The 288,358-nt window shown below is 42.6% G+C and overlaps 1 protein-coding gene and 1 long non-coding RNA gene across 2 annotated transcripts; one reads left to right on the top strand and one right to left on the bottom strand.

Moving 5' to 3' along the window:
- Positions 1-136,402: 136,402 nt before the first annotated feature.
- tshz1 (teashirt zinc finger homeobox 1) lies at positions 136,403-224,533 on the bottom strand. The gene is made up of 2 exons (XM_052023571.1): positions 224,397-224,533; positions 136,403-140,578 (listed from the first exon to the last, which is right to left on the bottom strand). Exons 1-2 carry the CDS (start codon positions 224,434-224,436, stop codon positions 137,475-137,477), a joined length of 3,144 nt encoding a protein of 1,047 aa, XP_051879531.1. The 5' UTR covers positions 224,437-224,533; the 3' UTR covers positions 136,403-137,474.
- On the top strand, positions 224,531-275,632 carry LOC127574529 (uncharacterized). Its single transcript, XR_007956915.1, has 7 exons — positions 224,531-225,306; positions 226,056-226,332; positions 232,060-232,182; positions 260,161-260,269; positions 264,388-264,527; positions 267,521-267,600; positions 273,346-275,632. It is a non-coding gene; the product is annotated as an uncharacterized LOC127574529 (long non-coding RNA).
- Positions 275,633-288,358: the final 12,726 nt, after the last annotated feature.

Genomic DNA, 288,358 nt, shown 5'->3' with positions numbered 1-288,358 from the left:
TATTTCTGTCTACCTGCTCTTGCATAGTAAGACCCAGAGAGGCTAGTCAATTTCAGCTGGAAGTAATGGAAGCTCTCGATGTTCCCAGGAGTTCACAAGTTAATTACATTTGGATTGAGAAATAGAGATTAACAGCTTCAAATTACATACACCAGTGATTTGAGCAAGAACTTTTTTTAATAATCACTCACCACCATCAATCGGTCAATGTGACTCTTTTAAAATGGTGCAACAAAAGGCTTGAATAATGGAACAAGAGTACTGAGTCCTGTCTATATCTGAAACATACATGGATAAATACATTCAAATTAGCTGGTTTCTCAGGACAACGCCATGAAATCCATTTTCTGGAATGAAAGGTTAAGTAAATAAACACAGAAAACACTTCTAACACTCAGAAGGTCAGGCAGCATCTGTGGAAAGAGACAGAATTAACATTTCAGGTTTTCAGAAAGGTCCTCAGCTGGCCTGAAGTTCCCCATTTTCTCTTCTCATTTCCCCTCATTAAATCCCATATATCACCTTTTTGCCATTCACTTAACCTGTCCCTGTTCCTTCTCAGATGCTTGGTGTCCTTGCAACTTGCTTTTCCACCAGTCTTTCTAACATCACCAATCTTGAATACATTACACTTGGTCCCGTCACCTAAATCATTAATACAGATAATAAATAGCTGAGGTCATAGCACTGATCTCTGTCGCATCCCACTAGTTACAGTTTCCAGCTTGAAAATATTTTCTCTCTGTTAACCAATCCTATTATTATGATAGTATGGTAATCTGATATAAATGGTAATATATCATTCCCAATCCTATGCATTCTTACATTATGCAATAATCTTTCATGCGGCATCTTAACAAATATCCACTGGGGCTACACCAACCATTAAACAACCATTTTTACTTCAATCCTCCCTTAACCTACCTTATTCTCCCCACATTGCCATCAACTGCTCCTCAGATTCTACTACTCACCTACACACTAGGAACAGTTTGGAGTGGCCAATTATGGTGAACAGCCGCCACTGTGTATATAATGGGAAACAGTTGCCCCTGTGTGTATTGTGGGGACCATCCTTGTGTGTAAACCAACACTCACATTTTGGGGATGAAAAAGAAACCAGAGCAGTCAGAGGAAACCCACACATTCATAGGTAGAATCTGCAAACTCAACACAAACAACACCAGAGGTCAGGATTGAACCTGGGTCACTGGAGCTAAGGGGCAGTGGGTCCACAAGCTGCACCACTGTGCCATCCAAATCATCAAGGAATACTATGTTGAGAATGGTTTTTCTTTCATAAAACCACATTAACCCTATCTAATCATTTATGTTTTATTAAGTGCTTTGATATCACTTCCGAAATAATAGATGATATCATTTTCCTGACAACTGATGTTAGGTCAATTGTCTGAAGTTCCCTATTTCCTCTTCTCCTTCCTTGAATAGCAATGTTACCTTCCAATCCACTGGAACATGTCCTAAATTTAGAAAACAACCGCCATATCCAACATGCCACCTCTTTTCAAATCCTGGGATGTTAGTCATAAATCCAAGAGATTTGTCAGTCTTTCATCTCACTTGTTTCCCTAGTACTTCTTCCCCTTGTGATATTGTTTTAAGTCATGATATCGTTTTAAGTCCCTCATTCTTGTTTGTCTCTTGGTTGGCTATTTTTTTTGACGTGCTTTCTGTGAAACTCAAACTAGAAGAATAACACCGTATATTCTATGTGGGTATGAATACTGAAGTTTCCAATTTCAAGTAACCCACACCTCCTGTGTCCCTTTGCCACTCCTACTGGTCCCCTAGGTCTTCTCTCCCTTTGTTCACCATTTCTTCCACCTCCGTACCTAGATTTCTTACCCTCCCACACCTGGTACCATCCAACCACCATCCCTCTCACCTATCACCTTCCAGCCTCTGTCTCTATCATCCTCCTCCCCTCTCCATACCTGGCTCCATTTTTTTACTTCCTTATCAGTTTCCATTGATCACTCAACAAACTCTATCCATAAATTCCCCCTCCCCTTCCCCCAGATTTTTCCATCTATCAACCCCCACCTCAGCTGGTTCCACCTGTCACCTACCTGTCCTTTATCTCACCTGTCCCTCTCACTTCTTTATACTGAAATATCAGCTGTCCCTTTTCCTCCACAGATGCTGCTCGACCTGCTGAGTTCCTCCAGCAATTTGTATCTTGCTCCAGATTCCAGCATCTGCAGTTTCTTGTGTCTCTACAGATGCAGCATGTTCGTTTAATATCTCTCCCATTTCCCTATTTCCCATTATTTCAGGACCAACAACTAATTGTGTTCCTCTCCTCCTCATTGTGTACTCCTGGAGCTCTTAAAGCCTTGTCAATTTACACCATATTCGATTTTCTCAATCTTTATTACATTTTTAACTATTTTTGCTGATTTCCAAAATTCTGCCAGTTCTCATGTGTACTACCATCGTTTGCAATTTTGTAAGCCTTTCCTTTCAATTTTACACAATCCCTAACTTCTGGTGGATCACTTTTCCCACATAGGCTTATTTCTCAATGGAACGTATAGTCATTGAGAACTGTGAAGGATGCCTTTAAGTGTTATCTATCACCATCAGTTGAGGGAGGATGGAAGCTGGTATTCAGCAGAAGTTTACTTTGCCCATGTCATGAGACTTCAAGGGGTGGAGTCAAAGCTGTGGGCACACAGGGACATTCCCACCAAATCCATCATGCAAATTAGCCTCCCCTCTACTCACTCTGTCTACACTTCCCACTGCCTCAGGAAAGCAGCCAACATAATCAAGGACCAATCCCACCCCAGTCATCCTTTTTTCTCCATCCCGTCGGACAGAGTATACAAAAGCTTAAGAGCAGATACTGCCAAACTCAAGGACAACTTCTATGCCACTGTTATCAGATTCTTGAATGGACCTCTCATACTCTAAAAGATGAACTCTTGAACTCTTGATCTCCCAATCTACCTCGTCGTGGCCTTTGCACCTTATTGTCTACCTGCACTGCACTTTCTCTGTAGATGTAACACTACATATTAGAACATAGAACATTATAGCACAGTACAGGCCCTTCGGCCCACAATGTTGTGCCAAAATTTTATCCTGCTCTAAGATCTATCTAACCCTTCCCTCCCACATAGCCCCACGTTTCTCTATCATTCATGTGTCTTTTCTTTTTACTACCTCTGTGTAATTATGTAAGGAATGATCTGTCTGGATGGCATACAAACAAAAGCTTTTCACTGTATCTCAGTATCTGTGACAATACCAAATGAATCTACCAGCCTACTGTGTACACCAAGTACTGTGTACAGTTTTGGTCACTTTATTATAGGAAAGATGTAGTTAAACTGGAAAGAGTGCAGAAAAGATTACAAGGATGTTGCCAGGACTAGAGGGCCTGAGCTATCGGGTGAGGTTGGCCAGACTAGGTCTTTGTTCCTTGGAATGTGGGAGAATGAGGGCCAACCTTATATATGTGTTTAAAGTTATGAGAGGCGTAGGTAATGTGGATGGTAACAGTCTTTTCCCCAGGGTAGGGGAGTCCAAAACTGGGGAACGTAGATTTAGGGTGAGGGAAAAGATTTAAAAGGGATCTGAGGGGCAACTTTTTCATGCAGAGTGTGGTGAATATATGGAACGAGCTGCCAGAGGAAGTGGTTGAGACAGGTACAATAGTATTACTTAAGAAGCACTTGGATTGGTACACGGAGGGGAGGGGCCTGGAGGGATATTGGCTAAACACAGGAAATTGGGACTAGCTAAGTGGACAATGTGGTCAGAATGGACTTGTTGGGCTGAAGGGCCTGTATCCGTGCTATATTGCTCTATGGCTATGACTTTATGACATTCTCTCTTGTCTGTATGCCACTATGCTATCACCTTTGGTGATATTGGACACTAGATGTTGGCTGGAAGGTAGGACTCTGTGAGAATTTCCACATCGGGTTCCGTCTTGACTAGTCTGTGAAGGTCCTGTGAAAGTTATAATCTAGTGTCTAGGTTGATGCCAGATGGTGCACCCAACTTAAATCCTAATGTCATTATTCAAAGCATTTTGCACAACTTACTACCTTACCTGCCCATTTGAGAAAACAGTTATGAATCAAACACCTTGCTTTGGGTCTGAAACTTAGAGGTCGGCAAATATCTCTCCCTAAAGAGAATCGGTGAATCAGATGCATTTTAAATCAACCCAGTTTCTCTTTCATGTTCACCATTATTGATAGTAAATTTTTATTTCAATCAGTGAGCAGGGTATTCACGGTCATCAATGCGTCAGGCAATAAGTTGGAGATGGGGCCTCTGACTCTCACCGGTTGGTCCATAACTCAAAATCAAAATTAATTAATTGATTTTGAGTAAACTGTCCATTTCAAGAGCAAAAGAAACAGAAACTACGGCAATTTCTCCCAATAATAGCAGGATCACTTGTCAGTGAGCAGAGGAGAATAGTTGCATGTGAATTATGGGCATAAAAACCCATGTGCAGTCAGTCATGTACCACAGTACAGTCACCCAGTGTAATTAAAAGCAGAAAATACTGGAGAATCTCAGTAGGTCATCTTTTACCTTTCTGATGAATGGCCACTGACCTGAAATATTAATTGTTCCTCTCTCTGCAAATGCTGCCTGACCCGCTTAGTATCTCCGGGATTTTTTATTGTTATCTCAGATTTCCTGAATCTGCATGTTTTTGCTTTTTGGTCATTTTGATTGCCAGAAAGACATTTCTTTTTTGCTTATTCATTTTTTTTTGGGTACTGCTAGCAAGGTGAATGCTTATTGCCCATCCCTAATTGCTCCCGAGAAGGTGATGGTGATGGCGAACTGCTCTCTTCAGCTGCCACTGAGCTCCAGAACTAGCTGTGCCTCTAGACAAGCGGCTCCACTGGAATCTACCTGCTAATGTGGGAAATCACCCAGGTTTGTCCTGTTCACAAAAAGCAGGATGAATCTGATCTCACTAATTATCACCCGATCAGTCTACTCCTAATCATCAGCAGAGTGATGATTCCACCATCAATTAGCATTTACTCTCCAACAATAGGCTCACCAATAGCTAATTTAGAATGCAGATAAAGAGTCCTGATCTGAAATGTCGGCTATCCATTTCCCTCCACTGGTGTTGCCTGACCAATTCAATGCCTCTAGCATCCCGTGTGTTGCTCAGATTCCAGCATCTGCAGTCTCTCATGTGTCCCCAGTTTTGAATTTGCCTGGACAACTCAGCTCCAGAGCTTATCATGGTCTTGGTCCAAACATGCACCAATGAGCTAAATTCCACTGAGAGCAACTGCCCTTGACATCATTTGAAATGGTGGTACTGAAGCAGTACTACAGCTGTGAAGTTATCCCACAGACTTCCCTGTATCCAGTCTTTCTGGCTTTCAGCTCCACCTGTACAGCATGAAGGTTACAGAAACCACTGATGGCCCATTATGAGGTGAAAAGTTCAGAAGGGGCCAGGTTAGTTGCCAGAGCAACTGAATAACATAGGGAGGAAATGATGGGTGGGTAAGGGGCAGGGGGAATTAGGCCAGGCCACAGTTGAAATGAGCCAATGGTTTTATTGGTGCAAGGTTCCAGGTTAGATTGGTTAGAGTTGAAAGCATGTTCCATCCTGAACTTGGCCTTGTTCAGTTGAATGAGGGTTCATCCTGAGTTGGCCCTGAAGTTAATTTCTGTTAGGAATATTAAGCATGCTTCATTTAACACTCTCTGTTATGCCTGTTTGAAATTGCACATGAGATACTTTAGTATATTATTATAAACATTTAATATTGTATGAAAATTTAACAGAAATAGAAGCAGGAATAGGGCATTCAGCCCAACATATCTGCTCATCATTCAATAAGATCATGGTTAATCTTTTATCTCAGCACTATTTTCCTGCTCTAATTTTATGCCTTGATACCCTTAATATCCTTTGGATTCTCAGTCCAGGGAGAACATTTGGTCATTCTGTTGTAAATCAAGATGTTCAAAGTAATCAATAAATTTTCTTCTAAAGGGCACTGACCAATCTATGCCTGTGCATCATGCTAAGTTTCAAAATTAAGTTCAAGAATAGTCATTAAATATACTGTTCCAAAGAACTCTGAAGAATTCACAACACGGAGAGACCATTCAGCCTTACTGGTCCACGTTAGTGTTTATAGAACACAGGAAGAAGCCATTCAGCCCACAATGCCAACCATGATGCCAATTTAAATTGCACATCTGCCTGCACAAGGTTCATATCGCTCCATTTCCTGCCTGTTTCATATGTCTGTCTAATGCCTCTTATGTATGCTCCATACATAATCGTTTACACGGTTTAATGGGGAAAATATTTTTGAGTGTGATTTATTGAATTGAAAATTATTTTAAATATTATACATTTCTTTATTTCAGAATAAAGGCATTTACTCTCTCCACTTAGCTATTCATATAAGTTGCATCACAGCCTGGTATGGAAACTCCAATGCATAGGAACGTAAGAGGCTACAGAGAGTGGTGGACTCAGCCAGTTCCATCATGGGTGCAGCACTCCCCACCATCGAGAACATCTACAAGAGGCGATGTCTCAGGAAGGTGACATCCATCATTAAGGACCCTCACTATCTGGGCCATGCCCTCTTCTCATTGCTTCCATCAGGCAGGAGGTACAGGAGCGTGAAGACCCACACCTCAAGGTTCAACAACAGCTTCTTCCCCACTGTCATCTGGTTCTTGAACTGACCTGAAAAACCCTAATTCTACCTCAGATTATATTTCTTTTTCTTTCTCTCAACTTGTATCAATGTTATGTTTATTTTGTCATGTAATTTATGTTAATTTGTTTATGTTAACTTATGTTTGTTATGTTTGTAATGTACTGTGCTGCTGCTACAAAAAGCTAATTTTCATGGCATTTATACCGTATGCATGCTTACGACAATAAACTTAAACAAAGGTACCTTCCATTGATCTGTGGGAGGTTGAAGTGAATGTCACAGTTGCTTGTTTCTGCTCTGTATATGTTATGTATAATAGGCAAACCTTGCAGGATTTTCAGGTGCTGCAACTCCCCAGATGTTGTGGGACAGAGATGTTGGGAACTTACTGAATGACAGATGACACCATAGCTGTTCACAGTGCTCTGATTCAGGCCTCCAATTGGAGCCCAACAGTGGACCTGTGGAAATCATTAAAATGCAAATGCTAGAAATCCGAAATAAAGACAGAAAGTGCCGTGAACATTCAGTCACTGGAAGCAAGAGTTCAGGTGGAGCAAGCAGTTTAGGAGGGCAACTGGTAGTTTGGCCTTCAGTGCATTAGGATTTGAGTACAGAGGGAAGGATGTCTTGCTACAGCTATAGAGGGCCATGGAGAGACCCGATCTGGGGCTTTGGGTGCAGCTTTGGTCTCCTTATCAGAGGCAGGACGTTCTTTCCATGGAGGAAGTGCAGCGAAGGTTTATTAGACTGATTCCTGGGATGGTGTGACTTAAGTATGGGTTGGATATAGAGGTATATGAAATCATGAGGGGCATGGATAAGGTGGATAGTCACAGTCACTTTCCCAGGGTAGGGGAGTCTAAAACTAGAGGGTATGGGTTTAAGGTGAGAGGGGAAAAATTTAAAGGGGACCTGAGGGGCAATTTTTTAACGCAGAGTGTGGTGGGTATATGGAATGAGCTGCCAGAGGAGCTGGTAGAGGCAGGTACAATTACAATATTTAAAGGACATTGGATGGATACATGGAGTGGAAATATTTAGAGGGATATGGGCCAAACGCAGGCAAATAAGATTAACTCTGTTAGTAAACCTGGATGAGATGGGCTGAAAGGCCTGTTTCCATGTTGTATAACTCTGACTCTGTGTTTAGACCTGTAATCAATGAATGAGAGAGAGTTTCATAAAAGTCTATAAAATTCTAACATAAAGAGTATAAGAGCAGGGAGGTCTTGTTACAACTTTATACAACATTGGTAAGGCCAGACCTGGAGTATTGTATTCATTTCTTGTTGCCCCACTATAGGAAGGAAGTGGAGAGGGTGCAGAGGAGATATACTGGGATGGAGTCTGGAAAGGCTGGGCTTGTTTTCCTTGGAACAGAGGATGCTGAAGGGGGACCTCTTGGAAGTGTACAAAATTATGAGAGGCACAGATTGGGTAAATACCAACAAACCTTTCTCCCATGGCAAAGTTATCTAAGATTAGAGGGAATTGGTTCAAGGCAAGAAGTAAGAGGTTTGGAGGTGATCTGAAGAAGAATTGGAGGGTAGTTGGAATCTGGGACACTCTGCCTGAGAAGGTGGTGGAGGCAGAGACTCTCACAACAGATAAGAATCCCCTGGACGAGCACTTGAATCATCAAGGCATACTAGGGAATAGACCAAGTACTGGTAAATGGAATTAGTATAGATGGGTGCAGTTCTGGTCACCCCATTACAGGAAGGATTTGGAGACTTTGGAAAGGGTACAGAGGAGGTTTGCCAGGATGCTGCCTGGATTTGAGGGCATGAGCTATAAGGAGAGGTTCGACAAACTTGGGTTGCTTTGGTGGGAGGCAGCCTAAAGGAAATTACAGACCCATTAGTCTGACATCGGTGGTGGGAAAGTTATTAGAATCGATCCTTAAGGATGAGGTTATGGAATACCTAGAGGTGCAAGGCAAGATAAGTCCAAGCCAGCATGGTTTCGTGAAGGGGAGATCCTGCCTGACCAACCTACTGGAGTTTTTTGAGGAAATCTCAGGTAGGGTGGATAAGGGAGAAGCTGTAGATGTTGTGTATTTAGATTTTCAAAAGGCCTTCGACAAGGTGCCGCACAAGAGGCTGATTAATAAGAATGGGTGGAGCATTGGCTGGTAGGCAGAAAGCAAAGGGTGGGAATAAAAGGATCTTGTTCTGGTTGGCTACTGGTTACCAGTGGTGTTCCGCAAGGGCCGGTGTTGGGGCCGCTTCTTTTTACTTTGTACATTAATGATTTGGATGATGGAGTAAATGGTTTTGCAGCTAAGTTTGCAGACGACACCAAGATAGGTGGAGGAGTAGGGAGTATTGAGGAGACAGGAAGGTTGCAGAGAGTCCTAGATAGTTTAGGAGAATGGGCAAGGAAATGGCAGATGAGATTCAATCTTGAGAAATGTGCCGTTGTACACTTTGGAAACAGAAATAAATGGGCAGATTATTATCTAGAAGGGGAGAAAATTCAAAGTACAGAAGTACAAAGGGACTTGGAGGTACTCGTGCAGGATACCCTAAAGGTTAACCACCAGGTTGGATCAGCAGTAAGGAAAGCGAATGCTATGTTGGCATTCATTTTGAGAGGTATAGCGTATAAAAGTAGGGAGGTGTTGATAAGGCTCTACGGGGCACTAGTGAAGCCTCATTTGGAATACTGTGTGCAGTTTTGGGCCCCATATCTTAGGAAGGATGTGCTGATGTTGGAGAGGGTTCAGAGGAGATTTACGAGGATGATTCCCGGAATGAAAGGGCTTACATATGATGAGCATTTGTCGGCTCTTGGACTGTACTCACTGGAGTACAGAAGAATGAGAGGGGACCTCATAAAAATATTTAGAATGTTGAAAGGACTGGACAGAGTAGATGTGGCCAAGCTGTTTCCCTTGGTGGGTGAGTCCAGGACCAGAGGGCACAATCTTAGAATTGGAGGGTACAAGTTTAAAACAGAGATAAGGAGAAATTTCTTTAGCCAGAGGGTAGTGAACTTATGGAATTCTTTGCCATGTACAGCAGTGGAGGCCCGATCATTGGAGGCGTTTAAGGAGGAGATAGATAGTTATCTAATTAGTCAAGGTATCAAGGGATATGGGGATAAGGCCGGAAATCGGGGATAGAAAGGAATAGTTTTTTTTCTTTTTTTTCTTTTTTTCTTCTTTTTTTTCCTTTAGCTCATGGAGCAGACCATTTTCCCCATTTCTCATTTCTTTTTCTTTTTCCCTTTCTTTTCCTTGGAGCAGACTCGATGGGCTGAATGGCCTACTTCTGCTCCCTTGTCTTGTGTGTGTTTCCTCTGGAGTGTCAGAGGCTGAGAGGAGACCTGATAGAAGGTTATAAAATTATGAGAGGCATAGATAGGATAGACCGTTAGAGTCTCTTTTTCCAGGGTAGAAATGTCAAATATCAGAGGACATGCATTTAAGGTAAGAGGGGGAAAAGTTTAAAGGAGATGTGTGGGGCAAGTTTTTTACACAGAGAATAGTGGGTGCCTAGAACGGGCTGCCAGGGGTGGTAGTGGAAGCAGGTAGAATTGTGGTATTTAAGACGCTTTAGGTAGACACATGAATATGCAGGGAGCAGAGGGATATGGACCATGTGCAGCAGAAGAGACTTAATTTAATTTGGCATCGTGTTCGGCACAGACATCGTGGGCTGAAGGGCCTGTTCCTGTACTGCTCTATGTTCTATGTTCTATGGTACTTGATAGTCGGCATGAACATGGTGGTCCGAAGCTCCTGTTTCTGTGTTGTATGACTCTATCTCTCTCTGGCCAGACAGACTATATACAGGGAGAATGTTCCTTGTGGCTGGGGAGGGGGGTGGTTCTGGGGGGGTTACAGTCTTGAGGATACAGGGTCTGTCATTTGGAACCAAGATCAGGAGAAATTTCCCCACCCAGAGAGTGGTGAAACTTGGTAATGAAGGCCCCCATTAAATATATTCAAGAGGGAGGTAGATATGTGCCTTAATTACAAAGGGAATCAAAGGATATTGGGGAGGTGTAGCAGCAGTGACCCTGGTTCAATTCCTGCTGCTGTCTGTAAGGAGTTTGTACATTCTTTCCATGTCTGCATGGGTTTCCTCCGGGTGTTCCGGTTTCCTCCTACATTCCATAGACGTCCGGGTTAGGAAGTTGTGGGCATGCTATATTGGTGCCGGAAGCGTGGCAACACTTGCGGGCTGCCCCCAGAACACTCGACGCAAAAGATGTATTTCACTGTGTGTTTCATGTACATGTGATTAATAAAGATATCTTATCTTAGAAGGTGGGAACAGGGGACTAAGTGGATGATCAGCAATGATCCCATTGAATGATGGAGCAGATCCAATGAGCCAAATTACCTTCTCCTGCTCCTAGTTTCTAAGTTAAAGAAAATTACTAAACTGTCAAATTACTGACACTTGCTCTAATCCATTAGACCATTCTCCTCCATTGAAATGAATGGGATTGCTGTTTCCATGCCTGGCTCCAGTAGATTCTTCAGTGTAGATGCTAGGGAACTGCCTACACCTTCATGTGGCACCGTTGGTCTCTGGTGGAGTGTAGTTGGGATAGCGCTGGTGAAGAGTTGGCAGCATTCAGTCTGTCTAAATGCCCTGAACTTGCTAACACTCACATGGGAAAACGTCAGCAATATTGCCACATTTCGCTTGGCATCAAATTTTGTTTGATGTCACAGGATATTTTGCCATGTCGTAACATGAGTTTATGATCTGGAACACATCACATGGATTCAACAGGAAGCTTCAAAAAGGATTTGGATAAGCACTTAAGAGAATTTTGTAGAGCTGTGGGCAAAGACCACAGGAGTGGGAATACTTGCACCATTTTTTCAAAGAGCCAGCACAAGCTCAATAGGCTGAATGGCCGCCTTTTGTGTTGCAAAATTCTAGAAGGCAACTGCTTCTATTTAGAAGGGCAATCAATAAGAATCAAAGTCCATATTCCTTTGAAAAATTATATAATTAGTCTTGCATCCTTTCTACAAAGTGAGTGGTACAATCAATTGGATTTTATTTCTGTCACAAAGTTCACCTGGTTCTCAACCATTACGGACTCTCAGTTCCCATTCAAATCAAATGTATCGGTAAATGACACAATATGCTGCCTCATTCTATTCAGATGAAACTGAGGGAGATTGAAGGTGAATGGACTGATATTTGGTATTAGAGATGAATCTGCCACCCGTTCCAGAGACCAGTGCAAACTCCGCTTACATCATTAAAAATAAAAGTGACAGGAGTCATTTGAGCATGTTTGTGGCATTGAAGACAGCCTACAACCACACCATTTAGGAGCTGGACTTGACATTTTGAAAAACTGCATGGGATATTCTGACATTTATCCACTCACTTGCTTCAAGGCATGAAGAACAATTCACAGTGACTTAAATATCATTACAGTGTTTATTAAGCCTGTTATTGCAAAAAAGATCCATAATGGTAGTAACATCTTTATGAAACATAAAAAGAGACATTGTTTTTTTTTCTTCTTTTTTTCAGAGTTGTGCTTGGAAAATCTAAATATATATTTTTATCATACAAATGATTTTTTTCTTTTGTTTAATTTTCATAAATAAGTGCACGGGTTGTTAAGACGCATCCACGTATTCCGTCACCTTCAGAGGACTCCAGCTGGCTTAAAAAAAAGTCTCAGATTTTATTTTTTAAAAAAAGAGTTGGTCTCACTAATGTAGGGGAAATTTAAAGAGGTTGTGAGCTCAGGGGAAATTTACAAAGCAGTCAATAAGATAGCAAGGAGATACTGTGCACTTGCAAAGGGACTAGAGTGATGTGTGTACCAACAATGGGGAAAGCAAAGAATAAAATTTAAACACAGTAGAATCTACAATCAGTGTTTTAAGTTATCACGTTTAAATATATTACATATGTACATTGTCTTCCCAGAAAGGGGCAGTGCAGCATTACATTTCTTCAACTTTTTTTATATAAACTAAAAAGATCAAGTGAGGAAACACGTATTGTACCTGAACATATATACAGCAGATACCATTGCATCTTGGTAGTGAGGGTACTCAGAGTGTAAATATACAACATGCCCTGGTAGGGAGAGAGAAATAAGGGGACCCTCTGCTACCTTTGAGACTGAAAATGGAAACAGGTCAGCTGGGAGATGAAAGAGAATCAGAATATTACTAACAAACACAGATTCTCTTAATCGCATGGCAAGTGAATGAAAATAAAACACAGACTGGCTAATTATTCTCCTCATTGAGGTGGGAGAAAGGCCAGGAATGTGTTAGAACTTGCAGTTAGATAATGTTATTGTCCATCATGTATCACACAGAATAGTGTAATATTAAGGGGAGAGATAAAATCACATTATTACTTTGTGGTATATTGTCAGAAGGGTCACTAGGAGTCTATTAAACTCAGATACCACCTGAAGCTCCCTCAGTCCTAGTTCTGACATTCTTTAATATAAACAGCAGTTTTAAATTCCAGGAGATATTGGTCAAATCAGGACACAAACACTTGGCTGAGTTCACTTTGCTGGTCAGCACCATGTTTTTATCACTTGTGTGATCCTGGGAAATCCTGGTGACTGGAGCCAAAGGGTAAATAAACCTGTTTCCATCTTTGAGCCATGCCATTAGACAGACAGGTGATAAAATGAGTTTGTACAAGTAAAACTCCCATAATCCGGCCCCCTTGGGAATTTTGGTGGATTGACAGGCAGATTTTCTGGACTATAGGATGTTACTCCTAATAGTATCCCAATGCACTTTTCCTGCATGATACACACTAGTGTAATACATTCTCCAGTGAGCCCAATGAGTTAAAGGGAGCAGGAAATATACAGGCACTCTGGACCCCATCCCTGCCACAAATCTGCCCATATTCCTGACCCCTGGTGTTCCGGACACCCAATCCCGGATGCCCACAGTCCAAACCCCGACCCCACCACTCTCTGGAATCCCGGCTGCAGCCACAGATCCTGCCTACACACTGGACCCTCCGGTTCACACACTGGACTAATGAGTGAGCCTGATGCCAAACCATCAGGAGGCTGGGTTATCAGAGTTTTACTGTACTGGGGTTAAAGAAAAAATCGACTCAAAAGATAAACTCATCAGTCTTACAGTTTTGATTCAGTTTCCATGAAGTACAGAGATGATTTTAATTGTTACCTTCCCTTTTATCCTTTCCCATTCCTGTAGTTGCTCCTATTATTGCTACTTGCCTATCCTGATGGAAACCTTGATGGACAGACATGTGCAGACACACAAAAGAACCTATTTGGACTGGTATGTCAGCTCATCTTTATCAAGTCTTGTACGGGTATATTTTGCTGGCACGCTTCATTACCTCAGAATGGTACGCCTGAAATGTTTGACGGTTCTGCCGTCTCTGTTTTCCACTTCAAGCCTGTGTACATTGTTAGGAAGCCTTCCAGGGTGAGTTATGGAGAAGCATCGGCCAACTGCTATTACCTTCTGCAAGAGGATGAATCGATGCCTCGGAGGGAAACCATAGATATTAATGTCCCAGTTCAGCTGGGGGCAAGTCGGCCAAGGAAATGAGGCAACACCTACTGTTTACTGCTGACACAAAACAGTCACTCCTCAGACATGAGACCTCCTATTCACCTGAAGCCTGTGAACAACCCATCCTGAGCACACACTTCCCCCACTCACTTAAGGAAGCCCGGTGTGCTGACCCCGTCCTATTGAGTGCCACTTACTTTCAAATGCTCAGTTATATGGCAAATCACAAGGGCATTCGACAGTTGTACAAGACGTTGGTGAGGCTGCACTTGGAGTATTGTATTCAGTTTCCGTCATACTGCTATAGGAAAGCTGCCATTAAGCTGGAAAGAGTGCAGAAAAGATTTACGAGGATGTTGCCAGGACTCGAGCGACTGGGTTATAGGGAGAGGCTGGACAGGCTAGGACTTTATTCATTGGAGTGTAGGAGACTGAGAGGTGACTTTATAGAGGTGTATAAATTCATGGGGTGCATAGATGGAGACAATGCACACCATCTTTTTCCCAGGATAGGGGAATCAAGAACTGGAGGGCATTAGATTAAGATGAGAGAGGAAAGATTTAATAGGAACTTGAGAGGCAGCTTTCTCATGCAGAGGGTGGTGCGTATATGGAATGAGCGGCCAGCAGAAATAGTTGAGGCAGGTACAATAACAACATTTAAAAGTTATTTGGACAGGTACATGGACAGGAAAGGCTCAGAGGGATATGGATCAAACACAGGCAAATGGGACTATCTTAGATGGGAATCTTGGTTGGCATGGATGAGTTGGGCCGAAGGGTTCTGTGCTGTATGACTCTATGACTCTAATCTGCAAGGCCTTACCAAAACTGTGGGATGAGCATCAAAAAAATTTCAGCTGAGAAGAAAGATAAAATTGTGGAAAAGATGTATTTATTTTCTATTGATTGAAGTAGCAGCCATGAAGAAGGCCAAAGACTACAGGAGCAGGAGTGCTGGCGATCTACTGAAACCATAGGTTCTGATGACCTATCGCATTATGATAGGGAGCTAATATTGTAGGGACTGCAATACGGCAGTTTAGGAATGGTCTTTATATCTAATGCATGATGAATTCAACAGGGTGTTTGTCTTAATGTCTAGGTCACCTTATCATAGTTATTTCAAGGTTGGTCTGTACATAACTTGCTATATCAATCCCCAAAATTGTTTTTTTTAATCCAATTCAGCAATCCCATCTTCCCCACCCACCATTTTTTTGAATCCATTCCTTTCCCCTCCCAAACATAGATCCTTCATAGATTGGGGGTCATAAATCCTCAGCTTTGTGTGTCAGTACAGAGCAAGATTGACAGCTTGACGAAGTCAGGGGTACAAGTGCGGCAGGGTTATGTTGTAACCTTACCGGCAACCCCCACACACAACCCCTACTAAACATCTGCTGCCTCCAACTCCTAGTGGGACAAAGGATGGGCAGTCAAGCAGGATTCAAGGATATAAGGTTGACTTTGTGTGTGCAATTCCTCCCTATGCAAACATGCAGAATGTCGCTTCTGACCACAGGTGTGAACTCAATAGAACAATTCTCCTAACGAATTTGTAAACTTCCAGGATTCTGTGCACCCCTGACCTGGGAGGGGTGAAGAACAGCCAGTCCTGTCCCGCAGATGGAACACTTTAACCTACACAATCAGTCTTCTTGCTGACACCTATATATCCGTCGATCCACTCCTTACAGTCCCGGGGTACTTGACCTTACACAGTGATAATGAGTTATGATCCACCATCAATGCTGGTCTTTTTCCAGTGAAGACTGACCGCCCTTCCATGTTGTTGATGCAGACATGCCGTTGTATGGAGCAGGCCTTTTGCATTCCTCTATGTTCCTTGGTGCACTGAGAAGGGGGGAAGAAAGGTCACACAAGCCCTGAGATCGCGGATGCATGCAAGGAGTCCAGAGCACACTCGGATGAGGAGGACCATGTCCTTCCCTGCCTTGAGAACATCGCCTTCACTCCAAGCAGATTAGCCGGTCCAGTTCCTAATTTATTTGCATTCTCCCATCACTCACCATCAATGAGCATGTCAGTGTAGGTGGTTAGTTAAAAAAAAAGCAGGAGAAAAACATAAGGGGAAAAATAAAGTCTTCCTCTCTTATTATCACTTTGCCCCTCCTACCCCCTGTCTCCCGACACACACTCTTACCCCTCTAATAGTGAAAGATCCATCAAATTAACACATCAGTGTACTTGAATGTAATCTCCAGGGTTCAGTGCAGTGCTCTATATCTGTTCACAGAGGAGGCCAACATGATTTATCGATGCAAACCTAATAGCATCAATATGAATCTAACTAAAAATCAATATTTCATTACCAAATTGTTAGTGAGAATGAAGAAGAATTGCTGGAGTCAGAACATTTCTCTGGGGTAGGAGCATCTGGAGTTCAATGTGACAGAAAGAGTGATGCATGACTGAGGGGCAAGCAGAGGACATCAGGAGGACAGGCCACAAAGTGGGCAAGATCTCAAGAAAGCTTGTTCCGTATCTTCTCTCTGTGCAAGAGGGAGAAAAAAAAACGCGTCAAAAATGAGAGATTGTTAAACGGAAGACTTGCACCCAGAAGAAATAATTATCTGGGCAGTACTTTACCTCTAACTTGCAAAGTTGCATTTATTTTTAAAAACAATGCCAAATACTTTTGAGATGTAAGTATTAAATTCAGTAATCTGTATTTCTTCTTGACGTGATTTCTCTCTGCATGAAGTATTGATAATTATAAAACATGCATTTATTCAGGAAAATAATATGCTTTATTACTGTGCAATTATCACCAACAAGATGCCTACAATCCCTCCAGTCTTTTAAACTCCAATTCACAGGATACTTTAGAGATCTAGAATACAAGTGCAGAGAAGTTGTGCTGCAACAATACAAGACAACAGGGTATATTGAGTTGTGTCACAAATTAGCCATGATCTCATTGAATAATTGAACAAGCTTGAGGGGCTAAATGGCAAATCCTGTGTTGATATATATCTCATGGAAGGTGAGATAAATACTTCTTGGTGTCACTTGGCATGTACGCAAGCCAATGGATAAGTGTGCAAGGGAGACACAAGAGACTGCAGATGCTGGAATCTGGAGCAACAAACAATCTGCTGGAGTCGAGCAGCATCTGTTGGGGAAAAGGAATTGTTGCGTCGAAAACCTGCATCAGGACTGAGAGTGGAGGGGAGGTGGCCAATATAAAGAGGAGAGGGGGAGTGGTGAGACAGGAGTCTGAGGTGATTGGCGGACTGAGGAGGGGTGAAAGGTGACAGGCAGGTTGTGCCAGGTAGGGAAGGGGAGCACAGGTGGAGTTGGGAGACGGTGGCAGGTGGATGATAGATGGAGGCAGACAAAGAATGAGAAAAAACATATTGAGAGTCAGATGGAGCGACATGGGGGGAAGGGGAAGGAGTGTGAAGGTTGGAGACAGCTGCTGGATGGACATAAACAGGAACACAAAGGACTACCAGTGCTGGACTCTGATAAATAAAGGAGGTGATAATGGGAACAATTAGGAGAGAGGTGAGTGGCAGATGGTACCAGAACCAGATGGGGGTGGGAGGAGTGGGGTGGAAGTCAGCCTGTGGGTGAAGTATGTGTGTAGTGGGTGGATGGAACCAGGAGGGGGAGGGGGACAAAGATGGGTGATGGGGGCTGGAGGGGGTCTTCCCTCTGTTGTTGAGCCACAGTGACTGAGCAGGTGGTGAAGTACCCTTGAATCTGCCAGTTCAGCACAGGTCTGTCACCTTGAACAAAATTTATGTGAGACACCCGACTGAGTTTGGAAACCAAAACCTTTAAGAAGTGGATGGAAAAGTCAGTGGTTTTTCATTCTGGTTCTCCTGTGTACCTGACCCATCACCTCCCAGTGACACCCAGTGATTCACTGTGGTGTCCACTGTCCAGGTGGACACTGCTTCATGTACATGTGGCTTGAATGTTGCCTGATTACTCACGTTGAAGTAGGCCTTTATAACGAAAGGGGTTGCTGGTCAGACTGGAGCTGAAAGGTCCTCATACACCTACCCCCTGCTGGCTGATCTCTTTCAGACCCCCAAAGCACCACCATCATCCTCCAACTGCAAGTCATGAGTCCCTCACTCCAAACCCATTGCAGTCCCAACAGCCAATCCCTATCCTCGGAACCAAGCCTTAAGATCCTGAGTAACACCCAACTACTCTTGACCAAGAAGCTGCAAATAATAGTGGGCACAGTCGTCCCCACCATTGATAGCAGTTACAGGAGGTGCTGCCTCAAGAAGGTGGCATTGATCATCAAGGATCCCCACCATCCAGACCAAGCCCTCTTCTCGCTGCTACCATTGGCCTGAAGTCCCACACCACCAGGTTCAGCAACAGCTATTTTCCTACAACCATCAGGTAGGTTCTTGAACTAACCTGCACAACCCTAACCCTACCTCAGCAATGGAACATTACAGACCATCTCTTGCACTACCATGGATAGTGGGTTTTTTTGCACTAAGCTTTTGCACAACCTTTTTTTCACTCTCTTGTATAATTTATGTATGATTTATATTCTGTGTGTTGTCTGTACCTACATGCCTGTGATGCTGCTACAATCAAGTTTTTCATTGTATATGTACCTCGCCGTACTTGTGCACTTGACTATACACTCAACATGATTTGACTTGACTTGACCAATGCCACAAGCTTCCCTCTCCCATCCCAGTGGTCTCTCTCTCTCTCTCTCCCTCCCTCCCTCCCTCTCTCTCTCCCTCTCTCTGGCTGAGTGAGTGCAGGAAAAGCCCTCGATTGCTCTACTCCTAATGTCTCCTCTTCTGGGCATGGCTACAGAAATAAACCTATGAACCTGCCAGTCCCTCACCCTTCACACCTCCACTCACTCAGTGAAAAGCATCAGCTACACCTGTTCCCAGCCTACAGCACAACATCCTGGCAAAGATTCTCAATAGAGGATTGGGGGTTTGGAGGTATGATGTTAAATTGTGGGCCACTGTTGGTGGGAAATAACATGGCATTGTAGGGGAATGTGGCATCAGTGTAGGATCGATGCAAATGTGGATTTGAGGATGGTCAGCATGGACTCAATGGCCCGAAGGGCCTGTTTCCATGCTGTATGAATCTATGACACTATGAAAGAGGTTTAGGGGAATCCTCCCTGGAGATAATCATCATTCCTTAATAAAGAACAGAATACTTGGTTATTATTGGTACGGCAACTGCTCTGCCCAGGACAGCAAGAAACTGCAGAGAATTGTGGACACAGCCCAGCACATTACGGACACCAGCCTCCCCTCCTTGGACTCTGTCTTTACCTCCCACTGTCTTGGTGAAGCAGCCAGCATAATCAAAGACCCCACCCACCCAGGACATTTTTCTTCTCTCCTCTTCCGTTGGGCAGAAGATACAGGAGCCTGAAGGCACATACCACCAGACTTAAGGACAGCTTCTAGCCCACTGTGATAAGACTATTGAACAGTTCCCTTATACAATGAGATGGACTATGACCTCACGATCTACCTTGTTGTGACCTCGCACTTTATTGCACTGCACTTCCTCTGTAGCTGTGACACTTTACTCTGTACTGTTATTGTTTTTACCTGTACTACATCAATGCACTCTGTACTGACTCAATGTAACTGCACTGTGTAATGAATTGACCTGTACGATCGGTTTGTAAGACAAGCTTTTCACTGTACCTCGGTACAAGTGACAATAATAAACCAATACCAATACCAATATCACAATGCTGATTATGGGAGCTTGTTGTGTGCTTATTGACTGCCTTGTTTTGCATATTACCACTCGCACTGCAAAAGGACTTCACTGGCAATGAAGCATTTTGGAATGTCCTGAGGTTGCAAAAAATGCAATCAAATTCCAGGTCTTTCCTTAATTCATTGCTTCTTACAGGCTAGTCATCTTGGACACAACCACACTGAAGGGATTTAAAAAGATGGTAGATACGTTATAGAGTCACAGAGTTGTACAACATAGAGACGGGCCCTTCAGCCCACTGCATCTATTCCGACCATCATGTCTATCTATACTAATCCCACATGCTTGCATTAATTCCATTATCTCTCTGTTCCCTGCTCATTCAAGTACCTGTCAAGATGCCTCTTAAATGTTCTTATTGTTCTTGCCTCCACCACTTCCTTTGGCGGCTCATTCCAGATACCAACTATACTGTGTGTGAAAATTTTACCCCTCAGATCTCCTTTAAATCTCCATCCTTTCACCTTAAACCTATGCCCTCTAGTGTAAGACATCCCTACCATGGAAAAAAGACACTGGTTCTCTATTCCATGCCTCACATAATTTTATATACAGTACATCCATCATGTCAGCTTTCAGCATCCTTTGTGTCAGGGAAAGCAGACCCAGCCTATCCAATATCTACTGATAACTCGAGCCTTCCAATCCAGGCAACATCCTTGTGAATCTTTTCTGCACCACCTCTATCTTAAACATGTCCTTCCTATAGTGTTGTGACCAGAATGCACACAATACGGGGCTTTGCATTCCTAGAAGACTATTCGTAATTCAATTTTCCATAACGCGAAGCCACTTAGAAAGATTTTGTTGACTTTTTTCATTTGTTCTGTGAGAGCGAATTTTTTTCCACATCTGAACTTTCTGTGCGGTGATCTGTGAATTCCGTAAGGGTGAACTTCTGTTACCCAAACGGCTGTAACAAGGAGGTCACTTGTCCTCCAAGTGCAGCCTAACCAACGTTTTGTACAACTGTAACATGATGTTCCAACCCTTATACTCAATGCCTCATTTTCAAAAGATCAGGGAGCTGAGGGCTCTGGGGAATCAGTCACAGAATGGGAGATGAGGCTTGATGATGGGGCAAGCTTGAAGGACCAAGTGGCCTACTCCTGCTCCTATTTTCTTGTGTTGTGAGGGAGGTATGCTCAGGAAAGGTTAAGAACACTCTTGGGTAGAAGTTATGCACACTGAGTTGGATTGCCAAGATTAGTAGAAGGGAGCATTAACCAATCCATCAATGTTGTCTATCCTAATTGAGCGGTGAAGGAACCTATCAGTAACAACATTACTGATAACAAACTTTGAATTACAAAGAAATATTTCATCTTGCCATAGCATATTTCCTCCAAGCCCCCACCAAGAATATTATAATGGTTAAATGTTGATAGAATTGCAGAGATACTGTTTATTTTTCATTAATCTTTAATATTTTAAAAGGGACTTTGCACCTACAAATGACTGTTGATACTTTGAGAACATAGAACAGTACAGCCCTTCGACCCACCATGTCTGCATTGACCATACCAATCTAATTAGTCCCATCTGCCTGCACATGGTGTGTATCCCTCCATTCCCTGCTTGTTTATGTGTCAGTCTAAATACCTTAAACATTGCTTGGTATCTGCTTCCATCACCTCCCCAGCAGTGTGCTCCAGGCAGCCACCCTTCTCTGTGTAAAAATCTCCGTGTAAACTTTCCCATTCTCACCTTAAACTTATGCCCTTTTGTATTTGACATTTCCACCTTGGAAAAAAGACTTTGACTATCCCTCCTATGTATGCCTCCCATAGTTTTATATACTACTATCAGGTTGCCCCTCAGCCTCCGATGCGCCAGAGAAAACAATCCAAGTTTGTCCAACTTCTCCTTGTAGGTAATACTGTACATTCCAACCCAGGCAACATCCTGGTGAACTTCTTCTGCGCTATCTCCAAAGCCTCCACATCCTTCCCACAGTGTAGCGACCAGAGCTGCACACAATACTCCAAATGTGACTTAACCGAAGTTTTATACAGCTGCAACTCAAATTTTTGGGTAGCGATTTGTGAATTCTGTGAGGGTGAATCTCCATAGAGAAACAAAGGACCGCAGATGCTGGAATCTAGATGAAAAACACTATGATGCTGGAGGAACTCAGCAGGCCAGGCAGCATCCATGGAGAAGCCTCTGTGGAATTTCCATAACCTGTAATGTAATGTGGGGGTCACTCATATAGAACAGGTTCTGAAAGCAGGAGGTGTCCTGAGTTTGTCCAGATGTAGGGTCTTGACCTGAAACATCAACTGTCCATTTCCCTTCATCGATGCTTCCTGACCCACTGAATTCCTCCAGCATCTTGAGTGTTGTTCCAGATTCTAGCATTTTGGTGATTCAATTGTTTGTCTAGATTAGTGTTGTGAGAGTCTCTGTCTCCCCCACCCCCTCAGGTAGTGCATTCCAGATCCTAACCACTCAGTTCTTCCTCAGATCCCCTTTCCCTATACTTATGCCCACGAGCTTTAAACACCCTAAAATAGTGCTGGAGGATTGGACTAATTTGGGTGTGGAGTTAGGAGGAGGAGGAAAGAGTGAGAGGCTGGGCAGTGAGAAGGTGGATTTGGGGAAAGGATAAGGATGACTGTTAGATCCAAGGGCCAGTTGTTTCCCCACATCTCAATCAGATAGGAGAATGGAGGACACAGAAGAGGAATCAGATCCAGAGGAGGCTAACAGAGTGGAAATTAACAAAAGTGAGAGGAGATTATCGTTGCTTCCATGCCTGGAATAACTGGAATAAATGGTTTTGATTAAAAACCAAATATCTGCAAAAACATGGAGTGTATACAGTGAATAACAGCAGAATATTAATTTCATTCCATTAGCTTGGAAGTCCTGTATAAGTTGGCACTTATGAAGTAAGATTGCATAAAGCACAAAAAGTGCTTGAAATATATATTAACCATTAAAGTGTTTGTCTTAGCACTTAACATGTTGAGTTGTGGGAATGCCCATTAGTTCTGAATAATAACGGCTTTAAAGCAAACAGCTCTCTCACTTTGCCTTAATTTTTAACATCACAAAATATTAAAGTTCATTGAAGGTTAATAACCATTAATAAGTCATCAACAAGTTATGGCCCCATCATTAATACACTACACCATGTTTTAGTAACAGAGGACAGTAAAGATTACATTAATCCTAATCATTTATTAAGAGACCAGTTTAGCATTGTTAGATTGCCAATGAGTTGCAAGACTGAGAATGCAGAGTAATCATCAATAATAAGCCATTTGCACATCACCCTCTCCAGAGAGTATAATCTCTATTGGCACACTGACCAACCTCTACAGGTGAATTTTGTCATATGTTGTTTTAACATGGGCACAAATATATTTTATCCAAACCCATAAGAAAATAAGAAATAAGACCAGGAAAAGGTCACACAGCCTCTCCAACTTATTCTATAACATCATAGAGGCTAGAGTCATAGACTTGTACGGCACAGAAACAGGCCCTTCGGCCCATCATGTCCTTGCCGACCTTTTTGCCCATTGACACCAAGATAATGGAATCAAGGTACAAGATCCTGGCTGATCTTCAGCCTCAATTCTACTTCCCTGTCTGATTCTCATAAATACTTATTCCCTCATAGTCCAAAACTCCCAGCCTTGTGTGTGTGTATATATATATATTTACAGTATATAATGAGTCAGCATCTACATAGCTGTGGGGGAGAGAATTACAAAGGTCCACAGCCCTTAGAGAGAAGGAACTCCTCTGTTTCTCGATGTTAAATGGCTGGCCCTTTCTTGAGGTTATGACCCTGGGTTCTAAACTCTGTCAGCAAGACACATGAGCAAAGCAGTTACAAGATCCCTCAAGCCTGCTCCACCATTTAGTAAGACCTTGGTTCATCTGATGCCTCATCTCTCCTTTGCCCTCTGTTCACTGGGATCCCTTAGGTGTCCAAAGCTGATCTCAGCCTCAAACATACTCAGTGACTGAGAATCCACAACCTTTCTGGGGGAGAATGATCTAAAGATTTGCAACCATCTGAGTAAAGAGATTTCTCATCTCAGCCCTAATTGGACGACCCCTCATCACACTGCCTAAAGAGATGAAAGCCCAAATAAACCATCCAGTCCACTAGACATACTTCCACATATCTTTAAAGAAAATGTCATCATAAAGATTAAAACACAAATCTACAGGCATTTTGCATTTCAAATCAAAGCCCATATTGTTGTAAATATTCCACCTTTCAAGAATGGTTTACTTCAGAGACTCTGGCCATGAGTAGATTTCTAGAGGGATGTGGGGATAAACCACAATATTCAGTTATGTGGAGAGATTAGGAGAGCTGAGATTGCTCCCTTATTGATCGAGAAGCTGCGGTGAACCACTGGCAGGATGTCTGATACACATAATTAACAATCTAAACCTGGAGAGGGGTAAGATGTTGGAAGACTTAGCTTTTTTTTGTTAGATGCACTGAGTTTAGTATTTTTCAATTTCTAAATGTTATCAGGAGATGCAGGAAATCTATACCTATCATAAGTTGAAAAAATATATGGAAACTTGCATCAAAACCACAATATCTTGCAAAGTACAAAAGAGATGTTTGAAGATAACCAGAAGCAGGCTTCCACAATTGTAAGGACTGATGAATAAATATGCTGCTATTTTCATTTAAATTAAAGGATTAATTTACCCATAAGTTGGATTTCACCCATTTTTGGTGAGCTAAATGCTCAATCAGGGGACTTGCAAAAAAAAAGCTTAATTGGTGAAAATTGTCTTTTAAATACTTCTTAGGATGTTTTGCACCCACTTTCCTTGGTAGAACACTGGTTGTGCTTATTCCCAGCATCAGCTGAGCGTGCAACTGCTGCATCAGTCCCGCATACAAGTTCCCTGGAAGTCAGAGGCGGTGATGCAAAGCTGTTATGGAGCTGAGACAGAACAGGGTGCAGTGCTAGGGGAACATGAGTCGTAAGCAACTGTGGCTGCACAGCACTAGCAAGCACTGGCACCAATCAAATACCCTGCTACAAGTGGTCCCAAGTTACTGCGAGACATGGGCTACAGAGATTGTAGCTGATAGGTGTGCTGTGATTATATTCATTAGGCACTGTGAGACACAGCAATGATGATTGCAATGTACAGAGCAGTAAAGACTCTGCAGGGACCAAAATACTCCAATCACTTTGATTCGTGTCTACTTGATATCTTACCGCAAGATATTCTCCTGGTTTCGCAATGATGTATTAAAACAGAAGTTTGTAGGTCACGACTTTTAGAAGTAATTTCTGTTGGAATGCCATAAAGAAACACCAAGCACTTTGATGACATTATGTGTGAAAGTAACACAAGAAAAATGACAAGTGCACTAAAAATATTCTGTGACTGGATGTAACCAGTCCAAAATTACAGTGGGCAAGATTTCCACAAAAACTGATGGTATAAAAATTGGGAGGTCATGGGGTGGCTGAACAGGACGATGGTGAGGCTGCATTTGGAATATTGTGTTCAGTTTTGGTCACCCTGCTATAGGAAGGATGTTATTAAACTGGAAGAGTGCAGAAAAGATTTACGAAGATATTGCCAGGACTTGAGGGACTTGAGTTATAGGGAGAGGTTGGACAGGTTAGGACTTTATTCCTTAGAGCATAGGAGACTGCAATGTGATCTTATAGAGGTGTATAAAATTATGAGGGGCATTGATAGGGTGAATGTACTCAATCTTTTTCCCAGTGTTAGGGAATCAAGAACCAAAGGGCATAGGCTTAAGGTGAGAGAGGAGAGATTTAGTAGGAACTTGAGGGGCAACTTTTTGTACACAAAGGGTGGTATCTATGTGGAATCAGCTGCCAGAGGAAGTGGTTGAGGCAGATTCAATAACAACTTTCAAAAGACAGTTGGACAGGTACATGGATTGGAAAGGTTCAGAAGGTTATGGATCAAATGTTGGAAAATGGGATTAGCTTTGATGGGGCACCTTGGTCAGCATGGACAAGTTGGGCTGAAGGGTCTGTTTCCATGCTGTATAATTCAATGACTGCAAAATCCTAAAATGGATTTTACACACTATGCATTAAGTTCACACGCAGACCCCTCAAAAGAAGAACTGTATGAATTACACACAGTCATTCTGTCTTAAAAACCACTTCGATAGGAACGCTTTGAGTGCATGATTATTTTTATTAATGCAAATGCCTACTTTTATAAAGTCTTATACTGAGCAAAATGAGCTTTGTCTACAGTGCAACACATAGAATAGAAATATGAACAACCCTCCCCCCCCATACAGACACAATCTCTCTATCCATCCTCCAGCATATGTGAAATTGTACATTAAACAACAATGTGTTAATTTATAATTTTCACATTTTGACAGGTGGCTAAAAAAACTCAGTGCAATCTGAAGAAGTCATTACTGTTACCATCATTGGCAACAGCAGTATTATTACACTAACAGACAATGTTCTGTTCATTAACAAACATACAGAACGCAGAGCAATGACTTTGTAATTGAGTGAGACTAATAAGAATACATCATTTAGCTGTGTGACAAATTGTACTTGAAACCCCCCAATACAGGAAATTCACATTTTGTCTTTATAAATAAATTACATGAGTTATGTATTATACATAACTTGAATCCTTGAGGACTTGGTGATATATAATGGAGAGGATCAGTCATTTATTTATCAAGACTAACTATGAATTTTCCTATGTTTGGATGCCATGACTTACAGCTAGTGTTGTGATTGTTGACTGAGAGAAGGAGAGGTGCTTTTTCCTATTTGATAAACTGGAAATGCCACTGGTTCAAAGTGCCAGCATTTAGCCATGAATTCAGCTACATTCCCCACTTAACACAGTGGCAATCAAAGTCAGACAGACAATAATGTTATTGTAATAGGTTACAGGGCAGTACAAGAGCTATGCGTAATGCATCACTGGTTGAAAAACTTTCTGTGACTTCCATACCCCATGCTGCTGTGTATAATTATTAGCACAGCTTGAACACAGTTAGTGTGGATTAACAAACATTTCAATTAGAATTACATATGAAATTGAAGGGACCCAATGATTCACGTTGGCCTTACAGTTTTAGAACTGTTCCTTCACTGCAATATATGAAAGTATGTAAACCATTTCTTCCAATTTACAGATTTTGTTCCCCTGACACTTTGAATTACATCTTAACTTTGCTATTAATTAAGAAGTATGTAGAGCTGTGAAAAAAAAACTGGAACACACAAGAGCAAAGAATCCCTAGTGCTCTGTGCCAACAGCAGATGTTAACAGGCTGACTATAGGGATATAAGGGAGTGTTGACAGATTTAAGTTCACAAGACCATAACTACTGAAATCCAAGTGTGTAACCTAAAGATTTCACTGGAATACAGGACTCGTTTTAATCGAACCAGACCAGGGTTCACCCACAGAATATCTTGTTACAAGTCATTACTTGTCTTCCAGTCTTTTTGTTGGTTCCAGAGCTAATACCTCACACCTAATAAACTTCCATTAAGCAACTGTCCGCAGCATGGCCAATAATACTCAAGATGAAGTCTACATTTAATGGAAAGCCGGTTTAGATTTGTTGAGGTTACAGGCCTAGTTTTGAGAATTGTACAATTGAAACTGTGGTCCACAATAGAGTACTTTTATCTCTCTTTCCGGGACCCCATTCTTTCTTCTGCTTGAAGCCTCCACCAGCAATGAAACTGCCAATAAAAAAAAATTGTGGGCATCTCTCAAAGTGAATGATCAGGATAAAGTAAATGCAGACACACAAATGCCATTATTAATTGAAGCAGTCCAATTTATTTATGAGGTGCAAGTATAAAATAATTATGTGTCAGAGCACCATTTTTAAATGAGCATATTTTTTCACGTGCCAAATAGCTAGCCATATTTTAGCTGCCCAAAGTTTAATGTAGTATTTGGAGGTTAAGATTAACAATACAGCAAGCACAGGATACATATCTAAGTGGACTTGAGTGAAGGAGAGAGGTGTAGAAGGATGTATGAAAAGGGTTCAATGGAGAAAGAGAAACTGAAAATACTAACAACAGCATATGAATTAAATGGCCTGCTTCTGTGTGTCAGGAATATTGTAAAAACAAAAAAATGTTGGAAACACTCAGCGGGTCAGGCAACATCTGTGGAGGGAGAAACGGAGTTAATGCTTCAGGTTGAGGACCCTTTATCGTTAAGGCAATTTTTCTCTCTCCATAGACACTGGCTAGAGTGCTGGGCATTTCCAGCATTCTCCTTCTGGTTTCAGGTTTAACAACAAGTCTGAACTAAATTTCACAGCTTTGTCCCTTTGTTTTCTTCCCTTCTAACTGCACTCATTGACCTATTAACCAGATGCCTCTATTAACGGTGAAATCATCCACACAATCCTGGCCTCACCCTGTCAGAAATATTCCCTTTGTCCTACCCTTCCCTCCCTGATCCTCTCTACTACTTGGTTTCTTGTATTCTCAGGGTTTTTGACCTTAAACATGAACTCTGTTTCTCTCTCCACAGATGCTGCTTGGCCTGCAACATGTTCTGCTTTTATTTAAGATTATTTATTAGTATAATCTGAAGATTCTTCCCCAATATAATCCCCATATTGCATCCAACTGATAATGCTAAGTTTCTTAGTAAACAAACTAAGTCTCAGCAGAAGAGTATGAACTTATGAGCAGGTTTGATGACATTTCCTAAACAATTCTAATATCACTGGACAATAATCTGTGAGCCATGTGAATGAATAGTTAAGACTAACAGAGAAAATGACTACAATCACAATTCAGAGGAAAAATTAAGAAGTTGCGTAAAATTCTGGTAAATTGATTTCATGTTTATTCAAGCACTCTTGGCTGATCTCCCATCTCCCTTTTTCCATGAATAAGCTCATCTAAAATTCTGTTCATCCATCACCCTTGTGCTCCCTAACCACATTGATTCCTTTTTAACAACAATTCCATTTCAAAATTCACACCCTTGTTTTCAAACTCTGGCTTTCTTCTGGATTTTTTGGAATTGACATTGTATACTTAACATTATCTAACCAAAAAGCTCTCTTAGAACCTACTACATTTTGATCATCTGTCTAAAATCTCCTAACCAAGGTTGAATCATTGTAGTTTCAGAGGATGTTTCATGATAATAAAGACTCATATAAATGCAAATTGAGGTTGACAAATTAATGTACATTGATCAACAGAATGCCAATGGAAAATTGGAGAGAACACATTCCTATCTATACCGTGCTTGTAGCAACTTCAAGACTTCTCAAAAAATCTAACCAATGGAAGAGGAGAAGGGATTTCACCTGACCAACTTGTATCTCTCTATCTATATCAGCAAATCCAATTGACTGCCTATTTATTTCTAATTGATACTAATCACGTAAAGGGCCTAATTCCATTGGGAAAGAGGTCAAAAACTAGGGCCCATTGAATAAAGATAATTGATAGAACTATTAGACAGGGCCCGAGAAATTTTCTTCACGCTCAGGGTGATGGGGGTTTGGAAATCTGCCTGAAAGGGCAGTGGAGGTAGAAACCCCTACCACATTTAATACGTTCCAGAGTGAGCTCTAAATGTGGCATAACCCACAAGGCTATGGACCAAGAGCTGGGAGAGAAGATTAGGCTGATTAGTTCTTCATCAACCCACATTGAATAATGAACTGCAGTCCCTCCTTCTATGCTATAAATTTCTACGATTCCTTACCTAACTTGTTTGCCCATCAAACTACAGTGACTGCATGGAATTAATTGGCAGTGAGCAATGTTGAGCCCCTTGCAAATAAAAGTTTGTTCTGTCCTTCACTAATCTTTAAACATGTTTCAGTGTTTTGTAGATCGGGGAGTAATAATGTAAATATGGTGGATTACAAAGCCTGAGCCTGATGTAAAAGGAAATGACTATTGAAATGGTTTTTGCACAAAATAAACAACACCAGCTGCCCAAGCGATCAGTTTTTCAATCCTCTGAGGATGTGCTTCCTAATTTACGGCTGGGTGCTAGTAAATATCCATTAGGATTCAGTCCATTTTGTTCCTCTCTTCATCTTCCCTCAAGGAATGCAGGACATCCCTGAGGAGTAGGATAACTATGTCAGAAGCAAAGATTGATTACACCAATAGTTGAAAGGAAGCCTAATAAAGGGTGTTGGTAAAACAGTGGCCAAAGCTATACATGTGATAGAAATGTACCAGTGAGAAATTTGCTACTTTTATCCCTGACTACAACACACTCAATTTGTATTTATTTAACACTCGAAGAAAAATGAACCACCCTCTCCCATCCTCCAACATCCCCCAAAGTGTTCACCAGTGAGGGGTGAATCTGACTACTGAACAAAATTTAACACTGAGTTACATGAGGAAATATTAAGCTGGTAACCAAAAGCTGAGTATTGGAGGGAGGTTTGAAGGAGCATCTTACAAGGTCAAAAAGAGAGATAAAGAAAGACAGAGAGGTTCAAGGAGTTGATTCCAGAGCCGACAGTTGAGGCTGCTGAAGGTATAGCTCATACAGTGGAGTGATTAAGATCTGCGACTTGCAAGATGCAAGGCTTGGAGGATCTCAAAGATTTCCAATAGAGCTAATTGGAGAATTTAGAGCAATTCTGGTCGCCCCATTATAGGAAGGGTGGGGAGGCTTTGGAAAGGGTGTAGAAGAGGTTTATCAGGATGCTGCCTGGATTAGAGGGTATGAGCTATAAGGAGAGGTTGGACAAACTTGGGTTGTTTTCTCTAGCGTGTCGGAGGCTGAGAGGAGACCTGATGGAATCAGAATCAGAATTATCATCACTGACATATGATGTGAAATTTATTGTTTTGCAGCAGCAGTACAGTGCAATGACATAAAATTACTATAAATTACAAAAATAAATAAATAGTGCAAAAAAACGAGATATAGATAGGGTAGACAGAATTTTTTTTTCCCAGACTAGAAGTGTCAAATACTAGATGACATGCATTTAAGGTGAGAGGGGAAAAGTTTAAAGGAGATGTGCAGGGCAAGTATTTTTTTACAAAGAGAGTGGTGGGTGCCTGGAATGGGCTGCCAGGGATAGTGGTGGAAGCAGATACAGTGGTGGTGTTTAACAGGCTGTTAGACACGTGAATCTGCAGGGAATGGAGAGATATGGATCTTGTACAGGCAGAAAGGATTTAGTTTAATTCGACATCGTGTCTGGTGCAGACATGGTGGGCTGAAGTGCCTGTTCCTGTGCTGTACTGTTCTAAGTTCTATGTTCTATATTCTAATGGAGATTCTATTCCTGAACAAAATAACAAAATGTGACCTCAAGAAAAGGGACATTCAGTCCCATGTCCTCACCCACTGGTGGAAACATAGATAATGCCAAAATGTATAATGCCACTCCATTTCCCACACTGCCACCAGAAGTACTTCGGTACTGCTGAGGCTTTATAAAGCATTGGTCAGACTGCATTGGGAATATTGTGAGCAATTTTGAGCTCCATATCTAAGGAATAATGTGCTGGCCCTGGAGAGGGTCCAAAGGAGGTTACCAAGAATGATTCCAGGAATGACAGGCTTAATGTATGAGGAGTGTTTGATGGCTCTGGGCCTGTACACGAAGAAGTGCAGAAGGATGAGGGGGGGATCTCATTGAAATCCAAATACTGAAAGGACTGAATAGAGTGGAAGTGGAGAGGATGTTTCCATTAGTGGGAGAATCTGGGATTCAAGGCCACAGCCTCAGAATAAAGAGACGTCCCTTTAGAACTGAGATGAGGAGGAATTTCTTCAGCCATAGAATCATAGAACACTACAGCACAGAAAACAGGCCATTTGGCCCTTCTAGTCTGTGCCAAAACTTTATTCCGCTAGTCCCATTTACCTGCACCCTGTCCATAACCCTCCAGACCTCTCCCGTCCGTGTATCTATCCAATTTATTCTTAAAACTCAAGAGTGAGCCCGCATTTACCACATCAGCTGGCAGCCCATTCCACACTCCCACCACTCTTTGAGTGAAGAAGTTTCCCCTAATGTTCTCCCTAAACTTTTCCCCTTTCACTCTAAAGCCATGTCCTCTCGTACTTATCGCTCCTGATCTAGGTCGAAAGAGCCTACTCGCATTTACTCTGTCTATACCCCTCATAATTTTGTAAACCTCTATCAAATCTCCCCTCATTCTTCTATGCTCCAAGGAATAAAGTCCTAACCTGTTCAATCTTTCCCTGTAACTCAACTCCTGAAGACCCGGCAACATTCTAGTAAATCTTCTCTGCGCTCTTTCAATCTTACTGATATCCTTCCTATAGTCAGGTGACCAGAACTGCACACAATACTCCAAATTTGGCCTCACCAATGTCTTATACAACCTCACCATAACATTCCAACTCCTGTACTCAATACTTTGATTTATGAATACCAGGATGCCAAAAGCCTTCTTTACAACCCTGTCTACCTGTGACGCCACTTTCAGGGAATTATGTATCTGAACTCCCAGATCCCTTTGTTCCTCTGCACTCCTCAGTGCCCTCCCATTTACTGTGTATGTCCTACCTTGATTTGTCCTTCCAAAATGCAACACCTCACACTTGTCTGCATTAAATTCCATCTGCCATTTCTGGCCCATTTTTCCAGTTGGTCCAGATCCCTCTGCAAGCTTTGAAAGCCTTCCTTGCTGTCCACAATGCCTCCAATCTTAGTATCATCAGGAAACTTGCTGATCCAATTTACCACATTATCATCTAGATCATTGATATAGACAACAAACAACAATGGTCCCAGCACAGATCCCTGAGGCATACCACTAGTCACAGGCCTCCAGTGTGAGAAACAATCATCTACTACCACTCTCTGTCTTCTCCCACACAGCCAATTTCGAATCCAGTTTACAACCTTTCCATGGATACCTAGTGTCTCAACCTTCTGAACTAACCTCCCATGTGGGACCTTGTCAATGACCTTACTAAAGTCCATGTAGACAACATCCACAGCCTTTCCTTCATCCACTTTCTTGGTAAGCTCCTCGAAAAACTCTACAAGATTCGTTAAACACGATCTACCACGTACAAAGCCATGCTGACTGTCCTTAATCAGCCCTTGGCTGTCCAAATACTTGTATATCCGATCTCTCAGAACACCTTCCAATAATTTACCTGAGGCTGGTGAATCTGTTTAATTCGTTGCCATGGAGGGCTGTGGAGGCCAAGTCATTGGGTGTATTTAAGCCAGAGATTGATAGGTTATTGATTGGTAAGGGGTTAAGGGTTACGGAGAGAGGGCAGGAGAATGGGATTGAGAAAAACGAATCATCCTTGATTGAATGTCGGAACAGACTGAATGGGCCAAATGGCCTAATTCTGCTCCTATATCTTCTGGTCTTATGGTCTAAACAATGAAAATATCAACTAAGCATTAAAAAAAGTGGTCAAATAGCTTGCAATTGAGGACAGGATGAGTGAAAGGCCCATCTCATCTCAATCACAACCTACAACAGAGCTGCATATTCAATATTGCTAATTCCATCCATGTCACATGGGATGCAAATATAATCAATTGCACCAACAGCTCCTGCTGAGGGAAAATGCCCACTATCTTTACACAGAGGGCACAAAGAAACTGCAATGCTTTAAACAGAATATGGAAGGCTTTGCAGGAATAACACAGCACAAAGTGGGTTTGATGCAAATTGTTTGCAAATTATATTGATGAACCATTTACCAATATAGCAAAGAAAAGTGTGCAATCTCTCTTTGCATCTCTAATACTAAAAATTCAATGTTTATGAGGTAGGCTACAGCACATTTAGTAAGTCATAACACAGATAACTTTCATAATAGTGGAGGTGTTGTAAAATGATTGTGTCATCCAGAAACAACAGACTTAACATGGTAGAACTCCATGAGAATGAGGTAGCATGGTACAATTGGTTGCATTATACTGCAGGTTATATACATACCTTACAAATCTATTTACTGCAGCACCATCACTTACAACCCTGCCAAGCAAGAGTGCTTGTAAAGTAGATATGCAAAACACATAATGGAACAAGGAAATGTCCTGTAAAATTTATCAAATGGTCTTAAATACAATTAATTCCCTAAATTTTCAGCAGAGTAACAGTATGCATCATCTCTGATTAAAATTTATATTTGTCTGACCAAAAACATAAAAGGTTAAAAGGAAGACATGCCAATAATTAGCCAAAGAAGTGTTATGTAAACATGATTGACTTATTTTTCTCTATTACTGTTATGGGTTAACTAATTTTTCAGTTGGATTCACTTTGGGCAATTAACTCTTCAAGTACTGAAAGCTTTCAATTAACCCTTCAAGTAATGAACCCTTTCCTGGCTGAAAAGATTTGCTGCTTTAACAAATTTTTAACAAATAACTTGATCACATATTCGGAAGTCAGGAGCTACATCTAAGCAGAATGATAGCTCAGAATGTTACCACAATACACTCAACATGATGCACATTAGTACAGCAGTTGGTGCTGCTGCTGCACCGTTGTATGGATCCATCACTTCTGACCTCGGGGGCTGTCTGTTTGAGTTTGTACCATGTGGGTTTCCTCCAGGTGCTCTGGTTACCTCCCACATCCCAAAGCTGGGCTGGTTGGTACATTAATTGGCCACTGTAAATTACCCCCAGTGTATATAGGTGGCAGAAAGATCAGGGAGGAGTTGAGGGACATGTGAGAGAGAATAGATTATAGGAAAGAAGGTAGGGAAATGGGACTGAAGAGATTGTTCCAAAAACTGGCATAGATTCAATGGGCCAAATGGCCTCCTTCTATGTGGCAAGAAAATGAGAAAGCTCCAGATGAAAATAATTACATTAAAGAAAATCTAGTATCACAACTTCACATTTGCCTTCCATGCCTTTGCCACTTAACTATTCCAATGGTGAATTCCCATTAATAAAATCTACCTTGAGCTTCCTGCATCCTAACTCCACCAAAGTTCTGTTCATTCCTCCCAGATGTTGGTTGACATCCATTTGCTTCCAACCTAGCAATTCTGTAACGTTAAGATTTCTTGTGTTCAAATCCCTTCATGCCCATTTCCTTCCTTTCTCTAATAATCTCCCCCAGCTCTACCACCCTCCCAGATCTCTGCATTCCACCAATGCTGGGCTCATTTGAGAATCATTGATTTTCATTGGATCATCACTGGTAGCGGTACCTTCAATTACCTGGGCCCCAAGCTCCCTCCCCAAACTTTTCCACCAGTGTCTTCTCTTTTAAAACACCTGTTTGGATGCATTTCAGCTTGGTACGGCAACTGCTCTACCCAAGACCATGTGAAATTGCAGAGAGTCGTGAACACAGCCCAGTCCATCACAAAAACCAGCCTCCCCTCCCTTGACTTGGTCTACACATCCCGCTGCCTCAGGAAAGCAGCCAACATAATCAAGGACCCCCTCCCACCTCAGTCATTCTTCCTTCTCCCCTCTCCCATTGGGCAGAAGATACAAAAGCTTGAGAACACATACCACCAGGCTCAAGGACAGCTTCTACCCCACTGTTATAAGACTCTTGAATGGACTTCTTGTAAGATAAAGATGAACTCTCAATCTACCTTGTCATAGCCCTTGCACCCTACTATCCACCTGCACTTCACTTTATTGGCATCTTGCAGTTATAATATCAAAGCAAGTTTCTATTGAGAAGATTTAGGATGAGGAAAGGTTGCTGGGCTTGTACAGGAGCCTGAGATGTAAAGATGCTGTCTGGAAGAGGATTACTTGGTTCTCAGCTTTAGGTACAATATTAACCACAACCCTTTTGCAAAAGTGTCCAGTCAAGTGCTACCTGCTGTGCTAATTCTTGTCTCTAAAAACAGAGAGCTCACATTTATGAAGCAAACAACAAACTGCTGGAGGAACTCAGTGGAGCAGCATCTTAGGGGGGAAAGGAATTGTCAACATTTCAGGTTGAAACCATGTATCAGGTTGTTTCTGGTCTCAACCTGAAACATCAGCAATTCTTTTCCCACTACAGATGCTGCTCGACCCACTGAGTTCCTCCAGCAATTTTTGTTTTGCTCTAGATTCCAGTATCTGTAGTTTCTTGTGTCCTACATTTATGTTGTTTCCCAACTTCAGGACATCCCAAAGAACTTTACAGTTTATACATAACTTTCTGTGGTTATTGGACAAGTCACTGAAAGGATCTGAAAGAAAAATATCACGAAATATTGGAAATCCAAAGTAAACAAAGAACGCTATAAATGCTTTGCAGATCAGGCAGCATCTGAGGAGAGAGAAACAGTTAACATTTCAGATCTAATGAGGTACTTTGAGATATTTCACATCTCATTTGGCACCACCCTCAGGCATTTCTTTGGTTTTCCTCTAGCCTTTACCACTGTCATTCACCCCAATTCCACCACCTATCGTGCCCAACACCCTATCACAAACCTTGTCTTTTGCACTCTTCACCCCCTCTCCCATTTCTCTGCAACTTAGAAGACATTTTTACTTTGAACTTCTGAAAGGGTTTGAGCAACTTAATTGGTAAGTTGAAAATGTTCATTTTACTGGAACACTTTTACAACCAAACAGTTTTCTAGCTCTCAGATATCCATGGAGATGCATATGAACCAACATGGTCAGTCAGAAAAATGGGAAACAAATACATTTGACTGGTTTAACCAACTTGTTGATGGTTGGTATTGGTTTAAGGCAGTGTAAAAAGGAGTCAATTGATTGGGTTGATTTTTGGGAGGGGAACTTTCCCTTCCTGATTCCATTTAACATATTAGCATGGTTAAATCAGCTTGTTAAAGGAAATCATTAAAATGGAATGGAGTGGAATGGGGCAGGGTGGAATTTAGTTTCTGTTTTGGAAATATTTAAATGCATTATATTTATGGACAGAAAATGCAAATAATTAGAATGTTGACCAATTTTGCAATGTTGTCAGTAATAATCAGAAGTAATTAATAATTTACAAGATCCAATAAAGAATTTGGGAGAAACTTCATTATCCAAGGAATGGCAAAAAATTGGAATTCACTCTATAAGGGAGTGGTTGAGGAGAGCAGCTCGGGAAGCTAGATAAATACATGAGGGAGAGAGGAACAAGAGGGGCTGGGGAGGCTGGTGTGGTGCATAAACACTGGCATAAAGCGGATGAGTGGAATGGCCTGTAAAATCAACATGATTCTATGCAACATTTCTAAATCATGTAATCTGAATTAGCAAACTGATTCAGTTTAAGCAGTAGATTTTCATCCAGTTCTCCAGGTTAGCTGAACAACAACACCAGTGTGGGACATTTGCAAAGTACAACAAGTCAAATATGAGTTTATTGTCATGTGCACAAATACATGTATACACAGGTGCAATGAAAAACTTACTTGCAGCAGCATCACAGGCACATAGCATTAGAGGGACAACATTCACATACAAATGTGTGGAATATGTTGGTCCAAAAGGAAGGCACTGGGATAGATTATGCCAACTGACTCTTTCCTTGTGTATCAGTGTAAGATAGTCCTCGCACTACACTAAGTCCTTGACATTCACGAGAGACAGCGGCAGATGACAAAAAATGTGGATACCACTCAGCCCGCTGGCAATAACACTAAGGCTGCAATGACATACAGTGGCCAGCTCCTCCATGGATATAACAACCTTGACATAAGTTTTAGCTTGGCTGCAAACTTATCCAAGTTCCTAACTCCCAGTGTTCCTGACATGAACCTTGGACCTGGACCTGGACCTGGACCTGGCCCTGACCCTGGTCGTACACCCAGTCCACACAGCCAGACCCCAGCTCTGATCGCACGCATGGTCCACACTCCCAGTAATACATGGCCAACCTCACGAATACACACACAGTGGATAACAAGTCAGCAGATAATGAGGACTTTGTGTAATTGAAGATCTGTACAGAGTCCAAATAAAAACAAGTTCTACTCACATGGGGCTCAGGGTTCTGAAGCTTTAGCAGAAGTGGCAACTATTTACATATTGCTAATTAAATCTGCAGTATGCTTTATTTGTGATAAAATACGATTGTAGACAACATTATTTTGGAGGAGGGAGAGAGGAAGCAGTGCAGGGAAAGTGGGAAACAAATCCAGAACACAAGCCAGATCACAACCTGACTGCTTTCAAAGTAATTAAGCAGCAGGCTTGCCAAGGTAGGCAATCGGAGAGACTTTAGTTTCAACAGCACTTTTTACAATATTCCAAAGCGCCTTGCAGCCAAAGAAATACTTTTGAAGTCCAGTCATGTAGGAAATGTGTAAGTAAATTTGTGCACAGTAAGCTCCCATAAATAAGAAGATGACAATGACCAGATTATCTGTTCTTGAAGTTTGGCTGAGAGATAAGTATTGGTATTGGTTTATTATTGTCACTTGTACCAAAGTACAGTAAAAAAACTTGCCTTGCATAGGAGAATTCTCCTGCTCCTCTTGGGAATACTACTGTGAGATCTTTTACATCTATATCAGAGGTCAAGTGGGGCCTCAGTTTAATATCTCCTTGGACAGATGTAGCTCTGAGAGTGCAGTACTCCCTCAGTATAGTGGTGGGAGTGTCAACTTAGAGTTTTGTAAATTAGTTAATTGGTTTATTATTGTCACATGTACCGAGGTACAATGAAAAATGTTATTTTGCATGTCGTCCATACAGATTATTTCATTGCAACAGTGCATTAAGGTAGTACAAGGGAAAACAATAACATAATGCAGAATAAACTATTACAGTTGCAGAGAAAGTGCGGTGCAGGCAGACAATAAGGTGCAAGGCCATAACCAGGTAGATTGTGGGATCAAGAGTCCATTTTATCATACTAGGGGACTGTTCAATAGTCTTATAACAGCAGGATAGAAGCTGTCCTTGAATCTGGTGGTAGGTGCTTTCAGGCTTTTGTATCTTCTGTCTGATGAAAGGGGGAAGAAGAGAGAATGTCTGGGGTGGGTGGGGTCTTTGATTATGTTGGCTGCTTTACCGAGGCAGCAAGAAGTGCACAGAGGCAAACCCAAATATATAGTAAAAGGGACAAAATAATAAATTCACGAGGTGCAAAGGGTTAATGATAAAGGTATTCCAACAAACTGACTCCTACAGTAGCAGGATGAAGGAGTCATGTGCTGATTAAGTTGACCCAGTATAGGAAGAGATCCATCCAGCAGTCAGTGACACATTGAGTGATCACACGCTAAGCTATTCAGTCACAGTGACAAAAGATACATCTTTTACTTTGCCCATTCATGTTGTTCACCCCATCCACTGCAGACGATTCTGTCACAAGCCATCAGATGCCCAGAAAATATCAGACAGCATCCGTGTTTCTAAGATTAAAAAAAATCTCTGGTGCTGTTAAGTGTCCAAATGGTTTTGTCACATTGGTAAAGCATTGCAAATTAAACACAGGTATTAATCCTTAGCCATGATACACCCATGGATTAATGCCTACATTTAAATACTGCACACTAAAATGCCATAGGAAAGTTCCCACTGTAGTTAAAGCCAGCTGTAAAATGTCTACTGCTGCCTTCCCTCTTGGAGTGAAGAAATGTCTCCATTATTGAGAAATTCATAAAATAAATTTATGTTGCAACTACAGGGCACTATCAAAGCTGCTTGTAGGCAATGAAGTTTGCCCTATGGTAATGCAGAGAAGTGCTGTCTACAGTTAGCTTCCTCCAACACCAATGTGATAAGTGGCCAGATAGTCTGTGTGGAGTCATTGATGATTGAGGGGCTAGTGTTAGCAGGACACTTACCCCTCAACCAGCAATGACTGAGCAGAGATTATCTGTGAGAACTCTCATGCCCCTCTCCAATGCTGTATTTATCTTTTACACTCACTTGGGAGAGGAAAGGACTCATCAGAATGAGAGTATTTCTTCTACTGCAGATGATTCTCTACCATGGGAGTTGAAACTAATCCTTTGATTCATGGGGAAACTTGGTATCCTTTGAGCCACAGTTAACCAGGCACACAAAAAGCTCTAAGCCAACCTGCATTAGATCAGCACAACCATAGGGTTGTCTCATAAGTAAAACTTGAAACTCCAATATTAGATGTTGCTGAAATTCCCATGAGATTTCTGTTTCAGAGGACATTCCAGGTACTGCAGATTAGGGATCAAATTCAAGTTCAAGTTTATTGTCATGGGCATACATACCCAGGGTATAAATGCCATGAAAATTAGCTTTTCATAGCAGCAGCACAGAACATTACAAACATGACAAACATAAATTAGCATAAACTTAAATTAACATAAATTATACATAACTTACATGACAGAATGAACAAAAACAAACATAACAACATTAGTGCAAGTTGAGGGAAATATGGTCTGAGGTAGAACTAGAGTTTTTCAGCTCGGTTCAAGAACCAGATGACGGGGGGAAGAAGCTGTTGGTGAACCTTGAGGTGTGGGTCTTCAGGCTCCTGTACCTCCTGCCTGATGGCAGCAATAAAAAGAGGGCATGGCCCAGATGGTGGGGGTCCTTAAAGACGGATGTCACCTTCCTGAGACATCGCCTCTTTTAGATGTCCTTGATGGTGGGGAGAGCTGTACCCATGATGGAACTGGCTGAGTCCACCACTCTCTGTAGCCCCTTGTGTTCCTGTGCATTGGTATTCCCATACCAGGCTGTGATGCAATCAGTCAGAATGCTTTCCACAGTACACCTGTAGAAGTTTGTCAGAAGCCTCGATGACATGCCGGATCTCCTCAAGCTTCTAAAAAAGTAGAGATGCTGGCACACCTTCTTCATGGTTACATCTGTGTGCTGGGCCCAGGATGGGTCCTCTGAGATGTTGACAGCCAGGAACTTGAAGCTGCTCACCCTTCAATGAGGACCAGTGCACACCTAACTTCCCCTTCCATTTCAACTTTGTCAACATCGAAGGACAAGTAGGAATAGGCTTGTCATTGGTTATGTGACTTTCACGACCTTCCCTTGACCCTTGTTCAGAAAGAAGGTCACGCATTTAGGGATACAGCTGAAGGAAGGAACCTTGGCAAGGACACCCCATCCACCCCTTCTTCAGGGACCAATAATAAGCTATCCCTGACCCTTGAAGGATCACAGATCTGAGGGCTGTGGGGAACTGGCATAGGAGATAAGACCTGAGGCAGATCAAACATGATCATACTGAATTTTCCTGAACGTTCTAGTTTGGTTTCAAATTTCCAGTGTCTGCAGTCATTTTGCTTTTAGCTATTACTGGAGTGTTGGACAGAGGGTTCTGTACCAATAATCCAGAGGCATGAGTTCAAATCCCACCACTGCAACTGGGAATTTAAATTAAACTAATTAAATAAATCTGAAATTTAAAATAAAAAAAATGAAACTGGTCTCAGTAACAGTAATCCTAAAACCACCAGATTGTCTTAAAAGAAACAATAGTTTTACCTGTAGGATTATATGACACTCCAAGCCCAATAAAATATGATTAACTCTTCACTGCCTCCTCAGTTCAAGGGAATTAATGATGGACAATAAATGCTGGTAATATCCGTGACATAAATATCCATGAACAAATAAATATGTAAGAAATTATATAGTGCCTACTCTATTCCCTCTACTCCTGATACCCCCCTACTCTACTCCCTATACACTCATGACTGCATGGCCAGATTCTGCTCTAACTCCATCTACAAGTTTGCAGATGATACCACCGTAGTGGGCCATATCTCAAATAATGATGAGTCGGAGTACAGGAAGGAGATAGAGAGCTTAGTAACATGGTGTCATGACAACAACCTTTCCCTCAATGTCAGCAAAACAAAAGAGCTGGTCATTGACTTCAGGAAGGGGGGCAGTGCACATGCTCCTGTCTACATCAATAGTGCTGAGGTCTAGAGGGTTGAGAGTTTCAAGTTACGAGGAGTGAACATCACTTATAGCCTGTCCTGGTCAAACCATGTAGATACCATGCCAAGAAAGCTCACTAGTGCCTCTACTTCCTCAGGAGGCTAAAGAAATTTGGCATGTCCCCTTTGATACTCACTAATTTTTATTGATGCACCATAGAAAGCATCCTATCTGGATGCGTCACGGCTTGGTATGGCAACTGTTCTGCCTGGGACCACATGAAACTGCAGAGAGTTGTGGACACAGCTCAGCACACCACAGAAACCAACCTCCCCTCCATGGACTCTGTCTATACTTCTTGCTGCCTCGGTAAAGCAATAAGCATAACCAAAGACCCCACCCACCCTGGACATTCTCTTTTCTCCCCCCCACCCATTGGGCAGAAGATACAAAAGGCTGAAAGCATGCACCACCAGGCTCAAGGACAGCTTCTATCCCACTGTTATAAGACTTTTGAATGGTTCCCTAGTATATAGACTCTTGACCTCACAATCTATCTCTTTATGACCTTGCACCTTATTGTCTACCTGCACTGCACTTTCTCTGTAGCTGTGACACATTACTCTGCATTCTGTATTGTTTTTACCCTGTACTACCTCAATGCACTGTGTAATGAATTGATCTGTACGAATGGTATGCAAGACAAGTTTTTCACTGTACCTCGGTACAAGTGACAATAATAAACCAATTCTAATACCAATTCCAATTCCTTCCTTGACACTTCCTGGGAATCCCAGTGCACTTTGCAGTCAATGAAGGACTTGTAGATGTGTGATCTATTTTGTAATGTAGGAAATACTTATGTATGGAATGATCTGTCTCAATGGCAGGCAAACAAAAGCTTTTCACTGTCTTTCGATACATATGACAATAATAAACCAATACCAATGCCAATTCAAGCACAGCAAGATCTCACACATAGTGAAAATGATTGGATAATGAGAGGGTCTTTTCTTATGTTACCTGAGGAATAAATATTAACCAGGGCAATCAAAAAGAACTACGCGGCCAGATGGTCTATTTCTACTTGGCAAAGACACCCATTCCATTCCTCCTCCATGCTCCGTGGGACTGATAGGAAGGTATCCCTGACCCTTGAAAAATCAAGGATTTGGAGGAACTAGCACAGAAGAGGGAGGTGAGGCCAGAGGTAGATCAGGCATGATCATATTGAATGGTGGGGATTGAGGGGATGAGAAGCCTACTCCTGCTCCTATTTCTGGTGATACCTGCAGGGTTCCCAATAAGATAGAGTAATATGGCACTGCTTATTTATTTGATGAAGCTGTGTGCTTTTTAGAAAAATGTTGGTGAAATCTTAATAAAATATCCCAGAAAGTATCCCCAAGAGTTTCAAAAGTCCTCTTCAAACCTTCATCCATCTCAAGCGAATGATAAAAGTTGATATTCTTTTAAGTAGCACTCAAAATCCACTTCAAAACCAGCTTGGTTCAAACCAGCTGGTCACCCTTAGAAGAGACCATTGGTAATGAGCAATCGGAGGCAATTAAAGCTACTTACCAATCCTCTGGCAGCTCTTCCCAGTACTACACTCAACTCCTTTACCAAGGTTTCCACAAAACGGGGGTTAAACTGCAAACTCACCTTAAGACTCTGTCTTTAACATTTTGCAGGCTCCTCAGTAACTCACTTATCTGGATGAACTCAGTCCCACCATCTCTTGAATGGGGAGACCTTTCCAGCCTCAAGCTATAAGGAGGCATATGTGTGGCCACATCATGTATGCACTTGAGGCTCTCTGTGAGGTAATGGGGACTGCAAGCCTCTTCACCCACAATGGTCCGAAATTCCCAGACTTTACAGAGACTTCCCAAGGATGCTAGGAGCACGTTCTTACATTGGATTCTTCTGAATTATTCAACGCTAATAAATGGATAACTTGGCATTGAAATTTCAAGTGAATGTACAAGGCGTGGTTAGTACATTTGCAGATGATACTAAGATAGGTGGTATCGTAGGCAGTAAAGAAAGTGACCAAAAATTACAGGGGGATCTTGATCAGCTAGGTAAATAGGCTGAGGACTGGCAAATGGCTTTTAATTCAGATAAGAGCAAAGTGTTGCATTTTAGGAAGTCAAACCAGGTTAAGACTTAACAGTGAATGGTTGGGCCCTGGAGAGTGTTATGGAACAGACGGACCTAGGAATGCAAGTACATAGTTCACTAATAGACACAAATAGACAAGGTGGTGAAGAAAGCATTTGGCATGCTGGCTTTCATCAGTCAGGGCATTGAGTATAGGTGTTGGGAGATTATACTGCAGTTGTATAAGACGTTGGTGAAACCACACTTGGAGTATAGTGTACAGTTTTGGTCACCCTGTTATAGGGAAGATATCATTAAACTGGAAAGAGTGCAGAGAAGATTTACAATGATGCTGCCAGGACTTGAGGGCCTGAGTTACAGAGAGAGGTTGGGCAAGCTAGGACTTTATTCCTTGGAATGTAGGAGATTAAGGGGTGACCTAAAAGAGGTGTATAAAATCATAAGGGGCATAGATAGGGTGAATGTACAGTCTTTTTCCCAGGGAATAGGAGCTATAAACTAGAGGGCATAGGTTTAACATGAGAGATTTAAAAGGGACCAGAATGGCAACTTATTCACACAGATGGTGATGCATATATGGAACGAGCTGCCAGAAGAAGTAGTTGACGCAGGTACAATAACAACATTCAAAAGACATTTGGATAAGTGCATGGATAGAAGGGGTTTAGAGACATATGGGCCAAATGCAGGCAAATGGGACTAGCTTAGTGGGCACGACGGTCGTCATGGATGAGCTTAGATCAAAGGGGAAGCTGCAGTTGCAATTGTTTATGGCAGTGAGATTTTACCTTTCAGTGCCACTGCAGTCAGGGAGACGTGACCTGGTCAGTCACCGTAAGTCATGCCTCAATGTATTGTCAGCGGATTGACTCTCTGAGACAATCATGAGTGTTGCACCATTCACCTTGTAGCACAGAGGGGTTGAGAGAGAGTGAAGGGTATCCCAGTGTCAACAGTTACATTAAGATTACAAGAAAAGGTATTTCACCACAGAATAAGGAATTCTGGTCTTTTATTTCTCACTAAAAATCCCTGCTCAGGAATTCTGTACTACAAGCAGTAATTCAATTGCTGGCCCATTGTAAACATGGGTAAGCCAGGAGGAATACCAGTTTTACAATGCCTTCCCTCATTCTACTCTCTGCAAACTTGTAAACTCAATTAGCACCGTGTGTCTCTCATCCATCACCCCTGTGCTTGCTTGCCAACTTGGCTCCCTGTTAAACCATATCATAATTTTCAGCCTTATTTTCAAATGGTTCTATAGTCTCTATCCCCTCTACCTCAGTAATTTCTTTAAGCTCCATATCCTCTGAGATCGCTGCACTCCCCCAATTTTGGCTTCTTGATCAGCCTTGAATTTAATCGCTCCACCATTGGTGGCTGCGCCTTCAGCACCAAAATTTCCCTTCGAAAACCTGTCTGCTTCCTTATCTCTCCTTATCCCCTTTTTCTTTCCTCCTGATCTACCCTGTTCTTCCTACACTCACTCCAGGCACCCCCAACACCCTGCTTCTTCCCCCCCCTCCACCCACTCCATCTGAAGGGAACCACATACTCCTTCTACTGGTTCCCCTCTGCCCACTGTTCCCACCTGCCCTCCCCACCTCTCTCACTTGATTCCGTGCTCCACCTTCCTCTCCTATCAGATTCCATCATCTGCAGCCCTTTGTTGCCTCCACCTATCACCCCCAGCCTCTGTCACTATTCCCACTCTCCCCTCCTCCGTCTGCCTATCACCCCTCCTCACCTGGATCAACCTATTGCTCTTGCTCCACCCCTTCCCCTAACCCCTTTATACTGGCTATCTCCCCTCTACCTTTCAGTCCAGATGAAGGGTCTTGACCCGAAACATCGACTGTCCATTTCCCTCCACAGCTGCTGTCTGACCCGCTGAGTTCCTCCAGCATTTTGTTTGTTTCACCTTAAAACCTACCCATTTGCCCAAATGTTTGCTTGTCTGCCTTGGCAGCAAATCCTGACTGATAATGCGTCTAAGAAGCAGTATGGCAACTGCTCCGCCTGAGACCGCAAGAAATTGCAGAGAGTTGTGAACGTAGTCCAGTCCATCACACTAACCAGCTTTCCCTCCATTGACTCCGTCTACACTCCCCGCTGCCTTGGGAAAACACCCAACATAACCAAGGACCCCTCCCACCCCGGTCATTCTCTCTTCTCCCCTCTCCTGTTGGGCAGAAGATACAAAAGCCTGAGAATACGTACCACTAGACTCAATGATAGCTTCTGTCCAGCTGTTATAAGACTCTTGAATGGACCTCTTGTAAGAAAAAGATAAACTCTTGATCTCTCAATCTACCTCGTCATGATCCTTGCACTTTATTTGTCTACCTGCGCTGCACTTTCTCTGTAACTTTAACACTACATTCTGTTTTGTTTTCCTTTTGTACTACCTCGATGAATTTATATCTGGAATGATGTCTGAATGGCATGCAGATAAAAGCTTTTCACCTTTCATGTGATAATAATAAAGCAATTACCAATACTTCAGTACATTATAGGTGCTATACAAATACAAGTTTATTGCTGTTGAGATGCAGCATTATGCATTAGTTCAGTCTGAAATGAAACAACATCCAACATTAAGGTTAAACTGGATAAATACAATGCCGAGACTGCAGGAAAGTGTACTCACAACCTTTTCAAGGACCAACAACCAACATTTTATTTCACTAATATTTTTATATAATATTACATGTCCAAAGGAAAGAATAAAATAATCAATTTCCATCTGTTTTCTTTCCCTAAGCACCCAGTGAACATTCAAGGGCAGATTCTGTCTCACACATGATTGGCAGCAAATCAACTTTAACACTGAACCAATCATAGTACATGGAGCAAGGTCAGCACAGTGGGGTATCACTTCCAAATGAAAGTCACGGCTGATCTCCATTATCTACCCAACTCTCTGTCCTGACCATGTAACTCCTTCACTGAGAGCAGAGTCCTCCAAACAGAGAAAGAGGGAAGGTGCAAAAGATGAATTAGGACTTATTGTTTAAACAGATTAAAATTATTTAATTGTTTTTATGTAACGTGGGGTACTGTACAGGGAACAATTCCTTTGCTGTCATGTTCACTAACAGCTCATTGTGTTTTAAGGTGGAATTAGCCGGAGTTTTGGGGAAATTAGCTTTGATATGTGTAATGGGATTCATATGGATCAGTAGAACGAGAGGCATAGACATGGTGAGCTGAAGGGCCTCTTTCTGTGCTGTCCAACTCTGTGACTCTGTGATTGTATGATAAAACCCTGATCATTATCAAAGGATGTAAGTCCAATAAGTTTACTCTCCACACATATTCTAGGATGTGCAACTGAAGACTTGCATTTATATAGCACCTTTCACGTCTGCAGCAATGGGTGACTTTTTGAATTGTGGTCGCCGTTGTAATGTGAGAAATGTGGTGGCCAATTGGTGCACAACAAGATACCTCACACATGGAGGGAGGTGGGGAGGGGTTAAATATTGCCCAGTACACCGAGGGAACTATACAAAATAGTGCTGTGTGACCTTTTCTGGCCACCTGAGAGAGCAGATGAGGGCCTGGATTAACATCTCATGCAATGACAGAGCCTCTGACTGTGAAGTACTCCTCTTGTTCTGCAATGAATTGTCAGCATGGATTCTGCACTCATAATCACAGAGTCATATATTATTAAAGCAGAAACAGGCCCTTCAGTCCACCATGTCCATGCTGACCCTTTTGCCCATCTACACTAATTCAATTTCCCCACATTAGGTCCATATACTTTACTACCTTGCCTATTGAAGTACCTGTCTAAATGCCACTTAAACATAGGGATCATATCTGATTCCACCACCTCCTCTGCTAGCATGTTCCAGATATCAGCCAATCTCTAGATAAAAAACTTACCCCTCAGATTCCCTTAAAAACTCCTTCCTCTCATCATAAACTTATGCCCTCTTGTTTTTGATATCCCTTTCATGAGAAAAAGATTTTGACTATCTACCCTATCTATGCCTCTCATAATCTTATATACTCCTATCAGGTCATCCTTCCTTCACTCCAGGGAAAACAAGCCCAGCCACTCCAATCTCTCCCCATAACTAAAGTCCTCCAATCCAGGCAACATCCTGGTGAATTCCCTCTGCACTCTCTCCAGCACAACCACATTCCTGCTATAATGCAGTGACCAGAAATCTACACAATACTCAAGTCTCAATTATGCATCGTGGATTAATCTACTCCCAGCAGACTCCAGGGGAAACCTAAAGGTTTGAAGACACTCCTCATGGGGTGCCTGTCCTATTACACACAGCATTCTAGAGCTTGTGTACAAATGAATTCTGGCCTGCTGTGTACCACCCGTTTAACTGGTCTCACCCAGCATGGAAGAATTTCTAGGCCCATGTGTCTGCACGTTAGTATCATTTATTTCAGTCTGAAAGTCCATTGCAAGATCAAAGGTTGTGGTGAATTGCATGGTATAGTTTGCCTGCATGGAATATTTCATCATGTATGTCATATAAGCAACTTGCATTGTAGTAATATGTCCCAAAGTGCCTCATTAACAAATATTAACACCAAGCTGTTTCATGAGATTGCCCAAAAGCTTGGTTAAAGACATAAAGAGTTGTGACCTCCTGTGGTCCAGAGACTTTTGTTGCTCATTAAGGTTTTTACGGAGTGACTTGAGAGGGGCAGAGGGTTAGGGAGGGGATTCAGGAATTCGGGGGCCCATGCACTGAGGGCACGGCCATTGCTGGTGGAACACTGGAAAGCAGGAATGTACAGGCAGTCAGAAAGGTAGGAGCACTGGGGTCACAGGAGGGTTGTAAGACCATAAGATATAGGAGCTGACTTAGGCATTCAGCCCATGAAGTCTGCTCCGCCATTCAATCATGGCTGCTCTGACTCATCTCAGTTCTAAAGGGACGTCCCTTTATTATGAGGTTGTACCCTCGGCTCCTAGACTCTCCTACTAACAGAAACATCCTCTCCACCACTCTATCCAGGCCTTTCAGTACTCAGTAGGTTTCAATGAGATCCCCTCTCATCCTTTTGAACTCCATTGAGTACAGGCCCAGAGCCATCAAACACGCCTCATACATTAAGCCTGTCATTCCAGGCATCATTCTCGCGAACTTCCTCTGGACCCTCTCCAGGGCCAGCACATCTTTCCTTAGATACAGGGCCCAAAATTGCTCACAATATTCCAAATGCAGTCTGATTGACGCCTTATAAAACCTCAGCAGTACATCCTTGTATACAGTACATCAGCAGTATATTCACATCCTCTCGAAATGAATGCTAACATTGCATTTACCTTCTTTACTACTGACTCAACCTGCAAGTTAACCTTAAGGGAATCCTGAACTAGGACTCTCAGGTCCCTTTGCACCTTCAATTTCTGAATTCTCTCCCTATTTAGAAAATAGTTGACACCTTTATTCTACCTACCAAAGTACATAACCGCACACTTCCCTACGCTGTATTCCATCTACCACTTCTTTGCCCATTCTCCTTACCTGTCCAAGTCCTTCTGTCGTATCCCTGCCTCTGCAACACTACCTGTCCCTCCACCTATCTTGGTATCGTCTACAAACTTGGCCACAATGCAATCAGTTCCTTCATCCAGGTCATGGAGTGAAGACACAGAGGAATCTGAACGTATTGTTGAGTATCCTTACATCGAGCTGTTGCCACATTGGAAACCAACAGTTCCTTCAATGGACCCACAGATACTATAACCTTCAGTCTGACACCGGGAGCAGATCCTTGGGGTTGATGGGGGCGGAGAGCCAAAACGTGGTCTGATTCAGAAGTTGATTAAATAGCAGAATTTTTCGTGCATCATCTACAAAAAGGATAATCACAATTGAGCTCAGATTTGACAAAGAAAGAGATTCAAAAGAAACTATAAAAGGATTTAACATGGCAACAAATAATTGGGTCTGGGGAGTGGGGAATGAAAGCAAATTGCAGAAGGGTTGCTGCTATTCGCCCCTATCCCCTTCCCCCTTCTCCCGATGTTTGGCCCACAAGGAATGCTGGCCCTTACACTCAGTACCTGTCACTGCTCCCCATCATGTGCTGGGTAATTAAACCCTGACTGATTTATTGACTGACAGCAACAAATCCCAACCAGCTTTTTTATGACATTCATACTTCCCTAGGCTAAATTTACTCTATTAACAGTCTCTCTCCTTCTCTTGCAATATGTTGGCAATGGCTGATTATTTCTTTTTCCCCAAGCAAAGGGAGGCATTTGGCAAAAGATTCATTGGGGGGGGGGTGGTTGAGAGGGGGAAGGCACACTTTGAAAACAAAGAGAGAATGCTCAGAACAGGGATAAAATGCAATCCAGTAATATATTATTGCCCTGATATTCATATAAGCACCTTACATACTTGGAAGGGCTTTGAAGGAAAAACAAGATACACTTGGAGCTAATATTACACATAGTTCCAATTTTACCTTAGGGAAAGTGGATTTATTAAAAGTCATGACTGAAACGGCATGACAGGTGCCAATATTCTCCACCCCGACAGATGTCTGAGCTTTTGAATGCCATTTCCTTGTCACAAATCCCTAGATGGAGTTGCTCCATCAACCATTTGTCTCTCTCTCTCTCTCTCAGCTAGATCACACATGCCCATCTTTTTGCCTCCAAGCTGCGATGCACGTTTGATGTTCAAGGATTCTCACAGTGAAGCTTGTCAAAAAACGTCCATTATTTATACCGAGAGGGGAGCTTTTAAAAGCAGATGTGTACTCTGAACAACATCAACAGGTCCAACCCAAATCCTTCACACCCCAAAATGAAAGGAAAAAAGGGATTTTTAAATTCCTGATCAGGACAAGAAAACCAGAAAAAAATCATCCCTACACACACACACACACACACACACACACACACATACACGCACATGGACACACACACACACACACACACACACATGCACCCACAAACAATGAGATATTTCTACAGTTTAATAATGAGGGTACTTTAAAATGACATTTGAACCCAAAATGACAGCTCCTGCCTTCTGTAAGAAATTATCAGGAGCTGGGGTCTTCATAATTGTAGACTAGAGTGGCAACTGCTTAGCACAAGGCAGTCTGTGTAAACAAGTTTTAGACAGGGTACCGAGAGAGGGAGAGGGAGGGAGAGAGAAAGGGAGCAACTCTTTACCAAAGAGCTTCGTAGCTCCTGTAACACAGGCCCACCTGAGAAGGATGGGCCATGCTCCTTGCATAGTGTGTGGGATTTTTTTCTTCCCGGTACAATTCCATTCAGGTCTACAATAGTGCAGACAGAATGTTATACAGCAGCTGCAAGGAGTGAAAAAAAAGAGCCTCATAAACAGGAGCTGACGAGAAGTGACAGTTCTATATCTCTCTCACTGGCACTGACAGCTGACAGATGGATAACACTCACAGACAAACAGACACACACACACACACACACACACACACACACAAACACACACACAAACACAGGCACACAGAAAAAAACGTCCCAAGATGATAGCTCTCTGTTCATGGGGGCCAGATTTGATGGAGTACAGCTTAGAATAATAAACCTTTGTCAATTCTTTCCAAAGCCAATTCAGCTATATGGCTTAATTTCCTTTCCTGTATTCTCCGAGAGCTGGTCTCCTTCTCCCTCTCCCTCTCTCTCTCTCTCTCTCCCTCTCCCTCTCCCCCCCTCTCTCTCTCTCTCTCTCCCTCCCACCCACCCAGTAATGGGACACAGACAATATCCCAGATTTTGAACAGACCAGTTCACTGATCTTTTCTTTTATTTGCACTGGTCCCATTGAGGCACAATCAGAAGGAAAATGCCCATAATTTCGAAAGAAGATGTACAGTAGTTATTTTTTTATTTTAAAAAAGCAGAAATTAAAACCTGCTTGCCAGATGGATCTAGACTGACAGTCAGTTCATCTCCAGAATCCACACTGCAAAAAAAAGCTGTCAGTGTTCCCTGCTTCAACTTACTGGAGATAATCATGGATTAATTGTGAAGGTATAAAAAAGGACACTTTTTTTAATCAAAGCTCTTGCCTCTGGCGAGTCTCACAGACGCTGCCGATTTGGATTTTTGTTATTTCAGAGTTACATCCACAGGCATCAGAAATTGTCCCTATCATGTCTTGTGGGAGGGCCTCGGGAGATAGGCGATTGTTGGAGTGTACTGGCCACTGATGTGTGGACTGCGGGATGTGGTGGGTGCGAGTCCAAGTTTGAGAGAGTGCAGCAACCATCCACTCTCCCCTTGCCCTTAACGCACAAATTCAGCAGATACTCTGTGCAGGGATGAGATCCCCACAGATCACTACCAGTCACTGGATAAGGCAAAAATGGATCTTTCCCTTCTGGTTGCTTTATTTGGACAGTAATTACTCATTAAACTGGCTGTAAAAAAATTAACTCTAATAACTCACCATGTAGGTAGCCACCTAATGATGAACTAATTTATACTGTCAATCAACCACTCCCATCCACATAATAAACAATTCTAAGCAAGGATCTTATTCTTTCAGATTGTAAATTGCTTCAATAGATTTTAAAAATGTGTATTCTTTATTAAAAATATCTTTTCCATTTTGTTTAATCCATCTTTCTTCTCCTCTCTTCATTTTTCTTTCTACCACATCTACCATCCTTAACATGCATTCCCTCCACCACCAGCACACTATGATCGCACTGTGTACTATCTACAAAATGCACTGCAGTTACTCACCCAAGCTACCATCACCCAAATGTGTGACCTCCAAAACAAGGACTACAGGTAAATGGGAGCTTCACCACCTGCAGGTTCCCTCCAAGTCATGGACCATCCTGACTTGGAAATATATTGTCAGTCCTTCGTTAGCACTGCATCTAGATCCTGTGATTATAGTGTTAACAGTGGTTCGAGAAGCTGGCTCATCATCACCTTCTCAAGGGCATTCAGATATGGGCAATAAATGCTGGCAATATCCCATAAATTAATAAAAGAAAAATTCATTGAATTCACCCTTTCAAAGTTCATCCTCTTATTTCTTATGTACTTTCTCCTCCTGGTTAAAGAATTAGACTTCTAATCTTGTTCACCCAGGTCCCAAATGTCTTCTTACCCTCACTTCTCTCAACAAGTAAGACTTCCAGCAACTTCATTGACCACAGTAACACAAAAAATAGCAGAACTAGGCCATTTGGCCCCTCATTTCTGTTCCATCATGCACTGAGATCATGACATTACTTTCCTGCCCTAGCTACACAGCCTTTGATTCCCATAATATCTAACAATATATTGATGTCAGAGTTGAATATACTCAGCAACTGAGACTCTACTGCCCTCTTGGAAAGAGAATTTCAAAGATTCATGACTCTCTTGCTGCAAAAACTTCTTCTCACCTTCATCCTGAATAGCCGATCCCTTATTTTGAGAATGTGATCCCTGGTTCTAGATACTACAGCCAGGGGAAACATTAACTCTGCATCTAGTCAGGGAAGGCACTAAGAATTTTGGACATTTCAATCAGATCAACACTCTTTCTTCTGATTCAAGACAGTATGGGCCCTGTCTGCTTAATGTCTCCTCACATAACAACAGATTTAAAAACCTAAGCCCACACAGACAGATCTAACAAGGGAACATCTGCTCCATCAAATCTGGCCCAGTACAACTAGTTCAGAATTTGTCACAAAAATAGAAATGCTGGAAGAACTCAGCCGGTAAAGCAGCATCTGTGGAAAGAGAAACCTGGCGATACTTCGGATCATCAACTCTTTGTCAGAATTTGTCTCCAGACTCAGTTGGTCTGTTAATTCAACAAATTGTCATCACCAATTCTTCAGAGCAAAAAAAAACCTCCACAATATACATGTGGCTAAAATCTCTCATGAATCCTCTTTTGATTCCAAGATGTATATCACGAAGAGGATGAAATAATCTCCCTACTAAACTTTATAACATAAGTTTTCAAAATCTCTGCATGCCAAAATCTCAGGATCTCAGCATTGCTACCCATGCCACGAGCTAGTGAGGCTAAAAATAGGAGGATCATGCAGCTAAATACGTGGCTAAGGAATTGGTGCAGGAGGGAGGGCTTCATGTTTATAGACAATTGGGCTTTGTTCCAGGGAAGGTGGGACCTGTTCTGATGGGACGGCTTGCACCTGAACTGGAGGGGGACTAACATTCTTGCGGGTAGGTTTGCTAGTGCTGCTCCGGGGGGTTTAAACTAAATTTGCAGGGGGAGGGGAACCGGAGTGTTAGAGCAGATAGTGAGGTGGAGGAGGAAAAAGGTCATGCGAGGACTGCAGGTATCGACAGAAATCAAAGGTTTGTACGTGATAGAAATGTCCTCAGGTGCATCTATTTCAATGCAAGAAGTATTGTAGGTCAGGCAGATGAGTTTAGGGTGTGAATTGGCACATGGGATTACGACATTATTGCTATTAATGAGACTTGGATGCAGGAAGGGCAGGACTGGCAGCTTAATGTTCCAGGGTTCCGTTGTTTCAGACATGAAAGAGGGGGAGGGATGAAAGGGGGAGGAGTGGCATTACTAGTCAGGGGAAAAAATCACAGCTGTGCGTAGACAGGACAGCCCGGAGGGCTTGTCAGCTGAGGCCATATGGGTGAAGCTGAGGAACAAGAAAGGTGTGGCCACACTAATAGGGTTGTATTATAGACCGCCCAATAGTCAGAGAGAATTGGAGGAACAAATCGGTAATGAGATAGCAGACCAATGTAAGAAACAGAAAGTTGTAATAGTAGGGGATTTTAACTTTCCACATATTGACTGGGACTCCCACACTGTGAAAGAGCTGGATGGCTTGGAATTTGTCAAATGTGTTCAGGAAAGTTTTCTAAATCAATATATAGAGGTACCAACGAGGGAGAATGTAATACTTGATCTCCTATTAGGGAATCAGACAGGTCAGGTGACAGAAGTATCATTTTGGGTCCAGTGACCATAATGTCATTAGTTTCAAGTTAATTATGGATAAGAACAGGTCTGGTCCTCGAGTTGAGGTTCTAAATTGGAGAAAGGACAATTCTGTGGAAATGAGAAAGGATTTGGGAAGAGTGGATTGGGATAAGTTGTTTCCTGGCAAGGATGTGCTCAGTAAGTGGAAGGCCTTCAAAGGCGAAATTTTGAGAGTGTGGAGTTTGTATGTTCCTGCCAGGATTAAGGGCAAAGTTAACAAGCATAGGGAACCTTGGTTTTCAAGGGATATTGGCGATCTGGTTAAGAAAAAGAGAGAGGTGTATAGCAGGTATAGGCAACTAGGAACAAATGAGGTACTTGAAGAGTATAGAAGAAGTAAGAAAATACTAAAAAAGGAAGTCAGGAAGGCAAAAAGAAGACATAAGGTTGCTTTGGCAAATAATGTGAAAGTAAACCTGAAGGGCTTCCACAAGTATATTAAGAGTAAAAGGATAGTAAGGGACAAAATTGGTCCCCTAGAAGATCAGAGTGGTCGTCTATGTGTGGAGCCTCAGGAGATGGGGGAGATCTTAAACAGTTTTTTTGCATCAGTATTTACTCAGGAAACTGGCATAGTGGATATGGAAGGAAGGGAAACAAGCAATAGTGTCATGGAACATACAGAGGAGGAGGTGCTTGCCGCTTTACAGTGAATAAAGGTAGACAAATCCCCCGGGCCTGATAAGACATTTCCTCGGACATTGAGAGACACTAGTGTAGAAATTGCAGGGGCCCTGGCAGATATATTTAAAATATCTTTAGCCATGGGTGCGGTGCCAGAGGACTAGAGGGTAGCTCATGTTGTTCCATTGTTTAAAAAAGGATGTAAAAGTAAACCAGGTAATTACAGGCCAGTGAGCCTGACATCAGTAGTGGGTAAATTATTGGAAGGTGTTCTGAGATATTGGATATACAAGTATTTGGACAGTCAAGGGCTGATTAAGGATAGTCAGCATGGCTTTGTGTGTGGTAGATCGTGTTTAATGAATCTTGTAGAGTTTTTCGAGGAGCTTACCAAGAAAGTAGATGAAGGAAAGGCTGTGGATGTTGTCTACATGGACTTTAGTAAGGCCTTTGACAAGGTCCCACATGGGAGGTTAGTTCAGAAGGTTGAGACACTAGGTATCCATGGAAAGGTTGTAAACTGGATTCGAAATTGGCTGTGTGGGAGAAGACAGAGAGTGCTAGTGGATGATTGTTTCTCACACTGGAGGCCTGTGACTAGTGGTATGCCTCAGGGATCTGTGCTGGGGCCATTGTTGTTTGTTGTCTATATCAATGATCTAGATGATAATGTGGTAAATTGGATCAGCAAGTTTCCTGATGATACTAAGATTGGAGGTGTAGTGGACAGCGAGGAAGGCTTTCAAAGCTTGCAGAGATCTGAACCAACTGGAAGAATGGGCCAGAAAATGGCAGATGGAATTTAATGCAGACAAGTGTGAGGTGTTGCATTTTGGAAGGACAAATCAAGGTAGGACATACACAGTAAATGGGAGGGCACTGAGGAGTGCAGAGGAACAAAGGGATCTGGGAGTTCAGATACATAATTCCCTGAAAGTGGCGTCACAGGTAGACAGGATTGTAAAGAAGGCTTTTGGCATCCTGGTATTCATAAATCAAAGTATTGAGTATAGGAGTTGGGATGTTATGGTGAGGTTGTATAAGACATTGGTGAGGCCAAATTTGAAGTATTGTGTGCAGTTCTGGTCACCTAACTATAGGAAGGATATTTGTAAGATTGAAAGAGTGCAGAGGAGATTTACTGGAATGTTGCCGGGTCTTCAGGAGTTGAGTTACAGGGAAAGGTTGAACAGGTTAGGACTTTATTCCTTGGAGGACAGAAGAATGCGGGGAGATTTGATAGAGGTTCACAAAATTATGAGGGGTATAGACAGAGTAAATGCGAGTAGGCTCTTTCCACCTAGATTAGGAGAGATAAGTACGAGAGGACATGGCTTTAGGGTGAAAGGGGAAAAGTTTAGGGGGAACATTAGGGGGAACTTCTTCACTCAAAGCGTGGTGGGAGTATGGAACGGGCTGCCATCTGATGTAGTAAGTGCGAGCTCACTCTTGAGATTTAAGAATAAATTGGATAGATACATGGACGGGAAAGGTCTGGAGGGTTATGGACTGGGTGCAGGTAAATGGGACTAGCAGAATAAAGTTTCGGCACAGACTAGAAGGGCCGAATGGCCTGTTTACTAGCAGAATAAAGTTTCAGCACAGACTAGAAGGGCCGAATGGCCTGTTTTCTGTGCTGTAGTGTTCTATGGTTCTATGCCAAGCCATTTGAGTCATAGAGTTTTACAGCAAGGAAACAGGCCCTTCGGCCCCACAGGTCCATGCTGACCAAGATGCCCATCCAAGCTAGTCCCACTTGCCTGCATTTGGCCATTATCCTTCTAAACCTTTCGTATTCATGTACCAATCCAATTGTCTTTTAATAGCTGCTGTTGCACCTGCCTCCACCACTTCCTCTGACAGCTCATTCCATATATGTAGCACCCTCTGTGTAATAAAAATATTGCCCCTCAAATTCCTACTAAATCCTTCCTTTGTCACCTTAAACCTACATCCTCTAATTCTTGATTCCCCAACCCTGGGAAAAAGACTGAGTGCATTCACCCTATCTATGAACATGGAGAAGCTTGTGGTTTTTAACTGCAGCACAAGCTCCACAATTCGGGTAACTTGCTGTGAGCTTAGAGATAAATGCCAATACTTTTAACTAAAGAAATAAGACCTCTTTTTGTAAATTGGTGAGCCTCAGAGCTGAGTAACTCACACCAAGTCCTTGTAGGATGTTTCTCAAACTGGTGCATAATTTATAATAAAAGAAAAGCTATTGTAATGTTACTCAGTACTATGCACTTTATTAGTAAAAGAATGAGGAAAGTGAATGGCTCACATTTGCAAATTGGTCCAACTGTGCCCAGGTGACGGATATTGGTGCTCTATACTCTCCATTCACCTGGATGACTGCAGCGCCAACAATACTGAAGAAGCTCAACATCGTCCAGATAAAGCAGCCTGCTTGATGGATACTCCATCCACCACCCTAAACATCCATCACCAGTGCACTGCGGCCCATTTACAATAAACACTGCTGTCACTCCCCTACTCCCAAACCCATGACCTCAACCATCAAGAAGGAGAAGGGCAGCAGATTCAGGGAAATACCAATCCTGCAGTTTCCTCCCCAAGTAACACGTTTTCCTGACTTCCTTCATCATTGCCGGGTCCAAGTATCAGAACTCACTACTCAACATCGCTGTGGGGGTACCTTCTCCACACAGAGTGCAGAGATTCAAGGCGGTGGCTCAACACCATTTCTCAAGGGCAATTAGAGATAGGTCACAAATGCTGGCCTGAAAGTGAGTAAAGAAAAATATCTCAGTAAATGGCCTTGCCCCATTTGGTCTTTAACCTCTGGTGTTTTTGCTGAGGAAATCTATACCTGGTGTTATCTCTGCATTGCAGTATGGGTGCTCAGGTAGTGAAGTGATAGAACATGGAACATAGAACATAGAACAGTACAGCACAATACAGGCCCTTCGGCTCACAATGTTGTGTTGACATTTAAACCTCGCCTAAGACTATCTAACCCCTTCCTCCCCCATATCCCTCTATTTTAAATTCCTCCATATGGTTATCTAGTAATCTCTTGAAATTGACCAATGTACCTGCCTCCACCACCAACCCAGGCAGTGCATTCCATGCCCCAACCACTCTCTGGGTAAAAAGCCTTCCTCTGATATCTCCCTTGAACTTCCCACCCATTACCTTAAAGCCATGCCCTCTTGTATTGAGCATTGGTGCCCTGGGAAAGAGGCGCTGGCTGTCCACTCTATCTATTCCTCTTAATATTTTGTTCACCTCTATCATGTCTCCTCTCATCCTCCTTCTCTCCAAAGAGTAAAGCCCTAGCTACCTTAGTTTCTCCTCATAATGCCTACTCTCTAAACCATGCAGCATCCTGGTAAGTCTCCTCTGCACCCTTTCCAACACTTCCACATCCTTCCTATAATGAGGTGATCAGAACTGAACACAGTACTCTAAGTGTGGTCTAACCAGAGTTTTATAGAGCTGCATCATTACCTCGCGGATGTTAAATTCAATCCCTCGACTTATGAAAGCTAACATCCCATAAGCTTTCTTAACTACCCTATCCACCTGTGAGGCAACTTTCAGGGATCTGTGGATATGGACCCCGAGATCCCTCTGCTCCTCCACACTACCCAGAATCCTGCCATTAACGTTGTACTCTGCCTTGGAGTTTGTCCTTCCAAAGTGTACCACCTCACACTTCTCCGGATTGAACTCCATCTGCCACTTCTCAGCCCAGCTCTGCATCCTATCAATGTCCCTCTGAAGTGATTATGTTATTGACTTGGTAATCCAGAGAACTGAGTTCAAATCCTACTTTAGCAACTGTGATGTTTAAATTCAGATAATATCTGTGTTTTTTTTTTAAAAGTTGCTATTAGTGAGGACTACAAACTTCCTTGGAAAAAGTGTCTGGTTCCTTCATCCCCCTCAAGGGAGGAGTGTAATCTGGGCATCATGTAACTCTAGAACCATCGATGCGGTTGACTTTGAAAGGGGCTAGTGACCCACTCAGTTCAAGGGAAATTAAGGATGGGCAATAAATGCTGGCAGCAACTCTCAACTCCTGAAAAGTGAATAAACTTTTCTTGAATATCCTGGCCACTCTTTTTCAGCTTTCCCCCTGACAGAAATACTTAAAGATTTTAATAGGTTTGAAACGCAGTTAAACCAGGACTGGCTTGGTCAGCTGTCAAATTCTTTTTCCAGCTGCTTCATTGATGGAGTTTATTCTGAGCTCCATATTATGCAACATTTTTCATTACATTATAGTCCATCAAATCCATGCCGGCTCCCATAGCAATCCCATCAGTCCCATTCCCCCATTTATTCTCTCTCACAAGCTCACTAACTTCCCAACAATTTTCTAACTGCCCACCTGCACACTGGGGGTATAGTGGCCAATTAACCCACCAACCAGCACGTCTTTCAGATGTGGGAGGAAAACAGAGCACCGGGGGAAATCCACGTGGTCACAGGAAGAATGTTAACTCTGCAGAGACAGCACCCAGTGTCAGGACTGAACCTGGGTATCTGGTGCTGTGAGGCAGCTGTGTCCAGACCAAATGAAGGGTCTTGACCCAAAATGTTGACTGTCCATTTTCCTCCATAGTTGATGCCTGACCTGCTGAGTTCCTCCAGCATCTCATGTGTTGTTGTTGGGCTAGACAGTAAAATGGATCCTCGGACTCAGGGCCAAGGAATAGAATGACTGCGATCGTCAACCATGCCAGCAAGATCTGGCTCATACTTTTCAAAGACAATAGAGGCATGGCAGTTAAATTTCTGGATTAGTAATCCAAAAACCTGGATTCCAGAGACATGAGTTCAAATCCCACCATGGCAGCTGTGGAACTTAACACAATAACACAAGAACACAAGAAAATAGGAGCAGGAGTAGGCTGCCTTGCCCAGAAGCCTGCTCCACCATTCAATACGATCATGGCTGATCTATCCCATGCCTCAACTCCTCCTCTACACCAGATCCCCACAGCCTTCATATTATTATCAGTTAATAATTTGGAAAAACAGCGAATCTTAATAATGATGACCATAAAAATCATCAGATTGTTGTGAAAACCCTTCTGATTCACTCTAGGCCATGCCTTGGTAGGCCCTGGTGCTACAGACTCATCCCAATACATTACAGGCATACCCCTCCCCACTATCGGTAGAATCTACAGAAGGCAACATCCATCATCAAAGATCCCCATCATCTGGGCCATGCCATTTTCTTGTAGTTACCATCAGGCAGGAGGTATAGAAGCCTGAAGTCCCACACCTCCAGGTTCAAGAATAGCTACTTCTCTTCAACCATTCGGTTCTTGAACTAACTGGCACAACCCTAATCACTATGGTTTAGCAACACTATGACCACTTTGATCCCTTTGCACTAAAATGGACTTTGTTTTCTTTGTTCTAATTGTGTTCTTTCTTGCAAAAATTGTGTATAATTTATGTTTAATTTATGTTTTTCTTGTGAATGCTGCTTATATGATGCTATGAGACTGTAATATTGCTAGAAGTAAGATTTTCATTGCACCTGTGGATACATGTACTTGTGCACTTGACAGTAAACTCGACTTTGACTTTGGTAATAAATGGGTTCCATTTTTACAGATGTCAATAAGTTAATTTTGTCCATAAGTTGGAAAATACACAAAAACTATTACTAAAAATGGAGAGAAAGAGGAAACTAGTTTTACCGCCTTTGTGAACGAACATATGTATGTATGTCAGACTTTTGAATTTAATTATATTATGGGAGCTCAGTCGCATGTAGGGGTGTCCATAAGTTGGGCATTCCCATAATCCGGGGACAGCCTGTGATGTCCTTTCGGGAAGGAATTTGGTCATCCTTACCCAGTCTGGCCTACACGTGACTCCAGACCCAGCAATGTGTTTGGTTCCTACAATCTAGCACACCATTCAGTTGCCAGCACCAGTTTCTCAAGGGAGAGTCAGTGATGAGCAATAAATGCTCATCTTCCCTGTGACAATCAGATCATGAAAGAAGAATTTAAAAATAACTGACTCTGCAACACTAAAGGATGTTGCAACAATTTTTGCAAACCAAACCATATTTCAAGAAATGTTAGGGCTGCTGAACCCACTCCCTTCACACTCTTTATACATAATATTCAGTCTTTTGTTTCCCGAATCAATTCTTGGAGTTAATATTTCAGTGCCCTTCCTTCTTTTTAAACATGTAAAGTTACAGCCGTGATAAAGTGGACTGAGTATATCAGGTTTAAAGAATGAAAAGCAAGCAGTTTAAAAAATGGATCATCGATTAGGGCCATCACTGTGGGAAGTCGTGAAATGGCACTCATTGCTTTGATCGCAGAGTTAATGATGATGGCTCACACTAAATGTGACCCAATCCATAAGGTAGCACAAGTGAATTTGAGCTGATTGCTCTTGTAAGGTGCTCAGATCCTTAAATCAGCAGCAGTTCAGCAGTCTGTACATTTTCCCTGGTAGCACTGAAACTGACAGATGACATACTCGACCTCTGCAAAGTGTGATAGGTAGCAAAACCCGTTGGCTGAAACATTTGGGTGAATGGGGAGGGGATGAGAGGGGGGCATTTCTTTCTCTGCCAGCATCCATGTACAGCCATATTGTTCACACATTCCTCACCTGGGATTAATGTTCTGTGTACAATAAGAGTTCAGGCAGTCAACCAGTAAACTAAATCAGCCAGTACAAAAAATTGTATTAAAAAATAAACTTCCGCTTCTCAGTGAGCTGAATAGTAAAATCAGATAATAAATAATGAGAGTCATAGAGTCATATAGCAGGGAAACAGGCCCTTTGGCCCAACTGGTCCATGCCAAACAAGATGCCCATCCAAGCTAGTCCTATTTGCCTGTGTTTGGCCCATAACCTTCTAAACCTTTCCAATCCACGTACCTGTCCAACTGTATTTTAAAAGTTGTTATTGTACCTGCCTCAACCACTTCCTCTGGCAGCTCTTTCCACATACATACCAGGCTTTGTATAAAAATTCTGTGAGGTTAAAATTCCTTTTATATTGTATGTGCTGTGGGATACATCTGATGTAGAGGACAAATACCTTGTCACTGGCCCCATAGCAGAGCTATCTGATCTTGATCCCCCTCACCATGTAGATAGTCGACTCCCTTAACCGAATCCACCCAGGCCACTGCCATGTGGCAGCTTAAGTGGCACAGTGGTGCATCTGGTAGAGCCGCTGCCTCACTGTCCCAGAGACCCGGGTTCGATCCTGACCTCCAGCACTACCTGTGTGGGGTTAGCAGTTTCTCCCTGTGAACACGTGGGTTTCCCCTGGGTGCTCCAGTTTCCCCCCACATCCCAAAGATATGTGAGTTGCTAGGTTAATTAGTCGCTGTAAATTGTCTCAGGCAGATCAAGTTAAAATTAAGATGTTGTTTGTCATATATATTAACAATGTATGGTGATGACGCATGATATAGCATGATTAGTAAGTTTGCAGATGACACTAAAATCGGTGGTGTAGTGGACAGTGAAGAAGGTTGTCTCAGGTTACAACAGGATCTAGATCAAGTGGGAAAATGGGCCAAAGAATGGGCAAGGTGATATATTTGGGGAAGTTAAACCAGAGCAGGACATTGTGAATGACAGAGTCATGGGGAGTGTTGTCAAACAGTGAGACCCAGGGGTACAAGTGCATTGTTCCCTGAAAGCACAACACATGGTGGTGAAGAAGGCATATGGCACACTTGCCTTCATCAGTCGGGGTATTGAGTACAGCTGAACAAGATGTTGGTAAAACCACACTTGGAGTATAGTATAGCCATACTATAGAAAGGATGTGATTAAGGTAAAGAAGGTGCAGAAAAGATTCACAAGGATGTTGCTGGGACTGGAGGGCTTGAGTTATAAGGAGAGACTGGATAGGCTGTGGCTGCTTTCCCTGGAGTGAAGGAGGCTGTGAGGTTTATAAAATCATGAGGGTCATAGATAAGGTGGATGGTCATAGTTCTTTTCCCGGGGTAGGAGAGTCTAAAACTAGAGGGCATAGTGAGAAGGGAAAGATTTAAAGGGGATCTGAGGAGCTAGATTTTCACACAGAGGGTGGTGGCTATTTGGAACAAGCTGTGAGAGGAAGTGGTGAACAGTGGTACAATTATAATGTTTAAAAGACATTTGGACAGGTACATGGTAGGAAAGGTTTAGAGGGATATGGGGCAAATGCAGGGAAATGGGACCGGCTCAGTCAGGCAACATGGTCAGCATGGACGAGTTGGGCCGAAGGGCTTGCTTCCATGCTCTATGACTCTATGACTCTATAAGATGCACATCAGCCGTCAGCTAACTGGATTATGGAACAGGTTCAAGGGGCTGAAAGGCCCTTCCTCTAACCACTAAAGGGGTAATGTTGGAAGGGGTTGGGGTTTCATGTCATAGTACCATTTAAAAGTCGGTCAAAGAGTGCTACCGAGAGCGAAGGGTTAAACAGTGAAGTGACAGCAGGGTGTCAGCTCAGACCGCAATTCAAGCAAATATTTAAAAACAGGTAGTGCTTAATGCAGGTGAACTTAAATACAGGTTTGACTCCCTTTGTTACCAAGAAGACTGTATGCATATATGTACACTGCACCCGCTGCTGAGATTGGCAAGATTTCTCACAAACATGTCAATCTCACTGTCAGAATCTTGGAATTTGTTTTTAGAGGTTTAAGGCATTTTGCTAAATTGCTCCCATTTTCCAAAGGGCTTTGAAAGTGGTGTGGGAGCTAAACTGTATTGCATGCTTTAGCATTTATAAGAGTTCAATGATGTTGATAAGAGACTCGACCAACCTCCAAAATAACACTGAGTGTTCAAAGTGGGCTTTGGTTTAATCTGATGGACAACAGCTGTGATTGCAGTTTTAAGTCTCTGTTAATTACGCTGCATTTTCTAGCTACGTGGAACGGTGGTTGGACATGATGCTGTCTTTTGCATGTTTCATCAATGCCCACCCCCCTCCTCACCACCACCCAGCAAACCAACCACCCCCACCCCCACCCTTCCCACCACAACCCTCAGCTGCCTTCTCATCACTTCTCACTCCTCGGCTAAGGAAGAAATGAAAATGACAGCCATTCGAGTGCTGGGTCCCTACCACTGTAGGTAAATCAATCCATCAAAAATTCCTCCATGAAACTTAATCATGAAAGGTCATGTCGGGGAGTGAAGAACAGATTAAATTAGCATAGTATTAGATATGGAAAATGATTTCTGTCAAAATCATCCTTACCACAATTATAATATGTTAATTACGTATTTCATTAAGGAAGTTGATTATAGTGCACAGATGAAATCATGCAGGATAAAGCACCTGGAAAGATGCATTGAAGCCTGAAGCCCTTTTTTCTATTCCATCCCCACCACCCACCATCTCCCCCACCCCCTATACAATGCACACCCCCTCCCCAACCAACCCTCGCTCAGTGTTGAGACTTCACTCTCATTGTCTTGCAGAGATAAGGGAAGGCGAGAGCAAAATATAAAATTGAAACAGTATTACAGGCTCTGTGGAAAAAGAAATAACCAAAAATCTGATAGTGGAGTTAATATTCATAGTCAGTTCAGGTTGGATAATGCAATTCCAGTGCTTCCTAAACCAAGGATCAAAGGGTGAACTTGCAAGTGGACACAGGGTGTATAAAGCAGGGTTTATATTTCAGATGGGCCGCCAAGACTCTTGGGGAGTATTACCTTGCTCATTCTCTCTCTGAATGGCCATATCTCATCCAAGTATTGCTGCACGTCCTTCTAATGGCTGATGATCAGCTTCCCGAATGCACAATACCAACCTGCCACTTCTGCTCTCTGGAACAGCAGATAGAATCGATACTACTGATTCCACATTCACCATCCGATCGAGATACAAGAACCAAAGCCCTGGCAGCATCAGCAGGTACAGATGTGTTTCCATCTCTACCTCTACATCTGAAGCAACATGTTGTAATATAAGGAAGCAGAGAGGCAGATGGATAGCTGGGGTGAAAGGAAGAAAGATAGATATGCAGACAGGCAGAAAGAAAGGAGAGACCGGAAAAGAAATATTATCGAGATATAGAAAGGAAGATGGATAGATTGACAGATAGAGAGGAAAAAAGGAAGAAAAAATCAGATTAGATAGATAGATAGATAAATAGATAGACAGATTAGATTGATAGATGGATAAACAGAGTGAGATAGATAGGTGGATAAACAGAGAGAGATAAATGGATAGAGAAAGAGAGAGGTAGATACAGAAAGTGAGAGGTATATCCAGGGCCTCCCCAGTTTACAAACATCTGACTTATATGCAGTCCATACATACAAACGAACGAGCGTTTGGGAGACCGGTGGAATGGATTTGCCGGCTGCTGTGGGGCTACAGGCACCTTCTGTCATGTGGGAACTCACTTCGCGGCAATATCATTGCACCTTGCAGAGAAATCTGTACGGTTGAGTTTAACGCCTTGGTTTAACGACACGTTGCCCTTGGTTGGCCGATAATTTTATTTAAGTATATTGCCAGGCAGCCGCATTTTCGATTTGCGAACTGTTCGGGTTATGAACGGTTCTCAGGAATGGAACCCTGTCGTAACCTGGAGAGGACCTGTAGACAGATGTGTGGATAGAGAGAGAAGGATACAGATTGAGGTATAGATACAGATAATCTGACGGACAGTGAGACAGACAGATTAACTGAAGTGATAGATGTGTAGAGAGACAGACATGTACATTAGCAAACATTGAGAGATAGACTCAGACAAGCAAGTAGGCAGACAAAGATGGATAGATAGATAAATAGATAGAATGGCAGAGAGACAAAGGAAAAGAGAGACAGATAGGTAGACAGATGTACAGATAAACGGACTGATAGATTAATTCATGAAAACTCTGTTTCTCTCCTCACAGATACTGCCTGACTTACTGGGTGTTTCCAACAATTTCTGTCTTTATTTTAGATTGATTGATAGACAGTCAGCCAGGTAGATACAGGGAGATAGCTAGAGGATACCAGGTAGACAGAGAGATAAAGGGAGATAGATGGCCAGACAGATTGACAGATAGATACAGTACATTGAATGCTAAAGAGATGGAATGATAGACAGATAAACAGAAGGAAAGAGACACAGATGGAGACTATAAATATAAGAAGATCACTAATAAATTCAATTGTGAATTCAGGTGAAACCTCTTTATCCAGAGATTACAAGCAAAGTGAAACTTATTCCCACAAAGAAGGGTTGAGGTGAACAACTGAGTTGGGTTTAAAGGAGGCTAGATAAACACACAAGGAAGAGAGGAATAGGGATGGTGATGAATGATATGGAGAAGGTAGAGAGATGGAGAAAAAAACACCAGCATGGAGCAGTTGGACCTAATGTCCTGTATGTTCCTGTAATCCCATGTAAAAATCTAACTGGCTGGAGATCTAACACTGATATATCAGTCTGCACATATTAATACAGATATAGCTAGATATGGCTCGATATAAATAAGGTTTTATTAAGCAGATATAACTTTGGATATTCTGTTACTTTGGTCAATTGCACAGAACAAACAATTATACCGAATACAATCATTGTGCGCGCGTGCATGTGTGTGTGTGTGTGTGTGTGTGTACATGCACATGTGAGTGCAATGTTTGTTTGAGTAATCATGTGTGTGCACATGTGTGCATGTACATGTGTGTTGTTTGAGTGTTCATGTGTATGTGTATGCGCATGTGTGTGTGCCTGCACGTGTGTACGAGTGTGTTTAAGCGTGTATATGTGAGTGTATATATGTGTGTGTGAGTGTGTGTATGACTGTGTGTATATGTATATTCACGCACATGCGAGTGTGTGTGTACGCATGCACATGCATGTGTACAAGTGTATGCAAGTGTGTGCAAGTGTGTGCACACATGTGTGAGTATGTGTGCACACATGTGTGTTTGTGCATGTGTGTGTGCAGCTGTGTGTGAGTGTTGTGCAAATGTGTGTGTGTTTGTGTGTGTGAGCCTGTTTGTGTGCAAGTGTGTGCGTGTGTGTCTGTGTGTTTGTGAATGTGTTTTCTTGATACCTGGATGATTGTTCTATGCCAGTCTGTGAACGAAACCCTCTCAAACACTGGCAGATAAAAAGAGGCAGACAATACAAATAACCTTATTACTGTGTATCTCTAAATGATACTTGTTGAAAGAAAAGCAGTCCCTGCTCACGCAGAAGATTAACAGGATGACTTTGACAAATGTTTACATATTTTCTGAATGGACTAAGTGTTGCACCCGGACACTGTAATGTTGCCATGCCAACTTGTTCATGAGTTCCTCACTAAATGCAGCAAGCAACAATTACAAGGTTCATGAATGTCTCCTGTCCATACACTAAGATGAAGGGGTTGATATGCCTATCTTCTTATACTTTCTTCCTTCCATCTATCAAGTGAATGAGTGTGTGTGTGTGTGTGTGTGTGTGTGTGTGTGTGTGTGTGTGTGTGTGTGTGTGTGTGTGTGTCCCCGCGTGTGCGTGCATGCGCGCATGATGGTGAATATGCAGTCTTTTTCCCAGGGTTGGGGAATCAAGAACTGAAGAGTATAGGAATGAGCTGCCAGAGGAAGTGGTTGAGGCAGGTGTGTTAACTATGTTAAAGAGGAACTTGGACAGGTACATGGATAGGAAAGGTTTAGAGGAATATGAGCCAAACGTGAACAAGTAGGACTAGCTTAGATGGGAATCTTGGTTGGTCTGGACCAGTTGGGCCAAAGGGCCTGTTTCTGTGCTGTATGACTCCAAGTGCCCCTTTACTTTCCTTTTGGATCTGAAGAGAAAACATACCCAACTGAAAGTAACAACAGTGAATGATAGAATGAAGGCAACTTGAGGGTTTAGCTCATCGTTCTTCCCAATAGCTTTGCACTTTCCCTCCCTAACATCCTCCAGTCCAACAACTCTCCAGGATCGCTGCGTTCCTCCACCTCTGACCTCTGGATCATCTGCAAATTTAATTCCGTCACTAATAGCTGACGCACTTTTTGGCTACCTGACAGCTCTGGGACTACCTCCTTCTCCTTCATTAAGTCACTCCTTAAAACTTCCCACTTTGATCAAGTCTTTGGCCAACTATCTTAATAATTATCCAACCTGACCTGTTGCCAAATTCTGTTAATATCTAGTTTTTGAACGTTTTGGTCCTAACCAAATTAAAAACTGAAAACAAATTACTCCCAAAGAAACTTTGCATAAAACTCTGTGCCAGCAGTAAATGGCAACCATGCAGAATTTACATTGACATATATTTTGTTTTCAGAAAGGTTGGACATGGCTTTTAAAATGCTTATACAGACTACTAACCAATCTCACTTGACTGCAGGTACTCTTTGCTACACCGTGTGTCCTGCCTGTTGTCCTAAGTTAAGATGATGTCTATAGCATGACTGATGCAGAGAAAGGCGTAAGGAGTAAATACATGGGTGGAAAACAAAAATCAAACACGAAGACATTTTGTCAAGGAAATAACTAAGCCTGAACCAATCCATAATTGTTGTTATTAATGAATTTAATTTGGCTGTGCTTCATGGAAACTTAAAGTTGATGCACATTTTAAGTGTTTCTTTTAAAAATATCCCATTTTGTCAAACATGAAAAAAATCCAAGAAGATATGCTCTTGAATGGAAATAAATAAAAAGGCAAAAAAAATTCAACCCCATTCTCAGTGTTGTGGTGAAGCACCTTGGGAGGTTTTACTTTGTTAAGAGAGCTATATAAGTGTATGTTGATTTAGTTGAGGCTTCTTGTTTGCTCTCAGTTTTTTTCCTTACTCTTTGCTTCACTGTGTGTCCTGACTGTTGACCTCGTTTAAGATGAGGTCTTCGGATAATATGAGTCAGCTGCAAAGACAAGGCAGGCTGGTCACAAACTTGCCAATCAACAAGTCATCGTTAACAATATGCTGACTGGAACCAATGATAGCTCCAACGGACATCACTTTGAACCACTGCACTCTTCTCCCATCATAAAGTTGCAAATTTTAAAGGATTTAAAGGATGTTATTAAATGAAATAATAAAAGATGTCAACTGCACTGAGACAGTGTCTTACTTTGATGTTTTATGGTTCACTTTCAACATCTGGATATGAAATTCCTTGAACACAGGAAATAGGAGCAGGACAAGGCCTTTCAGCCCACCAGGTCTACCCCATCATTCAACAAGATCATGGCTCATCTACCTCTGCTCCATTTTCCTGCCTTATCCCTGTATCACTTGGATCTCATTAATATCTGTTTTGAATGAACTTAATTACTGAATCTCCACCATCCTCTGGGGTAGAAAATTCCAAAGATTCACCGCCCTCTATGTAAAGACATTTCTCCTCACCTCAGCCCAAAGTGCCCTAACCCATTTTTTTTAGTGTAGACTCCTCAGCCAGGGGATACATCCTCCCTGCAATGCAGCCTGTTGAGCTCTGTAGGAACTTTGCACGTTTCAATGAGGTCACCTCTCATTCTCCTAAACTACAGATGCCTAATCTCTCTTCAAATAACAAATCTACCATGGCAGGAGATAGTCTGGTGAATCTTCTCTGCACTCCCTCTTTAGGAAGTATATCCTCCTTTGGAAAGGAGACTAGAAGGCTGTCTGGAAATACAGTGGACTGCAATCAGTCCTATACTTATTTAAATAGTCAATTCAATTAAACATCTTAAAATCACTCCCCTTTGTTTTAGTTAACAATAAAGACATATTAATTTGCAGTCAATCTGCCGGAACCCTTAAATTGTCCACTCCTATCTCTGGGCCTCTTCATAGCCTTGGCAAACCACTAAATCAGTCAGTTTGAAACATTTCTTTCTCAACTCCAGAAGACAGGTTGACATTTTCCATAGCAATTATCCCAAGTGAGTGTGGGCTTTCTCTTGCGCAACTGAATCTTAAACCCTAAAATCCAATGGATGAAGTGGTGCCAGAAATCCAAAGATTCCAAAAATAATCAGGGACAGGAACTCAAATTTCCTTGAACCTGGCCACCTCTGGTTTTAGTAGAGGCTGGATAAGATGTGTTTGACCGATCCACTTATGGGAAGCAGGTGAGTCATTTAAATATTATGATAAGCCTTCACTTCAATGGTGAGTCTGGCCCTAACCACAGGTGAACGGGTTTCCCAGGACTCAGGGAACGTGCTAGCTGAAGGAATGTTAAATTCTTCAGATAAATGTCATTCCAGCATTGTTTAGGGGCCTACACGTGCAGTGTGTTTTCACCAAGGTCAACAGGACACCTAATAAATCCAGCCCCACAATCTGTCTGCTCCTCCAAACTACTGTTTCCTTTCCCCTTGGAAATGGGACCTTTGATAACCCGCCCAACCTGTGATCCAGATGTACCCCACAATCCCCCTCTCCCACTGCAACCACTGACCTTCAGACCTGCTCCTGCCAGTTTCTGGGCCCTACACTCTTATTCCTACCTATCTTCCCCCCTTAGACTGCCATCCTACAAGGCAAGCATCCCGCCTCCCTGTAGGTCTATCATTGGGTGAAAGCTCTATTTGCAGATAATTTTGCAGACCCACATTCTGGGTTTCCCCACGCTAACAGCAGCCCGCGATCCACCATTCCTTACTCCAGAGTCACCACACCAAACCCATCCTTCAGCCTGTCATCTCTGCTGTGACTTAAGAGTCAATTCAACATACGAGAATGAGCTTTGTTGTGCTTAAGACAGCCTTTCCACCTCTCTATCCAATCTTCCTTAAAATGCTCTGGCGATTGCTACTTCAGATCATTTTAATATGAATTTCAAATTCCTTTTACCTGGAACACTTTCTATGATTTGAAGTTAGAATCCAGAATAAAATGGTCACAGGCTTAGCAGCAGTGAGCAAAAGCAATAAATTCTAGTACTTATTAGACCTAACTGCCTACCCCATATATCACACAGTGAACTGCATTGCTATTTCTCCCACACAGTTAACCATAATATTTTAGACTTAATAGCAGAAAAACTTGCATTAAAATATTACTGTACCAGTAAACGGGATACTCTGAGGTATGAAATGTATGAAGTAAGTAAATGAGAGAAAATAGCACTAAATGTGGTTTTGGTTATATTCAAATACTAGAAGACATGCATTTAAGGTGAGAGGGGGAAAGTTTAAAGGAGATGTGTGGGGCAAGTTTTTTTACACAGAGAGTGGTGAGTGCCTGGAACAGTCTGCTAATGGGAGTGGTGGAAACAGATACAATAGTGGTGTTTAAGAGGCTTTTAGATAGTTGCATGAACATGCAGGGAACGGAGGGATCATGTCCAGACAGAAGAGATTTGGCATCATGATCGATGCAGACATAGTGGGCCGAAGGGCCTGTTCCTGTCCGGTCCTGTTCTATTTTCTATGTTCTATGTTCCAGAACATAGAACAGTACAGCATGGAATAGGTCCTTCGGCCCACAGTGTTGTGCCAAACTAATTAAACTAATGATGCCTAATTAATCTAATCCCTTCTACCTACACATGATCCATTTGCGTCCACCACCACCCTAGAAGCCCATTCCAGGCACTCACAACTCTCTGTGTAAAAAACTTGCCCTGCACACCTCCTTTGAACTTTCATCCTCTCACTTTAAGTGCATGCCCTCTAGCATTAGACATTTTGACCCTGGGAGAAAGATACCGGCTTCTCATAATTTTATAAATTACCATCAGGTCTCCCCTCATCCTCTGCCACTCCAGAGAAAACAACCCTAGTTTGTCCAAACTCTCCTTACATGTCCAAACTTGTCCAAACTTGTCCAAACTTACCCTCTAATTCAGGCAGAATCCTGGTGAAACTTTTCTGCACTGTCTCCAAAGCCTCCACATCCTTCCTATAATGAGATGACCAGAACTGAATGCAATACTCCAGATGTGGCCAGAGTTTTATCAAGCTGCAACATAACTTCCTGACTCTTGAACTCAATGCCTCTACTAACGAAGGCAAGCATGCCATACCCCTGCTTTACCACCCTATTGAGTTGTGCGGCCACTTTCAGGGAGCTATGGACTTGGACCCCAAGATCCCTCTGTATGTCAACACTGTTAAGGGTCCTGTCATTAACTGTGTACTTTCCCTTTACATTTGATCTCCCAAAGTGCAACACCTCACATTTGTCCCAATTAAACTCCATCTGCCATTTCTCCACCCATATCTGCAACTAGATCTAAATCTTGCTGCATCCTTTGGCAATCTTCTCCTCACCTCAGTCCTTTTCTCCATTCTATTAGGCATTTTTGTAGTGATCTCTGTTTTGTGTCATCCGTTGCTATTGAGGATGAGTGGAAGGGGGGGATGGTTCACCTTAAACTCACGGCAGGATCCAGAACAGCACAATGGTTTGTGTTAACAAAACAGAGCTCATTTTACAGAAGAGGAAATCATAAACACAAGAATGGAACATGAGCCAAACCCTCCACGATTCAGTGGGGTTTGACAGAATCCAAATATTACAGATGAAACCACTCTGTAATATGCAGGAAATAAGATAAAACAAACACAAGCAAACCACTGTGTGCTACTCCCAGATTGCTCATTTTCTGTCTTCATGTTATGAATGATGATTCAAAGCAGTCACAAATTCATGTTTTCAAATGCTATTGTATACTCCAGGGCTTTCATTATATTTTCCACTATCGGGGGGAATTTCTAAACCAGGAAAGTACTTGTTTGATATGCAATTCGACCTCTTATTGCCCAGAATCCTGCTTCAGTTTTTAACTATTGCATCATGGGTCTTCACTGTAAAACCCGTGGTCTGTTAATTTGTCTGCAGGACATCTGGGATGTCTGCTACGGCCCATCATATAACTGCTGCCTCACAGCTCCAGTGACCCAGGTTCAATCCTGACCCCTGATGCGGTCTGTGTGGAGTTTGCACATTCTCCCTGTAACTGTGTGGGTTTCCTCCAGGTGCTCTGGTTTAATCACATGTCTCAAAGATTGTAGGTTAATAGGCCACTGTTAATTGCCCCTAGTGTGTAAGTGAGAGGGAGAGTCTGATGAGAATGAGGATGGAATAAAAATAGGAATAGTGTCGAAGGGCACTTGATGGTTGGCAAGGACTCAGTGGGCTGAAGGGCCTGTTTATGATTCTCACAATTACAACACAAAGGGACTATATGTACTGCGAAAGGTCTCACAGTCTTGGATGGGATGCAGAGTTGTCCGATGAGGAGAGATTGAGTAGGGGGAGCTTACACCTAGCAAAAATAAGAGACAATTTCAATGAGACACAGAACATTTCAGAGAACATAAAACAGTACAGCAATGGACAGGCCATTCGGCCCACGATGCTGTGCTGATCTTGATGGCAATTTACACTAAATGTCCTCTTCCTGTATATGATCCATATCCCTCCATTCCCTTCATATTCATGTGTCTATCTAAAAGCCTCTTAAACTCCACCAAACTGCCTGCTTCCACTTCTACCCCTGGTAATCCATTCCAGGCACCTACCACTCTCTGCATAAAAAACTTGCCCCTCATGTTGCCCTTAAACTCCCCCCCCCAACCTTAAAAGCATGTCCTCTGGTTCTTGACATTTATACCCTAGGGAAAAGATTCTGACTGTCTACCCTATCTATGCGTCTCATAATTTTAAAAAACTTCTACCAGGTCTCCCCTCAGCCTCTGACGATCTGAGGAGAATAACACAAGTTTATCCAACCTTTCCTTATAGCTCATACCCTCTAATCATCCTGGAAAACCTCTTCTGACTCAAAAGTTATTAGAAGGGTAGATACTGGTCTCTTTAGCTGGAAGTTCGAGATTTGGGGCACAGTCAGGGTAAGAGTGAGCCATTTAGACAGGTATGAGGGGGAATGTCTTCACTCAGAGGGTGTAAATCTGGAATTCTCTGGTCCAAAAGACTGTAGATGTATAGTTATTGAGGATACTCAAGGGAACTGAGAAATATCAGGGCCAGGTTGAGGCTCAGCCGTGGTCTTAGTGAAGGGTGGAGAAGGCTCAAGGGCCCAAATGGCCTCTTCCCACATTTATTTCTTATGAAAAGTACCTTAGAAATATAAAACTGGGGCTGTTTGCTCCCTCAAGGTAAAGTGGTAAACTCAAGTGCTACTTTGCAAAAGAGTAGGGGAATTCTTCACGGTGTCCTGGCCAACATCTATCCCTCAATCAACAACACCAAAGTAGGAAAAGGATGTGATGGGTGCTATATAAATGTAAGTTTCTCTTTAGTTCCTCCTTGTGTTGGTGCTATGTCAGCTGTGGGTTAGTGCACTCCACCCTCTAAGTCAAAAGCCTCGGTGTTTTAACTTTGTGGTGTAGTCATTGGTGAGGAATAGCAGGCATTTTCGATGTATTGCAGATGAATTAGCAAATCACTAGTTTTACACTGAAGAACCACAATCCAATAGTTAGAACCTGCAGTAAAATTCCAGGCAATAAGAAGGTGGATTGAATATCAAACAGGTAGTTTCCTGGTTTTGAAATTCCCACAGATAGTGGAAAATATTGTGAAACCCCTGGGTCATACAACAGTGCTTGAAAAGATGAATTTGTGGCTATTTTGAATCATCACTCACAACATGAAGATCGAAAATGAGCGTCCAATGGTGTGCTGAAGGAGTGCTGCTCTGTCAGAGGAGCAGTCCTTCATACAAGATGTTCAGCTGAGACTCCATCTGCCCTCTTAGTTGGGGTAAGAGATTCTTAGGCACTGATTCAAGGAAGAACTGGGAGTTCTGATGAAGGGTCTTCAACCTGAAATGTTAACTCTTGATTTTTCTCTCCACAGAGGCTGTCTGATCTGCTGAGTGTTTAGAACATGGAGGATCTCCCCAGTACCCGGCCCAATATTTAATCCATTACCAGCATCATGAGAGGGAGATCATTTGGTTGTTTTCTCACGACTGTTCGTGGGAGCTTGCTGTGCACAAATTATCTGTCAGGTTTCCAGCAATCTTAAGTGAATATAATTAAAAATGATTTCATTGGCTACAAAACACTTTAGGAATGTCCTAATGTTGTAAAACACACTCTAAAAGGGGCAACAAACAAATGCTGGAGAAACTCGGTGGATCAGGCAGCATCTGTGGAGGGAAATGGACAGTCAACAATTTGGGTTGAGACCTTTCATCTGGACTGATCCAGATGAAGGGTCTCAACCCGATACATCAACTGTCCATTTCCATGCACAGATGCTGCCTGACCTGCTGAGTTCCTCCAGCATTTTGTTTGTTGCTCCAGATTCCAGCATTAACAGTATCTTGTGTATCCATGCTCTAAAAGGACCTGTCCTTTTTTTTTAACCATTAATAATTTACTTCCAATGAATTCTCACTTTTTATTGTACAGCAGGTAGTAACTTAAAAGTATAATAGAAGCCAATTTGGCAGAAGAACTGCTACCAGCTTCAAAAAATGTGAAATTACAACTAGAGTCAAAATAAGACTCATTCTCCTTCTAAACAGTCCAAATGCTATATTAGTTGATAATCTTTAACCTCAATGACGCAGTGTTAAAAGAGGGCAACTTATTATTTACAACACAGTTTTAGATAACATGAAAGGGAACATGATCTAATATTATTTTTTAAATACAAGGTAGAAATATTACTGCATCTCTCAAGGAGTTACTAATGACCTCGGAGGTAACCAAGCAGACGGGATGCAAGTGCTGCCTCTCCTGAACACTTGCTAAGACTCTGAATAAGAAGAGGTATGTTTTTTCTGAATCCAATTGATCGTTACTTCACAGCTTTTAATTCAGCTCATCCAGGATGGAACTAATTGGACAGAATTGTGCTTTATGATTCTGCATTTCTGTAATAAAAAGTTTGATTCCCATTACTAGTAACCTGCCTTCAATTAGAACAAAATAAATCCCTTTAACCCTTGGAAAAACACCGTTCATTAACTATAAAAGATCCAATTGTTTTGTTCTGTTTTATTCATAGTTGATTCTTTCATATTGATGCAGTGGCAGGACTGTTGAGAGCAAATTTACTCAAGTTAGAACCAAATATAGACAGGAGGGCAATCTGTAAATCATATTTAATGATACATTCTTTTCTACAATTTGTTTTATTATTTGCCTTATTTTTCTTTTTCGCTTTTCTTTATTCTGCTCACTTTAAGTATAAATCAAAATAGACATAAGTAAAATTGGCCTGACAGAAGGCATTGTGGAACTGATGCAGGAGTGCACAGCATTCTGTGTAGAATTTCTCAAGGACTCGTTTTTTTGGGAAATTCAATTCCTAACGAGAGCTGTTGTGACTCGTGGTTTTACGTGTGGTTGATGTGTGGATCACGTCACCTCTTGCAAATCGCTGTTCCAGCACAAAGCCACAGAGACCGAGTTCTGCTGCTGCCCTGGATTAAATCTGAGGTTTAAAGTGCCAGCCATGCATTGCTGATTAAATTCAACAGATTGAGGGGAGGTTCGACTTCCACCTGAATTCGGCTTTGCAATGTTGCGTGTGACACTCTCTATTAAACACCCCATTGTGCAAGAACATGAGGACTGAAGGAACATAGAGCCATAGACACAGAGTAATACATCACAGAAACAGGCCCTTCAGCCCAACTTGTCCATACCGACCAAGATTCCCATTTAAGCTAGTTCCATTTGCCTGTATTTGGCCTGAATCCCTTTAAACCTTTCCTATCCAAGTACCTGTCCAAGTGCCTTTTAAATGTCGTTACTGTACCTTCGTCTGGCAGCTCGTTCCATGTACGCACCACCTTCTGCGTGAAGAAGTTGCCCCTCAGATCCCTTTTAAATCCTTCCCCTCTCATCTTAAACCTATGCCCTCTAGTTTTTGTTTCCCTTTCCCTGGGAAAAAGACTGTGTGGATTCACGACTTCTATGCCCCTCATGAGTTTATACACCTCTATAAGGTCAAATATGGGGAACAGGAGAAGGCCATTCAACCGCTCAAACTTGTTCCATCATTCAGTTATACTGTGGCCGATTTGTATCCTTACTCAATCCATCCACATTGTTTATGCCATTCTCAATGTCTTTCCTGAACAAAAATTGTTCACCATCAGTTTTAAAGTTTTCAATAGCCTCATAAAACCTTTTCAAGGGAGGGAGTTCCAGATTTTCATTCCCCTTTGTGTGACCCATCATTGCCAAATGGCCAGGTTCTAATTTTAAGACAATGCCCCTATGAGCAGCCCTCCTCTCTTCCCCCCAGTGGTCCCATCAACTTCAGCCTGTGTAGTCTCAGAATTTAACCCTTTTAACCCTGGAATTTTTGAAGTGGTTCAACAGTGCACTCCCGCCAAGGTATGCATCCTGGAGACACAAGAGACTGCAGATGCTGGAATCTGGAGCAACAAACAAGATGCTGGAGGAACTCAGCGGGTCAGGCAGCATCTATGGAAGGAAATGGACAGTCAATGTTTTGGGTTGGGACCTTTCATCTGGACTGAAAGATAGAGGGGAGATAGCCAATGCATCCTGTTGTGTTTGATTGATGCTTTGCATATACAGTATTTCCATTCATAGATCTCAAACCTCACTAACCTTTATAAACACATTTATTTGCAACCAATCCTTTTATCTCCCTGTGCCTCCTCAGTTCCTAGTTTCACTGGAATAAATCTCAGGGAAGTCACAAGTTTTTGACGGAATTAAGGAGTACACTGTAATCCACATTCCCAGTTGGTGAGTACATCTGTTTCTGTGACAGATATAAACAAAAAGTCACAAACTTATCACCACTGAAATGCCAGTCTATTTGTCAGCCATACCAGTGATCATATCTGGGAAGCACTTGCCAGCGATTATGCTAAAAGCCATGTTTAATGCTGATGTTTCTACGCATTAACAATGGGTAAAGTTGTCAAGGGAAATGTCCTTTCTCGCAACAGCTTTCATTGAATTCAAAACACAACAGGAAGCCAGACGTTCAGTAAGGAACATGTCCATTTTCTCAGTTCAAAGAAAAGAATGTGTTTTGAAGTGGATTGAAGAGGAAGCTGAATAAATGCCCCAGGGAGAAAGTAGAGAAGGATAAGGTGATGGGGTGAGATGGAGAGGGGTGGGAGGAGGGTCATGTTGGGCTGAGTGGTCAGTTTCAACGCTTCAAGTTCTAAGTAGATGCTCTGTTTAATCTTGATTATTGACTGCACAAAGAAATGTAAAGGGCATATATACATGAGTCGCTATAACTCTATGTTCCCTAAATTCGAAAAATCTGTCAAATTCTGTGTTGAACATCCTCAGTGACCATGTATCCACAGTCCTCCAGGGTAGAGAATTCCAAAGATTCAGCACCCTTTGAGAGAGCACCCTTATTCCAGTCCTAAATGGCCACTGCTTATCCTGCCATCGTGCCCCCCTTGTTCTAGGTTGCCCTACCTGAAGACCTGTCCTCTCAACACACTCTCAGATCTCTAGTAGGGTTGCCTCTATTCTTCTGAGTTCCAGAGAGTCTGCTCAATCTTTCTGGATAAAACAACACCTTCCTCTTCAGAATCAATGAGTGATCCTTCTATGCAAAGCCCCTCAGGCAATTTACCTTCCCTTAAATCAGGAGATCGAAACTGTACACAGTATCCCAGGTAAGGAAAAAACGTATCATCCTAACCTGCCAATGATTGTTTAGTAAAGTGATTTTGTTTCAATTAACTCATACAAGAGATTCTGTTCATTTTATGACAATATTATAGTCAAACTCTGTTAAAAGAAGGAATTCTGTTTGTAACAGTTATACCATTGAACCACAGCACAGTGTCACATTATTTGCCTTGTTGGTTAGTTCATTTTTGTTTTGACCATGGAATGTGGAGGTTGGTGCCAGCATTTATTGCCCATCCCTAACTGCCCCTGAACTGAGAAGGTTAAGGGTCAACCACACTGCTGAGTCTGGAATCAGACTCAGGCCAGACTGCTAAAGAGCAGTAGATATCATTTCCCAAAGGACATTAATGAAATGGGTAGCTTTTTACAAGAAAATAACTTCCTTATGTTCAGATTTGTTTAATGACTCACTTTTTTTAGTTCCCCAGTTGTCATAATGGAGATTTGAACTCATATCACCGGATATACCAATAGCACAGATCTCTGGTTGCTGGGAGGGTAATTTAACCACAACACTACCATGCCACTGACTAATTCTCTTGTCTGCAAAATTGCCAAAATGAACTGAACTGAGGAATGCACAACAGGGACAATAAAGCATCTGGTCCTTGGCAGGACCAAAATTCTTTCCCCTTACGCAGTGACTGTCAACTACTGGGGAATAAACAAGGCAGCACAGTGGTGCAGCTATGGTTCACAGTGCCAGAGACTCAGGTTCAATCCTGACCTCAAATGCTGTCTGTGTGGAGCTTGCACATTCTCCCTGTGACCATATGGGTTTCCTCTGGGTGCTTTGATTTCCTCCCACATTCCAAAGATGTGCGGGTTGGTAAGTTAATTGGCCTCTGTAAATTGTCCCTGGTATGTAGGTGAGTGGTAGAATCTGGGGGGAATTGATGAGAATAGGGTTAGTGCAGGATTTGTGTAAATGGGTGATTGATGGTCAGCACGGACTTGGTGGACCGAAGGGCCTATTTCCTTGCTGTATCTCTCTATGACTCCAGCAAGGAGGTGGAATTCAGAGAGGGTGAATTTAGTGATACATGAAATACAGAAACAGAAAGAAAGAGAGTGAAAGAGAGGAATGAAAAAAGAGATATTAGAATTGGAAGGAAAAAAGCTAATTCTAAAATACAGCATTTTGAAGAAATTCACAACCTAGAGCAGTAAAGCTCCACTCTTAGAGTTAATCACTATCTGGGCCAGTTAAATTGTTTGGCAGTCATTCACAATAATGATATCATTGACACTATTATTTACTAAACTTTTTATAACACATTAAATGGGGAATTAATTCAACAAGTTGGGGGAAGTCACGGGAGGTTGAGGAGGATACCCTGATGTCAAAGTCAGGGAGAGCACCCAAGATTTTGTAGCAACTTGCAGTTCATACAATTGGAAGCTTTTTCACTATTTGACAATATTAGAGTCTGATTTTGTTCTAAGGTGAATGCAGACTTGTACATGTATCAGTGAAATTATACACTGGGTCAGAGAGAGGCATCTTCTGACTTTCCCTGACCTGTCTCTTCCCTGTCTTGTCATCAGCTGATTTACATAGTATTAATGAGTGCCCTTAAAATGTCAGCAAGTTCTGGCTCCATCAATCCTAAAGCACCCTGATATAATATTGTAGCCAGGACAATATTAACAGAGAGGATAAGCAGTGACAAAACACCCAAGATAGCGATTTATTTTGTCCCCTTGCATCCACCCTCCCCCCCTCACACACACACACACACACACACACACACACACACACACACACACACACACACACACACACACACACACACACACAAAAGATGCTATGTCTACGTGTTGTAATCTGCTTCCCAAATCCAAAATGAGTAAGCTCTACCATCGCATGTTTAGCACAAGTGACCAAGAACTAATTTCTAAATGCTTGATTACCTGAGAGTCACTTTGTTCTTGGTTTTAGCTCTGAGGAAAATTTTGGAGCCACAGCAACCATAGCAACATTGTTGATACCCATGCAAGCGCGTGCGCTCTCACATACACACACACACACACACACACACACACACACACAGAAACACACACACACAGAAACAGAGACACATGCACAAACATACACACACACACATATGCATGCACACCCATACAAATACACACACATGCTCAGACACACATGACACACACACACATACACATGCCTTTTCCTGGTATCAAACTCAACTGCAAATGACTATCAGGCCCAGCAGTAAGACTGCACGCATGCACTGTACTGGAAAGAGCATGCTCTCAGTCCCAGAACCTATCTAATCCACATCTTAATTATTAAAAAGGTTTGCATTTTATTTTCCATTGTGGAGAGTCCATCCTCTGCCAATGAGAGGGCTCAATTATTAATTTATTTCCTACAGTAATAGAAAGAAAGCAACACACAGTCATTTCCACACATTTTCATTGCTTTTCATTTATCTTCCAGGTACAGTCGTTCTTTTTCACACTGGGTGGCAGCTGATCTTTAGCAGCTAAACTTGGCAGCACATCTGTCTAAGAAGAGAGTGTTTCAGCCACTGTGCAAAAATGAGCTAGCTCTAGCCCACTGTGTCCACAGAAGGGCAGAGGCCTATTCATCAATGGCTGGCGGCTGCTGAGAGGCACTTTCTGCAGCAGTCTGAACCTCCAGTGACTTTTCCCGGGTCTAGACGTCTCATGGTTACAATCAGTCAACTTCTCACTGAACTTTCTCTCACCCTGCCGACCTTTGTCTCAACCCAGGCAAATGCTGTTGTGTGACCCCACAGGGGCCTAGCGACCAGCGAAGCCTACAGCCTCCTTAACCACAACAGTGAGAGCAGGAAGACTTTCTGGGCCAGACTGCAGTCGCTTGTACCCTCACATTATAAACTCAGTTAGCCAGAGAGATTACAATATGCTGTGATGAGCTGGGGGTTGGGGAGTGTTTATGGTGGTGTGTGGTAGTGAACAGGCCTTCCTGAACATACACTTTTCTCAAGAGAGCCTCAACAGGAATAAAAAAGACAAAAATAATGTATAAATCCTATAAAAAGTAAAATAAAAACATTTATAAAAAAGAGGATTCACAAAGGCTTGAGTCTATTTCCATTATACAGACCCCTTGTGGGAACTACATTAAAGAGGAACTACTTTGCATAAAAATGGATTTCATACAGCCCTGGTTAGATGACTGACTAAAATGATAATACACAGCTGAAGGCATATCAATCAGCCAATGAAATAAAACCTGATGGGTTTCATAAAATTGGCCGTTTTGTTTTTTTTATTGTAAATGATATTGCCTGTGCAAATTCTGCTGGTTTCTTTATGAAGAGCTTCAAACGATGTGGGTACGTGTGAATCTTTCTCTCTCTCTCGCTCACTCTCTCTCTCTCTCTCTCCTCCGATCCAGAGGAAGAACAAACGATACGATATTTCTCCACAAGCAGGAATCAGAGCAACAACGCAACAAGCCCAATTGCAAACTCAAGGGTCTTTTGACAGCAGCAATTAAGCAACTTAATTAATGAATGACTAAAGATGATAATATTTACTGTGCAAGAGCATTCTGTTTTGCATTTTCATTTGCATCATACAGTGGAACAATTTTTGCTTAGCTTCATGTCACTAAGATCTTTCGACAGTATCGGTTTTTTTTGACAATAAAATCCTTTACTTCTCAGAGGGATTAACCCCAATGGTGTGAAATCCAACTGTTGGTGAAGGCAGGCTTTTTTTTCTGAGGGACAATTTCCTTGTGCTTTTGTAAGTGGAACTTTACATCAAAGTGGTAGATTAATTACTGATAAGAGGCTAATAAAATATTAATGGGTTTTGTAATTAACAAGCTCCAGAGCTGATGTCTGCTCATCACCCATCCAGCCACCCGGTTAAGTTGCACATTCACTCTCATACACGTGCCGCTTCCAGTTCTACCCTCTGCCAACAGCACTTGGAATGAGCTCCTGCACAAGTATCTCAAGTGTCGGCCAGTCATTGACCCAGTGTGCCCTCGTGTAGCAGTGATAACAAGTTGCAGTGTTAGGGTGACCCTGGCTGTGTGACGGAGTGAATCGTTAGCAATCTGTCCCTCCAACCAGTGCTCTTAATTGCCGACCAGGTTTGAGCAACATTTCATCTACACGGACACATTGCGAGGCTGGTCCAACTCGAGAAGAAACAGGCCATCACGTTGACAGTGTTGGAGGAAGAAGAAGGAACCTTAAGTGGAACATAAATCCTAGCATGAACTGGGCTGGGCTGAATGAAATTGTCTTTGCTGTATAATCTATGCTATATCTATCATCAAAGATCCCCACCATTCGGGCCATGCCACCTTCTCACAGCTACCACTTGGCAGGAGGTACAGAAGCCTGAAGTCCCACACCACCACATTCAAGAACAGCTACCTCCCTTCAACCATTCAGTTCTTGAAAACCTGCACAACCCTAATCACTATCTCAGCACAGCAACACTATGACCATTTAGCACTGCAATGGACATTTTTTTTGTTCTAATTGTGTTCTTTCTTGTGTAATTTATGTTGTTAATTTATGTTTTCCTTGTGAATGATGTGTTTTTACTGCTATGTGCCTGTGATACTGCTGCAAGTAAGTTTTTCATTGCACCTATGCATAAATATACTTGTGCAGATGACAATAAACTCGACTTTGGCTTTGACTTTATGAATAAGGACTATAATTGCCCTTAATACAGTGCATGAAATACTTGCTTGTGTGCCATTGACCTTCCCTCAAAAGCAGGGGTGGGCAAACAAGAACACAGACTGCCTCCTCCAATAATCATTGAAATTGTGAAGGATGTATATGTATCCAAAAACATGGATAACACGTGTGAATTTTAACTTTCCCCCTTTAATTACCCATGCACGCCTCTGTCCAAAAGCTGCAGTTCAAGCTGCATGCTGCTGCCAATGGACCTCCAGTACCTCACTCCAAGAGGCAAAACTTCTATGGCAGGCTAAACATCATGGGCTATTTGGCAGCAAAAGGAATCACAAATGAACTCAATCCTGGGATGCTGGATTCTGATTTTTTTTTGCTACCAGCGTGGCTCTTGGTGAACTGTTTGCAATGATTTTCTTCTCTCTGGGTCAACTTTGAACCGAGTTAACAAGCAAATTGGGGGCAAAACAAGGAGTGACGCTGTATCATAGAGAGAGGGACAAAAATACTCAAGACCCGTTTTAAGAGAGAAAAGAGAGATCTCAAAGAACCTCAATCCGTATAAAATAATTTATAACCATGTTTTCAGATTAGTGACAAATTATAACTTCTACAAGAAAAGTGAACCAATAAATAAATACCTCAAGAAATGAAAATGGGTCAGGCAGCATCTGTGGAGAAGGAGAAACAGAGTTAACGTTTCAAGTTGAAGACCTTACTTCATCAAAGCTTTCCAGTTCTGACAAAGGGTCTTCAACCTTAAAACGTTAACTCTCTTTTTCTCTCCACAGTGAGTGTTTCCAGCATTTTCTATTTCAGATTTCCAGCATCTGCAGTTTTTTTTATTTTCACCTCTTTAAATATATCCCACTGGAGACCAGAGTTCCACCCAGTCTCCTTGGGATATACATCAGGAACTTACTCAGGTTAGTTAGCAGAGGATATATTCTTCCTGTCTAAATGTTTAAATACCCCTTGTTACCATGATGTATTTTCACTGACAAACCTAAGCCCATTATTTCTTTCAGAGAGTGGTAATACCAGTGGAGAGGGACTGCAAAACTGGACTACTTTAGCCGCAACTTCCAGCAGTTTGCAGATGTGACATTTGCAAGTAAAGACCTCGACCAATATCACTTGGACAGATGATCAGGTCACTGTTACGTTGTTGTTTATGGGACCCATCTGTGTACAGATTTACTGCTGCATTTCCAACAAAGTGAAGTAATGGGACAGAGCAGATAGAAGCAGATAGATTTGAGTCACTGAGTGGCCTGAACAATAGGGACAAGTTATAAGACTGAGACGGAGAACCAAGGAAATAGCTCAATGACCTGCAAGGACTGAGAGAGAGCAGGGACCCTATCAACTGAATAGGATGGATAAATGGTCAAAGGTTGAGGAGATAACCAAGGCCCTGAAAAATTTAGAGATGAGCTTAAGAAAAATGCAGCTGAGTTGCAGACTGGACAAATTATGGAGATGTAATATTTGCTTTTATTAATTGCAGTAATTTGCAAATGTTTTACTATTTTGTTCTAATTGTGCTCTTTCTTGTATAATTTAGTATAATTTATGTTGTTAATTTATGTTTTTCATGTGAATGCTACTTACATGTGCCTGTGATGCTGCTGCAAGTAAGTTTTTCATTGTACCTGTATACATATGTACTTGTGCATATGACAATAAACTTGACTTTGACTTTGATGTCAGTCAGTGTACTTGATTCTAGTATGAAGTTATCTTCAGCAACACAAACACATTCTATACCTTTTTACCGCATTTAAATCACATCATTAAATCCAGTCTGTGGAATGTTTTACCTCAGTGATTATTGATTCTTCAACACATCCAATGGGTACCACAGATCATTGTTCCAGTCCATGAACGTGATTAGTTGGGTTGACAGGGGCTGCTGCCAAAACAGGTGAGTCTGGGGTCTGGGATTGGTGGACAGTGAGAAAAGCCTGGGACCCTAGGATGCCCAAAAGGGAGGGGCCAAGAGAGGAGAAGACGAGATGGAGGCTGGAGATCCCAGGAGCAGCGAGGAGAGAGGCCAGAGACCCGGAGAGAGACCAGACAGAAGGTGGAGACCCCAGGAGCAATTGAAAGGGAGATCAGCAACCCGGGGGAAGGCAGGGTAGTGGGTCTGATGATCTAGTCCATTGTGATCGATGCCTAATGTCACTGGATTGACAATCTCTGCAATCTTGCATATATGAAAAGCCTTTGAAATAACTAAATATAGGAAGTGTCTAGTCACATAGAGGTTTGCATTTATATTACACCTTTCCCATTCATTTTACAGCCAAAGAAAAAGTGGTGGTGTAGCCACTTGTAATGAAGGAAACAAGCAGCCAAATGATGTAGAGCAAGATCCTACAAATAGCAGTGAGATATTGATCAGGTGATCTGTTGTAATTTAATGTTGATCGTGAGCTAACTATTGGGCAGAATATTGAGGAAAACTCCTCTGTTCTTATGTGAAATTGGGCCACACGATCTCTTACATCCAGATGGGCGTTATTTGGGGTTTCAGTTTAATGTCTCATCTGGAAGATGGTACTTCCAACTGTACAGCACACTACGCACTGCACCAGGGTGATCTAGTCCACTGTGGTTGATTTCTGATACCGGGATTTGAATTCATGACCATCTGACTCAGAAGAAAGAATACTGCTTTAATTTCTGGAATAGACAACATGGGCTGGTTGTACCAGCTGTCAGTGTATAGAGTGGAGATTTCTGGGGCCATGGAGGAACCTCCTCTTTTGGCACAGAAGGCAGAATAGAAGCTCTGTTCATAAATCTCACTGCCCCAGCCATGGAAAATTAATCAGGGTAGAGTAAACAGTAGAGAGAAGGGGTACCTGAATATTGATCACTCCAAGATTTCTGAATACAAACCACCCCATTTCCTTTTGAAAGCCATTATTTAATCTGCTTCCATCACATTTTTCAGATAGATTACAAGAAATCACTGCATAAAAAATTCTTCTCATCTATTCTACTCGTCTAAAGTTCCCACCTTCTTGGTGTTTCATACAAGTTGAGTTACAGATCATTCAGGACCTCATGAATAGCAGAACAGACTCAATGACCTTGTCCCTATTCAATGCTATTCCTACAAGCCAGGTAATTCCATGCATCAAATGTGTTGGTAGCTAGGTTATTTAGTTACTATAAGTAGGTAGATTGGAGCTGATGGGCATGTGTGAGAGGGAATAGATTGCAGGAAATAGTGGAGAAATGGGACTGATGAGATTGTTCTGAGAGCCAGTATAGACTTGATGGGCTGAGTGGCCTCTCTTTATATCATTAAAAAATCTTAAATAATTAAAAAAAAGAAAACAATAGTTAAATTAATAATATTTAGTTTAACAGTTCAGAGCTTATCTTTGCAATAAATTATGTAAAAAGCTTATTCCCTCATTCCTAAGATTTTCTTGCTTGTGATTCCCCTTCCTTTGGTTCAATGTTCCAATTTCCTGCTTGGTTCTTTTCCTTCCCCCTGCTTTCTAGGAAAGCATACACCATGATCACTGTGGCCTCTAACTCAGCTGTTTCTCTGTGATCAGCCTGGGATTTGCTGGCCAGTGCTCCCCCCATGCAGCTGGAAGAATGAGCTGAATCACAGATGGTGCTGTATGATCCTAACACAGTGCCCACAGCACAAGTCCTCCAAGTAAATAGAAGCAAGAAGGCACCTGCGCAAAGAAAGTAAAATCTTAAGGATGTGCTTCAGGAGGGGAGTTAACACATAAACTGCTAGTCACTATCTATCAAATTCCAGTCCAGCACATTTGAACTTACATTGTAGTCCGATACTGGTTCAGGAGCAGCTACTTTCCTACAACCATCAGGTTCCTGAATCCACCTGTGCAACCTTAACTCTACCTCAGCAACGGAACACTACGGACCACCACTTGCATTACCATGGACTTGTGTCTGATTGTGTTTTTTGCACTAATGTCTTGCTTTGTACAGTCTTTTTCTTCAAAGTCTTGTATAATTTATGTATAATTTATGTTCTGTGTGTTGTCTGAATCTATGTGCCTGTGATGCTGCTGCAAGCAAGCTTTTCATTGCACCTGTATCTCACTGCAAGTGAAAATAAATTTGAGTTGAGTTGACTTGAGTTGACTTAAGGGTCTGCTGCACTGTCAAAGATGGCAGGCACAGTAGTGTGGCGGTTAGCATAACGTTATTATAGCGCCAGCGATCCGGGTTCAATTCTGGCTGCTGTCTGTAAGGAGTTTGTATGTTCTCCCCGTGACTGCATGAGTTTCCTCCGGGTGCTCCGGTTTCCTCCCACATTACAAAGACATATGGGTTAGGAAGTTTTGGGCATGCTATGTTGGCACCGGAAGCATGGCGATACGTGTGGGCTGCCCCAGAACACTCTACGCAAAGATGCATTTCACTGTATGTTTTGATGTACATGTGACTAATAAAGAAATCTTATCTCATTCCTTAGACAGCACCTTCCAAGCCCACGACATCTACCAGCTAGAAGGACTAGCGCAGCAAAAGCATGGGGAACACCACCACCTGGAGGTTGCCCTCCAAGCCACACACCATCCTGACTTGGAAATATATTGCTGTTCATTCACCGTCGCTGGGTGAAAATCCTGGAACTTCCTCCCTAACAGCATTGTGGGAATACCCACACCTCAAGGACTGCAGCAGTTTGAGAAGGCAGCTCACCACCACCTCCTCAAGGGCAACTAGGGATGGGTAATTAAATGCTTGCTCAGCCTGCGAAGCCCACATGCCTTGAATGAATAAATAAAACCTCTTGAAGACCCCTCAATTGGGCACAAAGGATTCCCTGGCTATACTTAGAAGGAGCACAGAGGGGGTTATCCATGGTGTGGTGGCCAATATTTATCCCTTGTTTAATATTTTTCACAGAAATCTCTGGTTGTTATCACATTGCTCTTTGAGGGAGTATTTGCTGCCTCATCCCAAAATTACAACAATAACAACACTTCAGAAATTCTTGGTTGAGCCTAAAGCATTTGGACATCTTAAAAGGGACTATAGCTATGCAGTGGAGACACAAGAGACTGCAGATGCTGGAATCTGAAGCAACAAACAACCTGCTGGAAGAACTCATCTGTTGTGGAAAAAGGAAATTTTGACATTTCGGGTCGAAACCCTGCACCAGGACCCGATGCAGGGTTTCGACCCAAAACACTGACAATTCCTTTCCCCCTACATATGCTGCTTGACCTGCTGAGTTCCCCCAGCAGGTTGTTTGTTGCTATAGATATGTTAATTCCATCAACCTCTTTGATCATTGTTATACTGTGCATGCAGTGTTCATTAAAATAGACCTGGTTTATGACAGAAGTCATCCATTTCAGAGCCTTGTCTTCTTTAGATATTGATGTTGATTATTTTAACATCAATGCTGATGGATAGTGTTTCAGGGATATACTTGAACACAGTGATTGATTTTATTTTTACAGGGCACTCTAATCAACCAAGTGAGACTTTAAGTGAAAATCCAAAAAACTGCAGATGCTGAAAAACCTAAAGGGACACTAGCATGGGGTAAATGAGATAAATGGCCCGTTTCTTTGCTCTAGGTCCTATGGATATCTACGAAATGAGGCAGACCATCCTCTCTCAACTTCTTGAGCTCTCAGTCATGTTGCAATTCAGATCTGAACTGATACTATTAAACTTCCTCCAAGGCAATGTTCATCAGTTGCCTTTCACTTCCTGAGAGTCAAACTGTATCCCGTTTGTAACTCAAAATTTATACAGCTACAAGGCTTGCCAGAGAGAGCTGGGTATATCTCCATGTGAATTAAAGTATTGGCACCTTCTGCATCTACATCTAAAATAAATCATTAAAAGGTGGTGTTCTCCTTTTAATCAGGTCACAGCAGCCAGCAAGACATAAGAGAGATCAGACACTTATCTCAAGAAGAGGATTAAAGACAGAAAATGGTGGAAACATTCAGCAGGTAAGGCTGCATCTGTTGAAAGAGAAACAGAGTTAACGGTTCAGGTCCAAGACCTTTCGTCATGAAACATTAACTATGTTGCTCTTCCAACAGATTATGCTGACCTGCTGAATATTTCCAGCATTTTCTGTGTTTATTTTAGATTTCCAACACCTAGAAATGTGTTGATTTTCACACGCAGAGAAGTTGAGACTGGACTTCAAGGTCATGATAGGTAGGTAAGGGCTTGTTTCTCGGCAGGAACTGTATCGTCTAGTAATCCTATGAAATCGGATGACCAGCAACCCCATCCTTTACAGAGCTTTCAGGCAGAAGCCTTGGCTTCCTGAGACCATTCCCTTGCCTCCCATCACAGTAGACCACAGAGAAAATGGTACTGAATCCAGCAATGCCATTCCATTCCAAGACTCAGACCCATAGGAAGCAGAACAACAGATTGGGGAAGAGACAATGCTCTCGCAAGCATTGCAAATCCTTATTTAAGATAGAACATGAATGTATTGGAAGCAGTTCAGAGAAGGTTTACTAGACTGATACCTGGAATGGGAAGGTAGTTTTATGAGGAAAGATTGGGCATTGTATCCACTGGAGTTTAGAAGAGTGAGAGGGGACTTGATTGGAAGACATAAGATCCTGAGGGGTTATGTGGAGAGGATGTTTTCACTGGTAGGAGAATCTACAACTCAGGGCCTTAAAAATAAGAGATAGAGATGAGGCAATTTTCCTTTCTCCAAGACAGCTATGAGTTTTTGGAACTCTTTTCTCAAAGGCCAGTGGAAACAGAGTCTTTGGGTATTTTTAAGGAAGAAAGAGAAAGATTCTTAATACATAAGGGAGTGACTGGCTAATTCAAGTAGATTGGAATGAGGAATTGAGGTAACAGTTAGATCAGTCTTGATCTTATTGAACAATGGAGCAGGCTCAAGGGGTGAGGTGACCGACTCCTGCTCCTAGTTTGTGTGTTTATATGTTCATATATTCAGCAGAGGCTATGAATGCCATTGGCCGATATTATTCAAGCATACCCTCCTGTACTGTAACTGTGTCTACACCTGGAAAATACATCAAAAGAATTATTGCCTCAAAATTCATCCCAATTAATCACGTCACATAGTGGCACCAGCACTTGCTTCTCTGCCTCTGATACATTTCATTGACTCTAATGGAAATGATTTCAGAGGTAGAATTGAACATGATGATGTTACTATGTAGGGCATTTAGCATTAATGAGCAGAGATGAATTTCTAGGCAATAATTCTTTCAAAGTACTTTCCAAGTACAGTCACTGCTGTAATGTAGGAGGGTGTGCTGAAAGAATATAACCCAACAGGATTGTAAAGCAGCTAAATTACTGTACAAACAGCTGGAGGTGTGAACCATTGATTCGGAGACACAAGTTCAAGTCCACCATGAGGAATTTCAAATCAGGGAGTTAAATAAATCTGGATTAAAAAAAATAGCTAGTAATAGTAACTAGTGTATTGTCATAATTTGATCCTAATGTCCTCCAAGGACACACTCCTCCCACTGGTTCCCCTCCCCCACTATTCACATCCGTCCTCCCCACCTCCTTTACTTGATCCCATGCTCCACCTTCCTCTCCTGTCAGATTCCATCAGCAGCAGCCCTTCCACCTACCACCTCCCAGCTTATGACAACAGTCCCACTCTCCCCCCTCCCTCATCTGCCTTATCAACCGCTCCTCACCTGGACCTAGCGAACGCCTGCCATCTTTCCACCTTTTGATACTGGCTATCCCCCCTCTGTCTTTCAGTCCAGATGAAGAGTCTCAACCCAAAATATTGACTGTCTATTTCCCTCCACAGATGCTGCCTGACCCGTGGAGTTCCTCCAGCAGATTGTTTGTTGCTCCAGATTCCAGCATCAGCAGTCTCTTGTGTCTCCAAGGAAGGAAATCCGCCATCCTTACCTGGTTTGATCCGTGTTGGACTGGCTTTTAACCTCCTTCTCAGTTCGGGGGGAATAAAAGATAGACAATAACCAGTGAAATTGGCCAGTGACCTCAGTTTCCCCAAGAATAAATAAATAACAAAAAAAATCAAACCCATGTGGTGGTGGAATTTTACTACCTATGGATAGATCTAATGCAAAATCACTGGGAATGTTCTCAGACTACAAAAGGTGCTTTTTAAATCTAAGTCTTTAAAGGTGTTCAAACTTGTCCCTGTGTTAAGGAAAGGAAGAAGTGTGCTTGAGAAGAAGGTGGATTTGAGGACAATTCTGTCAATGAACAAAGAACAACTCCACCTGTTATTAATGAACTGCCAAATTCACAATGGGACCTGATAATGACTCCTCAAACTTCTATTTTACTTTGCCTCATTCATTAATTGTTTGCAAACTGAATCCATTCAATACTAATAATGAATAATGCTCCAAAATGTAACACCTTTTCTCTTCTTGATGATGCCGTCAGGCAGGAGGTACAAGAGCCTGAAGACCCACACCTCAAGGTTCAACAACAGCTTCTTCCCCACTGCCATCAGGTTCTTGAACTCACCTGAAAAACCCTAACACTACCTCTGACTATATTTCTTTATGTCTCTCTCCAGTGTTTGTAATGTACTGTGCTGCTGCTGCAAAAAGCTAATTTTCTTGGTATTTATACCCTGTGTATGTATGCCTATGATATAAACTTGAACTTCAGTAATTAGATCACAATGACCATGGTTTACATACTCATTGGAATTTGTTTCTATTTATCCATTATTAACAAAACCAAACCTATCCTATCCATTGACACCAAGCAACAGAAAGCAACACATCTCCCTAACTGGAACCTTCAGACACAGCTAACTTTGTGAATTAAATCACGGATGCCCTTATTCAGATCATTTTCTGTGCTGTGGAAAATAAACGTCCCACTCCTTCTCTCTATCACAGGGATTTCCCACTCCCTCTCCCAACACCATCTCTCCTTCCACACCACACTGTCCCTGAGGACAGCAGATTCAATTGCACTGAATGCAGGGAGCAAGGAAGAATGCAGAAGTCTTGCTCCATGACTCTAGTTCCCTATGTAGCATCACCCTCCATTACATCCACCAGCTCGTAAATAAGTGGGAAAGTTTTTACTTCATTAAAGGTGGTGGCTAAAGTTCAAAAGACCTGCAGTTTATCGCAACTTTCAAAATCTGTTTCAAGATGTCCCAGAACACCTTGGAGCTATGAAGTGTGGTACAGGAAATGCAGCAGCCAAAATGTGTAGAGCAAGTTGGTTTAAATATCAGTGCAAAGCTGTTTGTTGGGGGATAAATACTGGCCAGGATACTGGGGAGGACACTCCATCCGTTAAAGTACTGCTGTTGGATGTTTTAACCCCACATGTGGTGAGCCTTAGTTTAACATCTCATCCAATAAACAGCAGCTCCAACCATGCAGCACTCCCTTTACATTGAACCTGGGGAGTCAGCTGAAAGTTTTGTGCTCAGATCTCTGAAGTGGAACTCAGAGGAGAGAGCAGCATCCATGTAGTCCCCAGCTAACAACACAGAAAGTTAAATAATTGCAAGTTGATGTATAAATATTAAGATATATTGTACTTAATTAGTTCCTCTGGGCAGATTTTACTGTGCTGCAGGTGCCTCCTATAGTATGAGAAATATGGCTGCATAACCACTGGTAATTTTATGATCACTCTATTTTTGCCCAACCAGCTCAAATGAAAACCTCCCTTTAATCATAACCACTTAAGCATCTGTAATTGAATGAGCCCCTATTTCACAATGGCAACAAATGGAAACAAAACTCCAGAGATGACAGATTCCAAACTATTTAACTTTTTCACTCACACAAATCAATAATTAACTTTCAGCAAAGTGTCTTCTGGAAGGAATGAACTCAATCGATTTTTACCCCGGTAAAATCAATTCTATTTCATATGCGTGTGGAACACACAAATAGAGATGCAGCACAATAAAAGCAGTTCCCTGTAAAAATCAAAACTTCTCTATTAATACTAATAAATGCATAAATGGAACTGTTTGTGCCATATTTTATTGAGGACAGTGGTTATAAAATAGTAAACTTGATTTTTTTTGCACCAGTCATTAATGAGGAATTTAGAGCACTTTGTTTATATGTTCACAGGATGTGGACATTGCTGGCAATGCCAGTATTTATTATCCATCCCTAATTGCCCCTTGAATTGAAGAGGCAGTTACAAATCAACCACGTTGGAGAGTATAGAATCATAGAGCCGTAGAATTCTACAGAAACAGGCCCTTTGGCCCAACTCCTCCTCCCTTCTGACCAAGATGTCTATCCAAGCTGGCCAGAGTGGAAATGTCAAAATACCAGAGGGCGTAGCTTTAAGGTGAGATGGGGAAGGTTTAAAGGAAATTTACGAGGCAAGTTTTTTTGACACAGAGAGTGATAGGTGCCTGGAATACGCTGCCAGGGAAAGTTGGGGAAGCAAATACGATTGAGGCATTTAGACAGGCACATGAACAGGGAATGGAGGGATATAGACCATGTGCAGGGATTAGTTTGTTTTTGGTATTATGGGTAGCGCAGGTATTGTAGGCCAAAGGGCCAGTTCCTGTGCTGAACTGTTCTCTGATCTATCTTCTATGTAGTCCCATTTGCCTGTGTTTGGTCCATATCCTTCTAAACCTTTTACATAGAACATAGAACACAGAACAGTACAGCACAGGAACAGGCCCTTCACCCCACGATGTCTGTGCCAAACACAATGCCAAATTAAACTAAATATCTTCTGCCTATACATGATCCATCTACCTCCATTCCATGCATATTGATGTGTCTACCTAAAAGCCACTATTGCATCTGCTTCCACCATTACCCCTGACAGCCCCTTCCAGGCACCTACCACTCTATGTAAAAAAACTTTCCCAGCACATCTCCTTTAAATGTTTTTTTAAATTTTATTTACAGCATGGTAACAGGCCCTTCCGGCCCAACGAGTCTGCACTGCCCATTTTTTAAACCCAAATTGACCTACCCATACGTCTTTTTTAGAACGTGGGAGGAAACCGGAGCACCCGGAGGAAACCCACGCAGACACGGAAGAATGTACAAACTCCTTACAGACAGCGACGGGAATCGAACCCCGATCGCTGGCACTGTAATAGCGTCGAGCTAACCGCTATGCTAACATTCCCTTTTCACCTTAAGTGTATGTCTTCTAGTATTTGATATTTTTACCCTGGGAAAAAGATTATGACCGTCTGCTCTATCTATCCACGTACCTGTCCAAATGTCTTTTCTATCTTTGCTATCCATGTACCTGTCTAAATGTCTATTAAGCATGTTTTAAGCATTGTAATTGTACCCACCTCTACCACTTCCTCTGGCAGCTTGTTCCATATACCCACCATCCTCTGTGTGAAAAAGTTTCCCCTCAGGTCCCTTTTACATCTTTCCCCTCTCACCTTAAGTCTATGTTTTATATTTCCCTTCCCTGGGAAAAAGACTGTGACCATCCACCTTATCTGTGCCCCTCATGAATTTATTTACTTCTAAAAGGTCACGTATGGAGTACGGAGTCATGTACAGACCAGTCCAGTTGGAATGGCAGATTTTCTTGCCTCAAGAGCATTAGGTTTTTACAACAATCTGGAGGTAGCGTGGTTGCTGAGAGTTGGTTTCTCTATTATCTTCCAGTTTCATTTAATTACTTGAATTTAAATTCTCCAGTTGCCATGGTGGGATTTGAACTCATGTATCTGGATCAGTGGTCCAGAACATTTGCTGCTAGACCTCTATGCTACTGTTTCCCATTGCACTAAATTGAGACTTGCAGATTTCATTCTCACAAATCTTTTCTTTAAAATCTTCTTACAAATCTTCTCTAAGTTTTTTAAATTAAGAGAGGCATAGATGAGGTGGATGGTACCAGTCTTTTCCCCAGGTTAGGGGAGTCCAAAAATGGGGGGCATAAGTTTAGGGTGAGAGGGAAAAGATTTAAAAGAGATCTGAGGGGGCAACTTTTTCACACAGAGGGTGGTGAGTATATAGAACGAGCTGCTAAAGGAAGTGGTTGAGGCAGGTACATTAGTATCATTTAAGAAGCATTTGGATAGGTACATGGAGGGGTGTGGCTTAGAGGGATATGAGCTGAATGCAGGAAATTGAGACTAACTGGGTGGGCACCGTGGTTGGCATGGACTTGGGCCAAAGGGCCTGTATCCGTGCTGTATAGCTCTATGACTCTATGACTCTCCTGAGTGGCTGAGTTAACGATGATATGACTTGGTGTGGAAATCTATCACATGGACCCAGAAAGACTAGTTATGCACTCTGTGCAGTCAGCTCATCTCAAAAGTAAAGGAGTCTGTACTTCTATAGCACCTTTTAAGATCTGAGGCTCTCTAAAAGCACTTCACGGTCATTGTTGTAACAACCCTCAATTTAAACACAATAAGATCCCACAAACAACAGTGTAATAATGACCTTCCAAACAGTTTTGTTGAAGAGATAATGGCAGGATATTGGGAGGAACTCCTGTGGGATTTTTACAGCCACATAACAGGGCAGAATGGGGCTCCATCTAACATCTTATTTGAAAGGAAGCACATGACAAGGCAACTCTCTGCTATTCCGTCTGAGATCAGCTCAGACCTTCATGTTGAAGTCTTTGACATGGGACAAAGACACAGCCTTCTGAGAGAGAGTGCTACATACAGAGTCCCATCCAACACTAACAGTGCTGCACCTAGAACATAGAAGATAGAACAGTACAGCACAGGAACAGGCCTTTGGCCTATGATGTTGTGCCGAACTAATTAAACTGGTAATTAAACGCCTAACTAAACTGATTCCTTCTGTCTACACAAGGTCCATTTCCCTCCATTCTCTGCATATTAGAGTCACAGAGTCATACAGCACGGAAACAGGCCCTTTGGCCCAACTGATCCATGCCGACCAAGATGCCCCATCCAAGCTAGCCCCATTTGCCAGCGTTTGGCCCATAACCTTCTAAACCTTTCCAATCTGTGTACCTGTCCAACTGCCTCTTAAAAGTTGTTATGGTACCTGCCTCAACCACTTCCTCTGGCAGCTGATTCCACATAGCTGATTCCCCTTTGTGTAAAAATGTTGTCCCTTAAGCTCCCCTTAAATCTTTCCCCTCTCACCTTAAACCTATGCCCTCTAATTCTTGATACCCCAAGTCTGGGAAAAAGTCTGAGTGCATTCACCCTGGATGGCAAGGGATATTGAGGCCCTGGCCAGGAAAAAGAAGGAGGCATGGGTCAGGTACAGGCAGCTAGGATCAAGTGAATCCCTGGAGGAATTTAAGAGATGCAGAGGTGTACTGAAGAAGGAAATCAGGAGGGCAGAAGGTAGGGGAGAGATCATCTGTGTGATATTTCCGTCAATGTTACAGTGAATGAGGGGCAAAATACTCTAGGGTAGAGTTTTGCTTTTGGGGCACTTGAGGAATTTGTACCTTTAACTTGATTGAAATTATTCTGGCTGCACTGGGCTTCACAGTTTTGATGAAATTTCACATGGACAAACAAGTTAGGAGCAGGAGTAGGCCACTTAGCCCCTTGAGCCTGGTCAGCAATTCCATAAGATCACGGCTGATCTGATTGTGACCTCAACTCTGCATTCTCTTCTCTTCTCCTCCCTCCCATCAGGCAGAAGATACAAAAGCTTGAAAACACACACCACCAGGTTCAAGAACACCTTGAGACTTATAAGAACGGACCTGTCATACAATAAAGATGAACTCTTGATCTCTCAACCTACTTCGTCATGACCACTGCACCTTATTTGTCTACCTGCACTGTACTTCCTCTGTAACTGTAACACTATATTCTGCATTCTGTTTTCTTTTCCTTTTGTACTACCTATGTACGGAATGATGTCTGGATGGCACACAAACAAAAGCTTTTCATTGCATCTCGGTACATGTGACAATAATAAACCAATTACCAATTACCATTCCCGCTTACCCACAGTAACCACCTCCCCTCACCACCCCACCCTCCACGCTTATCAAGGACCTGTCTATCTCTGACTCAAAAATGCTCAAAGACTCTGCCTCCACCACCCTTTGAGGAGGTGAGGCCCAAAAATTCACAACCTCTGAGAGAAAAAAAGTTTGCGTAAACACACACATTAATATCATCCAAGAACCAGTGCAATTAGGCAGCAAAATAAAACATGATGATTTCATTTTTATCCTTTTCATTAAAAGGCATTTCTACATGTAGAGAGCATTGACCCTGCTACAGATTTATGAAAATAAGCTTATCAGCAAAAAATTGCATTTTTAATAAGCATGTCTTGTCCTCCACCAATGAGCAACCTCAGTTAAAATTACTGAAAATGACATTAAAAACATCATTTAGCATTTCATTGGTGTATACTAGTCAGATTCCAAGCAGAGTAAACCAATTTTTACAGGAGGGGAGTTTTAAAAGCAGCACAGTGGTGCAGCTCATAGAAATGCTGTTCTGCCCCCTCAAACCTATGCAACGATTCACTTAGATCATAGCCAATGTGTACCTTGACTCCATCCACCCCTCCTGTTTTGGTGACCCTTAATACCCTGTGTCAATCAGCGCCAGTTTTAAAGCGGTCAGTTGACCTCCAACATCAGCAGCAGTTTGTGGGGAGAAGGTTCCAGATGTATACTGCTCTTTGCGTAAAAAAGTAAGCCTCAACGTCACCCCTAGAAAGTCTGGCTCGACTTCTAAGGGTATTCCCCCTTGTTCTGGATTCCCCACCACAGGAAATAACACCCTATCATATCATTTAATAATCTTAAATGCCAAAAAGCAATCCGCTGGAGGAACTCAGCAGGTCGAGCAGCATTGTTAAGGGGGAAAGGAATTGGCATCAGAACTGTGTAAAGCACAAAATTTGCTAATATAAAGAAATACAGCCATTGCCTCAGTACTCTTCTGAAAATGGCAAGTTATTAAGCATTGGGGAGCCTTTTTGTTCAGTAGATCTGTGGATGCAGGATTGAATTAGGAGTAAAAACTAACTGCTGGAGGAATTGCTGCAGGCACAGTAGTTAGCATAACACTATTACAGGGCCAGCAACCCGAGTTCAATTCTGTCCGCTGTCTGTGAGGAGTTTGTACGTTCTCCCTGTGTCTGTGTGGGTTTCCTCCGGGTGCTCCGGTTTCCTCCCACATTCCAAATACGTACAGGTTAGGAAGCTGTGGGCATGCTATGTTGGCACCAGAAGTGTGGCGACACTTACAGGCTGCCCCCAGAACACTCTATGCAAAAAGATGTATTTCACTGTGTGTTTTGATGTAATAAAGATATATTAATAATGTAATAAAGACTAATAAAGATATCTTAACTTGGCAGGTCAAGCAGCATCTGTGGAGGCAAAGTTGACGTTTCGGGTCAAGACCCATTGAGCTCCTCCAGTAAAACACAAAGCACTGGAGGAACTCAGCGGGTCAGGCAGCATCTATGGAGGGAAATGGACAGTCAACGTTTCGGGTCGAGACACTTCATCTGAACTGAAAGAAGGAGATAGCCAGTTCCCTCCACCTCTTTATTACTGGCTATCTCCCCTCTTTTTTTCAGTCTATTTCCCTCCATAGATACTTCCTGACCCGCTGAGTTCCTCCGGTGCTTTGTTGTTGCTCCAGATTCCAGCATCTGCAGTCTCTTTTCTCTCAATAATCTTAAGCGTCTTGTTTCCATCAAGTTTTAATTCATTTGTAACATTTAAAATAAATTCTGCTGCATAAGTGGGACATCTCTTTCCTTCGATTTAGTGTTAATTTTAAGAGCCATATTTGAGTGCCAAAGGACTGTTACTGACAACACTCTGTCTCCTGCATTATGTTGCATAATATGCTATAGAGAAAGACAGCTCTACATTTACTGAGCCTTTTCAGATAGTACAGACTTTGCAGAACGTTGTGTTAATCTATGATACCAAGTCTGAGGCAACATTTTATTTTGTCATTTAGACTGTAAAAAGAAAATTGATGTTTTTGATGGAATTTATAATCGCACAGAGATGGTAGCTGATTAAGGGGCGGGTAAGTGGAGAAAATACTGCACTCAGACAGAATGTATGTTGATCAAGAAACAGCTGCCTTCTAGTTCATCACCAGGTTTGTTTATGACTTCCCCATGATGTGGGAGGAGGCGAAAGCTGCTCCTCTTCCATCTCAGCAAGTAGGCAGCACTCCAGATTCTGCGTCAGGCAGTTGTGAGTTCAAGTCCCACCCCAGAAGCAAGAGGCCAAATGTCTGTGCAGTACTGACAGAGTGTTGCATCACTGGAGGTACTGTTACTTCAGCTAAAGTCCTGTCTGTCATTAGCTCTACGTAATAGATCCCACCATACTTTTTACAAAGCAGAACAGAATCCTGGTTATCTTTCCATGTTTTAGCATATTTAATTCAGATTATTGTCCCTTGTCAAACTGTTTTAAATCCCATGCAGCATGGGAAAAAAAAGACTTGCTCTTATGTTACCCTTCCCAATTATTCAAGAGTTTCACAGTCAACAAAATTCTTTGTAAAGTGTGATGTAGAAAATGTGACAGAAATTTCTACACAGCAAGCTCTCTTTTACAGATCAAACCATTGAATGCTATAAAACAGGAAAATGGGGGTTTGATGGTCAACGTGGATCGTACAAGCTTTGGGGTCAGGTTTCTCTGAGTTACATTGGAGCAACTTGATGGAATTGGCTGATTGGGGAATTTCTAAACATGTGCAGGTTGTGTCCAAAGGCAACTTATATGTGCAATTCACAAGGTGCTGGAGGAACTCAGCGGGTCAGGCAGCATCTATGGAGGGGAATGGCCAGATGACATTTCAGGACTGAAAGAAAGAGGGGAGAAGCCAGTAAAAAGGTGGAGGGAAGAGGTGGAGCAAGAGCTGGCAGGTGATAGGTGGAACCAGGTAAGGGGGGTGATTGGCAGATGAAGGAGGGGGGAGAGTGGGAATGATGTCAGAAGCTGGGAGGTGATAGGTGGAAGTGACTGAAGAAGATGGATTCTAATAGGAGAGGAAGGTGGAGCGTGGAATAAAGAGAGGGAGATGGGGAGAGGAACTGGTGGGAGAAGTGTGTGGGTGATGGACAGATGGAGAGGGAGAGGATGGGGGAGGGGAAAGAGATAGGGTGATGGGGCCCAGTTGGATCAGGAGGAGAGAAAAGCAAAATGGGTGGAAAAGGGAACAGAGGGGGAGCGGTTACCGGAAGTTTGAGAATTCAATGTTCATGCCGCCAGGTTGGAGACTGCCCGGGCGGAATATGGGCTGCTGTTCCTCTAACTTGCATTTAGCCTCGACCTGGCAGCAACGTGTGCAATTCCCGCAATTGATAACACCAGCTAAAGACTCAACTTCTGTGGACCACGACCCGTTAACAGACCTGACTACACCAACAGTGGTCTCGACTCAGGTAGGCCCTGTGCTTATTTTAGAGTCATAGATAGAGTCATAAACTCATCCAGCACAGAAACAGGCCCTTTGGCCCACTGAGTCAGTGTCGACAATCACCCACTTACACTAATCCTACACTAATCCCATTTTATTCTCTCTACATTCTCAGCAACTCCCCCCAGACTCTTATCACTCATCTACAAGCTGAGGCCAATTCACCTACCAACGCACATGACTCTGGGACGTGGGAGGAAATGGGAGCAATGGGGGGAATCCCACGGGGTCACAGGGAGAACGTGCAAACTTCACACAGGCAGCGCCCGAGGTCAGGATCGAACCAGAGTCACTGGAGCTGTGAGGCAGTGGCTCTACCAGCTGTACCACTGTGCCACCCAAAGAATTAAAACACTTGGAGCAGAGAGAATTCAGGCTCTGGAGTCTGTCAAATATGGATCAATGCTAAAAATTTACCATCATGGACAAAAGTGCATAAACCTTTGAATATTCAAATAGTATCTTTGGGATATTGTTAAATGTTCACAAAAACCATTCCCCTGTTCAGATGTTGGTCCAGCACAGTTGTCACTAGCAACTTCCTGGCAGGAAGCCCAGGTTTTTGTCATAAACATTCAGCTCAGGTCAAATCATGCCTTTGATCCAAACCCATGACCTCTTCTCTCACTGATACTGTAACCTCTCTCACCTCACAACCCTCCGAGATCTCTGTGCCTCTGTATCATGGACTCTCAGAAAATCTACAATGCAAAAAGGAAGCCATTCAGCCCAATGCGTCTGTGCTAGTCGATAGAGAGCTCCTCAGCCTGATCCCACCTTCCAGCACTTGAGCCACGACCCTGTGGGTCACAGCTCTTAAAGTACATCTCCGGGAACTCTGGTGTCTTGTGCATCCTTCCTTTAAATCGCTCCTTTGTCAGTAGCCATTCATTCAGCTGTCTGGGCATGAAACTCCGGAATTCCTTCTGAGAGTCCACCTGTTTCCTGCTCCTCCTTGGGGCTCAAATGAGCTCTCCTATGATGCATGTTAGGATCTGTTACTACGTAAAGGGTGCTATATAAATGCAGGTAACAGGGGTCATTATTGGAGGTGAGAGCGACTGCGTAAAGTGGAGGTCAATGAAACTCTCCAGTGGCTTCCATCAGGCATTCCATTTTGCAGATAAAATTTGTACCACACTAGTACCATCACACAACAGAGAAGAGCCAGAGCAACAAACAAGAAACTGGAGGAACTCAGCGGGACAGGCAGCATCTGTGGAGGGAAATGGAGAGTCGACGTTTCTGGTCAAGACCCTTCATCTGGACTGAAATATAGAGGGGAGACAGCCAGTATAAAGAGGTGAGGGGAAGGGCTGGAGCAAGAGCTGGTAGGTGATAGGTGGATCCAGGTGAGGAGGGGTGATAGGCAGCTGGAGGAGGGGAGAGTGGAAATAGGATAGAGGCTGGGAGGTGATAGGTGGAGGCGATAAAAGGGCTGAAGATGATGGAATCTGATAGGAGCGAAGGTGGAGCATGGAACCAAGTAAGGAGAGGTGGGGTGGGCAGATGGGAACAGTGGGGGGTGGGGACCCAGTGGGAGGAGTGTGTGGGTGATGGGCAGATGGAGTGAGTGAAAGAGGGGAAAGAGAGGTGATGGGGGGCTGGGCTGAATGTAGGAGGAACTGGGTAAACCAGGAGGAGAGAGAAAAGGGACCGAGGAAGAGCAGTTTACTTGAAACTGGAGAATTCAGTGTCCGTGCCATCGGGTTGTAGGCTACCCAGGCGGAATATGAGGTGCAGTTCCTCTAGTTTGTGCTCAGCCTCACCCTGGCAGTAGAGGAGGCTGAGGACAGGCAGGTCATTGTGAGAGTGGGGAGGGGAACTAAAATGGCTAGTAACTGGGAGCTCCAGAATGCCAAGGCGAATGGAGCGCAGGTTCTCAGAAAAGTGATCCGAATCTGACCCAATTGCCCCATAGCGTCATGCAACACGGATCCTACAATCCCACACTAATCCTATCTTATTCTCCCCATATATCCATCAATTCTTCCCATGTTCTACCACTTACCTAGTTACAATTTACAGTGGCCGATTAACCTAACAACCTGCACATCTTTAGGATGTGGAAGGAAGCTGGAGCGCCCTGGGGGAATCCCATGTGGTCAAAGGCAGAACGTGCAAACTCCACTCAGGCAGCATAAACTTGCAACAAGATTTGTGTGGCTTAAATGACCATTTTCCTGGATCAGGGCAAAATGAACTTTTCTAGTAATAAAATGGTCCTGTCAAAGAGAGCTGAGGGATAGCACCACACAGGTCAACCTATAGAGTGAGGAAAGAGACTGGACAAACAATAACATGGCCCATGGAAATGCTATATGAAGTCAAGGCACTATGACATTGGCACATGGACTAGAAGATGATCTGCAGGACCACATCTGAATTGATCACCCCCTCCAGCTTGTCAAGGATCCTCTACATTGTTGAGACCAAGCACAGACGAGGCAACTTTATTGCGGAACACCATTTCCCAGTCCCACATCGACCTGTCTGTCCTCGACCTACTCCACTGCCACACAAACTAGAAGAACAACATCTCATATTCCATTTTGGTAGCCTACAGCCCAAAGGTATGAATATTGAATTCTCCAATTTATGGTAACCCGGTCCCCTGTGTTCCTTTCCCACTCCCAGCAGTCCACCCAGTGTCTCTCCCCCTTTGTTCAGCTTTTCCATCCCTCCTCTCCTTTTAACCCAAACTCAATACCCTCTCACCACCTGGTTCCATGTGTCCATCACACACACGCCTATCCACCTGGGTTTCTTCTCCCTTGGTCCACCTTTCCTATTACCTCCCCCACTTGGTTCCATCTGCCTATTTTTATTTCCTTATCTGTTCCCACCTATCACCTGCCAGCCTCTGTCTCACCTCTGTTTACCAGCTACCTTCCCTCTACACTCTCAGCGTTGATGTAGGCAGGGTGTTGAGCCAAAGCGTCGACCATCCCTTTGCCTCCACAGATGCTGCCTGATCCGCTGAGTTCCTCCAGCAGTTTGTTTCTTGCTCCAGATTCCAGTATCTACAGTCTCTTGTGTCCCCCTTAACATTGGGCTCAGTATCCACACTCTCCATGCTATGGGTGTGGTGGCTGAATGTTAATGATGGGAACCAGAGGATGAAGCTGGTATCCAACATTCAGATGGCTGTGACTGAATCTTTACAATCGGCAAATATCCAATGCTTGGCCATTTCGTGACATGAATCCACCAAACCTTCTTCAATGGCACCTACCAATCACAAGGCAGCAACCTCCAACAAGCGCTAGGTCAGCCTCTAAGATCTCCACCAACCGGACTTACTTACCCAACTAGCGCAAGGACCAGGTTTGGTCCGAAATCACAGTTAGGGTCTCCTCAGTTTTGGGTAATCCCTGTCACCTGTTTACTGGAAATGAATTATTAAAAATACCAAAGCATATTCCCCACAACCCCTCCACTACAAGCGTCTTGGATTGGATTCGTTTATTATTGTCACGTGTCCTGAGATTGAGTGAAGATCTTTTGTCTTGAGTGACATCCAGGCAGATCATTCCATACATAAGTACATCAATGAGATGTGATGAGATTTCTTTATTAGTCACATGTACATCAAAACACACAGTGAAATGCATCTTTTACGTATAGTGTTCTGGGGGCAGCCCACAAGTATCGTCACGCTTCCGGCACCAACATAGCACGCCCACAAATTCTGTACGTCTTTGGAATGTGGGAGGAAACCGGAGCACCCGGAGGAAACCCATGCAGACATGGGGAGAACTTACAAACTCCTTTCGACAGAGGCTGGAATTGAACCCGGGTCGGTGGCGCTGTAATAGCATTACGCTAACCGCTACACACTACCGTGCCTGCCAACAAGGTAGTAAAAAGAAAAACAGAATGCAGAATATAGTGTGACAGTTACAGAGAAAGTGCAGTGCAGGTAGACAAATAAAGTGCAAGGGCCACGATGAGGTAGATTGGGAAATCAAGAGGATCAACACATACAAAAAAGCCCTGTAAAAAACAAGACACAAGACCCACAAACCTGACATACAAAAAATTTAAGCAACTTTTTAACAAAGAGAGCCCAACTGTACTTATTTTGAGTGGACCAAGGTCCACATCTAGCAGGAATCCCGCCGTAAGTAACCATAATAGGAGGTGGCAGATCAGGTTTAAGTGTGTAGAAAGGATCTTCTATGAGTGTGGCAGCTGCTGAAGCCTTTAATTCACTGTGCGTCAGTTCGCTGTGATCTCCCTTAAAAGCCCTTGTTACACAGTTAGCTCAAAGGTAGGGTGCTGACAATATAACCACTGCTTCTGTCACAGCTTCTGTGCAAATACACAAAATATGACCAGCAAGAGCAAAGATTTATGGGCAACTTTGGAAAATAAAAATCACCATTGATTAAAAGCTGTAGATAGACCATGCAAGAACTACCCCAAGAACATCAGTTACTTTGCATTCTGACATGCTGATTGATAACTCATAAATGCGAGCGGGAATGACAAATGCAGATGGAAACAGCCTCTGACAAAAACGATAACAGTATCAGTCTCATGGGGCAATGGATGTATAAGCATGATCTGTTTAAAATATTTAATCATTTTATGAAGGCTACAAGATGTTGTTTGACCCTGAAGGAGTGTGAATGTCACATAGATCAGAAATTGCTTGGGAATTTGAAGCTTAATAATGATTTGGGTGTTATTATAGATATTCCATAAAAGGCTATCAACTAGGTATATGGTTCCTAGTAAGAAATCATAATGCACCACAGTCTAAAGATTACAAGCATTATATTTGATGAAAATACCATCTCAGGATTTGCTATTGGAGGTCAAGGTTTGTAAATCCAAAGTAGTTTTTGATGTCTTTACTTCAGTGCTGTACCTTAATCTTTTGCCTTTGATTACAGCTGTTACTGCTTTCTTCATATTAAAATTCAATAGTGTGTATTAGGAGAGCCTTATGGCACAGGGTGATGGATTTCAAAGTGAGGGCCACAATCCTTGTGTGGGTCATGGGATGTTAAAACTGCGGCACTACCTTCGATCTTTTAAATAAACACCAGTCCATGGACCGGAGAATGTATTATTATACGTTGCATGGGTGAACCAGTGGGTCACCTGGAGAGAAGTTAGCAAACCACTGGTGCAGAGCGCTGCATTTCCCAAGCTGTCCTCAACTGTAGGGGATGACTTGCATTCCTGAAGCACCTCTTGCAACTTCAAGACCTCTCAGAATGCTTTGCAGTCAAAGAAGCATTTTTAATGCTGAGTTGCTGTGGTAACATTGGGAACCTGGTGGTACAGCAAGATCCACAAACAGCGCTGAGACAAATGATCTAGCGATGCTGGGGCTGGGGGGTGAATACTGAGCTCATGACACAGGGAGTGATTCATAGATTCATAGAGTTATACAACACAGAAACAGGCCCTTCGGCCCAACTCGCCCATGTTAACCAAGATGCCGATCTATGCTAATCCCATTTGGTTCATATCCCTCTAAACTTTTCCTATCCATGTACCTGTGCAAATATCTTTTAAATGTTGTAATTGTACCCGCTTCTACCACTCTCTCTGGAAGCTTGTTCTATATACCCACCAAAGTCTGTGTGGAAATCTTGCCCCTCAGGTCCCCTTTAAATTTTTCCCCTCTCACTTTAAACCTATGCCTTCTAGTTTTAAACTCCCCAACCTTGGGAAAAAGATTGTGACTATTTACCTTATCTATGCCCCTCATAATTTGCTACACCTCTGTAAGGTCATCCATAGACCTCCTTCACTCCAGAGAAAACAGTCCCAGCCTATCCAGCCTCTCCTTGTAACTCAAGTCCTCCAGTGCAGGCAACATCCTTGTGAATCTTTTCTACACCCTCTCTAGCTTAATCACATCCTTCCTACGAGGTGGAGACCAGAACTGCACACTAAATGCAGCCTAACCAACAATTTGTACAACTGTAACATGATGTTGTTACATATGATAGAATTAATGTTAAGAAAGAACAGGCTAGAAGTCACATAGAGCCTTGTACATCCCTCCCAGGATTCCCTTTAAAGCCAATGAAAGATTCTTGGAAGTGTTGTCACTATAGAAATGTAGGAAATACAACAACTAGTACTTGAATCGCCAAGGCATAGAAGGCTATAGATCATGTGCTGGGAAGTGGGATTCGTATAGAGAGGTACTCTCTTCTCTCTCCTGTCAGACAGAAGATACAAACGCTTGAAAGCACATACCACCAGACTTAAGGACAGCTTCTATCCTGCTGTTATCAGAATCTTTAATGGACATTTCATATGCTAAAGATGAATTCTTGATCTCCCAATCTACCTCATTGTGGCCCTTGCACTTTATGTATCTACCTGCACTGCACTTTCTCTGTAGCTGCTACACAATATTCTGCATTCTCTTTTTCTTTTTAATAACTCGATATGTGGCATGATCTGACTGGATGGCATGCAAAGCAAAAGCTTTTCACTGTATCTCAGTACATGTGACAATAATAAACCAATCAATCCATTCAATCAAACATGTTTCTGCGCTGTGTGACTCTATAAATAATTTGTGCAGAACAAGCTCCTCCATGTGTAATGTGTTAAATGAACAGATAATTTTTTGATGTTGGGGTTTAATACTGGTCCAAGGACACAGGAATAACTCCCCTGCATTATTCAGAATAGTGCTCTGGGATCTTTTTCACTCAACTGAGGACAGACAAGGCCCCAGTTCAAGGTATCACTCCAAAGACAGCAGCTTCAACAATACAGCAAGTCAACATTAAATGGGATACCAGGACCTCCCTTTATCCTTAACCGGGACAGCGTTAAGAGAGTGGCCCCAGCAAAACACATGTAGCCTAGTGAAGTTACTGATGTTGAGACACAAAGTATGGTTAGGAATAAATTCTATATGTAGGGATCGTAAATTTAAGATAATTATTGGAAGCATTAAGGGCAGCTGGAGAAGATTTTTTCACCCCAAAGATGGTTGGGGTCTGGCATTCTCTGACTGGAAGTATCGTGAAGGCAGAACCTTCAACACATTTAAAAGGTACCTGGATGAGCAGTTGAAGTGCTGTAGCCCAAGACCACAGGCTGAGAGCTGGGAAGTGGAATAACTTGCAAAGGCATAACTTGCCTTTGGCCAGCATGAACAAAATGGGCTGAATGGTCCCTTTCAGGGCCATGACTTGCTCCAATTCTGAGCAAGGAGACTGTTCCTTGAATGGATAGGGCTACTCTGACTAAAACCAAATGATTTGCTGCTCACCTCCAACAGTTATAATGTGCAGTAATGGTATTGGTTTATTATTGTCACATGTACTGAGATACAGTTAAAAACTTAGTTTTGCATGCCATTCATACAGATCATTTCAAAGGATAAGTACACTGAGGTAGTACAATGGAAAAGCAATAACAGAATGCAGAATATAGTTTTACAGTTACAGTTACAGAGGAAGTGCAATGCAGGTAGACAATAAAGTGCAAGGCCCATGACGAGGTAGATTAAGAGATCAAGAGTACTAAAGGGAGCTCTGATAAAGTATGCCCCACATCAGGAAAGGATATGCTATGAGACATATGACATAGAATACATGGGGTGAAAGGTGTGTGTGCATATTAGCTTATTTTAATCCACAATATATTTTTGCTTTGCCCAACAGTCAGGCCGTTGGTGAATCAAAAGTGAAGTAGTTATTACGTCAATAGAAGTTTTATGTAACCTCTGCCCCTGTCTCCCTCAAATTATCTTCCAGGAAATATTGTGGGCTGCCTTTGACTACACTGCTGTCAGAAGTGTGTGAAAGAATCACATCCAACTGCCTTCTGTTAATCACACATTTAAAACCACAGTCTATCAGGTTTGATGGGGAGGGTTTTTTTCTCTCATTTTAAAACCTATTTATGTTATTTTTAAGTTTATGGAATTATAGCTGCCGCAGTTTCATTCTAGATATGGGTTGGAGATGATTAGTCATAAAGTCACACAGCACAGAAACAGGCCCTTCGGCCCACCATGTGTATGCCGACCATAAAGTACCTATCTATCGTAATCCCATTTATCAGCATTTGCTGGTATTGATGTTGAAAGCTTCACCACGAATCCCACCTGCCATCAATTGGGGGTGGTGCATTGAGAGCAAATTTAGCTGTTTGTGGGACCTTACTATGCCACCACATCCCCAGTGTTACAAATTTAGCTGTTTTGGTCGCCATGACAGAGCACTGCTTATTTCAGCCCCACCTGGAGCTGTCAAATCTTCCTACATTAACCAGAGTCTTAACCATGGCAATTTGCATTCATCAAACTCATCACAGCAATGTTATACCAAAAACCAATGCATGTCTGAGCAGAGGATCTGTTTCCATAAGCAGAGAGTACAAGGGAGGCAAAGATCTAAGTTAACTGGTGGAGAAGAGAAAAAATATTTTCACTCTATGGCGGTTTGGAACTCACTGCCTGAAACAGTAGCAGAGGCAGAAACTCTCACCACACAAAAAGTTCCAGGGCTGAATCACCTCCTTCTACCCCCTCTGTGATCCTATTATCCAAAGAGGTCAGCTTTAAGAAATATCTTAAAGGAAGAAAGAGAGTAGTAGAGGGTTGGAGAAGTCTGGGCTGAAGGAACAGCCACCAGTGGTAAAACGATTGAATTCAGAACCTCCAGGCATTAGAGGATTTATGTGAAGATGCATCTAAAAGCAATTCCAGGGAGGAAAATCTCTTTTTTATAAATGGATATTTTCTTTATTTTTGAAAACTCCACTAGCTGCACCACTGTGCCATCAAACTTCAGTCTTCATGAATGTCTTTTAATTTAGATTTATTGCTGAACGAGACATATCTGGGCAATTCTTGACATTGTAAGGTAGACGCCAAGGTACTGGAACAGTTTGGCCAGAGTGCTGACAGTTTTAGAGCACTAATCTTCAACGTTACAGTCAAGATGTCATTAGTTTCCGTGGCTTCTGCAGTTTCTGGTGCTCACAGCCATTCTTGATGTTATAAGGAGTTGATTCAATTGAATGAAGCTGTGTTCCTCTGGTAAAGATCCAACAAGCCCATGAAAGGTGATAGGTAAATTCATCTTTCTTTTCTTATCTAATATAGGTGTCTAGAATTAGATAGTGCCCTCACTGAGGCCTTACTAGTTATTTGTAGGGCACAAGTTGCTTTATTTTAAATCTTGCACACTATAAAATCAAAGATCCAGGATGCTTTTTTTTAGCAAGAGGGAAAAGAGAATAGAATGATATTTTGACAGGTTATGATGAAGTAAATAGAGTGGGAGGCACTTGTGGACCATTAATACTGGTTTGTTGGACCAAATGACCTACTCCAGTGCAGTAAATTCTATATAATGCAATTCTTTTGCAAACTGGGAAGAAAATATTCAATGGATCAAATCCTCTGGAGCATCAGATTACAGAAAGAACTTCTCTTCCTAATTCACAGCTCCACAGCAAAAGCCTCCTACCTCTTTTCAGGAAGCACTTAAGCCATCCAAGTGTGCAGTTTAGAAGACCACTCGGCCCTCAGGCCAAGACTGTCCTTCACTGAAGCAATCCGAAACCAATCACAGTGCCCTGAAACTTAAGGTAGTGAGTGGGCTTCTTGATTCCTACACTGTGGAAGTTCACAATGTTTATTTGAAAAAAAACTATTTAATGGAAAACATAACAAAAATACGATATCTTGTGGAAAATTCTTATATACACAGTAGGGTCACTAGATGTTGTATCCTTACCTAGATTGTTTACACAGGCTACTAGTAGCAGAATGAAATGGGGATTGTATAAGAAATATTTGATAGAAAATGTCCTGCGTCTGTGGAAAAGTAGAGTTGACTTTTCAAGTCACCCTAACAATAGAAGGCCGTTCACCCAAGTTATTAGCTACTTCCCTCTCCACAAATACCAGGCACTTCCAGAAACCTTTTCTTTTTATTTCACAGTCATGGCATCTGCAGTATTTTGCTTTTGTATTCTGTAAGGGGCAAAGGACTTATTGGATATAACCTTAAACTTTCAATCTCCTGCTTCTGCATCTGTGCTTTTAATATTGCAAAATAAATGGATGTCAAAACCAGAAATGCAATGTGCAAAAGTATACTCAAGTTATTCATTACTGAGAAGGTGTTTGCCAAGTGATTCAAAGGGGTATAATTGTAAAACAGAGAGCGATGGAGCAATGGTTAAGTTACTGGATGAACATCCCAGATTTCAAATTCCACTAAGGCAGTAGTGGAATAGAAAACCTATTCTTTAGACCACAAAACCGATGTGGATAACTCTTAAAATGCCCTCTGAAGTGGCCAGTTTAACAATAATGGGCAGATCCCCCTAAGACGAATAAGACAACACCAGAACACTAGAAAATAGCAGCAGGAATAGACCACCAGGCCCCTCAACCCTTCCGCACCTTTCAATATGATCATAGCTGATCTGTGCTGCCCTCAACTCCTCTTCTGTGCTGGTTCCCCATAACCCTCAATTCCTCAATCTCGCAATATTTCTCTGTCTCCACTTTAAATATATCTAGTGATCTAACCTCTACCACCCTCAGGTGCAGAGAATTCCAGAGATACACTACCAAGTCATTGGTAAATCTCACCTGCAGTTCAGTCAGAACCTCTTTACCCAGTGAGTGGTTGGGATGAGCAGAATTAAGAGGAAATCCAATAAGGACAAGGGAGAAAGGTAACTAAATATATCTTGATTAGGGTGAAATTAAGTGGGAAGAAATTATCAGCAGGGCCGAATGTCCTGCCATAAATTCTATTCAACTGAAGTTGTGTTAATAACTTACATAACCATTTGGCAAAACAACATGCACTCAAAGGAATAATTTCCCTCTGGAAAACTCCAAGAGCAAATGTTGGGTGTTTAAAGCGGGAGCGATGACTTGCCTGTAGATCATTTTTAGTTTATAACAGAGCCATTTAGATACTAGATATGTTCCACACTTAGTGGCTTCCAATGTTTGTGGTCTCTGATTCATCCTTAATGAGCTCTCTCTATGGCTTTATTCTTCTTCACGCACCTCCTGCTGTGAAATGTCTTCTTCTGCCTTTGCTCTTGTTAATGATTCTGCAATCATTTTAGACCTTTTCCTTCTGCGTCATATAATTCTGCCACAGAATCACTGAATGGTGTGTGGCTCGCAGTTGGAAATATAACCTTTAATACATTCATTTCCATAGCTCAAAACAATTTAACCTCTACTGCAGTTTTATGATTGCTAAATGTTTCAATCAAATGTCTGGTTCATTTATGTCCTAGAGAGATTAGCCATCAGAACCTTTAAATCGAATTACATCCCCAACTGGAACCATTCACCCTGTTTCCCGATGTTTTATATTTGTGGAACTCGAGTTGATACTAGAAAATGCAACTAATCAACCTACTAATGGAATTCATATGGACTCATTGTCCAAATCAAAGCCCCGTGGTTGGATTACTGGACTAGCGTTGGATGCTTCTCACTGCTCCTGTCAGGCAGGAGGTACAGAAGCCTGAAGTCCCACACCACTAGGTTCAGGAACGGCTACTTTCCTACAACCATCAGGTTCTTGAACTAAGCTGCACAACCCTAATCCTACCTCAGCAATGGAACACTGTGGACATCTTGCACTACCGTGGACTTGTCTCTGATAGTGTCTTTACTTTTTTTACACCAAAGTCTTGTTCCTGCATGGTCTTTATCTTCACTGTCTTGTATCATTTATGTATAATTTATATTCTGTGTGTTGTCTGTACCTACATGCCTGTGCTGCTGCTGCAAGCAAGTTTTTCGTTGTACCTGTACCTCACCATACTTATGCACATAACAATAAACTTGACTTGACTTGACTGGAAACTTTGATCCAAACACACAAATTCAAATCTGGAATGTGACTAATATTGATCCTGAAACTATTGGGTTGTTGTCCTTCATAGGAGGTAATCTATCATTTTTACCCAGTCTCACCCATATGGCTAGTACACTGGACTGATGTTCTTCTTGAGATACCACCTTACCACACCCAACTGAGCAAGAAAAAGGACCTTAGTTTAACACCTCATCTTAGACAGCATTCCTGACAGTGCCAGCCTATTGTGCCATAGTGTCTGTAGATGGATTAGAATTCTAATCTGATTCTGATTTAGAAGCAAAAAGACTGGCAGCCAAGAAAGGAACGTTTCAAAATCTGGGACACTGAGGCCGGTTCCAGGAGAAGAGTGGTCTGTACAGAACACCAGGCTTCACCTAACCAAAGCTGAGGCCAGTATCTCAGCCAGGAGGGAGGCAAAAAAATCACACACCAGCAAAAAGGAAGCAGAACAGGGTGAATACACAGCCAAGTTATAAACAAGAGAGCAGGAAGGTGGGAGATTAAAATAAGAAAGTTTGTCAAACAGAAGCAGCTTTGACTTGTGTGTATGTAACTGTACAAAACAGGTTGAATAAAATAGCTGAGATACATAAAGCACAAGAAGTAGGAGCAGGAGTAGGCCATTCGGTCCTTCGAACCTGCTCTGCCGTTTATCAAGATCATAGCTGATCTTCTACCTCAGTGCCATTTTCCTGCCCTATCCCCATATAGAATCATAGAATTGTACAGTATGGAAACAGGCCATTTGACCCAATTCATCTACACCACCAGTGGGCACCATTCTGTATTAACCCCATCACCCAGCACTTTGTCCACAAACTTCTATGCCTAGACAACTTCTTAAATGCTGCCAGCGACTCTGCTTCCACTCTCAGGCAGTGCATTTCAGGTACTCTTCACTCTGGGTGAAGAAGATCTCCCTCATGTCCCTTCTAAGTCTTTTCCTCCTTACCCTAAATGTCCTCTAGTTTTATCTAGGTTTAGAGGGATATTGGCCAAATACAGGCAAATGCGACTAGCGTAGATGGATACCTTAGTTGGCATGGACGAGTTGGGCCAAAAGGCCTGTTGCCATGCTCTATGACTCTATGACCTCTGATATAGGCAGAAGTTTCCTGCATATCTCTTACTTCTATTAATATCCAGAAATCTACTGATCTTTGCTTTGAATCAACCCGGTGACTGAACCTCCACAGCTCTTCACGGTAGAGAATCTCCAAGATTCACCACCATCTGCTTGAAGAAATTTCTCCTCATCTCAGTCCTAAATGGCCTACCTGTTTTCTGAAACTCTAGTCCCAGACTCCTCAGCCAGGAGAAAAGTTCGGCATGTCAAGCCCTGTAAAAATGTTGTAAGTTTCAATGAGCTGTAGTTCATGTTGTTAGCAGCAAGAATATGAGAAGGAAACAACCATGTACTAGAATCATAGAATGGTCAAAGCACAGGAGGCCATTCGACCCATCTTGCCTGTGCTAGCTCTCTACCAGAGCAACTCACCAGTTCCAACCCTGAGCCCCTCCTCTGGTGTGACAAAGGAAACTGGCAGCTAGAAAGGTGAAGCAGATTTTCTACCCTCCCTTGTGTCCAAGCGTCAGACAGGTGCAGCACATTGAAGCTGTGGTACTGGATTCAAGGTGCTAATGAGGATAGATTACAACTGATAAAGGAACTGAGGCTCTGTCAGGTATTTCATTTTAAACTCAGGCTTGGAGGTGTTAGCCACAATGCTACTTAATTACAAACTACAAACCACAGCAAACAGACCTCACAGTCAAGACCACAGCAATGTCTCCTGGTAATAGCAGGAATATTTCTCCTGAAAAATGCAGTGAGTGGAGGTACTTATATGATATAAATTCAAATCAAAAGTTATCAGCCTGAAACATTATGTGTTTCCCTCTTGGCCTGACCTGCTGTTTATGGTTACCAATAAAAAAATGAAAGAATCATTGAACCACAGAATGGTTACAGCATACAGAAACTATTTGGCCCAACAAGTGCATCCTGGATCTATATTACAGCAATCTAAAGAGTCCCATTCCTTCTTCCATATCCCTGCAAATTCATTCCTTTCAGATACCTATCCATCTCCCTTTTGAATGTCACAATTGAATCTGCCTCCATTATTATCCTTGGCATTGTATTCTGGACCCTGATCATTTGCTGTGTAAAATTGTTTTTCTCATGCCACCCTTGATTCATTTAATGTCCCCTGATTCTTGAACTTCTGCCAATGGGAAATATTTCACTCTATCTACTCTGTGCAATTCATGATTTGAAATACTCTATCAGATCCCCTTGCTATCTTCCCAAGGAGAACAACCTCAATTTCTCCAGTCTATAAACATAACTGAAGTCCCTCATCCCTGGAATCATTTCGTTAAATATCTTATGTACCCGTTCCAAAACCTTCACATCATCTCCTAAAGTGTGGCGCCCAGAACTGGATATAATACTCCAGTTGTAGCAAACCAGAATTTTGTGAAGATTCACCATGACTTCCTTGCTCTATAAAACCCAAGATCCCATATACTTTTAGAACCTCTTTCTTAACACACCCTAGAAAAGTGTACAAACACACACACATTTAGAATTGTGCCCTCTGATTTATATTGCCTCTTCTCTTATTTTCTACCCAAAATGTAACATGCTATAGGAAAGATGCCATTAAACTGGAAAGCTTGCAGAAGAGATTTATAAGGATGTTACTGGGACTCGAGGGACTGAGTTGTGGAAAGATGTTGAGTAGGTTGGGAATTTTTTCATTGGAGCGTAGGAGAATGAGGAGTGATCTTATAGAGGTGTATAAAGTTATGAGGGGCAGAGATAAGGGAATGAGCACAGTCTGTTTCCCAGGGTTGGGGAATCAAGAATTAGAGGGCATAGGTTTAAGGTGGAAGGGGAGAGATTTAATGGGGACCTGAGGGGCAACTTTTTCACCCAGAGGGTGGTCTGTAAATGGAATGAGCTGCCAGAGGATGTGCTTGAGGCAGGTACGTTGACAACATTTAAAAGGTACTTGGACAGGTATATGGATAGGAAAGGTTTATCGGGATATAAGCCAAACACAGCCAGGTGGGACTAACTCAGATGGGAATCTTGGTTGGCATGGACCAGTTGGGCCAAAGGGCCTGTTTCCGTGCTGTATGACTCCATGACCCTATGACTCTAAGGTGCCTCATCACTGCCTTCTCAAGGGCAATTAAGGATAGGCAATAAATGTTGGCCTTATCCCAAAAAGTGCTTAAATAAAAAAATAAAGGTTTATAAATTGGCTGTGGTGAATAGAACATCTCTGAATATAATGTGTTAATTTTGAATCAAATATTTCCAAGGCAAAGAAGTTATTTTCCCTTTTAATTGTGCAAGTACATTAATGTCGATGGAACCACCTTCTCACATTAGCTCCAGGTCTAGGCTGCAAAGGACATAATCTGCCAGAGATTGACAATTTTCTTTTGTGTATCTAGTGAAACAAAAGCAATATCAGCTTCTTTCCGTCTCCAGGAACCCTAAATTCTACCCAGGCTTTGGAAAATAAATCAGATGACAATTGCTGACTGATTTGTTATGGAAATACGGACAATAAATTTAGAGAGCTCTGGTCTTTTTATAGCTTTCACACATAAATAAACCCCCATCAGTATGTGGCACTGAAATTTAAGGCTTATGTTGAGTGGAGAAAATTAAACTTTCGCTTTCAGTTTTTAAAAGTGGAAAAAAAATCACAAGGATGGTGTCAGGTGATAAATTCTCCTGCAAAGTATCCTTAGGGATTGTGGAACTTTGCCTTGATATTGGCACTCCTCAAATTCCATCCTCTTGATCATAATTGTGCAGAGATGGGAGGCAGGTCAGATGAATGGGCAGAATTTATTTTTAAAAAGCAAAGAACTAAACAATTAATCAGGAAGGGAAAATTAGAGTATTAAACAAAGTCTCATGAAAACAGATAAGAGCATTTGATGTCTCTGGGCTTGTACTTGATGGATTTAGAAGGATGAGGGGGATCTCACTGAAACCTACCAGTTACTGGAAGGCCTGGATAGAGTGGACGTGGAGAGGATGTTTCCACTGGTAGCAGAGTCCAGGATCCCAGGGCAGATCCTTAGAAAAAAGGGACGTCCTTTTAGAATTGAGATGAGGAGGAACCTCTTCAGCCAGATGGTTGTGAATCTGTGGAATTCATTGCGACAGAGGGCTGTGGAGGTCAAGTCATTTAAGACAGTGATTGATAGGTTCTTGATTGGTAAGGGGTTTATGGGGAGAAGGCAGGAGAATGGGGTTGAAAAATAAATCAGCCGTGATTGAACGGCAGAGCAGGCTCAATGGACTGAATGGCCTGATTCTGCTCCTATACATTATGGTCTTATGGTCTAAGAGTTTCTCATGACTTTTCAAAAAAATAAGCATTAACAAAGAGAACATTAGTCCTATAGAAAGTGAGTCTGAGGAAATAATTATGGAAAATAAAATGAATTAAACAGATATTTTGCCTCTGTCTTCATTATGGAGGATACAAGTTACATTCCAGAAATAGCTGTAAATCAGGAATTGAAAGGGAGGAACTCAGGAAAGTCAGACTGAGCAAACTCTTGGAGCTGTGAGTTGACAAGTCCTTGGGTCTCGATAGATTTCAGTTGCTGATGAGGTGGTTCATTCTTTGGTTTTGATTTTCCAAAGTTCCCCAGATTTGGGAAGGTTCCATTAGATTGGAAAATAGGACTCTAATTAGTCATGATGTTATTGAACGGCAGAGCAGGCTCAGGGTCTAAGTGGCTATTCTTGCTCTTCATATCTTCATGTGTTTGTATCTAAATGCTCCATCACTAATGGCCCTACCTTCAAGGCTCTAAACTGATGAATTCCCTCCCTGAACCTCTCAGCTTCTCTACTTCTCTCTTTCCTCCTTTGAGGTGCTCCTGAATCCTCTGATCAAGCTTTTGGTCACTACTCCAATACCTCCTTTTGTGGCTCAGCATCATTGTTTGTACAGCATTTTGGGACACCTTGATTCGTCAATGCAAGTTGTTCTTGGAATTAGCGAAACCTCTTTAGGAGGAACCCAAGCATTTTGCGATGTCATTTGTTTCATATTGCATGAATACCAGGTCATAGGATGAATGTGTCACCTGACAACTGCTGGTGCTCATAGACTTTGTTGTCAGTAGAGATGTTGCGAGATGTTCTCTGGAGATTTTGCTTGCTTGTAACCCTTTCTGAACTGCGATTCTGAAAAGGATTCTAAATATTGTCAATGCAGCAAATGATTTGTTTATCCTTTTCAATATCCTGTCATTATCCCACAATCCATCACAGCAGCCTGTCAGGAACCAGCTCTAGCCAGCCATCAGAACTGAGAAGGTCAGGTAGTGATCCACATTAAACCTTCCAAGATGGAAGGAAGATGGGACCTGTATTTATATAGTGCCTTTCATAGCTGCAGGATGCTCCAATGTGCTCTATAACCTCTAATATACTTTGTGACATCTAATACAGTGAGAAAACATGGTAGCCAATTTGTGCACAGCAAGCTCCCACAAAAAGAAATGTGATGGGAGCAGGTAATCTCTTTTAGTGATTTAGCTGAGGGGTTACAGGATACTGTTACAGGGGTTACAGGATACTGTCCTGCAGAAACAAAGCTTTCTTTGTTTCTGAAGGACAGCCTACTCTTCAGAAACAAAGAAAACTGTAAATGTTGGACATCCGAAATAAATGTTGGATATGTTCAGCAGGTCAGGCAGCCTCTTTGAAGAGACAAACAGGGCTAATGTTTCTGGTCATTGTGGCTTCATCAGAACTGAGAAAAGTTGGAAATCAAACATATTTGAGGTTGCAGAGAGGAGAGAACAAAGAGAGCATTTGTGATGGGGTGGAGACCAAGAGAGACTGAATGACACAAGGGGCGGTAGTGCTGGCTCAGAGGAGGTGGGGAGGTCTTGTTGGGAGGTCTTGTTCACTGCAACTAATCTGCCTGGAGGAGGTGTCACCAGAAGGAGATGAATGACTGCAGAGCAGGAGCAAGAAAGGAAAAGCAAAGCTGCAACTGTGAAATATAAAGCATTGCAAATGCTGGAAATCTGAAATAAAAACAGAGAACGCTGGAAACACTCAACAGGTCAAGCAGCATCGACGCAAGAACCAATGCTATAGGATGGTGACCCTTTATCAAAACAGATCTGCTCTGGTACAAAGAAGCAGTATTAAAGCCTACTCTTCAGAATTAAAGCCTGGATCCTTTTACCTCCATCTGGGAAGACAGACTGACCCATCTCAAAGAAACAAAGGGCCAAGGTTCACTGGTAGAGCACACACGAATATTTGTTATTTTTGCTCCTAAAGGGTTGTCACTGTCCGGTGCCTTTACTGGATACCTATGTCCACAACATCAATCCACATTCAGTAACGTATTTGCCATGTTGACAGCTCCATTCGAGATCACAGCGTGTTCTGTGCTTGCACTTGTCACAAGTTAGCATTTAGCTATTTTAATTACAAACTGGGGAGGGTGGGGGTTAGGGGAGCACCGGTGGGGTGGGTGGGTGACAAGAAGCAGGACACTGCTGGGAATTTCCAAGCCAAGGTTACTGTCAAACAAGGGTAATGGTCCGAGGAACAGCCGGTGAGACATGTGAATCAGAGACACGCTCAACAGGCTGGGTCCTTTCCTTTCGATGGGAGAAGGTTCAGAATTTGCCGCGATGGAGACCTTTAAGACTTGGAAGGGACTCGATATCATAAAACGTTGAGGAAATGCTTCCACTTGAAAAGAAAGTCAAAACCAGAGCTCAGCAACCACCATGGTCACTAATAATTCATATTCCATACTGTATTATGACATAGAAAGAGGCTATTCAGCCCATTGAGTCCATGCCAGTTCTGAGAGCATTCTGAATAATCCTCTCCCCCCACTACTTTCCCTGTAACCCATTCCCTCTCACATGCCCATCATCCTGATTCTCCTAATACTAGGTGCAATTTACAGCAGCCAATTAACCTACCAACCCGCACATCTTTGAAAGTGGGTGGAAACCAGAACATCCAGAGAAAACCCACGCAGTCAGGGGGAGAACATGCAAACTCCACACAGACAGCACCCAAGCTCAGGATTGAGCCTGGGTTTCTGGTACTGCGAGGCAGCAGCACTAACTGCTGCACCGCCGTGCCACCTAATCGGGAATTAATAGAGTCATACAGCACAGAAACAGGCCCTTCAGCCCACCATGTCCATGCCGACCTTTGCACTCATCTGTACCAGTCTGATTTACCCACAGTTGTTCTAAGGCCTTCCATGCCTTGGCGATTCAACTGCTTATCTAGATGTTTCTTAAATGTGAGAGTCTCTGCCTCCACCACCCCCTCAGGCAGTGAGTTCCAGATTCCAACCACCCTCTGTGAGAAAAAATTCACCCTCATCCCTGCTAAACTTCTGACCTCTCACTTGATATTTATACCCTCTTGTTTTAGACATCCCCATCATGGAAAAGAGATTTTTATAATCTCCCCCATCTGTCCCCTCGTGATTTTATATACCTCTATCAGGTCACCCATCAACCAGGGAAAATAAACCCTGCCTATCCAGTCTCTCCTAATAACTGATTCAAGGGAACCTTTCTACCCTAGAGAGCTGTGGGAGTGTAGTACATGGACTCACTGAGTATAGAACATAGAACAAAGAACAGTACAGCACAGGAACAGGCCCTTTGGCCCATGACGTTTTGCCAAACTAATTAATCTAATGATGCCCAATCACACTAATCCTTTCTGCCTGCACATGGTCCATATCCCTCCATTCTCTATATATTCATGTACCTGTCTAAGGGACTCTTAACCGCCTCTGTCATATCTGCCTCCACTACCACCCCTGGCAGTGCATTCCAGGCACCCACCACTCTGTAAAAAAATCTTGCCCCGCACATCTCCATTAAACTTTCCCCTTCTCACCTTAAATGAATGGCCCTTAGTATTAGACATTTCCACCCTGGGAAAAAGATACCAGCTGTCTACTCTATATATGCCTCTCATAAATGGATGCCTCTCAAGTATGGATGAGAGGAACAGCACTGATACATTTAAGGGCAGTCTGGATAACCTCAGAAGTGAAAAGAATGGAAGGTTATCTGGTGCAATGAAAAGCGGCTAGAGGAGGTTCACATGGGGTATAAACGTCAGCATGGACCAGATGACCTGCTCCTGTGCTGTGGTTTTTGCCCAACTTGGAATATGTTGCCATCGGCCATGGTCACCCAGCAACCTTGGCAGGACAACTGACAGTAGGCGGCTATGTGTGTCGGTCAGCCTCAGAGAAATTAAATCCAGCCACTAGCTCGATCTGTAATCAGTGTAGTTATTTCTCGGCAGAATGCCAACTTCTTAATAATTAAAAAAAATATCCAGCCAGACAGAAACCTAAAAAAAATCCCTAAGATCCTATTAATTCTGATTAACAGCTTACTTATTGGGTTTGACAGCACGAAGCAGTGCATTAAAAGGGTGTCTTCCTGGGCAGTCTTGTAGCATTGTGGTTAGAACATTAACTACCATTACCATGGACTGTCACTCATATGTTCTGCTCTGGAGACCTTCCCTTTATCCTCACAGTTCCCCAACCTCAAAGAAGCCCCTCTTCCTCCTTCCCAGGATCCACAAACAGGACCGGGTAGATCTATTCGTTCTGCTTCACTGTGCTCTAGGAAATACACTTATTTCTGTTTCAGCTCCAATTTTTCTCTCCTCATCTAACCTCTTCCAAACTATAACAGTGACTCTTCCAAAAACCCTCCACCTCCTTAAAATTTCCAGTTTCCTGCTCCCAACTGGCTCACCCTCACCATGGGTGTCCGATCCCACCACATCTCCATCCCCAACCGGGATAGCATTTGAGTTCCTTAAACAGAGGCCCAACCAGTCCCCATCCTCCATCACCCTCCTTCACTTGGCTAAACCCATTCTCACTTTGAACGACTTTTCCTTTAACGCCATTCATTTCATATAGGAGGTGGGTCTACTGGAATCCAGATGGGTCCAAACCACCCACCCATTTCTTTGCGGGATACATCAAGGCCTTTTAGTTTCACTTCTACTCAGGCCCCTCTCTCACCTCTTCCTCTGGCACACTGAGGAATGTATCAGTGTTGTTTCCTGCTTTTGCCCTAAACAAGTTCATCATCTCTGCTGCCAATTTCCATCTTTCCTTCACTTTCACATGGTTCATGTCCAACTTCCCTTTTTTCATTTGAAAGTATTGATTTCTACCTTAAACCATTGCATTCACCATAAACTCACAGTGTCTCTGATCATTTACCTGTATTTCCCCCACTCTGCTTCCCATGACAACTCCCTCAGTTTTTTCCATCTCCCCATCCTACCTACCATCCTTTTCCACAACTGATTATTCTCTTCCACTGCTTTTGACAGAGCCCTGGGCTGTGCCTATTCTTTCCCCTGACTTCTGCACTCATTCATTCTTGTCTCTCCCAGAGGCAAGACTGGGATCTCCTTGTCCTCAACCTACATCTCCACATTCCATGGATCACCTCCATCGTTGCTGACATCTTCAGCAGGGAGTCACTGCCAAACGTATCTTCCCCTGCCTCTCCCCTCTCCATATTCCAATGGAACTATTCCCTCTATGACCCTGATCTGTTCTTTACTCCAACCATAAACAACACTCCTTTCCATGGCACCTTCCTAGGTGATCACAGGAGATGCACCACCTCTTCCTTAACCATCATCCAGTGCCCCACTCTTTCCAAGTGAAGCAGCTACTATTTTCAATTTATCCTACTGATTGAGCTGCTCCCACTACCATCTCTTCTACATTGGGGATAAATTTGCAGAACATCTCCCTTCAGTCCACAACCATGATACCCAGCTTCCAGCCATCATCCCTTTAATTCTCTGTCTCGTCCCCATCTCTGACTTCTTTTGGCTTCAACACTGCCCCAATGAAGTCCAAGGAGACATGAGGAACAGGATCTTACCTTCCAATTTGCACATTACAGCCAAGCTGGCCCCCTGTATATGGGGTCCATCCCATGAGGCGGACCAGATTGCAAGCTGTGACTAGGCCTCAGGAGATGGATCCTGAGACTTATCCCCTGCACCACCAGTTCAATTAGTCTTTAATAATATGAAATAATCAAAAAACATTATGGTTCCTTGAAGTAAAATTATCAAACCACATTCACCTTCTTGTCAGTGACCTTCTGTAATGAATGGGGACCCATTGCCTAGATCAGTCATCACTGGTGTAAAACTGAGGGGCCAGGTACAAAATGCATGCAACCACTCAGCTCATGGCTGCAGTGCTTTGAGTCAAGATTCAGCACCAGAGCGGGCAGTCAGATACACCAGCAACTGACCTCCAGCTTGTTTTGGACATCAGCTTGGCATCACACAGATTCTCTAAGGAAGAGAAGGTGAGGTAAGCACATTTCTGCCCCATGATCCTACAATCTGAATTCTCACCAAGTTAATGATGTTAACAACGAGCTGTCAGCCAGTTGAATGGTCAAGGATGTAAAGTAAGTAACTATTGGAAGTTCCCAGTGTTGTCATGACATTATGGGGCAAAACTGACCTCACAACAATCTGCAGCATCTGTAGAGGGAAATGGACAGTCGACATTTTGGATTGAGACCCTTCATCCATTTCCCTCCACAGATGCTGCCTGACCCGCTGAGTTCCTCCAGCAGTTTGTTTTTGCTCCAGATTCCAGAATCTGCAGTCTCTTGTGTCTCCTAACAACAACCTGGATTTATACTGTACCTTTCTTATGGCAAGATATCCCATGGTGACTTGACAGCAAGCCTCATCTGGAGATACTAGGACAGAGATCGTTTGTTCAATGAACCCAAAAGATTTTAAAGAGATTCTTGAGAGAAGAAAGAAAGGGGAGGAAGCAGCGAGGTTTAGAAGTTCCATAGCTCAGGGCCTTGGTGATCAGAGGTCCAGCCACCAATGGTAAAGTGATTAAAATTGGAGTGATATAGAGATATCGGCGGATTGTGTGCTGGAGGAGGCTCTGGTGAGTAGGAGGGATGTGACCAAGAGGAATTTGAAAAGGATGAATTTCACATCTTTTATCAATTTGTACTGCATTGGACTCAGTGTCAAAGCAACATGACACAGTTGGTGCTGATTAAACAGGCCCTGCTTTACATCAGTGTAAACTGTGTTAATATCATTGATTTATGAGACTGTGGCTTTGATGTCCTGAACACGAGACAGACAAGTCTGATATTTCTCCTAAAAATGTGAACGGCTTGTCCACACAGATTATGGATGTCTTGTTGCCTGATGGGCACTGCATCATGTTGCCTTTTGTACTGCCTGTTTCTCCCTCCCACCCTATCTGACTGTTAGAATCATAAAGGACCATTCGATCCACTGTGCCTGTGCTGACTGACAAAGACCCATGAGACAAATCCCACCACCCAGCCCTTTGTCCACAAAACTGTAGGTTACGAAACCTCAAGCATTTGTCAGGGGTACTTTTTAAGGAAACAAAGGTTTCTAGCTCCCCATTTCTTCTCCCTTGCAGTCCTTTTCCTTCTCTTTTGAACCTCTGGCCACTGTTACTGACCTCACTGTTAAGTTAAATGTACACTCACCCATCAACGTGCTGGCGTCTGATGTTTAATATCAATATCTACTTGATTGACAAGAGTGCAAACAGGGATGCAACTCACTGTGAAGTCTCTTTAAATCAAGAACACATACCCAAGGCAACCTTTTGGTCGTCTGTGTTAGGGCTCCTGACAATGGAGTGCATGTGTCATAGAGCCATAGAGTTGTATAGCACAGAAAAAGGCCCTTCAGCCCACCACTTCCACGCCAAACTTTTCCGCCTATCTACACTAATCCCATTTGCCCACATTGGGTCCTGATCCTTCTATGCCCTGCCTATTTAAATGTCTGTTCAAATCACTTAAACATAGTAATTGTATCTGATTCCACCACCACCTCTGGCAACACATTCCAGATATCAGCCATTCTCTGTGTAAAAACTTACCCTTCAGATCCCTTTTAAAATTTCTTCCTCTCACTTTAAAACTATGCCCATTTGTTTTTGATACCCCAACCATGGAAAAAATGGTTTGACTGTCCACGCTATCTATGCCTCTCATATTCTTAGGTACTTCTTCAGGTCAGCCCTCAGCCTCCTTCGCTCCAGGGAAAACAAGCCCAGCTTGTCCAATCGCTCCCCATAACTAAAGTCCTCCAATCCAGGCAACATCCTGGTGAATCTATTCTGCACACTCTCTCCCACTTCTTCTCCCTTGCAGTCCTTTTCCTTCTCTTTTGAACCTCTGGCCACTGTTACTGACCTCACTGTTAAGTTAAATGTACACTCACCCATCAACGTTCTGGCTTCTGATGTTTAATATCAATATCTACTTGACTGATAAGAGTGCAAACGGGGTTAAAGAAAAATGACCCCGTTCCCCCATTCACTCTTGCAACTAACATCTGAGTCAGAATTGATGGGAGGGTGGGAGCATAAAGAAAACTGTGCAAGTTTTAGATTGTTTGTTGCTCCAGGGGTTTATGTTGCTGTGCCAGGTCCTGACTCTGGGGTGGTTCCCAGAGGTTGGTTGGGATGCAGAGACACAGGGACAACATTTTTGTCACTCGGCGCTATTTAGGACACCAGTCGTTGAGGGAACTGGCAAACCTCAATCCTTACAGATGGTTCCGCTTTGAGGACTGTGTTCTCTGCAGATCAGATGCCTTCAGGCTACACCTAGTTTGTCCTCCCCGCATTGTTGGATCCACCTTTTTAGACAAGATGTTACACCGAGGGGTAACAATTGTATCATTTAAGAAACACTTGGATAGGTACTTGGAGGGGAGGGGCCTGCAAGGGTAAGGGCTGAACGCAGGAAATTGGGACTAGCCAGGTGGAGAACGTGGTTGGCATGGACTCGTTGGGCCGAAGGGCCTGTATCCGTGCGGTATTGCTCTATGACTTCTCTGACTACTTTGAACATAATACCCTTCAGAAAGAAGGTTGAAAATGAGTAGGTTGGTTGGGGAAAGCGGTGGGGGAAGTCTGCTTAAGTCTCCCTTTACAAAGCAACCTCTGCTCACAGGATAGCACTCCCAGGCTTGCAGACAGAAGGCAGGGGGCATCAAGTTCTACTCCAGCAACCAATAGCTCTTGCTGCCTGCATAAAGTGGTTGAAGGCCAATGGGTTGTCTTCCTAAAGGGGAATTATCAGCGGAATCACCTGAACTTCATATCCAGCTAGGGAATAAACAAAAAATGAGCAAACATAACTCAAGCAACACACAAAGGAGATGGAGGAACTCAGCGGGTCAGGCAGCATCTATGGAGGGAAATGGACAGTTGATGTTTCGGGTTGAGATCCTTTATCAGGACTAAAAAGAAAGAGGGGTGATAGCTAATATAAGAAGATGGGGGGAAGGGGTGGAGCAAGAGCTGGTGGGTGATAGGTGGATCCAGGTGAGGGGGTGATAGGCAGGTAAGGGAGGGAGGAGAGTGGGAATGAACCCAAGGATCTGCTAACATACTTATTACAACCCAGAAGGAAGCCTTTTGGCCCATCCGTACTGGCTCCCGGAAGAGCAATCCCATCAGTCCCCTTCTCCCTTGCCTTATTTCCTATTCATTTGCAACAAATTCTTTCTCAAGTGCCCACTAAATTCCCTTTCCACTAACCGCACTGAGGGGCAATTTACAGTATCAATCATCCTCACTAAATCCAAGTGTACCTAAACCACAGCTTGAACATGGTAAAATGTCCCAAGGTGCTTCACAGGAATGTATCAAAGTTCAATGCTGTGCCAGACATACTAGGACTAGGGACCAGAAGCTTGGTCAATAAGGTGGGTTTTAGGGAGTATCTTAAAGGAAAGAAGCTTGCTTCCACAAAATGTCTTGCACAACTTCAAAGTGCTTTACTTTGTGAAGGAAACCAGTGAGGTACTTGTGAACTGTAGGTTGTGTTGTCATGTAGCAGCAAATGTGTGCACAGCAAGATCCCTTAAAGAACACTGATCTGATTAGGTTACTTTCTGCTTGGAACTGTTAAAGGGGTAAATATTGGGCAGGACTCTGGGAATAAGTACTCCACGCTCTGAAACTGTGCTATAGAACCTTTAGCATCTGCCTGATACAGCAGATCATGCCTTGATTTACCTCCCAAAAGACAGCACTGTTGACAATGCAGCATGTCCTTGGCACCACTGCTGGAGGGTCAGCCTTGATCTTCTCACTGTGTGCAAATTGACTGATGTTCTTCCTCCACTACAGCAGCAACTACACTCTGAATGTACTTTAATGGCTATGAACTGCTTTGGGACATTCCATAATCATGAAAGATGTTTTATATATGGAAATCCTTCCTTTTTCTTGCTATGACTTGAGCTCACACAGAAACAAATACTGTCAGAAATAGTAGATTTTTAAAGAGTTGAGCAAAGCAGTGCAGTGACAAATCGACTACATTCTACAGGTGAGATTCTGTGCTGTTCAATGACCATGTTTATAAGCACATGACACGGCATTTTTAACATCAAGTTACCTAATGATTTTCAGACCCTGAAGCCCACTCCACGTCCAACTCTGGCTATGGGTATTCATGGAGTTTGGTCGCATGCTTTCTCCAAATGCCCCAGGCAGTTAAATAGCGCTTTCTGTTGATAATTTGATTTTTGGAGTCATGGAGTTATACAGCATGGAAACCTCCCTTTGGCCCCACTCATCCATGCCGACTATCTGAGCTAGTCCCATTCTCCTGTGTTTGGGCCTTATCCCTGCCCGCCTCTACCATGTCCTCTGGCAGCTTGTTCCATATACACACCACTCTCTGTGTGAAAAACTTGTCCCTCAGGTCCATTTTAAGTCTCTCCCTTCTCACCTTAAACCCGTGCCCTCTAGTTTTAGACTCCTGGGAAAAAATTTGTTACTATCCACCTTTTCTACACCCCTTATGATTTTACATACCTCCACAAGATCACTCCTCAGCCTCCTATGCTCCAGGGGAAGAAATCCCAGTTTATCTAGCCTCTCCTTATAATTCAAGCCCTCCAGTCCCAGTGACATCCTCATGAATCTTTTCTGTGCCCTTTCCAGCTCAATGACATCCTTCCTTTAGCTGGGTGACCAGAACTGCACACATTACTCCAAGTGTGGTCTCACCAATGACTTGTACAGTTGCAACATAGGCAATTATGTGTGAAAATCAATGTCTTTGTTCTTGTACTTCCTTGTATCTGAAGATTAATCTTTCATTTCTGGATGCTTGAAGTTGAGGAGACTCCACAAGAAGGTTGGCAACATTAACTCCACATCAAGCAGGGCCCTCCCTTCTCCTATTCTCCCCTGCACCCAAGAAGGTCTCTTCACATAATGACTGAGGCAAAAGAACTATAACAAAGCCAAAAGCACTCACAACAGTTCCATTTGCACCTGCATTGCAAGCAAGTGTAGGACTTAGGGGTTTGGTCATTCCACTGAACTTTATTGTCAAACTCTGTAGACCTTAAATAGCAGATCCGCTAAACTATTCATTCTGTTGGATGTTGGCTCTGGCATCATATCTCCAATAAATAGATGACAATGACATAAAATTTAATGCCTCTCATACTTTATGTGGCAAAAAATCAATCCAGTTTTAATTGCAGCCCCAAACTAAAGTCTTTCTCATCTAAAGATCAACACTAACATTTTACCACCCACTGACAAGAACTGCAGCTGAGACTTTCCCAGTGATGATTTATTCGATTTGGCTTAGCTCGTACCAACGTTTTGGGAAACAGTTCTAAATTTAAGTGTGACTTTTTTTGTGGAGCATTAAGGTCTATGTTCCTGAAAGCTGAGTTCTTATTAATAGCCTGCAGTTGCTGACAAGAACCTAACTCAGTAGCAATGGCATCATACAGAAATCTCTCAATGTAACTGGTTTGTGTGTTGCTGTTTTACCTATAGTAAATCCCAAATGTATAGCAACTATTCTAATGTTAGCATTGAATTTACAGCACAGAAACAGGCCATTTGGCACATCCAACCTATACCGGTACTCCACACTGCCTTCCCTTCGTCATTCACCCTTTCAATTCATTTTCTTACTTCATTATTCTGGATCTGGCTATTATCTTGTCTGGCTTTTATTGCCCGTCCCTGACTACCCTTCAGAAGGCAGTGGTGAGCAGCCTTCTTGAACCCATCCAGTCTTTTTTCCCAGGGTTGGGGAATCAAGAACTAGATGACATAGGTTTAAGGTAAGAGTGGAAAGATTTAATAGGAACCTGAGGGGCAACTTTTTCACACAGAGGGTGGTGTGTATATGGAATGAGCTGCCAGAGGAAGTGGTTGAGGCAGGCACAATGACAACATTTAAAGGACATTTGGACAGGTACATGAATAGGAAAGGTTTAGAGGGCTGTGGGTCAAATGGGACAAGCTTAGATGAGGATCTTGGTTGGCATGGATGAGTTGGGCCAAAGGGCCTGTTTCCATGCTGTATGACTCTATGACTTATAACTGCTGCTGTCTTTCTGGAGAAGGTGCTTCAACAGTGTTGTTAGGAGGGAGTTTTGGGATTTAGACCCTGTGACAATGTAGGAAGAACAAAATATTTCTAAGTCAAGGTGACCAGCAACCTGGAGGGGATTCTGCAGGTGGGGGTGCTCCCATGCACTGAAGCTCTTGTCCTTACTGGTGGTAGAGGCCACAGGTTTGGGAGTTGCTGGCCTGGGTAGATACCTGCAATACATTCTGTAAATTGTACACACTGCAGCCACTGTACAGCAGTGGTGGAGGGAGTGAACATATAGAGTGGTGGATGGGTGCCAATCAAGGGGAATGCTTTGACTTGGATGGTGCTGAGCTGCTTGAGTATTGTTGGGCCTGCACTCATCCACCACACTCCTGACTTGCTTTGTGGATGGTGGAAACTATCTGAGCTGCCAGGTAGTGAGTCATTCTCTACAGGCACCCAGACTCAGACCTGCTCTTGTAGCCACAGTTCGATGGCTGGTCCAACTGAGTTTCTGGTCATTGGTGACCCCTAGAATTTTGGTGATTTTGGCTCTAGGCAATGGTAATATCATTGAACATTAAGCATAGATGGTTAGAGTCTCTTTCATTGGAAATATTCTTGCCTGGAACTTTTGAATGAATGTTACCTGCCACATATCAGCCCATGCCTGAGTGTGGTGTAGGTCTTGCTGCCTGCAAGCATGGGCTGCTTCATTAGTGGAGGATTTGAAATCAGAATTGAACAGGGTGCAGTTGTCAGCTAACATCCCCCCTTCTGGCCATATTATGGATGGAAGGCCATTGATGAAGCAGGTGAGGATGGCTGGGGCTAGGACAATATCTTGAGTAGCTCCCACAGTGATGTCCTGGGACTTGTGATGTTGGACCTCCAAGATCAATAGATGATGGCCTTGCCTCACTTCACCCACCAAAATCCACATTGTACCTAGAAATTTTACCTCTGAGAATTAGGTAAATTGATGGCACCCACTGGCCATTCCATCACTGTAAACTACAGTGTAGCATTGAACTAAGCAATTCCTTGAGACCATAATAGACTTGGAATCTGTATTTTTGCTGCTTGTTTAAAAGTTGCAATTGGCACTTCCGTTGCTTGTTTAAAAACTGGAAAATAGCATTTACAGAAATTTTCCACATCATTCAGATGAAGTATTTGGTCTGCCTCAATATTTTAATAGTCAAAGACTCACAAGGCCTTGAAGATGCCAATCAGTGGCCTCTGGAGGTTAGTAAAGAGGCTGCTTGCATGGCATGAGTGTGTTAAAGCTCCCTCTGTGTCTGTAATAATCTTCATTAAATCTTAAGTAAACAAAATGCCTTCTCTTTTATTTTAAATCTCCCCAGACATGCTGAAGGAAAAGAACAGGCGAAAGGTTGTCACCATATTTACACAGCTTTATTCCATGCTTGAGGTAGACTGTCATCATTTAGAAATGATCAGACTCTTCTCAGACAAGGAATAAATTGGACATCACAGTGTTTGTCATGGCATATCTTTGCTTTAATATTTCTAATTCGGATCTAGTTAGCTCTCAAATGAAAATGTCGTATTGACTTTTCAGGTATTTCAGGCAAGTTTTTTTTATTCATTTACAGAATGTGTCCATCTCAGGTGGGCCACCTTTAATTAGGTGATCACTTTGCAGAGTACCTGCACTCAGCCCTGCCCCCTGAGCTTCCTGCTGCAGGCCACTTTAATTCCCAGTCCCACTCCTAATGGCCTTTTCCACTGCCATAGTGAGAGCCAACATAAACATATTATCTTCCACAACAAACAAGATGCTGGAGGGAGTCAGCGGGTCAGGCAGCACCTGTGGAGGGAAATGGGCAGTTGATGTTTTGGGTTAAGACCCTTCATCTGGATTGAATGAAGGTCCAGATGAAGGGTCTCAACCCGAAACATCGACTGTCCATTTCCCTCCATGGATGCTGCCTAATCCACTGAGTTCCTCCAGCATCTTGTTTGTTGCTACAGATTCCAACAACTGTCGTCCCTTGTGCCAACATTTTATCTTCTGTCTGGGCACTTTGCAACCTTGTGGAATGAACACTGAGTTCTCCAACTTCAGGTGAACTGTCCTCTCATCATTTCCCATTACCATGTTTGTCCTCCTTCTCACCCTGTCTCTATAAAGTGCCTTCCTAACATTCAGTACACTTGCTCCTTGCTGTCTGATCTGTCTTAACCAACAAACAAAATGATGGAGGAACTCAGTGAGTCAGGCAGCATCTGTGGAGGGAAATGGGCAGTCACAGATGACATCCAGACTGATGAAGGATCTCAACCTGAAACATCAACTGTCCATTTCCCTCCACAGATGCTATCTGACCCGCTGAGTTCCTGATTCCAGCATCTGCAGTCTCTTGTGTCTTAACCAAACTCCATATGGTCCTTTATCTTACACTCTCTCCTCCCCCAACCCCCAGCTCTGCTTTGAAAACTGTAAACTCTCTACTCTTCCCCCACCAACCCCCCCCCACCCCCCCCCCACCCCACCCCAGTTCTGAAGAAAAGTTCCTGATCAGAAACATCAACTTCCACAGATGCTGATTGACTGGCTGAGTTCTTCCAGCATTTCTGTTTCTCTTGCAGTTTTTATTGCCAATCTGTAGATATCTTCGAGAAGATAGTGGTGAGCTGTCTCTTTGATCTGCTGCAGTGCTTCTGGTGAAGATGCTCCCACAGTGCTGTTGGGTGATCCAGGACTTGGGCGTAACAGTGAAGTTCCAGGACTTAGACCCAGTGATGATGAAGGAGCAGAGATAGATTTCCAAGTCAGGATGGTTTATGACTGATAAGGGAATCTACAGTTGATGGTGTTCCCATGCACTATTGGACTTGTCTTTTTAAGTGGTCTGGGTGGCAGATTTGGGAGTTGCTGTACCTTTGTAATTTATTAAGCAGCTGCATTGCAAGACAATTTTGCATTATTTTGTTTGCTGGATTCTTTACCCCCTGCAATGCTTTTTCAACTCACAAAGACAAATCTTGCTCTCCAGCTGTGCATGCTGTGTCTCAACTGCATTGCGTTCCAAGCACCTCAATGCAGCAAAATGGCAGGGTTCCACCCAATTTGCGGACCTTAATATGAAAATCTAATGTTTAATCCGGGGAGAATCTCTGGGGCCACAGCATTCCATTACGCCAATCCATTATACAAGTTAGGAAACCATAGCGGAGATTGCACATTGCCCTTTGAAATGAGCTTTCCTTGCTGTATATTTCCTGGGATAACAAATGCATTGAAAGCTCACTTTTCATATCAATTTGAAATTATGCTGCTGTTTTGTCCCAAAACAACTAAGGCCCTGCCTATGTTTCTCTTTGCAGCCCTCTACAATTACCAGAATGCATGTGTATCATTCGCCTCAGTCTGTCATCTCTCTGGCTAGAAATAAATTAGCATCTATAGGGAAAAATATGTAGGCATCTCCCACCCCTCATTTAAACCCAAAGTTCTTTGGTACAGACCAGAGGGATCCCAGCATGTATAAGAAGTTCCTGCTGTCTTTTGTGGAGGGAACCAAACATATTGTGATAGTGTGTTCTCAGTACTCTGTATCCTGGATGTTCCCCTTAAGCATTTAAATCCTGTTGTTGTTTTCTTCAACACTCCATCTCAGCTGGACAAACACAAGTCGACAGCACAATAAACGTGCCAGCTCTGGCTACGCCAGGCATCATTTATGATTTTTATTGCAAGGAGTCTGTGTGGCAATCATCTGTATTATCAACACATAAAAAAAATGATATGCATTTTGGATGTCTGAAACGAGCCTTTACACAATGGCGACAGCTCTTCATTACCAACAAGAACGGAGAAGGGCAAGCGAGGAGTCAAACTCATTAGAATATCTGCTACTTCACTTTGCAGTTTCCATATCCAACTCTCGTAATACCCACTGTCAGCAATTAACCGCCAATCAAGTGCCCGTGGCTCTCAGGAGGTGGTCCCAGGCTAGCAGGCAAAGTGGAATGGATGCACTAACATGGGAGAAAAGCCCAGAATGTGGCCTTTAGCACTGAGTGTTTGGAGTACTGCATCCGGCTTCAGTGCCCCTCCTTCTCACTCTCATGGAGCTGAAATTGTGAGGTTTGATTTTTGGAGAGCTGACCGAGTGTGATCAGCCAAATTCACTGTGCGTCCCCCAAGCAAATTGGGCACTTATCCTTAATGCGCTAGTGGAAGACCATGGTGATTGAGGGAGATGATGTTCACATCTTGGGCAATGGCATCAAATGTGTTGTGGCCTGTACCATTTACCTTTCAATTGACATCATTGGAAAACCATGACGGACATTGTAGTCAGGGGCAAAGGAATGTGATGGTTGCATATCATAGAACATACAGCACAGGAACAGGCCCTTCAGCTCATGTTGTCTGTTCCAAACATGATGCCAAATTAAACTAAATCTCTTTTGCCTGCACATGATTCATATCCCTCCATTCCCTGCATATTCATGTGTCTATCTAAAAGCATCTTAAACACCACTGTTTTATCTGCTTCCACCACCACTACTGGCAGCCCGTTCCAGGCACCCACCACTCTCTGTGTAAAATAACATACCGCACATTTTCCTTAAACTTTCCTCCTCTCACCTTAAAAGCATGTCCTCTAGTAGTTGACATTTCTACCCTGGGAAAAAGATTCTGACTGTCTACCCTATCTATGCCTCTCATAATTTTATAAACCTCTATCAGGTCTCCCCTCAGCCTCCAATGCTCCAGAGAAAACAATCCAAGCTTGTCCAACCCTCCTTATAGCTCATACCCTCTAATCCAGGCAGCATCCTGGTAAATCTCTTCTGTACCTTTCCAAAGCTTCCACATCCTTCCTGTAATGGGGCGACCAGAATTGCGCACAATACTCCAAGTGCGGCCTAACCAAAGTTTTATATAGCTGCAACTTCCAATCAGGGTTTGTAATCCAGAGTCCAAGTTGAATGATCTAGAGATGAGCTCAAATCCTACCACAACAAAAGAGGGATGCCAATTGTTAATTAAATAAATCTGGAATGAGAAAGTGAGTATTACTAATGTCATGTAATCACTGGATAGTTGTGAAAACCCATTTGGTTCACTAACGACCTTGAAGAAATCTGTGATCCAGTCTGGTCTATATGAATCTCCAGACTCTTAGCTGCCCTCTGAAATAACCAGTCAGTTCAATGGCAATTAGGGATGGGCAATAAATGCTGGCCTTGCCAGTGATGATATCCAATGAATGAATAAGCAAACAAAACAAAATGAATATTTTGATATTTGGTGTTGTACGCCATTAGCCATGGCTAACTTTACTCTCCTCAATGTTGTGCACAAGATCTGTCTAAATTAAGTTAAACCTCTGCGTTGAAGTTCATTTGTCAGATCAAGCAGACATTCTGATCCCAAGTCCACCATTCTTATTATCTTCTCATGCCTTCACAACCCATTCAATCAGCATCACCATACAAAGTGAGTCAGGAATCCAGGTGCTGAATGGGTACAAGGACCTCAAATATCCTTCCACCACCTTCCCAAAGGCACACAGGAAGAGGATGAGGCCATTGAGTCTGCCCCATCATTCAATGAGCCTATGGCTGATTTGTGACCTAAACCCATCTCCCTAAACACTTGGAACAAGACTTGGAATCAGCCATCAACCTGACATCAATTGCAGCTTGCAAAAGACAGCTTCAAGCTTCCAACGCCCTGTCCAGAAAGGACCCTGCCCTTCACATCATATTCCCAAGCAGTAAAAATAGCTTCCCTCCATCTGCCTCAATTTCCTGAAAATTCAATTTAACTCGGGTAGACAGGTACAAACATCGGACACCCTCATACTTCCTTCCCAAAGACACACAGGAAGGAACAGGAGGAAGCCATCAAACCCCTTGAGTCTATTCTGTCATTCAATGAGACCATGGCCTAACCAATTCTTTCTCCATATCCCTAAACATTGTTGCAAACTCAACAGTGAGTACTAGGCTGAGCGATACTTTCATTTGCATTTAGTACTGGCCACCAAAGGTGAAACTCTGTCCTTATGTGCTCAGTGTATCAATTTATGTGAGCTTTTCTTAATATTCTAAAGACAAGAACACAAGAAAATAGCAGCAAGAGTAGGCTACCACGATCGTCAAGCTGTCCCACCATTCAATATGATCTATGCTGGCCTCAACTTCTCTTCTGTGCCAGTTCCTCATGACCCTCAATTCCTCAATAAACGATAAGCAAAATACAGAAATTATGATTCTCAGCTGCAGTTCCCACCAACAATTTTGTGGATGTATTTGACATTCCTTCCAAAACATTAAAAATACTGTGTTTGATAATTCATTCAAAGAACACAATCCCCAAATACCCTTGGCTTCTGCTTATAGTTGATATTTTCATTCTTAATATTCAACATGAGAAGTTTAAGCTTAGGCAACTGAAAACAGCAAAAACTATAATTCCTGTCACACTTCATCTCTGAACTAAAGACTTTCAAAAGTGCCACTTAAGTTACAAAAGTGCATCACAACCACATGTAATAATACAACCTTTAATATAAAATACAGGTTCAAATATAACCTTTATTTCTTTTCACACAATACCGCAGCTGGTATTTTGGAATTATGTTGACAGTTTCAGTTTAAAGTTTAAAGGGTAATAATGTAAAATAATGAATTGCAAAGATGTCATTACATTTTAATAATAATGTGTTTTTTCCCCTTTCCTAGTGTTACTTAAGGCAAGCCCGCTACTGTCAAACTTAAGTATGTGCTCACCTGAAACAATATGTTTATATATTTCATTATTTTATCTCTCTCTCTCTCTCTCTCTCTCTCTCTCTCTCTCTCTTTCTATATATATATATATATATATATATATATATATATATATATATATATATACGTACACATACACATATATGTGTGGAAAACAGACTGCATGGCCACAGGACTCCAGATAAAGAAGGGAACTGCTGCCATGTCTTTCATATGTGACATGCTCTCTTCTCGTTACTACCATCAGGGATGAAGTACAGGAGCCTTAAGACCCACACTCAATGATTCAGGAACAGCTTCTTCCCCTCTCCCATCAAATTTCTGAATGGTCCATGAACCCATGAACACTACCTTGTTATTCCTTTTTTGTTGTAGTATTTATTTATTTTTGTAATTTATGGTAATTTTATGTCTTTGCACTGTGCTGCTGCCACAAAACAACAAATTTCACTTCATATAAATCAGTGAGAGTAAATCTGATACTGATTCATAGAACCATAGTTTGGTTACAGCGCAGTAGGAGGCCATTCAGCTCATTGTATCTGTGCCAGCTCTCTACCAGAGTAACTCGCTAGTTCCACACACCAGACCTATTTCTGTAGCCTTGCAAATTTTTCTCCACCATATATTTATTCAATTTCCCCCAGGAAGGCAACAATGGAACCTGCCTCCTCCACAACAGAAGATTCTATCCACGCACTGCTTTGAAAAGTTTGTCCTCACGCCACTCTTAATTCTATTCCCCTTTATTTTGTCCCCGTGACCTCTAGGCCTCGACCCCTCTACCAACGGGAACAGGTCCCACCATCCACTCTGTCTATACCCCTCATTATTTTATATACTTCCATCAGATCTTCCCTCAGCCCTCTCTTCTCCAAAGAAAACTGCCCAATCTTCTCCAATCCATCCCTGTAACTCGTAAATCTTCCCTGGACCTTCTGTAATACCTTTACATCCTACAATGAGGAGACCAGAACTTAACACAATACACCAGTTGAGGCCAGACTGGTATAAAGATTCAACATGATTTCCCTGCTTTCATGAGCCTGGTGATTATTTGTTAGAAAGTGCTGACAACAAACCAAAATACAGATAAGAAGCTGTCTGGACATATGAGGAAAACATTCATTAAACCCATGCTGAATTGATTCCATCATGCTCTGTGTATACAGTAGGTGCATGGGAGCGTATCTGCTTACCTGGGTACTATTGTTTCTCAAACTCAGTTACATATAACAGATGGTCCTCTGGAGACTTGCCATGTGTTTTGCTAAGGTGCAATTTGACCGCATGTTTGCTTACAAATGTCCTGTTGCACATTTTACACTGGAATGTCGAGTTTACATCCTCCTCTGACATCCCGACTGAGTTCACAGACCTATTTGGTATCACCTTAGAAACTGCCTGCTGCTCACGAAGCTGCTCTACTGATAACTTGGAGAGATCCTTCATAGAAAACCCTAAGTGAGTCTCTAGGTGAGCTATGTAGCTGGAAGGAGTCCTAAACTGGGAGGCACAATCATTACAGAAGAAAACCGGGTGACCTGTGTCTAAGTTCTTCAGGAATTTCGTTCCACCTGTCCTTCTCAACTGATACTTGACATTGGCTAGCCAATGGCTTATCGTGGTCATGGAGAGGCCAGTGAACTTTGAAATGTGCACCCGCTCATGGAGGTTTAAGTCCGACATGATGTATTTGCCTTCGGAAGATTCCCGTAAGCTGGCTGCAAACTGAGCTTGGAGCATCAAGAGATGTTGGGGGTTCCAGTTAGACTGCCTGCCCTTTCTCTTCTGTACTGGAGAGATATCCTCCAAGGTATCCTCGAAGCTGCTGACGTCGGCTTCCGACTTTTCCGACACCGTCGAGGGGGTTGACGACTTGGGCGTCAGCCGCCCTGTGAGGTTCTTCACCATATCGGAGATGTCCAACAGCGCGTTTTCCCGTGACGTGGAGAGAATCGTTTCTGTCATGGCAGAAATGAGCTTCTTGTTGCTTTTTGATTTGGTTAAGTCTATTGGCTGATCATTGTTTTCGTAGTAGTACCGATCCACAATGTCCGCCTGCTTGACCTGAGTGGCAGGGAATATGGGCTTATCCAGCACACTGTTGCTGATTTTGTATAGCATGGCCAATGGGTCAAGGCTGGGACTTAGGGGCTTGGCTGCCTTGCCTAAGTGTGTGTTCATAATTGACTGGAGAGCACTGAGTGGATTGACAAATGGTGACTCGGGTGACTGGTCAGTGATAATTGCCATACTGTTACAGCCATTGCTGACTGTTGACCTCAAACACTCTGTCCCGTTTGGGAACGCGCCCTCCAAATTGCTCTCCTTCTTCACTTTCACCTCCTGGCCGTCGCTGTTTCTTGACGGTTGCGTTGACGCATCGCTGTCTTCAGCTCTGGGAGGGTCCCTCACGGCCGGGGACGAGGAGCCGCAGGTCACCTTGATCCTGGGTGCGGCCATCCGCTCTTTCTCCACCGCCTTCTCTTCAGCCTTGACGGTCATCTTGCCCGTGACCTTCTCCACCAGCTCCTCCATGGCATGGACATTGCTCTTCTGAGGCGGCGGGGACTGGCACTCTGAGGGCTCCACCACGGCAAGATGCTCGGAAGATGGGGGCTTTAAGTTGTTGGCGTAGAACGGGGTCGATTGGACGTTCTGCCCTGTTGCCTGGAAGGGTCTGATCGCTCCTGAGAGCTGATAGGCAGCGTGAATGCTTGGATAGCCTCCCCACGTAGGAGCGCCGTTCTGGGCTTTGTTGATGGCGGTGGTGACTGTGTTCTCCAGAGACTTCAGAATATCAATACCGCCTTTGGGGCTCTCATCCAGATCTTCCTCCCGCAGATACTGGTACTGGGAAGTGGACTCAAACTTTTCCTCAGGATCGTCCCTCTCCTCCTTTATCTCCTTCTCCTTCTCGTCCTCTTCCGCCGCATCTTCCTCCTGCTCCTTCCTCTCGTCGGCCAGCAGAGGCGGTGAGGTTTCTGGCTTGGCCTGAGCAGTAGGCACCACCAGCCGCGCCGGGGTGGAGGGAGGCAAGGGAATGGACTGGATCTTCTCCTCGGCCACCGCGTCAAACACCAGCTGCTTGCCCTTCTTGGAGGCGGAGTTGGTGACCTTGAGGAAGTGGCCGGTCACCATCATGTGCGCCGTCAGCTGCTGCAAGGTGTCATGGGAACTCCCGCACTCCATGCACTTGAGGATCTGCGCCTTCCGGGCCTCGAACTGCCAGGTGTAGCTAGCGCCGTTCTGGTAGCCGTAGCGATTGTTGGGAGTCACGTAAGGGTTGGCCGCTTTCTGGGCTGAGGCCGACTCTCCGGCAGGTAGGCCCGAGGGGTTGGGGGCAGATTCTGGAGAGCAGGGAGGAGGTTCCTGCTGCGCCCTCCTCTTGTTGGGGGGCAGGAGCTTGGAAGCCAGGGCCGGCACAGGCTCCTTGAGGGGCACCTTCTGGTAGTGCTTGGTCTTGATCATGTGGACGCTGAGGTCCTGCAGGGACTCGAAGGAGTGGCCGCAGTACATGCACTTGAGGACTTTCTGGGCATCCTCCTTGCCCTCCATCTCCATGAGGGAGCGCTTCCTGGGCTTGGACCACTTGCGAGGGTTGTCAGAGTCCCGGTCGCGGTTGTCGTCGCGGTAGTGGCCGGTCTCGTTCATGTGCACGGTCAGTTCCACCAGGGTGTCATAGGCCGAGCTGCAGTCCTTGCAGCGGAACTTGCTGGCGCCGGTGAACACCGACCCAAACAGTTTGTTCTGCTGCCTGTACAACTGCACGGTGCTGAACAGGCTGGGCTCAGGGATGATCCCATAGGAGGTCTGCTGGAGCGTCTTGGCCAGGGCAGCCTGGTGCCAGTCATAGCCCACCCCTCCACCATTGCCGTTGTGGCTGCTGCCGTTGCTGCTGCCGCTGGCACTGGCCTGGTTGGTGGTCTTCAGGTCCAGGCCCAGGCTGCTCCAGTAGGAGCTGCTCAGCAGGTTGGAATAGGCCGCCTTCATCTGCGCCAGACTGTCCCGCGAGGCCTGCAGCCCGTCCTCGCCCAGCCCCTCCTCCCGCTCCTGCCCGTCCTTGGACGAGACGCTCCGCAGGTCGGCCAGCTGGTCGCTGGTGTCACTGGCGGGCGACCCGTAGCCTGGGTCAGGATTGGCCGGTGTGCTGGCCGGCGAGTTCTGGCAGCTGGCCACTTCTTTGCTCTCTTCTTCCTCCTCAGGGCAGAGGAACTCGTGGTCCTGGTCGCCTGCCGGAGGCAGCTCCTCCTCGGGCAGGTCTTCGTTCAGGTCAGCTGCCTTCAGCTCTTCTTCGGGAACATACGCTGGCAAAGGAAAGATAGAGAAGTACAACGTTACTCGGGGTGAGCACGCCGGGGGCAACACACTGTCAGTTCAAAGGATCACGCTTTTCAGGACAGGAGAAGGTCAATCAGTCCCTTCCAATCCACTGGGACATGACTGGATCGAAACTCTGCCCCATTTCTACCCAGAGTCATTCCCTCCCCCACAGTCAAAAATCCACTAATTTAGACAAAGGTCTAACAGTGAATCTCTGGACATCTCAAAGCTAATTTCTTGACATCTGGTCATTGCTTAAATGTTGGGAACAAGCCAGCCACTGTGTGTACAGCAAGATTCCATAAATATAATGTCTTTTTCCTTATCCCACCAGCTCCCATCACCCCATCTCTTCCCCCTCCGCACCCTCTCAATCTGCCTATCACCTACACACTCCTCCCAAGGGTTCCCTCACCTCCTTCCATGTTCCACTGTCCTCTCCTATCAGATTCCATCTTCTTCAGCTCTTTGTTACTTCCACCTATCACCTCCCAGCTTCTTACATCATTCCCACTCTCCCCCTTCCTCACCTGCCTGTCACCCCCCCCCCACCCTCACCTTGATCCACCTATCACCTGCCAGCTCTTGCTCCACCCCTTCTCCCTTCCTTTTTATACTGGCTATTTCCCCACTACCTTTCAGTCCCAATTAAGGGTCTCGACTGTTCATTTCCCTCTATAGATGCTGCCTAACCTGTTGAGCTCCTCCAGCTTTTTGTGTGTTGCTCCAGATTTCCAGCATCTGCGGTTTCTTGTGTCTCCATAAACAACAATGTGATACTTATTAGATAACCGGCCTTTAACGGCAGTGATGGAGGGGTTAACATTGGCCAGGCGCCAAAGATAACGAGGAGACACAAAAGAATACAGATGATGGAACCTGCAGCATCAACCTGCTGGAGTCAAAGTCAAAGTTTATCAACATATGCACAAGTACATGTATGCACAGGTGCAATGAAAAACTTACTTGCAGCAGCATCACAGGCACATAGCATGAGCGACACAACATTAGAGACACAACATTCACAAGAAAAACATAAATTAAACATAAATTATACAAAATTATACAAGAAAGAACACAATTAGAACAACAAAGAACGAAGTCCATCGTAGTGCAAAGTGGTCAACTCAGTGGGCCAAGCAACGTCTGTGGGAGGAAAGGAATTGTCGAGGTTTGTGTCAAAACCGTGCATCAGGACCTAACTCTTTGTCAGACTATTGCCTTGGTATTCTTTACATGCCACTGGAAAATGTCACCCCCGACAATGGAGCAGTTCCTCAGTTTTGCACAGTCACCGTTGGTCTAGATTTCTGAGCTCAGGTCTCTAGAGTGGGACTGAATACTTTCTGATTCAGAGGGGACAGAAGTCCCTGATGAGCGCACTGAAGATGTTAGAAGCTGGTGTCAGGGCATTCAGGCCCTTGATCCCATCCAGCAATTCACAGTTAAATCTTGGCTCCACCAGAGAAGCTGGGGTTCAAGTTCGAAAAGCTCTGGTGCTAATGGAACAGGAGCAGCAACACTGGGAAAGAGCAGACTGACCCAAAAAGATACTGCAGCAGTGGGAAACTTCAGGTCATCTGGCATAGGGTAAACTGCCAGAATTTTTTTCACAGGGTGGAAATGTCGAATACTAAAGGGCTTAATTTTAAGTTGAGAGGGGAGATGTTTAAGGGGCAAGTTTTTTTTTAAGTAGAGTGTGCTAGGTGCCTGGGGTGGTAGTGGAGGCAGATGCAATAGTGGCTTTCAGGAGGCTTTAAACAGGCACATGAATATGCAGGGAATGGAGGGATATGGATCATGTGCAGGCAGAAGGGATTCATTTAATTCAGCGTTATGCTCGGCACAGACATTGTGGGTCAGAGGGCCTGTTTCTGTGCTGTACTGTTCCATGTTCTATGTTCTATCAGTAACTGCAGCCTCTTTAGATCAGACTTCCAACATCCACAGTTGTGCTGTTTCCCTCTCTCCAAGGGTACTTCCAGATATTTAGTTGTCCTGTTTGCACCTCCTCATTGTACCTTGTTATTCACTAACACCTTTACCACCCTCTAACAGGCATCAGCAGCACCACATGTATCCTTCAGCCCCATCTGCCCTCCCTCATCACCGACTTTCCCTTTCATTCTCTCTGCTCCTCCTACCTTCTCCCTGCATCAGGAAACATTTACTTCTAACCTTTCCCAGTTCTGAAGGAAGGTCAATGAGCTGAAACATTAGCCTTGCTCCACCTCTGTAGATGATCCCCGACCTGCCGAGTGTTTCTGGCACTCTGTGGTTTATTTAAGATCAGACTAATTTTTGCATAGCAGTGTCTGTAAAATTTTTTGTAAAATTTATACTGGTCATTAGATCAATTGACAGTGTTAATCCTAGGGAAATAAATCATTAAATTTTAGCAAGTGCACATGGTCCAAATCCTAACAACGTGGTCTTGTTATAAACCAATGCTGTTTTGTCAGAGAGACAACCATAAGACCTCAGCGGCAACATCTCTTATCCAGGCACTAGTCCCGACCATGTCATCGCAAGACAGTGCACGGGATGTCCCCATTACCCACAGAGTCCCAGATACTGGTGACTGTTAGACTGACTACTGCCTAATTCGCTCTGTAATGTCCATCAACCAGGCCTCAAAGCAACACTGGATGGACTGATGTTGAAGATCTCAAGGACCCCGTGAAGATCAAGGACCATTTGTCAGAAGCACACAAAAACTCAGCGTAACTGGTGAAAGGAGAGCATCACCTCCCAAACTATCCACCCCATCCAGCGCCTCCTGCCCTACTTATGGGTCCCACTCTTGCCTCATCAGCCAGCTCTAAAACCACAGAACCAGACGGGAAGCAAGTCATCTTCAATCCCGAGGGACTGCCTGAAGTAGAAGATGAAGAAGGAGATTGTGTTTCCACCCCATTAGGAATTCTCATGCTGAGCCAGATTTCTTTTTAATGTTAAGTAATACAGTGTATTGCACTATTTTAGTTTACTAAATTATCATTCTATTCAATGTTCTAAAATGCTAATGCAGAAACATGACAATTTCTTTAAGTACTTAGAGTATTTTACCCACATTGTAATTGTGTATTAATTGCAACCTTACAATGGGAGATGACTGATTAAAAAAAATTCCCTTTCCTATATTTCATTCCATCAAATTACAACTTAACCCCACAAAACTTTCCTATTGGAGATTAGTCAGATGTGTTGCTTTCAAAAACTGCTGAGATGTGGCAGGGTCTAATTGAAACAGATTGTTTATAGCAGATCATTGATATAAATGCATTTACACTTATAGCTGCATTATGCTTTAAGAGAAAAATGCACCTAACAAGGATTTGTCTGCCAAAATGTTATAATTTCTTTTAGAGAGCCAAAATAGCAGAAGTGATGTCTCACAACTGAAACAAACCGCAAAAAGGCAGCTCGAATGAATATAAAATGAGAAAGAATTAAAGTCATCAAGCAAAACTATTTAAATGAATGTAATCCTCCAATGAGGTTTTTTTGTTTAAATCTCCAGGTAAATGCCACAAACAATAGATACTAAGGTGATGTTCAACAGTTTTAATGAATGACTGTTACAGGCGGCAACATGTTGAGATGCACTGTAGCTAAGAGAAGTGGTCCTTTATGCAGGGAACAAGGATAAACATGGGGTACATTTACAGCAACGTATATCTGGTTGGCCTTTCGTAATCTCCATGATGTTGAGGTCAACAAAAATCTTGCTGCCCATTTCCTACCTCCAAGGTCCTACTTGCTTCTCACCTCTTTACTTGCTGACTTACATTGGTTTCCACTTAAGCAACATCTCAATTATGACATTCTTCCGCTTGTTTTCAAATACTTCCATGATCCCATCTCTCCTCTAGCTCCATGAACCTCCAAGAGCTCTCATTCCTCCTCGAGAGGATCCCTGGACTTAATCACTCCAGCTTAAGTTGCTGAGACCTCAAGCTCTAGAATTCCCTCCTTAGATATCTCCACCTTTCTACCCAATCCTTAAAACTTCTCCCTTTGAATCTGCTTTTGCCCATCCACCCTAATGTTTGAAATCACTCTTGGTTTGATAATGCTCCTGTGCAACTGCTTTGGTGTGTTTTGTTACGTTAACCATACTAAATATATGCAGTGCAGTTGTTGTCGACCAAAGCCACATCTGGCATGTGGTTGGAATGCTAATTCCCAGCCACTAATGGAAATCTAAAGTTTTTCTAACCACTATATTTTATCTTCAACAGTGAGCAAAGAAAGAAACCGTTTCCATACCTGATCTAACAACTCTGTAAGGTGGCAAGGCATCCAGTTGGGGAGGTAGATCAGAGGGCATTCAATGACCTAGCTCATAAATTGAAGCGTTTTATGTAGCAAGGTTGGGAAAGTCCTCTAAATGTAGAAAACACTTCACCATCAGCTACTGTCTTTTATCCCTTTCATTTAGATGAGTTGGTAAGACGGGCAGTGAAATGGCAGATGGAATTTAATCATGAAAATGAGAGGTGAGGACTAATAAGGCGAGGAGATGAGATGTGGGAGGCTAATGGCAGAGCAGAACTATTCATTGGTTCTTGGCTCAGGGTTGATACCACCTGACCAAAATTTGCGGGACAACTCATGCCAGCACTTTTTAAAAGAGTTTGGAAAAACAAAATCAAGGTTGTTGATTTGTTTCAGGAAAAAGTTTAGAGCTTAACCAATAGGCAGATTAGAATTTGGGACCACTGGTAAAAATTGTTCTCCAACAGTGATCTGCCAAAAATTTTTAAAGTACATAGATCTGTTAAATCAATGCCAATGAATGAATTGCGCAAGTATCTGTATTGATAAAAAGACACTTGCCATAACATGGAGCAACACACAAAACACTGCAGGAACTCAGCAGGTCAAGCAGCATCTATGGAGAGAAATGGACAGTCGATGTTTCAGGCTGAAACCCTTCACTTGGACTAAAGAAACCATTTCTATAACTGATCTAACAACCCTAAACTAGCAAGGCATGGTTACTTTATTGTGAGTACATTATTTTCATGGTTTCTGTCTTTGCTCAGAATTGAAGATAAAAGACAGTGGTTAGACAAACTTTAGATTTCCATTAGTCCAGATGAAGGGTCTCGACCCAAAATATCGACTGTCCATTTCCCTCCATAGATGCTTCCTGACCTGCCAAGTTCCTCCAGCATTTTGTGTGTTGCTCCAGATTCCAGCATCTGCAGTCTCTTGTGTCTCTACCTGCTATAACATTCCTGCTTTAACATAATTCAAACTGGTTATCTACAAGAGAGTGAAACAACTATTTGCTTATAAATAAAATATCAGGTCATAAATGCTCCACCTCACCCCTTCACCTGAAACCTAAGTTTCAATCCATAGCAGCTGCTAGTAAAGTTCAGCTTCATCAATCTTATATTTATTGTGAGTACGTTACTTACTCCCACTGAAGTGCAACACTGAGGAAGTGCTACACTGCCGGAGATGCTGCCTTTTGGATAAGATTTTAAAAGAAATGTCTGCCTGCTCTCTTGGGGGATGGAAGAGTTCATAATAGATCCCATGGAACTATCCTGAGGAAAAGCAAGTAATCATTTTTTGTCAGTGTTGTGACTAATATTTATTCTTCAACAAACACCGGAAAATATTATCTAGTCAATATTGCATTGTTGTTTGTGGGAGCTTACTGTGCACAAATAGGCTGCTGCATTTCCTGCACTGATTCAGTGACTGCAATTCAGAAGTATTTCATTAACTTGAATGTCAAGGACATCACGGGATGCTATTTAAATGAACACCCTTCTTCTCTTTGTAGCACAGATTATGCCTGTGGCAACATGAGCAAGCTGAATTTTGCCAGCATTTACCCTTAACATTACCACCTGCATCACAAACTTTGAAAAAGATTGGTGAAATTTAAGTGCAAAAGACAAAAGAAGATTATTTTTCATCTGCCTCAATTAATGCCAACAAAGCTTCAAAGGCCTCACCTTCTCAGGGACTCCCTGGGGAATGTAGCTGTCTCGTGGGGAATGGCCAGGGGTTTGGTAGGTGCTGGAGGTTGTCCTCAGATTTCAAGGTTGTTTCCCACTGAAGGAAAAGGCTGTTTTCTGTTTCTTAAGGGTAGGGAGATTTACAGAAGTTCATGTGATTTATTCAAGGAGCTTCTACCCCTATCTTCTGCATTAATGATACTCTTCAAAGCCATCTCACCTCCCTCCTGGATTTGCATCACCAAATAACCGAACTTAATTTGTACCAGAGGCTAAACCATGAACGACATAGCCACAATATGCATCACACAACATGACAACATTTTGGCCCGTGGTCTCTTTAGAACTCTAGCTACCACTGGTTTTTAACAAAAGTCCCTCAGTGAAAAAGGCTGCAAGCCAGAAAATGAATAACCAATGCACTGCATCACGAGGCACGTTGCTTACGTAATGTAAACCCTTTATGTGATTTCAAACAGTTCTCTGGTGCACATCAGCTCCCTACCCTCCCTGAGTATTCTAATACGCTGGCCACATATCAAATTAATGCATGTTTCTTGCAAGGAACAATTAATTTACCAAATTAAAAATCACATTCAGTGGATGAGTGGAGCATATTTGTTATTAAAAGGTAAGGAGATGTTCAGAAGATGAGATGATTTTATAACATTTATTCAAAGCGTTTTCACCCCAATCACTTCCACTTTCCATGAACCTCACGCTCCCCTTTCTCCTGTAATCTTCTGCTTTTTTAATGATGGAGCCGTCTTCTTGATGACTTGATATTTTTTCTTCCAAATTGCTGTTTTCCAGCCCCCACAAAGTTAAATTTGACCACACTTGGAGCAGCATGTTAAAAATGCATAATATGCATGCATGCAAGTGTCCATGCATGTTATTAATGCTCTTGATAATTATTGGTGTGGCCCCAAGCACTTGCTGCCTCTGCACTATGAACTTTGACCTCTCACCTTAGTTCTCCAATGAAATAAAGTCAGCCTCTTCACTCTTCAGAAGAAAGATAGAACTAAAATCTTTGATCTTTTTTTTAAGAGAACCAGAAGCAAGAGGAGGATTTATTTTATGCAATGGTTGTTGTGATCTGGAGTACATTGTCTGCAGAGGTGGTGGAAGTGGATTTATTTGGAACTTAATGTTATAGAATTTGATACTAGAATTAGAATTTTATTTAGGTTTTGGAGAGGGTGTGGAAGAGGTTTACTCGGATGCTGGCTGGATTAGAGAGCATGTACTATGAGGAGAGGTTGGACAAATTTGGGATGTTTTCTCTGGAGCAGCGGAGGCTGAGGGGAGACCTGATAGAAGTTTATAAGATTATGAGAGGCATAGATAGAGTAGACAGCCGATATCTTTTTCCCAGCGTTGAAATGTCTAATACTAGAGGGCATGTATTTAAGGTGAGAGGGCGTAAGTTCAAAGGAGATGTACGGGGCAAGTTTGTTTACACAGAGAGTGGTAGGTGCCTAGAATGCACTGCCTGTGGTGGTAGTGGAAGCAAATATGATAGAGGCATTTAAGGGGCTCTTAGATAGGCACATGAATATGCAGAGAATGGAGGGATATGGACATGTAGGCAGAAGGGACTAGATTAGTAAGCTTTTAATTACTAGTTTAATTAGTTCAGCACAACATCGTGGGCCAAAGGGCCTGTTCCTGTGCTATACTGTTCTATGCTCTATGACATTGAGTCCTGCAGGCTGCAAAGTGACCAGCAGGAAGATGAGGTGCTGTTCCTCAAGCTTGTCTTGGGCGTTCTAACAGTACAGCAGGTCACAGGCAGATAGGTCAAAGTGGAAGTAGGACAGGAAATAAAAGTTCTCTGGTAGGAGTAGGGCAGAGCATTAAAATTCTCCAGAGGAGATACAAGAGACTGCAACGCTAGAATCTGGAGCAACATACAAAACGCTGGAGGAACTCAGCAGGTCAGGCAGCATCTAAGGAAGGAAATGGACAGTTGACGTTGAAATGTCAACTGTCCATTTCCCTCCAGAGATGCTGCCTGACCTGATGAGTTCCTCCAGCGTTTTGTGTGATTGAAATTCCCCATCCCACTTACACTCTAACCTATTGGTCTGTGGTCTCCTGTACTGATACAGCTAAGCCCAACACAATTTTGGGAACAGCACCTCATTTCCATCTGGGCATGTTGCAACCTCATGGACTCAACATCTAGTTTCTTCTTCTGTTAGTATAGTCCGCCTTGCTGGGCATGTCCCACAGCCCTGCTATTAGCAAAACATTACACAAACAAAGACACATAATGTGCTTCCAACTGCCACGTTAACCCATTTGTTTTCACCTTCTGAGTGATATTCTCTTTATCCTATCCCTCGCTCCCGTCTTCTCTACTACTGAAAAATAATGGGTTTTTGATTTCTCTAACTTCTGGTAACCACTCCCCTCTGTCCCTTTTCTGTTCCTTATCCCACCGGCCCCATCACCCCATCTCTTTCCCCTCCCCTGCCCTCTCCAACTACCCATCACCCACACACTCCTCCCACCAGTTCCCCTCTTCACCTCCTTCCCTTTATTCCATGTTCCACTATCGGATTCCATCTTCTTCAGCCCTTTGTTACTTCCACCTATCACCTCCCGGCTTCTTACATCATTCCCACCCTCCCTCACCTGCCTATCAACATTCCCCCCTCACCTGGATCCACCTATCAGCTGCCAGCTCTCACTCCACCCCTTCCCCCCACCTTTTTATACCGGCTATCTCCCCTCTTTCTCTCCAGTCCGAATGAAGGGTCTCGACCTGAAATGTCAACTGTCCATTTCCCTCCATAGATGCTGCCTGACCCGCTGAGGTCCTCCAGCATTTTATGTGTTGCTCTGGGTTTTCTCTCTTTGCCAGTTCTGACAGAAGAGTCTCAGACTGAAACATTAACTTTTCATTCCCCACAGATGCACCCAACATTTTCTGTTTTTATTTCAGATTTCCAGCATCTGCAGTTTTATTTTTTGATTTTCATTCAGTTGGAACTTTTCCAAAAGGGAATTGGATAATTACCTGGGAAGCAGACATTAGTTGGGCTGTGGAGGAAGGGCAGGGAATGGGAACCAATCAGAGTACTCGTTCAAAGCGCTGACATGAGCAAATTGGGCTGAATGGCTTCTTTATAAATTCATTCCCCAGATTCCAATTAGCTAATGCTTTCTTAGATTGTAAAAACTGCCACGATGGAGTAAGGGAAGCTTTGTAGACCTTACCTTAGGAAGCTTAAGCTCCATTTCAAGTTTATTATTGCCAATAGGCATACATACGCAGGGTATAAATGCCATGAAGATTAGCTTTTTGCAAATGCGGCACAGTACATTACAAGACGAGGACAAACACAACTTAACATAAACTTCAACAATAAATTAAACATAACTTACACGTGTTTAGTTAGCTTGGGTTGATGGGGTGTTCAACCACTTTATTGACAGGAGAATTAAAAAGTCATTTAATGGAAGTCATGCCATTTGCCATTTAGTGTATCTCCCACCACTGGAAATGCCAGAAATAAAGGTTATTGGCATAAGAGCCCAAGAGGTCTTGTTAGATGTTATGGTGTTATGTTGTGTGATGCACTGCCTGAAATGGGCAGGAAAGCAGTAGGAAATTGGAAAAGTACAAGATCGGGAACAACTAGGGAAATAGGAGAAGGGGATGAACTGGAGAGCTCGTTCAAAAAGTTAGTACAGGCACAATGGGTTGAATAGAATCATACAACATGGAAACAGGCCCTTCAGCCCAAGTCGTCCATGCCAACCAAGGTTCACGCCTAAACTAGTCCCATTTGCCCATTTTTGGCCCATATCCCTCTAAACCTTTCCTATGCATACACTTATCCAAATGTCTTTTAAATGCTGTTATTGTACTTGCCCCAACTACATTCTCTGGCAGCTTATTCCACGTACCTGCCACCCTCTGTGTAAAGAAATTGCCCCTCAGGTCTCTTTTAAATCTTTCCCCTCTCACCTTAAACCTAGGCCCTCTAGTTTTTGGTTCCCTTCAACTGGGAGAAATGACTGTGTGCATTCACCTATATGTGCCCCTCATGATTTTATACATTTCTGTAAGGTTATCCATCAGTCTCCTGTGTTCCAAAGACCATTCCCACCCCAATCATTCTCTCTTCTTATCCCTTCCATCGGGCAGAAGATACAAAAGCTTGAGAACACGTACCATCAGGCTCAAGGACACCTTCTATCCCACTGTTATAAGACTCTTGAACAGACCTCTTGTACAATAAAGATGAACTCTTGATCACTCAATCTACTTCGTCACGGCCCTTGCACTTTATTTGTCTGCCTGCACTGCACTTTCCCTGTAACTGTAACACTATATTCTGCATTCTGTTATTGTCTTCCCTTTTGTACTACCTCGATGTACTTATGTATAGAATGATCTGTCTGGATAGCATGCAAACAAAAACTGAATCTTGGTACATGTGACAATAGTTAACAAATTAGCAATTACTGAGGAATGAAGTCCTAGCCTGCCCAACCTCTCTCTATAACTCAGGCTCTCGAATCCTGGCAACGTCCTCATATATCTTCTTTACACTCTTTCCAGCCGAATAACTTCTTTCCTCCTTGAATGATTATCCACTGCACTGCATCGTTCTATGTTAATTCTGTGTTGCACCTCAAGTACTTTACCTAACTCTGATCAGTTTAAAGGATACAATAACAATCTGCTCAGTTCTTATGTTAACAATTCAATGGTCTAAATAAAAATCATTCTTTTGTTGGATAAGTTACTTCCAAGAGATGGGTCAGGCCACTCATGACAGCAGAGGTGGCAACCCCTCCGAACACATTGTCACTTCACATAGGAATGGGCCTGGCTCACCTAGACAGTTGACACTGTGGTGGAAAGCAAGATGGGTCCGTTATTGAGGGAACAAGAGATTGGGCTGGCAAAGCCTTGGGGCTCACAGCAATTCCAACTTAACACAGCAGACATTTCAGGATCTATTCTCATCATTACTGGATAGCAAGGTGTATAAGAATGGGAGTGAACCAACGGTAAAAGAGAGGGGACACATCAGCAAACAAAAATCTACATTAACACACAAAAGAAAATATGACCCTGAGGTTTCTTTATATACAAATAAGCCAAAGGGAACAAATTAAAATGTTGTGTGAAAATCTGGACTAAAATATCCTGAGATAACTTCCGAGCACTCAAGTCCATCATAATAAGTATGGATATAAATGTGTATTTCTTTTAATTCACAGATCAAGAATGAATATAACCAGCAGAGAGAAGTATGTGAAAGAAATAGCATTCTCCCCAATGCGCAAGTTGTTAAATCGATAAGAATATCTGTCAGAGATATCCCGCTACACCATTTGGCTGATGTCAAACCCTAAATAAACCAGATCAGAACATCAGAGTCAAGCAGAATGAAAATCAAATCGGATAAAAAAACGGGTAACTGTAATTCACACTGTTTGCCGGCTTATTTTTTTTTGGTAGGGGGAGAGGGAGAAGTGGGGCGAGGAGATGGGGATGGAATATGTGTGGGCGGGCAGTGGCAATCATTGCAGTCATTTGCAGCGCTAATGTTCAATTCAGTCTCCTTTCACTCCACTGATTTAGGTGGTCAGGGTAGGTTCATAGCAGACACAGTGATGCTACGCTGTTTAGCAGGCTGTTTAATAGGAAACTGGCAATCTTATTTCTTTGCCAGATTTGGTTTGTCATTGGGTCTCCATTACTTGCCACTCAGCGTTGATATCTTTGGACAGCAGTGATCAAAAGATGTCATTTGACCTACACAGCACGGCAGAAACTTGGAGAAGTCTCATAAAGGGACACTCTGGCTGTAAATAAAATGACATTATTATTTCCTCTGCCCTATCATGTAGAAAAGCCAATTATGGTAATGCATTGAGTGTCAATGAAAATACAGCTATCTTTTTTGGACCAGCTAATGCGGGCGTCAATGGTGCAACTCTCCTTAATGCAGTAACATGTCCACTGCTAACAGGAGAGGAACGGTGTGATAGATGTCTCAACAAGCCACTAATAAAATGCAAGATGGTCGTTAAAAAAAACTGCAAGTCTGCAAAACGATCCCAACTGCAAAATGCAAACTGTTAAGTTTTCAAATTATCTTGCAATTTCATCTCAAATGATTTATAATCCATCAGCCAGAATCAGTATCACTTTCTTTTATTGCCAATTGTGTGATGGGCAGGGGGAAAAAAAGACTATTTATTACATTAATAAAATCAAATGTCCAGCAGGAATCAAATCTGGTGTAAACAAAAGTAGTGAAGGCTTGTGTCAGTATTCAACTCACCTTGACAGAACCAAACAGACTTTCCCTCTTTTCTTTTTACTATAAGTGTGCATTTGATCACCATTTGATTTGATATTCTGCCCATGGGGAAGATGGCTGGAAGGTACCTACAGATGCTCTTTTCCACTTCAGTACCTCCGTAGAAACAACACTTGCATTCATGATTTTTAAGTGAGATTTTAACAAGGGAGCATAAAAACCACTTAAAACAAGGGTGGCATTTAAAAAACATTTTTTAATAATCTGCAAGATGCATGTATTCATAGATACATTTCAGCAAATTCAAATAGATTACATTGAATTTAAAGTTATTATTTTAAAAAACTGTTTTAATTTTCTTTGAAAAGGGAGCTGTTGGGGCTTGTGAGAGTGAGAGAGATTTATGTATCCTCTTGTGGTCTCCCTTGCCTTGAATGCAACATAGTTCTTCTTAGGCTGTGATGAAAGGGAACAATTCTACAACACTCTCTTCATTAAATCAGCGCATTTACCAAAATATGAGTGATTCTCAACAGCAATTGAGGATTTTGTGTTTCAAGTGGTATCCAGGAGTACGGATTCACTGGTATTTGACAGGAGGTTGGTGTGGAAAGATAAAGTTAAAGCAAGGACTTTTCATTGGGTAACATTGCAAACCACTTTACAGCCTGTGAGGTTTTATTGAAGTGCAGTCCCTAATGTACAGAATGCAGCAGCTAGTGTGCATAGCAAGCTCCCATAAACAATAACCTGATTGGATTGCAATGATTGCCATTGGTGGTTCCATAGAGAGCTGCAGGGTGATTGCAGTGTGTGTTTGTTAGTGCACCAGTGCACCTCAGCTTTATGCCAGTTACAATTAACACATTGGGCATAGTCCCATTCTTGGAATACAGTCACCAACCTTCACTATAAAAGTGACTTTAGCCATGTTATTTACCTATTTAACTGTAAGATTCTGTTTTTAATGAATTAATAGCAGTTTAATATACTTTAAAGTAATTTTTTACATTGTTAACAGTTTTTAATTTTTAAATTATTTGCACCAATCTCAATTGTCCTTAAGTACCTTTAATTATCAGAGACATTTAAATACAATGAAGAAAGCACATCAGGGCAGTGCTGGGGCTTCACTTGCAGGCCAAGATAACCACAGAACCAAAGCCTTAATACAGCTGCTGGGGTAGAATCAGATCAAACATAATAAAACAGAAAATGCTGGAAACACTCAGCAAGTCAGGCAGCATCTGTGGAGAGAGAAACAGAGTTAACAATTCAAGTCTGAGACCCTCTGTCCAAATTCCTGAAACATATCAGACCTGAAACGATATCTCTGTTTCTCTCTCCATAGATGCCGCCTGACCTGCTGAGTCTTTCTGGCATCTTCTATGTTTATTTCAGATTTTCAGATCTTCAGGGTTGTTTTAATTCAGGTCAAGCACAATGCAGTTCAAGCTAACAAGTCTGATCTTCTTTGAATTTGTGCCTTGGGGGTCTTTTGCATCCATTTGAGACATCAGTCGATGAAGAGTTTCACATCTCCACTGAGGAAGAGTGCCTCCAACAATGCTGCTCTCCATCAGAGCTGCACTGGAACCTCAACCTAGAATCTGTACTCAAAGCTGAGGAGTGGGATTTCAACCCACATCCATCTAACACAGAGATGCAAGTTCTGCCCATCAAGACACAGCTGACAACTTTTTTTCCTACCAGCTACCAACAATTCATTCTTCATTTCAAATATTTTAAGTTAGAGTCACACAGTCATAGACTACAACAACATGGAAACAGGCCCTTTGGCACAATTCATGCATGCCAACCATGGTGCCACCAAGCTAGTCTCATTTGGCCTATATCCCCCTAAACCCCTCCTGTCCATAAACTTATCCAAATGTTGTTACTGTAGATAAGTTAAGTTGATACAATCCTAACAAGACAAGGTTTTTCAACATTCTTTTCCAAAGAGTGAATCTGAATCTAGCCGAAGTTCCCTCTTTCAGGGTTAGAAGAGAAAATATTTTCTAAGGCTCCTGTTTGTTAAGTCCAGTTACTATAACTACCCCTGGCCCTATATCCATCCAAGACCTCTGCACTCCTCCATTTCCTCCCTCCTTACTTTGGATTTCTTTCACTACACCAGTTGTAGCCTGAGGCTGTCAAGGTTCCAAGCTCAGAGATTTCCTCTCTAAACTGCTTCTCTTGAAAGTCTCCTTCAATCCTGGCTCTTTAGCCAAACTCCCAGTCACTTGCCCCAAATATTTTCCTTTATATGGTATGGTACCACATGCTGTTACAAGGTTCCTGTAAAGCACCTTGGAATGTTTTACCACACTGTGCATCCAAATACTGAAGGTTGTTGGAAAACTCCATAAATATTTTCACCAAGAGAGTGGCCAGTATATGGAATGAGCTGCCAGAGGAAGTGATTGAGGCAGGTAATATAACAACATTTAACATTTACTTGGACAGGTACATGGATAGGAAAGGTTTAGAGGAATATGGATCAAATACAGGCAAATGGGAATCTTAGTCAGCATGGACCAGATGGGGCGGAAGGCCTGCTTCTGTGCTGTCTGACTATTTACACAGCTGCACGTGTGGACCCTCAAGTAGCTCATTTCTCTTGGGTAGTTCCTCATGAGAACTGCAAAGTCAATTCTTTGTGGTATATGGGTGTCAATATCTGATCAGGTGACTACGAGAATTAAATCAAGTGGGGTTGGTCTTCATTCTCTCTGAGTGAAGATGTAACATTATAGTTTCATAATTTATCTATCTATGCTACAACTAAACCTGGAAGGAAGTGTTTCTAAGCTGGATTGAAAAAAAGGATAAGATTTGACTTTGCACCATTGTTAACACTCACATTGACAATTATGAATTTACCTTACAGCCTTTTTCAAAAAAAAATTAAAGTTCTTATAAATCATATAGTTCAGAAGCTCCATACTGGTACTTCACACAAGTCCCTTTCATTCTCACCTTATCTCACTCTTTGACTGTGTCCTTCTATTTCTTCCTCCCCATGCGTTTATCTAGTTTCCACTTAAACACGCCTCTGCTATCCACCTCAACCTCTCCCTTGTGGGAGAGAGGTCTATGTTGTCCCTGCTCTCTGGGCTTTAAGACTTCCATTGAATTCCCATCTGGATTTGTCAGTAACCATCTTATATTTATAGCAACAAGTTTAAGACATATCACATGAATGGGAACATCTTCTCTGTGTCTGCTCTTTCACACTATGAGGTGAAGACACTCCTGTAGACACAAGAGACTGTAGATGCTGGAATCTGCAGCAACACACAATCTGCTGAAGGCACCCCTGTTGTCAGACTTCACAAAGCAGTACAGCAAAAGGAGTTGAAAGTTAAAGAATTGCAGATGCTGAGATCTAGTTCAGATGAAGGGTCTCAATCCGAAACATCAGTGTCTATTTCCCTCCACAAATGCTGCCTGACCCGCTGAATTCCTCCAGCATCTCGTGGTGTTGCTCCAGATTCCAGCATCTGCAGTCTCTTGTGTCTCCAGTAGAATATCCTTCATGTGAGACTAAAAACTGCTGATAAGTATGAAGTAAGTTGGGGTGCAGCAGCATTATGGTTAGGTTACCAAACTGGTAACATAAATCTGGCAATACAAGTTCAAGTCCTACCGGTAGCTGGGAAATTTAAGTTCAGTTAATTAAGTAAACGGATTAAAAATCTGTATCAACTCTGGTGACAGTGAAATTACTGGATGATTATTTTTTTTAAAGACGTATCCATTTCAGAGAGTCATACCACACAAAAACAGGCCCTTCAGCCCACCAAGTCCGTGCCAACCACCGAGCATCCATTTCACTAATCCTAGATTAATACTATTCTATTCTCCCCACAACTCTTCCCAGATTCTACCACTCACCTACACAATTTACAATGGCCAATTAACCTAACAACCCATATGTGGGAGGAATGTGGGACGAAACCAGTGTACTTGGGGGAAACCCAAGTGGTCACAGGGAGAATGTGCAAGCTCTGCACAGATAGCACTTAGAGGTAAGGATTGAACCCAGATCACTGGAGCTGTGAGGCAGTGACTCTGATAGCTGTGCCACTGTTTACTAATGTCCTATAGATAAGAAAATCTGCCACCCTTACCTTTAGCCTGATGTAACCCCTGACTTGCCCTCTGAAGTGGCCCAGTTATGGACACATTTTACCACATGAACAGCAATGGTTCAAGAAGGCAGCTCGTCGCTACCTTCTCATGGGCAGTTAAGACTGGGCAATAAATGTGTGGCCCCGCCAACAATGCCTGCACCTTGTGAATGAATTTAAAATAAAATCTGGGATGCAAAAGCTAGGCCTGTGTCTCTTCGCATCATCTATCAGCCACATATTCTGTCTCCATCTCCTTGGCTTTACACAGTGAAGAGGATCAGAAATCAATCCCACGCTAATTTGCAGCTGCAATCTGAGTGAGCCCTGAAGACTGTAGTTCAAGCAGCGATGTGACGGTTCCTTTAACAAATTTAATCAGGAAAGATATTTCTTAATACATCCAATTAACTAGAAATGTCCATTAAAGAAAGCAGGCAGCAGTGGGGATCCTTTTTATTATTCTGCGCTGGCTAGGCATAATGTCTCCCACATATCCTTATGCTTAATTTAACTCTGGGTTGAAATATGGAACTGGGGTTTTTTTTCCACACTCCGGATGCTATTTGATAAGGTGGGGAAGGAGGGAGCTTTTCTGTCTACCTCACTGGTGTTGAGACCAATTTCCTCTCCACACATATGAATTTAAGCTGTGTGCAGGCAAACCTTCCCGGAGTGTGTCTGGCAAGTAAAGCTCCCAATCACTTGTGTGGATTCAGAAGGCCTGAGGTTTATTTGGGTACCATGCTGGTCAAAATGAGGGTTCCCTTTTTAAAATAAGATGCACGCTTCCAAATTTCATCTCCAGTAACATGAAGGCAGGCTTGCATTTCTAGTGCACCTTCTGTGACCTCAGTAAATGAAAATCAAAAAGAAACTGCAGACATTGGAAATCTGAAATAAAAACAGAAAATGCTGGAAATACTCAGTGGGTCAGGCAGCATCTGTGGAAAGAGAAGCAGAGTTAACATTTCAGGTCAGAGCTGCTTCCACTGATGCTGCCTGACCTGCTGAGTGCTTCCAGCATTTTCTCTTTTTTATTCCAAGACTTCAGGATATCACAAAGCACTTTAAATATACTTAAATATTTCTAAAACATGCCCTCTAGTGCAGAGTATGAAATATTTCAGCCACTCAGCAACTGTAATGTGAAATTCAATGTGAAAGTCAATGTCAGTAATATTTGTTTGAGAGATGTATATAGATCACAGCAATGGGGAGAATTCTCTTGCTCTTCTTAAGGAAAGTTCATTGACCCTAAACATTAATTCTGTTTCTCTCCCCACAGATGCTGCCTGACCTGCTGAGTATCCCCAGTATTTTCAGCTTCAATTACACATCAGTTGATGACTTTGGACACCTGATTCAGGCAAAACTGAAATAATGCAAACTCATTCAACTGCTATGTTATTGAGAGTTTACATTTTACTAGAAAATCAGCAGAAAACATTCTCATTGGCATTTCGAAGTTAGTATATTTGAGGTTGATAGGCCTTTCTGCCACTGAATCCACACCATCCATCATGCACCCATTCACACTAACCCTACACTAATTCCATTTTATTCCCCTGATATTCCCAAAATTTACCAGGTTCTACCATTCACCTACACACTAGGGCTGATTTACAACAGCCAATTAACCTACCATCCCGCATGTCTTTGGGATGTGGGAGGAATTTGGAGAACCCAGGGAAACCCACATGGTCACAGGTAGAACGTGCAAACTCCACACAGACGGCACCTGAAGTCAGGATCAAACTTGGGTCACTGGAGTTATGAGGCAGTGGCTCTACTAGCTGCACTATTTGCCAACCAATGTCAGTCTTCATGAACGTACTTTACATTTTATTATAAGTAATATCTGTACATATTCCAAACAAAGAACTTGACAATTTTCCTCATGTTAAAGACTTGATTTAACAATAAACCATTGTACTTTTATGCATGTTGATTCTAAATAAAAAATAAATAGTGAATACATTTAGAAAGTATGAGGTGTGAATTCCTGAGAGTTTCCAACTGGTGCACCCTAGACAACTGACCCCATCTGGCAGCCTGGTTCTATCAATAGGTCACTTAAGTAAGTTCTGCTGTAAGGGCTGTTCGCAGACCCCAACCCTCCACTGAACCTGGCCTCTTGATAGCAATGGCTCAGGGGAGAGCACTCTCAACTTTGATTCAGATTGTAGGTTCAAGACCTATTCCAGCACACCTGAGCAGAATAATCCAGGCTGCCACTCCAGTGCAGTAAAGAGGGAGCGCTGCTTTCCCAGAAGTGCTGACTCATACATCAATGTTAAACTGAGGCCCTGTCAGCTCTTTCATTAGGCCATTCCAAAGAACAGCAGGGAAGTTTTCCCTGGGGTCCTGGCCAATATTTATCCCTTCACCAACATCACAAGAACTGATTATCCTGTCATTCTCACATTGCTAATTGTGGGAGCTTGCTGTGCATTACTTCACTGCTGGTTATCTCAGAAAATACACCTTTGGGACATCTTGAGACTTTTTCTTATTCATTTTTGGGATGGCCAGCATTTATTGTCCATCCCTAGTTGCTCTTGAGAAGGTAGTGGTGAGCTACTGCCTTGATTGACTGCAGTCTTTCTGGTGAAGGTACTACCACTATGTTGCTGACGGGGGAGTTCCAAACACTTAGACATAGTGACATTCAAGCAACAGCGATATACTTCCAGACTTAGACTGTGGTTGTGTTCCTCTGTACCTGCTGCCCTTATCCTTCTTGATGGTAGAGGTCATGGATTTGAGAGATGCTGTTGGAGCAGCCTGGGCAATTAACTGCCTTGCATTTTGTGGCTAGTAGAGTAGTGTTAACGAAACCCAGGGGCTTTGACCTGGATGGTGTCGAGCTCGTGTGGAGGGGCAGGCACGGTAGTGTAGCGGTTAGTGTAATGCTATTACAGCGCCAGTGACCCGGGTTCAATTCCGGCCGCTGTCTGTAAGGAGTTTGTACGTTCTCCCTGTGTCTGTGTGGGTTTCCTCCGGGTGCTCCAGTTTCTTCCCATATTCCAAAGACGTACGGGTTAGGAGTTATGGGCATGCTATGTTGGCACTGGAAGCGTGGCGACACTTGCGTGCTGCCCCCAGAACACTCTACGCAAAAGATGCTTTTCACTGTATGTTTCAATGTACATGTGACTAGTAAAGATATCTTATCATATCATATCTTATCTTCTAGAGTGTCGTTGGAGCTGCAAATGGAGTGTGTCCCATCACGCTCCTAACTTGTGCCTTATAGACAGTGGAAAGGCCTTGGGTGTTTGGAGGTGAGTCACTCCCTGCAGGATACCCAGACTCTGACCTGTACTTGTAGCCTTGGTATTTATGTGGCTGATCCAGGGGAGTTTCTAGTCAAAGGTTGCCCCAAGATATTGGTGATGGGGAACTCAGCAATGGTGATGCCATTGAATATCAAGCTGAGGGGTTTGATATTCTGCTCCTCAGTTCAGCTAGTTATGGAACACCAACGGAGACAATGATGTGAGCTCAGGGGCACCCACATCTGACCTCCAGGGCATTCCAAAGCTGCAGTGCACAGGCATGGAAGTCTGGAACACACCAGCCAGGAATTCTCTATGGAAGCATCAACACAACCCGACCTAATGTGTTCAAACAGTCGGGTGATCTGTATGGAGGAGCTGAAATAGTGGGATCTGAATGTACTGGAACCCCCAAACTAGAACTGTATAGGTACTGCCAGGGAAAATGTTGGATTCTGGGTCCAGATAGGATAGCTCTTTCTTGCCTCATTTTGTGCTCAATGATCCAATGATTCCATAAGGTATCACAATGTCACGCACCCACAGAGTGTTTGCATGAGCAGGGCACAGAGGAACTTAATACCAGAAGCCTTTCCAAAGTAATATGTTGCATTTGTTGCTAAGAGTGTAAGGTGGAGTTTTTGTTTTGACAGAACCGTAGTATGTCACAGCAACAACAGAACTCTGCCCCACCCACGTAAACACAATGGTTATAAGAGCAGGTCAAAGGCTGGGTGTCTTGCGGCGAGTGACTCACCTCCCAACACCCCGAAGTCTTTTCACTGTGTACAAAGCACAAGTCACAAGTATGACTGAATACTCACCACCTGCCTGGATGAGTACAGTTCCAACAACTCTTTGGAAGCTCAATGTCATTCAGAACAAAGCAGCCCACTTGATTGGCAGCCCATTCACCACCTAAACGTTGATTCACTCATTCACAGTGGCTGCAATAGGCACCATCTACGAAATGCACCAAAGTTACTCGCCCAGGCTACTCCAACAGCACCTCCCAAACCAACAGCCCCTACCACCAAGAACAACAAGGGCAGCGGGTGCATGGGAACACCACCACCTACAGGTTCCTCTACAAATCACACTCTATCCTGATTTGGAAATGTATTGACCATCCTTCATATCAGCTAGACAGCACTGTGTGGTACAGAAGGCAACTCACTATCACCCTCTCAAGAGGTAATTTGGGATGGGCAATAAATGCTGGCCAGTGGTGACCCTGTCATTACTAATAAAAAGGAATTATATAGCAGTAGCTCATTTACAACAAATAAAGTTACAATAATTTACATCAGTCTATTGAATGAAAACATGGCTGATCTGGCCAACTCTATTTATAAAACTAACTGTGCGTTCCACTGAGGGAAAAATGATATTTTTAGTATTTTTGTAGCTTGTCACAGAGCGGTCAAAGTGGTTTGAATTGTGGCCTTTATTCCAACAGCACACCAATTAAATTCTGCGATATTCTTACCACCAACTGAAAATTTTCTTAAACGTGATTACATTTGATATTAACAGCAGCTTAAAAGTGAAGCTAACGAGCGGCAGGGTGAAGGGTTTTGGAAGCATTATATCTGCGCTTCATCTGCTTTCCAATAAGACTTCAATTTTTTACCAACTGCAAAAAAAACCCAGAAGAAACAATAAGCAGCCTTGCTATTGTTCTTCCATTACACTTGGAACAAAAACAATGAGAGGCGACTCTTCACTGAACATTGAAGGAAAGGTAGACTTGCATGAAATCTGCATGGAGTTCACATCACAGCAACAGGCCATTCAGCCCTACATACTTATGCTCAGTTCAAGCCTTCTCCCATTGCTCCTCATCTCTCCTTCTCAAAAGAACTTTTTCTTCCTTTCTCCTTCAACAAGACTCATCTGTGCTTATGCTATTTGCCTCAGCTGCTCCTTCTGCAGTTTTAAAACATTGTCCCAGCGCTGCAGAGAATTAAATGAAGCTGTAGAAAGTATAGAAACATTTCAGGCAAAGTGCTAGTTTGCTAAATAACAAATAAATACTTGCTGCTGCATTTGTGTGTTAATATTCACAGTTAATTTACACTGGAATGAAACACCACCCATCCTGATTTATGCACAGTCATAGTACGTGCATGTTTTAATACAGCACTGACCCAGTTCAGCACTGTAGAGTGGAACTGAGGAACGTAATTTTTCTGTAGATATTCAGAATGCCTGTGACTACCAATGTCCCATATGAGGACAGATTGGTAAATCTACTTAATCTTATCATTTTTACAGCATGGTAAACAGAAGAATATTAAGTGGCATAGAGGAACAGAGGGATTGTAGAGTGTGTGTCCACAAATCCATGAAGGTAGCAGGGGACATGTCGATAAGGTAGTTGGAGAGGTGTATGGGATACTTGCCTGTATTGGCTGAAACACAGAATGCTAGAACAGGTACAGGCCCTCTTTGGGTTACAAACATCCAACTTGTGGACACCTCTGTATTACGAATGAGCATTTGGGAGACCGGCGGGATAAATGGGGTGGATTTGCCGGCTGCTAAAAGGCTGCAGACATCTTCTGCCGGGGGGAATGGGGCATTTCCACGTGCCTTACCACTCCAACACCTGGGCCACAGCAATCGGGGGCTGGGACGAGCTGAGCAGAGCTGGGAGCGCTGAGCAGACTCACTCGCTCACTCAGTTAATGAGGCCGGCTGGCGGTCGCTCTTTCTGCACCTGCCCGCTCTCCTGTCACAGCTGTTTCTGTGATCCTTTCCCACACTGTTCTACTTCATTTCTGACTTACAAACAGTATGGGTTGCGGAGAGTTCTCAGGAACGGAACCCTGTCGTAACCTGGGGACCGCCTCCCACCCCAGTCATTCTCTCTTCTTCCCCCTCCCATCGAGCAGAAGCTTGAAAAATGTACCAGCAGACTCAAGGACAGTCTATTCCACTATTAAAAGACATGTGAATGGACCTCTTGTACAATAAGATGAACTCTTGACCTCACAATTTACCTCGTCATGGCCCTTGCACCTTATTGTCTGCCTGCACTGCACTTTCTCTGTAACTGTAACACTATATTCTGCATTCTGTTATTGCTTTTCCCTTTGTTACTACCTCAATGTACTTATGGTTTGAAATGATCTGTATGGACAGCATGCAAAACGAAGTTTTTCACTGTACCTCGGTACATGTGACTATAATAAACCAATTACCAATTAGGTTGTGCTAGAATTGAGAAAGCATTAGTTAAGGCACACTGATTACAGTTCTGGTCACCACACTACACTGCAACACTGGGAAGGGTGCAGTGGAGATCTACACAGGGTGTGCCAGAACTGGAGAACTATAATCATGACAAGAGATCTCCTAGCTGGGTTTGTTTTCTTTGGAACAAAGGGGACTGAGGGAAATTTAACTGAGATCTATAAAACTACAAGAGGCCTGAACAGGGTCAACCCGTTTCCCTTAGCACAAAGATCAGTAACTTGGGGGATAGATTTCATTTAAATGGCAGAAGGATTAGAGGGGAAATGAGGGAAAGAGCATTCACCCAGAGGATGGTGGGGATATGGAACTCATTGCATAAAAGGGTGGTAGAGACAGAAACCTTCACCACAATCAGGCTCCTTAGAGCAGAGGAAGGTAACAGAGGTATACAAAATGAGGAGCATAGATAGGGTGGGTGGTAGGAAACTTTTCCCCTGTAACAGAGGGATCTAAAACTAGAGGGCACAGGTTTAAGGGGTAAGAAGTTTAGAAGGTATCTGAAGATGAGCTGTTTAAGTGCTATAATCTATGGGGCAAGGGAATGAGAGCTGGGATTAACTAAAGTCCATTTTTAGTTGACATAGACAAAATGGGTCAAACAGCCTCTTCTGTACCATAAATTTCTATGAAGCTAATGCCACACAATTGGCTCAAAACACTCTTTTGACATTGGAATAACCAAGAAATGCAATTAAGGTATTCAGTGACCCAGTTGGCTTTTGTCAAGCCATATCGCTTATGTTGAGCTAACATTAAAAAGTATCAGGAGCAATCTAACTGCAAAAGCAAAATACCACAGATGATGGAAATCTGAAATAAAAACAGTCAGTGCTGAAAACATTCAGCCACATCTGTGAAGAGGGTAAAAGAATTAACATTTCAGGCCAATCACTTTCCGTCAGAACTGGAAAAGTTTGGGATAAAACAAGTTTTAAGATGCAGAGAAAGGCAGAGAAAGGTGGAAGGGGTAGAGGGGACAAGGTTTCTGATAGGGTGGCAGGAAGAGCAGATTAAAGGACGAAAGAGGTGATGAAGCCAGCTGCAGGAGGATGGCAAAGGTGTTAGTGAAGGCCAGAAGATACCTACAGCCATTTCCATTCAGCCTCAGTTGGCCGCCATCTAGTCTGAGTCAGAAGGTTGTGGGTTCAAAGCCTCCTTCAGAGGTGTGACTATCAACCTTATTCTGACACTCCAGTGCCAGTACCCATCAGATGCACCATCTTAAAAATGTGGACCCTCCTAGGCTGATACAAGTGATCGTAAAACACTTTACCAAAGAACAGCAAGGGGAATTATCCCCAGTGTCCTTGCCAATGTTAGCCCCTCAACTATTGTACTAAAGCAGAAAACTTGGTCACAATTGCTTTTTAGTGGGAGCTTGTTGTCCACAAATTGGCATTTTGTTTCTTTCATTTCAACACTGACTCGACTTCAGAAAGTATTTCACTGGCTTTGAGATGCCCTGCAGTCGTGAGACAGGCTATGTTCTTTCATCTTTTAACATTAAGGAGAAGGGATCCTGGAACAATAACTGAGCAACATTTCTGCGACTGTCAGTAACTAAACCTGACATGGTGCTGAATGCTCCACTCAGACACTCTGTCACCTCTGCAGATGTTGAGAAAAACTCCAGGCTGATGTTATTTACTATAAATATAATAATGCATCTTGTGAGATGTTAGCATAAAGAAATCTAATCTAATCTGTGATAACTGGCAGATCTTGGGCATCTTGCTAAAATCACAGGCTTGAATTTGCTCTCAGTTCCACACCCAAAGCTGCAGAAATCTAATATTCTTGGTTAAAGCATACTTTAATTATTTCTTGCAATAATCATAGTTCCTTATGACAGAGAAGGAGGCCATTTGTCCACTGCATCTATTCTAGCTCTCCATCAGTCCTATTCCCCAATTCTCTTTCATGTGCCCATCACCTCCACCTCTGTAAGAAATTGCAGAGAGCTGTGAACACAGCCCAGTCTATCACGAAAACCAGCCTCCCCTCCATGGACTCTATCTCTACTTCCCATTGCCTTGGGAATGCAGCCAACATAATCAAGGACCCCTTCCAGCCCGGTCATTCTCTCTTCTCCCCCTCCCAGTGGGCAGAAGGTACAAAAGCTTGAGAGCATGAATTACCAGGCTCAAAGACAGCTTCTATCCTGCTGTTGTAAGACTATTGAATGGATCTCTTATACTAAAAAGATGAACTCTTGATCTCTCAATCTACTTTGTCGTGACCCTTGCACCTTATTGTCTACCTGCACTGCACTTTCTCTGTAACTATAACACTATGTTCTGCATTTTGTTTTGATTTTCCTTTTGTACTACCTCGATGTACTTATGTATGGAATGGTCTGTCTGGAGGGCATGCAAACAAAAGCTTTCCACTGTATCTTACTACAAGTGACAATGATAAACCAATTACCAATTTTCCCGCTACCCATCTACACTAGGGTAATGTACAGAAGCCAATTAACCTACCAACCCATACACCTTTGAGTTGTTAAGACGAAACCAGAGCATTTGGGGAAAACCCACATGGTACACGGAGAATATGTCCTGCCTGTGCTTCCATGTGAACAGAAAAGTCTCATGGTACCATTCTCCACAGAGAAGTTATTCTCACATTTTGGCCAATGCTTATCCCTCACAGTATTTTATCTCCCAAAATTTTTCTGGTCATCTACTCTTTGTGCAAGTCTGCTGTGTGCAAATTGGCTGCCCGGTTTCCTCCGTTACAACAGTGCCAGAACCACAAAATATATTTCATGGATGTAAAACTCTTTGGTACAGGGATGTGTAGGGTGTTGTATACTGCCAATCATTCTTCTACATGCACCAACACAAAGCAGGGCTGTAGCCATTGGATACATAATAAATTGGTTTTGCTTTGAAGTATCAACCCATAGGCTGTATGACGGTTATTTTGCCAGTGCAGAGAGAGTGCAAGATACTTTCTCCATTACTGGGGCTGACCAGAAAGAACTTTACTTAACAGATAATCCCAATGTACTGACCTAGTTCCAATTAGGAAAAAGGTCAGTCCCGGTCTGGGTGCAATTTTCAATGGCCTCCACCTCACGCCTTGAGCCCTTACTTCCAATAGGTAGGCTTTTGCTATTTCATCATTCTGAAATTAGCACTCCATGGGTCATAAATTAAAGCAGTGAGCTAGAACTTGGGACCTTTGACATAGCAAGAGCAATAAATTGTAACAATGAACAGGAACACAACCATCAGGATCACTACAATTGCTCGTTGAATATAGATTTCTACATTGCCTTTCACAAACCTCTGGATGGCTCAGAGCAAGGTACGGGCAAGGAAGTACTTTGGAAATGGGGCACTGTTCCAACATTGGAAATGACTGGCAATTCACAAACAGCAAGCAACATTGCATTTAGAACTAGATAATCTATTGTTGAAGAGCTAAGGGAGGTAAAATATTAGAATGAAAAATGAGCTACTGGAGGAACTCAGCGGGTCAGGCAGGACCTGTGGAGGGAAATGGACAGCTGACAATTCGGGTCAAGACGCTTCAGAGTGGAGAGGAGATAGCCAGTATAAAGAGGTGAGGGGGAGGGACTGGGGCAAGAACTGGCAAGTGATAGGTGGATCCAGGTGAGGAGGTGTTGATTGGCAGATGGAGTGAGGTAGGGGAGGGAAGGGTGGAGATAGTGACAGAGGCTGGGAGGTGATGTGGATGAGACAAAGGGCTGAAGATAATGGAATCTGATAGGAAAGAAAGGTGGAGCATGGAACAAAATAACGGAGGTGGGGAGGGCAACTGGGAACAGTAGGGGGAGGGCACCCGGTTGGAGGGGTGTGTGGAAATATTGAGGAGATCTCCCCTGCTCTTCTTCAAAACTGTGCACAGGAGCAGGGGGTAGTACGCTCCTTCTCTACACAAACCAATTTAGTGCTTTATCTGAAAAGACAGAGCCTCCAGCAGTGGTGGCACAGTGATGCAGCTCGCAGACCTGCTGCCTCACAGCCCCAATGACTTGGGTTCAATGCTAACATCCAGTCTTGTCTGTGTGGAATTTCTCCCTGTGACTGCATGGGTTTCCCCTGGGTGCTCTGGTTTCCACACACATCCCAGAGACGTTCTGGTTGGTAAGTTCATTTCCCCTAGTGTTTTGGTTGAGTGGGAGAATCTGGGAGGTGTCAATGGGAATGTGTGGAGAATAGATTACAGGTAAAATTAGTGGACATATGAGATTGCTCTGTGAGCCAGCATAGACTCGATGGGCCAAGTAGCCCCTTTCTATATTGTAGAGAAATAGAAATATGAAAAAATACAGCACTGCCTTGCTACTGGGATGACATGTGACTCAAGTCTCTGGAGTGGGATTTGAACCTTCAGACTCAGCATCCTGAAAGCAAAATGGGACAAAAGGGGTCCACACTTAAATAGCAATTCAGCAAAACAGAGTCTTCACAATAAAATTTGATCAGGCAAGCAAAGCATTAAATGCTGAAATGTAGCTTGTTCCTTGGTTAACGATGGTATGGCAGTCAACAGGTGATGAACTCTTGATCTCACAATCTACCTTAGTGGCCCTTGCACCTTATTGTCTACTTGCACTGCACTTTCTCTGTAACTGCAACACTATATTCTGCATTCTGTTATTGCTTTTCCCTTTGTACTACTTCAACATACTTTTGGCTTGAAATGATCTATATGGATGGCATGCAAAACAAAGTTTTTCGCTGTACCTCAGTACACCAATTACCAATACCCTTCATCCAAAGTACTCTCCTTCACAATGTGAAACAGTTTCATTACATGTTGTAACAGTCCTGTCACACTGTTAGCATGTGCAAATGCCTGAATGTGCACAGGACAACATGGGGAAGGCAACACTAACACTGTGACCATCAGTGAGGGCTCTGGCAGGAGTGGTTTGTAGAATACTGTGAGGTTAGCAGGGGTTTTAGGGTGATGGAGCAGTTTTTCATGGGACCATTGGACAATGGGCCACCTGGAAGCCCCTGAACCCATCCATATCCACGTCCACCAGTCAGGAGACTTTGACACCCCCCACCCGACTCCCCCACTCCCTCTCCTGCAGATTTTCCATCCATATATCCCTTTTGAAAGTGATAATTGAATCTGATTTGACACACCTACAGGCAGGGAGTTCCAGATGATAACTACTGGCTGTGTAAAATTACCTTGACTAATTTCTCAATAAATTTTATTTTTTCCAAATCTTCATCTGCTCTAGATTACATTTATTGTTCATTTTATTCCCAACACAATCATTATAATGCCTTCTCTGCTATAACCATATAACACAAACTTTTTATGAAACATCATTTCATCTAACTTCCATGAGAATTTAATTTTTATATGTTTTTACAATTAACATGCTTGTACTTACAATTCCCATTTACAAGCTCAGAACTTCACAGTGCAGACAGAGGCCATTTGATCCATTGCACTCATTTTGGTTATGGAACAGGGTCCAGAGGAGGTTCATATATGAGGAGCATTTGATGTCTCTGGGCCTGTACTTGATGGAGTTCAGAAGGATGAGGGAGGATCTCATTGAAACCTACCGATACTGAAAGGCCTGGATAGAGTGGATGGGGAAAGGATGTTTCCATTAGTAGAATCTAGGATCCAAGGGCACAACCTCAGAATAAAGGGACATCCCTTTAAAACTGAGATGAGGAGGGTGAATGAATCTGTGGAATTTATTGCCACAGAGGGCTGTGGAGGCCAAGTCATTGGGTGTATTTAAGGCAGAGATTGATAGGTTCCTGATTGGTAAGGGGGTAAAGATAAGTTATTTATTTATTAGTCACATGTACATCGAAACACACAGTGAAATGTGTCTTTTTCCGTTACTGAGAATGTGCTGGGGGCAGCCCACAAGTGTCACCACTCTTCATGCACCAACATAGCATGCCCACAGCCCCTAACCTGTACGTCTTTGGACTGTGGGAGGAAACCAGAGCATCCAAAGGAAACCCACGCAGACATGGGGAGAACGTACAAACTCCTTACAGACAGCGGTGGGAATTGAACCCGGGTCGCTGGCACTGTAATAGTGTTACGCTAACCACTACACTACCATGCTGCCCAGATCATAACTAAGGGTTACAGGGAAAAGTTGGGAGAATGGGGTTGAAAAAAAGATCCACTATGATTAAACAGCAGAGTGGACTTAATGGGCCAATTGGTCTAATTCACCTCCTATATCTTATGCCCTTATGGAAGAAGGTTCATTGACTTGAGGGATTAACTCTCCACAGACACTAATACTTGTGATAGAGGGAGTGCAGAAAGGATCACCAGATTGCTTCCAAGGATGGTGGATTTGTCATACGAGGAGAGTGTAAGCAGACTGCGCCCATATTCTCTAGAATTTCGAAGAATGTAAGGTGATCGCACTGAAATACATAAAACCCTTCAAGGGCTTGATATTATAGATGCGGGAGTGATGTTTCCCCTGGTTGGGTGTCTAGAACCAGAGTTACAGTCTCAGAATAAGGGGTTGCCCAATCAGGACTGAGAGAAAATGAAATTTCTTCTCTCAGAGGATAGTGAATCTTTGAAATTCTCTGCCAAATCAAGCTGTGGCGGCTAACTCGCTGAATATGTTCAAGACTGGGTCAATGGACTTTTAGATATTAAGGGAATCAAGGGATACAGGGTTTTAATTGGCGATTGATATTGTTTATTATTGTTGTGTGTACCGAGATACAGTGAAATCCTTTGTTTTGCATGTCGTCCAGTTTGATCATTTCATACGTCAGAACATTGAGGTATTATAAAGGGAAAAGTGATATCAGAATGCAGAATATAGTGTTACAGTTACAGAGAAAATGCAGTGCAGGTAGCCAGATAAGATGCAAGAGCCATGACAAAGTAGACTGAGAGATCAAGAGTTCATCTTTATCAGACAAGAGGTCTGTTCAAGAGGCTGTTAACTGTGGGAAAGAAGCTGTCCTTGACCCTGGTGGTGCCTATTTTCAAGCTATTGTATCTTCTGCCCGATGGAAGAGGGGGGAAGAGAGAAGGACCAGGGTGGGTGGGTCCTTGATTATGTTGACTGCTTTCCCGAGGCAGCGAGAAGTGCAGACAGAATCAATGGAAGGGAAGCTGGTTTGTGTGATGGACTGGGCTGCATTCACAACTCTGCAATTCCTTGCGGTCTTGGGCAGAGCAGTTGCCATACCAAGCCGTGATGCATCTAGGTAGTATGCTTTCTATGGTGCAGCTATAAAAATTGGTGAGGGTCAACGTGCAGGGAAGTGGAGTTGAGGTAAAATATTACCCAGGAACAGGCAGTAGGGTCCAAATGGTTTAATCCCGCTTCTATTTCTTACATGCTAACATTCTAAGTTGGTAAGTGTCTCCAACATTCATTATTTATCTCTGTCTATAACAAGCCTGGCAATTATTGATTAATGTGCTTCTTTCTAACAGAGAAGAATGTAAAAATAACCCAGAGCAAGGCAAGAAAGATGGGTGCTTCAAGTACAAACGACTGAATTGCCAGGACAATGGACAATATCCTCAGAAGTCCACATAATTAGAATATCTAATCCAATTGCTTGATTCACCATAAACTTGCTGCTGTGATTATTAGCAGGTGGAATCCAGGAGATCAATGTTTAATGTAGGAATAAGCATTTTGTGCAAGAAAGACAGAGCCTGACTTAAAGCAACAAAACTGTAGCTCCATCATGGAGCGATCCCAATGAGAGAAGTGGAAGAGGATATGGTGAAGAGAGACATGGTTCCTCCTAGAGTTTGATCACAGATCTGATATCCAAGCACCCAATGGAGTTACTAGATTGTTATCACTGGTCTTAGGATGACCCAGAGCAAAACCAAGACATTTCAAGCACAAGCAGATGCAACAGCCTCTAAATGTAAATGTAATTCAGTGTGGACTATTGCCCTGTCTCCCACTAAATAGAGAGTTCTGCAGGAATCTCCAAATGGAAGCCACAAAATGTTGATCAGAACTTTGATCCATATAAAACTAGCTACTGAGAGTTCCGTCAGATTATCACATCATTGGTGGCACATCAGTTAATTCACCATTTGAAAAGGGATAAAAAAGCACAAACCAAAGTCATTAGCTTCTCCTCACAGGCTTGAAGGGCTGAGTGTAACTTATTCATACTCCTATTCATATACACCACAGCCCAAATAATCAAAGGGTCCTCAGCTAGGTTTACAAGGGGTTACTAATCGAATTTGTGAATTGGTCTTGAACTTTAATGATAATTTGGTAAATTGGTTTATTATTGTCACATGTACCGAGGTACAGTTAAAAAAAAACTTTGTTCTGCATGCCGTCCAGACAGATCATTTCATTACAACAGTGCGTTGAGGTAGTACAAGGGTAAACAATAACAGAATGCAGAATATAGTGTTACAGATACAGGGAAAGTGCAGTGTAGGCAGACAATAAGGTGCAAGGTCATAATGAGGTAAATAGAAGCAGGAGTGCACCATTCGAGAGGTCCTGGCTGATGTGATCTTGGCTCCACTTTCCCGCCTGTTTTCCATAACTCTTCATTTTTTTTATCCACTAAAAACCTCTCTTTGTCCACTTTGATTATGTTCAATGACTCTATCCCCATGTCTCCAGGACAGAGAATTCCAAAGATTCAGGACCCTTTGAGAAAAGAAATTCCTTTCATCTCTGTCTTAAATGGATGTCACTTCATTCTGAACTGCATATGTTTCAATAAAATTTCACCAAATTCTTCCAAATCCCAGTGAGTCTACCCTTAACTAAGGAGACCAAACCTGAACGCAGTGCTCCAGGTGTGGTTTTACAGTTGAACGTAGAACAGTACAGCACAGGAACAGGGTCTTCGGCCCATGATGTCTGTGCCAACCATGATGCCAATTTAAACTAATCCCAAGCAACAATCAACTGGAGGAATGCAGTGGGCTGAGCAGCATCTGTGGGAGGAAAGGAATTGTCAACAATTCGGGTCGAAACCTTGCATCAGGACTCTTGATGCAAGGTCTCGATCTGAAACATCAGCATTTCCTTTCCCCCCAACAGATGCTGCTCAACCTGCTGAGTTGCTCCAAATTCCAGTATCTGCAGTCTCTTGTGTCTCCACTAAACTAATCCCATCTGCCTGCACATGGTCTGTATCCCTCTAATCCCTGCCTGTTCACGTGCCTGTCTAAATGCCTCTTAAATGTTGCTATCATATCTGCTTCCACCACTTCTGGCAACATATCACACTCTGTGTAAAAAAAATCCTGCCTCAAAATCTCCTTTAAATTTTGTCCCTCTCACCTTAAACCTATGTCCTCTAGTATTTGATATTTCCACCCTGGGTAAAAGACTCTGACAATCTACCCTATCTATGCCCCTCATAGTTACATATACTTCTATCAGTTCGGAGTAAGTCACCCCGACGTTTACACTCCATTCCCTTTGCAATTAAAGCTGACATTCCACTTGCTGTACTTGCATGCTAACTTTGTGTTTCGTCTACCAGGGTGCACACCCTCACCTCTCTGTGCTACAACATTCTGTTGTCCCCACGTATTTAAACAATATTCTGCTTTTCAATGCTTCCTATTAAAGTGGATAACCATAGTACTGCCCAGGGGTGCCAGTCTAGGCTTCTGTGGGCAAGCAAATGTGGAGAGGTATGGAAGGGAAGAGGTTTCCATATTTCACTACAATAATGAAGGAGGCCATTTCAGCCATTGAGTCTATACCAGGTCACAGAACAGTCCCATTCCTATTCATTTTCCCTGGAACCCGTTCACCTCAATTTCTCACAAGATACTACCACAGGTCTAGGGCAGAAATTCCAGACAAAGGTCGAGGTTGCAGATGGAGGGTGGTTACAGCTGCCAATAGCAAGCTGAAGGAAATGGGGAATACGTAAAAAGACCAGAACTGGAGGAGTACCAGTAACATGTAGGGTTGAAGGGCTGAGGAAACATGGAAGGATGGGGTCCTGGAGGGACTTGAACACAAGGATGAGGATTTTAAGTTGGGCAAGGAGGTAGTCCAGGGCAGCAAGCACAGGGGTGATGGGTGAATGGGACTCGGTTTGAGTTCGGACATGGGTTTTGAAGTCTTCTCATGACTCAAGGTGCCCATTAAGTCTCTGCCAGATCTCACAGCATTCCTGTCAGATGTATCCCCCCTCTATTTCTTTGTAACCTATTCTCTCTCATATCAACTGCATTCTGAAATCCCTACACCACGGATAATTTATAATAATCAGTTAAACTACCAACCTCCATGTCTTTGCATTGTGGGAGGAAACCAGAGCACCTGGGGGAAACCCACATGGTCACAGGGAGAACGTGCAAACTCCACCCAAGGTCAGGATCGAACCTGGGTTGCTGGAGCTTTGAAGCAGCAGCACTACCTGCTACATTTATGTTTGATTTATGTTTTTTTTCTTGTGAATGCTGCTTAATTGATACTACGTGTCTGTGGTGCTGCTGCAGGTAAATTTTTCATTGCACCTGTGCAGACACATACTTGTGCATATGTTGATAAACTTTGACTTTGACTCCAGCAGATTGTTGCTCCAGATTCCATCATCTATAGTTTTTTGCGTCTCCTCGTTATCTTTGGTGCCTGGCCAATGTTAACCCCTCCATCACTGCAGGTACTGCATTAGGCAGGTTATCTAATAAATATCATATTGTTGTTTATGGAGACACAAGAGGCTGCAGATGCTGGAAATCTGGAGCAACACACAAGAAGCTGGAGGAACTCAATGGATCAGGCAGTATCTATGGAGGGAAATAAACAGTCCAGACCCTTAACCTGGACTGAAAGGTGGAGGGGAAGTAGCCAGTATAAAAAGGTAGGGAGAAGAGGTGGAGCAAGAGCTGGCAGGTGATAGGTGGATCAAGGTGAGGGTGGGGGGGGGGTGATAGGCAGGTGAGGGAGGGGGAGAGTGGGAATGATGTTAGAAGCTGGGAGTTGATAGGTGGAAGTAACAAAGGGTTGAAGAAGATGGAATCTGATAGGAGAGGGCAGTGGACCATGGAAGGAGGACAATAAACCCGACGTTGACTTGACCATTGCGTTACAGGGACAGTATGGAAGGAAGGTCGATGGAGCACTGGAATAATCAAGTCAGATATAACAACATCACGGATAAGGATTTCAGCTGTCCGTGGGTTCTGACGGGAGCTGACAAGAGACTGCAACATAGAAGAGGTGGAATGAGGCACTCCCGTTGATGGAGGGGGGCGTGGGGTCAGGAGTTCAGCCCGAATCACCAAGCGTCTGGTTCAGCCTCACAGTGACCAGGAAGATGGATGGGGTCAGTGCAACTTTGCCATACAAAAACAGTGATCTTCCCTCCCAACTTTAAACCAGTGGCTGCTCCCATTATTCCTCTACTCTCTTTACAGCCGTCCACCCATGCATCAAATTCTCAGCAATGTGTCATTACTCTGAACTAAACCGCTATTTTAAGCTGCGTTGATCTTTGTGTTAGCAGTCTTGCAATGAAGTTCGATCATATATGTATAAATTGCTCATTTGGGCACAGAAAGGTTGACTTATAATTCAACCAGAGACATCTCTTTAAATCTCACGTCAAATTCACCCTCTTGCTCTACTAAAATGAAATATCCTAAGAGGTACCTAAACACTCCGTTACTGAGTAAATATAAATTATTAAGATATTCTCATCAATGCTTTCTGGACTTGGCTATGTGGTCATTCAGTGAATTGTTAAACTACAAAGTAGCCAGTTTACAACAACTTGGATTAAACTCCATTGTTAATGTCCTAATGCATCAAAAGGAGCAGGATCAGTGAAAATACAGCACTGAGTAACATAAAGCTCAATCAACTTTTATTTCAAGATAAACTTTACAAAGGTTTTAATATCTTGATTGTTAGGGAATAGCTTATTAAATAATTGATTCTGTACACAACTACCCCAAGTGTAAAGTTAAAGAACTTTAAACACAAAGTTAAGTTAACCAGAAAAACTCAAGAAACAACAAATTTCACAGCATCTGTCAGTGATAATAAACACTGATTCTGATTCTGAAGAAAAACATCAAAAGACGACATGGCTCCTTTAGCCTGCTCCACCATTCAATAAAATAATGGCTAGATTTTCTAGGTTCACTAAACTAACAGCAGGAGCAAGCAGTTGGATTCTGTGGAAAAGTTGGACAGGCTAGGCTTGTTTCTGCTGAAGTTTAGAAGAGTGAGAGGGAACTTGATTGAACCAAATAAGATCCCAAAGGGTCTTTACAGGGTGGATGTGGAGAGATGTTTCCTCTTGTGGGAGAATCTAGAACTAGGGGTCACTTGTTAAAAATAAAGCCCATTTAAGACAGATGAGGCTTTTTATTTTCTCCAGAGTGTAGTGAATCTTTGGGACTTTCCTTTTCAAAGGGGAGTAGATGCAATGGTTGAATACGTTTAAGGCAGAGGTAGGTAGAAGTTCGACATGGGAGTGAAAGTTTACTCTGGGTAGACTGGAATGTGGAGTTGACATTATTAAACAGTGAAACAGACTTAAGGGGCCAAGTAGCCTACTCCTGCTCCCATTGAATACATATATGTTTGCTACTTTGTCCATTTTTCTTTCCAATCTCCACATTTTTGATTCCAAAAATTCATCCTCCTTAGTCTTACAATCACTCACTCCCAGTCAAATCTGTCCTCTTCCCAGAACTAAATAGCTAACTCCTTATCTTGTCTGTGCTCCTTGGTTCTTGAGTCTCCAGCCTAAGGGAAGCAGGCACTCAGGGTCTACCCTGCCAATTCCTTCTGAATCCTACATGTATTGGTATTGGTATTGGTTTATTATTGTCACTTGTACCGAGGTACAGTAAAAAGCTTGTCTTACAAACCAATCGTACAGGTTGATTCATTACACAGTGCAGTTACATTGAGTCAGGACAGAGTGCATTGATGTAGAACAGGTAAAAACAATAACAGTACAGAGTAAAGTGTCACAGCTACAGAGAAAGTGCAGTGCAGATAGACAATAAGGTGCAAGGTCACAACAAGGTAGATCATGAGGTCATAGTCCATCTCATTGTATAAGGGAACTGTTCAATAGTCTTATCACAGTGGGATAGAAGCTGTCCTTAAGTCTGGTGGTATGTGCCTTCAGGCGCCTGTATCTTCTACCCAACGGAAGAGGAGAGAAAAGAGAATGTCCTGGGTGGGTGGGGTCTTTGATTATGCTGGCTGCTTCACCAAGACAGCGAGAGGTAAAGACAGAGTCCAAGGAGGGGAGGCTGATGTCCGTGATGCGCTGGGCTGTGTCCACAACTCTCTGCAGTTTCTTGCGGTCCTGGGCAGAGCAGTTGCCGTACCAAGCCGTGATACCTCCAGATAGAATGCTTTCTACAGAGCATCTGTAAAAGTTGGTGAGAGTCAAAGGGGACAAACCAAATTTCTTTAGCCTCCTGAGGAAGTTGAGGCGCTGGTGAGCTTTCTTGGCCGTGGCTTCTACATGATTTGACCAGGACAAGCTTTCGGTGATGTTCACTCCCAGGAACTTGAAGCTCTCAACCCTCTCGACCTCAGCATCATTGATGTAGACAGGTGCATGTACACCGCCTCCTTTCCTGAAGTCAATGACCAGCTCTTTTGTTTTGTTGACATTTAGGGCAAGGTTGTTGTCATGACACCATTCCACTAAGCTCTCTATCTCCTTCCTGTACTCTGACTCGTCACTGTTTGAGATACGGCCTACAACGGTGGTATCATCTGCAAACTTGTAGATGGACTTAGAGCAGAATCTGGCCACACAGTCATGAGTGTATAGGGAGTAGAGTAGAGGGCTGAGGACGCAGCCTTGTGGGGCACCAGTGTTGAGAATAATCGTGCCAGAGGAATTGCTGCCTATCCTCACTGATTGCGGTCTGTTTGTTAGAAAGTCAAGGATCCAGTTACAGAGGGAGGTGAGGCCAACTCTCATGAGGCCAAAACTCAATCCTTCCTCTCAGGACAGTCCTGTGAATCTACACTGCACCATCTCCAAAACAAGTAAATCCTTCACTAGATACAGAGACTATAACTGCTCCATATATTCCAGATGTGGTCTCATCATAGCCCTGTACAGCAACAGAAACATTTCCTCACTTTCTTAGCCCATCCTTGTTACTTGCTGTGCCTGAATAAACCAACACAACAAGCACTTCTATCCACCAACCATAACCAGTTTTCCACAACTTACAAACAAAATCTGTTTTTCTGTTCCTTGTCCCCAAGTGAAAAACCTCACATTTTCCCACACTATACATCTTGGAATACACCTTACGTTGTCTAATTGGTATAGGAATACCTGAAGTTTAATAACATCATCTTTGCCATGATATTTTCCAGTTGCCAATTTTATGAAACAACACACAAGATTCTGGAGGAATTCAGTGGTCAGGCAGCACCTATGGAGGGAAATGGACAGTCGAAGTTTTGGATCGAGACCCTGTACCTTGTCTGAAAGAGTAGAGGGGAGATAGTCAGTATAAAGAGGTGAAGGGGAGAAGTGGAGCAAGAGCTCGCAAGCAATAAGTGGATCCAGGTGAGGAGCGGTGACAGGTAGATGGAAGAAGGGAGTGGCAAGATGCATTAACTCCAGCCTCCCAGAAAACCTCAACCTACTGCAATTCGTCTGCTGCTGAAACAGGTCTATGACGGACGCCATCTCCCTGGCCCTACACTCATCTCTGGAGCATCTGGACCATAAAGATACCTACGTTAGACTATTGTTTATTAACCACAGCTCCGCCTTCAATACTATAGTCCCAAGCAAACTCATCACCAAGCTCCGAGACCTGGGACTCAACACCTCCCTCTGCAACTGGATCCTTGACTTACTGACCAACAGACTGCAATCAGTGAGGATAGGCAGCAACACCTCCAGCATGATTATTCTCAACACTGGTGCCCCATCAGGCTGCATCCTCAGCCTTCTACTCTACTCCCTATACTCTCATGACTGTGTGGCCAGATTCTGCTCCAACTCCATCTCTAGATTTGGAGATGATACCTACATAGTGGGCCATTTCTCAAATAACAATGAGTCGGAGTACAGGAAGGAGATAGGGAGCTTAGTGACATGGTTTCATGACAACAACCTTGCCCTCAATGTCAGCGAAACAAAAGAGCTGGTCATTGACTTCAGGAAGGGGGCGGTGCACATGCTCCTGTCTACATCAATGGTGCTGAGGTTGAGAGGGTTGAGAGCTTCAAGTTCCTAGGAGTGAACATCACCAATAGCCTGTTTTGGTCCAACCATGTAGACGCCACAGCCAAGAAAGCTCACCAGCACCTTTACTTCCTCAGGAGGCTAAAGAAATTTGGCATGTCTCCTTTGACACACTAATGTTTGTCGATGCACCATAGAAAGTATCTGGGTGCATCACGCTTGGTGTGGCAACTGCTCTGCCTAGACAGTAAGAAACTGCAAAGAGTTGTGGACTCAGCTCAGCACATCATGGAAACCAGCCTCCCCTCCATGGACTCTGCCTATACCTCTCACTGTCTCGGTAAATCAGTCAGCATAATCAAAGGCCTCATCCACCCTAATCAAAGACCTCCCCTCTTCCATCGAGCAAAAGATACATAAGCCTGAAAGAACGTACCACGAGGCTCAAGGACAGCTTCTATCCCACTGTTAAAAGACAATTAAACATTTCTCTAGTATGATAAGATGGACTCTTGACCTCACAATTTACCTCGTTATGACCTTGTACCTTATTGTCTGCCTGCACTGAACTTTCTCTGTGCTGTGACACTTTATTCTGCATTCTCTTTGTTTTATCTTGTACTACCTCTATGTACTGTGTAATGAATTGATCTGTACGAACGGTACGCAAGACAAGTTTTTCACTGAACCTCGGTACAAGTGATAACAATAAACCAATTCCAACTCCAATTCCCCTCTATCTTTCAGTCCAGATGAAGGGTCTTGACCCAAAACGTCCATTGGCCATTTCCCTCCACAGATGCTGCCTGACCCTCTGAGTTCCTCCAGCAGTTTGTGTGTTGCTCCAGATTCCAGCATCTGAAGTCTCTTGTGTCACCAGTTTTATGAAGATTTTCTTTTCTTGGAATGCTGACTTTCTCAAGTTTGCTCCCCAATATGAAACTGTTTCGCTTGAAGAAGTCGTCTTGTAAAAATAGGCCCATCAGGAAGAGTAAATAAAAAGAAAACACATGCATTTCTATAGAATTTGTCATATTCATTTCCAGGCACTTCAAAGTGTGGGAAATGCAGCAACCAATTTGTGCACAGTAAGAGCTCATTGTCACATGTTAAGGCTAGATAATTTGTCTTATGGATGCAACTGAGGGATAAATATTCACCTGGCCAACAAGGAGGACCCCTACTCCTGAAATGGCAGCAGAAGACCTTTTTCACCCAGCTGAGAGATTCAACATATCATCTGAAAGACTACATCTCAGACAGTGTAGCACTCTCTTAGCACTTCGATCATCAGCCTGGATGTTTGTGCTACCATCTGTGCCTCAGCTGAAACCTATAATGTAAAGCTTAATAAATTGTTGGCAGATTAATTCAGAGCCAATGAAACATAGATGTGCCTGATATTCTCCAACATCTGGAGTACACTGGGTGAAAAATCTGACTGGTGTGAATTTAGTTGCGTACATGTTTAGTTAAATCATTAATTTACATGTAAATGTTCGCCAATTACACTGTAGCCCAGAACTCCTTACTCCAGAGTCCTTCTCAACAGTCCATAGTGAGATTACCCAAAGTTGCCAACACCAGTAAGTGAGTCTGGATATAATACAGTGTGGCTCTGAAGTTTCAGGACATTAAGCACTAAGAATCTGCCAGATTTCTCCTGGTGTGCTGGCTGACTTTCATCGTTCAATCAGTGACAGCAAGGGGAAAAAAAATTAACTGGCTTCAGTAACAAAACTGTTCATGGGAGCTTGCTATGCACAAACTGGGTGCCACCTTTCCCTGCAGCGTGTTTGCAAACATGCTTTCAAAGTTACTGCACTGGATGTGAAATGCTCTGGGATGTCCTGAGGTTATATAAATGTAAATGTTCTCCTTTACATCTTGGCCCTAAAATGTGATTGTTTTTGTATCCCCCGATCCCCATTTAATCAGTTTTGTTTAAGACACATAACTTAAGCATGTTTGAACTTCACGTTTCTCAGTTCAGCTTATATGCGATGCTCCAGTAGTTTCAGACTCTCTTCAATGCACCATGTATGTTCTACCAGTACATTAAATTAGCAATTGCCAAATAAATGTTATCAATGGTGTCCACCCTGCAGTGACAATTGCTCTGCATTAGTGCAAATGTGCTGCTTGGGTCATTTCACTATTTTCTCTGATCACTTCCTTACGATTGCTTCCATCACCTTAAACACTCACTTCCTCCTCAACACTGGCATACTATTTGCAGAATACACTCCCCAAGCTCAACTGAACTCCAACAGGACCTCCCCAAGCTGCAGCCTTCACCATCTAAGCCACAGGAACATCACTATCATCTCCAAGTCTAGCTGCTTCCCAACTGGTGAATATATTTGCTGTTCCTTCATTGTCACTGGCTCTAAATCCTGGATCTTCCTCCCCAGCAGCACCATGGGAGCACCCTCACCATGTGGGAGCACACTCACCATGTGGGAGCACACTCACCGGAGGACTGCAGCAGCTCAAGGAGCTCCCTACTTCCACTTTGTATGTTCTTATGGAAGGTGACTCTGATGAATTCAAGAGCAACTAGGATGGAAGCAAGTGGTGGCCTTGCTACTGATGTTTCTCTCCTAAGAATGACTGAAAACAAAAAAAAACTAAAACAACAGACTAGAGGTTAAATTGTGTGGTGGGATTTATTTCAACACTGCACAATTGAAAATTAAACTTTAGATAGAATGCAACACGGTCATGTCAGAGAGTCATAGACAGAGATGCTTCAGTCAGGTTCCCTCTCACTCTTCTGAACTCTAGCAGATAAAAACCTAGCCTGTCCACCCTTTCCTCATTAGATAACCCACACATTCATTGTAGCAGTGTTAGACCATAAGATATAGGAACAGAATTAGGCCATTTAGCCCATCGAGTCTGCTCCACCATTCAATCATGGTTGTTTTTTTTTCAACCCCATTCTCCTGCCTTCTCCCTGTAACCCTCAACCCCCTTATCAATCAAGAACCGATCAATCTTTGCCCTAAATTCACCCAATGACTTGGCCTGCACAGCACTCCATAGCAATTAAATCCACAGATTTACCGCCCTGCGGATGAGAAATGTCCACAAAACAAGTGAAATACTCTGCTGCTTAGACAAATGAAAGGGAACTCACAACACAGAAGCAGGCCATTCAGCCTGTCATGTTTGCACTGGCTCCTTGACTGTACTGTCCAACTAGTCCCCTTCTTTCCTCCATCATCCCCACAGCAACCCCCCCACCCAACACCCAGCCCTCCAATCGCTTCCTCTCCAAGTATTTGCTCAGTTATGTTCAATGGGTGGTTTTATGAGGAATCTGCTTCCACTGCCCTTTCAGGCAGTGCATCCACAATAAGTCACCATATCGTAAAGGAAATACTGCTCAGCTCCCTTCTGACTGTCTTGACTTCAGTCTCTGCTCACTGGTTTCCAAACCAGTCTGCCAGTGGAAATGATCCAACAAAGAACTACATGTTGAACTCCTCTGCAGTTGCACTGAAGGACACATTAGTTGGGGGAACTTGAAGCTCATGTGAAAATTATCTATTGGCAAGACCACTTGAATCAATGGGCCTATGTGTCCATGGTAGCAGCAAATGGTCACACTTGGTAGGGAGCTTGGGATGGTGAGGGGAATTACATCTGCTGGAAAGGCCAGTTAAAACAATCCCTTGAGCTAGCTCAGCATTAGCAAGAGGAGCACTTTAAGAGTCCTAGAGTCATGGAGTAATACAGCATGGAAACAGGCACTTCGGCCCAACTCATCCATGCCAACCATGGTGCCCATCAAGCTGATCCCATTTGCCCGCATTTGGCCCATATCCCTCTAAACCCCTCCTATCCATGTACTTATCCAAATAACTTTTAAATGTTGTTATTGTACCTGCTTCAGTCACCTTCTCTGGCAGTTTGTTCCATATACGCACAACCCTCAACGTGAAGAAGTTGCCCCTCAGGTCCCTTTTAAATCTTTCACCTCTCACCTTAAACCTATGCCCTCCAGTTTTTAGTTCCCCCTTCCCTGGGAAAAGACTGTGTACATTCACCCTATCAATACCCCTCATGATTTTATACATTCTATAAGGTCATCCGTCAATCTCCTACATTCCAAGGAATAAAGTCCTAGCCTGCCCAACCTCTCTCTATAATTCACGCTCTCGAGTCTTGGCAGCGTCCTTGTGAATACTCTCTGCAACCTTTCCAGTTTAATGATATCTTTCCCATAACAGAGCGACCAAAACTGAACACAATATTCCAAGTACGGTCTCACCAACGGCTTGTACAACTGCAGCATAACATCCCAACTCCTATACTCAATGCCCTGACTGATGAAGGCCAGTATGCCAAATGCCTTCTTCACCAGTAGCAGGAGGAAACTTCAGCTGCTGCTAAAGATTGGGACGGGCACAGTAACTCACAGTGTGAAAGCACAAAGTTCCAAGCACAAAGCAAAGGAACTGAACAAAGTATGAAAGAATCCACACACTGTGGTACAAGAAAGAACAGATGGAAACATGTTTAATGCAGGAACACCAGCTCAGATGCGTGATCGTTACATAAACTAATTGTGTTACCGCCTCGTAATCCCACAGGCAGCGTATATTGGTCTCAATCAATGTACTACCCTTGCACCAGTAACATGACACATATTGTGTACTTCCCCTAGTTAAATACACTTAATATACGTGTACTGTCATCCCTATAAACCTATCTCAGCATCTACCACCATAGGGAGAAACGAAGGGAAGAGAGAGGCAAGAGCATTGAAAGCTAAATGAAATGTACTAAACAGAAGTTCCTTCCGCCTGCCTAGCTCCAAGGTATTATTTCAAGGAGCAGGCAAGTTCACCCTGGTGTCCTGGACATTATTTTTCCCTCAGTCAACATCCTCAAAGCAAATTATCCCATTGACACCACTTTAACATGTGTGGGATCTTGCTGCGCACAAATTGTCCGCCACACTTCCCACATTACAACATTACATTACACTTTAAAGTACTTTGTGGATTGTAAAACGTCATGGGACATTATGAGATTAAAGATGCAATATAAATGCATAGATATACCTTTAAACTCATACCCAACTGTAATATCTGTTTGCTTTACACACACACACACACACACACACACACACACACACACACACACACACACACACACAAACACCATACATTATGCATGCATGTATAGAATTCCCAAAGATGTTTGGGAATTAGCCTCAGGAAAGTGACCATTTGGGCACCCACATCAGCATTTCAAAGACATCTGTAAGAGGGGCATCAAGGCACAAAACACAGACAATTGGGAGGCAGTTGTACACAATCATAGTCAGTGGAGGTACAAACCTTCCAAAGGGCTCCAAAGAACATTGGGAAACAAACACTGCATTTGTAGGAGGAAAGATCCAGCAAGAAGAACAACTGGTGCCCAGGCATGGCCAAGTCCATCTTCAAGTGCAGCAAATGCAGCAGAGACTGTCACACCTGCGTGGGCCTCTATAGTCAGGGCAGACATTACTCTACAGCAGAATGAGGGCATGATCTAGGGAACTATCCATAGTCAATTGAGCTTGAGGGAGTCTACAACAACAAAACTGCAGCCATATAGTGCCCACCTAGAGGAACATCAGTCTTGTTAAAAGTTGCCTTGCCCTGATCCATGCAACAGTGTAGATCCATTCCCCAGCCAGTGTTACCCATTCATCCCTCTAAGGGGTATTAAAAATCCACACAGCGATTCCAGAAAAGAATGGAACACTATTGCCAAATGCAACCAAGGTGCACTTCCAACACCACAAATAGTTACAGGAATTTTGGAGACACAGGAGACTGCAGATGCTGGAAATCTGGAGCAACACACAAAGGAGCTGGAGGAACTCAGCGGGTCAGGCAGCATCTATGGAGGGAAATGGACAGTCGATGTTTTAGGTCGAAACCTTTAATGAGTCCAGATGAGGGATCTCGACTCAAAACATCGACTGTCCATTTCCCTCCATAGATGCTGCCTGACCCGCTGAGTTCCTCCAGCTCCTTTGTGTGTTGGCACAGGAACTTTTCCTGGTTATTCTGAAAGTCAGCCTTAGATCCCACTGTTTGCAGGGAAAGAATCCACAGTGGATATTGCAACAATGGGCATCAATCCAGAGTTCTATTTAAATTTTCTCTGACACATAAAGTTATGCTCCATTTTTTGTTCCTTTGCACAGTACACCATTCTGAAATAATTAAATCGAACCCCCCTTTGCAACATATTCCTATTTAAAAATAAAGTGAAGGGGATAAGGTTTCGCAGTTGAGGATGAGGCTTTAAAAAAGCACACTGTTCACCTGCATGTGGTGAGTGACAACTTTTTAGTTCCATTCAAGGCAAACAGCTGCTGGCGCAATTGCCTAGCAACTGAAACTTGATGGATGACCCTAAAGATGGATAACTACCATAAATCACCTCATTCAGACTCTCAGGAAAAAAAAGATTAAAAACAATGGTTTTCTCTGCATTCGCTTCACTCAGTAATGTGTGTTGATAAATTTGGCTTTCTTTGAGATGCACAGCAGTGGTCAATAAAATTAGAGCCCGTTGTTCAAACCGTCCCTCTTGGTGGCAGTGCCTGGCTCAATTAGAGCATGCTGCCTCAACGATGGGGTGAGGGGAACACCTAATTAAAAAAGGGAGATTGACCAAAAATTGTCTCAGTGCTTCTTAATTACAATGCATACCTAAGATTGTTTATCCTGCACCTCCAGCCAGTGTGCACAATAATAGTCAAGGACCTCAAATCTAGTCTCTGAAATCCGAAAACAATGCTGAACTGACAGGAGTTAAGTTACACAAACTAATAAAAACTAATTTCCCCCTCTTCTTGTTTCTGGGATAACATATAAAAGAGCAATGTTGGCCAGCTAACTGGCAATGAACTACACAGAAAATTTATCCATCCATTAAACTCCATGTATCCTCATTTGCAATTTGTTCCCCCTCTGACAGTGCTTCAAGTTACAGCCTTGTACGATCCGAGTCTAAATAATATTCACCATGATAAATGACGCCATAACTCTGATATCCACAATCAATCTTTGCTTTAAAGATACATCCATCTTCAATAATGTTGATCGGGATTCTGTGAAATGGGAAACGTGACTGTGTTCTTGACCTCCTAACAGTGGGGGAAGGAAGCAGTGACTGATGCCTGCCAGCCCACATCTGGTTGAAAAAAATAAATTAACCTTATGAAGACAAATGTAGAGAGAGGCAGCAGCTTCTGAAAGGGGCTCCTCGATTACAGATCCAATAGTGAGACACAGATCTCTCTAAACAGAAGCAAGAGGTGGCAGTCACATCAGTTAAATCAAAAACAGGCAATGCTCATTGACATTATTTTTTTGCATAATTATTATGGGATAGAGTAGAAATTCCTGTGAATTCTACTGTATAATGCCGACAGTATTTATTGACCACAACGTTTGTAAGTTGTACCGTCATACTAATGAAATTTGATTCAAACCACTTCACACTGATCATTTTCCAACATACAACTGGGATAGCACAAATATTTTTATCGTTTTTTAGCTTTTCTGTTGCAAAATAAAAGTATAGCACAAAACAAAATCCCACAGATGTTGGAAAAAAACAGAAAATGCTGGAGATATTCGGAAGAGCAGGCAGCATCTCCGTGGGAAGAAGCAGAGTTAACTCTTCCACTGCTTGCCTGCTTCAGCAGGCGCTTTAAAAAAATCATTCAACATAGAAGGAAGCTTTGCAGCCTGTCGTGATTCTGCACAAAAGCTCTCCAATCAGTTCCATTCCTCCTCTGTTTGCTACTTCTTTGCAAACTTCTTATGTTTGTATATATTCCATTATTTATCCAATTCTCTTTAAAAGGTATCTACTGAAACTGCTTCTACCATCCTCTCAGGCTTTTTGTAACTTGCCACCTAGGTAAAGTACTTTACCAGCATTCATACTTGTATGGGAGAATCTACTTAATGTGTTTTTATTAGATTAGAAAAACAAATTGGTCTAAAAAGGAAAACCTAAGTGATAAAACTCCATGGTGTTTCCAAAGGTCATATAGAGCTGAACAGCACAGAAAACAGACTTTTTGGCCCAACGAGTCCATGCCAACCAAGTTGCCTAACTGAACTAGTCCCATTTATCTGTGCTTGGCCCATGTTGCTCTAAACCTTTCCTATCCATGTACCTGTCTGAATGTCTTTTAAATGTCATTATTGTACCTGCCTCTACCACTTCCTCTGGCAGCTCATTCCATATACGGCCACCCTCTATGTGAAAAACTTGCCCCTCAGGTCTCTTTAAAATCTTTCCACTCTCACTTTAAGCCTATGCCCTCTAACTTTGGAGTCCCCTACCCTAGGATAAAGACTATGGCTATTCACCATATGGCTATGCCCCTCATGATTTTATAAACCTCTATAAAGTCATCCCTCAGCCTCCTACACTCCAGGGAAGAAAGTCCTAGCCTATCCAGCCTCTCCTTATAACTCAAACCCTCCAGTCCTGGTAACATCCTCATAATTCTTTTTTGCACCCTTTCTAGTTTAATGACATGGTACACTTTTTATTAAATTCCAGGGGAGAGGTTGGACAGGGTAGAACTCAGGAGACTGAGAGGTGATCTTATAGAGGTGTGTAAAATCATGAGGGGCATAGATAGGGTGAATGCATTCAGCCTTTTTTCTAGGGTTGGGGTATCAAGAACTAGAGGGCATAGGTTTAAGGTGAGAGGAGAAAGACTTAATAGGAACTTGAGGGGCAATTTTGTTTTACACATAAGGTGGTACCTATGTGGAATGAGCTGCCAGAGGAAGTGGTTGAGGCAAGTGTAATAGCAACTTTTAAAAGACAGTTAGACAGTTGCATGGATAGGAAAGGATTAGAAGGTTATGGGCCAGATGCTGGCAAATGGGACTAGCTTGGATGGGACATCTTGGTCGGCATGGACCAGTTGGGCCAAAGGGCCTGTTTCCGTGCTGTATGACTCTATGATTCTATGACTCTGTGGCAGTGTCTTTAACCATAGAACCATAGAACAATACAGCACAATACAGGCCCTTCGGCCCACCATGTTGTGCCGCCAAAATTTCAAAATTTTAAAATTTCAAAAATATATTTTGTTCATAAAAAATAAAAATATATATGCAGGAAATGCAATAAAATCAATACACATCTTTCCGTACATTCACTGTGCCATCAAACCAATACATACCCTTACAAAGCATCAATGCTACTCATGTTTAAACAATATATCATGAAGTGTTTGAGAGGTTATTACCCAACCCCTCAGTATCCTGTGGTGGGATGACCCTAGACTGGGGTCCTTCCCCACAGAGCCTTTGCAGTGGACGCACTAAGCTTCGGTGCATCCTCAACATATGCTCTTCTACCTTGAAGTATGTTATTTGGTATCATTCACTGAAGAACACCTCTTTACACTGAAAGAACAAGGAGTTTCAGGCAGACTAAAGTGCGTCTTTCATTGAGTTGACAATCTTCTGGCAGCCATTGATGTCTTTCTTAGTGTGTCATCTACAGTATGTATGCATCCCTCATTTGTTCTTGAACTGAATGGCTCATTTCAGAGGTCGTTAAGAGTCAACCTTATTGGTGGGTCTGGACTCACCTACAGGTGGGTAAGAATGGTAGATTTTGTCCCCCAAAGAATATAAGTGAACCAGATGAGTTTATGCAAGAATCTGATAGTTTCTTGGTCAGCTTTGTATTTCATTTTATTTTGATTAATTGTGCCTACATAGTAATTAATACCTCAAAATTGAGATCAAGGTTGAGAGGGCAGGGACATGGCTACCAATATTCAAACAACTATATAACCATTTTTGCAGTTTAACTCATCAGTTTCCAGTTACTATTTTCTGTCATAAGGGAATAAATGAAGGATTCAGTCCGTAACATGCGGCAAATGAGATGCATGTGGTATGAAAGGGGTTAAAGACATTAGAGATAACATGGTCAAAGGTCAGAGATAATGTATGCACCGGGCCTTATTACACTAATGGGCCCTATTCAGAGACTTGACGGCTATATAATTAAAGGGCTACTTAACACACTGTTCACGTGATAATGTAATCAAATCCCCATTGTTTATGTTATAAATAGAGCCAGGGTAGGTGTGAAAATATTAAAACAAACATCGGCAACGCAGTAAATATGCACCATCCATGGAATTTAAACCTAGAAGTGATTAAGTTTAGTTGTGTCAAAATATAGAATTCCCTTCCATTTTCTTTCCATAGTACCTGCATGGGTTGTTGCAAGAGATACAATACCCCTCCTCCTAACTCTTCCCTTCCCAAAGAGCCCCAAAGACTTATTCCTGGTGAAGAACAAGATTACACGTACTTCTTTCAATTTGGTATACAGTGATTACTCCTCACAATGTACTCTCCTCTATTGGACCCAACACATTGATGCAATTATGAAGAAGGCACGCAAGCGGCTCGACTTTGTTAGGAGTTTGAGGAGGTTTGATGTGTCACCCTTACAAATTTCTATGGATGTACAGTGGAGAGTATTCTGATTGGTTGTATCACAGCCTGGCATGGAGGCTCCAATGCACAGGATCACAAGAGGCTGCAGATGGTTGTAGACTCATCCAGCTCCATCACAGGCACAACCCTCCCCACCATTGAGGACATCTACAAGAGGTGGTGCCTCAAGGCGGCGGCATCCATCACTAAGGTCCCTCACCGTCCAGGACATGGCCTCTTCACATTACTACCATCAGGGAGGAGGTACAGGAGCCTGAAGACCAACAGTCAATGGTGCAGGAACAGCTTCTTCCCCTCCACCATCAGATTTCTGAATGGTCCATGAACCCATGAACACTACCTTGTTATTCCTTTTTTTGCGCTATTTATTTATTTTTGTAATTTTATGCCTTTGCACTGTGCTGCTGCCGCAAAACAACAAATTTCACATCATATAAGTCAGTGATAATAAATCTGATTCTGATTCTTTTCTTCACTTCTGAGGTAGATCAAATACAGACTGGGTGATTGCTCAGTCCACAAGCTTCTGGTTGCCTGTCCCTTTAATCCCTTACCCACTCCCACTTGGTCCTCAGCCTTCTGCACTGTTCTAACACTGCTCAATATAAGCTTGAGGAGCAGCACGTCATCTTCTGACTGGACATATTATGGACCCCCAGGCCCAACATTTGAATTCAACAATTTCAGGTATTCCGCTATACCCATTTATATCTATGTATCTATTATATCCGTCTACACTTACTGCTGCTTTCAGAAAGCAGCCAACATAACCATAGACTCCTCACACCCAATTATTCTCTCTTCTCCCCTCTCCCATTGAGCAGAAGATACAAAAGCCTGAGAGGACAAACCACCAGACTCAAGGACAGCTTCTATCCCACCATTATGAAATTCTTGAATGGACCTCTCATATGCTAAAAGATGAACTCTTGAATTCTTGATCTCTCAATCCACCTCGTCATGGCCCTTGCACTTTATTTGTTGACCTGCACTGCACATTCTCTGTAACTGCAGCACTATAATCTGCATTCTGCTTTCTTTTTGCTACATCAGTGTAACTTTGTGTTGCATGATCTATCTGTATGGCATCCAAACAAAGCTTTTCACTATATCTCAGTACATGTGACAATAATAAACCAATACCAATATCTCCTCTTACGTTAGTCCATCACTCCTTTGCTCTCCTGCCATGCCTCATCACACACACTCCCTTTTGTTTTCTATGTTCCTCCCTCCTTTCTCCTTGTTTTATCTCAAACTTATGCCAGTTCTAACAAAAGCCCAATGATCTGAAACATTTCTCACTCCCCAGATGGACCTGAGTATTTCCAACATCTTTTATTTTATTTCAGATTCCTAGCATCAGCTGTATCTGAAAATAAGTTGATGATAAAAAAAATTAAAGTAAAAAAATGTAAGCATGGACATATAGTTTTCTCGAAAGAGGCAACCTTTGTAATGAAGTTTAGCGAGTAATTTTGTGTTAGAGAGGGAGCATTTGTTATTAGACAACTAACCATAAATGGCAGTTTTCTTGCCAACAAGTTAAAGGATTGTGCTGAAATTTTACTTGCTCCTGGAGTTGACTATCTGAACTCCCACTCCAAGTGCTGTCCCTCAGTGTCTTGTAAAGTTGCATCAACCCCCCCCCCACACTATTTTTATACTCCACGCCTTTTGTAATAAAGGCCAATGATCCATTAGCCTTTGTACTTACTTGTTGTACCTGCATGCTTCTTTTTTTTTGTTTTTCACATACTAGGGCCCCATTGTACTGCAAAACATCTTAAGCCTTGCTCCATTTAAGTAATGAGCTACTTCTTCATTCTTATTTCCCAAGTGGATAACATGACATTTTCCCACATTACGTTCCACCTGCCAATGTTTTATCCACTCATTCAATCTATCTATATCCCTTTGCAGGGTCTTTGTGTCCTCCTCATCACTTGTTAACCAAACTATCTTTATATCAATGGCAAATCTGTCTATAGTACACTCAGCCCCCTTCATCCAAGTCATCAATACATATTATGAACAGTTGAGGCCACAACACTGATCTCTGTGTCACCCAACTAGTAATTGATTGCCTATCCAAAAATGGTCCATTTATCCCAACTTTCTGTTTTCTTTTAGTCAGTTCCCTATTCATACCAATGTATTAAGTTCAACCCTCTGCGCTATTACATAATGCAGTAACCTTTCATGTAGCACCTTATTAAATGCCTTCTGGGAATCCAAATGCACTACATCTGATGGTTACCCTTTATCCACCCCATTTGTTGCATCCTCAAAGAGCTCTGTCAAATTTGTCAAACATATTTTTTCCTTTCATAAAACTGCTTGATTGTCCTATGATTTTCCAAATGTCCTGCTATTATCTCTTTAATAATGGATTCAAGCATTTACCCAATGACAGATGTTAAACTAGTTGGCCTGTAGTTTCATGCATTCTGCCTTGCTCTTTTCTTGTACAGTGGTGTTACATTTTCAGTTGTCCACTGCTCTGTGACTACTCCAGAAACCAAGGGATCTTAGTGTGGTCAGAGACCAGTGGAAAACAGTAAGCATGACTTGAGAGTTTTCTCAGAGGTGATAAAAATGTGCAAGTTAATCAGAACCTAGCTTTCTCTTTCACCTATAATGCAATAAAAACTTTCATTCATATAGCCCTGATAAGCTTGCAAAAACAACCCCACACATGCACTATCTCTGCAGACACTTCCTTTACAACCCTAGGATGCCGGTCATCAGATCCAGGACACTTGTGACCTTTGGACCCATTAACTTGCCTAGTACTTTTCTTCTAGTAATAGATATTGTTTTAAGTTCTTCCCTCAATAATCTCCCCTTGATTATCTATTATTATTGGTAAGTTTTTACTGCCTTCTACCATAAAAATCAATCCAAAATAATTATTTAGAATCTTGCCCATTTTTCTGTTCCCCATTATTAATCCCCAGTCTCAATCCCCAATGTTTCCTTCAGCTACTCTCTTCCTTTTTCTGTATCTACACTTTCCATTTTCCTGCATTTGGCCCATTTCCCTCTATTCATTTCTTATCGATGTACCTTTTAAAGACTGTCACTGTACCTGCCTCTACCACCTCCTCTGGCAGCTTCTTCCAACACACCCACCACCCTCTGTATGGAAAACTTGCCCCTCAGATCTCCTTTAAGTATTTCCCCTCTTACCTTAAACCTATGTCCTCTAGTGTTAGACTCCACTACCCTTGGAAATAGACTGTGACTCTCTACCTCCTTAGACTCAGCCTCCTGCGCTCCAGTGAGAACAATCCCAGCCTATCCAATCCCTCCACTCCAGGCAACATCCTGGCAAATCTCTTCTGCGCTTTATCTAGTACTACCACATCCTTTCAATGGTGTGGTGACCAGAACTGCATGCAGCATTCCAAGTATGGCCTAACCAATGTCTTCTACAGCTGCAAAACAATATGCCAACTCTTATACCCAATACCCCTGCCTATGAAGGCAAGCAAACTAAATACCTTCTTCACTATCCCATCCACCTGTGAAGCCATTTTCAGGGAGCTATGAATTTGTAGACCAAGGTCTCTCTGTACAACAATGCTCCTAAGGTCCCTGCCATTTACTGTATATGTCCAGCAAGTATTAAATGACCCAAAATGCATTGCCTCACATTTGTCTTGATTAAATTCCATCTGCCACCACTCCGCCCAACTTTTCAGCTGATCTATGTCGCTCTGTATCCTTAGGCAACCATCCTTGCTATCTACAGCTCCACCAATCTCTGTGTCATCAGCAAACCCACTTATCAAACCACAGACATTCTCATCCAAGTCATTTAACTATACATGGCAAACAACAAAGGTCCCAAAACTGATTGCTGTGATACACCACTGGTTACTGACTTCCAGTCAGACCATCAACCCTCCACCACGACCTTCTGCCTCCTATCAGCAGGCCAATTCTGAATCCAGTTTGCCAAAACACCTTGGATTCCTTGTTACAATGAAATGGGGGGGGAATGGGACTGATAGGATTGTCCGAGAATCAATCAGCCGAATGGCCATGTCAGAAAGAAGTATGAGAAATATGTTATATAGCTGGAAGAGATTACATAAACTGGAAGGTACAAAGTTGTGGGGAGATGTGAAAGCTAACGTAAGAATTTTAATGTCAATTGTTACTTAACATAGCCCCATCCATGTCAGCTGTCATTGGGGAGCAAGTTGAATCTGGTGTGAGTTAGAACAAGGACAACAGAGTTTTAGGTTTATGGATATTTAGTTGTTTATTTTTGCAACAAATCAAAGATACTTCCAAAAAAAACCTGCAATCAAATTTATAAACCAACATAACCACTAATTACAATGACCAGTTATTTAAATGATACAAGTATTGCACAGAATATTTGTCCAAAGCCTCGACTTTTCTGTCTCTGATGTGTTGGGACATCCTGAGGACAGGCATGTTGTCCTGGGAATGTATCTTTTTTGACAGACCTACTTAATTTGTATGTCCCAGAGTTCAAGTCCTTGCAGCTTTTTATCAAATATGATAGCAGCGTTTAAGAGCCATTTAGACAGGCACATGAACAGGCAGGGAGTGGAGGGATATAGACCATATGCAGGCAGATGTGCAGTTTAAATTGGCATTGTGGTCAGCACAGACGTCATGGGCCAAAAGGCCTGATCCTGTGCTGTACTGTTCTATGTTCTGTCAATGCTGGTAATGAAACGAACATTTCTTCTAAATGCCAATAAAAAGACAGAATTATATTGTTTCCATAACATAGACGGAAAGGGAGAAAAAAGTTGCGGAGGGAGAGCAGAGAGAGAGAGAGAGGGAAAGAAATAGAAAAAAACAGGAGACTATTGAGGAGCAAGAGACAAAGGTTAAAGAGAAAAAGGGAAGATAAAAAGAAAAAAGGAGAGAGAGAAAAAAGGCAAGAGAGGAGGAGAGAAAAATAAGGGAAAGATGGGGAGAGTGATAGAGAGGTGAGAGAGAAAAATAAGAAAAGAAGGAAGAAGAGAGGTGGGGTGGGGGTGGGGGTGTGGTGGTGGGGGGGGGGGTTGTTGGGGTGGTGGGAGGGGTTCTTGATGTATCTGCTACGAAAAGCTGGAAAGCGTGCAGATGAACAGCTAGTGAGGTCTGATGGGGCTCCCGGAACAGAGCGACCTGCCAACACTCACAATGTAAATTCACACGTTCTGACGATCAGTCAGGCAGGTTCCAGAGTGGTTCCTGAGTCCTGAGCACAAGGGCTGCACCCAGGGCTTTATCAAAAGGGGCGGGGGGGGGGGAGTGGAAACGTGCAGAAAACCAATGAGGAAGATACATTTTCCACCGGACTAGCTGTTCTTGTAACCCACGCCAGCGATCCATTTTGCTTTTAAGATGTACTTAGTATCGTCAATTTTCTGGCTGAAATCAATTGTGTATCAATGTAGCTGTCTAACAACGCATCAGGCTTGCCGATGCCAATCTCGCTCCTTCATTTCTGAATTAATTCTCGAACCGGGAAGAGGTACCAAAAGACTGCGCTGGAACTGAAGGAGTCCACACAGTGCAAACTATCCAGCTTGCTCTATTAAAATATGCTTTCAAAAACCACACTCCTTAAATCACATACCCAAAAGCAACGCGAACAGAGCAGCTTTCAACTCAATACACACAGAATGGAGTGTCTGGCATCGTTTCCAAATTGCTGCAGGAAGGAGAATTTTAGGAATTAGCAATGAGCACGTGATCAGGAAAGCATGGCACCGGCGAAGGACTTTCGTCTATAATTTTATCCACAGGAGGAGAACATTCGTCCCGTCGAGTTTATGGTGGTTTTCACAACAGTTTCTCCTCCCGCCCCTACCTGTAACCTTTTCTCCCTTGTCTCAAGATTTTAATGCAATGGAAGTAATCTCAGCAACATAATCCTGGAGAGAGTAATCTGCCTGCTCATAAAACTCCTTGCTTTTACATCTTTGTTTAGTAAATTCCCCCAGTTCCCGCTACAAGACTATCTTGAATCCCGCTCCACTCTCTCTCTCTCTCTCTCTCTCCCTTCTGGGGTTACGCACAGGAATTTAAATGTGCCGAGGCTCGAGGTAGGAGTTAAACAGGCCCTTTGGCGCCTGATGCAGCATCTACAGTATCTATTGTGTCTCCTATCTACATCAAACTCTTTTCTCCCATCAACCAACCCCACCCAGATTCTACCCCTCACCTACACACTGGGAGACAATGTACAGCGGCCAATTAACCTACCAAGCCGCACGTTTTATTTTTTTTGGGGGGGAAGGGATGTGAGAGGAGACCGGAACACGCGAAGGAAACCCACACAATCGCAGTCACAACATGCACACTCCACACCGCCAGCACCCAAAGCTACTATCGAACCCAGGTTTCTGGAGCCGTGAGGCAGCGGCTCTACCTGTTACGCCACTGGTCAGCCGGACCCTCCGGCCCCGAAGTTCTCACTCTCATCCTCTTCCCTTCATTAAGATGCGGCATTAACTCCCCTTCTTTGGAAGATCCGCTTATAATCACCTTATTTACAAGAAAAATGTTTCTAGGAAGCCCTGTGGGACATGCGTCTATATTAACGTTACCAATATCAATCCAGGTGGCTGTTGAATACCCTATTTTTACATAAATGCTTTCAACGTAAATCCCCCACCTTTCCTTTTTGACACATGATTACATAGAATATATAACAATACAGCACAGGAACGGGCCCTTCGGCCCACGAAGTCTGTGCCGACCATGAATTCATTTTAACTGCACATCATCCCGCATGTGGCCTATATCCCTCAATTTCTAAACGGTCCATTGCAACACTTTACGGAGAAGCTGGCCTTTCAGGCAGGTAGGACTGCAGCAGAACTCTCTCCTTACCACTTAACCCACAGAGGGTTACGACAATGTCAGTCATTACATAGCCCGCACGGTTACTTGCCACAAATAAAAAACAAAGTGTGTCAATCAATACCTGCCGATGGTACCAGACCTGAAATATTAACTATTTCTCTCCCCACAGATGCTGCCTGACCCGCTGAGTGCTTCCAACTGTTTCTGTTCTTATTTCAGATTTCGAGCATCTGCAGTTTTTTAAAAATATATTTTCAGTCTCTTGCCGCGTCTTCCCTCGCCCAACTCTGGTTTAACCCACGAAGCTGGCGACTAGCAGAAAGGACGGCGAAACAAGAGACTGGAGCTGCTGGAATCTGGAGAAACACACAAGATGCCAGAGGAACTCAGCGGGTCAGGCACCGTCTGTGGAGGGAAGTGATGAAGGGTCTCAGCCCAAAACGTCGACTGTCCATTTCCCTCCACAGATGCTGCCTGACCCGCTGAGTTGCTCCGGCATCCTGTGTGTAACTAGCAGAAAGGATGTGGGGTGTGGATTTAGGTGTCCGTAAGAAATCAGTGAATGGACATAGCATCAGCAGTGACTTTCCAGCTGTGTGCCATTTCCCCGTCATTGCCCGGTGAAATATTTTACTTTCAGCATTGTGGTAAATAAAATAGATTTAACCTGGATATCCAATGTCATATTAATTTGCTTGTAACGCGCGCTGAACTTTGAGGAGCCAACTAGTTAGATTCAACACAAGGTAAGGATCGTTCCATATTAATATATGTAATATATTAATTACATATACATACACAATTGTTTCATACATATACGCATCCGTACTTAATCTATACACATGTGGAATTAAGAAATATACATTTATAATTATATATAAATATAGACACACATACAATGCAGCATTAATATACACGCATCCATACACACACACAAACACACATATATTTTCACGTTCTACATCTGATAAACGATAAGTGTGCAGTGCCCAATATTTTTGCTGTGGTCCTCAACATTATACATTTATACTATACACTATACACTATAGAATAAATAGATAGACAGCACGTTCCCAGTAAGCGTTTTAACTGTAATGATGTACAATAACTTGCTTCTATGTAGTGCCTTTAATAACGTGTCCAAACCCACTTCACAACAACTCCCATCAAACAAAATTCACTGCCAAACCGCATGTAGAGGCGATGGGGTAAGTGTGCAAAGGTTACTCAGATCCATTTTAGGGCAGCGTCTTGAAGGAGGAGGAAGGGAGAAAGGGAATTAGGGACGGAATTCTGAAACTCCAGTTGCAGACGCTGAAGGCACGGCCGCCAGCGTTGGAGTGATTCAATACGGGAATGGCCAGAACCTCCACGTACATAGGGGAAACTAACGGGACAGAGCGGACCCATACAAGACTTCCAACTTGTAAGGACTTAATATCAAAATGGTGATTGTTGTTGGCGTTCGGGCTATGTCATACACTGCGGGTTAACTAAAACGTTTTATCATTCACGGATTATTTTGCATGAAATACGCCGGGCCAGTGTAACCCGGGTCAAGTCTGCAGCGAGGCAGTGTGTCCCTGGTCGAACCAACAGCTTGGTAAAAGATAATTTATTTTTGGTGAACGATGAGACAGCCGGGAGATCTCCAAAAACCGCTGCGGGACTATTTAGCTCCGCTGGAAATTTAAACAGGGGTCCTGGAATTAAAAAAAACAATAGAAAATGTTGGAAACACTCAGCAGGTCAGGCAGCATCTGTGGAAGAAGAAACAGTCAATGTTTTGGGTCCGAGACCCTTCGTCGGAACTGGGAAGCCTGGGATTTGGATGCACTGGAAAAGAATTGGGCCAAGCGCCAAGAGCAAGGGGATTGTCTTAGAGATCTAAGCGTGAACGGGGGGAAGAGATGAAACTAACAGCCACTGTGATAACAGAGAGGGAGAGATAAATCTGAGGCGAAGGGGCCATTTGGAAGCGAGTTGGTCAGTGTGGTGTGGTTTGTGTAAAGGATTGGGAAGGGCTGTGACAAGACACAAAGCCATAGGCGGCACAAAGGGTGGTCTCTGAAATTTGAGACTGCGCTTGCATTAAAATTGCATGGGGGCTCACATTCCAACCACTTTCATTGTTACAGAGTCGGCCTGTCATAAAGAAAGCATCAAATCTCGGGCCAAATGTGCAGCACAGTTATAATAAAGTCCCAAATGGCATCAACGTATTGGAACAATTTTCAAGCTTTTGACTTGGAGTGTCTACTTGCAAAGCCCTCCGGACGAAGATTTCTCTGATGCTGCTTCGTTAGAAGTCCGAACAATTCTAAAGCTCAAGACAGTGCAGGCAAAAAGAAATCAGCCTTCTCCAGCCTCCCATATCGAACTCACTGTAAATCGGGATATTCGCCACAGATTCAATACGTACAACAGAAAGAAATGAAATATTTGCATTGATTTGGTCTCTTATATTCTAGGGGCAGTGCAGGTTTGTACAATTAATTCTTTCCAAAATACAGGTCACTTGCTCCTCAGTCGAAGGTCCCAGGAAGGGGAAGAGACGTGAAAACTTTTTTTCATGGACTTGGGTTGGTTGGCAGCGAGCCCATTCTTAAAGGGAGCACGGATACAGGCCCTTCGGCCCAACAAGTCCATGCCGACCACGTTCTCCACCTGACTAGTCCCAATTTCCTGCCTTCGGCCCATCTCCTTCCAGGACCCTCTCCTCCAAGCACCTGTCAAAGTGTTTCTTAAATAATACTATCGTAACCTCGGGGATACCGCGGTGTAACATCTTGTCTAAAAAGTTGGATCCAACAACGCTGGGAGGACAGACTAGGTGTAGCCTGAAGGCATCTGATCTGCAGAGAACACAGTCCTTAAAGCGGGACCATCTGTAAGGATCGAGGTTTGCCAGTTCTCTCAATGACCGGTGTCCTAAACTAGCGCCGAGTGACAAAAATGTTGTCCTCGCGTCTCTACATCCCAACCAATCTCTGGGAACCACCCCAGAGTCAGGACCTGGCACAGCAACATAAACCCCTGGAGCAACAAGCTGCTGGAGGGACTCAGCGGGTCAAGCAGCATCCGTGTTAGTCCTGCTGCGGGGTCTCGACCAGAAACGTCGAGAATTCCTCCCTCCACGCACAGATGCTGCTCGATCCGCCGAGTTCCTCCAGCAGATTGTTTGTTGCTCCAGATTCCAGTATCTGTAGTCTCTGGTGTCTCCATGAACCACTGACGTGTCGCTGGACCCCTCCCGAGTTCACCCAAAACCTGACTTTGATTTCATCAGCACCAGCTAAACACTGGCTGCGTGCTGGAGAACGAACATATCCCAAACCAGCGCACACTGGTCACACAAACTATTACCAGGTACGGCATCCCAGCCGATCCAGAGACACCTGTCAACACACAATACTTAACTCCTTCTGCACACAACTCTCCATACCACCAACCCCCCAACAACGCGGCTGGGATGGTTGAGCGCCCAGTACTCTCTCTGTGCAAAGAAATAGATTTGTTTAAAATATAATGCAACTTTCTAAATCCACACTTTGCCACGTTATAAGGATGATTCTAGGAGCTGGAGACACAAGACAACTGCAGGTGCTGGAATCTGGAGCAAAACAAAACTGCTGGAGGAACACAGCGGTCGAGCAGCATCTGTAGAGGGAAATGGACAGTCGACGTCTTGGGTCGAAATGCTTCATGAAGTCCAGATGAAGGGTCTCGACCCGAAACATCAACTGTCCATTTCCCTCTACAGATGCTGCCCGACCCGCTGAGTTCCTCCAGCTGTTTGCTTTTCAACTCTTAAGGCAGATTTACTTCCCCAAAGTATACGGAAGTTTCAGCTATAAGCAACAACTTTAACAGTCGGCGCACATAACCAACAGTCTTTGGGATTGGTCCTGGCGATTGTCCATTTTAAACGGGCGTTTTGAAGTGGAGGGGCGCCGGGAAGTTTAATGCGGAGAGAGTTGACATTGACTGTCAAGACAGCAGACACTATAGGTATGTTACCACATTGCTCAAACTAACTGTTGACATAAATTCCGTATACGTGATTAATAGATCACAATCCAAAGAGATACACGACAGCCCTTCTGGTCACAGCAAGCACCATGTTACTGCTGAGAACTACAAAACACGGTGCTTCACATGCCCAATACCCCTGTCTGTATATTTATCAAATACACACACCTGGATATAAAATGCACCGAACATCCTTAAGCTCATGGGATCTGCGCGGAGGCAGATTTTACAGTAAAAGTCATGCTAGAGGTAGGAAGACTTGCATTTCTATAGTACCTTCGTTCCTTCAAGGCGTCCCCAAATGCTTTACAACCTGTGAAGGAATTCTTGGTCACTATGGTGAGAAAGGAGGCAGCCCATTGACAGAGAGCCAACTCCAGTAGTGCCATAAATAAGTTGGAATTGAAATTGGTTTTTTATTGTCACATGTACCGAGGTACAGTGAAAAACTTTGTTTTGCATGCCATCCATGCAGATCATTTCATTACAACAGTGCTTTGGGGTAGTACAAGGGAAAACAATAACGAATGCAGAATAAGGTGTTACAGTTATAGATAAAGTGCAGTGCAGGCAGACAATAAGGTGCAAGGCCATAACGAGATAGACTGTGAGGTCAAGATTCCATCTTATCGTACCGTTCAATAGTCTTGTCAACAGTACGTCTGGGGGTAAGGAATCGTCAATGTTTCGGGTCAAGACCCTGCACCTGAAATTCCTTTCCCCCACAGATGCTGCTCGACCCGCTGAGTTCCTCCAGCAGACTGAGAGATGAACATTGGACAGATATTTTACATCTACCGGAGAGACCAAGCGCACCTTCCAATAATACAGCACTTCCTCGGTCCTCCAGTGAAGCGCCAACCTGAAATGTGTGGGAACGAATCTCTGGAGTGGGACATGAACCTTGTGACTTGGAGGAAAGCACGCACGCATGCAACACAAGCAATGTCACATGATGTTCCCCACACATCAAACATGAGCTGGCTTCGGCTTTACCGGCAGTAATATGCACATGATGCATCCAATCGCAGTCTCTTTTTCAGATGAACCTTTCGACAACTAAACCCTAAAATTATAGGTTTGATTTAAGTAACTAAACCCAATATACCAACTCCACCACTAACACCAATGGATCTCCACTTATTTCTCACACAGCCCCAATAAGCATAGGGTGGGTACACATCTGTTTCTAGCCCAGCCAGATGTGTTTTAAGGCGTTACTACCGTGGTTGCAAATACTTTAACGCTGAACGTCTAAGCTTAATTATTTATTGCGCGTATTTTCTTTCCAGGGATTAGTTCAGCCACGCTGAGACGTGAACAAGTCGGCGGCCAGCAGGTAGCTAACCACTGGACACCGGGAGACAATGTAGGGCGTGGTGTGAGCTCGCCACAAGCACGGCGATTGTCATTGCCTGAACCCCCATTGGTAAGGGTTGGAGGCACCGCGACCCTCCGCGGGTCGGGAATGGCTGAGAAATGACCAGTGACGGCAGGGCAGGGTGAGGCTTGCCAAAAAGGTCAGCGATGATGAGTTGATGGATTGGCGCTTGAACTCAGGGCGAGAGAGTGAAAGTGGAATTATAAATAAAAGAGAGAAAAGAATTTCTGTAAGGCATTTCCCTTCCCCGGGACAGAGGAGTTCCATTCTACTTTGCAAATCATGGAATTAGCTTTCAATAACCCGAATCTATTTAACATGGATATGGTTGACGTACAGTATGACTGCCGAGACAGAAACCAGCACACAAGCAATGGGGCACACGAGAGGGGCAAGAAGGATACTGCAAAAATGAACTCTCCCGGGCTTTTGTTCTGTTCTATTTCCCATGCCTGACCCGACTCCTTTGATAAATGGCACATGTCATTCTGTCAAGAGTTGACACAGCAACTGGGAGGCCCGGTGATGTACGATCTCGCTGCAAAAATGAAATCAACTATTCGCCAGCTAGCAAGACGGTGCTATCAGGATTTAGTTTCAGCAGACGGTGAAAGATAGGTTTAAACATTTTTTTAGGGGGTTGAGTGTTGAGCTTAGACCCGAGCTGGACAAAATTATCGCCATAGCGTCCTTCCCTCAATTACAGAACATGCTCTACTTTGCAATAAATAAAGGCATATAACTTGAATTATTAATCAATCGAAGTTATGACTATCTCGAACCAGATAACCAAGTGGCCGATGTTTTCTTTGTATGATATAGTCTGGAATGAATAAATGGCTGAAAGGGGTAATGAAATGAAAGCTTCGAAACTTAAAGCTTGTTGTATTTGCTATTGGGAATAAAACCCGCCTTTCATTTTACCAAACTTGTCCTTGTTCATTTTGTGTGAAAGGGGCGATTTGTAAGGTAATCCCAAAAGCGAGGAACAGACACATGCCAATAAATCGCCGGGCTCTCTCAAGGAAGTTTCCGAAGGATCTAAAATCCCTTTAAGATCACATGTATCAGCCATAAAGATCAAACGTGATTATTAGCAAGTGAGGTACAGAGGGAATTCTTTCGACCCTCTTAGGAGGTAGAGGATTTAAAATAACAAAAGTGTCAACAAGAAATGGGCATGGCCTCGGTAACAAATCCAATAATACTTAAATTTGAAATTGGTGTACATCATGCAAAAAATTACAACTCTTAGCCGTGTGTGTGTGTGTGTGTGTGTGTGTGTGTGTGTGTGTGTGTGTGTGTGTGTGTGTGTGTGTGTGTTTCTTTGAAAAGCTCAAACCATCTGCGGGTACGTGAACTGTGGCTGACCTCAAATGATTTGCACTTCGGTCAGAATTCCCCCCCAAGAAAAAAAAGAGGAGACCGGAGTGGGGGAAGCATCATTAAGAATGACTGATGACTGCCAGTCATGCTTCACCTCACCCAAGCTTTTGGTCTCTGCCTTGGTAATAAGCTGTCTTTTATTAGCAGGGACACTCCATAAAAAAAAGAGGGTGTGTTCACTCATAGACTTTGTTGACTTCTTATTGCTGATTCCGGAAAGATTGATTGGGTTTACAAAATCCCACCTCCCTTCCCGACTTATTTTAATTGCTACCACCGCCAATGACTGCTTCAAGTCAACCGCACTGTGGCTGGCTACTCTCACACGCCAGTCACGCATAAGGTTTCCCGTACCAAAGTGCCCAACAGTTTAAAGTCACAGTGGCCCAACTTTCTCTCCGACCGCATCTAAATAAACAGTGTAATCCGTCAATTTCAGGCCAGTTTTGCACAGTATCAAATTAACCAACCAGCGACCTCCGTGTAATTGTACTGGTTCAGGCGCAAGGGCCTTAGCGCCGCACTAAAATTCAAATACAAACAGAAAGATGAAGCGAACAATTGGGATTGGATGAGTGGAAAAAACGCGAGGAGATGGAGAGTAACCTGGCTTCACTCTGCTACAGGCAACACAGCAGTAGACTCTAAGAAAACATACACATACAATCGAGACAACCCTACAGAAATCCCATTACGATTTCCACAATTTTTGTGAAATTATTGTTAAAGACGGCGGTCCCTTTGTGTTAATTCAAAGCAGTTGCAATTTGATGGCTCCAGAGTGCTTAATGCAACCTAAACAAATGTTATTCACCTCATTCACAGAGAAGAGGTGAAATCACTTTGGGTAATAGGACACCCTAAAAAGCCTTCCGATTTCCCTTCCTTTTGAAGCTGAACTTCGCCCTGCCCATGTTATTTCCCAGAGAAGTCAGCAAGAATAAATAACAGGACCAGGCCAACGGGCTTCACTATTCCGCCCTACACAAATATCCCATCAATCCCCTAGAAATGAATTTAAAGTGAGATGGGGAACATGCATTTAAGGTGACGGGGGAAAGTTTGAAGGAGGTGTGCAGAACAAGTTTTCTTTACGCAGAGAGTGGTGTTGGGTGTCTGGAACGGGCTACCAGGGATAGTGGTGGAAGCAGATACTATAGTGGCGTTTAAGAATCAGAATCAGATTTATTATCACTGACATATGACGTGAAGTGTTTTGTTTTGTGGCAGCAGTACAGTGCAGTGCAAAGCTGTTAGACACATGAATATGCAGGAGTGGAGGGATATGGATCATACACAGACAGAAGAGATTTGGTTTAATTCGGCTTGGTGTTTGGTGCAGACATTGTGGGCTGAAGGGCCTGTTCCTGTGCTGTACTGTTCTATGTTCTAAATCTATCCACCTCAGACAAGTACAGCCGTGAGTATCAAGAGTCCTCTGGGTACAGAATTCCAAAAATTCACAACTCTTTTGAGTCAAGAAATTTCTCATCATCTCCATGTCCCAATTTGTTCACCTATTAATTGTCCTGTGAGCAAAGATGAAGCAGACTGGGTCTTATTCTATAGAATTTAGAAGAGGGATGATCTCATTGAAATTCTTAATGAGTTGACAGGGTATTTGCAGGGATAATGTTTGCCCTGCCTGAGGTGTCTAGAATTAGGGATCACAGCCTCAAAATAAGGGGTCAGCCATTCAGGACTGAGATGAGAAGAAACTTATTCACCCAGAGGGTGTTGAACCTTCAGAATTCTCTACCCAAGAGGGATGTAGAGTCTCAGTCATGTATATTCAAGAGATCAATAGATTTTTAGATATTGAGAGAATCAAGGGATCGGGGTCAGTGCAGGAAAATGGCACTGAGGTAAAAGGTCAACCATGATCTTATTGAATGTTACAGTAGGCATGATGGGCTGAATGGCCTCCTTCTGCTATCATATCTTGTTATATTCAAAAAGGCTTAAATGCAACAGATTAAAAATATTGCAATTGAAACATTCGTGGGTCATTTTCATTACATCCAAGGTGAGCATTTACTGCCCATCCCTGATTGCCCTTAGAACATAGAACATTGAACATAGAACAGTACAGCACAGGAACAGGCCCTTCAGCCCACAATGTTGTGCCAAACTAATTAAACTAATAATTAAATACCTAACTAAACTAACATATATACTAACTATGCTAAATGTGGAAAAATGTGATTTCATCCACAGTAGAAAAATATAGGAAGGCAGAGTACTTTTTAAATGGTGAGAGGCTGAAAGGTGTTGCTGTTCAGAGGGACCTGAGTGTCCTTGTATGTGAATTATTGAATGTTAACATGCAGGGACAGCAAGTTATTAGGAAGGGAAATGGTATATTAGCCTATGTTACAAGAGGATTTGAGAACAAGAATTAAAGATGTCTTATTGAACTGAATGATTTGCAGAGCCATAATCAGAGGGCAGTCAAGAGTCAACTACGTTGCTCTGCCCATGCATTCACATACAGGTAACTCAGACCAGGTGCGAACAGCAGATTACAAGGACATAAGTGAACCAATTGAGAGCTAACTGCAAACAGTAGTGTCATTGTGTTTCAGATACAGTTTTTATTTCAGATACAGTTAATTTAAATTTCCAAGTTTCCATGAAGCAGGGGGGTGGGGTTGGAATAAGGGCAGGAGTAGGTCAGTCAGCCTCTGAAGCCTGCTCTGCCTAATAAGGTCATGGCTGATCAACTTGTAATCCCCACTCCAGTCTACCCATCCTCTCCCTACCCATCCTGAAACCCCACCCCCCTCCCCTCAGGATCTCTTATGTTTCAACTCCAGCAGATACAAGCCTAGTATGTCCCACTTTCCTCTTAAGACATCCCAACCATTCCAGGTATTAGTATCATAAATGCAGAAAATTTAGTTGTGATTTTATTGAATGGTAGAGCAGGTTTAAAGAGCTGAATGCCCCCTTGCAAAGTTTTTCTTATGTTTCGCTAGGTAAATGACCTTTGTGTTTAGAGTTCTCTAGATCCATTAACTTTGCACTTGGGAAGAAAGTCCATGGAATCAATAATTCCAGTAAGCTACAAGTTTAACCTGCCCATCTATTCCTCATAAGGCAATCCACCCTATCTAGGTATCAGTCTAAATTGCTTCCAATGCATTTACATCCTTAAACAAGGATACCAATACTATTCAGAATTCTCAAGGCAAGATTTCACCAATGCTCTATATAACTGAAGCATAATTTCCCTCATTTTGTCTTCAATTCCCCACGTGATAAACAATAAAATTCTATTAGTTTTCCTAATTACTAGATGTACCTGCATACTAACCTTTGAGAGTCACGAACTAGGATCCCCGCGTCCTGCTGCATCTCAGAGCAGTAACAGGATGAGGGTGGATTGTACAATGGTGTAAGGCAGGTAAATCATCAGCTGTTATACACACCTCCTCCAACTGTGATTCCATTTTACAAAGCACAGAGAGATGCAAAACAGACAGTTGGTTCACTATCACCCATTTTACCCTGAATAAGATCAACACCCCCACCAACCCAACCCTGACTGACACAGACTGATGAAATCCTCCAGAAAACTCTGAAAGAATTCATCTCTTGGGCAGCAGACATGTTAAAGTAAACATTAAAAGGTACAAGGAAAGACTTGCATTCACCCAATGATTCTCTCAGCATCCCTGAACACTTTGCAGTGTGCTTTGAGATGTAATTACAATTATAATGCAGCCACTTTGTGCATAGTAAGATCCCATGAACAGCAATTCGATAATGAGCAGATTATCTGTTTGGTGTTGCTAACTGAAGGATCAGTGTTGGCCAAGGTGCCTGGGAGAACTCCCTTTCCCTTCTTCAATGTGGTGCCATGAGAGTTCCAATAGCAGACATAACCATTCATCCAAAAGCAAAAAGCTTCAGCAGTAGTGCACAAGTCTGTCAGCTTATATATAATTATTTATGCACTCAAGCCTCTAGTGTTGGACTTGAACCAGCAGCCTTCTGAGTCAGAAGTCAAGAGTCCTACCAAATGAGCCTTGGCTGATGACACTCTATTCAACAAAAATGCACAATATAATGAGATGTGAATATACACCAGTTGGACAAATTGGAGATCTTTTGATGCTCATGTCTTATCTGTGGGTTCATACCCACAAACGACACCAGTACAAGATGAGCCAGGATATTATTGTGTTGGGATGCTGTTCCCAGAAGAGATGTTAAGCAAAGACCAAGACAGCTCACGTGGAAAGGTGGGAAGTTCCTTTCTCCACCGGTGCTGGTTAACATTTTGTTTCCTGAATTATTATTCTGCTTTGCAATTTCTGGTTCAAACTCACTGGTTATATCACCGTTAAACACCTGCAATATATTTGAATGTCTTTTTCATTGCTCTAAAACAAAATTTATAACACCTTCTTTTGAAACTTGAACCAAGTGAGGTGACCTCCTAGAACAATGGGAGGAGGTGGGGAAGGAAGGCAAGATCGATATTCTAGCATCTCACTGGGCCTCTGCTTAATATTGATATGTTTTGGAAAGTATTTAACTTTGGCATATAGTATAACTGGGACCCAAGCTAGTCTAGATAATTATCTGAGTTGCTTCAGGCACCCTGAATTATGAGGGGACAGAAACCAGCACTGGCTCTGATGGAGTTTATTGAGTAACACTTGTGCTTTGGAATTAGAAGGTCTTGGATTCAAATCCCATTCCTTAAACATGGACATAAAATCCAGGTTGGCACTACTGCAGCACCGAGGGAGTGCCGCACTGTTAAAGCTGCTGGCCTCAGATTTTGCAAAATTCAATGGTCCTGTCAATTAAGGCTGCAGCTGGGCTTTGGTGTGAAGTGGTTTGTGTAGGTGAGTGGTAGAATCTGGGGTTAAGAGCTAGAATGTGGCTAAAAAAATTTGGATGTAGGGTAAAAATGGGTGCTTAAAGGTCTGCGTGGACTCAACAGGCCAAAAGACATGTTTCTATGCTTTATTGCTCCATGATTCTAAAAGGGTGCAGGAAAATATAGTACATTTTCTACAGCTTTGATGAGTGAACGTGTGTAATGATGAGAAGAAGGGAACAATCATCTGCTTCCGACACATGGACTGTGCATTTGGACAACAATCTCAAACATTTTATTTAATAGAGCCAGGATCTTTTTCACCAGGTAGATGCCATTATATAAATAAATGGGTGGATTTAAATTGTTTGCACCTTTAACAGCTGTGCGGTAGACTTTCACAGTTTCCTTCTCCCTAAAACACATAAGCAACTGATACAATCCAACAATCAGTTCTTCACAGCTGCTAAACAATTCATCTTACAAAGTAAAACACTGCTTAACATCTCAGCATTCAGATATTGTGGCCCTGATAATGAGGCAAAATGCAACATCATCATCTTTCAACCTATTGCTACAGAAAAGGAGGTGAACTATGAATACCAAAATGATAGATGACTTTGTACAGGACAGGTGTAACATTGTAGACAAAATATTCAACTGACCCAAAATCATGATTGGTGACAGGGACGAGACTGAAACTATTTCTCTGGGGCAAAAACACACTCCAAAATCATCAAACTGGTGCAGCGCTTAATCGCAAATCTCAAGACACAGCTTGCCAGTGTTTGGTGGAAATGCTTGAAGGGTGACAAATTATTGCACCGTTTGGTGTTTTCAAAGTATACATTACAAAGATATAACCTTTAGACCCCTGGTAAACATCATCAGCCCCAACCCTGCCATACTATACAGTTGGCTCCACAAAACTGCAGTCAGTCTCAAGGACAAATGACTGTACAGCAGGCTGTATACTATCCGAGACGTCTTATCATGTGAGCAAACTATTGTTCTAAAATTGTATTCATTGCTTTTCAGAGTGTTATCAGCTATATGGCAACTGCTCCTTGTGAAATATAAAGCTTTTCTGCATTTTGTTGGTGCAGACCACCTTTGCACTGGGATGATTAAAAATAGATTATTTCTGAGGTGGCTCATAAAGAGTTGTTCTTGATATTGTTCAAGGATGTCAAGTGTTTAACTATTTCTGGGATTGTGGGAATCACTGTATAAGTGCAAGCCTTTCCTTACATAGTTTGAGAATGGTGTTTAACACAATGGGACATTGCCACCTGGTCCAGAAAGCCATGAAGCTCCTGACTCAGTTAAGAGCTAATAGTTGATCTGTAACCCGATCTCAATGCATTGAGAATCTGAAATAAACATTTCCCATATTTGTAGCAACGTTCTGTATGATTGTGCCTTGGTTATCTAGCAGTACATTAATACCATGCAGCAGAGATTGCCATTGACAAATCTGTCTGGGGTTATGAAGCCACTGGTTTCACTATAACTATTTCTGCTAGACAATACTAATAATGTACTGTGTAGTCTTTTGATTCCCTTCCTCATCCTATTCATAAGTTACAAAAAAATGTATGCATGTATACGTACATGTCTACATTGAATAAACCAGTGAAACCAAATGTCATAAAATCAAGCCGTCCATGCCTGCACACAGTAAAACCTAGACAACATTCAGGTTTTGGCTAACGAGTGGCAAGTAACATTCATACCAAATAAATGCTAAGGAATGGCTGTGTCCAAGATGACAGGGTCTTACCACCTACTCCTGATGTAGCATTGCATTTTCATTATTGAATCTCCACCCTTAACATCCTGTTGGCCACCTTTGACCAGAAACATTAAGCATTATTGGACTGTTGCTACAAAGGCAGGTCAGAAGCTGGGAATCCTGCAGTGATAACTCACCTTAAAGTATTTTCACCAAACACAAACTGCAAATCAGGGTATGATGGAACACTCTCCATATATTTGGATGTGCGTGCCTCCAACAGCAACCAAGAAGCTTGACACCATCCAAAATATAGCAGCTTGTTTGCCGGTCTCCCCATCCACCACCCTAAACATTTACTCCCTTCACTGCTGACACCCCGTAACTGCAGTGCATACCATCTACAAAATGCACTGCAGTTGCTCTCCAAGACTTCATCAACAGCACCTTCTGAACCTCTACCATCCAGAAGGACAAGGGTAGAAGGTTCATGCCAACACTGTCAACTGTGGATTTCCCTCAATATCATGCACCATTCCGACTTGGAAATATCTCTCTGGTCCTTTATCATTGCTGGGTCTACATCCTGGAACTCCCTGCCCATAAACACTGTGAGAGCACCTTCACCAGAAGGACTGCTTTGATTCAAGGCAGCAGTTCACCACCCGTCTCAACAGTAGTTAAAAATGTTCAATAAACTCCAGCCTGAGCAGCAACACATACATTTCGGGAATGATTAAAGAAAAATTCTGCAAACTTTTCCTTTTTTCAGTCAAAACTTTTGATCATAACCACCTTAATTCTTGGACTATTTTCAAACAATACTCTTACTCTCTCAGATTTATGTGTTTAAACGTGCAAGCACAACAATTTACTTCCATCCGTACTGTACACAGTTCCGGTCGACGTGCTAAGCAAAAGGTATGGAGGCACTAAAGGTGTAAAAATGATTTATAAGGATGACACCAGAAATGAGGGGTTTAACCTATCAGGGAAAACTAGACATGCAGAGGGGCAAACTGATAGATCTCTTCAAGACTATTGAAGAGCTTGATAAGGTAGATGCAGTGAAGTTATTTCCACATTTGGGGGATTAGATTCAGGAATCGTAAGTATAAAGAGAATCACTAATGAATCCAGGAGGAAATTGAAGGGATACAACTTTAACCAAAGTATGGGGAGAATGTGGAACTCACTACCCCAGGCTGTTCTCCAGTCAAAAGCAGGAATTTGTTAAAGGAAAGCAGGACAAACACATGAGGAGAAACGTAGAAGGATAAGGTGACAGGCATGGAGGAGGCTTGAATGGAGTATAAATACCAGCATGGCGCAGATGGGCCGAAAGGTCAACCTGCAAGGTTATTGGTTTGTCTCTGCACATATGCTGCCTGGCCAGCAGAATGTTTCCAGCATTTGTGTGTTTAGAACAATACAAAAATTCCAGCACATGTGTGATGCAAAACTACATCACGCTGTGACAAGCATAAACGGCTGAATTGGAACAGATTGCTCTGTTAATTTGTGGTGAAGTACTGCATACATTGGGCTTTAACCTTCATAGGTTTTCCAGATTTCATTTAGTTGACCCTGTTTTCTGCTCCTGGACAGCTGGGTTTATGTTGAAGTGTAAAGTGACAAACTGCTGGAGGAACTCAGCGGGTCAAGCAGCATGTCGGGGGGGGGGGGGGGGGGGGGGGAGGGGGGAGAGGAATTGTTGATGTTTTGGGTTGAGATCCTGCATCAGGGTCTTGATCTGAAGCGTCGGCAATTCCTTTCCCCCCACAGACACTGCTCGACCCACTGAGTTCCTCCAGCAGTTTGTTATTTTGCTCCAGATTCCAGCATCTGCAGTCTCTTGTGTCTTCTCTTTATGTTGAGGTGTGCCTTCCTCAGGAGCGATTGTCACTGGTTGAGCAGCCAGCCTTGGCTTATAACTGCAAACAGGTTATTGATCAGATGATGATTCCATCAGTGATCTGGCCTATTTCATTAATCTTCATCCTCATAGGCACTCTTTCCAACCAGGAGCTCACTGGAGAGGGATCTAGAACAGAAGCTTTGTGAAGATGAATAGTCTCTCACCATCCACTAAAAGGCATTGTGACTCATCCGAGACCTTGAATGGATAGGAAGTAACCTGGATTTTCCTAATCTGTATGGATTCCAGGAAAGGTCTATCACCCAATGAGCCACTGGATGAATAATCACCTTATTCCCCTGAGCAACAAACCAGGCATAACACCTTGACTAAGGACTCTCAGCCTCTGAGAGAATTGTATAGCCACACAAGTCCAGATGTCCTGAAGCAGAGAGAAGCATTAAACAACACTTGAATAACCTCGAATGTTAAAGACCTTCTGAAATATTACTAATTTGCTGGTAGAATGTGTTCCAAATGAGCCATTTATCCTCTTCGTTGATCAATGTGCCTTACATGTAATTCTATTTTGTCCAACTACTGGCCATCAATGTTTGTGCTCCAGACAAGTCTCCTCCTATCCCTCTCATCCCACCCCATCAGTACAGTCTTTAGTTCCTTTCTCTCTCATGCTGCTCTTCAATGCATCCAGGCTCACTACAGACCAAGCCAAGAATCAGCAAGATAGGGACTAGGGTCCCTTGCTGCATCTGATATCACTTGCAAACCCAGAGAGCCACAAGCACAAACATACTTCATTTCAAACCTACATACACTCACACAGGCACACATGCATTTAGAGATCGGTACATGATTAATCCTTGCTGGTGAAAGCTGCAGTCAAAAGAATAAGGAAGAATTCTGCAGAGATAAAAGATTGCTCCTTTTGTGAGAAATCCTGTTTATATTTGTTCAATGAAAGTGAAATGAGAAAATAAATGTGCATTTAGCAGCTCATTCTGGTAACACTTAATGTTTCACAAAGTGCAGATGTGGAAGTACTGTTGCTACTTACACCCCAGGGTATTAGAGTATTAAAAAATTCTGAATTAAATTGTTCTTCATGGTATATGTGTACACTTGACGTATGCCAAGTAATGTTTGGTGTGTGCCAAACTCTTGTACGTGCTGTGCCTTGTAATTTACCAGGGAGGTTGTGTGGTGGAAATGAGATACTTAGCTTTCCTCTTACCTGTGGTTTCCCTGCTTCTAGCTGGTTAACCAGTGAAAGATCTTAAGAGTTTTTCAGACTTAGCCTGTTTATCAATGCAATACTTGGGTGAACAAAAAGTCTTGCTGCAAATGAATCACATAAACTAGTGAGTTTTTAAAGACATTAATATGCTGGACTATTACACTTAAAATAGTGTAAATAATCAATTATAGGAATGACATGGAGCCTGTTCTATTGTTAAATTAGATCTTAATTACATCTAACTATCTTCCCTTAGACTAAAAGAATACCATCAACATCAAGCTTTGTACACCCACAAATAAATCTGACATCTCACCGAGTATAGATTTCACTTCCAGTGAAACTGTAAATGAATTTGGAAACATTATCTTGGTGATGATGCCACATCTTGTAAAGAAAGCAGACCTTCTGCCAATAAGAGCAAGACATAGGAGCAAGAGAGCCATTTAGCCTCCTCCTCCATTCAACAAGTTCGTGACTGATCCACACCTGAAGTTCACCCAAGCCCCATAATTCCTTGATTTTTCAGAAAATCTCAGTCTTGAATATGCTCAATGACCAAAAACCAACAGCCCTCTGGAGTGCAGAATTCCAGACACTCACAACCCACTCCTTCCCAAGTCAGCGCTTCCTTCACCCAAGACAGTGCTTCCCATTTCTTAAATCCCAAACCAGAGGAAACAGCCCCTCAGCATTTATCTCAAGCCCAAGGGGGTTTCAACGTAGGTGCCCAACAGCGAAGTTCCACCCATCTGTAACACACAAATGGTTCCACATTCTGCTGGAGAGTGATAAAGGAAAGCTAGATATTGTACCATGCACACGATATTCACTGCTTTGCTGTTTCTGGATCCATTGGTGTCTATTTGCAACATTTACATTCTGGGTGATGATATTGATGAATAGGAATGAATGGATAATTCATGTTTATCAAGATGAACAGATGTCCAAATGTCTATTCTACCCAGTGCTGTCACTTTGCCTGGTTTCATTTTAATTTTTTCACTCTTATCTTAACATCTCTCCATCGTCACCCCGTCTTTTCTTCCCCTTCCCTCAGCATCTGCCCACACCTCTGCCCTCTGATAACTTGAATGCTTCTGAAAATAATCGCGCCATCAAAGGCAGTTGGACCTTCAGCTCCCAAAGCTCCACCCTCTGAAAATGACTCCCTAAACCTCTCTATTTCTCCCTCCTCCTTTAAGATGATCCTCAAAACTCCTCTCCGACTATACCCTAAAATTTCATTGGGTGGCACAATGGTAATTGTTTTTTTTTGTTTTGCTAAAGCTTCAGTGAAGCACCTGAGGGCAATTTTTTGTCACACTAAAGATGGTAAAGAAACAGATGTTATGATTATGGCTTTGAAAGTGACACTGGTGTCTTCAAAGAGTCTATTCTTGACTATGGACTCTGCATTCAACTATGATCCATATTCACCCATTCTAAAGGACGGGTGCAGAGGTATAGACAGGTAGCCTCCAGGCAACTCAGAGTGCATTACAGCTAATTAAGCCCACTCCATTTTGTAGTGTAGGGAACATGGCTGCTGATATGCACAGCAAGATCCCATATTTGGCCATGACCTTTGGTTGGTGGTGGAATGAACATGAGCTGCTGCTGCTGCTCCCCTTTGAAATACCAACCCACCACTCCAGGGGTTTTACAATCCAACCCCAAGAGGATGGGTGGAGGAAGAAGGGAGTGCCTTAACTTAGCATCTCAACAAACAATGGCATATCCAGCAATGGAGCACTCCCTCAGTCTTGCACCAGGACTGTCAGCCTGGACTTTATGCTCATGCCTCTGGACTGAGACTTGAATCCTCAACTTCCTGACTCCAACTGAGACCCAGTTAAGACAAGAGATGCCATGAACTAATTTTGATCAAGGTTCAGTCCTGTGCTAGAGAATTTACCTAACATGTAGCATCATGCATTATATCAAAGGTTTAAGTATTTTAATTCAACATCATAAATCACAGGTCCAAGAATAATGCTTCTGAAGGTCTACCGAGGATTACTCTTTGCAAGCTTAAGGAGAAAGCATAAACAGCTGAATATGTAAAACTGGATGGTAGTTTACTTAATTGGAGATGCATAAATACAAGTTTTAATAAGCTGAGATCAACAGGGATTGATTAGGAATGTTGCTTTGCAGAAGAGATTTTATCTAAAACACATCCTGTGAGCATCAGACACCATTTACTGCTGTCATTTTGCAGAAGTGTGATGCTATGACTACCAGCACCCAGCAAAACAAAGGAAGGCAGGATGTTGTAAATCAGTGATGTGAATGAAACTTTTCAGCATTAAAGCCAGCAAGCAGGACTGGCCCTTTCTGAAAAAAAATGCTAAAAAGGCTTCTGATAAATGGGTCATTTCCTGGTGAGATGCTGAGGATGGTTAGTGTGTGTGTGTGTGTGTGTGTGTGTGTGTGTGTGTGTGTGTGTGTGTGTGTGTGTGTGTGTGTGCGCACACGCGCGCACATGTGCGCATATGGCAGCCACCTCCTCACTCCAGTTGGGCAGCAGAAGGAATACAGAATCTACTCCTACAGATGGGAGTGGGGACTGGACGGCAGCACAAAGTCCGACCAGTGAGCTTCTCCTCCCTCCTCCCACCAGCAAAATGGCCTTCAGTGTAGGTCAGTGCCACGCTCAAAGGCTGTGCACACACAGGTACAAAATCCATACACACAAGCACACAGACAGATACACACACACACGCGCACAAACACACACACACCATATACATACACAACTACAAACATAGACACAAACACATGTACATATGTATGTACAAGCATGCAGAAGCATGAACACATGCATGTACCATAGTTCTAGAAATGCACAGAAATATGCATGGATAAGTGCAGAAACACATAGAAGCATGAGGACATGTACTGCATCAAATTCACAGGCATGGTACACTTGCACATATACATACACGCATACGCACAGAAGCACGCATATACCATTAGATACAACACTCACTGCCACGTGCGCAACCACACATGCACACACAACCATAGATACAGATGTAATTACATGTGCGCGCGCGTGCACACACACACACACACACACACACACACACACAAAGGCATACATAAAGCATGCAGAGGCACACAAACTCAAACATATTACTGGTACATTGGCCATCTCCTTGCTAGGGTGAAACTTGCCTTGTTAACGGCCTCTGATGATGGAGGTATTTTTGAGCTGCTATCTCGTACAGATTGTTCTAGACCTTGCCTCTGCGGGAATATATATCCACCCTGAGCTGGGCAGTGGGCACATTTAATCAGCAGCTAATAACGATACAGGAGGAGCTGTTCCCATTCATAAATCAATGTGCAAAATAATTGCTAATACACTAGTTATCGATTAGCGTGCTGACGCTCATTTTGTGGCAATAGCAGAGCACTAACAAAGTGACAAGGGTAAAGTGTTATTTCTTTCACACACAGACAGCTGGGCTGGAAAAATGACTCCAGCAGGCAGTAATTCTTAATTGACACCTGTCAAGATAATGGCAGCAGTCACAGATGTTGCAGGGAAATTCATCCCAGGCCCGTTGATTTGTCAACCTTAATTCTCTTTCAGCGCACCATTTGATCCTCTCTTTCCTTTCCTAATGTGTGTAAATTGCTCCCACTTTTACAACCTTCTTGGATTTTAATTTCTCTTTGCCATAACTAAGCCATCTTCCTCCATCAGCTCTATGTACTGAATTCTCTGCCTCCGGAGCTGGTCTTAGCACAAGGCTGGTGCTGCAGAAGGGAAGGGGGTGGAGTGGGGATGGGGTGGTGTGTGGGGAAGAGAATTAACAAGGATCGGAGGATTAAAAGGCATGGCACACATCAGAGTGTTCCAAACATCTGGAGGACTTTTTTTTTGACCCTGCGTGTAGAACGGTGAGGGGGGTACTCAATGCCTGAAAGGGTTTCGGAAGCAGCAATCCTCATCACAGTTACAATGCATCTAATTTAGCTGTTGATGTACTATAACCTATGGGGCTATGGGGAGTGGGATTAGAATGAGGACCTCTCTTTGGACTAGAATGGGCACAATGGGCCAAACGGCCTCTTTCAGGGCCATAGCTTTCCATGACTGACTGCACATCTGTTACCTCATTGTAAAGCCAGAGGGTCAGATAAAGGGGTGGGGGCGTGGGTTATATCATACCATTGGCGCCAGAATTATTTAGGAGGATTTTTTAAAAAATAGCTTCATAAGGATACAAGACAAAGATCTATAAAATAATAATGATCTGTCCATAATAATCACCGTTCCAAAAACCTTTAGGTAGCGTAAATTTGTTGTTGGTCTACATAAAATTTTATGGAATGGAATATTTCCCTGTTTCCCAGTGGAATAATGATTCACACAAGTGCGAAAAGAAATCCCATGGACCACACATCATTAAGAATTAACTGAAATAGTTATATCCAGATGGATAAATCTCAGCCATAAAACGTCACTGATTCACCAGTAACAGGGGCCTATAAGTGGGCTCTCTCTGTGCTATTTTATGTGGGGACAAAAATGCATCGGTTAACTTTGTCTCTTGAGTGTTTTTATTTACTAATTTTCTGGAATATGGCTGTCACTGACAAGGCCAGCATTTACTGCCCATCACTAATTGCCTTGAACTAAGTGACTTGTTGGATCATTTCGGATGGCATTGGAGAGTCAGCCACATTGGTGGGTTTGGAAAGTAGTCCAGACAGTGTAAGGATGGCAAGTTTCCTTCCCTGATCTGATAATTTGTGGTCGTCACTACGAACAATTAACTTTATGTTAATTCCAGATTATTAGCCAAAATTAAATTCCACAGTTCCATGGTGGGATTTGAACTCAGATTTCTGGACTGTTCGTCCAGGGCTCTAGATTACTAATCCGGTAATTTAACCAGTGTGCCACCATTGTACAATAGTATCTATAGGTCAGTGGTGGCAGGGATTTCCTTACTAAGTACCGGGCTGTCCTTGTTGCCCCCCCCCCCTCCACCCCCTCCCTCCCCATCCACTTTCCATTACAAACAAGGACCAACAAAAAGGAAGCCCAGCTTAGTAAGGGTTAAAAGGTCACTGTCATCCCACTCGGGAGGGTGAGAAGGTGAATGATTATGGCTGGGACAAAGCCTCAGGGCTTTGAAGCTGCTTTCCTTTAACAAGGCTTTGATGCTTACAGGTCACACTTGCTGCTTCATTAGAGGCCAATGTTTATAGCTTGCTGGTGACCACTGTTCTTCCCCAGCCTGGCATCCTCTAAATGAGCAGGTGCCCAGAACTTCAGGATTGTAGCCGAAGGTCGTTTTTGGTCAACATAATCCAGTTTTGAACTTCCTAAAATCGATCTAGAATGGACCACAGTTATAAACTAATAGCTTGGATAGCTTGGAAACTTCAGGAGCAGTAACATTCCGGTTGAAGGGGTTAACCCGGTTAGCTTAGCAACAAGCCTTATGAGTGATTCCAATAAAGGAACATTCCTTGCTCTGGGATTATTGGTGGAGGGATATATTTTGGTCCCAGGACCACTAGTGCACCCCCTCCTGATCTTCTACAGAGCAGGGTCTTAGGATCTTTTGTATCCACAGAAGAAGACAGACAATGCTTCGGGGTAACATGTCAATCAAGCTGCAGAGTGCTAACCCAATTGTAGTCGGTTTTAGAAATACATCCAAACTGATCACAGTGAATGCAAACGAGGAACTTCTTGTTTTCACAATGTACCAATTCTGACAACTTGAGATGTGTGAAAGACAAGCTACAACATCAAGGACAAAGCTCCGTATCCTATCACAGCGCACCTGCCCACAGTATCACAGTTCTCAGGAGAGAACAGTCAGGTACTCTTCTTAATCTGCCTACTCTTTCTGGTTGAAACCTCCTTGATTCTCATCAGATTGTCACACTTCTGTTTTGTGACTACATCAGATCAGTCTGCAGTGTAGCTATTCACTTTAACTGTCCAATAATTCCTGGAATGATGATATCCTTCTGAGCTGAAAGGAATCTGAACAAATGGAAAACGTGCTTTTTAACATTTTTGCAGTTTTCTTAATGAAGTGCAATAATTGTATAAGACAAGCACTTTTTTATGAACCAATAAATATGATAAATGAGTGCATCTAATGTCATTGCTTACACCTGTTTAAAAGAATCCACCTGGTTCTCCTTCTTCCTCCCATTTAAATTAATCTGTCATCACTACTCACCACAGTTAATGTGAGTCAACAGAAAGAATGTTTTACTTAAGCCTCTGTGAAGTTGCACATTGCTGTTAAGGAGTTTCTCTTCAAGTCACTCGCTACCTGAGTGCTTTTCACAGCCTCCAAACCAAGCTCCAAGGGGAGTGGACGCTATTGTAATATAAGAAAATGAGGCAGTTTGTTAAATGAATCTTGAATGCTTGCAGCAAAATCGTGATCTTCCTACTGATGGTCACAAGGCAAGAGTTGATCCCAGCACTGTCCTGAATTATGTATCTGCATCCACTCTAAACACCCACCTCCCCTTCCCACAAGAAACAGCTCAGTTGCTCTAATCCTGATGCTGACCTCACTGCTTGTGCAAGTATTGTTGCTACCCATGTTATTGTGAACATAAGAAAATGGGAGCAGGAGTAGGCCACTCGGCCCCTCCAGCCTGCCCTGCCATTCAGTATGATCATGGCTGATCTGCTCTAGGCCTCCACTCCTCTTTTGTGCCAGTTCCCTGATCTTTCAAAAATCTATAGACTTCCTCTTTAAATACCCCCAATAATTTGGCCTCTGCAACCCTTTGGGGTAGAGAACTGTGCAGCAGTTTGTGCATAGGAAGGTCCCACAAACGACAATGACTGGACAGTCAGTTTGCCCAGTTAGGCTGACGGAAGGATAAATATCAGCCAGATTATCAGAGCAGCTTCGGTTGCTCTCAGGAACCCCAATCGACCACTCAGCTCTCAACCAAGTTTTGCATTTAAGCCTTGAAGCTAACTATCCAAGGAGCCTAATACGTCAAGTGTTCAACAAAATGTTGTTCAAACTTCAGCCATTCAGATTGAGATGAGGACTCTGCAGCACAGGAAACGGAGATGGAGATATTACATTCCCTTAGCTCCAAGGAGCAGCAAAGCACACAGCAAGGAAAAAGATAATTGATAAATCCATGGATTAGACTGCAACACAGTGCACAAAATTGAGTGCAGTTGCATTGTGGTTAAGTTACTAGACTAGTGTCCAGTGGTCCAGAGATGCAAGTTCAAATCCCACCACGGCAGCTGGGGAATTTATAACCAAGTAATTAAATCAATCTGGAATAAAAAGCTCATCTTGGTTGCGATGATAATAAAATGATTGAATAACTGTGAAAATCCATCTAGTTCACTAATGTTCTCCATGGAAGGAAATCTGCTGAGTTTACTAGTCTGCCCTATATGTGACATGCTCACAATGATGTGACTCTTAACTGTCCTCTGAAATGGCCACTCAGTTTCGGGGCAATTAGGGATGGACAATAAATAAAGGCTTTGCTGGTGATGTCTGCAGGCCATTATAGAATAGAACAGGACAGATTTTATTGCAGCATATGAACTCATTAAGTGCAGAATATAAAAAAAGAAAACCTTACATCTCCATGGTGTTTTGCATAACAGATTATCCAAAAACATTTCACAGCTAATGAAGTACCTCTTTGAAGTATGGAAAGCACAGCAGCCAATTTGCACACAGCAAGCTCCCACTAACAGCAAAGTGATAATGACCAATTAATAAGGGTCGGTTGAGGGAAAAATATTAAAGCCATGAGTTAGTGAATACCACCTTCCTTTTTACACTTGAGTACACTAAAGGATAAAACTGATATTTGTTGTTAAGCAAAATCTCAGTATGAAGCCAGATTGAAGGACCAGAAATTTGTATTTAAGATGGGGATGGGTTTGTTGGGAATCAACTGATATTGGTAGAGTACAGCTGAAGTTCAAAACCCTGGGCATTTCTTGATATTAAGTATACTGCTAACATACACACACACACACACACACGCGCGCAACACTCAGGCACGCACATACATACACACACAAACACATGCACATGTACACATCTACACACATATGTAGACACACACACACACACACACACACACACACACACACACCACCCCTTCCCCTCACACCACCAGCAGTCATTCATTTGAGCAAAAACGTAAGTTGGTAGATCGAAGATTCAGTGGGAAGTTGAGGAAATCTTATTCACACAGAGAGTCGCCGGAATCTGGAACTCGTTGGCTGGGAGACTGGTGGAGGGAGAACCTATCATTTAAAAGTGGCTCGATGAGTACACTGTGGGTTACAAACTGTGGGTTTCAGGAGGGTTACAAACAGAGCTGGCAAGTGGACTTAGTCTCAGTAGTTCTTTTCTCAGGCAGCAGGGAAGCAATGTGCCAAATTACCTCCTTCTGTGCAGTAAACTTCTTACTTTCTACACTTCGTCAGAGTTGGTTTAGTATTCACACCTAAGCAGTATTTAATTTTCCAAATCATTTATAGATATGAACAGGTGGATTAATTCCTGACCTCTCGAGTCACTTCACACAGTGACTACCTACCAACTGAGACACCAAATGTTGACGCATCGCTGGGATTTTCCAGTGAAATGTAAAGGCCTGTTTTACAGTGCCTGCTGCAGTCCGACACTTGGGAGTCAATCCACTGACTTATTCCACAGTTTCAGCTATTTGTTCCCTGTGGCATAGGGAGAGAGGAAGAGGAATAGGCCATCCAACCCCTCAAGACTTTTCTGCCAGACATCATATCTGATCTGTATTGCCATTCCATCCACTTGCCTCTAACTGCTCTGCTAACTAAAATGTCTTACTTTGTTGGGAATGGACCCTGAGAATACCACTGCCCCCTGAGTGAACAAATTTGTTCTTTTCAATGGCTTTGCTCCAATTTTGTTCAGCCCCCCTCTCCCTTGTTCTAGACACACAGACTATGGGAAACAGTTTTCTTCTCTCTGTGCTGTCTTCTCCTTAAGCACCGCATTTTGATCACCTCTTCCATCTTCAACATGTGCTCAAACCTTAATAAAGCATTAAGAGGGGCTTGAAAATTCAAAGCAACTGTTACCCCCACATACACACCAACTAAATTAACTTCATTCCAGTGGCACACATTGCTGGCATATTCTGTCATGTGATCACCACATTGACACCAAGAACAGCCAGGATGAATGCAGCCACCAAACATTACGCAGGGCAGCGAAATGACATGTAGGAACATTTATCTCTTCTTCGTTCGTTCATCAGGTCAGAGTTAAAATCTTAATAATAATTATAAATTGAAATAACGGATTCAGATGAAACGGTTTTATCCAATGAGGATGTGGAACTCATTCCCACAGGATGTGTTTGAGGCCATGCATTGATAGAAAAGCAGGATAAACACAGGGGAGAGAAAGGAATAGAAGGAGATGACGGTGAGGGAGATGAAGAGAAGAGGGCAGAGACTTGTGTGGGGTGTGAACACCAGCATGGACTATCAGGGACAAATAGCCTATTCCTTTGCTGCAGACTCTATGTAATAGTGAAAATGTTTATTAAAACAAAATTGCAGTCAGATTAAAAGAAAAACTGCAGTAAGCTTTCAGATCAGATGGGAAGAAGCAACATAGCTAGAATGTTTTAGTCTGGCCTCAGTGTTCTGTTAGCAGCAGAATTACTGAGGTGATTAAAGCAGCATTGTCTCTGTGACATGATTAGTCAGGTAGTAAAGTCCATTTGTCACCTGCACCAGTAAATTGAGTTAATACTGCACTACGGGCTATAGGGACTGTATAATATCAACTTGATCACATCAAACCGACTGCCAACCTGACACCTTACTAAATTTGTCAGCATTAATCATTGAACCTGTCAGAAATCCATCAAGTTTACAGATAATTAGATGCTTTGTAATGAAGCAGGAGAAACATCCCCTTTTCCTCCCTTTATTTTTGCAAATGATAATTCCAAGACCTCCTGGTTTATGAAGAACCATTTCCTCCATCCCTTACTCCCATCCAGAAGCAATGGAACTGTTTCCCTTTCCTGCATCCTCAGCTTGAACTCTTCCGCACCGGAACTGTTGGCCCACATCTTTAGGGCCCAAGTAATCTTTATTTAGGCTCTCTGAATACTCTCTGGGAAAAAAAGTCATCTTATGCAAGTTGGAGCAGCTGGACAAGGCAAGAGATAGCCTAATGAACCCATGTTTCAAATATAAAATGTGCTTAAAATGCCACGACAAAAGATATTTTAGCATCTTTTCAGCTAATTTTCTATCTGTTTAAACAGCAGATGACTCAGTCATCAACTCCATTGCAATTGCAAACCTGCATTTTGATTAAGCATGCCAAATGTCATGTACAGCAAAGAACTGAAACACTAAAGCCTGCCAACTTTTGATTGGCCATTAAAACCAATGATGTATGTGCCTGTCAAAAGACAGACAATTAAATCAATATTGGAAAAAGTCGCCTTGACGGCTTGTTTCTATGTAAGAGCTGTCAGGACGAATTACCATGCACCATCACGCTTGAATCAGATGTTCAGGACCGCTTATATAAAAATATTTGTTGTTCAAAGTTGCAAATATCCGATAAACCCACGAGTTAAATCGAGACCTACAATGTCATGCAGACCACCACCCCCCCTCCATCACCACCCCCCGTAGTTGCAAATCTCATCCCAATAAAAAAGTACAATTAGAACATGCACAATGGAGAATTGTTTCGGCGGGACATTTTTATAAAAAATAGAATATCAAGGCAATGATTTTGGATTTGAATGCGGGGGAGCGGAGTGAGAGAATAGATAAAGCCTTAAAACTTGTAAGGGTCAACAGGGAAATGGGAAGGGAACGGATGGAGCCAAACTTGGGGGTTGAGGGTGAAATAATAAGTGTTGTGGCTTAGTGTGCACGACATCAGGAACATGTGGGTTGCTATGGTGAGTGATTTATTGATGTTTATCAGGAATGAATAGATCAAAGGATGCCTGGATGACAGAGGATCAATCACATGTCAAATCAAGGATAGGGATCGTCTATTAGGGATAGAAAGAGCGAAAAAAAAACTAGGTCCCGTTGACCACACAAAAAAATCTCAGTTAAAAAAAAACTTGTTCTGTTGATTTGCTTTCATTTTAAAGAGATACCATCCAAACAACGGGGTACAAAACTTACAACATTCCCCTACAGGTCTACACTGCACATGCCTCTCATCCTTGGGGTGCCTTGTTATTTTAAAACACCAGTGTTCGTTTTTTGGAAATTTTCACTCCCGTGTTCAAACAAAAAACATAAAATTGTCTTTATTGTTTTAGTTCGACTGTCCAGACTTTCAGTGCTTCAATGCTATATTGTTTTAAACAAAAAAAAACGAGGCTGCACTCCTGATTGGAAGCGGGAGACCGTGTCTGTGGGTCGGGGGGAGGTGAGGGACGTGGGGCGGGTGGGGGGGGGTACACAAACAGGTGAGGGGCTGTGGTTGGAGATGCAGCGAGCAGATCGGCGACGCAGCAAAGGGGGACATAACATGATCATGACAGCATTTGACAGACAGCTGACAAACCACGCCACTCACACGGGGAGATAGTGCGCCCATCTGCATATCATAGCCCACACAAAATGCAATATAGAGGGAGGGGGAGGGAGGGCGGGGGTGTTAGTGAGGGGAAATAAACCTAAAAATTAATCACCATCTCCGCATCTTGCATTAATTGATTTGGATGAAATGCAAAATAAAATAAAGTCCACTCTCTCTCTCTCTCTCTCTCTCTCTGGCGGTCTTACCTGCCGACCGTCGCGGCGCTTGCTGTTTTCTTCTCGGCATGGCTTTGACTGCTTCTGATGCCGGTTGGGACTTTCCGGAGTTTTGACTTTAATTTTCGGTGTTTTCATACAGACCAATAAAAGGCAGGAGGCGAAAAAGTAGCAATTTTTTTTGGTGGGGAGGGGGGTGTTTGTGTGTATGTGTGTGTTGGGAGGGTGCACAAGGGAGGTGTGGTGGGTAGGGAGAAAAGGGGTGGGGGGAGAGGAAAAGTTACGACTCTTGAACGAGGGAAGGAGGCGTGGGTCTAATGTGGTTCCCTTGCTCTGCTAAGGCTTCGTGGTGTGGGTCGCCTCGATAAACGTCTCGGCCGCTCCGAAGAGCTCCTCAGTGACAGGAGATAAGAGTGAGAAGGATTCCAGCCACTGCTTCATGTGCATAAGACAGACGCACACTCCAGTTACTTTGCACCACAGGTTCTTGTCTCTCCCTCTCTGCCCACTTACAGCACTTCAATCAATGCAGCCAAGACATCACATACAGTTGAGTGAGAGAGCTGTGAACTATTTCTGCACCATCAGTATTATTATTTTTGTGAAGGGGGCGGAGGCGGTGGGGAGAAAAACTCTCTGTTGGGCTCCGGGGAAATCCACCGTGCAAGACAGTCTCAACGGATCCACAGAGCCATCGAGCAGTACTTAGGGATAATCTCGTCCTCGTCTATAGACACCAGTGCATTGCAATGTTCTCAATTATCTTCCTCGCTCAGGAAGTATTAACACAGTGCAACAACATTTTAAAAGATCTCTGCGATCCAAATTTAATTGGCTTTCTGTCTGCGAGATGCACTGGTTAACCCGTCGCAATAATTTCCACCCCTGGCGAAAAATTGTCTGCAATTCCTGGATGAGGATTCAGCCGTTTGGACAGCCAGTAAGATTTACTTTTTGATTCTCCCCAACCTTTCTTGAAATCTTAATTTCCCCCGTGTCGTTTCTAGATTTCCAGGACCTCTACATTCCAAACTATATGCTGAAAGAAACAAAAAAAAACTACGTTAGGATTTCAGCTCTGCTGGCCTTAGGGATATTTCTGTCGGCGTCTCTAGAAGTGGTTATTTGCCAGACGGAATGTTGTAACGTGAACTTTCCAATTAATTGTCAATTAAGTCTCCAATTGAACAAAAGTCTTCCGCTTCTTTCAAGTTAATACTGTTTCTAAAAAAAAATGTCCGCTAATTTGGGTTATAGTTGTGCAGAGAACATGGATTTCGCATTTTTTTCCTTCTTCTACTTTTGGTTGGTTGAAACTCGGCTCCAGATTGATTCGTTACACCTTTAAGGAAGTGGATGCTTCGTACGGGAAGAGGAGGTCCTGTCTCTCTCTCTCTCTTTCTCTTTCTCTGCCGCGTTCTTCCTTGCACTGATCTTACTCAGTAATATTACTACACACAACCGTATTTTGCACTACCACCCACCTCTCTTTGTACCGAGTCTGTGGCGTAAAACCAACTATAGAGAATATTTTCTTGATTACAAGTTCCTCTTCTCCATTTATAAAGAATGCAGCTGGTCAAATCCAAGCAATAATAACAGAAACCCCCAGAGCGTGCATTAACTGTTGGGGCACTTTGCTTAACTTTATTCCTTGTTCTTGCTCCCTGTCGGTTGCTCTGTGACCAGTTTGGGGTTGGTCGGGAGGAGGGGGTGTTGTTACGCTGGCTGCTTCGCCCGACTCCACGCGACAAGTCTGGGGTTGGGCTGCCTTCCAGCGACCGCTGTTCACCGCTGTCGAGTCGCCGGGTCCCCCTCGCACCGTCTCCCGGAGTCGGACGCCTCGTCTGTCAGCGGCACCATGAGAAAATGGGCAACGGAAGACGCTGAGCCCGAACTTCAGAGAAGCGGTTTCGCGTCCAACCCGCCGACCCCCCGCACACGCAGAATTACCGCTCCGCAATCGGTGAGTGCATCTCCAGAATTTTAGCTCGACCGCAATTTTAGAAGTAAAACTTCCGCTGGGAACGGTCGGTTGGACGGTTTTTCTACAACATAGCGGTCTGCTGATGATCCCGGGTTCTGAGTCACAAATCCTCTTGAATTTGGTTTTAAAAAAAGGAAATAAAAAAGGGGGTGGGGGGATTGGAAAAATAATGTCCGACCCACTTGCACTTGAATGTTAGAAGTGCGTGTGGAGGTGATACGTATAGAACAACTCCAGGTTCCGCCCTGACATCTGTGCACTCATCCGTCCGTCATAACCCGTCCATCTATCTGTCAGTCTGTCTGTCTGCCTTTTGAGTGCCTGTGCGTCAGTTCCAAGCGCGGTTACGTGTGGGCTGTAGACTGACACAGATACACTCACACTGACTGACTGACGGACTAACTGGGGGCAGTACATTGAGAGAGAGAGAGAGTGATATAGTGCCACTGAACTCCACGCAGAGAAAAAAAAATCCTCTAATAACTCCCAACATTGCGGAGGTTTTATTGCAACATGTAAGTTAGTCCCAGAAAGCAATAGCTTTGCCCTTTTTTTTTACTCTTTTCTACTTATCCCACACGGGCGAAGAACGTTTCAGAATTTGGATATTATATTGTATATAAAGAGATCCATATCAGGAGTGGAATTAGTCATTAATCATTTTTTTTCTAAATGGAATGTACGGTTTTTTTTGCAAAGCAAACCTTGGGAATTTCCCCGATTTCACGACTCTTGTAGCGCTACTGTAATGCTACATCTTAGGTTTGATCATTGCGGTATATCTCGGCAGGATCAAGAGTAGAATAAAATAACCCCTGGTTCAGATGGCACTGTACTCCCAATCCCCGCGCACCTTGCCACCACTTCTCTCCCTCTCTCCGTATATTCCTTTTTTTGTGTGCAATGCATCGAAAGTCACAACTACATCAAAGCACCAGTTCCCTGGAAGTGCTGGCGCTGTCAGTGTCAAGTATAGTTGGAGACCTGTCCCGGTATTTTAGTGTTCCAATCTCAGTCCAATTTAGATAATGTGCACTGTGTTGTAAAGTAGAATTTGATGTTCAAATATCGAACAGTGCCCTTAACGACGGAGGGGTCACTTCACACACGTTTTCTAAACTGGATTCTCCAGTGTTCCTCGATAGCTGAGCGAACCGCAGTTAGAACGTTTGGACCACACAGGATTTTAACGTCTTTAATAGTCAGGTTAGCTACAGCTGACAAACGGTGCATGTGGGCATTTATACAATTCAGGCCGTCTTTAAGAACAGAAGGACGCACACACAAAGATGACATTTTTTTCATCTAAATCATTTTCTGAATAAAGTAGAATTGAATTGGGCATTTTCTACTTCACCAGCGTTCGATATACACCAGATAGTTTGGCTATAGACTCATTCCTGCCCCGGTAAAATGTTCCTTTAGAGATTCCACAATCTGCTTTCAGAGGGGCCTTGTGGTGTAAACAAATACCTGCCGTTCAAACTCATAAGGATGACCTGGACAGTCTATGAACCCTGCTTATTCTTAAAAGAAAATTTTCAGATACCTGATGTCACATGAATGGAGCTATGTATTTTTTTTTTGCTTTACCTGTGAGGGAGGCTGGGAGATTTAATATTCCCTTCTCGTTATCCTGAACAGCTAATAAGGATAGGGTAATCGTTAAATATTTTACAACGCGTGTGAATGTATGTTTTAAAAGAAAATGGCATATTGACAATAAGCCAAAATACGATTTCGATTTTTAAACATTCACCAACATTTCAGCTCCTCCTCCCTTACACACAGCTCCTTGCGATTTTAGGTAAATTTACTGAATCATTTTCTCTACATTTAGTTCAGTCGTAAATTCAGTTTGGTTTGGATTGGGAATATTGTAGATTAAGACATTACAAACGTCCACTTTAAGGAAATCACTTGAAGTCTTCTTTGGTGGGAGGGGTTGCTAATAATCATTTGGTACAAATTGTATATTTTTATTTCTTTAAAAATATGGCGTCCAGGATTCTGCATTCAGGCACGACACTTGTATTATTAGTTTTAAATACGAGATTTTCTCAGCATTGACCTCGCAATGCGCGGTCTTGGCTTTTGCAAACCGGTTGCGCTTTTGTTGAGTCGCAGCCTTAAGTCGAGACTCTCTGTCAGAACATCTGGAGTGTTTGTGCCTACTGTAACCCGATAGGAGGATGTAACTCAAACAGCAGGATACCCTTACTAGCGGCGGAGTGGGTGATTTTAGTCTATGCTGTTGCAGATTACACGCGCAGGTAACACTTCGCGTGACTTGTGGGATAATCGCGGCGACTACAAAACCAGGTTGTATATGTTGTGAAGACCTCAGCTAAGCGTCAGCCGAAAGCTATCATGTCCATTTTGCCCACGTCAATTTCAGGATAGTTTTGTCTCGCCCAAAATTAACCAAAATCAGAGAGATTGCCTGTCGGTGAATTCTGCGAGAAAATCTCGAACGTGAAACATTCTAAGGAGATGAAACAATATGTGAAAATACATTTTGGGGGAAGAGAGAAACAAATGGGGGCGTTTTTGGAGCAGGATTTTAAAATCAGAAAGGCTCTCTTCTGTCTGTCCCTGTGTTAAAGTGAAGGCGATTAGCCTTGATACCTTGGTTATGTCAAGAACGAGCGGTTAACACAAGTAATAGGAGGTTGTTCAACCCAACAAATGCGACTGTTCTTTGCAAACCCCGACAAGCAGAGAGAGAGAGTAACACTCTGTGACCAAAAGGTGCAGACATTTGAAATCTAGAGAGCGCCGAATCAAATTGTCTTAGTAGGTGAAGCATTGAGAGAAGGGGATTGATTTAAGTAAAAGGGTCTCTTCACACAGCCGGGGAAAATCCCACTTTGCACTTAAGTATAAACAAGAACCATCATCGAATTTCACCTGCCTTAAACATAAGTGAAACCAATTTTATTCTTGTCATTAAAGAGATTTATAAATACGTTTACTTATGAATCTAATTCAGACCCAAATAGAAAAGGAAAGTCTACATTCCATGTAGATTCCACCGAATCCAACTCGAGACTGGAACTTTTGAAGTTAGTTTTTTGTTTGTAATAACATTTTTTTGGGAGGGGTTCCTTTAATAATTCAATCGGTTTCAAATGAACTAGTTAGTTCCTGAGCATTGTACTGTTAATATCCAAAATGATGCCAGTCTGATGCTTGATATTATTCCTGAAATATTTTAAATTGTATCCAAACCCGCTCTGCGTACGGCGTTCTCAGAATGAATAATTCTCAGAGCTCTTAATCTTGATAACATTTTAACATTTTGATTTAGAAATGTATTTCCAGCACTCTTAAAGATCCGATACGGTTTAACTCCTTCATCATATAAAATAAAATAAATGCACCTAAGCTTAAAAATTAAACTACAAATGTTTCGAAGTCTAGTTATGTGGATTTAAACTCATCACACCAGATATTAAAATCGTAGAGAATGAAGTATTAAAATGAAATTTGTTCTTTTTCACGGCACAATAGGTTTGTAATCGTATGGCAGTGTGACAATTGGATCCTGGATACAGTGAATTTCTTTCACAATATCACGTACATTCACATACATTCAAACGTCCTCGGAAACGATTTTCTGCCAAGTTCTGATACAAACTCAGATCAGATAAAGCACAGAAATGGGTCTTTGTCCGCCACAGTTTCAGAATCAACATACGAATAGGAGAGTTTTATCTCATTTCGACGAAAACTTCCACCGCGGTGCTTAAGGGGTTACCTGCCACGCAGCGAAATTAGAATGGTTCCAGTGAATGGCCACTGTCCTACTTAACATTCATTCCATTATTCCGTACCACACACAACGCACGGAGATCAAATAATTATCCTTCAATTGCACTCACGCAAGGATTCATTTGGTTCTAGGAGGTGCAGGGAGGTGAGTTTGGTCAGCACAACTCAGGAAACTTGGTTCTTAAACGCACTGGCGCAAGGGTTCCCCTACTCTTAGCGCGGTAAAGCAGTCAACACCGGTTCACAAAGAAATCTTGGTTGATTCTCTGTTTTATGATGAGAGAGTTTGCTAATATCCAACAAATATTTTAAGAGCATAGGCATCCAATGCCTGGATTGACGATGCTCCTAGTAATTTGTTCAGTTGGATTCACTAAACAAAACGGCTGCACTTTTCTCGGTACCTTCAGACATTATGGTCCTCCATCCATGTCGGTTCACCCAAATGCAGGTTAACTATAATTTTAATAAGTTGTAAAGACTCGTGGAGAAAATTTTAATCTAGTGTTCAACTGCACCTAGTCCCTGGGTTATGATAACCAATGCGAATCACCGATTCACTTTTAGTTGGAATCCTAGAATTTCACTGCACACACGATGCTGATGTTAGTCCTCCCATCTCTCTGCCCTTACTTCGTGCACTTGTTCTTTTACCCAAAATGCTTGTCCATTTCCCTTTCCGAAGACGGATTGGATTCCATTGTCCCTGTTTAATAAATCTATGGAAAAATATATTAACCCCCATCCCTTCTTTCTTTACCCGATGATCTCAAATTTAGCAAGCCAAAAGTGCAAATAATAATATTGGTTTGGTTACCCCATTAAAGCCACTTATAATTTGGAACCTTAAATTTGAATACCTTTGGTGTATTGATATGAGCCCTGTTTAGTTACTAACAAATAGAAATAATCTACTTTGCATTCAAGTGTGCCTGGGGATGACTCTCTATACCACAACTCTTTGTTCTTAGAGAATTCACTTGTAAGACAACCAGCCAGTACGTTAGCCTGAGTCCTGCTGTATTTTTTTAAATGGTTCAAGAACGAGATTTCAATTATCCCTTGTAATAAACTATCTTCTTCTGCATACATTTCAGTTCCTTTAAAAAAATGCCTATATTATCAAGACTTACAATTTATGGGGTAATATTACCAAATAATTGACAATTTGTACTTTAATGGTATTCAAACATTTTAATCAATTAGGTCCCTACTAAAATCCTTAAGACTAAAGGATACATTTCTAGGGTAATGAATATTTGAATTCATCTGCAACATGATAATTCTAGAAATTGTTGGGGAGTTATATTTATAGCATTATGATAAATAGGGGTGTATTTTTTCCAAACCTGCAAATTATTTTTCCATAAACTGGTAATGTTTTTTTGAATTGTACTGTACCATCTTCAGTGGTCTGTTACAAGAAGACTAAAATATGGTGCCTCAGAAACAGTGGCAAGGGGTCAATCCTTTTCCATCATCTTTTATTAACAAGGAGGGCAAAGCTTGGATCCAGATGAGAAATACAGCCCACCGAGAGATAAAAATTTCACAAGCTCACCCTACAATTCTGGAGCAGAAAACTATTGCTGTAAAAAGTAAGATAGTGAAAAATGTAGAGATCTAAAAATCTAAATTACAGCAAATAGACAAAAGTGATTTTTCAGGGACTGCAATATAATGAGAGATTCAGATGACACATATAAACTGTATGAGGTTTGCCCTTTTAGTGTATGACTCCAAATGAAATCACAGCCTCTTTCCTATCCATTATACACTTCGCAATATTTCTTTATTTTTAGTGTCCAATTCTAAATGTACAAATAAATAAATTGAAGGGTATACTTAAGAATTGTTCTTGTTGTAAAATGTTAAAATATAACTAACACTTGGGATTTTCCACAATTACAAGTGCTATTTTTTTTAATCTAGCAAGTTGTGATCTGGAATGTGCTGCCTGAAAGGGGAATGGAAGCAAATTCAATAGGAACTTCCAAAAATTTTTCCAATGCCACTTTGAAAGGGAACATTTAGAGGGTTGCAGGTGAAGAGCAGGTGAGTGGGATTCATCATCTAACTCTATCAAACATCTGGCACAGACAGATTGGGCTAAGTGGCCTCTTGCTGTGTTGTATGAAATGTGATATTTTCATTAGTAGACTAGATTAGGAAAATGGCAGTGTGCAGCACTATTATCGACTGGATAATGGCTGGCACTCATCTGCAATAACCTTGTGCTGAGTTCTGAATTTCAATGGAATTAAGACAGAGAGAAACCTTACAAGAGGTTGTAAGGTGAGCCGAGCCATGCAACTCTTATGCACCTCCTTGATACTGGTCACCAAACAAAATCAATGCAGGAACGCAAAATACTGCAGATGCTAGAAATCTGAAGTTAATTCAAAATTGCTGAAAATACTCAGCTGTTTGGGCAGCATCTGTAGAGAGTGAAACAGAGTTAATGTTTCAGGTCGATGACTAGTCGGGTCAGGTGTTGCTCTTGAGTTTACGTTTGGCTATGTTGGAACAGCACAAGCCAATGACAGAGAGATCAAGGTGGGAATTAGGTGGAGAATTACAAAGACAACTGGAAGCTCAAGGTCAACTCTTGCAGATTGGATGGAGGTATTCTGCAAAGTGTTCACCCAATCTGTGTTGGGTTTCTCCATTGTAGAGGAGGCAACCTGTGAGCACCGAATGAAATGTACTAGGTTGGATGAAGTTGCAAATGAATCACTGCTTCACTTGACCTTTCGTCAACCTGAAATGTGAACCCTGTTTCTCTCTTCACAGATATGACTGACTTTCTGAATACTCCCAGCATTTTCTGTTTTCAATATCGATTGAGTAGGTTGCATGAATGCCCTGTGGGTAAGATGTACTTTGGGGTAAGGTGGTGGATTAACACTGTGTCAGCCGATGACTTAGAGGAAAGTTGGAACATATGACTAAGCAAACAGGCTATTGTACAACAAATAAAGTCAATTTAGTTAATATACAGTCTAATTAAAGAGTAGAAGAAATAGACCAGTATTATCTACTAGTAAAAGTGAAGTAATTTCTCCAGAAAATGCAGTAAGTGGAGGATAGCTACATATAAATGATGTGCATGAAATTGATCTAATCACTTATATGGTATGGTCTCCAAACTTGATTGATAGGGATATTATCCAATCACCTCTCTTCCATTTGGCTAAAGTGTTGTCATCAAATGCACCCTTAAAAAAAGGACAATTTAAGACTGTTTAATAGATCGTGATGTGTTGTGTAATTTACTGTAATTTGTATGATAGTGCATTGATTCTGCTAATAGTGTCTGAATTAAGGCAGGAAAGGATTCCTTCTCTGGTATAAGAAGGAAATTGCATTTACATGGCATCTTTAACAAAGTAAAACCTTGAGGCCCTTATTCAAAACACAGTCAGAAAAAAATTGATAAAGTGAGGGAATATTATGGATAGGTGTCAAAAGCATTGTCCAAAAGATAGGTTCCGAGGATAGTTTCAAACAATGAAGAAAGCACTGATGGTATAGCATTAGTTTGCACTTGCGTAAACTTGACTTTCTATTAAAATTTTTATTGTAATTTCCCTTTGGAATTTTTACTATTAACCATATATCTATGGAGTTTGTTTTCTTACTATTACCTATTTGCATAGTTAATGTGATTGCTATTATTGAATCATTTATGTGGATTTGAATAAATGCAGTACATTTTCAATCTTGAAGTTACGAAAAAGTGTAATTGTCTTCATTCTACAAAGGCTAATTCACATACTAATTCAGAATTAAAAACAGCTTTGATTTAACACTACTTCTTCAGACAGTATTTGGGGAATAGTGAGGTAAGGTTTCTCAAAGGCACAACCTTTGGATAGATTTGAAATGCAGTGTTAAAAAGAAACACATAATCTTTGAGAATATCATGATATGAAGGGTTAATGATTCCATGGATTTTTTTTCATAAAGGGTGTTGGTTATGGCTTGTTTGTTCCAAATTTAAAATTACACCGTGGGTTGGATGAATAATTGGTTGGTCCAAATTCAACCCACAGTCCTTATGTTGCGTAGTTCCATTCAAAAACCTACTGGTTCATGAATAATGAGGTGTTAAATGGACCTATTTAGACAAACAATTATCAGATTGGTATTTGAAAAGGTGAAAACAAGGCCATTAATCTGTTATTTAAATGTATAAGTGATTTTTAAATGATATACTGAAATTAAAATTATAGTAGCATGATACCCTTAACAGGGAATCTCTTGTCGAAATGGATGCCTTGAAAATATGATTTTAAAAAGGCTAGTGTGTCTTAAAGAGACAAAATAATTTCTGTGGCAATCAATTGCAAATAAAATGCTGGAAATCTGAAATTAAAAAATGCTGCAAACGCTCAGCAGGTCAGACAGCATCTTTGGAAAGAGAAAGAGTTAATGTTTCAGGTCTGAGATCCTTTATTTATATGGCATCTTTTTAATACCAAAAATTGTCCCAAATGTTTTTATTTTGGAGATGTTTAACTAAAAGACTATCATTTTGAAGGTAGAGGTGAAGTAGATTTTACAAAGCATGGGAGGCATAGAGTTATCCTGATGCAGGGTTTTGACCCAAATAGTCAACAATTTCTTTCCTCCCACAGTTGCTGCTCGACTTGTTCAGTTCCTCCAGTGAATTGTTTGTTGCATAGAGTTATGGGGAGGGAGGGGCTTCCAGAGGACAGGACCAACATGGTATCAGCAGTGGAGTGAGGAAGAGGGGTTATACACAGGGTTTGAGTTGGAGAAATGGGAAGAGTTTGGAAAGGGAAAGGTCATGGACAAAGGAAACTCTGCTCTATTGGGTTTGAATGGAGTAGGGGTAAGAGCAGAAGTCCCAGAAGCAGAGGAAATGCAGGAGAGGGCTCCATCAACCATAGTAGAAGGGAAGCCACATTTCGTGAAAAAGGAGGAGATTTCTGATGTGTTGGAATGGAAGGCCAATGCAGCAGAGATGGAGAGACTGGGAGAAAGGGATGGCATCTTCACAAGAGACAGAGTGGGAAATAGCAAAGGTAGCTCTGGGAGTCAGTGGGGTTATAGTAAATGTCAGTGGATAATTTGTGTCCTGAGATGTAGGTTTAGCAGGGACACAAAGGCTACAAGTTCTAGAATCTGATAAGTAGGGAAGGTGGTAATGGGAACCATTTAAGGGAGAGATGGGGGTGAGTAGTGGATAATGCAGCTAGGAGAGAGAGGGGGATGAAAATACGTGATGAGGCTCTGGGGGATTGGGAAAAGGAACAAAAATAGGAGGACTAGGGGTGGATTGCAAGGAGAGGGGGGGACATGGGCTAATACTTGAAACTGAAAAACTTCAGTGCTCATACCATTGGGTTGTAGACTAACCAGGTGGAACATGAGGTGTTGTAATTCTATTTAGCGGAGGCACAAAGGCTTCAAGTGCTAGAATTCCCAACTCCACGCCTCTCCCTCCACCTCCCCCACCCGGCTCCATCTGCCCATTTGTTCCTCACCTCTCCTCAGTCCACCTATCACCTTCCAGCCCCTGTCTTACCCCTCCCCCTTTCCTCTTTATACCAGCTACCTTCTCAGTCCACTCTCAGTCCTGATGCAGGGTCTTGAGCCGAAACATCAACAATTCCTTCCCTCCACGTAAGCTGCTCGACCTGCTGGGTTCCTCCAGCAGTATGTATTTCGCTCTAGAAAATGGCATGTTTGAAGTTGCAGAGAAGGGGGAGGTGTGAAAAGAACCAGGAGAGGTTGTGATGTCATTGGTTGTGCTGGAGGCTGAGAGAGCCTTGTGAAGGCTTGTTAATCATAACTAATGTCTGGAGGAGATGTAAGTAGAAGAGCAGAGGAAAGAGGAGAACAAAATCATGTTGGAATTGAGATACAGAACCCTGCAGTTGCTGGAAATATGAAATAAAAAGAAAATGCTTGAAATACTCAGTAGGACGGGCAGCATCTGTGGAGAGATAAAAATTGCAGGTTTATTGTTGTTGTTTTATTATTGTCACATGTACTGAGGTACAGTGAAAAAACTTTGTTTTGCATGCCATCCATACAGATCATTTTATCACATCAGTACAGTGAGGTAGTACAAGGGAAAAGCAATAACTGAATGTAGAATAAAGTGCTACAGTTACAGAGAAAGTGCAGTGCAGGCAGACAATAAGGTGCAAGGCCATAATGAGGTAGATTGTGAGGTCAAGAGTCCAACTTATCGTACAAGTGCTCCATTCAAATGTCTTATAACAGTGGGATAGAAGCTGTCCTTGAGCCTGGTGGTACGTGCTTTCAAGCTTTTGTATCTTCTGACTGATATGGGGGGGTGGGGGGGGCAGGAGAAGAGAGAATGTCCTGGGTGGGTGGGGTCTTTGATCATGTTGGCAAAATCTTCTCACTGTTGGGGAATTGAACCCCAGTCTCCCATGTGACAGGCGGAGATAGTAACTACTATACTAATGAGGAACTGATGGGATTGTGGCTCATGACCTTTCTTCAAAACTGGCCAGTTCCAATGATTGTTCATAAATCTGTCACAAACTGGAAAAGTGGTTAACTGAAATTATTGAAAGCGACAATCTAAAAATTGCCAGTGCTGGAGATCCAAAATGAAAACAACCAATGCTGGAAATACTCAGCTGGTTAGGCAGCATCTGTGAAGAGACAAAGAAACAAGAACACAAGAAAGTTGTAACAGTTGTAGCCACCAGCCCTTCAAGACTGCCTTGCCATTCAATATGGTCATGGCTGATCTACCCTCAGCCTCAAATCCTTCTCCATGCCAGTTCCCCAAAACCGTCAATCTTTCAAATATTTATCTATCTCCACCTTAAGTATATCTAATGATCTGTCTTCCACCACCCTGAGAGGAGAGAATTCCAGAGATTCAGTAACCTCTGAGAGAAGAAATTTCTACACAAAAAGGGTGAACTTTTCAGGCCATTGACCTTTCATTATCTATCAGTCTTGACCTCCTTAGCTCTGTAATGTAAAGAATTCCAGGAGTTCTAAAAAAAAGTTATCCACCTGAAATGTTAACTCTGTCTCTCTGTACAGATGCTGCCTGGCCTGCTGAGTGTTTTCAGAATTTTTTATTCTTTTTATATCAGAGAATTCCAAAAATTCATGACCTTCTGAGATTCATGATCCTCAAAAAATCTTCATCTCCCTTTGAAATGGGGAACCACTTGTTTTGAAACTACATCCCCTATTTGTAGATTCCCCACCATGGGAAACATCAAACAACATCTACCTTGTCAAAGCCAATACAGTCAGCTCTCATTTTTCTAAATTCCAGAGAGTACAGAACCAATCTACTCACTCTTTCCTTGCAAGACAACCCATTCATCAAAAGAATAAACCTAACAAAGTTTCGCTATACTGCCTCTGCACTGCATCCAAGGTAATTAAACCCTTTCTTAATTAAGGAGGCCAACTCTATGCAGTGAACCAGGTGTAGTCTTGCATACTATTCTAGGAAGACTTCCCTACTTTTTCTTGCTGAAATTAGGAAACAACAGGGAGCTGTGTCTCTAGATTGCTTTAAAAATTACAAACTTATTTTGAATAACAAACAATTTCTATAATTCACCATTTGCATTGAGTGTTCACTTCACAGCAGAGTATTGATGATTAGAAGTTACAACTGCCCAGGACAGAGTACACTTCAAGAGAATGGCAAGAAGCACAATGCAGCAAGGGTGTGTTGCATGTCAGTAGTTACACAGGGGATTTCAACAGTGCTGGTACCTAATTCAACACTGATTATCACTCCAGCTATGGTTAAATGGATTCTCTATTCCTTCTGTAACACACTCCTAGAATTAACTTAGATACAATGGCTGTTGCAGTGCAACAGTGGACTGTTCAACCCCCTCCATTACTTCCTCCCTCTGCTGGCTACAAAAGTAACCCACATTGGCTACCGATCTGGAAAGGCTTCAATTTTATAATTCACACTTTTGCTTTCAAATCCCCCCATAGAATCTCAGCCTTCCCTAGCTCTGTAAGCTACTCCAGTATTCTGAGATAAATTCTGGAATCATAGAATTTTTACAGGACAGGAGGAGGCCATTCTGCCCCTTTGGTCTGTGCTGGCTCCTGGTAGAGCATTCCCATCAGAACACTTGCCTCTTGTCCATCCCTGGCTTTCAAGGCTTCAACGTTCCTGACCATGCCTTCAGCTGCAGAGATCCTAGACTTTTGAATTCCCTCCTGGGACCTCCCTACCTCTTTTTCTCTCCAAAGATACATACAAACTCCTATCTCTATGGTCAAGCTTTTAGATTCAGATTAGTTTATTCTCACATACACCAGGGTGCAATGAAATTCCTTGGTCATGTGAAGCTCACAGAGTAAGCAGTATAAATGGTAATTATAAATACAACAATGAATACAGCGATGAGTGCAAAAACAATGGAATAGTGCAAAGTCTAGCAGTGTAATCTGAGAGTGCAAAAAGAAATGCTAAAGTGATAATAATGGAGGAAGTAGAATTAAGGGTTCGAGAATGTGGCAGCACCACTTGGAAGGGGATGTGAAAGAGGTCACCTGTCCTAATATCTCCTTAAATGGCTTGTAAAAAGTTATTTGATAACACTCCATTGATGTTTCATTCTCTTGAAGCTACTATATCAATGTAAGTTGTTGCTGTGACCCATCCTGGACTCACAGTCAGGCTGAGTACAGGCCAAGACCATGAGGTTTGTGGCTGTGTATGGCTTTGGTTCTGGTGGTCTGCCCTGGGGCAGGTCCTGGTGTTGCATTGGTTGACGGTGGTTGTAGGCTTCTGGTGGGCTGTACTTTCTGTCAAGAGAAGTCGCATATTGAATTCACACCTTCTCCCTATCCATGTCTTGGCCTTCCCTTTGACCTTGACACAAGGTCACCACTCTTTCAATTCACTCCAAGTCATGGGTTTCTCCTTTACTGCAGCTGGTGACCAGCTGATAGTTTGGACACTTCAGGCAAGGGAGGCATTGCTGTAAAGCTCTCTCATCTTTACTATGCATGCTTGCATAAGACTTTGGTTAGGTCAGTCTTGGAGTATTACATGCAGTTCTGGTCGCGTCATTATAGGAAGGATGTGGGGGATTTGGAGAAGGTTCAGAAGAGGTTTACCGGGATGCTGCCTGGATTGGAGGATATTAGCTACAGGGAGAGGTTGGACAAACTTGGATTGTTTCCTCTGGAGCGTCAGAGGCTGAAGGGAGATCTGATAGAGGTTTATAAAATTATGAGAGGCTTAGATAGGGTAGACAGCCAGAAACTTTTTCCCAGGATAGAAATGTTGAGTATTAGAGGCCATAGCTTTAAGGTGAGAGGGGGAAAGTTTAAAGGAGATATGGGACGTTTCTACACAGAGAGCAGTAGATGCCTAGAATGCACTGCCCCAGGGGCACTATTGGAAGCAGATACGATAGTAGCATTTAAGAGGCTGTTAGATAGGCACATGAATATGCAGGAAAATGGAGGGATATGGACCATGTGCAGACAGAAGGGATTAGTTTAATTTGGCATCAAGTTTGGCACAGACATCGTGGGTGGAATGGCCTGCTCCTGTGCTGTACTGTTCTATATTTACTACTATATCCTGATTGATAGTTGGTGACACATCTTCAGGTTTGTAGCCAACAAGCTTAATGGCTGGCACCAATGTCATTCAAACTTTGCTCTTTGCAATATGTAACTTGAACCTGGACAGACAGTAACTTGTATTTTTATGGCACCTATCATGGTTTAAGACCTCCCAAAACACTTCACAGCCAGTAAAGGCCTTTTGATGTGTAGTCACTGTTGTAATGCAGGAAAGCATGCCAGACAATTCTTGCACAACAAGTTCCTATAAGTAGTAATGTGATAATGGCTGGATAATACACTGTTAGGTATTTCTGCTTTTTCTGCTCTTGTTCTCCCTGTTATTTCTTCCATTTCAAGTAATCATCTGAGTTCCCTGCTTTCCACCAAATCTGCTCTCTTGATCAATCCTGAATTTCACTGCCTCAGCATGGGAATTGAGCCTTCAGCAGCTTAGATCCCAGAACATTGCAATTCCCTTCCTAAACCTCTCTTCCTCGCCCCCCCCCCCACCTCCATTCCTTTCAGATACACCCTAAAACCATCCTCTGTTGATCAAGCCTATGGTCACATGCCCCAAAATCCCCTTAGGTAGCTCATTGTCAATTGTTTTTTGATAACATTCCTCTGAAGTACCTTGGGAACATTTATCTACATGAAAAGTGCTATTAAAATATATGTCATTGCTGTAAAGGTTTATTTAATGATAACCATCAGCTAGGAAGCCAGGGAAACTCTCCTGATCACATTGTCAAGGAACCAAAGTCAACATGTGAACTGAAGGCAATTGGAAAAACCTGGCAATTGGAAACTTCCAGTGCTTTTGAACTTGGAGGATGTGTCAGAGGCATTATTGACCTAGCTTAAAGCAATACCTTTAATTCCCACAGAGAGGAAGCCCACAGATGTTACCCAAGCCAACCTCTGTGAAGGGATCAAGGCAGGAAGAATCAGAATCAGATCTATTATTGAGTTATTTGATGTGAAATTTGCAGTTTTGTGGCAGCAGTACAATTACTATAAATTACAAAAATAAGTAGTGCAAGATAAAAGGAATAATGAGGTAGTGTTCATGGGTTCATGGACCGTTCAGAAATCTGATGGTGGAGGGGAAGAAGCTGTTCCTGAATCGTTGTGTGGGTCTTCAGGCTCCTGTACCTCTTTCCCGATGGTAGTAACAAGAAGAGGGCATGTCCTGGATGGTGAGGGTCCTTAGTGATGGATGCTGCCTTCTTGAGGCACCGCCTCTTGAAGATGTCCTCGATGGTGGGGAGCATTGTGCCCATGATGGAGCTGGCTGATTCTATAACCCTCTGCAGCCTTTTGCGATCCTGTGCATTGGAGACTCCATACCAGGCTGTGATGCAACCAGTCAGAATGCTCTCCACCGTACATCTATAGAAATTTATAAGAGTCTTTAGTGACATAGCGAACCTCCATAAGCTCCTAACGAAGTAGAACCATTGGCGTGCCTTCTTCATGATTGCATCAATGTGTTGGGCCCAGGATAGATCCTCTGAGATGTTGACACCCAGGGGCTTGAAGCTGTTCACCCTTTAAGAGCTGCAAGAGATTAGAGAGGAGGAAAATAGATGGAAAATTCACTTTGAAAAATGGATTTTGTTCTAGATGCTTGTTCATGCACATTGTTCAGTTAACTTTGCAGAGAAGGAGACCTTGAATCAGATTTGTATCACTGGGCAGCATTCAAGTGTGATAAGCAAAGAGAAAATGGAAACCTTGCATTCCCTGCAGCCAACCATGAAGTTGGGCATAGGCTTGTTGGCCCAAATGGCCTTCTTCTCTGCCATAGTAATTCATTGTTGCAATGCATGTTTCTGTGCTTTAATGGCAGTAGGTAAGGAGAGTCCATACAATGCCACATGCATGTGGATTATTGTGGTGTGGCTTGACATATGACTTCTAAATCCAGTTATGTTCCAGTCATAGCTGCAAGGCTACCATCCAATAATGCCATGAAAGGATTCATTTAGATCATTAATATCAGCAAAAATCATCTTGTGAGAGAAACTCTTTTGCCAGGTTTAAGAAATAAACAGTGTGCTTGTGACATGTTGACGAGTTTACTCCCTTCCAACTTTATGAAACAGCAATACATATTTCTTAAAACTGCACCTGAGGGATGATGTTATAATTAACAGATCCTGTGATGTTTGCTTACATATATTTCACAACTGTGAAACATATTAATGTAGTTCAAATAATTAAAATAAAAGTCTACTGCAGTGTGTCAATGTGCATGTAAAACATTTTTTAATTAGTTATGTTTTTTCTGGAAATTAATCTTCGTTATGGAAATGTAACTGGACAAAAGAATGTTAAGAAACCATTCAGACTTTCAAGCCTGATGGCTTCAATTAGTGCATGGATCTTAACTGCATCTCCCCTCCATAATCCTACCATCATTGTCGAACAAGAGCCCGCCAACTTTACTTTTGGAGTTTCCAATTGACCACTAGAGTGGACCCTTTTCTTGAGTCCATGATTTCAAAGTCAAAGTAGAGTTTATTGTCATACGCACAAGTGCATGTATGCACAGGTGCAATGAAAAACTTACTTGCAGCAGCATCACAGGCACATAGCATCAACCCTGCCTTTTATGTGAAGAAGTGCTTCTGATAGCATCCAATATAAATGGCCTGGCTCTGCATTTAAGTCTCTGCCCCTCTTTCTGGATGGTATCACTGGAGGGAATAGTTTCTGTCTGTCTGCCTATCAGTTAGTTGGGATATGGTTGAATTGTGGTTACACTACTGGACTAGCAACTGGACTAATACTGATCAGGGTCTGTAATGGTGACTATAAAGTCCATGCTGTCCTGCAGGGAAGGAAATCTGCCATCATTACCTGGTCTGGTCTGTATGTAACTCCACAGTCACCAGTGTGGTTGACTGTTAGCAACCCTCAGAAGTGCCCACAAACCAGGAGATACCATCTGAGATGGACAATCAGTGGTGGTCTGACTGATGACATCCACAACTCCTCAACAAATAATAAAGAAAAGCATCCTTTCATTGTAATTAAGCACCTTACAACCATACACTTGAGGGAAAACAGTCCTGGTTTATACAATCCTTCCCAATATTCATATCTTTTTAACCTGGTGCCCCTTTGATGTTTCTTCCCTCCGCAGTCAATATTCCCCTCCTGAGCTGTAACCAGAACAGGAGGTACTACACTAACTAAAATCTAACTAGCTCTCTATGATCATAACATTATTGCCATCCTTTTAAATTCCAGTTGTCCTCATGATAAAGACAACACCCCCTTGGGCTCATTTGATTAGTTTTTTCCAACCCACTGATTTTTAGTGTTCCATACTTGGACTCCTGAAATCTCCCTGCTGTGTGGGCATGGATGTTCTGGGAATGATGAGGACATAGGCAGCAGTTGTAGAAGCCCCCTCACCACCAGCTTTCTCAAGGGCAACTAGGGACGGGCAATTAAATGCTGTCTCAGCCTGCGAAGCCCACATCCCTTGAATGAAGTGCACGTGGCAGCAGTATCAGCATTTTTGCACAAGTGAAGTTTTCTACAAAAAATCCAAAAGTTTTTGCTGGTGATGCAGTGTGCCTTCATAGGTTGTGCTCTCTGCAGCCTTCTCCTGCTTAACCAAGCTGAAATCACCTGAACTACTGTGTATCTAAAGTTTTTATGAACTAGTCCAACGAAAATTTTTACTTAGCCTTCATGGAACTAAGTGTAAGTTTTTGTTTTATCGGGATGGTCTGTGGTCCAAAGAACTAATTCTTAGCTATTTCCCTAAATGAATATAGCAAAACATAAGGATTTTGGTTCTACTTTAATCATTAATGTCTCAAGTTTATTTAGAACTATAAAATATTTAACAAGTTGATTAAAAACATTTCCTAGTTTGGAGTCTGAGAACACTCTTTAATGTGATTGGCCACTTAGCCACTCTGATGACATCACAGTTGTTGGGCGCCAGGGATCCTGCTGACAGGAAGGCAGCAGGAGTCAAAAAATTGAAGTTCTCGTTCCAGAGATGGATGGATGTTTGCAAGGAATTTTTTTGTCCACTCTGTGGGAAGCACCGTCAGTTTACTTTTAACTGCAAATTTTGGGCCTGTTTTGCTGCCAAGTGCAAACTGGTTGAAGAAACTAGACTCTTAGTGGCTTAATGGACCTTCTATTGATGACTGATGATGGACCTTCTATTGATGACTGATGATGGACCTTCTATTGATGACTGATGATGGACCTTCTATTGATGACTGATGATGGACCTTCTATTGATGACTGATGATGGACCTTCTATTGATGACTGATGATGGACCTTCTATTGATGACTGATGATGGACCTTCTATTGATGACTGATGATGGACCTTCTATTGATGACTGATGATGGACCTTCTATTGATGACTGATGATGGACCTTCTATTGATGACTGATGATGGACCTTCTATTGATGACTGATAAGTGACACCCATGATAATCACCACTGCTAACACATTCAACTTCACTGGGTAATGGGAATTCCAGAAAGACATCCATTGATTTATAACCAATACATGGGAAGTAAATCGGGTATCTTCAGAATCAGAATCGGGTTTATCATCACTGACTTATATGTCGTGAAATTTGTAGTTTTGCAGCAGCAGTACAGTGCAAAGACATAAAAATTACTATAAATTACAAAATAAATAAATAGTGCAAAAAAAAGGAATAATGAGGTAGTGTTCATGGACCATTCAGAAATCTGACAGCGGAAGGGAAGAAGCTGTTCCTAAATCATTAAGTATGGGTCTCCCTGCTTCCCTTTACCTCCTTGAAGACCCTCTGTAATGAAGACCATAGGGTATAGGAGCAGAATTAGGCTATTCAGCCCATCAAATCTGCTCCACATTCAATCATGACTGATTATTTTTTCTTAACCCCATTCTCCTACTTTCTCCCCGTAACCCTTAACCCCCTTACCAATCAAGAACCTATCAATCTCTGCCTTAAATGCACCCAATGATTTGGCCCCCACAGCCCTCTATAGCAATGAATTCTACAGATTCACCACCTTCTGGCTGAAGAAATTCCTCCTCATCTCAGTTCTAAAGGGAAGTCTCTTTATTCTGAGCCCTCAGATCTTGGACTCTCTTACTGATGGAAACATCCTCTCCACGTCCACTCTATCCAGGCCTGTCCTAATATCTCCTTGCATGATACATGAGTCAATTTGTGTTTGATAATCACCCTCGTGAAACAGCTTAGGACAGTTTATGACATTAAAGATGCTATATCAATGCAAGTTGCTGTTGTTGTTACTCTACCTAGCTAGTAATTTGTACAAGGATGAGATTAAAATGAATACAGCTGTTGTTCCTACCGACTTGCTGTTTGATTTCATCATCCATGTTACATGACATAGTGTCATGTAACCACGATACAATAGACTGGCAAGCTCATCCTTTATCCTTAGAGAGAGATAAGAGGAATTTTTAGTAATTAATTGCCCTTTAACACTCATTTTTTTTCAAAAGAATCTCATAGACCTTTTAAATCATTCTCAGTATAAAATGTGAAGGAAATCAGTATGTGTATCAAGAGAGATGAATTTAAGAGTGCTTGGGAAGTTAAAACTTTTATGCTAGATATAGAATTTCCTCGTAATTAACTGCATGATATTTCTCAAGAAACTTGCAGTAATCATTAATCCTCTTGTGGGAATGTTATTGCTCACTAAGGGCATTGTGCATACTGGTAGTAATGTTCATATTGACAGCTGCTGCCAGTGCCTTCTCCTCCTCCCCTCCACAATGTAGAACAGCCTTCATAAAATTTAAGAAAGATATATTACAAATACTAAGGTCCAACTTCAAGCTGTAATCTGAACTCCTGGGGCTCGGGTGATGGTTAGAATCTGCTCCAGTTTTGTTATTGGCAGCAGGCAAGCTCTTTGATTCAAGAGCTGTGTTGTGGTTGCTCCAATGGGCAGCTCCTCAATCTCCCAAACAGTCAGCAGTTGAATTTTGTCCAGGGCGTACATACAAAACGGTAAGCACATCAGAAAGGATTTAGACGGTGGCAAGAGCTTGGTGCCTGGAAGCAGTATGCAAACACTTTTGGCTTCCTGAACCTCTTGGGTTATAATTAACCCTGTGACAGCAAGCTACCGAGGAGACAAAATTCACATCACTGCCTCTCGTGAAGGGAGGAGGGTGGATTTTCTCTGCCTTGCTTCTCTGCTGATTACATATTAACTTTTCATAGTGGTGCGGCTGGTAGAGCCACTGCCTCACAGCACCAGAGACCCGGGTTCAGTCCTGACCCCAGGTGCTGTCTGTGTGGAGTTTGCACACTCTCCCTGTGACTGCATGGGTTTCCTCCGGGTCCTCCGGTTTCCTCCCACATCCCAAAGACGTGCTGGTTGGTAGGTAAATTAGCCGCTGTAAATTGCTGCTGATAGTATAGGTAGTGGTAGCACTGGGGGTGGGGGGGATGAGGGAGTTGATGAGAATGTGGGGAGAATTAAAAAAGAATTAACGTAGGATCAGACTAAATGGGTGTTTAGCATAGACCCAGAGGGCTGAAGGGCCTGTTTCCATTAGGACATAAGATATAGCAGCGGAATTAGGCCATTCAGCCCATCAAGTCTGCTCCACCATTCAATCATGGCTGATTTTTTTCTCTCAACCCCATTCTCCCCGTAACCCTTAGCCCCCTTACCAACCAAGAACCTATCAATCTCTGCCAAATACACCTTGCCCTCCACAGCCCTCCATGGCAATGAATTCCACAGATTCACCACCCTCTAGCTGAAGAAATTCCTCCTGATCTCAATTCCAAAGTGACGTCCCTTTATTTTGAGGCTGTGCACTCGGATCCCAGAGCCTCCTACTAATGGAAACATCCTCTCCTTGTCCAATCTATCCAGGTCTTTCAGTATTCAGTAGGTTTCAGTGAGGTCCCCCCTCATCCTTCTGTACTCCCTCGAGTACAGACTCACAGATATCAAACGCTCCTCACATGTTAAGCCTTTCATCGCTGGGATCATCCTTGTGAACCTCCTGTGGACCCTCTCCAAGGCCAGCACATCTTTATGAATCAGAATCAAGTTTATTATGTCATATGTGATCATGTCAGCTGACATATGTCATGAAGTTCGTTGTTTTCCGGCAGCAGTACAGTGCATGGCATAAAATTACTATCAGTTACAAAAATAAATAAATATTGCAAAAGAGGAATAACGAGGTAGTGATCATGAGTTCATAGACCGTTCAGAAATCTGAGGGCTGAGGGGAAGAAGCTGTTTCTGAAATGTTCAGTGTGGGTCTTCAGGCTCCTGTGCAATGTGAAGAGGGAATGTCCCAGGTGGTGAGGGTCCTTAATGATGGATGCTGCCTTCTTGAGGCACCGCCTCTTGAAGACGTCCTCGATGGTGGGGATATTTGTGCCCGTGATGGAGCCGGCTGAGTCTACAACTCTCTGCAGCTTCTTTCAATCCTGCGCATTGGAGCCTCCATACCAGGCAGTGATGCAACCAGTCAGAATGCTCTCCACCGTACATCTGCAGAAATTTACAAGAGTCTTTGGTGACGTACCAAATCTCTTCAAACTCCTAATGAAGTAGAACCACTGGCGTGCCTTCTTCATGATTGCATCAACGTGTTGGGCCCAAGATAGATCCTCCGAGATGTTGACGCACAGGAACTTGAAGCTGCTCACACATTCCACTGCTGACCTCTCAATGAAGACTGGTGTGTGTTCTCCCGACCTCCCCTTCCTGAAGTCCACAATCAATTCCTTGGTCTTGCTGACATTGAGTGCAAGGTTGTTGTGACACCACTCATTCAGCCAATCTATCTTAGTCCTGTACACCTCCTCATCGTCATCTGAGATTCTGCCAACAACAGTTGTGTAATTGGTGAATTTATAGATGGCGTTTGAGCTGTGCCTAGCCACACAGTCATGATAAGATAAAATACCTTTATTAGTCACATGTACATCGAAACACACAGTGAAATGCATCTTTTGCATAGAGCGTTCTGGGGGCAGCCTGCAAGTGTCGCAACGCTTCTGGCGCCAACATAGCATGCCCACAACTTCCTAACCCATACGCCTTTGGAATGTGGGAGGAAACCAGAGCACTCGGAGGAAACCCACGCAGACATGGGGAGAACGTACAAGCTCCTTACAGACAGTGGTGGGAGTGTAGAGAGAGTAGAGCAGTGGGCTAATCACACATCCCTGAGGTTCACCTGTGTTGATTATCACAGTTCTTTAGGTACTGGGCCCAAAATTGCTCACAATATTCCAAATGCGGTCTGATGAACACTGTATAAAGCCTCAGCAGTACATTCTTGGTGTACCTCCCTATGGCTCAATAACCATTCCAATGGGTTCCCTTACTGAGATGCAGAGTAAAGCCTACCATCCCTTAACATCCTGAGTGAGAAAAGGGAAATGGGCATCTATGCAACAACCTCAAGGTGTCCTGACATCACAGGAAGGTTACAGCATGGAAGCAGGCTATTCAGTCCATTAGAGTCCATGCTGACTCTATGCAAGATCAAAGCATTTAGTCACACCCAACTGCATTCCCTCACCCCATAACCCTGCAAATATTTCAAGTAATTATCCAGCTCCCACTTAAATGCCAAGGATGTGGTTGCACTGTAGAGAGTGCAGAGGAGATTCAGCAGGCTACTGCTTAGATTGGAGGACTTGGATGTGGAGACATTGGATAAGCTGGGCTTGTTTTCCCTGGAGTGAAGGAGGCTGATAGAGGTACATAAAATTATAAGAGGCATAGATAGGGTAGGTGGTCAGAATCTTCTTCCCATGGTGTCAAAAACAAGAAGGCAAGGGTTTAGGTGAGAGGAAAGAGTTTTAAAGGGGATATGAGGGAAAGTTTATCAGACAGAGAGTGTTTGATGTGTGGAACTCATAGCCAGAGGGGATGGTGGAATCAGATACGATCACAATGTTTAAGAGACATTTAAACAGCATTTAAATAGGCAAGGCATAGAAGGATACAGACCTAATGCAGGCAAATGAGATCAGTGTAGATGGGCAAAAGGGTCAGCATGGGTATGGTGGGCTGAAGGGCCTGTTTATGTATTGTACAACTCTAATAGTTCAATTTCCATCCGCACTGTCTCCCAGGGTAGAACATTTCAGATTCTTACCACTTGCTGCATAAAAAAGGTCACTCCTCATGACATTTTTGCCAGTTACGCTGTTCTACATCCTTTAGTTCCTCACCCTTCTGCCACTAGGGAGTAGTTTCTGTCTAATCAATTTGTCTGCATTGAGCTTTATGATTTTAAATACCTATATCAAATCCTCTCACAATCTCCTTTGCTTCCAAGAGAACAAACCCCAGCTTCACCAGACTATCCACATCACTGAAGCCCTCGACTTTCATTCCAGTAAATCTAGTAATCATTCTAATGAATCACTTCTGCACCCTTTCTAAAGCCATTATACCCTTCATAACATGTGGTGCCACAGCACTGGAACACAGTACTCCACTTGTAGCCAAAATAGTGTTTTATAAAGGTTATAACAGAACAGTACAGCACAGGAACAGGCCCTTCAGCCCACAATGTCTCTGCCAAACACGATGCCAAATTAAACTAATCCCTTCTGCCTGTACATGATCCATATCCCTCCATTCCCAGCATATTTATGTGTCTTTCTAACTGCCTCTTAAACTCCACTATCATGCCTGCTTCCACCACTACCCCGGGCAGCACATTCCAGGCACCCACCACTCTCTGGGAAAAAGAACTTGCCCTGCACATTTCCTTTAAATTTACCCCCCTCATCTTAAATGTCTGTCCTCTAGTTCTTGACATTTCTACCATGGGAAAAAGATTCTGACTGTCTACCCTATCTATGCCCCTCATAATTTTATAAACTTCTGTTAGGTCTCCCCTCAACCTCTGACTCTCCAGAGAAAACAACCAAAGTTTGTCCAACCTCTCCTTAAAGCTCATACTCTCTAATCCAGGCAGAATCCTGGAAACCTCTTCTGCACCACTTCCAAGCCTCCACACACTGTACTTCCTGTAATAGGGCGACCAAAATTGCACACAATCTCGATTCATCTCAATCCTGTGCTCTCAGTACCTCTATTTATAAAGGCCAGGAACGCATATGTTTTTTTAGCCCCAAGTAAGTTACTAATGAACCTTTGAATTGTGGTCACTATTGTAATGCAGGAAGTGTGGCACTCAGTTCATGCATGGCAAGCTCCCAGAAAAGCTAATGTCACAATGATCAGACCAACTGTTTTAGCGATGTTAGCTGAGTAGCAAATGTTGACCAGGACCCTGGCTAGGAGATTGGCAAGGACTCAAATCACTGTTGGAGGAGACCCTTTCCATCATGTCTTTCTGGATGTCCTTAGGTTGTTGTATAAATGTCCCTCTCGATCAGTACATTGAGAACTGTGAGAGTTGGTGGGCTTTACTCTATATCTCAGCAAGAATTATCTGACATTGATAGCAAATAATGAAAAGTTAAAATGTTTTTTTTCCTCAGCAGATAATGGTCAAACGAAATTTACCCTCCTCCCCTCAGGAGAACCAATGATGTGAATTTTGATTCCTCCTGTCACAGGGTTAAACCTTATGCCAATTGGGAGTGTTTGTGTTGTTAGCTGGAAGTTGAGTATTTTTCTTGTTGAAATTCACTTCACAGAGAGTAAGCCATGACTTAGTCAGGATTCAAACCAACACCTTCACTCCAAAGTATCATGTTCAACTTCTTCACTCAAAATTGCCCTCAGAGAATATGTTCAAGAAGTGTTGCAGATAGTCTGAGATTGGGTGGGGACACAGTGGCACAGCTAGTAGAACTGCTGCCTCACAGATCCAGAGCCTCAGGTTCAATCCTGAGCTCCGGTGCTGTCTGTGTGTGAAGTTTGCATTACTTCCTGTGATTGCGTGGGTCTCCAGGTGCTCTGGTTTCCTCCCACATCTCAAAGGTAGGTTAATTGGTCACTGTAAAATGCCCCTAGTATGTAGGTGAGTGGTAGAATCTAGGGAGAGTTGATGGAAATGTAGGGAGAATAAAATGGGATTCCTGTAGGATTAGCATAAATGGGTGACTGAAGGTCATGCCCTCTTGCTTGTTACTACCGTCAGGGAGGAGGTACAGGACCCTGAAGACCCACACTCAACATTTCGGGAAACAGCTTCTTCCCCTCCACCATCAGATTTCTGAATGGTCCATGAACCCATGAACACTACCTCATTATTCTTTTTTTTGCACTATTTATTTATTTTTGTAATTTACAGTACTTTTCATGTCTTTGCGCTGAACTGCTGCTGCAAAATTTCACAACAAATTTCACATCATATAAGTCAGCGATAATAAATCTGACGCTGATTCTGATTCTAATTCTGAGCATTGACACATTGGGTCGAAGGGCCTGTTTCCACAGTTCTAGGACTCTATGAACATGCAAGTGCTATTTAACTGCTGATCTGCCTTTTTCCAGTAAAACAGTGCACTAATACATCTGTTGGGATAGGATGTAATTAAGGGTGATTGCGCCAATTTCGTATTCATACCAAGAAACGATGGGGGTGGAAACACGTCCTTCTGTCTGCTGCACTAAGCATTGAAATATAATGGGGTCAACTGCATTGAATATAATGGGGTCGCTGCATTGCATACTATTTAGCTCCATTGGTAATTGGTTTATTATTGTCACATACCAAGATAACAGTGAAAAGCTTTTGTTTGCATGCCATCCAGACAGATCATTCCATACGTAAGTACATCGAGGTAGTGTCAAAAGGAAAAAACAATAACAGAATGCAGAATATAGTGTTACAGTTACAGAAAAAGTGCAGTGAAAGTAGACAAATAAAGTGCAAGGGCCACAATGAGGTAGATTGCAGAAGATTGCCAGACCCATAAGCATATTTAAGAGAACGTTGGTACTAATTCTTATAGAACTGAGATTTAAAATAGAAGAACGATTATAATAAATGTAATGAATAGGTCTGTTGAGGCATCTTGCAAAGTTTCGCCAGTTTCTTCCGTCATCTTGGATGTCCATCAAAGGCACCTTAACTGAGACTTGGCAAGGAACAGTATGTGTGGTATCTGCTCTTCAGTAAGACTGACCGTCCCTGAGTTCTGCCACATCCTGTGGCGTCAGTGCATTTCCCCTTTAAGAGGCTGGGGTGCAGGCCAGCTTTAAGTAGTGCAAGCCTCTCACCTGCTGAGGCATGCAGCCAATACAGCCAGCACTGTCAGAATGGTCCAATCATGTTCATTAGCGGACTGCATTAAGTAACAATGCTGCCTGCATTGGGCACTACATTAATCTTGATGCAGGGTTTTGACCTGAAACATCTGCAATTCCTTCCCCGCCCCCCCCCAGATGCTGCCTGATCTGCTGAGTTCCTCCAGCTTTTTGTGTGTTGCTTCAGATTCCAGCATCTGCAGTCTCTTGTGTCTCCTATTGCTATGACTTTGTACTCTGGCCTCCTTTTAAAATTGGAACCAGGCACAAATTTCTAGGCATTTCTTGAATTTCTCCCTGTTTAGCCTAGTGAAACCCTTAAAAATTTTGAATGCTTCTTTTAAATCTTCCCTTAACAATGACCCCAGCTTCTCCAGTCTGCCCATGGAACTGAAGTCTCTCCTTCCCAGTGCCTCATAAATCTCCCCTACACTTTCTCCAGTACCTAGAAATAAGAAGTGATGGATAGCCTGCAATGTACCATTCCATTTCTCTTCTCTTCACAGTGCGTACATTTTATTTTGCGGTTGTTTCTTGAATTTCCTTTTCTACCAGACCACAAATGTGCTTTTCCACATAAGGGTTTATTTAGGATGGTGCGGTAAAGTGAGAAGCAGTGAAATCACAATTACATAAAGATTGCAAGGCAAGAGAGAGCCATTCGGGCTCTTCCAGTCTGCTGCCTCCTTCAGAATCAGGTTTATTATCACTGACTTATGTCTTGAAATTTGTTGTTTTGTGGCAGCAGTACAAGTGCAGGGACATAAAAAATTACGATAAGTTACAAAAATAAATAAATAGTGCAAAAGAGGAATAACGAGGTACTGTTCATGGGTTCGTGGACTATTCAGAAATCTGATGGCGGAGGGGAAGAAGCTGTTCCTGAGATGTTGAGTGTGGGTCTTCAGGCTCCTGTACCTCCTCCCCGATGGTAATAACGTGAAGGGGCATGATCTCTTCGGTGAGATAATGGCTGGTTCTGTGCCTGAAGTCCACTTTCCCATCTAATCCCAAATAATTCATTCAAGGGATGTGGGCTTCACAGGCTGAGCCAGCATTTAATTGCCAATCCCTAGTTGCCCTTGAGAAGTTGGTGGTGAGCTGCCTTTTTGAACTGCTGCAGTCCTAGAGGTGTGGGTATACCCACAGTGCTGTTGGGGAGGGAGTTGCAGAATTTTGACCCAGCGACGGTGAAGGAACGGTGATATATTTCCAAGTCAGGATGGCAAGTGGCTTGGAGGCCGACTTCCAAGTGGTGGTGTTCCCATGCTTTTGGTGCCCTTGTCCTTCTAACTCATAGTGGGTTTGAAAGCTGCCGTCTCAAGAGTATTGCTGCAGTGGATTCCTTGATTCTCTTAAGTGTTTCACATCTTCAGTGGCTGAACCTGCACAGCCCTCTGTAGGAGTGAATTCCAAAGGTTCACAACCCTCTGACTGATGGACTTTCCCCTCATCTCCATCCGAAATGGCCAACCCCTTATCCTGAGACTCTGTCCTGTCGTTCAGCTGAGGAAACAGACTGTCAGCATCTCATCTATCATTTACTTCAGAATTTTGTAATGTTTAATAAAATCAGCTCTCATTCTTCTAAGCTCCAGAGAATGCATGAATCAATCTACTCAACTGCCTCCTCCCACAACAATCCTCTCACACACAAAAACACAACAAAACAGGAGCAGGAGCAGGCCACTCAGCCCCTCTGCCCCCAGATCTGCCCCCAGATCTCAACTCCTCTTTGCCAGTTCCCCACAGCCCTCAATTCCCAAATCTTTCAAATATTTATCTACCTCCTCTTTAAATATCTCCAATAATCTAGCCTCTATAACCCCCTGGGGTAGAAAATTCCAGAGATTCACTATCCTCTGCATATCTTGTAACTATATCCCTTCATTAGAGACTCTCTAACACTGATAATCCTTATAATGAAGTGGAGCTTTTCAAATGGGCAAATGGGGCTAGCATAGATGGGAATTTTGGTCAGCATAAGCCAGTTGGGCCGAAGGGCCTGTTTCCGTGCCATATGACTCATTAGTCAAAACATCTCAACATCTACCTTCTCATGACCCCTTAAGACCTTACATGTTTCAATAAGATAACCTCGCATTCTTCTAAACTCCAAACAATACAGATCCAACTTTTTTTGAAGTGTTCTTGATAGAACAACTCTTTCATCCCAGGAGTTAGCCTAGTGAATCTATTCTGGATTGTCTCCAATGCTGGCATACACTTTGTTTAATAAGGGATCCAAAATTTTACACTGTTCTCCAGGTGTGGTCTCACCAACACCCTTTACAATTATAACAATATTCTTCTATTTTCAAACTCCAACCCCCTAGCAATAAAGGCAAATATGCCTATACGCCATTCCTAAGAATCAATCTAGTGAGCATTTATTGACAGCTTCTATCCCGATGTTATCAGACTCTTGAACAGACCTCTCATAATACACTAAAAGGTGAACTCTTGATCTCCCAATCTACCTCTTCATGGCCTTTGCACATCATTTGTCTGCCTGCACTGCACTTTCTCTGTAACTGCAACACTATATTCTGCATTGTGTTTTTCTTTGTATTACATCGATGTACTTATATATGGCATAATCTACCTGGTTGGCACGCAAACAAAAACTTCTCACTGTACCTCAGTACACGTGATGAAATCAAGTGTGTCCTTCACTGGGTATAGAGACCGAAACCTAAGGAAGGATGCACACAGTCCTTCAGGCTTGGTTTCATCAAAGCTCTGTATAATGCAACAAGACTCTCACTCCTATATATTCAATCATTCCTTGCAATAAAAATTACCATATCATTTGCCTTCTTAATTACTTCTTGTAGTTGCATGTTAGCTTTCCATGATTCATGTACAAAGATGCCAAAGGCCTTCCAACACTTATTACATTCTCACATTTTTTCTACCAAGGAGTATACTTTCACATTTCCTGGCATTAAACTCCATCTGCCACCCTTTTTGCCCACTCACTTAATCTATCTGTACGCTTTGGAGAGGGTGCAGAAGAGTTTTACCAGGATGCTGCCTGGATTAGAGGTCATGTGTTATTAGGAGAGGTTGGACAAACTTGGGTTGTTTTCTCTGGAGCGGCAGAGACTAAGGGGAGACCTGATAGAAGTTTATAAGATTATGAGAGGCATAGATAGAGTAGACAGCCGGTATCTTTATCCCAAGGTGGAAATGTCTAATACTAGAAGGTATGCCTTTAAGGTGAGAGGGGATAAGTTCAAAGGAGATGTGGAGATGTGTGGGGCAAATTTTTTACATAGAGAGTTGTGGGTGCCTGGAAAGTGCTGCCAGGGATGGTAGTGGAGGTAAATATGATAGAGGCATTTCAGAGACTCTTGGATAGGCACATGAATATGCAGAGAATGGAGGGATATGGACTTTGTGTAGGCAGAAGGGATTAGTTTAGTTAGGCATTTAATTATTAGTTTAATTCGTTCAGTACAACATCGTGGGCTGAAGGGCCTGTCCTTGTGCTGAACTATTCCATGTTCTATGTTTTTTGTTGTCCTTTGCAATCTCCTCCCAGCTCCCTCTCCCTTCCAGCTTTTAAAATTCATCATGGATTTGGTGGAAAAACTCCAGCCATTGGCACAAAGGCTTGTGGAACCTAAAAGCCAAAACATGATGAGTGAACAGAGTTTTGTGATTTTTTGTTTTGACAATTACATCAATATAAATTGGAAATGCATGGTTATTAGGCAGTGGACTTTTGTATAAAAGATGTGATAAGGTTAAGGTAAATGCAATGAAGTCATTTTGTTTTTTTTTTGCCTTAACTATATAAAATAAAGTATAACTTTGCTTGTGGTAGCACAAATTTCATGTGAGAAACATAAATTTTGTTGGTTTGCTGTGCAAAGTAGGTGTACAACATCACAATGTCTGATTAACACCACTGCACTTGTGTGGAAGCTCTGTTATAAAATCATGAGAAATACAGCCCCTCGGGCTTGTTCTGCCAGTCATTAAGATCCTGGTGAATCTCCTATCTCAAACCACTTTCCCGGCTGATCCCCACGTCCCTTGAGTTTCCAAGAATCCATCAAGTTCAACATTGAGTATCCAGCTGAGCCTCACAGCCCTCTGAGATGGACTATTCCAAAGATTCACAACCCTTATTTCAGCTTTAAAATAGTTGACCATTTATCCTGAGTCTCAGATCCCTTGTTCTACATTCTCCAGCCTGGGAAACAACCATCAGCATCTATCTAACGCTCTAGGAATTTTCTACATATCAATGAGATCCTCGACTCCAATGAGTGTTGCTCCATCCTACCTAAAGTCAGAGGATTTTATTGGGCTGAGCTGTCAGCAAAGGAGTTTAATATGTAGATTGTGCAACTCTTTTTTGAACACTTAAACTTTTGTCACAGAGAAGTTGAATATTTTTCACTTGTATCCCATTTGAACTTTGACACCCACCATGATCTGGGCTGCCTCAAAGCAAATCTTCTCACTTACAAACCAAAAGTCACAAGTGCATGAATGTTCAAGGTGTTATTTATATTAATATGAGGAATATATTTTTAAGTTCCTTCATGGGCTGTGGGTGTCACTGGCAAGACTAGCGTTTATTGTGCATCCCAACTTGCTCTTGAGACGGTAGTGGTGAACCATTTTCTTAAACAGCTGCAGTTCCATGTGGTGAAGATACTTTCACAGTGCTTCCACAGTGGAGGGAGTTCCAGGATTTAGACCCAGTGATGATGAAAAAACACTGATGTATTTCCAAGTCTGGATGGTGTGTGTGACTTAGGGAAGCAGTTGATGTTGGTAGTGCTCCCAATAATTACACAAAATAATCTAATGAAATACATAAGATATGATAACATGTGATGTATTGGTCTTTATTGTAAGAAAGATTAAGTTCGGGTTTCGTTACCTGTTGCTGAACTAAAAAGCTAATTTAATTTAAAATACTTATTTACACTTTTATTCATGAAATTTCCGTTTGTTTTGCAAATCCAGAACTGTTCATCAGATTTTGCAATGTTGCACAATTACCTTAGAGTCATAGAGTTATACAGCATGGAAACAGGCCCTTCTGCCCAACTTGTCCATGCTGACCAGGTTGCCTACTGAGCTAGTCTCATTTGGTTCAAATCCCTCTCAAGTTTAAAAGTGATGCCACTGATATGAAACCTTTGCTACAGGTCTATCGTGGCAGCAGAGAATATATCCATTATTTCAATCTCAGTACTTCTGCTACATCAGTTTAAAGGATTGGAGGTGGAAGTATGATAAATGAAAAGGAACAAGTGGCTTAATTAATGTGTTAGGTTCAACAAGCTCTAGAGTTGCAAAGAGTCTGAATAATAGAAAGACTCAAAATTTATAAATGACAGCTTTCAGAGAATGATTGTCATTTTTGATTTTTGGTTATTCTTGATAGCTCAAAAGAACACTCAAAGTAGCTGCCCACAATTGGATGAGGTTAGGAACTGAGCCGAGGAAGGAGTGTAGAAACAAAATAGCACCTGAATATTGTTTGGGGTCGACAATTCACTAGGTTTATCTTGGAGTCACCAGTATTCAAGGATCAGTCTCCGGAATCCCACAACAAGCAAAAAAACTTGGAGAAAAGGAAACATAACGGACTTAGAAGAATCGGAATCAGGTTTATTATCACTGACATATGTTGTGAAATTTGCTGTTTTGTGGCAGCAAGACATAAAAATTACTATGAGTTACAAAAATAAATAAATAGTTCAAAAGAGTAATAATGAGGTAGTGTGCATGGACCATTCAGAAATCTGATGGCGGAGGGGAAGAAACTGTTCCTGAAACTATATGTAATTTGGAACACTTTATTAGTTTTAGAAATCTTGCAGGTGGGACTAAAAATAGTTGTGTGATTGACATTTAGTATCATGCAATCTAGTAATTAGAATCTGCGGGAAGGCAAGCCACAAAGATGATTGGCACCTCACACAAACTATGGTGGAGTGGGATGGTCAGGGACAGAAGGTCATTCGATGAAAGTTTCAGCAATTTGTCCAACCACAATTGGCAACCATTGAGATCTGGGGATAAAAGGGTTAGTTTTGAGCACAAACATTTGTGGTGGGTTTATATTTCCCTGGGCTACAGAAGATGAAGGTTGATTTGGTGGCAGTGTTAACATAATTGAAGAAGGCAGGAGGGTCAGGAGAGACAACTCTTTCTTCTGGTGGAGAAAATCCAGAATGCGCTTAAGAAAATTGGAGGCAGGACATTCAGGGTGGTATCAGGAAGTTCAAAGTTTATTGCAAATCTGGAACCCCCTAATTGAGAAAGCTGTGGGCACTGGGGTCTGTTGAAAATTCCAGAATGGAGATCGATAACTTATTTTGTTGGGTAAGGAAGTTAAAGAAATAAAGCTGGGTAAATGAGGCTGTGAAAGTGATAAGCCAAGAATTTGATGCTGAACCAGGTCTGAGCGACCAAATTCCCTCCTTCTGATCCCTGGCTCCAACTAGTTTCTGGAGGGAATCTCACATCACATCCATGATGCCCCAAAGAACATTACAGCCTGTGGGGTAGCTTTGGACACAGCAAGATCCCAGAAACATGAACAGACAACCTGTTTATAAAGATATTGGCTAGTGGATAACTATTGAGCAGGACATCAAGAAGACCTTCAAAATAATGTAGTGAAACCTTTTATGACCAACCTGGAAAGGATTCGGGGCCTTGTTTGAAGTCTCAATTGAAAGATAAGATCATAAGACCGTAAGATATAGGAGCAGAATTCAGCCATTCGGCCCATCGAGTCTGCTCCGCTATTCAATCATGGCTGATTTTTTTTTTTCTCAACCCCATTCTCCCACTTTCTCCCTGTAATCCTTAACCCCATCACCAATCGAGAACCTATCAATCTCTGCCTTAAGTACACCCAGTGATGTGGCCTCCACAACCCCCTGTGGCGACAAATTCCACAGATTCACCACCCTCTGGCTGAAGAAATTCCTCCTCATCTCAATTCTAAAGGGACATCCCTTTATTCTGAGGCTTTGCCCCTCAGAGCCTAGACTCTCCTACTGATGGAAACATCTTCTCCACGTCCACGCTATCCAGGCCTTTCCAGAAGGTACCTAGGACAATGTGGCAGTCCCTCAGACTACACCAGGCATATCAGCCTAGATCGCTGTATTCTAACTTTTGGTGAGACTGAGGTTGCAGCAAAACAAGTTGAGGTCGGGGTTGCTCAATAACGACATGAGGGAGGAAGGAATAGAAGGTTATGCATATAGCTGGGAGGGTGTGGTGTGAGAGAGACTTATGTGCATAAATATAGCAAGGACTATTTGGGTAGCATTCCACTCCCATTGCCATGGACACACACTCTAGTCTCACACTGCTATAGATGCCAACAGTGTCACAAACCATCCTAGTCCTGATAAATTGGTAATTTGGTAAACTGGTTTATTGTCACACGTACCAAGGTACAGTGAAAAACTTTGTTTTGCATGCCATCCATACAGATCATTTCATTACATTAGTGCATTGAGGTGGTAAAAGGGACACTTTATTCTGTTATTAAGTGTCACAGTTACAGAGAAAGTGCAATGCAGGCAGACAGTAAGGTGCAAGGCCATGACAAGATAGATTGTGAGGTCAAGAGTCCATCTTATCATACAAGGGGACCATTCAGTAGTCTTATAGGAGTGGGATAGAAGCTGTCCTTTGCCTTGGTGGTATGTGCTTTCAGGCTTTTGTATCTTCTGCCCGATGGGGCGAGGGAGAAGAGAGGACGTCTGGGGTGGGTGGGGTCTTTGATTATGTTGGCTGCTTTACCGAGGCAGCAAGAAGTGTAGACAGAGTCCATGGAGGGGAGGCTAGTTTCCATGATGTGCTGAGCTGTGATGCAGGGTTTCCATCCAAAACATCGACAGTTCCTTTCCCCCCACAGATGCTGCTCAACCCCCTGAGTTCCTCCAGCAGATTGTTTGTTGCTCCTGATTCCAGCATCTGCAGTCTCTTGTATCTCCATAAACCATCGTAGTCTGACATTGTATAGTCTTTGATATATATATTGTAAAATCAAATCACCAGTTTACAAAGACCTTCAAAGCATTACATTGCCATTTACTTTAATACAGCCACTTCAACATCAATCTACCATTGGTGGACATTTAACCATAGCTTACACTTTTGATATATTAAATAAAAATGTTCTTTTATACTGCCTCTGTCTTGCTTGCCATGTAGGTTACGTCTGTAATGGAGATGAGTATTGCACCCAGTTTTGGATGTTTTAACAATTCCAGAAGCCCACTTGGGGTAAGCCGAAGACAGGCCACACTATCCTTGCTCTCTGGTAAGCTTATTAAAACGAAATGGCTCCTGCCAGAATAATTCCCCAAATCATCTATTTTGTTATCAAACCACTGCTGCCTTTTTTTAAAGAGTGCATCAATTTGCCTTCAAGGTAGTTAAATCAGGTTTCCCTGCCAGACAGCCACTCCTCCAACTCTGCAATCCTGTCTCTGTTTTCTGTCAGTTTCTGTCGAGACAAGGCCATATTCCTCAACTGCTTTTTGATTTATGCATCTTTCTGATATCCTGATAGCTCCCTCAGGATCACAGCTTATTTGAGAGAAGAGACAGAGACCACTAAACTGGTGACAGGGGTTTCGGGGAGTGGTTGAAGCAGGTTCCCCCCCATCACCTCCATCCCCCCTCCACGATAAGCTTCCTCATTTTCTTTCTTGAGTTTCAGAGCTTCTGCTGCAAAAGAAATCAAAGTGATTGAGTTTGCATGGTTAAGGTGCAGGGTTAAACCATCACGAGCCTCAATAATTTTTACCAAGCAACAGATGGTTTATTTTGTAGAACTTCTTGCTTACTTCATCCTGGTTCCTTATCTTCCAAAGTCCAGAGTCGAGTTAATTATCATATGTACGAGTACATGTCTGCACAGGTGCAATGAAAAACTTACTTGCAGCGGCATCACAGGCATATAGCATCATATAAGCAGCATAAATTAACCATAAATTATCCACAATTTTTACAAGAAAGAACACAATTAGAACAAAGAAACAATATCCATTTTAGTGCAAAGTGATCAGAGTGGTCATAGTGTTGCTAAACTGCAGTGATTAGGGATTGTGCTGGTTGGTTCAAGAACCCAATGGTTGAAGGGAAGTAGCTGTTCTTGAACCTGGTGGTGTGGGACCTCAGGCTTCTTCCTCTGTTTCAATTTCTCTGCCTCATTCCATTCTCCCTCCCTTTCATAACTTCTTTTTAAAAAAACACTTCTTATGCTTTTCCTTCTCTCTGTTGTCTTGTGTCGTTTTAAATTCCTTTTCTACCTCTTTTTCCACCACCACTGTAGATGACCAATGCACTGGGTCTGACAATTGGCCACAATAGGAAGTGAACATCACCAGCAAGACCAACGTGTATTGCCCCTGAATAGATGGTGTTGAGTTGTCTTGTTGAACTGCTGCAGCCCTTATGATAAAGATGCTCCCACAGTGTTGTTGGGGAAGGAGTTCCAGGATTTAGACCCAGCAGCAACGAAGGAATGACGATATTAGTTAGACTGCATTTAGAGCATTGAATCAGAACCAGGTTTATTTACGGATTTATTTGACATGAAATTTGTTGTTTTGTGGCAGCAGTACAGTGCAAAAATATAAAATTACCATAAATTACAAGACAAATGAATAGTGCAAGATAAAAGGAATAACGAGGTAGTGTTCATGGATTCATGGACCGTTCAAAAATCTGATGGCAGAGGGGAAGAAACCCTTCCTAAATCATTGAGTGCGGGTCTTCAGGCTCCTGTATCTCCTCCCCAATGGTAGTACCGAGAAGAGGACATGTCCTGGATGGTGAGGGTCCTTAGTGACGGATGCCGCCTTCTTGAGGCACTGCCTCTTGAAGATGTCCTTGATGGTGGGGAGGGTTGTGCCCATGATGGAGCTGGCTGAGTCTACAACCCTCTGCAGCCTCATACGATCCTGTGCATTGGAGCCTCCATACCAAGCAGTGATGCAACCAGTCAGAATGCTCTCCATCATACATCTATAGAAATTTACAAGAGTCTGAAGGCATATTAAAAATTAAACATATCACTTCAATTTGTTTAAATAGTATGTGTGTGTATACTGTATATAAGGAGAGGTTGGACAAACTTGGGTTATTTTCACTGGAGCAGCAGAGGCTGAGGGGAGACCTGATAATGAGAGACATAGATGGAGTAGCTGGTATCAGAATCAGGTTTGTCATCACTGACTTATCATGACGTGAAATTTGTTGTTTTGCGGCAGCAGTACAGTGCAAAGACATAAAATTATTATAAATTACAAAATAAATAGTGCAAAAGTAAGGAATAACAGGGTAGTGTTCATGGGTTCATGGAGGATTCAGAAATCTGATGGTGGAGGGGAAGAAGCTGTTTCTGAATCATTGGGTTTGGGTCTTCAGGTTCCTGTACCTCCTCCCCGATGGTAGTAACAAGAAAAGGGCATGTCTCAGATGGTGAGAGTCCTTAGTGATGGATGCCACCTTCTTGAGGCACCGCCTCTTGAGGATGTCCTCAAAGGTGTGGAAGGTTATACCCATGATGAAGCTGGCTAAGTCTACAACCCTCTGCAGCCTCTTGCGATCCTGTGCATTGGAGCCTCCAAACCAGACTGCGATGCACCCAGTCAGAATGCTCTCCATCGTACCTCTATAGACATTTGCATGAGTCTTGGTGACATACCAAATCTCCTCAAACTCCTAATGAAGTAAAGCCACTGGCATGCCTTCTTCGTGATTGCATCAATCTGTTGGGCCCAGGATAGATCCTCTGAGATTTTGACACCCAGGAACTTGAAGCTGCTCACCCTTTCCACCACTGACCCCTCAATGAGGACTGGTTGGTGTTCTCCTGACTTCCCCTTCCTGAAGTCCACAATCAGTTCCTTCATCTTGCTGACGTCAAGTACGAGGTTGATGTTGCAACACCACTCAACCGGCCAATCTATCTCACTCCTGTACGTCTCCTCATCACCTTCTGACATTTTACCAACAACAGTGGTATCATATGCGAAGTTATAGATGACGTTTGAGCTGTGCTTGGCCAGACAGTCATGAGTGTAGAGAGAGTAGAATAGTGGGCCAAGCATGCATCCTTGAGGGGTGCCTGTGTTGATTGTGCACTGTTCTGGTCACCACGCTTACAGGAAGGATGTGGTTGCAATAGAGTGAGTTCACCATGATATTGCCTAGAATGGTGGGCCACAATTGTAAAGAGAGGTTGGATAAGCTGGGTTTATTCTCACTGGAACGTAGGAGGCTGAGGGGTGACCTTACAGAGGTTTACAAAATTATGAGGGGCATAGATACGATGGATAGGGCAGGGGAGTCTCGAACTAGAGGGCACAGGTTTAAGGTGAGAGCGGAGAAACTTGAAATTTTTCACACAGAGGGTGGTGAATATTTAGAACAAGCGACCAGAGAAGGTACAGGAGGCACATACAATTACAAAGTTTAAAAGGCATTTGAACAAGTACTTGGATAGGAAAGGAGCAGAGGGAAACGGGCCTAAAGTGGACAAATGGGATTAGTATGGATAGGCATCACAGTCAGCATGGACAAAGTGGGCCACAAGGACCTGTTTTTGGGCTGCATGATTCTACGATATATTTCCAATGTATATTAAAGAAAGAACACAATGGAAATATTCAGCAAGTCAGGCAGCAACTGTGATGAGAATTAATGTTTCAAGTTGATGAATCACTTTCAATTCTATTAACTCTGTTTCTCTCACCACATACTGCCTGACTTTCAATATGTTTCCAAGTTAGGGTGATGTGCATCTGAGAGGGAAGCTGGCACATGTTGGCACTTTCATGTGCCCAAAAATTGTGTTTACCAGGCAGTAGAGATTGGGGATTTGAGAGACTCTTGTAAAGAAGCCTTGGAGACTTATATCAGTGTTTCTTGTAGATGGTACATACTGCAGCCATAGTGTACTGGTGAAAGAATGTTATGCATAATATCCAATTGTGTGGAACACTGGAAAATTAGATTTAATAGGGGATAACCCAATGAAGGAGAAACAGCCAGTATACACACACAGTGTGAATTGTGTTGAAATATGTGAAAATCCAATGCATCTCATGGACTTAAATATCAGCATTGCCAACCATTACAAGATGACAACCAATGAACCAAATAAAATGCTGAACTATATATTCAAAGGTCCAAAGCTGAAAAAGTCACATTCAGATTCTGCACTAAAACCAGAAAATTCTGGAAACACTCAGCAGGTCAGGCAGCATGTGTGGAGAGGGAAACAGAGTTAATGTTTCAGGTCGAAGATTCTTCATCAGAATGAAACTGTCTTTCTCCACAGGCACTGTCCAACCTGCTGACTGTGTCCAGCATTTTCTATTTTCTATTCCATTCCGGCAGTTGCCAGCATTTTCTATTTTATTTCAGGCTTCCTGCTTGTGCATTTTATTTTCTTGCGGACTATTTGAGGGTGGGCCTTGAATACCGCATCCAGCTCCAATCACCAGCACATGATGGCAGATTAGCAACTACTGAAAGTCGCTCTTCAGAGAACTCTGAGGCAGAAGGTAAGAGAAAGAACCCAAGAAGCACTGACCATTCCTTTCTTGAGAAGGAGCAACTGTGTAAGGTTTGTAAGATTGTTTGGAAAGGTTGGTCTGGAAAATACTCTAAACTAAATTGCACAGTTTGCACTTAGACAGCTGTAGCAAGATAAATCAGCCCAAGGCATGCTATAAGACCAATTATCAAACAAAACCTGCCATTGAGGCGTAGGGAGGTGTTGGAGCAAGCACCCAAAAACATCAAAAATGGAGAATGAGGCACAATACTGGAAAAGGCAAATTTTATCATGAAATACATAAAGTCATATAGCATGGAAACAGGCCCTTTGGTCTAACCGGTCCATGCTGGCTAAGGTGCCCATCTAATCTAGTCCCATTTGCACACATTTAGCTCATATCCCTCTAAATTTTTCCTATCCGTATACCTGTCCAAGTGTCTTTTAAGTGTTGTTCATGTACATGCCTCAGCAACTTCCTCTGGCAGCTCAATCCACATATTGACCACTCTCTGGGTGAAAAAGTTGCTCCTCGGGTTCTGATTAAATCTCTACCTTCTCACCGTAAAGCTACGCCTTCTAGTTCTTGATTCCCCAATCCTGAGCAAAAGACTGTGGGCGTTGACCCTATCTATGCACCTCATGATTTTATACACCTCTATAAGATCACCCCTCATTCTCCTACGTGCCATTGAATAAAGTCCCAACCTGCTTAACCTCTCTCTATAACTCAGTCCATCAAGTCCTGGCAACATCCTCGTAAATCTTTTTTTCCACTTTTTCCAGCTTCTTCGTGTGTAGAGTGACTAACACAGTGAGTGGAACTTTAGAGATAAATAATGTAGAATTATTTAAGAAATAGTTGGATGCCATAGTGCAAGGGGAATAAAGTACCTTCCACAAGAAAGCATTGAAATGGGATTCCTGCACCTGTATTTGCCATCTATGATCTTGCCTCCTTAATAGTTTCAGTTCATTTTAAGGAGGGGAGGAGATTGGAGGATAGGGACAGGTACAGGTCTTACATCCCTTGAGCCTTTTCTGCTATTCAATTAGATCACAGCTAGTCCATATCTCCACTTATCTATCTTGATTCTGTAATCTTTAATAGTAGGTTAAAAAAAGTTCTGTTCGCCACTTTACAGAAAGGAAATGGAGACTTTGGAGAAAATGAAGAAAAGGTTTACCAGAATGCTGCCTGGATTAGAAGGTATTAGCTATAAGGAGTTGTTGGACAAACTTGGATTGTTTTCTCTGGAGTGTCAGAGGCTGAGGGGACACCTGATAGAAGTTTATAAAATTATGAGAGGCATAGAAAGGGTAAACAGCCAGAATCTTTTTCCTAGGGTAGAAATGCCAAATATCGGAGGGCATAGCTTTAAGGTGAGAAGGGCAAAGTTTAAAGGAGATGTGTCGGACAAGTTTTTTACACAGAAAGTGGTGGGTGCCTGGAATGGGCTGCCAGAGGTGGTAGTGGAAGTAGATATAATAATGGCATTTAAGAGGCTTTTAGATAGGCACATGACTATGCAGGGAATGGAGGGATATGAATCATGTACAGGCAGAAGGGATTGGTTTAATTTAGGATCATGGTCAGCACAGACATTGTGGGCTGAAGGGCCTGTTCCTTTGCTGTACTTTTCTATGTTCTAAACAAGCCTTTAATACGAACAAAGTGTCAGTTTTGAGCTGTATAACTGATGCCTCGCTTTTTCAGGAAGAGTTCCTTTGTTTCAGGTGTTCAGTCACCTTGGGTTAAGGGATGGGTGACTTAAACCTGAGATGAGGAGGAATTTTTTAGCTTAAAAGTTGTGAAGCTTTGGAATTCTCCATTGCAAGGGGCGGTGGATGCTGAATCTTTATGCAACTTAAGGCAGAGATCTGTACATTTTTGGACCAGAGAGGAATCAAGTGTTAAGGAGATGAGGAAGGAAAATGGAACTGAGGTGCACAATGGCAGGACAGGGTCAAGAGGTCAAATGGCCAGAACGTGCTCCTTTTTCTTATATTATTTTGTGTGAAGGGCATCGCAACTCACTGACTTAACTGTGAATTTAAAGGTATGGCTCCTTGCTGTGTCCTATTCAATCAGACGAAATATTCTTTCTCTGCCCAGTCACCTGAAACACCAATTTTGACCCAAATTACCCAGCAGAAAACTCTCGCAGCTGGTATTTGCATTTTGGAGAGAGAAAAATGCAATTTGCATTTCCATAGCACGTTCCATGCGCTTTTCAAAATGTCCCAAGATGCTTGACAGCCAGTGAAAGACTTTTGAATCAGTCTTACAATGTAGGAAAAGTGGCAGCCAATTTGTACCCAGCAAGCTCCCACAAACAACATTATTATAATGATTGATAATCACTTTAAGTGATGTTGGGTGATGGATAAACATTGATTGCAAGACAAACCCCAAATTAGCAGAATAGGAGAGAGAGGGGAGGAATGGTACAAAGGGGACCAGAATCAAGTTATCGGAGATCTTTTGACTTATTTATTGGGTATCGATAGGAGGCCCAGCATTTACTGCCCTCTCCTAAATATGCCGTAGTAGTTTCCTGAGCAGCCGTTAAGAGTCAACTACTTTCTTGTGGGTCTGAGTCACAAGCCAGAAGAGGTAGAATGATAGATTTTCTCCCCTAAAGGGCAGATGGATTTTTCCTGCACAATCTAATAGCTTTATGGTCCAACGTTGCTTGTACTGGCTTTTTATTCCAGAATTTTATAATCATTTGCATTTACATTTTCACAACTGCATTGATGGGATTTGAACTTGTGTCTCTGGATCAATATTCCAAGCCTCTGGATACTAGTCAAGTGAGGTATCTATTGTGCTACATACTCTTGTGATGATTTATTATCTAATACCAGATCATGTGTTACAATATCAATCAATAAAGTATTATTTATGAGGGATAATTTATACCATGATGTGTGCCATAATACTTGGCTTTTCTCAAATCCTTGTGTCCTTATACCCTGATCTCTCAATTATTTCAGCTCTTCTAACTTGGATCATTCACACAGAGAGTTCCAAATCCTTCCAACATTGAGATTGCCCACCCAGCCCAGATATCTGGGTGAGTATTAAGTAATGTTTCCAGGAAGTGAAGTGCAAACTGTGCCTGTAATTTTCCGTAAATCAAAAAAGCCTACAGTTTTTTTATACATTTTGAGTTATGTTAAAACAAATCGTTTGAGCTTGATATTTGTAAGCCTTCTAGGAGTTGGGGAGTGTGGGAGTGGAAGGATGTGAGTTGTAATGAAGGTAATGAAGTGGTGCTGGATTCTTTTGTTGGGAGTGATGAGTGGGGGAGTTTGCATTAAATGTAACTTGAGACAGGACAGAAAGGCAGTTGCGGAGGGAGGGAAAGTTGGGATGTAGATTGAAATTGCCATGAATGAGAAGTTGCTGGGTCCAAGTCTAAAGCAGGAGAGAAGCAAGAACCTCATGGAAAATGATTGGTGTGTACTGATGGTCAAGGATTTTAAATGAGGAGTGTTGTAAGTGAAGAAGGATGGTATACTGAACTTAACAAGAAGTGCCAGGAAAGAGCTTTAGGTGTGACATAGTGATGAAGCCTATATTCTTAATAGTCCAAAAGAAGGTGCTGCAAAGTGTCTCAAAGACACACAGGCCATGATTCTAGCAGTCTCAAAGAAGAGGTTATAAGTGAATAGCATGACGATCATACTTACCACAATGTACAACAGTGTAAGCTAACATACACTGTAGCAGCACACGGTAAAGTGATTAATCTAATGTAACATAACAGATGGGGTTGCTTGATATATTCATGTAGCTAATAGATCATATATATCATAATAGAAAAGTCCACTATTTTTTTTGTTGGTCCCTACCTGAGAGAGATTTGCTTTATCTTTGATTACTGCCCCCCCCCCATTCTTCACTCTGATTATAAAATGTGTTTATCTAATCGCACCCCTCTTCTAACTTTATTCTGCCCTAGCCTGTAAACTTAGGCCTTTACTCTCATGTGATCTTGTATATCATACTACAATAAGAGATATAAAATCACTAATGGGGATTTAAAGCATATACTATAAGCAATTACTAATGTACTGGGCAATATGACAATATAAAAATGTCTGATGGAACATTACACTATTATTCAATTTTTTCATGTATAACCATATGGCCACAATTAATACAACCAAAGAATTTTGTATTTCAAAAGTGATTTATTGTAGTAAAAGAAAGACAGGTGACTTCGCAGACTATTATCAAACAAAATATGACACAAAGCCACATGAGAGAGAACAGTCAGGTGACCAGGTTGTTATCATGGGAGACTTCAACTTCCCAAATATTGATTGGCACCTATAGAACCATACAACAGTACAGCACAATACAGGCCCTTCGGCCCACAATGTTGTGCCAACCTTTAAACCATGCCTAAGGCTATCTAACCCCTTCCTCCCACATATCCCTCTATTTTAAATTCCTCCATATGCTTATCTAGTAATCTCTTGAATTTGACCAATGTACCTGCCTCCACCACCGCCCCAGGCAGTGCATTCCATGCCCCAACCACTCTCTGGGTAAAAAACCTTCCTCTGATATCTCCCTTGAACTTCCCACCCATTACTTTAAAGCCATGCCCTCTTGTATTCAGCATTGGTGCCCTGGGAAAGAGGTGCTGGCTGTCCACTCTGTCTATTCCTATTAATATTTTGTACACCTCTATCATGTCTCCTCTTATCCTCCTCCTCTCCAAAGAGTAAAGCCCTAGCTCCCTTAGTCTCTCCTCATAATGCATACTCTCTAAACCAGGCAGCATCCTGGTAAATCTCCTCTGCACCCTTTCCAACACTTCCACATCCTTCCTATGATGAGGCGACCAGAACTGGGCACAGTACTCTTAAGTGTGGTCTAACCAGAGTTTGATAGAGCTGCATCATTACCTCACAGCTGTTAAACTCGATCCCTCGACTTATGAAAGCTAACATCCCATAAGAGGCAACTTACAGTGATCTGTGGATATGGACCCCCAGATCCCTCTGCTCCTCCACACCACCCAGAATCCTGCCATTAACCTTGTACTCTGCCTTGGAGTTTGTCCTTCCAAAGTGTACCTCCTCACACTTCTCCAGATTGAACTCCATCTGCCACTTCTCAGCCCAGCTCTGCATCCTATCAATGTCCCTCTGCAATCTTCGACAGTCCTCCACACTATCCACAACACCACCGACCTTTGTGTCATCTGCAAACTTTCTAACCCACCCTTCTACCCCTTCCTCCAAGTCATTAATAAATATCACGAAAAGCAGAGGTCCCAGAACTGATCCTTGTGGGACACCACTAGTCACAGTCCTCCAGTCTGGATGCACTCTCTCCACCACAACCCTCTGCTTTCTACAGGCAAGCCAATTTTGAATCCACACAGGCAAGCCTCCCTGGATCCCATGCCCTCTGACCTTCTGAGGAAGCCTACCATGTGGAACCTTGTCAAATGCCTTACTAAAATCCATGTAGACCACATCTACTGCACTACCCTCATCAATCTGCCTGGTCACATCCTCAAAGAACACTATCGGGCTTGTGAGACATGATCTGCCCTTCACAAAGCCATGCTGGCTGTCCCTAATCAGTCCATGATTCTCTAAAAGCTCATAGATCCTATCTCTAAGAATCCTTTCCAACAGCTTGCCCACCACAGACGTAAGGCTCACTGGTCTGTAATTCCCTGGACTATCCCTACTACCTTTTTTGAATAGGGGGACAACATTTGCCACCCTCCAATCCTCTGGTACCATTCCCATGGACAACACGGACTCAAAGATCCTAGCCAACTGTTCAGCAGTCTCCTCCCTCACCTCACGGAGCAGCCTGGGGAATATTCCATCAGGGCCCGGGGACTTATCGGTCCTAATATCTTCTAACCGCTCTAACATATGCTCACTCTTGATATCTACATGCTCTATAACATTAACTTTACCAACACTGTCCTCAGCGTCATCAAGGCCCCTGCTTAGTACCAAAGGTTTAGACAGGGCAGAGTTTGTTAAGTGTTTCCAGGACAGATTTCTGTCACAGTTGACAGACCAACTAGAGAGAATGCTATACAGCAAGTCCCCGGGTTACGAACGAGTTCCATTTTTGAGACTGTTCGTAACCTGATTTTGTCTGTAACTCAGAACAGTGTCCACGCATGCGCACTTGGACCAGGGATTGCGGCCGCGCATGGCCCCAGTTGCACATGTGCACTTGGCCCGGGGTTGGGCCAAAGAAGGTGTACCGCCACCGTGGTAGGATCGGGGGCCGGGCCCGCTTACAAACCGAAGGTCGTTAAGACCACGAAGGTTGGTTCGTATGTACGGGCGTTTCTAAGTCGGGCGTTTGTAAGTCGGGGACTTCCGGAATTAGATCTAGTATTAGGTAATGAACCGGGTCAAGTGACAGATCTCTCAGTGGGTGAGCATTTGGGGGACAGTGACCACCACCCCCTAACCTTTAGCGTTGTCATGGACAAGGATAGGAGCAAAGAGGACAGGAAAATATTTAATTGGGGAAGGGTAAATTATGAGGTTATAAGGCTAGAACTTGCGAGTGTGAATTGGGGTGACATTTTTGAAGGGAAGTGTACTATGGAGATGTGGTCATTGTTCAGGGATCTCTTGCAGGATGTTAGGGATAAATTTGTCCTGGTGAGGCAGAGAAAGAATGGCAGGGTGAAGGAACCATGGGTGACAAGAGAGGTGGAACATCTGGTTAGGAGGAAAAAGTCAGCATACATAAGGTTTAGGCAGCAAGGATCAGATAGGTCTCTTGAGGAATATAGGGTAGCAAGGAAGGAACTTAAGAAGGGGCTGAGGAGAGCAAGAAGGGAACATGAAAAGGCCTTGGAGAGTAGGGTTAAGGGAAGCCCCGAGGCATTTTTCACTTATGTGAAGAGCAGAAGGATGATAGGGATAAAAGTGGGAAGATGTGCCTGGAAGTTGTGGAAGTGGTGAGGTCCTCAATGAATACTTCTCTTCAGTATTCACCAAGGAGAGGGGCCTTGATGAGGTCAGTGTTGGTAAGGGTAATGTTCTAGAGCATGTTGATATCAAGAGAGAGGATGTGTTGGAGCTGCTAGAAAATATTAGGACAGATAAGTCCCCGGGGCCTGACAGAATATTCCCCAGGCTGCTCCGTGAGGTGAGGGAGGAGATTGCTGAGCCTTTGGCTAGGATCTTTGAGTCCTCGTTGTCCACAGGAATGGTATCAGAGGATTGGAGGGTGGCAAATGTTGTCCCCCTATTCAAAAAAGGTAGTAGGGATAGTCCAGGGAATTATAGACCAGTGAGCCTTACGTCTGTGGTGGGCAAGCTGTTGGAAAGGATTCTTAGAGATAGGATCTATGGGCATTTGGAGCATCGTGGTCTGATCAGGGACAGCCAGCATGTCTTTGTGAAGGGCAGATCATGTCTCAAAAGCCTGATAGTGTTCTTTGAGGATGTGACCAGGCAGATTGATGAGGGTAGTGCAGTAGATGTGCACTACAAGGTTCCATATGGTAGGCTTCTTCAGAAGGTCAGAGGGCATGGGATCCAAGGAGGCTTGCCTGTGTGGATTCAGAATTGGCTTGCCTGTAGAAAGCAGAGGGTTGTGGTGGAGGGAGTGCATTCAGATTGGAGGACTGTGACTAGTGGTGTCCCACAAGGATCGGGTCTGGGATCTCTGCTTTTCGTGATCTTTATTAATGACTTGGATGAAGGGGTAGAAGGGTGGGTTGGCAAGTTTGCAGATGACACAAAGGTTGGTGGTGTTGTGGATAGTGTGGAGGAGCAGAGGGATCTGGGGGTCCATTTCCACAGATCCCTGAAAGTTGCCTCACAGGTGGATAGGGTAGTTAAGAAAGCTTATGGGATTTTAGCTTTCATAAGTCAAGGGATCGAGTTTAACAGCTGCGAGGTAATGATGCAGCTCTATAAAACTCTGGTTAGACCACACTTAAGAGTACTGTGTCCAGTTCTGTTCGCCTCATTATAGGAAGGACGTGGAAGCGTTGGAAAGGGTGCAGAGGAGATTTACCAGGATGCTGCCTGGTTTGGAGAGTATGCATTATGAGGAGAGACTAAGGTAGCTAGGGCTTTACTCGTTGGAGAGAAGGAGGATGAGAGGAGACATGATAGAGGTGAACAAAATATTAATAGGAATAGACAGAGTGGACAGCCAGCACCTCTTTCCCAGGGCACCAATGCTCAATACAAGAGGGCATGGCTTTAAAGTAGTGGGTGGGAAGTTCAAGGGAGATATCAGAGGAAGGTTTCTTACCCAGAGTGTGGGTGGGGCATGGAATGCACTGCCTGGGGCAGTGGTGGAGGCAGGTACATTGGTCAAATTCAAAAGATTACTAGGTAAGCATATGGAGGAATTTAAAATAGAGGGATATGTGGGAGGAAGGGGTTAGATAGTCTTAGGCAAGGTTTAAAGGTCAGCACAACATTGTGGGCCGAAGGGCTTGTATTGTGCTGTACTGTTTTATGTTCTATGTTGTACCAAGGGCTGGGTCAAAGAAGTAAATTTCAAGGAAAGTCAGCAGAGAGGTTTAGGAAGAAATTTGTAAGAGTTTTGGGTCTGAGCAGCCGTGGGCGCAGCCACACAAGGCTAGGGGGATAAAATTAGCAAAGTACAATAGGGGTATAACATGTCATGTCCCAGTGTAGTCCAACATCAGTTATCATACAAAACATACACAATGCACACACAGTTGTTCAAAGTGCAGTTATAAATGTCTCAGGTTTAATCTTTACTAGTGAGATTTTGAGTTCAGTGAAAATCAAATAACTAACAGATTTTTTTCTTCTGTTTGGTACAGACTTTTTGGCATCAACATACCGGACGTCAGCTACATACCAGAAGCAATGTGTCCCTACAACCTCTGTCTGACATTGACTTTAATGGGTTTGAGTGTCTTAACCAACACTGCTTGCTCCACCTCTGGTCTCTATGAATAGCTGGTGCCTTGTGTCAAATCCTAGTTCCTTATGCTGTCTGCCACTTAATGCCACAGCTTGCATTTGCCTCCAAGATCTTGGGGAACCAGACAAGGGCAGGAGCGTCTTATTGGCAGTATTGTCAATTTGACATGTAGTGCCCAATTGCCATATAACTGAGTTCTGTATGTTGGAGAAGAACGTCCATGTAGTGAAGTCAGTATGGTGCGAGCACCCGATAACCCACAGAAGATGAGGACACTTTGAAAGAAGTTGGACAAACTTGGGTTGCTTTCTCTGGAGCATCAGAGACTGAGAGGAGAGCTGATAGAAATTTATAAAATTGTGAGAGGCATAGATAGGGTAGACAGAATCTTTTTCCCAGGGTAGAATAGAGGACATGTATTTAGGGTGAGAGCAGGAAAGTTTAAAGGGGAGATGCTGGGCAAGGTTTTTACACGAAGCGTGGTGGGTGCCTGGAATGGGCTTGGATACGATAGAGAAGCAGATACGATAGAGGAATTTAAGAGGCTTTTAGAGGGACACATGAATATACAGGAAATTGAGGGATATGGATCATGTACAGGCAGAATGGATTTAGTTTAATTTGGTATCATGTTCAGCGGAGACATTGTGGGCCGAAGGGCCTTTTCCTGTTTTGTACTTTTCTATGTTCGATGTTCTTTGACCACCCAGAAGGAACGGAGGTAGTTCTTGAATCAATAGTTGGGGACAAGGACATCAGCTGCCAGAATATCAAGCGATGCCATTTTGTCATTGGCTTGATCTTGAGCTGTCAAAGCGCTCTTGGATTAAGAATCCCAAGTGCAGGAAATTTGCCCTGAAGTTACTTCAAAACTCCACCAGTGCTTGAGGGCTTCTCCTGCCTCATTACAACTCACTCCATTGAGGTTATGTGAGGGGTTTGTAGGACATGTACTGGAAAAAGTAAACTGGTGTGTGAGATTCATCAGAGACACCTAGCTCCTGAGGGATGATATGTGGCCTGGAATCTATTTACCAGGTTGTCGCTTCCCTTTATTCATGAAGAAACAGTGGGAAAAATTGTAACTTGGTTAACTCAGCCAGTGAGGATGAAGCTGTAATGAAATGTTAATTTATGAATAGAAAGCCTTCCAAAAATAGGGGCAGTGGGTTTACTTTGCATAAAGGGCCTGTAGCAGTTCAGGAACAACACACCACGGGGGCAGGGTCTATATGGCAATTGGTGGAGGATTAAACACCTACACAAATTATAAACTCTCTGTTTGGAACCCTATCAAGGCTGCTTTAAATCTGTTGATCCATGCATTATTTTAATTATGTCTGCTTGTGGAAAAGAAAGGAGAAAAAAAATTAATGAATCCTCCAACGGGAAGTACAACAGAGTACGTTTTCCTGAGATTTGATGATATACAGCAACAGCTCAATTTGAGCCTCCGTTTTGCTGATATAGTGGGAAGATAAATCAGCTGTGTTATTGCATTGCAAGTGTTCATGCAGTTTTGGTAAAGTGGATTTATGCTGGCATAATGTGAATAAAAGAGTGAAGTACATCACAGTGAAATTTGACAAAAAGTGCCTGTGTGAATCCCTATTGTACTAAATTGGCTTCATTTATTACTGATTTCATACGCATCTGTAGAAAAATAACCACAGATGCAAAATAACTGCAAAATATCCACACCCAAATATAAATGTTGTAAAATATTCACACATGAAATAATCTGAAGAAAAATATCCACAAACAAAATACCTGTAGGAAATTATTCACACACAAAACATCTGTTGGGAACTCACTACATACTTCTATAGGAAAATATCAATGTACACGCATCTGTAGGAAAGTTTATACATAAATACATACACATATCTGTAAAGAAAATATTCATTCACAAGATCATCTGTAGGAAGTTCATCACACACAAACAAAACATCCAGGACAATATCCGTAGAATATCTGTAGAAATACACCGTCTCACAGAGCATCTGCAGGAAAATATCTACACCACAAAGCATCTGTAGGAGAATATTTGCACCATTCAATAAATCTGTTGGAAAATACCCCACACAAAATATCTTTTGGAAAATATCCATGCTTCCAGATGTGAAACATCGCCATGAATGAGCCTTCAGAAAAATATTCACACTTAAAAAGCATGTCGGAAAATATCGCCCCCCCCCCCCCCCCCCCCCCCAACACACACACACAGCTATGGGAAAATATCCAGTGCACAATTGTAGAAAAATATCATAGCATACAAACTTCTGCATGGAATTACATGCATACAAAAACATTTATGTTTATAAACACATTATGCTAATATGTGCAATATAATTTACCAGGAGAAATTTAATTTTATTTTTGAAACGGCATTTCTACAATGCTATACCACTTAGATAGAAATGTATTAAACATTACTGCTGGTTAATTGATTCCTATGAGCTCAATCCACTGCTTACCAAAGAGAGACTGACTAAAGCTGGTAGACATATTTCTCTCGTTGAGCTGTCTAGTGTAGCTAGCTGCTAACTTTGATGCGCGACAAAGCAATTTATATGGTAAATTGTACCAAATAATGGTTCTAGTGAGTGTTATGGCTGCATTGAAAGGAAATGTCACGGTAAATAGCTGCCAAATTATGGACTGTGCTATAGTGTCACAACTGCGCTAAAGACAAATAGCACTACAGGCTACTGCCAGCACCCAGCATGACACCGATGAGTTATAGAGCAGAGCAGCAGCATGATGTGATGGTCTTTGTACTCTTATTATAAAAGAGGGTTAGAGTCTGGGCCTGATGTGTGCGACATGGAAACTGGAGTTGGTTCAATGTCAGGCTGCACGGAGTCTGAGCTACTAATAGTCCATCATGGGGTTACAATATGCAGAAAACATTTGTTGAGTGAAATATCTCTCTCCAGCACTGCTTTGGGTTTACATAACTATCTTAAAAAAGGTGGAAGGGTTCTGTGTATGTCTGATGTGGGATATACAAAAGTGGCATTCATTGTATTATTTCAACTTGCAATGCCACTTTTCTGATTAAACATTAGAGGTTAAAAAAAAATTGTGTTTGGTCCTTATTGCTGGATGGATTTGAACATCTTCCTTGCCTCCTGTGAACTGCATGTGTAGAGGTGATGCATCTGTTACCAATACTTGCCCAAGTTCAATGCAAGCAAGCCAAGCCCAATTCCTCCCCACTGCCAGCTGCTGTGACTTATAACATCACATGCCTGTATTTTGCAAACTCACAGGTTTATTGACATCCATATTCCTTCCAGGATGTTTCTTCTTCAAAGGTTTAGTGTGGGAAGGATTTGGAAGTTGGACTGGTTTTCTCATACCTCCAGGTTTATCTGAGAGTCTTAGGAACTAAAGCCCAGTTTCCAGGAGAAAATTCAGAAGAAAATCACTGGGGGATTGAAATATATTTTATTCTTCCAATTTCTTTCAAAGATTTTGTTTACTACTCATTGCACGTACTGGAGATTGCAATTCAAGAATCAACTAATTGGGTCCATTCGACCATTAGAAGAAGAGCCCTTGCCTTGGTTAACAACTGGTAACTGGGGCTGGAGCTGGGGCTTAGAAGCCATTGGTTGAAGGAAATCATGTAGAAAAATCTCCCAAAACTGGTTCCCAGAGTTAACAGTCTTCTTGATCTTGTGTCAGGATTCCTTGGACCCACCACACATGCCAAGGAACGCCATAGGGTGGGAAGGAAGTGAGAAATGCCAACATCAGCTGCTCCTACATCCACAATGTGGCAAGAACTGGGCACACCCATTCACAGATCAATATATCGAGTAAACTTGCTGGGTGTTGGGATCCACTTAATTTGGCAGGATGGTGAGAAGATGTTGGATCACAACCTGATCTCACCATACTATAAAACTATGTTTTTTGACAATGACCACCAGTATTTATCTATTACCTCGACCATCGTAAAACGTCTCGTGGTAATTAGAGAACCTGGTTTACAAAACAGTTGGTCACAATCTTGCATCAGAGTCAAAACGTTATGGGATCAAATCCTGTTCCAAAAGAAAAAGTCTAGATTGACTGCAAAACTAAGGGATATAATCTATTTTACTGGTTACTAGCATTACTAGTGATATGATCTATTGAATGAGATTCTATTTATTCTATCAGTGGTCTTGACCCTATTTCAAAGAATAAAGGAGTTCTCTCTAGTTTTCTAGCCACTATTCCATCCTCCAGACAACATTAATAAAAAACAACCAAATTACCTGGTCCATTACTGGATTGCTGTTTATGGGACCTTGAAGCAAGTTAATTGGCTGCTGTGGTTCCGACTTTTCAACTGTGACCACATTTAAGAAGTACTTCATTAACCGTACATGCTTTGGGACACTCCTGAGTCGGTGAAGGATGTATGTCTTTCTTGTCAGGCTTATGCTCCAATGTCTGGTTTAATATGTTGCAAATTATTTTTGGTTCTTCTCCAACTGTTTGCTTCACATAAAACAAAACACCTTCTTGACTATTAATAGGTTGTACTCCATGCTGTAGCTGAGGTGGAAGTTGATCTTTCCCTCTTCCCGACTTGGTTGTTGCTAAGTAACTTGATAAATGTACAATTCACTCACACATACAGAGTCATGGTATTATACAGCACATAAATAGGCCCTTCAGCCTACACATCTGTACCAGCCAAGTTGCCTTCCTGAGCAAGTCCCATTTGCCCACGTTTGACCCGTATGCTTCTCAACCTTTCCTATCCATGTACCTGTCCAACTGTCTTGTAAATGTTGTAATTGTACACCCCTCTACCACTTCTGGCAGTTCGTTTGATATACCCACCACCCTCTGTGTGAAAAACTTGCCCCTCACTTCACTCGTTAGCGTCATGGCTTGCAGAAAGGAAAGCAATTGTTGGAGGTCAATCGTCCTGGCCCCACGGCATCTTTGTAAGAATTCCTCAGAGTGTCCTCGGCCCAACCACCTTCATCATGAGGTCAGGCATGTGGATGGTCACTGATGATTCCAGTAGCAACCCTTCAGCAAGTGAAGCAGCCCACACCTGCATGCAGCAAGACCTAGGCAACATTCAGGCATGAGCTGGTAAGTGGCAAGTAACATTCATGCCAAGCAATGGCCATCCCAAACAAGGAGCAGCCTAACCATCTCCACTTGACATTCAATGGTATTAACATCACTGTTTTCAGGTAGTTTTGTGTCACCCTGAATATTCAACTAGGCACTTCTTTAAGAATTACTTATCTTTGCTCATCTGACATGATCTGGGTGTCAATTGTGTAAGGGCTACCATTGCTCCTCACGTAATGTCCCTCTTGGTACATTGCAGGTAAAATGGATGGGCACTCCCAGGACAACTAGGTTTTCACAGGGTTAGATTAGGATCCACCAACGGAAGCCTTGCATCTTGATGCCTAAGGGATACCACCAGTTCCACCTCTTCCCTCCTGCTCAAGGCACCGACCACTTATTCAACCCTCTAATCTCTCTCCCAACCCACTGATCTCCGCTTGACTCACTGATCTCCCACTGATTGGCCAAGGTCCAAAATTGAGGCCTCAAGCTCTACCATGACCACTTCTGCTTATTTACCATATCCCCACCATCACCACTCCCGGCCCTGATCTTACTACACCTCACCACCCTTCCCATCCAATCACTACCATCCGACCCCCCACCAACCTCTGGCCACTAGCCATGCTAACCTACCCAGCCTATAGCCATCGGCCCTCAATCCCCACGATTCCCCAGAATCCTGGGGACTTATTTTTGAAGAAGAGAAAACACAGTGCCCTTTCAACAGACCTGATGCCTTTGTTTTTGGAATCTACTGTAATTCAGAATGATGGATCCCTGACCAAAATGGTCGTAATGTACCTGTTGGGGTGCATCAGAAGTTCTAAATACAGGCAGTGCCTAGGTTACGAACTCCCAATTTATGGACACCACTACATATGAACGAGCTCCCATAATATTATTAAATTCAAAAGTTCAACATACGTACATATGTTTGTTCCTACAAATGGCAAGACTAGTTTCCTCTCTTTCTCTACTTTCCATAATTGTTCTTTCAAATCAGTCTTTTGTGTTTTTGATGCCATTCATTACAATACTGTGGAGTTAGGGTTACTTCGAGTGATTCTTGTGTATTTTCTGACCTATGGACAAAATCGATTTAAGGATATCTATAAAAACGGAACCCATTCAAGTGAACCAGCCTCCTCTCCACTGACTCTGTCTACACTTCCTGCTGCCTCAGGAAAGCAGCCAACATAATCAAAGACCCCTCCCACCCCGGTCATTCTCTCTTCTCTCCCCTCCCATTAGAAAGAAGATACAAAATCTTGAGAGCACGTACCATCAGGCTCAAGGACAGCTTCTATCCCACTGTTATCAGACTCTTGAAGAGACCTCTCAAATGCTAAAAGATGAACTCCTGATCTCCCAATCTACCTTGTACTGGCTTTGTTTGTCTACCTGCACTGCATTTTCTCTGTAACACTATAGTCTGCATTCTCTTTTCCTTTTTACTACCTTGATGTACTTATGTATGGAATGATCTGTCTGGATGGCACGCAGGCAAAAGCTTTTCACTGTAGCTCAGTACGTGACAATAATAAGTCAATACCAATTCCATTCATTACTCTGGGATAGCCTGTATTAATATTTTAAGTTGACGACCTTTCATCAGCACTGGGAGATGGTCAAGATTTAAAATATTGGAATCAAACATGGATCCAGGGAAGATGGGGAGGGCAGACAAATGGGAAAGTATGTGACAGGACAGAATGCTTCAGAAGGGACAGTGTCCAAAGCAAAAAGGAAACATTTGGTTATATTAGCATCTTCAGAAAAAGCTCATTGGGCTTCAGTGAGATCTGCAGTTTGATAGCCCAGTGATTGAAAAGCTTTGCAGCTGAAATTCCCTGCAAGGTAAGGTTTCGCTATTAACCCCACTGTCATACGATAGGATATCTTTATTAGTCACACGTACATTGAAATACAGAGTGAAATGCATCTTTTGCATAGAGTGTTCTGGGGGCAGCCCGCAAGTGTCGCCATGCTTCCAGTGCCAACATAGCATGCCCACAACTTCCTAACCTGTACGTCTTTGGAACGTGGGAGGAAACTGGAGCACCCAGAGGAAACTCACACAGACACGGGGAGAACATACAAACTCCTTGCAGAGATTTTCCGGAATTGAACCTGGGTCGCTGGCGCTGTAATAGCATTACACTAACTGCTACAGTACCATGCCTGTCCATGGGAACAAGCCATGTGCCTCTGCAAAGGGAGAGGAAGCCATCCAGGCATTCTACACTGTACAATCCAGACAGTATAACTCCAGACAGTCAGGGGTTTGGATGGGGTGGAGTTTGTTAAGTGTGTTTAGGAAGGATTCTTGACAGAATATGTAGATAGGCCGACAAGAGGAGAGACCGTGCTTGATTTGGTATTGGGAAATGAACCTGGTCAGGTATCAGACCTCTTGGTGGGTGAGCATTTGGGTGATAGTGATCATAATTCTATCTCCTTCACTGGAGAGAGATGGGAACAGACAGACTAGAAAATTATTTACTTGGAGTAAAGGGAATTATGAGGCTCTCAGGCAGGAAATTGGAAGATTAAATTGGGAACAGATGTTCTTAGGGAAAAGTACGGAAGAAATGTGGCAAATATTCAGGGGATATTTGTGTGGAGTTCTGCATAGGCATACAGGGGAGTCACGAGAGGATACAGGAACCGTGGTGTACAAAGGCTATAATAAATCTAGTCAAAAGGAAAAGAAAAGCTTACAAAAGGTACAGAGAGCTAGGTAATGTTAGAGATCTGGAAGAGTATAAGGCTAACAAGAAGGAGCTTACGAAGGAAATTAGTAGAGCCAGTAGGGGACATGAGAAGGCCTTGGCGGGCAGGATTAAGGAAAACCCCAAGGCATTCTATAAGTATGTGAAGAGCAAGAGGATAAGATGTGAAAGAATAGGTCCTATCAAGTGCAGCAGTGGGAAAGTGTGTATGGATCTGGAAGAAATAGCGGAGGTATTTAGTGAATACTTTGCATCAGTATTCACTATGGAAAAAGATCTGGGGGATTGTAGTGTGGACTTGCAGCAGGCTGAAAAGCTTGAGCATGTAGATATTAGGAAAGAGGAGGTGCTGGAACTTTTGGAAAGCATCAAGTTGGATAAGTCGCCGGGGCCAGATGGGATGTACCCCAGGCTGCCGTGGGAGGTGAGGGAGGAGATTGCAGAGCCTCTGACGATGATCTTTGCATCATTGATGGAGACAGGAGAGGTTCCAGAAGATTGGAGGGTTGTGCATGTTGTTCCCTTATTCAAGAAAGGGAGTAGAGATAGCCCAGGAAATTATAGACTGGTGAGTCTTACCTCAGTGGTTGGTAAGCTGATGGACAAGATCCTGAGAGGCAGGATTTATGAACATTTGGAGAGGTATAATATGATTAGGAATAGTCAGCATGGCTTTGTCAAGGGCAGGTCCTGCCTTACGAGCCTGATTGAATTTTTTGAGGATGTGACTAAACACATCGATGAAGGGAGAGCAGTAGATGTAGTGTATATGGATTTCAGCAAGGCATTTGATAAGGTACCCCATGCAAGGCTTATTGAGAAAGTAAGGAGGCATGGGATCCAAGGGGACATTGCAATGTGGCTCCAGAACTGGCTGGCCCACAGAAGGCAAAGAGTGGTTGTTGAAGGGTCATATTCTGCATGGAGGTCGGTGATCTGTTCTGGGACCCTTACTCGGGGATCTGTTCTGGGACCCTTACTCTTTGTGAGTTTTATAATTGACCTGGATGAGGAAGTGGAGGGATGGGTTAGTAAGTTTGCAGATGACGCAAAGGTTGGATGTGTTGTGGATAGTATAGAGGGCTGTCAGAGGTTACAGTGGGACATAGATAGGATGCAAAGTTGGGCTGAGAAGTGGCAGATGCAGTTCAACCCAGATAAGTGTGAAGTAGTTCATTTTGGTAGGTCAAATATGATGGCAGAATATAGTATTAATGGTAGGACTCTTTGGCAGTGTGGAGGATCAGAGGAATCTTGGGGTCCGAGTCCATAGAACACTCAAAGCGGCTGCACAGGTTGAATTTGTGGTTAAGAAGGCATATAGTGTATTGTCCTTCATCAATCGTGGAATTGAATTTAGGATCCAGGAGGTATTGTTGCAGCTATATAGGACCCTGGTCAGACCCCACTTGGAGTACTGTGCTCAGTTCTGGTCACCTCACTACAGGAAGGATGTGGAAGCCATAGAAAGGGTGCAGAGTAGATTTACAAGGCTGCTGCCTGGAACACAGAGCATGCCTTATGAAGGCAGGTTGACGGAACTTGGCCTTTTCTCCTTGGAGCAAAGGAGGATGATGGGAGACCTGATAGAGATATTATAAGATGATGAGAGGTATTGATCGGGTGGATAGTCAGATGCTTTTCCCCAGGGCTGGAATGGTGGCAGCAAGAGGACATAGGTTTAAGGTGCTGGGGAGTAGGTATAGAGGAGATGTCAAGGGTAAGTTTTTTTACTCAGAGAGTGATGAGTGTGTGGAATGGGCTGCCGGCAACGGTGGTGGAGGTGGATACGATAGGGTCTTTTAAGACACTGTTGGATAGGTACATGGAGATGAGAAAAACAGAGGGCTATGGGTAAGCCTAGTAATTTCTAGGGCCAGGACATGTTCGGCACAGCTTTGTGGGCTGAAGGGCCTGAATTATGCTGTAGGTTTTTCTATGTTTCTATAATCTAGGAGCCAGCAACAGATGACCACAGAAGGTCTGCTATGTAAACTCTCAACCAACATCACTACAAGAAACAAGTTATCTCAATTGCAAAAAACTGCAAAAATTAGGAATCCAATGCTGGAAGCAGGCTGCAGGTCAGGCAAAGTCAAAGTCAAAGTCGAGTTTATTGTCATAAGCACAAGTGCATGTATGCAGAGGTGCAGTGAAAAACTTACTTGCAGCAGCATCACAGGCACATAGCATCATATAAGCAGCATTCACAAGAAAAGCATAAACATAAATTAAGCACAATTTTTACAAGAAAGAACACAAGTAGAACAAAAAAAAACAAAGTTCATTTTAGTGCAAAGTGATCAAAGTGGTCACAGTGTTGCTAAACTCTAATAAGTAGGCTTGTGCCAGTTGGTTCAAGAACCGAATGGTTGAAGGAAAGTAGCTGTTCTTGAACCTGGTAGTTTGGGACTTCTGTACCTCCTGCCTGATGGTAGCTACGAGAAGATGGTAGCACCCATGAAGACTAAAACAGCATCAATGTTTCAGGCCAATCACTCTTCATCAGATCTGCAGATCATTAATCTCATCGTGGAGCTTAATGTCAGTAAAATAGCCTCTGTGCATTAGAACAGTGAGTTTAATTCAAAGGGATTCCATTGCCTGTAAAGCTCTTTGGAATCCCCTGAAGCCGTGAAAAAGGCAACAAAAATGACAATTAGTTCTTATAAGCACAGGACCACCTGATACAAAATAACTTAAGTACCAAGACTCATCTGGGATTGAGAAAATATTAATGTTGGGTAATTGTATGAATTGAATCTATCACCCATTCCAATGATATAAAAGTAGAAAGAAAAAATCAAGCAGAAGATATAATGGGTTTGATCTCACCTCCTTCAGATTACTGCCCACCAATGTCCCCACTTTTAATGTGTAGGTCACTAAAAATAGAGTCATAGAGTAATACAGCACAGGAACAGGCCCTTCGGCCCAACTCATCCATGCTAACCAAAATACCCATCTAAGCTAGTCCCATGTGCCTTATGTTTGACCCATATCCCTCTAAACCTTTCCTATCCATTTACACATCCAAAAGTCTTTTAAATGTTGCTATTGTACCTGTCTCAACCACTTCCTCTGGCAGTTCATTCCATATATGCACCATCCTCTGAGTGAAGAAGTTGCCCCTTAGCTCCATTTTAAATCTCTCCTCTCTCACCTTAAACCTATGCCCTCTAGTTTTTGTTTCCCTTTCCCTGGAAAAAAGACGGTGTGCATTCACCTTATCTATGCCCCTCATGATTTTATACACCTCTATAAGGTCACCCTTCACTCTCAAGCATTCCAAGGAATGAAGTCCTAGCCAGCCCAACCTCTCCCTATAACACAGATCCTCGAGTCCTGGCCACATTCTCGTAAATCTTCTTTGCACTCTTTCCAGCCTAATGACGTCTTTCCTATAACACAGTGACCCCATAGCTGTACATAATATAACATGGTAACCAAAACTGTACACAATAATGTGAAATATCATTCAATATCCATGTTTCTGAAGTTATCACACTGGCTTGTCCCTTGGAGATCCAGTGACACTCTTATTAACTGAATTAGGAAAAGATTTTAAAAGGTATAATTTGTTTTGGAGTGTAAGTTTAGTTCTTTTAAAGAAAGGTTAGAAAGGCAAATGGTATCCTATTCACTTCAATCTCCTTCAATTCTCTTCACTAGTTATCAATCAGTTATTCAATGATCAAATTTTAATGAGAGGCTTGAAAAATTAACTATAAGATGATCTAAATTAAATTCAGCATTTGCTAGTGGGAATTGTGAGGTTTAATACATGTTACGGTTTTACGAGAGCCATGTCAAGCGGAACTGAGAAAGAAAGTGGACTTATGTAACACCTTTCCCAACCTCGTGAGCACACATCTTACAAACAGCAATGTGATAATGATCAAATAATCCAGTTTTAGGTGTTGTTTGAGGGGAAAATAACATCCATTTTGTCACCACAACTATTCCATTCTTGCCCAAATTGGGTTGTGGGGTCCACCTGAGAAAGTGTTTAGTCTTCATTTTAATGTCCCTTTGAAAGACTTTCCTCAGTGCGGCACTGAAGTGTCAGCCTGGATTTCATGCTCAGTTCTCCGGAGTGGGAGCAGAATCCACAACGCATTCATTCAGGGGCGAGATTGGGATCCACTGAGATACACCTGTCAGCAGCAGTTGAATCAATCAGTGGATCTATCAATCGATGTTAAGAAGACACTATTCCACTGGCACCCTTACATAATTTCCATTTGCAGAATATTCCTCATTCCATACACACAGACTTTTTCCCAGGGCGACAATGGCTAACACGAGGGGACATCATTTTAAGGTGATTGGAGGAAGGTATAAGGGGGATGTCAGGGGTAAGTTTTTTACACAGAGAGTGGTGGGTGCATGGAAAGCACTACCTGCAGAGGTTGTGGGAGCAAATACATTAGGGACATTTAAGAGACTCTTAGATAGACACATGAATGATAGAGAAATGAGGGGGTTATGTGGGAGGGAAAGGTTAGGTAGATCTTAGAGCAGGATAAACATCATACACAACATTGTTGGCCAAAGGGCCTGTACTGTGCTGTAGTGTTCTATGTTCTATATCCCTCCCCCATCTTGTCTTCTACTGAAAACTAACTTGTATCTCTCTCTTTTCCAGTTCTAATGAAGGGCTGCAGACCTGAGAGATCAACTGCTTCTTTCCCCACGGATACTGCCTGACCTGCTGAGTTTTTCCACCGTAATTTCTCATTCCATATGGAGAATCACAGCTTCATTAGCCAAGTAGCTAGGTACTGGGATTTGAACTGAATATGGTTTTATCTTATGGCAGAATTTTCCCTTCCAAATTAGCCTCTTGATTACTGGCATTTGATGAGAATCTATTCTCTATAAATTAGCTAATCTGCAATGATTCATTGCTGAGCTGATGCAATACGCTGCATTTCTTGTATAATTACAAACACCAAGAAATACAATAACTAATAATAAGAGAGGACCTTAAATGTCAATGAGAAGCCTGTTTGCTACTTGGCTACAAACACTCCCCTTATAAACTATATTCAAATTCATTCCAGGAGACCAAACAGATAACACGTTTTCATCTGGAAGATTAGTTTCATAATTTGTGTCCAGGCAGTAACACATTTTACAATATCAATCCTCCTAAGGAATAATTACAGGCTATTCAGTGGATGGCAGTACATATCTGGTCTCATCTAATGGAGACGATGCAACAGGAGAGTGTTGTAGAGAGAGTTGTCTTGTGCTGCTACCATTAAACGTTTACCTGAATATCAGTCACTGGTTGCACTCATTGAAATGTTCAGTTCCATCGGCACTTAGAGGTAAGGATCAACAGTGACCAACACTCTCACGCACATTTAGTGCTATCAACCAAAAGTGAATCTTTTCCCCTATAATTATCTGGTTAATGTTCAGTTAATTATCTACTCATCAACACATTGTAGTTTGTGGGAGCTTGCTGTGTGCAAATTAGCTGCTGCCTTTCCAGCATTATAAGAGTGATTCCAAGCATTTCATAGATTAGAAACACAATAATGTGGCATCTTGGGGTCATGATGGGTACCATCTGAATGCAAACTTTTGCTTAAATACCTTTACACAAAAGGCAGAGTGCTGTTTGAAAGGGTAATTGTAATCATATGGCACTTTTCACTGACGTGCTACTTCAATGGATATAACGCACAGTGAAATTTCTGTTGCTGTGTTTATGACCAGATTCTGCTTCTTGCCATGCTTATTAGAGGATAAAGAGTAGCCAGGATAACTCTCTAGTTTTTTTTCTGTGAAATGCCGCCATGGGTCTTTTTCCTTAGAAACCAGGCTCTCGGTTTAATCTCTCATCTGTGAGATGCCAGCTCTGACAGCGCAGCACTCCTTCAGTGCTGGATCTCTGAAGTGGGATTTGATCTGATTACCTTCAAGACTGCTGTCCACTGAGCCACAACATGGAGAAGTAGGAGGTAATAAGAGAAATAGTGCTAGAATACATGACATGCCAGCTATAAATTAATATCTTCGTGTGGAGAGTTACATGTTGCCCTGGTTTCTTTCTTTCTTTCTCTCTTTCTTTCTCTCTTTCTCTCCCTCTCTCTCTCTCTCTCTCAAATCTTAAATGTTTTACCACTATATAAATCTATTTAGCACTTCCAATCCATTGCTCATTCCTTCAATAGAACTTCTGTGACATCCTTCAATCTGGAAGTGGGGCACTAAGGTTCATGTAGATTGTAAAAGAACTCACTCTCAATTCTAGCCTGGAAATATTGTCTCCATCTATAAATAATAGCCCTTGCATTATATGTTTTTTAAAAATTCATTAAAGGAATGTGCATTTTGCTGGCAAAGCCAACACTTACTGACCATCCCTAACTGCCCTTGAGCAGGGTCGCTTGCAAGGCTACTTAAGAGGACAGTAAAGAATCTGGAGTCACATACAATCCAGACAAGGTAAAGAAAGGAAGATTTCCTTCTCCGAAGTGCCTTACTGAACCAGATATACTTTAATGGCAGTCCTATGGCCCTGTGGTCACCATTACTGGCACTAACTTTTTAATTTCAGTGTATTTGATGAGCCAGTTGGCCTTAATGGGATCTAAAGGCATATCTCCACGTTTACACTCCAGCTTGCTGGATTATTGGTACAGTATATGCTACCATTCCTAATAAAGTGATCAAACCTTTGAAACATCCATGCAAGCAAAAATATGAAGGACTGTTTTATTACTGAAATATCCTTAGACACAGTGACAATATATAATGGATTCCTATAGGATATGTAATATCACTTGTGCATCACATAATAAGCTGGGTGAATAATCTTGAAAAATACATACATTATACCGTGAAACACATGTTCCATATTGACAATAGCCCAGCACATTATGGTGAGGTTACTGATGCATATTGAAGTGCAGACAGAGAGAAAGAATATTTTATGATTGCATGGGATCCTGAATTTCAAAATATAAGGGCAATATTTTTCAACTACATTTGAGTTCTGTGTAGGTAATTGGTTTCTCTCTATTGGAAGTTTTAACTTAAATTATTACTCAAAAAACAAAACTT

This window comes from Pristis pectinata, chromosome 9 (assembly GCF_009764475.1).
Source record: "Pristis pectinata isolate sPriPec2 chromosome 9, sPriPec2.1.pri, whole genome shotgun sequence".
Classification (NCBI taxonomy): domain Eukaryota; kingdom Metazoa; phylum Chordata; class Chondrichthyes; order Rhinopristiformes; family Pristidae; genus Pristis; species Pristis pectinata.
The sequence above is the reverse complement of the archived record's forward strand: the minus strand, read 5'-3'. Positions and strand labels throughout refer to the sequence as shown.

Coding starts and splice junctions, on each gene's coding strand:
- tshz1 (XM_052023571.1), bottom strand. CDS start 224,436: ATGCCGAGAAGAAAACAGCAAGCGCCGCGACGGTCGGCAG. Junction 140,579..224,396: donor AGCGCCGCGACGGTCGGCAG/GTAAGACCGCCA, acceptor TTCCTTTGCCAG/CGTATGTTCCCGAAGAAGAG.